Here is a 283,678-nt window from a genome sequence, read left to right as displayed (position 1 = left end):
TTGTTCTATCCATGTACTCTATGGTCATGGAAGCTCTGCCTGCATCCTGCAGTCTTATCCTGCTCCTATCAGATGACGGCAGCACAGATCTCTGGAGGAACACACAATACCAACACCATAGCTCTGAGGAGCAGGGCTAGATTAAATATGTAAGCTATGGATGTTTCTTTGAAGGGCTGCTGCTAAGCAAACAAACAAAGAAACTATCAAGTAAATCACTCTGTGCCTTGGAGACAAACAGCAATGCTGGTAATAACACATCTGTCACACAAGAAGCATTGTAGCAGAGACATAGAACTTTCCTAAGCTTTATAAAAATGTCTCCTACAAGATCAAGAGGAATCATTGCTGTTTTGAGAGTTATGGCTGTAGCACAAATTAACTCATCATGTGAGAGCTGAGAAAATGAATGTCTCTAGCAGAAGCAGGCAAGATCTGAGGATTTAATTTTGTTCTTGTTTTTAGGAAGGGGCCGGGGTTTCCACACACACTACGCATACGCCACAGCAGTATCCCTCCTTGGACAGACAAGTGGCCTGGGGCGCCTTGACCCCCATCTCACCCCTGTCCCTTTATCCAAGCAGTTCTGAGACAGCAACAGTCTCACACAAAATCGCAAGCAGATCTTCACCTCAGCTGCATGCTAATCCAACCAGGCCTTGTGTTAGATTTTACTACTTCCTAACCCCGTCAGCCTTTCACCTGAAATGCCACTGTCGTCCAACTCAGCCCACAACCATTATATGACAGTCCTCTGCCAAACTCAAGTTAGTCTTTTAGTCCAAGATTCATTCTAACCTCACCTAACCTTCCCCACTACATAACAGACACTTAAACAAACTAAACCTTCTTTTTAACATGGAAATCTCCAAAATCCAAAATTTCATCATCACTTTCCTTTCATCTGTGTGTCAGTCTCTCAAGTCACTATATGTGTGAGGGTATTTTAGACTGAACTGTCTTTCTGTTAAATCTGCATGAACACGTGATTGTACACAAGGATAATATACCCAAGTGAATATCAGTATGATCTACAACAATGTCAGATCAATCATTACAATGATTGATTCACTGCATTGTCATGCAGTGAGTTGATTTGTGTTAAAGCAGTGTGCTGCACAGAAGTGAAGACCTTTCCCTTTTACAGCATTAAGTCTAGTTACACATTCCCTCTGGCTTCTTGCTTTGTCCTTTTCTGGCACAACCATTCTTGTTTTCATTTCTTGTTTTATTATTCCTTTTTTCTTTTTCACAGAGGTTGTTTCCATCACATGGCCAGGATCAGGTGTGGTTCTGAATAGAAAAGAAGAGGGAGTAAAAGAGGGGAAAAAAGAGATAAAAAGACTTGAGAAGCTCTTCCAGCTTTGCTGAGGCTATGAAACCCAGCCCCTCCCTCCTCCTCACCCCCATTCCTTCCACACAGGCACAACTGTCCCCACCCCGTCCCATGCCCCCACCGCCCCCTCCTCTGACCCTGGTCTCATCCCCCCACAAGCCCCTGGGCTCAGCAGCCTGGCACCAGAGAGTTATTCCAGGCCCCGGGCATCATCACCACTGTAGGTCACGACAGAGAGAGAGAGAGAGAGAGAGAGAAAGAGAGAGAGAGAGAGAGAGATAGACTTGACTTTAAAAAAGGTCATCTTTATTTAATCAGTGAGGATAATGAGAAAAGCAGGGAGCGAGGACAAAGAGGCGAAGAGAAAAGTCTGCCATGTTATGTAATGTCACACGCAACACTGCATGTGTTTATGCAAGTACACGAGGAACGCCAGGACCTTGCAGTGTGTTACAAGTGTGTAGCACAGTGTATTTCGAGAGTGCAGCCATAGTTTTCACTGTAGCTAAGTGAGCTTGGAATTTGTGGCCATTGTGTGTTCAGCAGTTCAGTGTGTGGGCAGCCCAATAATGGTCACATCTTTTTGAAATGCAGTTTGTTTTTGACTGTTTAGTTCAGTAATTAAAATGTTTATTTCCCATTAAATTGGTTTAATGTAATCAAATAATTCCTAATTAATTTGAAGATCTTTAAAGACGGGCGAGCCTCAGAGACTAATTCTCCCTTCTGTGATGTTCTACAAAGACAGTTTCTTTTCAGTGCGGATCTCTTTCTTCATACCTCCACACTTTAAAAACAGGAAACAGGAAAAAATACTTGCACAGTAATTGCTTTTCATTTATTTTTTGTTTTGAAGCAGATAAAAAAAGGAGACAGAGAGGTCTAATTGAATGATACATTCTCTTCGCTCACGCTGACCTGGGCTTTTGACAGGCTTGCCAGCTCTATTTGAATGAAAGTCTGAGTTTTGACTGTGTGGTTGGGGGATGAAGGCGATGTTAAAAGCTGACCGTGTTTGTTAGGCAGTTTAGTGTCTGTGTATGCACGACACTCTTGTTTCTCTGGCATGTGTGTTGTATTCATCACCATTTGTTTTAACTGTGCTTTGAGGGATTAGTGAACAGTGTTTGGAGCATGCTAAGGATTATACCGGGCAGGTAGAAAATTGCCCCTCCCAGTCTTTCTCTTTCTCCTCTCTTTCTTTCTGTCCCTCTCTTTTTTCTCTTCATTCTCTCCACAACACTCTGGCGTCCCTTGTCTTTCCCCGTGTGGGCAGTTGCGGGCCCTACTTCTGTCTCTTTTGAACAGAATTAGACAATGCGGTGCTCTGTGATTCTCAGACCAGCTTCCACCATCTTACATTGGATCCCATCGAATGAGTCAGTGTGTGTGAGAGAGGGTGCATGTGCATAGGGGGGGGGGGGGGGTGCATGGGTGGGGAGGAAATGACAAATGAGAAAGTGTGAGAGTGAATGAGTATCTAAGTATGTACGTGACAAATGTATATACCCACAAATAAGTGTTTATTAAGTCTGTACATATACATACCACATGTGGGTGTGTTCATGTGTGTGTTTGTGTTCCTGTATGTGAGAGATGAAGAGGATACAGACAGGCACACCCTATTTGTACAATACCCTGTTTCTGTAACCATAACAACCAGAGACAACCATAACAGCCCCTACGCTGCTGGTTGGGTGGGACTTCACCATATACTCCAGGGCAGACTGTAAATAAAGGTGACCATCCCAGTTTGTCTCACATTCACATTAAGGGACCCATAAAGTACGAGAGCCAATCAGGCTTGGGAATAATGTCAGCAGGGCTGGCAGTGTGTAAAGAGTGCAGAGAGGCAGAGCAGCACGCGTGGTCTCTGAGCCATCGTTATCTCTTCATCACCTCAATCAGGAGAGGAAGGATGGTCTTCCTGTGTGATATCCATGCCAGGTAGCCATTTTCAATGGATTTAACAAAATAATAATGAAATGGCATTCCTTCATAAGCAATGCAGTCTTCCAAAGCATGCCTGTTAGCTTTGTGCAGTGTGAACTCCGCGTTTGTTTTGATTTGTAGTTGGACCTAATAGGACCAGTGCGCAAGCCATATTCTTCAGTAGTTTCCTAAACTACAGTATTCTGGTATGGAGCTTCTGACTGATAAGTATGGCTTTGTTGATCTATCTAGAAAATCAGCTGTCTCACATCTCAGACCACCCCCCTCCCCACACACACACAGTACACCTCTCTGCCACCTGCTCCTCCTGGGGCATTAATGGAATCCATCCCATCAACAGAACCTCCACCTGCATATGCTCTGTTGTAACCTTTCTTTGGTTTGTCTCCTCAGGTCGTGCTATGATTGTCTTTTAACGCAGGTGCTGTTCCCTTTGTTTTGCTTCTTGAATTGATCTTATCAGTAATTGCTTGTCAAAAGCTGTTTCTTTGGCAAGCAGACATATTTTGCTGTTGTTATACGGAAATATGCTTTCTTTCTCTATTAATACTTCCAGCACTATTGATAAAAGTTTTTCCTTCCTCTGCCGTATGTTTGCTTTTTCACTGGTCATATTTGTTGTGAGGTCAAGGACACAGACCAATATTTATCATGGGAGGTGGCTAAGTAAAGTGCAATGAGAGGTGTTTTGTGGGTAATCTGTGGTTGGTAGAATTTGCCTAATATTATATTATATTATATTATATTATATTATATTATATTATTTTGCATTATATTATGATGTTCAGTCAGGAGTATTTACAGTAGGTATGTGAGTAAACTGTCCATAGAACTGACAGGTAAGTACACAGAGAAGCTGAAATTGTGTTCCTGCAAAGCAGGTGCGCAAAGCTGGAGCTGGAGATGTCAACACACCATCCCTCTGGAGATCCACTGTATCACAGCACAGACTGCAGGAAATCTGAGTTGTGCCATTAACCAGAGAGGGAGAGAGCACGAGAGAGAGAAAGAGGAAGGGAGGGAGAAAGAGATAGAGGACTGGGAGAGAGAGCGAGAGAGATGAGGAGAGGGGACAGTACCGGGATTGTTTCAACAGACTGACGGCCCTTTTACTTTTATCTTATCTTGCCTAAGTTACTCTTACAGAAAACCAACCTCACCCTTTCTCTCCTTCATTTGTCCTTTTCTCCAGTTTCTCCTCTTCTCCCCCGCCTGTCTGCCGTCACTTCATTTCTTCTTTTTCCTCTCTGTTCATCGTTCTCCATGTTTTTTTTCTCTCTCTCCCTCGTGTTCCATTTTTTCCTCCCATGTTTTTCGTTCTCTGCTTTTCTTTCCCATCTGAACGCTGCCTTCTGCACTGTAAAAATCACCTTTCCACACTCATTTATATCTGCTATTTGTATTCTCAATGATACAGCTATTAGGCTCAAATGAACAGTGTGTTTTTCAAGTCTTTCAACATCTGTATTACTTTTAACGGTGCTGGTTGTGCTTATATACTATTTTTAATGCAGCAGGTGTGTGTGCATCCGTTTACATGAATTTGCCCACGTCTTCGAGCGTGTGCGCACACGTGTGTGAACACACGTATGTCCGGGTGTGATGTATGAGCCTGTCAGTGGGCGTTTGCTTCCCTCGCTATAAAAGGATGAAAGGCAGGGATGAGAAGAGATTAATAAGCAGATATGAAGGGGAAGGAGCTTGGATGGAGCGAGTAGCGCGGGGCTTTTTAGATGGTAAGGCATTTATTACCCAGACAGGGTCTTATCTGTCCTCGTCTGCGGGATTCACGCTTTGATGGGCCATGAGTTTGTGGTTAATATATTTTTGATTGATAAGCTGAAATGAGAGAGAGAGAGAGAGAGAGAGAGAGAGAGAGAGAGAGAGAGAGAGAGAGAACAGAAGGATGAGGTGGGGGAGATGTTATGTGAAATGAAAAACATAATAAAATACTACGTCATAAAATAAGATACACCCTCACACACATGCTGACACCCATACAAATTCTAACACATACACACACATGTTCTCATAAAAGGCAACCTCAATTCATTCACGCGGACACATTGACACACGTACGGAGTGTGAGGAGGAACCTATCAAACACGTGTACGTGGAGCACAGAGATAAGGGCACAGCAGGAGATGAGGCACAGTGTACACGCTGTGCTGTACACGGTACAACGCGGTCACCGCCATCCCCTCGCCTCTCGCATGCGCCTTGGGTGGGGGTCGCCATTATCAAGGTCAAGGCATGGGGGGCGATAACCGTGACACCCTACGGCCCACCGCCCTGTTGAAAGAGGCAGGGAAATATTGAGTTATATTGCATCCTGCACCCGACCCGCTGATAACACAAGCCACAACAGAAGTGTCAACAAGTGTGCGACTCCAAAGCACCCATGGGAAAGTGATTAAGGATGGATTACCAAATCTAGAGCAGCATCCTGTCAGTGAGTATCACAGTCATTTGTCAAGACTAGGGATGCGCAAAATCAATGATGTCAGGTTTGCTGCCAGATACTGAATCCAGCGCACAAGAAAAGATTCAGCTGAACATGGAACCAAATACCCAACCATAATATTTTTATGTGAATTATTCCCTAAAGGGAGTCTGTGATGTGTCTTGCATTGTGTATGCTGTCAAAGGCCTTGCATCAGAAGCCTGCACCCCTGAGTCTATAATCCCTTGCGAGGTTGTGCTGATCCAAGACTGAGAAGTCTGTTCTGATGTCCACACATCACGTACAAATACTAATGTGGTTCATTGCTTTCTCACCCATGTCAGGTGCCATGGTGAAACGTAAAACTGATGGGATTAATGACCTCATTTAAAGTTGTCGCAGTTTGGGAAACTGATATCAACCACCGCGAATACATCCATTACCACCACCTTGCCGATAGCAGCATGGATCTGTTCAGCTTGAGCACCCTTTGCTATCCTTTGCTATTTTTCCAGGATATCATGGAAAGAAAGACATTTCCAGCTATTCCTTTCTATGTCTGACAGTTCTGTGGAATGTCTGCAAACTCATTGCTGACTGCTACCAGTAATTGATATTTTAATGGGCTTTCCACCAGCTCTTCAAATTTTATTCTGTGCAGAATGCTTCAGATGCGGGTATTAGCACAACAGCGACATTGTGTTCCTTTTCCCTTCTTACCATGATGTGATAATCCTGCATTGCATTGAAGGGCATGTCTAAGATATTTATCAGAGAGTACACTGAGAGACTGTTTACTCTGATGTTACAGTGCAAATAGGATTGAAACAGGACTCACAAATGATAGGAAGCTCATTCCAGCACATGGAACCCAGAGCATCCTGTGGGCATAACAGGGATGTGTGACTATGCATACAGGCTCGGCCCCAGGAGAAAATACAGAGGGGTGCAAATGCAATCCACAGGGGGGCACACAAAGTCATAAATACTATGTAGACACCAGGATATAAGGAGACAGCTGAGGGTGCACTGAGGTCCGTCTGGGGGTGCAATGTACCCCTAAGCACCCCCATAGCGCCAGGCCTCTATGCATATGAGGGACAACTACGAGTCATAAAGTTGCAAGACAGGGTCTAATGATCGTTTGTAGAAATGAAAAAGCTTCCACCCAGTAGGCTAACACCAGCATTTTGAAATGTATGTGAATGGGGGGTGCATGTAGGAACATGTTAGACAGCGTGAGGGCAACATTTATAAGGGACACTGAGATTTTTGGCCTTTTGGCCTGTGGCACAGAAATCTTGTCAGTATTCTTTCAGAAATGAGTCCATCTTCTTCCCTCTTTTAGTACAGTACACACTGCTTTGACTCCATACAGAGGGCACCAGGACTTGAACCTGAGACCTCTTGATCTGCCATCAAATGCTCCACCCCTGAGCTCCACCCCTATTTTATTATTGATTATTTATCATATCATGTACCATATATGTAGTACATATATATGTACTATGTATCTGAATAATGACACTGTAAAAGAAGAACCTCTGCAGAGATATTGGATTTCATAACGTAGACAGTACAAGTAGGAGGGATGGGAAAGGTGGGTTCCTCTGTTCATCCAACTCTTTCTCTATGGATTTATAGTGCGTCCTGCTTCATTAAGGGAGACAAACAACTGTGGGCTGTGTGTTTTCTTCCCTATGTCTGTCTGCCATAATGCGCGTGATAATCCCATCTGTCTTTGCTAGGAGCGACAGGGCTCTATCTGAGTGAGATAACACAGCGACGGGGGGTGTAATCCCATCTTAAAGGCTGCCGTTAATTAAGAGAGAGGAAAACAGACATGGCGACATTCTCTGGGCTCCGGGAGTGACTTCTGCAAGGTACGTGGAGGGTGAAGAACTGAGAGTAACAAGGAGATAAGACACCTGCACTGTTTACAATAATAGATCAGACACTGGCCATGATGCAGTAAGAAACATCATATTTCCGCTATGTTACAGTAAGAGAGGTCATACCTCAGTTATGTTGCAGTGGGAGGGTTCAAACTGAAGCCATATTACAGTCAGAAAGATCAGACACTTACATGCTACAGAGACAGAGATCAAAGATCAGATACCGGTACTGTTCATTTAGATTTGTTCATTTGTCTACGTTGTTACAGTCAAAGATATGAGACATCTGGATAGTTGTAGTGAGAGAAATTACACTCTAGCTGTTACAACATTTTGGTATATTGCAATACATTTCTGATTGCATTAATATCTTTTGATTGTATTTGCAATATATTCTTGGTCAGAACAACATATTTCTCTATATATTACAATGTATTTAATTTTGTATGGTCAGTTCTGATGAGGTCAACAGCCTGTAGAACAAGAGTAAACTAATCAGCGTGTGAAGGGTGAAAGAACGAGAGGGCTGGGAAACTGTAAGAGACCGCTTAATAAATAATAAATAGCTAAGAAGAACTAAGGGAAAGAGGAGAAAATAGCAATCAGAACAGAAGTGATTAAAAAGAGCAATTAACAGCTCTGTGACTGATAAACCAGCGAATCATTAATTACAGCAGTTTAACTGGTGGGGATGTGGTTAGGCTACTAACGTCCTTGTCTCTATTTCTCTCTCTCTCTTTCTCTCTCTTCACATCTTTTCATTCTGCATGCTCTCTAGCTACACTCATATTTCTTTTAATTCCCAAGTAATCCATCGGTTTCATTAATTCCAGCGGCTATATCTCTGCAGATGCAGATGTGTTACATTTAGGTTGGACATGGCAGGGTGCTGTTGAGTTGGGGTTCATGGTGGGAAAGGGTGCTGTGTGTTTGTGTGTGTGTGTGTGTGTGTGTGTGTGTGTGTGTGTGTGTGTGTGTGTGTAAGCAGGGGGATATGTGATAGGTATATGTATCCACAGGTAACACAATAGTGCTGCATTTACAGTACAATCTGCCTGCCACTTTACAGATGTGACCAACACCAAGTATGTACCTTATTTCAAATCATTACAGATAAATTATTTGGGCTTAGTGGGTTATGTTTATAGCCCTGCCTGAATAGCACCAGGGGAAAAACTATGAAAGGGTCCTCTGCATTCCTGCTCAATCACGTGCCCCCCCCCCCCCCCCCCCCCCCATCTGTCTACAGCGTTGCACATGCAAGTCAAAATAAGTCCTTTTGACTCTCTGTATATAAATGAAAAATGGAAAATGCAGTCTTAAAATGGATTTAGTCTGGGGGGAATCTGAGAGAGTTGTATGGTTTTGATAAAAAGACGGAGAGGGCCAGGACGCTCTGTTTTTACTTCCTTAAAAAAATGCACACACTAGACAAAACACGCATTCACAAATATGCCTTGGAAAACAGAAATCTCCACATGAAGAGTCCTTTTGGTGTTGAACGAATGATGGAGGAGAGTTAAAAAGATTTAACAACAGAGACGCATAACTGGCAAATTATGGGGGTAGGAGTGAGTTTGGATCTCTTTAACCAGGAGGAGCTAGAAAGAAGGAGGCCTTTGAAATCAGTACACCACTGCTGCCTTGCACGTCCTAAGCAGATCCTCACATCATATGGGGTCCAGCCCAACACTGTGCAAATACAAAGGGGGAGGAAACTGCATACACTCCCTGTCCACACCCTTTCCACCCTCTCTATCACCCCCTCCACTGCAGGCACCTGCATATAAGCTGTGTCATTGGGAATGAATGCAACCAGACGCACAAACCCAATGGCTTCCAAAGTAACCCACGTTTGCATTAAAATCTATTTAGCCTTTTTAGAGCAGAGCTAGCTACATTAAGTGACCAAGATGAATAATAGGTGTATCCTAAAATCTGTTGTCTATTCAACTGTACAGAAATGCGATTGGTACATAGACACATTTTTCTCTCATCTGTCCAAAGTTAATGTTGATTTATTAATTATAGTAATACTGAAGACAAAAGGCTCTTGCCTTGAACCAATTTATGCTGATTTTATGTCCTTTATGATTTAAAAACTGTTTTCCCTTGATAGCTGAATTAGAAACACAGTACTTTGTTCTTTGAACGGAGCTAAATTTGTGTGTAGACAATAAAACAACTATACTCCCTCATGTCATATAATTTATGTTTCCTCAATATTAAAAGTAATAAAGTATTTCACAAAGTCATAGGTATATCATTTCAAGATTTTATTCAGACCCAAAAGAACATCACAGGCAAGGCCATAGCCATTATTCGTAGGTTAACAAAAGTTTCCAGAAGAAAAGCAACTGACCATTCAAGGCCAGCATTGTTCCCACATCACTGCAGGCTTGTTGGCATGTCTCTATCTGCCTCTCTATCTGCCTTATTCACAAAAGAAGAGGCATCTATCCAAAGTACCAGTGACACACTAGCTGCAAGAATATTTATATCCTGCCATGCCCTCTCCCCACTTTTACAATTGATATTGTATTCCTTCCCATCTCAAGTGCACAGTGGAAGTAATAGAGAGAGGATGCAGAATTAAGTATCAAACATCCTATCAATCAATCATTCCTGCTAATGGGACCAGGTCTGTTGTTGAAGAAAGGAGGTCAGAATTTAAAAAATGTGGAATTTTGGAAAATACCAAACAGTGCCCACTGACCGTCATCTGGTTCACATGCACACATACACATACGCACAGACACAAACACTCACTGCCCTCTCCTGACAGTTGATGAGATGTTTTGTGTGTGTGTGTGTGTGTGTGTGTGTGTGTGTGTGTGTGTGTGTGTGCAAAGGAAGGGGAACTCATCTGGACATTGCCATGCCGTTGTGACACCGAGGGTGGGGTGTACTCCCCCCCGTGCCTGTGATGGAGGGATTGGGGTATATCATGACAGCATTTCAATGTTTGCATGGAAGGGGGGGAAGCGTTAGCATGACAGGAGGGGGAAGGAGAAAGGGGCTTCCATCAAGGCTCACCATGCACGCCATCTCCCCCACCACCCCCATGACCATTCAAACGTATCCATATCCTCACATTCTTCCCTTGCCTTTTTACTGCTTCTGTTGTCCTGACAGTTTGACAGCAGAAAAATGGGAGCTTTTAAGGGGTTTGGGAGTAGACAGCAAGCTCTGTGCCATAGGATGAGTTTTGGAGAGAGGGTTCTGTTCCATTACAGAGATGAACAGGGAGGCAGAGAGGGTGAATTACATTGATTGTGCTGCTCTGTGTTGGGGAGTGTAAGTCGCTCTGGATGCAAGCATCTGCTATATGACGATAATGTAGTGTAATGTAATTAGGGAGAAATTTAAAATGGACCTTTTAAAGAGTGTCTGGCCTGTGTGCCGCAGCCCTGCATTGGCACCTTGGCACTCTCATCCACAAAACCTTGCTTAGCAACGTAATGTCATCTAATAAAGAACACTTGTGAATGCAAAAATCTGGCAACCATAACTCAGTTGGTCTTTTCTCACACGCTAGCAGGAGCTTTGACTTTTGAGGGGTAAGTGGCTCTGCCTAGGACACAATACCATGCAATAAAACAAAAAAAAAAATTACCATTCCAGAATAAGTACAGAGAAGTGAGGGGGGTGAGTCCTCACATTTCTGTCCGCCTTTTCTCAGGATGACTATATATCTGTCCCTGTAGTCTGTTCTGAACAATGGAGCTGCAGGGTGAAAGTTATCCCCGGAACCCATCACAGAGACAAGATCACACAACTTTCTGTGCTGTTGCATACCTTTACCTCTTTCTCCTATTCTCATATCTCCCTCCTTTCCTTTCTTTATTCAGCTCCACTTAACCCCCATCCTCAATCTGCCCCAGGAATACACTGGTGCAGTGGGATTATCAAACTGATAGCTCACTGTTGGTCATGTAAGGAGAAATGTTGCTGATTAGTCATGGGCATATTCCTCTGAGGCGGATGTGTCCCAGCTCTCCGTGTTGCAGCCTTCAGCAGAGCCTGCATTGCTCATGATTTCCTAGCCTGACAACACTGTGCCCTACACTGAGATAATGTATGCATAAAGGCAGTGAAATCAAAAGCTCCACACACTAAGCTTTTCTCGTCAGATAAGGGACAGGTGGGTAACAAATAAGCAACAGAAAAAAACATAATATATGGATTTTGATACCTGTCATAAAACTTTAATTTAGTGTAGATTATGTAGATGACTATACCTTCTACTCTCTCCCACGTTCACTAAATTTTATCATTCTCTTCCCATGTCTCTTTCTCTCGCCTCCTTTCTTTTGCTGACAAATGGAAGGCATAATAGACTTCCATCTCTGCTTTCCTCCTGCCCTGCTTCCTGTTGGAATTTGGGAAACAATGTGAGGGTGACTTGTAACTGTGGGACCCCCCTCACACCCCTAATTAACCTTCCCACCCCTAAACTCTGCGTAATTGCCCCAGACACAACACTCTCTGTTTCCAGGGCAGGTCAGAGAGGGCAGAGTTCACAGAAAGTTTTGCGGGCACCGCAGGGTTACCGTAACCTCGCACACGGAAGCTTACGAGATTCTCGCAAAATCCTCCAGCACAGATCTGTGGCACAGACACGGCTATGGTGGTAACTTCGCTTACTCCTGTGGCAATGCTGAAGGTATCAAATTTCAACCTTCATGACACCGCACCACACAGCACTCATTTTTCAAAAAGCTGTGATTGAGTGCTGACACTCAGCAGAAAACTGCTCACCCAGCCGTGCGCTGCTCATAATCTGTCTGGACTAACACAGTGGAGCAGCAGGCTAATAAGACAGAGTGAAATACCAATGATGATGTGAATATGAACACGCAGATGAATTAGCTTCTCCTTGAAACAATGACATCAGCGCTCAGGACTGCCAGCGTTGGCCGACTTTGAAGTGTCCGTTTCTGCATTTGAATCATTTCATTGATGTGTCACACAGCTTTCTGGTGTGGGAAGTGGTGCAGAGGAACTCCTCAAGAGTGAGCAATCTAACCATAATCATTAACTTAGTCACTCACTGATGAGCTATCAGCGCTTGATGGCTGAGTTCAAACGACTGTGGGTTTGTGGGGGGGGCATCGTGGCTGTGTCAATGAGACATTTGTGGCACTTTGGGGGTTGTTTTAGCAACATGATTTTGGCAGGAGACACTGCAGACAAGGGCCCAGGATCTGAGGGTTGGATTCAATGTGAACGGGGTCGTGTGAAAAACCCTTGGCATGCTGCTCGACCCTGGGACCCAGGAACGGCTGCCACCGTGTGACCTGGAAGCGATGATGTCAGCAGTCGGCGGCAAGGGAAGTCTACATTGGCAACATTCCATCCCTCTACTTTTCCTTCTCTCTCCTTATCCCTGCTTTTCTTTTTTTACAAAGAGAGGAATCCCTCTTTTCTCCCTTGCTAAATGCTTGGAATCCTATAATAGATGTAGACATAATAGACAGTCATGTGATAATGTCATAATAGACAGCAAACATAATATATAATGTAATTTAGGTCAGTTTGTGGTGAAAATGTATAATCCAAATTATAAGGATTTCTCTCTGATATTTGCCAAATGTAAATGATACAGGCTTTCAATTAGTCATTTATCAGACACTCTTTTCCAGAGTAATTTACAATGGTTACAATTTTACCATGTTGTCCATTTATACAGGTGGATGTTTACTGAGGCAATTCTGGGTTAAATACTTTGCACAAGGGTACAGCAGCACCCCTCCAGCGAATCGAACTGGCAATATTTTGGTTATGAGCCCTGCTCCTTACCACTGTGCAACACTGATGAGCAACTTTTTTGTATATGTAATTATATTCATATGCAGGAAAACTTGTATATTTAAATGTATATTTTCATATATTTTAAAAGTGTATATAAGGGATATTTTCATAACCTGCAACCAGGGCCTTCTTCTATAAATTTGTAGCTTTTGGCACTTCAACATTTTAAACTTAAAATGTGAAATTTGTCATATTATTTCAGCGTCATACAATTTCAGCACAAAGTAGACTAAAGGCAGCGGGTAGGAAATCCATGCCACCTGTCATCACAAAAATGTGTCAGACTCTGCTTGTTTGTGACGTTCGACCGCAAGAAAAACATGAATAAAGTGTCCCGCGGATGAACCTGCATCAGATATAACGCTGTCGGGGAGTTTCAGTTACGGGTTAAATAAATAGTTGACGTTTGAATGGGAATCACCGATGGGGTTCACGTGAGTTAAATAAATCAGTGTAAAATTTATGTAAGTAACCTAATTTTCAGAGAAAACAAATACAGGAATTTTAATTGGGCTTAATGGTGCTGGAGTCGTGGGGCAGCATGGGGGAAATTAAGCACGACGAATGGAAGCACAAACGGTTTGTGTAGGTGAAGGGTAGAGATAGGGAGAGTGTGTCAGACAAAAAGAAAAGAACAGGAAAAGGCATGTCTAAAATAACTGACTAAAAAAACTTTACCTCCTTTAAATTTTCTATGCCATTTGTTGTACCGCTTCCCATTGACAGTCACTGATAGACGCTGCAGAAGGTTAAAACACAAATTAAATAAATAAGCACACATAACTCAAAGAAATTAGTCATAACACTTTCACCTTATGTATGATTTATTAACACAAACAAATTTATTGATATAACCACATTGTATGAAGTGACCCCGCAACCCCCCGCTGCACCTTTGCCTGGCTGATGCGTGTCAAAGTGCCACACCAGCAACCTGACCGAGACCCATGGGATGCTGGGACAACTGCTCCACATTGTTTATAAGCTGTTTTATAAAAAGCCATGGCCGCCAGATGTATTTAAATTAACCCCTCCACACAGCCTTCACGAGGCTTTTAAAAGCATGATGAGGTTGACTCTGCTTCAGAGAGATGTGGCACCAGGATTTGAAAGGCAGGTATTTATGTATGTATGCAACTCCTAACAGAAAATTGAGTTTATGAAAACAGTGGCTGGGTTCCAATCAGATAGCACTGTTTAACTGCAACAGAGATTGGGGGGTAGGGGTTAGAGGGAAGAATGGCTGTGGTTAGTAGATTGGGGGGGGTGGGGGGGGCAGAGTAAAGAGGGGAAAAAGAAAAAAAACACACAAAAGGGAGAAGGTGGGGTATGAGAAAGAGAGGAAGGAACGTGTAAGTTCCATTTCTGCTTGAAGGTATTGCAGTCCAAATGATTCTACCAAAAGAGCATGATCATTTGGTAGCGTTATGAACAGAGTAGTATCATGGTTGTGTCAGGAATAGATGAGCTTCAGAATGTTACAGTAGCTCCCCTGCACTAAAACTGTTTGCCCCCAAGCCCAAAACAACCTTACATCCTCTCACCATGACCACCGAGGCACCTTGGCAACTCATCATTGTCCTGTTGCTCCTATTTGAAATGGTCATATCAGCTGCAGCTTAAAAAAGACTCTAGATAAGCTTTGTAAAAACACTGCATAGTCCTGCCCTTACCCCTCTGTACAGTTCACACACTCCACAATGTCTGTTGGCGTAATCTTTCAGTCCATTTCCAGATATGAATTTCAGTCAGTTTCAGTCAGTTTGTTCTGGCCCTGGCCTGGCCTGGCCGGGTACAAGATCTTAGCAAACTTCTTGGACAGCTCAGCACAAACTACCGGTGAAATAGTAGGCCTATATCAAAGGCAAATAGTAGGCCCAAATAAGTCTGCTTTCAAATGTTTCATAGTTTGCATAGTGGATGTACAGTTGCTGGGACAATAACTGCAGCTCTCGCTGTCTGTTATCCTGGCATGGCTGCTGTCACTATCACAACTAACAGCACTATAGTACTGCAGCTCAACTAACAGAAAAAAGTTATGAAAATCTTTCTCTCCTCTAAGTATGATTTGTTTCTCTTTTTCCATGTTTTCCCATTAGCACTTTTCTCTCTGTTTTAAGACTGGGGAGTGCTACAGTGTTGGATCTGAAATAGCAACACCCCAGATCAACTATATCTCTCTTTTTAACACACCCTCCTCCCCCAATCCTGCAACTCCCATCACTCTGGGAGATGTGTGTGCATCAGTGAGTTCATTCCTCCCTGCCTCCTGCCCACTGGCTGCTTCAAACTCAGTTCCTTTTCCTTTGAAGTGGTGCATGCAGAATGGAGATTCTGTGCGTGTTAAATTTGCTGTGGCCTGCAGCATATCCATTACACTAGCTTTAAGAGTGCTGGGGAGAAGCATGCCTTTTTCTTCTCAGCCAATTTCCTAGTGTTTTGAACTGGGGTAGCCATGAGCCATGTAATCTCTAAATTGCGCCTTTCGTCTGAATGCTGCTCTTCAAACTGGAGCTTTTGATATGCAATTATTTTGTTCATTACAAGTTAATTTTATTGTTATAGTTCACAAATGTGTCCCGGGGTCACAATGTTAGAAGTTTAAGAAAAAAAAAGAAGAAAGACAGAGGGAGAGGAACTAGTAGGAGTAGTAGATGGTGCATGTAACAGTTCATATGTGCATTTGAAAATTTGGCTGTCAGGGTCACTGTCCCACAGTACTGTGAGCTGAGTTTTGGTGATCTTGAATGCACAGTTCTTTTTATTATGATTATTTTGTATCATTTGTGTTGAATGTGATGTAGTTGTGCTCAGTGGATGTTTAGTTTCCTCAGCTCCATTTCAGCGTCTATTAACAGGTTAGGGACAGTTTCTGAGATGGTTTGCATTGTACCAGAGAGAATTACATAGTGTGTTCGCATACACGTGCGTGCCTGTGTGTGTGTGTGTGTGTGTGTGTGTGTGAGAGAGAGAGAGAGAGAGAGAATCTGCATCTGTAATAACTTTACTAAAACAAGTTTTGATTGTACCATGTTTACAAACAGCATTTTGACCTGACTGGATCTGAAACATCCCATTGGAGTAGAATAGTTAATCATAGACAGTCAAGCCTATTTATATCACTGTATGCTAAATGAATTTGTGAATATATAAATAATCTAAGTACTACTTTCCCCAGTACGTTCCTGTTTCAACTGTTCATGACCGTAATACTGTAATGCAATATTGTTTGAAAGTCTCTCAGATTTAACTCTGAGAAGAAAATGACAGAAGAAAAAGTAAGAGAAAAACATATTGACTATCAAGTTGCAGCAAATGTTTATTATTGTTTGGCTTTTCTGGTTGAAGCAGAGGGCCCCAACAGCTATGCATTACTCTCCATTCCCTTCGCTTTGTACTGTTGCTGTTAATTAACCTTCAATGAGGGATATGTGCATATGCCGAGGCGCACGCTCGTTAAATGTGTTTGATCCTGTTCCTTTTCATCTGTCTGGGGAGATACTGCTGTGTTTTATGCTGCTTTTATTTGTTTACTCTCATGGCCGCTGTCATCAAACCCCTGTGTTTGACGGTGTGGATTTAATACCATCAGCGCTGGCTACAGGTTGTGGCATCACAATGGCAGCCTTCTAAGCTTCTGCAAGAACAAAAAAATGACAACAGGTTCAAAGGCACAAAAGGCAACGCATCTCTAAGCCTTTTAGTCCTCACAATTAATCCCTCTGTGTTTTTAACGCATTTTTCTCTTTTTCCCCTGTGTCATGTGTTGTTTTCTTCGTTTTCACAGGGCCCTTTGTCTAGCAAAATGTTACATCATTTTGATACAGGCACTCATTAGTCGTTCAATTTAATTAAAACAAGGCTATTCATATGAAAATGCAAGACTGATAGTGATTTTTTTTCCCTGGCAATAATCACCTACCTCTTGCAGCAACTTTTAATTAGAACCTCTCTTGATTGACAGGCAAGCTTGTTGGTGGCTTGTTGAACGTGGACACACACATACATATTTGATGACACACACGCACAGGTAGATAATTAAAGCTGAATCTGAACATTGAACTGTAACATGTATTATAAGACACTAAAAACAGGCCAAATGAAATGAAAACCATAAGGAAAAGTGGCCAAAGCATCTGTAAAAGAGCTAATCAGCCTCTATCCCCTGCCTGCTGGGGGCAGTTACCAGTTTGAGCAATGAAGAATCGTGATGTGGCCTAGGCCCTCGGCCATCTGGCTTGCCTGCATTTTGCATTATGGGTTTTCTTTTACAACATATTTGATTGCAGTGATAGTTTTCAGTGTACTTGAAAGTACAAAGCGAAAATGTGAGAAAGAAAGGTGTGTGCAAGAGGATAATAAGGGAGGAGGGAGAAGGGAGTCACACAAAATACAGAGAACCATCTCATGGAGGAAGGTTAACATAGTGTCACCATTTTCATCAAGTGTACAGTATGAATTCACACAAATTAATCCCCCATCTGCTTTGTGTGGTATAAATAGGTAACTGCTGCTAGATCAAAGTGGCAGTATTTTCTCATTAATTCTGTTCCCAGTGCCCTCCCCTGTACTCTGGCTCTTCACTCAGTGCCAGCACAGGATCGGAGTTCAGTGCACGCTCCTACCTGGCCACGCCACTCCGCCTCCTGTCCGTAGCTTACTCCACTCCCATCTGCTGCCAGCCAACCACTACAGGTTGCTTTTTCGGTGCTGCAGCACTTTAATCTGCTGTGTACAACTTTATCCTCTGGGAACACACAGGAAGAGGAAGAGGGGGGTGATCAACTGTGAGCAAATAACACCCACTCCCCACCCATTGGAAGCAGCATTCCTGTCCTCATGGTCTGTAACACAAGGTTACTGTCCGTAATGGAATTCTATTGGCAGTAAAGTTACTAAGAAAAAAAGTAAATCCATCGGAATCAGGATAATTTCAACGCAGTTTCTTTTTGATATTTCCGGAAACCCACTTACCAAGGTGGGGGCTTCCCCCACATCCATTCAGGCTTGACTTTTTGACCTTTGAAGGAATCCAGACCACAATAGCATTACAAATGAACAAAAACAAAAAATGACCAGTGCCAAATCCCTAACAATAATACAGCATTCCATTGAATATCTTTGTGCTTGAACTCTGGGATATACATGCTCACTGATCAACTGCCATCACTTATGGAATGTGGATTGGCTGAAGTCAGTGCACTAAATGAGATGAGCCAATCAGGTTGATATTAAGATCTGAGCACCAGCAAAGAATTGTGTGCAGCATGACGCCCTTAAAAATGACTGGTCGCTCACTTGTTTGCCGTTTCCTCTTCCTCTCTGACTTCAGACACACCCTCTAAGACTAACAGGTCTCTTCCTCACGAAGACTGTGTGACTGAGGCTCTGGGATGGGGGTGGGATTTGGGCAGGTTCCAGTGGGCCATCAGCGCCTTCAGGAGGTCAGGGCACCGCACAAAGAGCTGATTCACTGTGATCACAACAGTCATGCTTTCTCGGTATTCGTTTTGGGTCATCTGCTGCCTCCAAAAAACATGAGTCCTCGTGATACCAACAGTTTTATTTTTCAGAAACACGTGCATGCATTTTTCTTCTCCATCTATCCCCCTCTCTCTCTCTCACTCTCTCTCTCTCACACTCTCTCTCTCTCTCTCTTTCTCCCTTTTTTCTCACACTCACACTTACATACAGACACAGGAAGTATGTATGCCTCATTAGGGACCCTCACAAGCAGTGAACAAAAGACATAAGAATAAGTGTTTTGGGAGGAGGTATGCCATAGGGTTTTTTCCCCTTTTTAACAGGATTTATTACTGACAATGCGGCAGTAGCAAGAATAGCCGTGTCACTCTCCTCCTCCAGCACCCTACCCTCATCTCTTCACCGGCCAAAACCACTGAACTGCTCAGCACATTCTGGAAAAAAACTGCAGACTTTCACCTCAAATTTGACAGCTTCTTTGTTTTCCCAGTGCAACAGATCACCCCATTTTAGCACAAAGCATCTGAGTGAATAATGGCGAGCTCTGTGGTCCTGTTGTGACTGGAGTCTGAAGTGTCTGAAGTCTGAAGTGCTCTTTATCGATGTAGAGATGTGTTGGAGTTATGGATGAGACGGTCTCTTATCGATGTGAAGAGAGGAGACGTGTTGGAGTTATGGATGAGACGGTCTCTTATCGTGCCGTGCAGGTTTACCAGCACTGGCTGGCTTTGGAGGCACAGATGAGACAGATGTCACAGATGTGCGGAACAGAGGAGAAACGTTAACCTTTCTTGACAACAGGCGGGTGCGTTTCTGAATGGTTATGACGTCAGCAACGGAGAAAGAGGAGTGAGTGTTTGTGTGTGCCTCAAAGTTTTGGAAGTTTGTCTGAGTGACCAGGCCATTCAGTTCCTTGAGTCTCTCTGTCTGTGTTTGTGTGTGTGACAGATGAGTGGAGCAGGGAGAAACATGGCCACTGAAAGCTTCTGCAGGCTGGTTGGAGGGCAGATTTCAGGCACCCTCCTCCCTGTCTCAGCCCCAGGATTCCTCACCCCCGGTTTCTATTAATATTTATGATCAAAATATTTCTCTAACGAAACATGATGTTTATTTAAGGAACCCTTGAAATACAAAAGAAGGAAGAAGGAAAAAAAAAGAATTGACATGAAAACTTCTCTGCATCATCTGGAAGTGGTTACTGAGTAGCAGGCTCATCTGGATGCAGTTTTGTGTTACAGAATACACTTTTTCACTCTTAATTCATTCATATTCTTTCCCTTGTAAGTCTGTTTTTCTCAGCTTAATGAACTGGAAATGCTCCTGCTTTAAATTGTATTTATTTATGTATTCAATGGGGGTGATGGACGGGGTCTCTCCTGCCCTTCCCCCTGCTGCCTGGAGTGCTACACACTCTTCCTCGATGTTTCTCTTCCTCCTCCTCTCTCCCATTTTCATTGTTCTTCTCCATTCCTCTTTTCTACTCAATTCCTTCTTTTCCTCTCCTCACTTCCTCTATCCTCTCCTCTCCACTCCCCCTCTCCTCTTTCTCTCTCTCTCTTCCCCTGTCCTGTATTCACCTTTTCAAGTCATTCCCAGCTATTTTTTGTATCTTTAATAAAAAGAATTAATTAACCTTTAATAAATAATAATAATAATAACAGATTAATAACAGATTAACAGAAAGTAATAATCAGATTGACAGAAAGAAAATTCCCCAGCATGCCTCTCTGGGAAGGCTTTGCGAGTGACAGTTGATCAGTCTTACATAATACCCCAATAGGGATCCTGAATCACAAAGATCCTGGAAATTCAGGGAGTTACACACAGCCACAAAGTGGCTTCTCTTTCACATTTTGTGGCTGTATTGCTGTTGTGATATTAGTCTACTGATGAGCTCAGATTAGTTTAGAGCCCTGACTATGATTTGTTTTTAAAGCAGAGCAGAGGCTATATGCATTCAGAATATGACCGTGTTCTACTGCAAAGGGTATGAGCAGGGAGGGCATTGAAATTTGTTGTTTTGAATGACTTGGTAATGTCCGGCAGTGGAGTACTCTATTGCACAATCATAAATCTTTACGAGTCCTGATACAGCTATTTCATGATGTAAGTATGTGACGTTTTATTTTGAAGGTAAATATGGATCTATCTCCCTCTCTGTCTCTATCTCTCTGTTTCTCTCTTTCTCTCTCCTGCTCCAATGTCCAGGTGTCAGCTGAGAACTTTGGAATGCTCTGGAACCCTGCCTGAGCACTCAGGATCCGTTCCTGGGTGTTCCTCTGTGTGGCGTGACTCTGTTCTCTCTGCAGGACTCTGCCTTTCCTGTTTTCCTGTGTAATACGTACGGACGTATTGTCACAGTTCAGGATGGTGTTATTTCATTAGAAAGAACATTGAGTAAAGAAACGTTTATCTTTTTTTCCTTCGCTGCAATTTTCACCTTCCTTATGTAAGCACAGTAGGGAGAGGCCCTTGGGAAACAGACAGACAGTCTGACTTACAGATAGACAGATAGACAGGCTGACACATGCATAACTCATGCACGCACACACATTCGCACACACGCTTGCAAACACATGCACACGCCCATACAACTGCGACGCTCCAAAATAAACAGAGGTTTTCCTCTGACAATGTTCCCAAAAATCAGAGTGTCCCGGCATTACTCACTTTGCCCTCTGGCCCTGTTATTGTTGTATGGTGTTCCCCTGTCATATGCCGAGTGTTCCCAAAGGTAGCAGCATGCTAGGGTTTACTGCATAGTCTAGTCCAGCCAAAGTGAGCGAGGTCATCCAAAAAAAATCTTATGCTTTTTGTTCATTTGAACTTTATCAGCACAGGTTCCTATGGGGCAGTGCTAGTTTTTTTTTTTTTTTTTTTTTTATCAGAGTGATTGTGTTCAGCCTATTAACCAATGCTGCTTTGTCTGCGTGTGACCAACAAAGTGTGTGTATGTGTGTGTGTCTCTTTGTGTGCGTGAGTGTGTGCGTGTGTGTGTGTGTGTGTGTGTGCGTGTGTGTGTGTGTGTGTGTGTGTGTGTGTGTGTGGTTGTGATGCAGCAGTATAGCACAATCACATGTCTATGGTGCAAGTATTGATAGAGAAGGCAAAGTGAAGCCATGGTTTGGTTGGGGTAATTAGACTGGTCACGGTGCCGTTGCATTTGGAAACGCCTGGCAGGTGAGCTGGCACTCAGCAAGCCGTCTCCCTCTCTCCACCCTCTGAGGGCTCATTAGTGGCCAGACATTCAGTAATTCCTCTGCCATCGCACACACCTGGGGGCTTTGGCTTTGAACAACGGCCTTGATAATGCACAGGGAAGTGATAACTACACTATTATCCATCTCCATAATTTCATTTCTGAAGGAGAAAAGAAGCACCTTACCTTTATAAATTCAAAGTGTGTGTATGTGTGTGTGTCTGTGTGTGTGTGAGTGTGTGCGTGATTGTGTGTGTGCGTGTGTGTGTGTGTGTGTGTGGGGGGGGTTGTGAGTGTGTTTCACTGTTTCACATGTTAACTAGTAGTGTTGGGGTTCTCCCATATGGCCTATATTTACACCTAATAATCCAGTCTAATAGCTTAAATATTTCCCTGTCCACCTTAAATAATGTGTGATGAGCATTCTGACACAAAATGGCTGCTGTGCATCACCTAGCTAGTCAATTCTCCAATTGTATAGTTCTTTGTGGTGGAAAGGTAATAAACACATGCAACAAGGAGGAATGGAGCGGAAGAGAGAAGGAAAAGAATAAAAAGGGACATTACATAAGAATGGATGGAAGAGAAGTCCGGTACAAGGAGACATGGGAAGGGGAGGTGGAAGAACAGGATGCGGGGAGGTGGAAGGACAGGATGGGGGTTTCTCGGGTATCGGATCTATCCATGGTAACAGTTATATTATGTTATGTTATCTTATGTTATGTTATGTTATGTTATGTTATGTTATGTTATGTTATGTTGTACTGGAAGTCACCATGCATAAGCGCGTCTGCTAAATGCATATAATGTAATGTAACAGCTGACATCAACACTGCTGTGCTAAGAATCCTCTAAGCTGTCTGAATCAGCACTACAGTATCCAGATTCCTCCTCCTGTACTCCAACGGCACTTAGCACAGATTTACCTTGCGCCGGACAGTGCTGCCACCCTCCTACTGCTGGAGCCAACCTGCCAGCTGCCTAACATTAGAGCCCCTCTTATCTCCCCTTCACATCTGCGTACAAATGGATGGTGCGTGTGTGGGGGCGGAGGTTCGACTATTTAATAACGAACCATTACCTAAATACTTTGTCCACTTGAGTCATGTTACATGATTTTTCAGCCATTGGCAGATATCCTATCTGTGTATGTGTGTGTGTGTGTGTCTTGTTTTTCCTGAGGAAATCAGGGGGTGCTAGCCTCAGATTACAGCAGGTTGGAGAGTAGGTGTAGTGGATTCATGTGTCTCTGACTGTGTCCCCGAGTGGATTTGTCTGCTTTACTTTGTTCTGGGGGGTGGTTGACCCAGTGCAAAGGGGTTGGCAAGACACCACAGTGGGTGAAGAGGTTAACTTTTCTTACTCTCTGAGAGCCGTTGTGTATTGCATTAAAGAGAGCAGGCAGGTAGATAGACACCAAAGAACAACGGGGGTGAGAAAAATGGCAGGGTCAGTGGTTGAGGAACAGTGTATACTGAGGCGCTCATGGGAAGAGAGGTGGTGGTAAGGGGGTAGGGTGGTGTGTGTGCTGCAGAAGGCCTTTGGGGCCTTGAGGGACTGTGGTGGCTTGGGGTGGGTGGAGGGTAGGAGTAATAGAGAGACAGGAGAATGGGGATGGGGTAAGTGGAGAGTGGGCAGAGGGGGTGATATGTATTCATTTTTGTTTTGGTGGACCTGTACAGCACAGCAATAGTTATCCAGTACTCCGTCCAGTTTACTGGCTGCAGAAAAGCATTCATTTCAACCAGACCATTTCACTTTGTTCAGCAACCAACTGAGAAGGAGGTTGGAGAATGTTTAATGTGCTGCTTAATAACTCTGTTCTCATGCAGGAACATTATCCGACCTGACGATCTCAATGCACACGCTACTGCAGAGTGGCGAAATGAATGAAACCTGAAGATGCCGGGAAATCAATGGACTTCAGGACCTGCACTCTCAGATTATTGCTGTTCAATGGATGATGAGCGACCTTGAATATTGGAATGCTGTCAGTTTACGTTTTTTGATAAGAACGAAATTACTCATTTGTAGCTCTTCATATTTCTGTTGGGTAAAATAAGAACGATGAACAAATCTTTTCTCATGTGTTGTTGCAGCTACACACAGACACTGGGTGAAAAAATGGCTTTCATGAAATGTATTTTCCCTGGCTTTTGTGTGCTGATTTGTTTGGCATCTAAACGCCTGTTCAAAAGTTGATTGATGGCTAAGGTGGGTTGGTTGCCAAACAAAAACCAGGAAGAGGCACTGTAAACATTCAAAGCAGAATCGGTTATTGTAATTAATCCTCTTTTTTTCAAACACATTGCTAAATATGCGACTCTGTCATTGCACAAGGCCATTTTAAATTAGATGAATAAATTTGGAACCTAATTATTTTTGGACCTTAGAGCTATTATTTTCCATTATGAAAAAGGGAAAGAGGCAGCCACGAGCACTGGCAGACGCGCTCATCGATAGACAGACGCATCTTTGTATCTGTTCTCCGCCACACATGTGGAGGCCCTTCACACAGATCAAACCGAATTAACCTCCTTTTGCTCTCCCCTAACCCTAACCCCCTGCGTGCTCCCCCGAGTTTGTAATGAAGTTTGGTAAATGGTCTGAACTTTATTTCTGCAGCTTGTGATGAAAAGGAAACAGTAGCAATGGAGACAGAGGAGCTCTATGCGAGAGAGTGAGCCGTCTGTCCACACATTGCCGATACTTTGCACTCTTTAAGAGCAGCTCTGCAGCTGCCCCTTTTTACTATTATAATGTGAAAGATAGAGAAAAAAAAACAGAAGAGAAAAGTTCATGGACACTCCAAACACAAGCATACACACACACACAGGCTTGCACACGTCTACATGTACACTCAAACACACACACACACACACCCACACGCACACATATAGTACTCACAAACTCACAGTATTATTCTTACATACACCAACCGCTGTAGTCCTTTGTAATGACAATATATATATATATATAAACGAATTACAGGAATCTGAGCCCTATAACTTTAAATTCCCCAGTGTTGTCACCCCCACCATCACCATCAGCACCACCAATTGGATGTTTACATGCAATCTGATTAAACACGGGATTCCAAGGTTAAACTTGCAACCATGCGATTTGAAATCCAGCCCCTGGACCACTTTGCCACTCTCTGTCCCCCTTTTTCATATTCTCTGGCTCTAGAGCTCAGGTATGGCTTTGCCTGGTTTTCCACCACCAGTTGTGAAACACTGGGCCCATGCGCTGTCGTGTGCTGGGCTGGATACCAGCAGGCCAGGGGCAGGGTTACTGAACTGCGAAATTATGTTCCGTCAGTCAGCGGCAAAGCCCTCAAAAAAATATTAATAGCAGTTTTGCTCGATTCTCCCTGAGGTGTAGCTGGCCATGAAACTATTGTAAGATCGCAAGGGCAGATATCCATGGAACATTTCACAACATAACATCTAACAGTATAAGTTGAGCACAGGTAGGCTTAAAATGGCCACAGTACCTTAGACCATAAGCATCTTTGCTGCCCTTGACCCTCAAGTACATAATGTGGAAGTTATTTTGATAGAACAACAGTTAGTACTAAATGGTCTCTCTCTCTTGCTCTCTCTCCTTTGTCACTCTCCTCTCTATCTTTTTCTTTACCTTTCTCTCTCATAAACAACATCGTTCCCCACTATGATTGCAGTGTCACTCCTTTTTTTTCTTTTGAACTGAACTCTCTCTCTCTGATCTCTTCTGAGTGACAGGAGAGGGAGTCCCTTGTATAAGCAGGGCAGTCATTAGGAGAATACAGGGAAATAATTACTGCCCCTCTCCCCCTCTCCATCCCTGCCCCCTTGCTCTTTCACTCCCTCTGCTGTGATTTCCACTCAGTCCTCAGGCACTAACCCTTCATTTATTTATGTATCCAAGAGAGCTGGGGTGAGCAAGAGGTAAAGTGGCCTTTAGCATTTAGTGTGCTAAAACGTGTGTGTGTGTGTGTGTGTGTGTGTGTGTGTGTGTGTGTGTGTGTGTGTGTGTGTGTGTGCGTGTGCTTGTGTGTGTGTGTGTGTGTGTGTGTGTGTGTGTGTGTGTGTGTGTGCGTGTGCTTGTGTGTGTGTGTGTGTGTGTGTGTGTGTGTGTGTGTGTGTGTGTGTGTGTGTGTGCGTGTGCTTGTGTGTGTGTGTGTGTGTGTGTGTGTGTGTGTGTGTGTGTGCGTGTGTGTGTGTGCGTGTGTGTGTGCGTGTGGGTGTGTGTCTGTGTGTGTGTGTGTGTGTGTGTGTGTGTGTGTGTGTGTGTGTGTGTGTGTGTGTGTGTGTGTGTGTGTGTGTGCGTGTGTGTGTGCATGTGGGTGTGTGTCTGTGTGTGTGTCTGTGTGTGCATGTGCATTTCTGCATTTGTGCATGGGAGTGTAACAGCCATGCCTCAAAGACCTACAGCATACCTCTTAAGAGATCCTATCAAAATCTGACAGACAGGAACCTCCTAAACAACTGCCTTTTCACAGAAAGCTGCAGCAGGAAAACCTTTCAGATACTGGACAGACTCTTGGTTTAAGTAATTATCTTTAAGACCACTGAATTTCCTGAAGTGCTCGGGAGTTCGATTGTGACTGTTCACCCTGTGATCTGCTTTGTTGGCCGTGTAGTGCATTGAAAACATGTTTCTGTACTTACAGGCTGATATTATTCACCCCACAAGGGGTCAGTATCCTGTGCATGAATGTGCCATGTTTCCTCTGCTCCTGACTGGTGCCCTTGCGCTACCGGCCAGCTGCATCTGCAAGAGCAATCCTGTCCAGCAGCACTTGGATTAGATAGGACTACTTTGATCAGGTGAGTGGGGAGCACCTTTCACTCTGATGCAGCAGGGGGGATGCAGCTTCCATCATTGGTCAGTGAGACAGAAGGACGAAATTCAATCAGTTCTCCCCCCAACCTCACGCTTACCTCCCCGCTCATGGTACTGACAGGGTAACAGTGTGTAAATCACACCATGGAGACACAAACTTCCTGCATCCCCACACGTGACTTTGCTCTTCTTTTTCTTTTTTGTCTTTTGTTGTTCTCCACACAGTCAACCCACAGAGAAGTACACAAACACGCACATATACAAACACACATGCATGCACACACAAACAGACACATACCTACTGAGAGGAAGAGGCACATGGCGGGAAAATCAGCAAATGTGACACTACCTTTCTGTCCACTAAGCTCTGGCACACTGCACAGTGTGTCCCTGACAACCCTAAGTATTCCTGAAGCAGCATCATCAGACAGAATGCAGCACAATTTCACTGGAATCTGGCAGTGTGACCACCAGCTATAGTTCTCTCCTCTCCTCTCCCCTTCTCTCCACTCCAGTTCTCCCCTCCTCTCTCTTCTCATGTTTGTTCTCTAATTTTCCTACCTTTGTTGCCTCTCTCCCCTCTCTTGGAGATGTGTGTGTGTGTGTGCAGGGGTTTAAGTTGGCTAGCCACAGCAGCATTAGAAAGTCCCTCCTGCATTTCCACGATTTGGAGTTGGGGAGAGGGTGAGGCGGGGGGAGGGGTGAGGTGGGGGTGGGTGGGGGGGGTGGTCTGTGAACACAGCTAGGTTGAGTAAATAGATCCGGCAGAAATCTCTGTTATCTGCTGAGAGAAGGAGCCGGGTTTCTCCCGCTCCACTCCTCTCTCTCCCTCTCTCTCCCTCCCTCCATCCCTCCAGGCTGCGGCCTGGTGCTGATAGGCATCTCTGCTGGAGTCTGCCAGTCTTTCTGCAGACAAAGTGCCTTCATGCGAGGCTCTCTGCTTCCCTGGGAACCTTCTCCATCCGCCTAACCCCCCCGCCGCCATTGCCCTTCCCCCCAGGCCCCTGCGCACCCACACAGCCAGGCTGAGGGGAGGGAGAGGGCAGGAGGGGTCAGGGTGCTACGTTTTACCTTCTTTAACACTACCAATGAAATGTCTCGGTACTCACATGCAATGAATATGTTTTATACACATGTGTATGTGTATTTATTTCCAGCATTCTTCCATATCTATCTTTTTTTTTTGTTTAGCCCTTATGTGGTTGTGTGGTCATCGAAACCCAATCAGGTAAACATCAGTACAGTGTCATTATTGGCTATTCTCTGATCAGTTGGCAAGCGGTCCTCAGAGGGCGAACAGACCATACAGGAGCTCGCCGGTAATCAGACACCAGCCACCACTGCTATCGTGTACAAGTTCGGTCCCCCCGTGCGATAAACACAGGCAGCAAAAACCACTCCGCTGGAAACAGAGCTGATTGAACTTGTTCATCTGCCTGCAGCGCCATGCGTGACCCTGCTGTCTGCCTATCCCTCGAGTGCGGTGCATTTCAAAAGCTTCACAGCGTCAGACGAGGCAGCTCGAGTCTGCGACCCCGTAAATCTGGGCCTGCCATCACAGCAGACAGCCAACCGGCATGTAAGCTGGCCTTCATTTTTTTTTTCTGTCATGCCAAAAAAAAAAAAAAAAATGAAGAAAAGGAAAAAAGAGAAAAGAGCAGAAGGCAAATAATAGAGGCCTATTAGAAGGGCTGGTGATTATATCCTGGGCTCCACAGCTCCTTCCTGAAGCTGACCCCTGGATGACCTCCAAAAGTTTGAAACATGCCAAAGGAGTCAAGGAGTCTATTCTGCGGCGGGGGCCCCGGCATGTGTGCTCCTCACACGCTATCGGCACCATCGCTCGACAAGAATTATATAATTGCAGCCTGTGATCTCTTTTTGGCCAAAAACGCACTCGTTTTCCTCAAAGACCATTTTGAAGGTTTTTTAGTTTTTTCTTTTTTTTCCCTGAGTGTCTTTTAAACATTTAAAATATACACATTTAATCCCCACAGCCGCCCCCACCCCTTTTTTCAGCTCACTCCCTGTTTTCCCTCTCTTTCCACTCAGTCTGTTTATCATATGTATCGAATGAAATAGAAGTGCATCAGTTAGCTATCATTCACATGTATTTTACTTCCTGACAGTCAGTAAGTGATTGTGTCTCACTGTCCGAGACAGACAGAGAAGGAGAGCAGGACAGCAAGAAAAAGAGAGTAACTGTGGTTTTCAGGTCAAGGGTTTAAAGATGGCAGGAGCACTCCATCCTGACATCACAGAGCTCGGAGACTCCCCACCTGTCCTACTGCCCAGTGTGAATCTATCAGATTTAGGCAGTCAGTCATTTCTCTGTTTTTCACCAGCAAGCAGGGCTTGTAACCAAAAAGTTGCTGGTTCAAATCCCCACTGGGGCTCTGTCTGTTGTACCCTTGGGCAAGATACTTAGCCCATAATTGCCTCAGCAAATATCGAGCTGTGTAAATGGATAAAAAATTGTAACCTATGTATGTTGGTCTGGATAAGAACATCTGCTAAATGACAAAGATGTGTTCACCAAAGTTATGTCTCTGCTTTAACAACCTATATAAGCAGCACCATATCTTTTTAGCATCTACATTTGTTAGTAAATAAAGAATGTTTCCTTGAGGTAAATTCTTGAGATGTGTGGCAATTTTGTTTGACCTGGTAAGAAATCCTTCAAAAGCAATGGGCACTTCACTAGAAAACCATTTTTTAAAGCTGCTCCAAATACTTTAGGAATTCACTTTCATCAGCATTTTTCAGCAGTGTCAGTTTTCAAATGAAGTCAACTGAAATTCAATTTCACACAATTTATTGTCTTTCTTAATCCTAAAGTGTACTTCACACTGTTTTCTGGGGATAAAGAGAGAGGCAGTTTACCTTACAATTGTTATTCAGTGTGCATATCTAATTAGACTTTGGCTGTACCAACAATATACAAGTTAATTAGCCTTACAATGTTAATTCATGAAAGTTTATTCTTTCACCACCCTACCCAGTTAGGATTTAGGACATCCTAATAAAGACGGTAGTGTCAGATTTTTTTTCCTTTTCTTTCAAGGTAATTTTTTAGTTATTTTTGCTAAAATTACAATTTTCAGTAATTTTAGAAATTGTAGGCACTTACTGCCTGTATCTTCTCTTGTATTTTTTTATTATTATTTGGTAAAATATAATTTATTATGAGCACTCTTGCATACTATTTACTACTGATCTCCACACAAATAGCACATATAACTGATAATGCAGAGTGTAACATAATGATCTGTAACAAACATGGTTTCTGTGCTGTGTGTCTTGTGTTACTCCACTAGACACATCCCCAGCTAAATGCATCTCCATTGAGTCATGGCCCTACAGCCCCAAGGCCAGGTGTGGACAGGTGTGTGTGCAGGGATTGGGGGGAATTTTTGCAGGGGCTAAGGGTTCTTCAGGAGAGGGGGACTCAGCACGTCCACTGAACCCAAACATATTAAATAGTTTCACGGAATATTAATTTCACTTTAGGAACCCTCATTACACAGGCTGTGTCTGAAACTCTGATTTACAGTAATAGTGTATTGTGTTACAAAGTGTGTATTGCTTTATGAACAGGAAGAACTGGATATCTCCTGTCAAACAGTCAGAAATGAGAAGAAAGGGAAAGACTGAACAAGTCCTTGGTATTTAATCATTAAAGCAGTATTTCACTCAATTAATAATTTAAAACGAGCCATTTATGAATATTATGTATATTCATATTTCAAAAGTTCCTGTATTATGTAAAAATGATTTACCCCTTACTTTCATAGAGTTTAGGACAGGCACCGCAACCAGTGAGTGCTAACTGACTCGTTGGGGTTAATCCTTTAAAACCATTGAGCGCTACCTACTTAGAATACGCACCGCTAAACAATGTTAACAACAGGCACTAAAACAATTAAACAATATTAACAAGCTGAGCTAAAGTGATTCATGGTGCGACTGACATTTCACTTACACATGCCTTGCCAAACAATATCTTCCATTACAGCTGCAGTATAGATGCAGCCGCTAGTGGGCAGTAGTGATTTGCAGTGAGGCAGCCTTGCATGGTTGCAGCTGTATAGCGCTGGCTGGTACACTCGCACCGCGGATTCATAAAGGAGGGAAACAGCCATCCCTATTATTTATGTCCTTTCTCCCTCCTCTCCTGCAGGAGGAGAGAAGCATCCCGGCTATGCCTGTGTCTGTTTAGTGTCTGGGGTGTGGAGGGAGGCAACTCTTCACCCGTCACTCCCCTTCCCAGACATTTAACGGAAGGAAAACACCCTCAGCATGCATCTGTCAACCTCCATCTCTCGCCTTTTAAATTCAAAGTATAATTTTCCATTCTTTTGGTGTGTTTGCCCTGATTGGCAGGCCACTCAATCTTTGTCCCTGACAATGCCCTACAAGACAGGTCATTTCAATGCTGAATTGCACAGGGTTTCCAGGTGTATTATAAGATATTTTTAGATCCAAATTAAAACTGATACGGATATTGATCCCATGTTTGGCTGGCTTTTCAGTTTGGTCCTGGTGTCCTGACACATTCTGCGTTGTCTTCATGTACTGTTGTCTTGGTGCTCTAGTCTAAGACATTGTATTGATTTTTGACTGTCACTATTGAAATAGTCCAGTTTTGTGGGTCCGCTTAATACAGATCACATTTGAAAAAATAGTCACGTGAAAAAATAATAATATTGGTGACAACAATCACTAGCAACAAAGCGAAAAAAATCAATATTGAAGAGGATACTTTTCTTTACTGAGTAAAAAAATCACATTAATACTAAGTGGTTTAATATGTAATAACAGCTAAACCCTTGATAATGTGCTAAGTCTTAGATTGCCTCTACTATACAGTATGCATTTTAAAAATGTTTTTTATAAATACACTTCAGGTATTGCATGGGTCTCTGTGTATGGACTGGTTTGAAATACTGTGCAAACTGAACCAAGTGGTTCTTTTACAAAGGAATGGAAATGTTCTCTAACGGCCTCAAGGACACTCCTGCAACCTTCAAAGAACCCTCGACATTTAGTGTGGGAATGCATCATCTGTGGAAAAAAAAGAAAAAAGGATCTTTTAAAAACACTTTTAAAAACAATACAGTAAATCAACCCCTCACCCCCTCCTCCTCTTCTCCGCCCCCTCCCTAGGAGGACAGAAGAGAGGACCCAAGAGGCTGATTTTAAAATGGGGAAAAAGGGCGGAAAAGCTTGTGATATGGATTGGACACACAGACACACACACACATACACACACATACACACACACACACACAAACACAAATTCACATTGTAGAACACAAAGTTGCCCCCACACACATGCATGTTCACAAATACATAGATGTACTCACACATATACATGTATATGCACACATAGCTCAAGCATGTGTGTGTACAAGCACACACACACACACACGTTCCCACACTGGTTTGCGTGATGTGTAATGTGTGGTGGGGCTGGGTGAGAGGAGGAGCTCTATCTCTGTGCTGTCTGTGGAGGCTCAACCAGGCCTCCTCTCTCCCCAATTATTCCTGCTTAATTAGCAGCCATTTCATTAGTGCTAATGAGATCCTGAAAGTCCATCAGGAAACTCCAACCCCCCCCCCCCCCCAACCCTGCGTTCACATGGATACCTGCACATTCCTCATGTAACCTGTGCAGCTCAACTCAATACAACACAACCCTACACTACACATCTCACTACTCACAGCTCAGTACAGCACAACATCACACACATTGCAGCTCAGCAGAACACAATCTCACAGTTATCCACAATAGTACAAGTAAGTCATGAGAATGTGGAAAGGACTACAAAATTGCCAAAAATCCCATTCTTAAATAAATGACATAGACCAACATACAGATACGCTACTCTCCACAGAGAAACACACGCATGCACACATACACACACACACACACACACACACACACACAGAGTTCTAAGTGAGAGCCTGAGGCACTGGCAGTGACAGAGAGGCACAGAAACATATGTAACACTTTAAAGAAGACCTTCACTTCAGACAGGAGTGTGTCTCCCCTTCACCACTCTCTCCTCACTCCACCTCTTTATTAAAGAAGATTATTAACAGGGGGTCGGGGGGGTAAATGAAACCTGTGTCTGGGGAAAGCTGAAAAAACTCCTCTGTTTTCCATTTCACTACAGATATGAATAGTTAATTAAAAGTGCAGCATGTGCTAAATATTATTTTAACTCAGATTGTTATCATTCTGGTGTGTAATAAGATCTGTGGAAGCTTACAGCTATATTTCAAGCTCATTTCCTTCCTCTTCTGTCTTTTTTGCCTTTCTTCCATCTGCTCTCTCTCTCTCTCTCTCTCTCTCTCTCTCTCTCTCTTTGTGTGTATATGTGTGTGTGTGTGTGTGTGTGTGTGTGTGCATACTGCAGACAGCAACAAGCGAAGGGGCTAGAATGGTTTTGTCTCCATTGTGTCCTCTTTCATGGTTGTGTCATTGCTGCTTGTGGAAAACTGTAACTGAAACATGCTGTTTTGCATTCATTCTCATCAACCCAGCTCACGGAACTGAGCACGGAGCATGATACATGCCATACATTATACATTTTTAGACTTATGAGAAATGGACTCACAGCTAACCACAATGCTCTCTCCAAATTCTCAAAACTATTCTCAGGGCTAGATCCTACCTAAATTTGTAGTCTGTACTCAGATCCTTATAGCTGAAATAAATGTTGAACTTTCAGGATGAATAGTCTGCAGTAATTGCTTACACCATGTATCTGAACTGTATGTGTGGTGCTGTCAGACTACATCTACTACATCCACTACTACCCCCCCCCCCTCCAAGGATGATTGGAGACAATGTTTCCTGTCTAGTTTAGTGAGAGGGCACTCATGGGGAGTGTGTTAACCTTCTGCCTCCCTCCAAGAAAAAAAAAGTTTGTACAGTGAGAGGACTTCTGAGGATGGGGTTGTTAAAAAAGAAAAGGGGTGTAGGCTGAGATTAGGCCACACATCCCAGGGGGTCCAACATAAACAGCTCACTAAAATGGGATTAACCCCCCTGTACCCCACCCCCAACACTACACACACACACACACACTGCCCTCTGCACGCCCATCCAGACCGGCTACATTGTGTTCATTGTGGCCCTGTCTCCATATTCCCCACACGCACACATCCACACACACACACACACACACACACAAATATACAGCTAAGCACACAGAGAGACACAAACACATATGCACATAGTTGAGCATTTAGTTTATCATGAGTTGAGCATGTCACTGTTATCATATATTTAAGCTTCTTGAACATGTGTTTCATGTGTTACAATTCTACTGACAAGTAATCTATTTCATCCTGTATGGTCTACATCTTTGGAATAAACCCTGACTGCAGGGACTGCAGTATTGTTTTTATTAAAGTACTGTGATTCGTTGATATGATGTATGCATTCATTTATGGAATAATCCTAATTGGCATATTAATACTAGCTTGATCATAAAATTAATTAAATACAACACCATTTTGATGTGTTTCAAAGATCCCAACATGAGATCCCAATAGAATTTATTGAGAAAATATGACCTAAAGCTTGTCAAGAAATACATTCTACCAGAGCCAGAATAATTGAACAATACACATATCATTTATATATCTATACATATACCTACAAATGCAAACAATGTTACCACACTTTGTGTAAACTGTGTGCAAACTGTGACCCCCCCCCCCCCCCCCCCACCCCCACGCCCTACGCCTCATCTCATCTATTCGTGCACAGCCACAGACACCCTCTTCTCCACACAAACACACTCACTTGCTGCAAAGGGCACATGCAAATCAGCTGGAAGTTAAACATGCAGGAAAAAAACACAGAGAGATCTGGCCTCCATCAATTTGTTTAATTCTATTAACACACTCACACACCCACATAAGAAGCACTGCGTGCAGACCCAGAGGCCCACACCTGCATTCACACAGTCATTGTGTGTGAAAGCCCCCCCTCCAGCGCACCCCTCGCTCTCTGGTGCACAGCTTTGCTCACTCTTCTTTTCTTCAGTCCTGGCCTTTTCTTCAGGGCCTCGCTCTCCTCTCTGTGCAAACACAGCTGATGGAGGGCTGCCGGGACCAGCTCGCGTGCCGCTCCGCAAATCCCCCACAATCCCACACCCTCCATCCACCAGCCACTGTGTGAGTGTGTCTGTGTATGGGGGGGGGGGGGGTATCTGAGTGTGTGTGTGTGTGTGTGTGTCTGGGGATGTGTTTTTGTTTATTTGTATGTTTGGGGGGCTATCTATGTGAGTGTGCATGTGAGAGAGTGAGAGAGCCTCAGTGTCTGTGTGTGTCTGTGTGTGTGTGCTGGTGTGCTCGTGTTTGTTTGTTTGGAGGGTTATCCGTGTGAGTGTGTGCAGCTACTTTTTCCTTTGGAATCAGAACCAGAGAGAACTGGGACCAAAAATCTCAAAAACTAAGAAATTGATTTGATACCTTTGATCACCTGGTTGGTTGTCCCTGATCCATGCTGTTTAGAAGTACCTTGGTTGTAGGGCTGGGGTGGTTCTCTTCCATATTCTCATTGGAACAAGAAAGCAAAACTGGACAAAACCACAATGGCCCTACTTGCTGTTGGTTGTGTGTTGCTGTATGTGCATTGATCACAGTTTCCATGTCTCTGTTATGCAGCTGTGTGCTAACTCCTTTTTGGCTCTGTTTATTGCGTTTTTCCTGCAAACTTCATGAATATAAAAACAAGGATGCATTTTGAAATCACAGTTTTTTGAAAAACAGTTTCCCTCCTCCCTAAATACAGCCAAGCTGAAAGCATAAAATAATAATCAGAGAGAAAGGGTCACTAAAAGAAAAAGGAGCAAAGTGGGACATTAACTGTGTATAAAGTTAGCAATTGTTGTCATGACATGTCCCATGAGTGCCTGGTAAATAACATTTGCACTATTTGTTGAGATGCTGTTTTATGTCTCTGAAACCTTTAAATAACAAACTGTTATGCGGTTAAATCCTTTCAGTGAGAATGTACTGATACAAACACAAAGGTATTACTGTAATCACAGCAGAGCAATACGCCTAAACAAAGAGGCAAACAATTAAGATGATGATGCTAGTGACAGTGTTTGCATTGCTGTAAGCGTCGAGTAAAATAGCTATTCATATGCAAACTGTGTCCGCTCTCAAAGACGGCTGTGTTTGTGTTTGGATATCAAAGAACACATCTAACTTCGGCTGCTCATTTGAACGTTTTATCTTTGGAGCCTGTGTGTGTGCATGTGTTCACGTATGCTTGTGTAGGAGTGTGTGTGCTTGTGTGTGCTTATGTGGGTGTATGCATCTGTGCCTGCATACGTGCTTGTATGTATGTTTGTGTGTCTGTATGCGTGTGTGTGGATAAATGGACTTTATATGGTGCTTAAAGCTTCCCTCCTATCACTCCCCATGTCACCATCCATGTTGGGATATTGGGAGTGCTATGCTTCAAAGGTAGGCTCTGGGCTTGATGGATGGGGTCTGTGCCAGTGGTTGTGTCCTTGTCCTGACAGTCACTGGTATTCTAACCATGCTGGGTTTTACAGCCCTGGTGTTACTTTACAAAGGAGCGTGCAGCTGTCCCCAGAGATCGGCACTGCAGGTTAAAACAAACACCCCCACCCCTCCCCCGCAAGCCCCCCCAAACTGGCTCCAGCAGCCTCGACCAGGGGGCAATAAAGTCGTTATCCCCCCCCATTCAGATTCTAATCTGACAGCGGCCTCGCGCGTTGCCAGGTGACCTGAGGGGCTCGTTCTCTTTTTAACCCCCCCACCCCACCCTTCTCGGCTATTAACACCACCTCACATCCCTGGCCCAGCCGTCCCACCCTGCTGCCCACTCTACCCCTCCTAGGCCCTGAGGTGACAGGGACACACCTCCCCTCCTACCAGTCTTCCATCAGTGAATCCACCTGTTGATGTGAGGGCATGACCGCACCACACACACTCTCTATGCTTCTGTGAAGGGGTCTTCCTGTGCATAGATGTTCATCCCATTTTCTGCTTGAAGAGTCAGTGCATCGTTTGACAGATGCCTCCCCGCTTTGTGGGAGGGGTTTCCCTTCAATATCGTCAAACCGAGAGTGAGTCAGTAGTTGGGGTTGGGGGGGGCTGAGGAGTGTGTGGGGGTGGGGGGTGATCTGGACAGAATTCATTATGAGTCATTATGACTCCACTGCTCAAAAGCAGATGACGCAGAAGAAGAATTTGGCCAAGAGACTGGCAGCAGGGACATTATATAAAAGACCACTGGGTTCAGTAAAGTGCCGGCCGGTAAAGTGTGAGGGGTCATACAATTTGAGTGGTTTGCAACCTTTGATATACTTTTCATCATGTTCTCAATGCTTCATTCCAATTTCACCCTTTTTAGAATCATCAATCCCTATCATTGTTTAGTGAATCACACCGCACAGGCTCCAACCCTGGTCTGAGCTGTAGGACTCTGAGCAGCTTAACTGCCTGACCCCTCCAGAGCAAGCTGGTGTTCCCATTTGCTACAGCTGTCTTATCTGTTAAGGTATGGTCAAGGTTCACACAGACGTATAAAAGAAGTATCAAAGCCAGTTGACACCAGACCACAACAACGAAGTAGGTGAAAGCAAAGCAGGCTGGAGGAGAGGTGCAAACAAACAGAGACTCGGGGTCATTGGACAGGTGAACACTGACAGGATACTGAGGGGCTGCAATTTTGAGTCTCAGATAGGATGCTGCTCTCATATGAGAAACTGTTTAACAGTTTAAAAAGTGAAGGTGAGTAAATTACTTAAAAATGCTGTAAATCTGTATTGATGGCACTGTAATATAAAAAACTCAGTCTGGAGATCTTACTTTATAGCACATGAATGCGGCTGGTATTAGAGTGTTAGGTATTTGTGCCCAGAGACATATCAGTGAGTACAATGGACAGAGTGCTGCTGCAGTCTGTTGCAGTGGGAATGCCTCAGTACTTTGGGCTGAATAGAGCATTACAGAACAGAGCAAGATATATGTATATCTTACCAGTTACCAGTTAAATTCTCCATGGGGGCACTGCTGCTGTACCCTTGGGCAAGGCAATTAACCCATAATTGCCTCAGCAAATACCCAGCTGTATAAATGGATAAGACTGTAAAATCTGTAACTGATGTAAGTTGCACTGGGTAAGAGCATCTATATATATTGACCCTTCACCCCTTACCTCTGACCCCTGATGAGAGGTTGCATAGTCTTGGCAAAGCAGAAACAGGGGTGGGGCCCAACATTATCATGATGGCCATCCATTTTGGTGGGGTCACATTATGGTGATTGACTAAATCTGTCTGCTAAACCGCTTATTTAGTCATGCCTGAACGTCTAACTGTCCATTATTAAATGCACTGAGTGTGTTACATAGTGCTCAGTGTATGTTTTATATCATCACGGTTACTGCCTTTGGCTTTGTGCTTTACCAAAACTTTACATACATTTCTATATGGAGTGAGCAGAATTTTCTGATTCAGCTTGAATTCAATTCTCCTATACATATGGTTTTCTCACACATGTTTCTTCCCAAGTGGCTCAGTTAGCAAGGTGTTTGCTTTAAGAGCAGGCTAAATCCTGCAGATGGGGCTCGAAACCACCTGTGTCATTTGCTGACAATGACCAGGATTCCACAGCTGTGACACAAGTTGGTTTTGTTCTGCTGGGGATAAGGACTGGGTTGGTCTGTCAGAGTGTGCCCATCTCAACCCTTTCAGGCACCTGCAAGTTGATTGGATATTGTCAGTGGTTTAACATCTACTTTCCAATGAGCACCCATTCCACTGTGGTGTCCTGTGTGACTTGCAATGCGAAAAATAGCCATGGGCTGCATGCAAGTGCTAATGTGTGAGGGCAGAGGTAGTCACATCAGAATGAGCCTAGTATATTATATACTCACCAGATATAAATGCCTTTACAACTAAAGTGTAATGGTTGTTATTGATGTGGGTATAGCAGAACTTATATTTGCCCTATTTTCACACCATAAATAGGGAAACAAAATAGGGGTTAATTGCATAGGGGTTAATTCACATTTTTCTGAAAATTCTCCTTCTGAATATTCATTTTCAACTTCACTTGGCAATTCCAAACTAGAATTATGTAGAAGGTCTACAGTTTCAACTGTGATCCAATAAGGGCTTGTGGAGCTTCATCCTTCTAGAGTGTCCAGACTACTTGTGTCCTGGGTTAGAGAGAAATGGTGGAGTGGGGCAGGAGGGTGAGTTTTTACGATCTCTGCGCCGGACTGGAATTCCTCCTCTCTCCTTTTTCTTTATCAGTTTGATCCCAGATTGGGATCTGGCCCCTCTTATCTTCCTGTCCGAAACCAGAGGGAAGGCTGTAACGCGGGGCCGCAGCTCCAACAAATCAGACCTTGCAGGGCAGAAGGGTGGCAGGCACAGGCAGGGGCGCGTGTTGGGGCCGGGGCGGGGTGATGGATCGGGGGTAGGGGCACGTGCCGAGCCTAGGGCTGGGAGTGGGTTGATTTAGGGAGAGATGGAGCACTCCCCTGCGGATGATGGATGGAAGGGCAGAAAGGTCTTCCTGGCCACCCAGGTATGCTTGTCTGTGGGAGGGGGCACAACATAAGGCCACTAGGCCTTATCCAGCTCAGAGCCTGGGTTGCCAGGTTAGAGATCACTGACTGTCCTTAGACTGGCGCTGTGACACTGTGCTCCTGGACTGAAGTTTCCAAAGTTCAGATTCTGTAAGTTTGGCAGGGAAAGCATTGGAGAGGCAGAGTTGAGGATGTCCATAAGCTAGCACCAGTCTGAATGTCTCAGTGAGCCTTTGAAGTACAGGGTGGACCAGAGCTTCTGCCCCATAGGGAATCTGATTAATCTTAAATCCCATAAAGACATACATGTACTCCCTAGGCAAGTGATGGCTGTAAAACTAATATAAGAAGAGAAACAGAAACAAGAAACTGGATTGTGTGTGCTGAAAGGAAGGTGCTTCATATCCATCTTCTACTGTACAATTCGATGCAGAAAATCCAGGTGGGGCATCAAGTCAGTATTTTCTTTCATTCGACCACCAGTGTTTTGAAATGTGCTCTCTTGGCATGGTTTCTCTCTCTTGCTGTGTGTGTGTGTGTGTGTGTGTGTGTGTGGGCATGTGTATTTGTGCATGCATGCTTGTGTAGTCAAACCATCAGTTCTGATAAGGAGTGTTATGACTCTCCTGCTGTGTCTCCAATGGTTTGCTTCTGTTGGATCTCCTCCCTGTCTCACGGTAACCAGGCCCCGCATAAAAAAATGGCATGCTAAAAACAAGCAAAATAAACAAAAACAACAGCATTGACTCCATCAAGGCAAACACAGCCTTTGTGATTATTTAAGAAAGTAAATGAGATGACCTTAAGAAGGAACCCTGAAGATCCGGAAGCATCAGGAAACAAAGAACAAATAAAGCCTGAAACACATTTTATGATTTCTGCCCTGATTCAGCTCTTTCATTTGCCTCATCAGGGTTGTCATGCTTCTTGGTAAAATTCAGAACATGCATGTTGAAATGGTACCTCAGTTTAACAGCTTAAATGATATAGTGTGTCAGGTCCCAGAAGCAACAACAGCTGCTATTGTGAGCACCTTGTGAGGTCTGTGTGGATATTAAGATGATATAAAGGAAATGAACCAGAACAAGGGGAGAGGGAGTCATGAAATACAAAAGGTGAAATGCTAAAGGCATGGGCATCAAACCAAAAGACCACACTGAACAGAATCAAAAGATTTATCAAGCTGTTGCAAGAATATGAGAATTTATCAATTTCATTCCTAGCTTCCATTAAAAACAACAGAACCACAATAAGTGGAAAGCAACAGCCAGAACCAGTGTGTGACCAAGAGATATGGTTATGTGCTCTGTAACCTTACAGGACAGTATCACAGACCATTGGGAGGTATTGTAGTTGCTTCTCATTGCCAGGTCCAGCAGTGGTCTAGAATAGTAATATTCCACCAGCCTTAAAACTTGTGACTTCATGGTGACTTCCAACACGCTCTCTTGCATTTTTTAAGAAACACAATATATATATATATATATATATATATATATATATATATATATATATATATATATATATATATATATATATATATATATATATACATATATATATAGTAGGTTCAAGCACTGCTGGTGTATTCTGAGAGTCAACAGTACTGGGGCATCCTGGGGGTGTTGGAAAATACAGAATGACTCATTCTGAGGAAGAGTTCAAACGTGCCACTCCTTTCAGTTTGGATAGCATTGTTTGAGAGTATTTTTTAAAGGAGTAAAGTTTAATTTAAACAGCTTTATGAGGGATCAAAGATTTACAGAGTACTTGCTTTCAAGTGGTCCGCTGAGGCTATAAAACTTGGGGGCTATGGTGAAATACAAGGTTGAAATCAAACCGAAACAGGAACAGCGAGAGGAAGATGGGACAGTTTGTGTGGGCTGCCACCCTGCAGCTGTGCCCTGTGAAAACTCCCTAGCTCTCACCCTCTCCCTCTCTGTGGACATGTTTTATGGGTGATGTCCTCCCACGGGAATGAGGGCATCTTTGGGGAGCTCCAGCCAGTGATACATGGCTTATTTACTGCCAGTAGAGGCTATATGGGAGAAGGAGACAGCTCCTGTCAGATTCCATAGAGAACTAACACACACACACACACACACACACACACACACACACACACTCACTCATACACACATGTATGTACACACATGTCTAGACTCATTCACACAAACATGCAAGGCTGAGAGAGAAAGAGAGCGGCCATAATAGTGAGAGGAAGGAGAAGAGAAAAAGCAGGGAAAAGCAGAGAAAGAGTGAGTAACACCATGCTGAAGGTGAGAGAGCGTCTGTCTGCAGCCTGTCAGACTGTCCCTTGGTGTAATCCCAGTGATAAAGCCCGCAGAGCGTGCAGAAACCGGGCGGGGGAGGCTCCCCCCATCAACAGCAGATCTTCATTTCAGATAGCAGTGACAAGCCATCCTGCAGTCAGGGTCAGTCCCTAATCTCTCTCTACACACACATGCACAAACGTTCATATATACACACAAATGCACAATCATACACCCCCAAATACATGTACATACACATGCACACACATTCATATATACACACAAATGCAAAATCATATACCCCCACATACACATGCGCACACACTCACACAGGCATACGTGCATACATCTGTACACGTGCACACACACACAGGAATAATCACATATATACACATTCTACTGAATTATTGCACATTTAAGACTGAGAAACAGACACACACAGAAGCAAGCACCTGCGTACTGAAAGAACTGTACCCACATACACACATATATACATAGACTCACATGCACACACACTGGAATTCCCTCCGGACTGGATCAGATCACTGCAAACATGATTTTCTTAATTTCCCCTTTATAAACATTAAATGCAATTTTACTTAAAACAGAAGATGTACAGCTTCAAGCATGCAGACACCAATGGAGAAGAATACTCCTGTGTTGAATATGAATCATGAATTGGGGTGTTGGCTTGACACACCATGAAAACTCTTTGATGGGATACTGAAGGACATACATATTGGTGGATAATACAACATGCTGGGAAAAAACATACATTCGATAAAATGGTTTTGACACCCTGTAGGTTTTTTATTTGTTTATTTTTGGTTGGTGGTAAAATTGGCGGTACATTTATCTGAAGCTTATCACAACACACATGGTCCCTTGTTAGTCCTTACTGTTGGTCTGGGTACAGAGAGAAAACTGCACGCAATGATTTAGCGTGACTTCACACGTCAAGCAGATCACTTGGATTTTTAAGCATGTCAAGCAATGCTTCAGGATGAGACAACCATCCTATGGGGAAAAAGTGAAAGTTTTGGGATTTATTTCTGCATTTGACAGAGATTTTTATGTGACTAATCTTGAATTGAGGAAAGGGCTGAAATGTTTCAGTGATCCTAAATACAACCTTCCTCTTCAAACACACACACACACACACATAGCCTATGACTGCAGAAGCTTTCTCTCTGTCTCTCTCTCTAAATAACTCTTTAAGTAGTGGCAGTTTTGTAGTGTTATAGTTTTATCAGTTTTATAAATAAGGTCACCATTGTTGTGCCCTGGAATACAATTTTCACGTATGAAATATTACTGTTATACAATAAATCACATGAAATGAATGTCAAAGTCTTGAATAAAGATTTGGGAAGAGAATTTGCAGGCATTCTCTACACAATTAACCAGACCTAGACAAGCCAATCCTATCTGCAGCTGTAAAAATCCAAATTAACATGGCATCCCTCCTTCATGCCATCTTCCCCCATTCTTTTCAGTGTTTAAGATGTCCACACTGGGGGGTCAACAACCTTGGTCCATGGCTTGGTGCTGTCTCTTCGTCAGACTCTAGTCCAAATAAAAGTACCACTATGACTACATCAAATGCAGCCTTCACTCATCAACTGTATGGAAATTCATATGTACTGATCAGAGAGTTTCTGAGAAATATTTCCTGACTGCACAATAGCACAATAGCTGTCTATTTCCCAGTCAAACTGAACAGCAACTACATACTTACCCACACACACTCACACACATAGCTTGATACAATGCCCCTTGTACCCCAATTTCAATGGCAAGGGTCAAAATTCACATTTTTTTTTAAATATGGTTATACATCATTGTTTGTGCTGGATAAAAAGTGGCATTGTGCTGGGCAAATTGTCTTGTAATAGAGGTAGTGAGAGCTTGGTGGTGAGAATGGCACTCTGTGGGGGAAATGTGTGACCATAGCTCTTTGCTGTCCGTGGCTCTGCTACTTGTTATATCCTCTGTCTCTATGTGCCTGTGCTGGGAAGGCAGGGACCCGAGTCACTTTTGTTGGGTAACCAGAGACACAGTGGTTATGTGAAGCTCTATGAGTGATGAGCTATTCAGGTGCCATGATTAGATTTGCTCTTCAAATGAAACCCTCTCGGCCAGCGCACTGCTCTCTCCAAGGTGATTCGTCTTGAAAGCCGATCAGGCCGAACCTGTGCCGCTGGGATCGGATCTGGCTTTTTATCATTTTGTGGTCGCTTTATCAGAGGCTGATGTACTGTACTTCCTCATTATACGTTTCCATAATAAGTGTTTCTGTCTACTGGGCATTTCTCTGGTGCCTTGACCTCCCACAGTTCCCGGAATAGAAAGCCAGGGGGAGGCAGTGTCACAGGGTCTGGACTTGTAATTGCAGGAGTTGCAGGTTTGAATCCCTGCCCAGGCACACAGGGAAGCAAATGAGCTCAGATCAAATTATAACACTGAAATAAGCTCAAATAATGTACTGATGTAGCCCTGGTCAGAAATAGAACAAATTGTCCACTTGAACTAACCAATCTGAACATAGTGAAACGTAGGATGTAGATCTACTGCCTGAGAGATCACAGGTGTGATCTGACCATTGCTTTCTTCCTCTGTGGAGAGGCTGGCCCTGTAGCTCATTAGCCTGTCCCTGTGCAGACAGATCCGCAGCCGCAGCCTAATTCACTTACTACTGTGACCAAGCAGCCTGTGTCTCTGCGTCTGTCCTCTTACACACACACACACACTCAGACACATGCATACATGCATACAAACACACACACTCACTCACCCACCCACACACACATACACTCACCCACACACATACACAAACACAGGCACAGGCACACATTCACACACATATGCATACACAAACAGGCATGCACCCACAGTCACATGCATACACACAGGCACAGGAATACACTTGCCCACATAGCCACGTGCATTCACCCACACATATATGCAGAGGAACATAGATTCATCTACACATATACACACACAGGAACACACTCTCACCCACATACATACACACAGGTACCAACACTGACCAATACACATACACTCAGACACACACACTCATAGTTCATCAGCCACACTTTCTGTCTCCCACTTTCATTACTTCATAGGTTTCTCAGGGTTTAGGAAACCTCAGAAAATGTTTTGTTTGCACAGTGACCTTTGCTCTCGACGAACGCCACTAATATGCACAAATGACAGCCGACAACTTGGAAATATCAAGTGCCTGACTGCTTAACAATAATGACATCTGCTGCTCGCCAATCCAATTAGTGCTCCAAAAACGGCAATAAGCGGTCAGGGGGGTCGATGGGCCTGGGGGGTCTGTGTGTGTGTGTGTGTGTGTGTGTGTTAGGAGAGGGGAGGGACGGGGTACCTGATTCTTTTGCTGGCCACTGTCAGTGTCTCTGACTAATCAGATTGAGAGAGCGAGAGCGGCTAATGTAGACTGCTGCCACCACTCTCCTGTTTAAACTGGAAATGATCTGATTGCTGGAGTCTATTAGCAATTGGAGAGGACATGACGACTCCCTTGTGTCACACCCCTCTGCAGTATCTCTCAGTGTCATCCAACCTGCTTCATTGGCATGGTGATGAATACATATTTCAAAAGCATGTTGTATATCAAAAGCAATGCCTTAACAAATTATCAACAACGGACCATGAAAACATTTATATGCAGAAATAAATAGCTCGTACTATGGTAGACAGACATATGATTATGTATTTCGAAAATGAAGCTGAACAACATATAAGATCTCCTTCCCCACTTTTTCTCCCTCTCTGTGTCATACTCACCCTCATTTCTATCTCTGTTATCGGTTAGGTTGGCTAATGTAACTATGTACAAGGGGAGGTATGAAATAGACTAAGGTCTTGGAGGTTAACTGTAGATGCTTTCTCAGCCAATGGCAATATAAGTAATTTCTTAAGTGGCTTATTTTTTTGATCAGATGTTACTTGACAGGTCAAGACAAAACGCTTTTAAATCAATATACAATCACATGAAATTCAGTGGTATCGGAGCTCTGCTTGTTCCTTTTTTCATGTTTTTGAATTTTGCATCAGTATACATTTTTAAGCAAACATAAAATGTCATAATATGATATGATATATGATACGATACAATATGATATGAAACAAGAGAAGAAGAGCCTTGACAATTATGTTGAGTAACAAAATAGATAACATAAAACAAAATTTAAAAAATAAAATAATTAAGGGTACTCTAAAAAATGGAGAGTGGGCAGTTGGATGTACCAAATATTTATAAACGGCCTCACGGTTATTTTGTGTATTTTTTCCTGTGCTTTTGACTTCCCCAAAAGAAGTTTAAATTGTTAAGTCCCAATAAAATATCAATATCAGATAATAATTCTAAGTAATGGCTACAATGTCAAAACATTCAGATGTTTCTCCCGTGTGTCATTTCTTCTTCATTCATTTGGTTGTAGGCATTGCTTGTGCAATCCACTCTTTGTATTCAGAGCACAGTCATTCAAAACTGCAGTCAGCAAAATGATAAAGGAAGTGACACTATATTTCTTAAAAAAAACTCAGATATGGCTAACTAGGGCTGATATTTGTGAATGGGAACATTTTTTATGTTTCATATGAGGAGCTCTGATCAAGTGGCATCCCAGAATCCCAACCTTTAAGTGGACAAATATTTTAACCAAACCTGTCTTAAACCTAACTTATCCTAACCTTATCATTGTCCATGCCAGAGATCCCCACCCGCCTCTTTCACATGAATGCAGAACAGCCAGGTATGGTTCCTTTGGTAGCAGATTGTGCTTTTTCAGGGCCAGTGGTTCTTTGTGTCGATGTCCCTCACACTGTATTAAGCCCAGCCATTCCCACCTCCAGCGGGACGAAACCTCACCTCATGGTGTATATTGAACATGAATGAATAGACACATTAATAGACACAATGGGGCATTTGGCTGGGAATGAAGGCAGCGCCTGCCCCTGTGGGAATGGTCTCTCTAGCTCTCTCTGCCTAGTTCCCACATCAATGCTAATCTTGTGTTTTTGCTCACTTAGAAAACCCATAAGCCCACATGGATTCTTGGCATCACACACTATTGCCCTTGTCAGTTGCAGGCAAGTTTGTGTGCATGTGTTTGTGTGTGTCTACATATGTGCGTGTGCTTGTATGCTTTTGGTCATAAAGTGTGTTCTATGAACAGAAATAAAGCTGTTTCTTTGCTACATAGCTGTGGAAAATGTTGGATCTGAGTGACAGCTCAAGCTGGAACATCAGAACATAAAACATAAACAATGTTCCATTACACCCTGGAGACCCTTGCATCATCACTGTATGGAAAAAGGAGAGTGAGAGATACCTGTCGTTTTTTTCTTCGTTGCCTCGCTGCCTCACTGTCCATCACCCCCCAGCGCACACACACACTCCCCTAGCACCCACCCCCCACCCCACCCCAAACCCCCCAAGGGTGCCCTCTCGATCTTATCACCTTTCTCATTCCATTTGGGAGTCACTAGCTAATCAAATATCAACATCAGCGTGGTTTCCATAGCAACCATCCAGCTAAATAAAACCAAGACCCGAGGACAATGGTGGTATATAAGGAGGGGACGGTGGACAAAGCAGTGGAGAATCATATGAGTGTGACAGGCATCTCTAGAGAAGGGGAGATGGGCAGAGAGCCAGGTGATGGACTGAGTGACAACCAGTCTCCCTGGTCCACACAGATTCATAGAGGTGATAACCTGACAGCCGCAGAACAGAAACCCCCACCCCCAATCTCTGCCCTACCTACACCACAGTGATGTGTGATGGGAGGTGGTGGTGGGGTGGCTTGTGTGGATGTGGATCTCTTGTTAGAAAGAGGCATAATGGGGATAATGGGGAAAACAGAGAATGATCCATGAAGACATTCAAATACACAAACAGGTTTGAGAGACAGAAAGAGAGCTAGAGAGCTGTTGTCGTTGTATTATGCAGTGCAATGACAATACCATGTTTTGTGTGGCCATGTACAGAAAGCAAAATTAGAATTAGAATTAGAATTAGAATTAGAATTAGAATTAGAATCAGAATCAGAATCAGAATTAGAATTAGAATTAGAATTAGAATTAGAATTAGAAGACTTGAAATTGAAATTGTCACTGGGATCGGAATTGGAAGTTTAACTGAAAATGGATTTGGAATTGAAATTTAAAAGTTTGTCAGAGAGATAGGAATGTGGTATGGCCCATGGGATATGGATACAGGCAAGATGCTGAAGGCATGGCTATGAAACAGTAAGACTCAGTGGGTGGAGTCAGTCTGCTTGTTTCTATTAATGCACTGAGATCAAATGTAAGAGCATCAATGAGGAGAGCTTCTGTACTGAGGGATTGTCCATATTAATTTGATTTGACAAACTATTGTGACAGTGACCATTGCAGGAGTGATTCCAGCAGAGTTAGCTGGTCTGAATCTTGACAGATGTCAGTGAGCATTGAACATTTCATTGGAAGAATTTTACAGATGTGTCATGTGTGACATCATTTAGTTCACTCACTTTTTGAATAAAAAAGAAAAAGATTTTTATTGATTTTATTGTGAAACTGGAAGCTACCAATTGATAGCATTATCTTGGAATAAAATTTAGTGGGTTTTGTATGCGTTAGGTGTGCCTGTGTGCTGTGTGCTGTGTGCTGTTATCTTCTCCATCACCGATATTTCCCATCATCCTCCTGTCCATGGCCAGACCGAGTCTGAGTAATTAACTTTTTCCCCTCCATCTCTCTCTCTCTCTCTCTCTCTCTCTCTCTCACTGGGTTTCTTTCAGACAGGGCATCCCATTGGTTTATTCCTTTATCATTTAAATGTGAGATAAAAAGGAGGGTTTTTTATTTCTATGATATAATGTTCTTTCATCTTTCAGTCACTCTCTTATTGCTCTCTCTCCAAGATCTTCTTTCTTCTTTCTCTTATTTCTGTCAGTCTCACCTTTTTTCCATAAATGACCTTAACTGACCAGTTTTTAGATTTTACTGAAGCCACTTTGGAATTAGATTGTGATGATTACAGTGCAAGAGACCCTTTATAACTTCATCTGATTTAAAGCTGACCTTTTGAGTGTGTGTGTGTGTGTGTGTGTGTGTCTGTGTATGTTGTATTTAATACTGCTCTGTGTCCACCCACACACCCAACCCTCAGCCCCCCACCCAGTCACACACACACACACACACACACACACACACACACGCACATACACACGTAGAGAACTGGTGAGGTGCTCTCTGGAGAGTAAAAATCTCACACTTTGGGGAGGGAACAAAGAAAAAACTAATTACAGTTTTTTTCTTCATCCTGTTCTTTTTTTACTGTAACCTTGTAACCGTGCCGACAGAAAGCGGAGAGTAGAGGGTGAGGGAAGAGTCAATGCTGTCATACACAAAGACTCAAAGGGAGATCTCAGACCCTCCTCTCTCTGGAGGACAGAAGCAGCAGCCTGTTCAAACACTGACAAGCTTTATTTCAAGTAGATCTAATGGTAGTAAATGGGGTCGCAGTTTAAGAATGGGGACGCAGTGAGGTTTTGATCTTTCCTGCTAATCTCTCTTATAATTACAGTCAAACAATAATGGAAACAAACCCTGCAAGCCCCTTTACTGAATGCCGAGTGGAAAAGGACCGGCTCTTTTCGTTTTTTTCCTCCCTGACTTTTTCTCTCTCTGTCTCTCTTTCTCTCATGTTCTCTCTTGTTCACTCTCTCACTCTCGCTCTCCTTGCCTTTCTATCTTTCTCTCTTACTTGCTCTCCCTCCCTCCCTCCCTCCCTCTCTCTTTTTGGCCATGTGTGTGTCAGTCTTAGGTCAGTGTCGGGGTTAAATACACAATAAGGTTTGGATTTTTAAGGCTTTATGCGTGTGATCTACATCAGCTCTCCAAGGAGAGCCATGAAAACACTCCTCCAGCTCCTTCGCTTTTATTGTCTATTTATCTGCTCACTTTTAACTCATCTCAAGTCAGCCTGGCCTTGATAAAACTTAATTAAAGCATGTTAATGAAATGCTCATGGGCTAACTTAAATGTGCCTTTTTGGGGCTGCACAGAGCATATGGAATCAGATTTAGGTGTTGCTTTTAGGTGTTGCTGCCACAGAAAAAAGGCAAAAAAAAAAAAAAAATGAAAGGTCTGTTTACAAAGACAACAGCGTAATTAAATGCATGTTTCAGGTCCTTCTTTTGGTTGAATTTTTGGCTTGTGTGTGCAAGGGTGACAGCAGGCATTGTGCAGTTTTGGTTTTTGTTTTCCTTAGAACGCATTGTGTGGAGGGTTCCTCAATATGCACACACAAAATAGATTCATCCTATGCTGGACCAGCATGTGAAAGGGTTTCGCCATTTTACAAAAAGAGATTGGGTCACGTCCAATTCTGTCAAACACGCATACGGAAACAAAAAAGAAACTAACACCTGAAGCACTTTGGGACTTGGTGGCCATTGTTACTGCACCAATAATGAAGGAAACAGGTTTGTATCCTGAATGTCCCCTGCCTTACCTGTAGAAGTCTATGCCTGTGATTGTGAGTGTTTACAGTGCACCAGCATCCAGTACAGCTCAAGCTGTCTGTTTAATACACCAAGGAGACAGAGAGAGACACAAGTGTACACTTGTGAGAGAGACACTGCCTTTGCCTGTGACTGCCTTTAGAAGGGGATTGTCAACAATAGTGCATGATCATGGGATGACGTGAGCTAGCAATGATACTAGGGTTCGTATGAGCTTGTGGACTAAAGAGAATATTCAGCAGAGGCTTGAGAGTAATTGATTACACAGCACAGCTCTTGTGACTGGTGATGTTTCCCATACAGAGCCACGCTGGTGGAGTTACGTTAAACAGTGTCCAACCTGAAAGAGCTTGTTCTCCTCTGCCTTTTTATGGTAAGCCATGAGATTCCAAAGGTTTTGTTCAACTCTTGGCTCACATTGCACCAATGCAGTGGACGTCCTTCTGTTGTATGACACGATTGTAACATTTTTTTGCCTATGTACAGCAGCAATGATTCTTTAATGCATTCTTTTTTTGAGTGCTTGCTCTTTTGTCGTCTGTTTTAGTTAAAGGGGTTGTTGTTGGTCTATTGGTCTACACAGAGCACTGCTAACACTGTCTCTCTACAGATCATCATGTACAGTTCTGGAGTTTGAGATATCAAATAGAGAGACAAAGGTATGGTACCAGTGATGTTGGAGATGTTGGACAGAGGAGTTGAAGAGAGAGGGTGAAGCAGAGAGAGGAATGACTCATGACACGCTAGCAATGGCAGCGTCTGAGCTTGATTTGCAATAGCATTAAATACTATTTCCTCTAGTCACCCTCTCTCTTCTGCTTCTTTCTTCCTTCTTCCTTCGTTCTCCCTTCCTTTTTTATTCCTGCACCTGGACGTCAGAGACAGCCACTCCCCTCAAATGAAGAACTTAATTCTTAGTTCTGCACTTTTTCACATCTTTGCAGAATTTCTTCAGTTCCATTTCCTTTCACACAATTTGCCTCACTGACATGACAAAGGCAGCTGTATTCATGATGCCAAAGCAAATGGCAGACATAACACTTTGAATACTATAAAAATGTACCCTTTTGTTTTTTTAATCTCTTTTTTCTTTCTCTCTCTCTCTTGCTCTTCTCATCATTTGTCATGATTTTCTAAATCTAAAACTAGTCAATCTAGTCTAGGTTTTATTGACATGATAAAGAAAATGTAATGACAATGATACAACAAACAGGTAACACAAAACAACCCCAGCCTATTCACAACAGAAGGATAGTGTTGCTAAAACTATACTTTTTGTGACCTACAAACACTGATAAAACTAAAATAAATTAAATTAAAAATTAAAGCAATTATGCCATAGTCATATGTGCTATGTTTGTCTGAGTGCGTTTGTGTGGTTTGTGTGCATAAGTTTATGTGTTATGGCTGCTTATCTAGTCTTTGTGTGGATTGGTGTACAGGACAGAATGTAGGGAGTATTATTGTGTGGAGGGCTGTAGTTTCAGGTTGTTTGTGGTCATTGTTGTTGGAACTGCATGTGAATACTGTGTGTTACTGTAATTTTTTTAATTAGGTTAGGCCTGCAGGTCTGAGCTATGCATTGTGGGTAGGGTTGTAGATTGTCCGGTGTGGATGGATCTGCTCAGCTCCTGTCATTGGTGCATTCGAATGAACACAGTCGCATAATATAGCAGTGCATATAACAGATGCTGTTAAGGGACGTTACTGGGCATACTCTCTGGAGGGAGGGAAAGAAAGGGTGGATGTGGGGAGCAATGGAGAAAATGAAGAGAGGGAAGCAGAGGGGAGGGGGTAGAAATAAGCAGAGCAATCAGAGGAGGAGGAGTGAACCTCCATTTAATGAATGAAGCAATCTGTCAGTGAGTCAATGACTGTATGAATATGTGAGTGGGTAAGTGTGGGAATGAATGACTATGAGTGACTGATGAATGATAGTCAATGTGTGAATGAGAATGAGTTTGAGTGAATCAAAAAGTAGATGCCATGTCCCTAAGATCCCACATCAATTTGATTGTTGTTTTTTATGCTAATCGCTTTTATCCAAACCTGTGTTTGGAACCATTAATTATAAACTAGATTTGTCTCACTGTGACAACTTTCATATTCTTACAGGAGCACTGAGGTAAGACATACACAGCCCTCGGATGCACTCAGTCACAGCCAACAAATAATTTTTCCACCACAACTCACACAGTGCACCACAGTGAAATGCACACCAACTGAGGAATGAGCACTACTCTACATCTGCTCAACTCGCAAAAGCATGACAAATCGCAGGGTGTATGACAGCGGTGAGATGAGGAAATCTGGACTGACATACCCGCCCCAAAGCCTGGCAGAGCAGAGTCAGTTTATTCTGCTGCCCTAGAATCCAGTCGTTGTGGCAGATGAAACAGACAGTTCTGAAGTTGAACCTTACAAGTTGGCCTGCAATCAAACAAGCACCTTAACTCAAAAGAAGCCCCTTGCCAAAAGGGCCACTCAGGAGGCCCAGTCTGACCACTCCGATGGATAAGTAGATTTGCAGACCCTCTCACTCTGCTGGGACAAGGAGGGACAGAGGAGGAGAGGGTGGTCATGGGCCACGGAGAGACTGTCGTCATGACAGCGGATCTCCTCCCCGCTCAAGTGAATAACAGAAAGAGCCAGCGACACAGATAACCTTGCATCCTAAAAGCCTCCGCTGTCAGTTAAGCACAAGCATAATTAAATAGACAAGCTCTTTCCCCTTTTCTGCGCATCTGATAAATGTAATTATTAATTAAAGAGCACAATTAAATCTGACTCTGATGGCCTGCCACTGAAGAATTAGAAGTTGGACAACTTTTAAAAAGGAATTTGTGTGTGACAACCAATATGTCTCAGGTCGTGAATGCATGTTGAACACAGGTCCAATCAGTGACCCCAGAAGAGTACAAAACAGGCCAGTCATTGTCCTTTGGAAAGCATAGCATAGGACTCAATTTATAATGCTTGGAAAATATGAGACTGGCCTTGAAGGACATAATATTAAAGTCCCTACCCGAGTTGGACACAGGTCCAGCATCTGACAAAAACAGTTCTAGGTAAGAATGTTTGTGTGGACACCAGGGTGAAGTTTTTGGATTTGGGCTTTTGGTGAGAAGTCCTGGACAATGAGCCTGGAGGGGAAGGGTACTTGAAGGTGATACCGATGGGAGGAGAAGCACCTTTGTAGTGGACACACAGCTCTGGATGAGGCAAAACCTGATAGATATAGTCAATGTGCTACAGTACGTTTGAGAGTCCAGGCTCCAGTATGTAGAGGTCTACGGTCACACCCAAATATCAGACAGTGGGGGAATTTCTGTGCTGGCTTGGTGGAGGTGCGAGACGGAGATGTAATGGCTTGGCTTGGTTTGTTGGCTGGGGGGATCCCCCAGGGGAATGCTGGGAGATCAGATAAGAGTCTCTTCCCAGGTTTCGGCAGCATTATCACTTTTTGTGTTTGAGGGAGACTGATGGGCTGGGGGTGGGGCCAGGGGCAATGTAGTACGGCCAGCATTTCTCCCCCAACCCAAGGGGCAACCCAAAACACAGCCATGATGCTCATGAATAAAGTCAATCACTTTGCCATCACAGTGGGACTGGGGATGATGCTGAGAAGGCATGTCTGAGCTGGACTGGGCTGGGCTGGCACAGGGGGGTTATGGAATGATTTGGTGGATGTGAGCGCTTGGTGGTGGTGGGTCTCCAGGGTGCTGGTGTCCAGACAGGGTTGTGGGACATAACTGTGCGGCTCACTCCCACACTGTAAATATGGGGTAGGTTCCATCATTGTCATCAGGGGGCCCACAAATATGCATTTAAGGGGCACACGCTGAGGGGGATGCTAATGTGACTTAAGAATGACATAGTCCTGTGGAAATTAGTTACACAGGTTGGGGAACACTGGCAAGTAACAAGGACCAGTCTGCACACCAGCTGATACATTCGCTGCAATGCATCCTGGGAGCGTTGCATTGTGAGAGATGCACAGAGCTGGGCAGACCATTCAGCAAATGAAAAGGTCTCTGATTTTTTTTTTTATTGTTTTGATAAGGAGGAAGGATGTCACTGCAGACAGTGAGTGCTTTATCTCTCCAAGACCACACATGACCTTTCACGTTTCAGTTTGTATAGGATGAAACAGAGACCTCTTTTTGTAATGCCCAAACTCTTCAGCCTCTTTCATTTACATGGACACACACACACATTCTCATGTTTACACTCACACACATACACGCAAAGAGACGTAGACACTGGGCAGTGGACAGGCAGCCAGCCTGGCTCCCCTCTGGCTCTCATACTAATTGAGTTGAGTGTGTGGCCCTTTGTGCCCGCAGCCTGACCCCTCTGGAGCCCCAGCTTTGATACATTTGATACGGTTTAAGTGTGGAATGAAGACCTAAGCCTGTTTACATTTGAACTGAATTAGTGTGAGGTTGACAGTGCTGTCACGTGAAAGAGAGAGAAAGACAGAGCAAGAAAAGTGAAAGTGTGAAAACTGTGTGTGTGTGTGTGTGTGTGTGTGTGTATGTGTGCGTGCATCTGGAAGAATGTGTATGCATTAGGTGACATACATTTTTATCGCCTGTCTTCCTCTTTGGTTGTCTTACTGTCTGTGGTAATGTGTGTGTCTCTGTCTATGTCTCTGTCTTCTTACGTAAGCCTATTCGTTCAGGGTTGCGTTGTTTGAGGTTCTTTGTATGTTCCTCTGTATGTATATCTCTGTAGATGACCTGTGCTCATGGTGGTAAGCATGAAGTGTCTGTTAGTGTAGATTTGTCACTAATGTGGGAATCCTGTCTTGTCTTTTTAAGTCTAACAGGAAGTTAGTTGTAAATTGCTGTTTCAAAGAAAAGGGAAGGTGCTGAAAAGAAAATATATATATATAAAAAGGAGAAGAACCTGAGAAAGCATGCAGTAGCCCATTCAATTAAATCCTTCAAATGGCTGTTTACAGAGGAAAGAGAAAGAAAATAAAAAGCTTCCAATTTCATGTGTCTGGTGTGTGTGTGTGTGTGTGTGTGTGTGTGTGTGTGTGTGTGTGTGTGTATGTGTGTGTGTGTGTATGTGTGTGTGTGCACGTGTGTGCACGTGTGCACGTGCATATATTTGTGTGTGTTTCTGCATGCGCCTGTATCCTCGTCTCACTCTCGGACAGTAATTCACTGTGTAATGTTGTTTATTACGGGTATCAATGTGCTTTTATGCATTAGTTAAATGGGCCCCAACACATTACAGTAATGGAGCGGATGAGTGAAAACACAGAGAAACCTTATCCTTCCCCGCCCACTCTGTCGTTATGTCCCACAGTAATGATTTGATGTCACTAATGGCTTCCTAGATTTTGTGGAAAGAGCAAAGCTAACAAGTACTCAGGTTACAGGAACTGGTAGGTGGCTAGAATATGAGGAGAGGATGGAGAGGGGAGGAAAGAGGAGGGGAACAGAAAGAAGGGTAGAGAGAGAGGCCAGGGGAAGAGGAGAAAGGAGAGGAGAAGGTGAGGGATGTAGGGGGAGAGGTAGACAGACAAACAGAAGGTTGGACAGAAAGCGACACTGTAAAGACAGACATTGGGCGTATGTCCATGTTTTGTGTTTATAGTACTACCAACATGTCCCTTGATTGGCCTACAAAGACACATTTTGTGGGCATGAAATGCAAAGAAGCTGGGTTAAAGATTGTCTAGAGGCAAAATATTTTTTATTGCATGTGCCCCTCATTATGGTGAGTCTTATGCGACAAACGCATCAAATGCATATTATTTTATTACTTGGAATATAATAAAATTGCTAAAAATTGTGTGTGTGTGTGTGTGTGTGTGTGTGTGTGTGTGTGTGTGTGTGTGGCTGCGTGCTTGTCTCTGGAGCGATCCCCATCCAGAGCTGACATTCCCCACTTCAACTGACACCAAGCGTTATTACCAATAATTCAGTGTTTTGTCTCTGTCTGAAAGTTCCCAGTTCGCTTTTTCTGTGGTTTAAAAAATCTGCTCATATAGCTGGCCGGTCTGCTTTTGATTCCATTAAAACTTTAGTGAGCAACACTTTATGAAGGCTGCAAAAACTGCACCAACTTAGCACTAGCAGAAGCAGAGTAACTCAGAGGATGAGGAAGAACTATGAGACCAATAACACCCAAAAGTACTGCAACAATACTCAAACAACAAGGAGCTCTCATCTAAAGGTTTGTGTACCTTATCATACCACAAAAGGTCTACAGTAAGTCTTGAAGTCTGCAGTTTTGGCAATATGTATTTTTTATATTTTTGGCAATTGTATTTTTGTGATTCTTGTTAACCCTCTATGTGCCCCTGAATGTCTCCACCAAAAGGACAAGAAACAATAAGAACGGGCTGTTTGTGAGTGCATGTGTGTGTGTCTGTGTGTGTGCTTGGCAGTGGGATCTCTGATCACATGATCCCCCCCGGCAACCCATAATAAACCGTAAAGGCGCCGGCGGGAGGGGGGGCATAGGGTCTGGGAGAGTGCATGTGCGTGTGTGTATGTTGGGGGGGGGGGGGGGGGGGGGGGTGGGGGTTATCCAGATAACTGGATAATTCTGCATGTAAATACTGATATTCATACAATGAAGTATTAATGATCGCACATGACCTATGGAAGCACAGAGGTTTCTGAGCCAGCCATTCCAACTTGCCCAGCCATCACCTCCCAGCTCACAGGAAACCCCCCCCCCCCAGTCTTCTACTGCCTGGGTAATATTGTACACTCTCCAACCCTGCGGTTGGTGACTGGAGCTCCCAATTGACAATACTGGACAGCATTGTCCATGAAGCTATTCTGAGAATTGTGGGACAGCCAGGGCAGAAACAGGTCAAGAGGGGGCTAAAAACACCACCCAAACAAGCAGACAGATCAGGCCCTCTCATTTTTTCCTCCCATTCTCCCATTCTCTAACTCTTTCAAATGGCAAAACTGGCAATGTACAAATGTAACAAGGCCTACAGAGACTGTTCTGGTGTTGAAGGCAACAAAAATGACCAAGCTGAAGGTGGAGTGTGCTTTTTACAAGATGCCAAAAAATGCATGAGTTTAAATTGAAATAGGCATTACCTTTCTAGGAAGTTAACAATGCCTCTTCTAGGTTCTGATTATGAAAATCAAAAAGTTTTCTTTTGGTTTCTATGCTTCTTTGTTTTTTGGCTGTTGTTTTTTTTTCTTGATTCTTTATTTATGAATTTATTGTTTTCTTTTTTTAACTTTTTTCTACTTTTCTCTGAAATATATGCTATTTTTAAGTTAAAAATCAAGTCAATGTCTCCCATCTTTCTCATTCTACACCACCCCTCTCCATCTCTTCTCTCTCTGCTCTCTCTGTGTGGAAGGTGCTATTTGCAGTATGAATGAGGAAGGAGTAACAGTGTTGTCAGTGAGGTCAGGAGAATTAATGTTTGACATTTCAACCACTCTCTCCATAGCTTTTGATCTAATTCTCTCTCCTTCTCCACTTCAGGATTACTCTCATTTCTTTCTCTGTCTATATCCCTCCTCCCTTCTCACTCACTTCCCATCTCTCCATCTCATTCTGAAACACATTTGTATAGGCAAAAACATAGAAACAACTAACAAGCACAACAAACAAACCAAAAATAAAAAAACAGCATTATTTTAACAAACCCTGTAAACCACTAGATGAAACAGTACAGTACAGAAATGCTGGCAGACATATGCATACTGACTGGGCTTCCACTGCTGAGATCTGCTCTTCTCCCAAGAGGATATTTTTTCTGTCTGACAAGACAAATAAATGGTGGTTTAATTTGTTTTATTTTCGGGAAGTAAAAGGCACTCAAGTGAGTGTCTCACTTTGCTGCTGGTTCGTGACAGATGTTAAGTGTGTCTTGACCTTTTGCAGGTCACGATGTGAGCCTATTGCGTGTCCTCTGTGGCATTCAGCATCTGTGTCTTTCAGCGCTAGCCTGTAGTCTTCACGATTAGGCCATACTCAGGGATCATGAACTTTGTGAGAGTTTTCCCCTTTTTTGCTGTCTGCTGTGAACCAGTAGCCTGCTAGAGTAGAGAATCTGTTTCAGGGCTCTGTGGAACTCAGGTTTGCTTTTCTTTTTCTTTTCTGTGTGTGCCAAATAGTGTCATTGTTTTGTTTGCTGGGGTCGCCTGGAGTTTGAGGGAGTTTGTGCAGTGAGCCTCGGGGCCAGCTGATTGAGGGAACTCCTCTAAGCTCAGCACATAGGCTTTGTAGGGTCTTGCGGTAATAACATCGGGGGTCACGTTTTTTTAGAGTAATCCGTTGAATTTCCCTTCATAGTTTCATTAATAATGGTTATTGGCCTAAGTCCACCCTGTGTCCATTGTGTTCCTTTGTAGTTTCGGGATTTTTTTTTTTTTCAGTGAAGCTCTGCATGTGCATTATCTTTTGGGTGTTTGTCCCATTTAAATAAATCTTATTAGCTTCATGGACCACACACCAGGCTGCAGCATAGTGCAGTTGGCTGAATATCAGATTTGAAATTTTCAGTGTTTCTGATGAGAATTACTATGTCTCCTCAGTAGCCTGCACACTCTTTTTCTTTTGGTTGAATTTTGACATTCAGTCACGTCATAGCTAATCTTTTGTGATAAGTTTAATACTATCATTTACAAGGTTATTTATTGTTGTCCATTTAATGAAGCTGTACTGCCTTCAAAAGGGAAGCTGCCTTAAAGAAAAAATTCATATTTCCTATTTTCCCTTCTTCAGTGTCTGGAAAGGAGAGTAATTTTTTCATTATTCATTCATCTATAACTGGTCTCTACTCATCTAGACAATTTATGGATAGTTTACGTGTGATGCTGACAAAACAAAAGATATTTTAGCAGCATGAAAAATATTCACCCCGGCACTGTTACTCAGGACTAGCATTATACATGCTGAACACGGCTGTGAGATAAATTGGGTAGGTGTGGAAATATGAAGCTAGCGGTTTTAGAGATAAATGGCAAAGGGAATGGGATGAGCAATGTAAGTACAGAGGAGTAGATCAATGAAATGTATCAAAACAACAGCAGTAAAAACAGCTGCAGGAGTCAGCCATGCGTTCCTCTTCTGGTCATGTGATTTGTACAGTCATTCTGCTCATCCAGTCCTGGGCACCGTGTAGTCAGACTTCCCCTACCAGTGGCGATGAACAATAAATTCTTCCCTTTTCATCCTTATTCGGCGTATGGGATTGGCTGTTCTGCATTGTTCTTCCTTATTCGGAAAGCGGGATTGACCATCTTTTTGGTTAGGTCCTGCCTTCTTCCCAGTGGCTAGTCATTAAGGGATAATCTAGGTGAGAGAGACATGTGTGGCCCTCACTCCTGAACTGTTACCTTTCCAGGGTGTGTACACTGCTCATGCCACCTGTCAATCGCAAACTCACTCACATGTCTATTATTATTTATATACAAAATAAATCAAAGGAAAGTCTAATGAAAATCTAATTCCCTAACACTTTTCAAGGATCAAAGCAGGGGAATTTAATCCTGTTTCATACACATGCATACTACACTTACCACACACCAAAGTCTTAGACACTCAGTAAATATTGTATTGTTTATAATTAAGATGCTACATGTACTGCACATAGCAAAATACAAGTACTCATTTGAGTGGTCATTGCTTTCAGAAGACAGAATGATGGTCAAATTCTGTGTCCCTAACTTTCACTCTACCTCCCCATCTCCATCTCCAACACTTAAATACTTAAACTGAAAGGACAACTCAAAGAAGTTCTGCCAAAGCAGTCAAGCATAATATGGAATATGTATAACTTATGAATACAAAGCAGAGGTATGTATCTCTCTCTCTCTCTCTCTCTCTCTCTCTCTCTCTCTCTCTCTCTCTCTCTCTCTCTCTCTCAATCTCTCCCACGGTTCTGGGTCTCCAGCATCCCAGCATCCTTGGAGTGCGAGCTGACTCCAGCCCTACTTCCTGTGATAGAAACTGGCGGAACCGTACCCCTAGGGCGAGTCCGTAGGTGAGTGTCTGTGCGTCTGGGGTTAGCTCACTCACACAATGGAGGCTCCTGCTAACGAGTCGGGCTGACCGGGCCTGGCTGGAGCAGCCACAATGGAAGGATAAATAAATACCAAAACCAGAAGGGAGCAGGCGGACATTGTGGCACGGCATGGTGTGCACACGTATACACACACACGTGCACACACTTTGTGATTCTGTTCAACTTGTGTGTGTATATGTGTGTTATGCTATACAACAGCCGGGTTCCATACAGGGGTCTCAATCAGGCCCACCAAGACATCGTCCTTTTCATCCCTCCAAAAACTTATCTATTTAAACGCTAAGGGCATGATGAAACTAATACCTTAATAGAGCACTATTATTATTTCTGCTTCTACTTACTTTCCAGTGCAAAAGTTCAAACAGTATCCCCACCCCTAACAGATTGTTACTGTTACCCTTCATGATTCCCCTCATCCACCCCCCTCTGGCCATCTCTGATTGGCTTAGGGATGCCCTAGTGTTCAGGATTCTATGTACAGAAACCTTGGAAGGATTTCTCCCAGATTCGCCAGCAAATCACAGAGTCAGAACCCAGCACTCCTGAGTGCTAACCTGTGTTCTGGGCTGAAGCCCAGGCGGGGGAAACAGAGCTGGCTCTACTGCCTGCAGCTCCGCTTCTCCTGTCATCTCCAATCCACCCTCCTGATAAATCAGAGCCCTGACTGAGGGTGCGAGGCTGTGTCATCTTATTTACACAACACCGGACTAATGGGTGGCCCCGGGGCTCAGATGGAGCGGGTGTGGGTGGGTGAGGCCTCACTGTGGAAATGGGCCTGACAGTGTTGGTACGGTCAGGGGGTAAGGGACAATACAGCCAGTGTGCGCGCCCGGGTGGACTTCACTCTCGGACTGGGGCTCAGTGTGTCATTGCCACAACGCGTAGTATACACTCATAGCATATACACAAACACACACCCATGTGTACACACATACACACACATACACACACACTGTCTTGCTCCCATGTCTTGCTCACTTACACATGCTCATGCATCAATGCAGGTTTTCACTCATTCAAATACACAGACCATGCTTTCTCTCCCTCTCATCCTCACAGGAGGCTTGGGGAGCAGGCATAATCTTCCCCATACTGGGGCCTGGGGGCCATGGGTTTGATTTTAGAAACTGGGGTGGGGTGAGTAAAGGGTAGTTTCAGATTTAGAAGTCAGGCCAGGCTAGTGACACGTGACTGACCTCTCCACCGGGACAGAGAGGAGGATATTCTACCATGTGCTCCCAAAAAAACCATGACCGTGTTGCCGCCCCACCACTTTGGTATGCTCTGCTGTCAGCCATGTGACCCATGTTTTCATCTTTGATGCAAAGGTTGCTGGGAAACTGATCAAGGGGCTGTCACTCAGGAAAACTCAGGTAAGAGTAGTGTCTAGTATGTTTTTGCTTTTTCTTCACCACATACATTAAATTATGTAAAGCAACATATCTCTGAGTTTAAGATTGTTACTGTATTTGTATCTTTAAATGATGGTATAACTGCAGTGTATGGTGATGCACATTACAGCAAGAGGTTATCACCCAGAGAGCATTACTGTGAAATTAAAGCTGGAAAATAAGTGTTTGCAAAGAGGCAGGAGGGGCTCAGCTAGACACTGTCAGGTTTTACTGGCCTCTCTCTCTCTTTCGCTCTTTCTGTCCTCTGCCCTTGAAGCTTTGCTTTTCCTCAGCCTGGTCTTGCAGTGTAGTCTGTTACCCAGGTGCCAATGTCTCTCAGTGGGGGAGCTCCCTTGTGTGGCTTCTGGGCCCCCAAGGAAGTACCTTAATGACTCTGACTCGAAGCACAGTGTTTTTCTGTGTGTGTGTTGATTGGTGTACTATGACTATGACAGTCTAAGGGTTAGGGTCATATACACATACTTCATAGCCTCTGTTAGAGATTGTAAATATATAGCATTTTACATACTAATTACATATTTTAATTAATAGCATATAATTTATGTAAAACCCAGTGAAATTACCCATTGATAAGCTCTAATAACCTGCAGTCTTACCCACCCAATACCATACACCCTATAGACATGATCCCCCTTTATACACCGTGCAGCTGTGAAATTCAGCTTCCAAATTAACATGAACCATCTCTGAATGAACCACCAACCAGCTCAGTCTCCATGGTCCATATTGCCTGCCATGTGTTCCTCCAAGACCTGACCCTTCTGCTGAATCCAAAAGTCAGAAAGATTTCAGAAAGGTATAAAATGAGAATATTTGAACAGATATCAGTTGTCACAGCTCTGGTGAAGGCTATGGTAGGGCAGCCTGAATATACTGTATCTTCCTGTGTATAATATATGAATAAGGAAAGTTTGTTTGGAAGTAAAACAATTACATGGCATACTCTTCATTTCATCTGTGTACAGTTTCACAGCGACCAGGCCCACAGATTCTTATTTCCCTCACATCTGAAAATGTTTCTTTTCTAAAACACACAGTGCAGTGCATACTTATGTTGTGAACAGTGAGTGATCTTTGGCATGGACAGGCAGCATTGGATACTTACTAATATGTCCCAGTGGCAACTCTCTCTGGCCTCCAGAAAACAAACACTCTGCGGATTACAGCAACTTCATTTGCTCAGTGCAGAGGCTGCCTGATCCGAGGGCCCTGTTCCTCTCTAACCTGACTGAAAGGCAGACGTACGTGAACGGCTCCCGCTCAGCCATATGCTATCCTCTCCTGTGCAGTTAGATCTGCGCAGATATGCGCAGATGCATGGAGGTCTTATCAGGTCACGCAGTGGCGTACGTGTGAAGAAGGACAGCGCAGGCCCTGACACCACCCTCATCTGCACGATCCTAATCTCCTTTCACATCCCCACCTCCAGCAGCAGGAGCTGTACTATTACATGTGTGGGCCATTGCTCAATGTTAGGAAGGGATGTGTGAGGTGCCTTTGAGCGTCTCATGGAGTGTTAAAGATTATTAGTAAGCACTGAGAATGGAAGTGTTAAGCGGCATGATCGGTCTTACTAAGAGCCAGGCTGGGTGTTTGTAAAAGTAGTGCTGGGTGTGAGTGTGTGCTATGCAAGGAGGAAATACCCTTCTGAGGGGACATAGCTGTGTGTGTGTGTGTGTGTGTGTGTGTGTGTTTGTGTGTGTGTGTGCGTGTGTGCGTGCATGCGTGTGTGCGTGTGTGCGTACATGCATGTGTTTGTGTGTGTGTGTGTGTGTGTGTGCTTGCATGTGTGGGTGCATGCATGCGTGTGTGCATGCATGCGTGTGTGTGTGTGTGTGCGTGTGTGTGTGTGTGTGTGTGTGTGTGTGTGTGTGTGTGTTTGTGTGTGTGTGTAAGATAGCCAGTCAAAGAGAAAAAACACAACTGAATTGTGTATTTGGAAGCGTGGAGCACTGAAAGGATTAAATTATTAGCTAGTGAAAAAAAGACGCAATAAAGTCATCGTCTGCATGGAGGAAATGAAAGCCCTGCCTGATGCGAGGGCGATAACAGTGTCACCTGCTGAAATGGCAGTCAGTTCGGAATTAAAGCCATTTGAAAAATACCGGCACAACAGGCAAGACAGTCTCGCCTGCCCTGTGCACTTTTAAACCAGTGTGGATTGACAGACACTGGGTGAGAAGTAAGTTCATTAATAAAGGCCACATGAACATCCTGTCTGACATGGAGATACAGAGTATCTGGGCGGAGAAAGACAGAGAGAGGGAGAGAGACAATACAAACGCACTAGAGAATAAGACGTGAAAAACAGCAATCTAGGGTCATCATTTTGCCTACAGTTGAGAGTGTCTACTACTGCGCAACACCTGGTCTTGAACAATGTCAGGCCTCCTGGTTACACTAAAATTCCTGTTAACCTATCCTATGTATGAAATATAAAAATGCCTCCTCATATTAGTGCAAAATTGATCCTTTAATCAATTTCCACCCGTGCCATCTTGTTCTGCTGACAGAACCCAACTTTAAAGAGGCAAAGAGATAGTGTACTGGCAGCAGTTGGTGTTTATGTAGAAATATGCTGTGGTATTTCTCTTGGTGAGTCATCTCGTGCTTTTAGTAGCTGTCATTTCATGCTTTTGGTGAATGTCATTTCCACAGTTTTCAGATGCTTATCGACGTCGTGATCTGTTCCGAGAGATAAGCGTCGCAAGATGTTGGAGTTGCAACATCTCACCAAACAGTTCCTCGCGTCAGCTTGCTTCCCGCCAATGAGGGCCGTGGCGATGTCCTGCGTGTCTCAAACACAACGAAGCCTGCCCGATTGTCTGATAATCTCTCCCTCTCAAACATTCAGACTGACAGGAATCAACATCGTGGCACTGACGCAAGTCTGCTCGCTGGACCCCGTAATGCAGAAGGGAAGCTCAGTTCACAGACCAAAGGAGAAGCTGGTTGGGCAGAGAGTTCTGTAAACTCGGTGAGACATCTGTATGAATGCTCCCACTTGACCTCTGCTGCTCTACTTTCTCCTCCATTCGACTACTATCAGAACCTGCAAAAAACCAACTAGTCACTTTCAATCAGTTAAAGCAACATCCCATACTGAAATGAAACATATTGTAATGTACTGAGAAGTATGCTGTGCGGCCCAAGAATGTATTACAAATACATTAAAATATATTAGTATAAAGCAGAAGTATATTGCTATATATCAAAATGGCAGTAATCTACATATTTTATATATATTGATTGAGATAAAAAAATATATTCCCTAAAATGTATTCTCTCTCTATATATATATATTTTTTAGGGGATGACGGACAAAATGGCTCCCTTCCAGACATGTTCAGAACATTGTTGAGGGTCTCAAGGAGTAAATGCTGAGGAGGTCTGCATGCTCTTCCTGTTACCTCCCATTTCCCAGTTTGTCCATTAAATGTCATCCAAACCCCCCAAAAGGGGCTTTACAGACCATTTTTTTCTACATGGTCCTATGGTACAGATTCTGATGACTGCTATGTGAATATACATATACACATTTTTTTTTACTTAACAGACATTCTTATCCAGAGGAACTTACATAGCCTATCCACTTAAGACTTGACTTTTTGTGTACAACAGTGAACCACCTGGAGGTCAGACTAGCAACCTTTGGGTTATGAGCCCTGTTCCTTCCTATTACTGTTATCACACTGCTCCCTGCATTACTGCTGTGAACTACTTATACTAATACTACTGATGCTTATTCTAATTGTGCTGTATTATCTCCAAACCAGTCACTTCTTTCAGCAGGAAGACGCCTACTAGAAATACTGCATAGTGTTGGACAGAGTTTGAGACCTCTCACATTTACATTTTATATATGAGGGGTTACACCCCACAGGGAAGCTGAGAAAAGGATGAGAACGCCCTGTTTTCAGCATCAAACCATCATATCCAGCAGTGGCGCACCCTTTCCCACAATCTCCTTAACTTCTCTCTGACATTAACTATGCGCCTGGTCTACATGTCCTATAGTGTCACTGAACCTTGAGACTAAGCTGGTTTGGTGGGCATTTTGGCTCCCCTGTTTGTTTAGAGTTCAGAAACGCGTAACGTTCCCTCCCTAACAGTCCCGAAGAGGAGCAGACAGCGGGAAGACGGCAGAGGCTATGAGGGCAGCCAGGCTCAGACACAACAAATACCAGCACCGCCTCTAAACAATCAGCCCATGTTGTGTGTGGGCGCCACCACTTTCGACGCGCCGTTCGGGTCCAGCGTCAAGCCAAAGGGGATGGTAATGAGGCCTAGCAGTCTGCCTCCTGACCCAGGCTGACTAATCCATCACAGAGAGGTCACATGCTGCAGTTTGCTCTGTAAAAGCGGCAAGTCTGTGTGTCCAGAGCATTTATTCTGACACTTCAAACTGAAACAGAGAAAAAAAAAAACACATTAATGGGGGTTGATTTGGAGGTGAGCAGTAGTGGTGTCAGTGATGCAGTTCTTGTGAGCGTAAGGGAGGAATGGCAGCCACAACATTTTGCACACGGAGAGCATGGCACTGTGCCACAGACACACAATGCGATACTATCCCTTTTCCACTGTCAGGCTAGAAGCAGGCTAGCTCACTGACTCCAGGTTCCAGTCTATTTTCTTTGATCCTTTTTGTTGGGGTGACCCCTGTTACCTCAGCCTGGAAATGTTACCAGTTATGGGCCACTAACAAGCCAGCAGTCAGTTGAGCAGACCAGCCCCATGACTATGACATTTCTGATGGTATTGATGAAAACTGAGGTGGTAAACACAGAAGGGATAAAGGAGCGTGCTGCTATCACAGCTCACAGCAAACAGCCAGGGACTGATAGTAGAGGAATGGAAATAATAAGGAGTCCTGTGGTTGGAGACAGTGGAGGCTACAGATAGATTATTTGAAGTTGTTTCAGCCTGGACAGAGGCTGGTGTTCAGTGGGCTGTGACATGATACATGTCTGGTCAGGTGGTGCAAAGGAAAAGCAGTCATGCTGTACATAGTCAGGCAGCTCTGCAGTGAGTCAGGAGTGTAATGGGCTACCCTAGTTCCAACTCTACAGCAGAACAGGGGTGGTGTGATGACCCAGCCTGGTTCCAACTCTACAGAGGACAAGGGGCATAATGAACCATAATGGTTCCAGCTCTAAAGTGGAAAGGGATGTAATGAGACAGCGTGGTTCCAGCTCTAAAGGGGAAAGGGAAACAACAATACCAACCACATTGCTCTGTGAAGCAGAGATATTTCTGCCTGGACATTCATCCCAGCTCTGGGATTTATGGGCTCAACCAGTGTCACACACCTCTACCTGTAGGTATCCACCCCCTGGCACCTTCCCTGGCCTAGATTCATCCTCTCGGGTTACCTGTCAGGGGAGAGCTGCGGGCCATTGTCAGTGACGGAACAGGATAGTGGACACCCAGACGCCCTATCCCATGAGCCCTCACACAGAGAAAGGGCGAGACCAGAGCGTTAGCACCCCTGCCCCCCCCCCCCCCCCTTAATGTCTTCTTTCTGCCGCTACAAATAGATAAAAGGACCTGATTGTATAGAGACAGAGAGATGAATTTGTCTGGTTCAGATGAGAAAAAGAGAGAGAGGCCTGAATGCTGACAGCCGGGAGGGCTGTCCCACTTTTGGAAGGGACACCACCACCCCCCTCAACTAAACACCCCACCCCACCCCCCCACCACCACCCTCACCCCCACTCCTAGCCCCAGCCCTCCAGGCCACACCCTTCATGACTATCAGTCAGTCATCTTTGCTATGTTAGCCTATGATTAACCCTTCACTGGATGAGTGAGTGCAGATGTGTCAGAAAGGAGCTGGTTTCTGCAAAATGGGTGGTATCAAAACAAGGATGTGAGAGTGGACCCTCACCTGTTTTCTCTGAGTCACCAAGTTTTGTCACAAAATTGATTTTGTTTTGTCTATGTTAAATTTCATTTGTTTGTCAGTTTGGCCACGATCTTTGTTAAACCAGTGGGTGTTAAACTACAATGCGTCTCTGTAGCACATGTATGTGGTTGTATAATAAAAAGGCCCTATCGTCAGCAGTCTGGTGCGTATTCACTCGTGATTACATTATGTGGTGTTCCAATCAAGGGCAGATGCAGGGCGGAGGGAGCAAAGCACAGGATACAATGATACTTATCTAATGTGTGTTCTGATATACTGAGAGCAGCACCAAGTCAGGTGATTTCTTTTTTATTTATATTCCCCAGACGCACACAGACTAGACACAGAGTCTGAACAGAGCAGATCAAAAGAGCAGAAGCCAGTGGTGGTCAAGCAGGAAATAGGGAAGGCAGACAACTTACCTTGCAACTTATTACTGATAAACTATTTTTGGGTTCAGTTTATGGTTGTCATGATTAATATCGTTGCCAGTTTAAGCAAGGAGCAGTTTATTCCCCATCAGAGGCTGATTCCTTTCTACTTTATCATATATAATCCTTTTCACTGAATTGTGAACAATATTGTAACATGATCATCAAATAAAGTAATTAGATAAAAGACACTCAGCTAAATTAAATTATTTTCATCGTAACAAGATCTGAGGTCAGTCTGAACTCATAGCCATTTGTTGTTGCTATTGTTTTAATTAAAATTATTAGTGCAAAGAAGCACACAAAGTTAACACTACCCTGATGCAATCAAGTGAAAATGAATCAGCTGCTAATAAGTGATCCTTATTGTTGGCAAGATCGTTAATCTTGCAACACAATGAAAACAGGTTCAGGATAATTATCAAATAAAGCTAAGCTCCCTGTCTCCCCTGTTTACCACTCAATATCTATCAGTGACAGAAGGACCAAGAGTAAACAAGACTCAAGCACAAATCACTCGGACGAATACTGCTCTCAAAACACACATGAACAAAGCGCCATGGTTCACTGTTCTTCAGATGCTGGACACTTTCACAATTGCTCACTCCCCAGTATGAAACCACAAGAAGGAGCAATGAATCTGACCCTTAACCACGACAAATAATATGAAACCTTCTCTCTCTATCTGTCTCTTTCTCTCTGTCTCTTTCACTTCTCTGTGCTCTGGATATACTTCACCACATTGCATTCTTCATTCATCCATCACTCACTAGTCTGTCTCATTGCACCCCCTATTTTTTCAGTTTGTTGTTGTCTTTCTCTGTCTGTCAGTTTTTTTTTTATTTTGGTTTTTGGTCTTAATAAAGCTCCATAAGTATTTCCTGTTTAAGTTTCTCACTTCCTGTTATTTTTTTGGTGCTTGGAAAAATCAGGGTTCAGCGAAGCTAAAATGCAGCTGTGAAGAGGTGGGGCCAAATGGTGTTTGGTGGAGTTGGGGGGGGCGGGTGTCGAGGGCAGAAGAGGTAATGGGTTAGAGGGAGGTGTCAAACCTTCTGGGAAATTGTTCCATCCAATGTAGGTGTGGGTAATCTGTTTTCATGTGTCTGGTCCTCAGGAGGTGTGGTCATTACCAATATTCTACCCACAGCATGATTTAGAATAGGCCTCTAAAACTTAGATTATAGTGGAAAACTGCAGACTTCACTTACAGTTACCTACTCTTAATTACATAATAAAGCTAAAACCCTGTTTACAGAATTCAGGTAGGGGCACTTATTTGAGCTGTGTAAATAAGACTAAGTGATGGATAAGAAGGTAGCACACACCCATATTCTGGTTATGTTGACAACCATCCCTTGTAGAAAATTTACATGGCACCATATAGACAAATATTTCCAAACATACGCTGGCTGTTCCAACATTTCATATTCAGGCATTTATTAGCTGGTCTCAGTTTCCTGTTAATCTGTTTCCTGGCAGATGCAAGGGCTTGCTCGTTTCTGGATCCTGAACCACATTGTCAGTTTTTACCAGAGGTGCTATTTTTATTTTAGAATTTTTTTTTTTTTTACATGAATGGGTTAGGAAATGTGTCAGGCTCTTTGCCCTGGCTTTTCGTTCCTCGAAATGCTCTCCTGGAAAGCAGGCAGGACCTGATCAAAAGAGAAAATGAACATAAAGGAGTTTTCATATGACTGGCCTAGGACTGAAATGACAGACAATGGAAAACATGATTTCTGTGTTTCATTATTCCTCATTTGCATTGCACAGAGGATAGGGCCTGTGTCATGCCCTCACGCAGCTGCCCTGACCACCATGCTGACATTCCTTGTACTTGGTCATCACTCCAATGGCTCAGTGTCAATGGCATAGCATCCTTCTAAGTCACGTGGATGGAGCTGCAGGAGGGATCTGCTATCGGGCGTGACAAATGCGTGGGCAGAGGCCAGATCAGGTGCTGTTAGCATGTGTGTGTCTGTGATGAGATGTTCCCGCAACACCCCCTCCCCTCCCTTCAGTGTTGCCGAAACCCCCCCTCCCTGACACACTGTATTGTCAAGGGAGTGCACTTCTATGAATCTTTTGCAAGAGCTGAAAAAGAGAAGTTACCCTCAGCTAGCGTGACTGTGTTGGGGTTGCTGACACTGTGGCTGTGGTGAATCTGAAGAGGCGGAGCGCTTCTCCCAACGTAAGACTAAAGGCACCATGTCATACATTTAGGCAGGTACAGTTTCAAGCTGTCCCAACACTGGAACTGACTCTCAAGTCAAGGCCTGCTAGTTTTTTGGCTTGATTTGGTTTTGTTTGGTACAATTTCACATGGTTTGTTGTTTGTTTTCACTGTACATCTGTTAACTGCTCCATAACAAAGATGCTTCCAAGATTTGAGTTTGAGATGATGTTTTGGGGTGTAATGGGAGAAAGCAACAGCCACTGAAATGGCATCTGCCTTACTAGCAGACCCTTAGAGGAAAATTCAGCAATGTTGTTCAAAGAGAACACAACTCTGGCATGTCTGGATCCAGCCACCTATCTCTGCAACAGTTCAGTTTGGGTGTCCCCCGCTGCATGGTCCTCTCATCAAGACGTTCTCTTGAACCCAACCCACACAGAGAGGCAGCCCCATGCTGGGGGAAGTAATTTTGACATTACATCCCCAATTCTGTCAGTAAAGTTTCACTCACTGACAGTTGCCCAGGTGTTGTGTTCTCGATATTGCTCATTGCTGCGTACAAGAGCGTGTCAACAACTTTCAAAACGCCCAAGCTGTTGGTGCCCATGTAGACTATGAGCAGGCAGGCAGCTATGAGGGGTACAAAAGTTCTCCTTTTCATTCAGGCAGATGTTAATTACCAGCAATAAATTGTGAGCAGTAAGGCAGTTTAAAAATAAAGACCCGGTAAATCTAGAGGTCCCTATCTCCTTATATGACCATGTCTATTAGAAGGGTCCATGTTTCACCTCTATATCCCTCAACACAGTGCGTATATGTATGTGTGTGTGTGTGAGTTGGTGGGGAGTGTTCTGCCAAACAGTTAAAGCCATGAAAGTGTTCTTCTCTGAGTGTCTCAGATCCCCCCAACCCACACACACACACACACACACACAAACCATAACAGAGACCTGAGGCTGAACCGCATTCCTTCTTCTTTCATCTTGTATTGTCATCTCCCTCGCTCCGCTCTGCCTGGTAAATGCTTGCAGTCCGTTTGATTCCATTAATTGAATTTGCTGGAAAAACAAATAGAGGGGGGAAAGGAGGAGTGGAGGAGAGGGGGAAGAGGAGGTCGGCCGGGCCCAGGTCTGAGCCTGTAAACCACTCAGGAAGCTGATTAATGGGGGCCCCCACGGGCTCTTTCTCCCAAAGATCTCGCCCCGTGAGTTAGCGCTTCCTCCCCATCTATTTCCATGTTTCTTTTACAGCCCTTGCGGGTTTTTCTGTCCCATTTCATCAGTGCTGGGGATGCGATGGGTGCAGGGTGCCGAGTCGTAGAGGGCAGGGACGGGCGTGTCCTTCCTGGTTTGTCGGGTGAGGTGCTCCATGTTGGAACTCTGTGATTCAGTTCACGTGTTTTTTGTCACATGCTGCTGGATTGATGGTTCAACAGGCATGATCACTCATGTGGCTTTGGTAGAATCACATATCTGAGTGTAAGGAGCTTTCATGAACCTGGGGCAGGATTGGCACTGCTGTGCTAAGACATATAGGATATATCCCTCCTTCATCTCTATCTTTATCTGTCTCACTTCTTCTGTCTTAAAATATATCCCATAAATTTACATTTTAAATTATTTTGAACATGCTTTGAACATTTTCAAAATGTTCACATAAATGTCAGTGAACATGTTCTTTTTCTAAAAGATAGATATGTACCAAATCTATACATTGCCTGTAAGCTTAACTTCACCACATGCATGGCTTACAGGCACATGCTGATGGAGGCAATCCAGGCTACGCCGGCTCCTCAAGTGCGACCGCAGTTCAACTGCAGCCTTCTGGTTAAGATCCTGTAATCACAGCTCCCCACGTGGCAATGCAGCCTGAACCCGCACATGAGATGCAGGGAGAGACACGCGCCTCCGCCCCCAGGAAGCACCCCGTCGCCTCGGAGCGGCCTGCTCTCCCCAGCAGAAGAAAGCAGCCTTTTCAGCCTCTCCCCGCCTCTGACGCTGGCAGACCGATTATTATTTTTGGGAAGACAGCTTGTTCCTCGCGGAGCCTTCATTGAAGTTCGCCGGCCATTTCACGCCTGTCGGAACGGAGCCAAAAGGACAAATAAGCCACTGGCTCTGTCAGCGATGCACGCTCAACTCGGACGCGCGGTGGGCGCAGCGACCCAGGCCTCTCTCAGGCCCCCTTCATCATTCCAGCTCTATAGTGATGCTCCTCCTGTCCTTCTCTAGGGGTTTTTGTGCTCGTACCCCAATCTCTGGTACCCCAGTGATTGTAGAAGGCCCTGGTCTGGTGTGGGACAGTCTGGAAACAGGGCTGTGGGTGGGTGGGGGGAGCTTGTCAGTTGATGGGAGCCTAACGTGGCCATAGAGCAGCCCTGACGTGCTGTTCTCATTAGCTGTTGGCCGTGACAATGATTTCCTCAGTTCCTCAATTTGTTAAACCGTTAAAAAATAAAGAATTAAATGCCGTTTCCTGGAGCCCTCAGCTGTGAGCGCATCTGTGTGAAGCTTCCAACCCCCCTGTGTTTTCTCATCGGTTGCCTGATTGCCTTTCCTTCCTGTTTCTTTCCCACTATAGACCTGCTGTCCTTCCTCTCACTCGCTAGAGAGAGAGAGAGACAGACAGACAGGGGCATGCTGGGAGACAGAGAGGAGAAATGAGACAACCGTTAAGAGTGTGTGTGTGCACACGCTCTCAACACAATGTAAGTGTGTGTGTGTGTGTGTGTGTGTGTGTGTGTGTGTGTGTGTGTGTGTATGTGTGTGTGTGTGTGCGCATATGTGCATGTGTGTAGGTAACTGTGTGTGCAAGCATGCCTATGTGCATGTGTGTATATGCATGTATGCTTGTGTGTCTGTGGGTGTTCATGTGAATGCATGTGTGTATGCTACATGCATATGAGCGTGTGAATGAAGGTGAGCATGTGACTCAAATTCACATGCATGCATGTGCATATGCATGTGTGATCGCGTGCGCGCATGTATGCTGAAGCACCCGGCTTGCCCTGTGTTTGGAGCCTGCTGTCTAGGCAGCACCCCCTGGGGCATCAGGCCTACAAAGACACCCTTTCTTGCCAGCTTTGCATCACCCACACCATGCTGTGGCCAGTGTGGCGGCCTATGAGCCACTTACATGGCAGCTAATAAACGTTAAAAGCCTAGGTCAAATACTGTATCAAAACTGGCAGGGCCTTGAAGTATTGTACTGAAAATGAAGGTGTAGGTGAAAGTTATGCTTCTCAGGTGAACCCTGTCACAGTGGCTTTGATAGCCACATTGGTATTACAACAGTATATTCAGCTGCATATCTGTGTATAGGGGCTGCTATTGGTGAAATAGGTGTAGGAGAGAGAATCAGCCTGCATGTGTGGCCCAGTCTTCCTTACACTTTACATCTAGATGCCCTGTTAAAATGCACAAGTGCTAGAAGGACTAAGCACCTTGACCTTGACCAAGACGTATGGCCACAACCAAAGGAGGACAAGAAATATCCCACACAACGTGATGTCCAGCTGCTGAAAGCATTAGATCTGCAGGAGGAGGGATGGAGTGATGCTGTTCTAGTGTGGCACTCACACTACTTCTAGGGCAACTCACATGGGTCACTTTTCATACATTATCCATTTAATCACTGGCATATTTACTGGAGTAATTCAGGTCAAGCATTTGAACCTGGTGCCTTATAGTTGTTAGCCCACTTCCTTTACCTAACCACACTGCTGCCACAAAACAGAAGTGTGGCCTATAACAGGATTTTGGAGTGCTGTCAGGGGAAAAATGCTGCAGAAGAGAGGAGAAAAAGTATGTGCTCTGTAGTGCCAAGTGACCAAGTGTTGAGTCACATTGTTGTGAAAGCCCCTTACACAATGACCTGACTTCTAAACCACAACATAATACAGCAAAGGTAGGTTAGTGTCCTCTTGTTTTTTCTGTGCTCCTTGTGGGCATCATGGCTCTATCCTAAAAGGTCTCTCTCTCTCTCTCTCTCTCTCTCTCTCTCTCTCTCTCTCTCTCTCTCTCTCTTCCTCACTCTCTCTCTCTCTCACTCTCTCTCTCTCTCTCTCTCTCTCAGTATGGCTGTAACCATCTACTCCCAAGTGGCTTTTGATTTCAAAAGAACAAAAGATCTTCAAACAAAACTCAGTTTGAAATGACACACCAGATATGTTAGTATTAAAAATCAATTTCTTTATTTTTTTAAGAGAAAAAAATGGCCAAAAGTCTTCATTACACACCTCAGGAACAATGTATTGGCTAAAACGAGTCAATGTTTGAATTAATGAATAATAACAATACAATTATAATAATATTGGTATATATTTATATAAGGCCATTTTGGGGGAAACTCCTCTCTGCTCCCATATCCTTCCAGTTTTTTAGTTACCTTCATTGCCTCAGTAATTGCAGTAATTTGTCATTTAAGATTCAAACAGATGCTTGGAAACAACTTTTCACCACTATGCACCACGGCTACGGAATTTGCAATAACAACATCTGAACTTAGACTCTCTTATTCCGCTGAGCAATGTCGACCTCATCATTCACAGCTCGGTAACTGAAAAGAACACACACTTTTTAAGTCTTGGCTCTCATCAGCTATCCTTCATTCCGCCATGATCTGCTTTTCACGTGTTGTGTGTTTTCATGTGTTGCTGAGTGATCACTGTGATTAATGTATTTGTGTATTTGATTGTTTTTTATGTCTGGCTGCCTGCTTGGCCAGGGCACCCACGGGGAAGAGATTTTTACCTCATTGGGACTTGGGACACCCTGGTTAAATAAAGGTTAAATAAAATGAAAATCAAAATGACAATACCTGTGTTTTGAAGAAAGAAAAAACTTAAAAACAGTGAAAATAAATTATCTCAATAACAATAATAATAACAATAACAATAATAAACTTTTAAAATTAGGATTCATAAACTTTTTGCTTGCTTCTTTTTTTCATAATGTCCTTTAAAAAATATGTGAAGTCCATGATCAGTAATCCAGCATATATATATATAATATAGTTAACAATAGTTATGGACTCTCCTGGCATTCAGAATATTCACAGTTTTTACAGATGTGACTACACCAGTTCCTGGTCCAGGAAATGGGGAAGAATGGCAGTAATTCATTGGGCGTGGTCACACAGAGGGTGATAGGGTAGGCAGCCATATCCTCGTAGCCTCGCATCTGAGGTGGTACCAAGTTACAAAAATCTGGAAAATAAAGTTCAGTTCTACAACCCACAGTATCAATACCTATCCTTTGGGGGGGGGTGAAAAAATACCAAAGTTCCTTTTGTTTACCGACCCTCCCTTTTGTCCAGGAAAACAGAACGCTGAACATGTGTCTTTAACTTTGCCCTCTTCTTGGTCCATTCGAAAGGGGGCAGATTACAATCTGGTTTCATTAAAAAAAGAAGAAAGAAATGTTCTTCCCCCTCTTCAGAGAAAAAGGAAAAGAGAGCCCTGCCCACTCCTCTCTTCCAGCTGTGAAGAGGAGGCCGTGGGGGTGAGTAGCCTGGGGTGGGGTGGGGCATCAGTGAGGCTCCGCCCAGGGCGGTGACCTGCTAGAATGGTGCGGGTGGGCGAAGGAGGGGTGAATGGGGGTGGGTGTGGGTAGCATGTGTCCAGAATGGCTGAAGGGTGGCAGGTGACCCATGTGGGGCATGTGACCAGCCAGGGCGGCGGCGCTGTAGGGTGAGGTCTTGTCGTGCAAGCACTTGGACGGCTCCTCGAATAATTCCCCAATCCTCTTACTTTTCTTGGACTTGTTGGACATCTTGCGGTTTCGGGTCTGGATGCCCTCTTTCTTCATGGTCAAAGGGCGATTCACCTGGACAACATGAGCAGAGGTTAGAGAACTATATGCAACATGGGTCACTTCATCTGCGTGAGACTGTGGCTGACATTATCTCTATGGGCTGGTCCTGTGCCGGAACATTTAGAGTTGACCTAAAACCCTTTTGGGGTGGGGGTTCAATTCAAGTGCTCATTGAATACTCATTTGCATTGCTATAGCTTGCATTAATATTTACATTTTCAGGCACAACTTAAACTAAAAATGCTGTTAGTCCTGACTAAAATTCATGCTATCTGAAATTATTTATGTTCGATTATGTGACACCCTACACTTTGCTCACCTCTTGCTGACCTACTGAGATGTTTATTTTTTAGCTAATTGTTTTCTGCCACTAACTGCCAAGTGGGACTGTGCACCGGTAGAAATGCCTTTCTGTTAGGCCTACAGCTAGTTTTTTTTTTTTTTTTTTTTTTACTTTTGTGCGCTCAAGCAGAACCAATTGTTTTAGCCCACATGTGGGTTACTCTGGGTGGAGAGCTGTGCAAAAATGACTAAACATGGAGCTTTTGTCAAATTAAAATTTACACAGCCAAGTAACGGGAGCATGCTTTATAACAGTAAGCTCCTACTGCTGCCACAAGTAGCTTGACGCATTTGCTATTGATTCTTTTCTCAGACAAACCAATTTACTCTCACTCGGGGTAGCCAACCGTGGGATGGAAAGCACACTGAATGTCAGGAGTCTACTTTCAAACAGCTCTACGTTAGTAAAACAGAAACCGTTGCTGGAATGACAGTTCCACCCTCCAATCTCTCCAGGGGATAACGCCCCAATTGACACAAAAAGAATGAAGGGGGGGGGGGGGCAGCCACCGGACTGTGCTTGATTTAACTAAGCAAGCTCTGCGTCCTTGTCTCGTTGTCCTCACAGTAATCAATGCAAGCTGTCCGCCCACTTGACCAAGTCACACACACACACACACACACACACTTTGCCGTCAGTTGCAGGCTACTTACGTTGTGTAGTTTGTAGTAGAGCCCGCAGGCGTTGCACACCGGGTCGCCATTCCCATTGCGCCTCCAGAGAGTGGTAGTGGTTGTCTGACAATTGGCGCAGCAGGTGCCGGCTCGTCTCGCAGCAGACTGGGGGAGAAAATAAATAGATTATTTGAATACATTACTGAATAAGTAAGCTACCAAGTTCAGCTACAGGCAAGGCCTTGTGTCTTAATTGTGCTCTGAAGCACACATTTTTAAAAAGTACCATGCAGGATGAAATTAATTCACCAACATAGCCTAGACTTTTGTATTAATTCTTTCTTAAATTAATTGGATTTGTACTTTTATGTCCACATGAGCGGTTTGTTTAATTCACCATTTAAATTTCCTTTGAAATTGAACCAAGATGTAACGATAATTTGCTGTCTCTCGGTATGGAGTCCATGTACTAGAAACTAGATCAACTACCCCACCCCTTCTTCCTCCGTTCAGATATTAAACGGTACATGCATTTCCTTGGTAAACATGGGATAAGAAAGTGCTGTTGGCTTATTTGGGGTGTAGAGTGTTGAGTCTCTCTGTCTCTCTGTATATTTTGCAACAGTCAGCGTATCCAAATGATCCCCAAACGACATCAAAGCAAGAGCCTTCCTGTTAAGCACATGAAATAGCTTACAGGCCAAAGCCTGTGTATTGTTTTAATTAAATACCTTACATTTATACAAGTTTAATTCAGTTTTCCATTCTGTTTCATGTTTACAAAAAGCAAATGAAATTAGAAAACAAGCTACAAAACTAGTGCTTTTTATGTTTTGGGTTTTTTTTTTTTTTTTGGTTCCCTTATTTGTGTTCATGTAATGAAATGGCGTATTACATATATCATCAATTCACGCATTTTTCTATATATATATATTATATATATGTATTGAGTATTAAGTATGATCAGCTGCATGTGGGGGGTGGTGAGGAGGGTTAAAACACTAAAGGTGCATACTAGATCAATTTTTCACACTTAATAAGAAACATTTACAGATGCACAATACACAGCCTCCAGCCAAGCATGTGGCGTGTTTCCCCCCTTTTCAGAGCAGACTTTATACCGTCATCTTCGTCATTGCTAGGCGCTGGTGTAGAATTAAATCACACAATTAAAAACAAGCGCTGGAGAACGCTGGCCCAATTTAAATAAAGGCGAAAGCAGACAACAACAAAAACACGCGCATTCCAGCACATGAGTGCAGTACGCATCGACCTTGAAAAACAAGAGAGCCAGAACATAAATCCATTTATTTCCCCATTCCCCCAACACCCCTCACGTTCTTTCTCAACACACAACTGGGTCCCAGTGTTGTGATAATCACTTTACAGTGTATGTCAAAGTCTGGCCAGCCAGGGCTACAGACAATTCAGCGCAGTCTGCTGATGACGGAAACACGCGCGAGCCCCACTTCCTTATCGGTCCGGAGCAGATGTCCGGATAGGAAACAACTGGATGGCCTTTGAAAGAGCTCTGAAAACACTTGGGCAGAAAATGTATAAAGCTACGATGACTGACTACATGGAAAATATGGACTAGAGAACGAAGTAGGGAAAAATGGGGTCATACTGTGGGAGTTTACTTCCAGTGATTTTCCTTTATTATTGATAATACTTTGATTATTATAAAAATTAAATTAACGTGGTTAAAATGATAATCGATTATATTTGTCCCAGGGAATAGGGAAACAAAATACACCAAATCAACCACTGAACTCGTTATAGAAATGTATATAGGCTACCTGGTGCATGCGCAACAGTCTCGGTTGTTCAGATTTGCGGTTGTCAAAGTCGTTACTTGCGTGTCCAGATATTACAAATCAAGGACTCTTCATTTTGCAATGGAAAGGTTGAAAATCTCTGAAGAGATGGTTTGATTTTAAAAGAATGCTTCACCTTGTCGCAGATTTAGAGAGTTTTCTTACCACCGGACAAGTGAATGGCTAAAAAAAGGTTGTCTGCAGATGAAATATAGGTGTTTTTTTTGTAACCGTTGTGAACTCAGCGTTTTGACTCAGATAAATCAAAAGTATTTCACAGAAAACTAGGTGTTGCTTTTCCCGTTTAGCCAAGATATTTCGGAGACATTAAAATAAAGACAGATATGGCGTGTTAAGGTATCACCTTCATAGCCTAACCCAATAGCGCCGACTATGAACAAGTATCGATTCTAATGTTTAACCGTTCTTTAAAGCTAAGATGATTCTATACATTTTCTGAGAATAGGAAGATAATAATCTGCAAATGTTGTAATTAATGCCTTGACGTGATTGAGTTAGTTCCTAGCAGCGCCTTTATCCTCTTAGAAACCCAATCTCGCACACATATAGCTGGTTAGTGATATCATCATCATCATCATCATCACTGTAGGTACGCATAACAATGCGAAACACTGATAACAACAAACACCACCCGTTGTTCAATTTATCGTTGAAACAATTTATTAAGCTATATGCAACACGAAAAGCTCAATGGCATGAGCTTCCTTACAAAACTAGCCAACCAACTACACGAAAAACTGTTTAATAGCTTGCTAACATTTTCGTCGAATTTAAAATGGTCTGTCTACTTGTTTCAAATTTCTGTTCACGAATTGCTGTTTACTGGCTTGGTACTTTAATATTTAGATTTAATATTTACATGCCGCTGATATTTTATTTTTATATTTTTATTTCAAATTATTTGCACGTTCGGTTTCTCCGAATCTGCTTTATTTTCCTAAAAACACACTGAATTAATGAAGCCATACTTTTTGTTTGTTTGTGTAAATTTACGCTTATATCAAATTGTTGATTATTCAAATACTCTTTCCCTCTTTCAGGGGACCATCAGTTGACACGTGCAGGTATCTGTTAATAGATTTCGTAAGCTTTAGCAAATATGCCATACAAATAATGTGGATGGCACGACGTACTTCATAGTAACGTCGACGAAATTTTTCATTGTCCGGGGGGGGCGGGGGGATAACTGATTTGTAAACTGAGACATCTGATGATCTTTACCAGATAGCACACCTTTACTTACAGTGTTTCATTGCGCCACAAATTATGGGAAACAATCCGCACATGGAGGAAAAAGGGCTGTGTTCTATTATCAGTCGTGAAACATTACGTCTGGTGGCCAGTTACATTTCAATAGTATTTATCCAGATTTAAATTAACCCCATATACAAGTAAATGGAAAAGACTGGGTTAACTTTTCAACAAAAACAGTGACAGTGATATATCTTACACTACAACTGAAGCACAACTTAGAGCAGGAGTAAAGTATGAGTAAAGACAGAACGTTGAAACAGCATAGACTATGGTATAAATCACTGTTCTAGTGCTTTTTTTGCTTCCTAGAAATAGCAGTGAACATCACTGACTGACCAATGGACCGAGAAGTTCCCTCAGAGTCCCTTCACATTACCTATAAATGGCGAAAAATAGTCATGGCCCCTGAACAGTGCCCTTTCATCTGTTGTATTTCACAGTCGAGCAGTGATCATGAAAGCGGGACCAGTGTTGGTATCAGTGTCAGTATTAGAAGTAGCACCGATAATGATAGCTGTAACAATGCCGATGGTAGCAGGTTGTGTACGGGATCACTATGGGTGAGCCAGGAGCACAATTCCTGGAAGCTGATCGGGAAAATATAACTTTTCCTGGAATTGTGTTTACAGTCTCCACTTGTGTTCGTATTTACCCCTCTTTTCAGAGACAGCACTTTTGGTCGAGCCACTCACCAGTCTCCGTTTGGGCTTGATAAGAGGTCGGTTCTGGCCGTTCATCTTGTGGTACAGCCCACAGGCGTTGCAGAGGTAGTGTCCGGTCCCGTCCCGACGCCACAGAGGTGTGGAGGTGGCACCGCAGTTCACGCACTCACGCCCCTCTAAGAAGCATACAGGTGGGAGAAGAGCAAAGGGACATTTATAAAATTAAGAAGTAAAGCATCTGGGCAGCTAAACACAGGTACAGTAGTGGATGGCACTCAGACCTTCAAATATCACAGATAACAGCACTGTTCAGGTGTTGCGACACATGGTCAGGCCATTAGGCTGCATTCTCTTCCTCAAATTTGTTGTTTCCATTTTGTCATATCAGCCAGTTTGATTATACCTGTAACTAAATATATTCACAGACACCCTGCTGAAAACATGTTTGTATGTCCAGGTAGAGATTAAACATGCATGTGAAAAGGACAAACTTCATCAGAGTTACACTATCATTTGGAGAATCACAGGTATTGAAATGAGTGTGACAGAAGAGAGGATGTAGAAGTAATAAGACAGAACAATTTCTGCATTAAACTCTCGTGTTCATTTGGATTTTAAAATTCTTTTTTATTGCACAGAGTGCCAATCATAAATAATGTGCTTTTAGGTAAGTTTGTTTAGAAACTAATGTGTAGACGAATGTGTGTTTAACTGTCTGTGGGTTCCTAGAAAAACAGTGTCAACCAGCACCCCTGGGTTTTCTTCATTTGGTTTGGGTTATGTTGCTCGACAACAGTTTGGTTTTTACTGGGTCCAGTGGTTGGTGTGTGTGTGTGTGTGGGGGCGTGCGTGCGTGAGAGAGAGAGAGAAAGAGAGAGAGAATGATTATGGGTACCATTTATTCTAGCTACTTTGTTGCTTTCTCCTTAGTTGTCACTAATGATTATATTTTTCCCATTTTCATTAATCTCAGTGACCACCAAGAGCAAGCTGATGATCAAGAAAGGAATAAACGTAACACTTCCTTAAAGTAGTTACTCAAAGTTAAGGAAAAGGTAGTTGGACTGAACTTCTGGTTCCAGGTTGTCACACAGTAAGACAGCATCCACTGTTGATGTATTTGAGGTCTACAAAAGCACAGGTCTGTAAAACACTGATGTCCAAATTTGTACGATGCAGTGGCTGGTGGACATGCACTGACCAACAGCAAAATACAAATGGCAGCAGTAAATGGGATCATGGTCTGGGTGATCACCCAACTTTGTTTTACTCCTAACAAGACAGTTGGTTATCTGTATATCAGCAGAGTGGACAACACACAGACTGAGCCCAAAATCACTTGAGCTTTGTTATTCTGATTTGGACACATATATGACAATCTTGGCTGCCATGGCTGAATTGTTGCAGGTGAACTAGGGCTCAGGACATGTCTTACGTTGCAGTGCAGATACAGAAATCCATGTATATGTATATTTGACATATCCAATGCACAACTTGCCAAAACAGCCTGAAATCAGTGTCCCAAGGTTTAGTGTGCAGCTACAAAGCTTCTGAATGACATTGCATGAGTACATCCAGGGCTTCTTGCATTGTCCACCCCACTTAAGCTGATTATGAAATGCAGTAGTCTGAAGGAACTGTCTCTGTTGGGTTCCTCCCATAAATACACATTTCTCTGAGCTTGTTTTGAAAAGCTAGAAGAGGATACTTTTTGTTTTTGTTTGTTTTGAAACCTATTGCCTAATTTTCAGCCTGTTGCATTTTCCTTTGTGCAGCCCTTTGCATGTGTATGTGTGTGTGTGAGTGTGAATGTGAGTGCATGGCCGTGTGTGTGCATGTGTGTACACTGTGCTACTTCTCATCTTTCACTCCAATCTCTTCTCACCATGCTTGAGGTCCAAATGAAAGGACCTGAGGTGTCTTAAGTAAATGCAGGCCTCTCACTTCAGATTCTCAGTAGCATCTGTTTAATGCAGATATTCTAGTTCTGTTCTCTGTCTCTGTGTCAACAAGCAACCCCCCAAGACACGCACACACACACACACACACACAAAGAAACAACAATATCTGCTCTGAACAATGGAAAGGATCTTTTGAAGTGTATGCTGTTTGAAACCTGACTCGCCTCTTTCCTTTGTGCTACAATTTCAGCTGCGGTAAGGTTAAGGTATCAATATAACACTGCTTTCATGTTCATGGGTATTGCATTGATATAAATGCAGTTGGCACTTTGGCAAGTCACAGGCAAATATGCTGAAAGGGGGCAGCCTGAGGTGAGGCTTGGGGGTTCATCTGACAGGAAGTGGTACCAAGGTATGTGTAGCAATTCCAGAAATGCCATGCCAGCATTTTATGCAACATACCAGCACATGACCTCAGATCTACCAGCTTTCTCCTTTTAGGAAAGGGAAATGAGTTTGGTCTGAAATGCTTGTAAAATGCAATAAAATCCATGAGTCAGGGAATTAAAAGCTCTACTCTTTGCTGTTGTACAGTATCTAGCTGTTATCCAGTATTCACAATTTCTTTTTAGACATCTTTACAAATCTAAAGAGACAGGGATTTCAGTCTACATGCGTTATTTTAATACATTTTCATACATTTATTTCTTCATTAATATATTTATATGTGCTTCACATTTCCCTTGCTAAAGCATTTTATAGTTTCTATTCAGATTCAATGCCTCTGTCGCACTTCCTGGGCACGAGTGCTGCTCGGCATTCTTTACGATCCCTTGCAGCAACAGTCTAATTGACTATCATCTGAACAAAGCAGACGATAAAGTTGTTAAGTAGTGGAGCGCTCGTGGTCGCTGGAATGACAGCGCATTCGCGTGGCGCCTGTCTTCCCCCTTTCGGAGCTCGAGTTCTCACTTCTCTCTCTTAACCACGGGTTCTGGAAAACGCTCGGCCAATACTACAGTTGCCAAAAGGATATTCCTATGGTGAGCGTTGGTGTTCATGAAAATCTACAAGTTTGTGTTTATTTTTCCAATTTTATAAATCAGATCGATCTAGATTATATTTGGTCTATATTTAACATTTGGTCTGTGTTAAATAATATCCGTTTTAAAAAAGTTAAAAAATAGGTGAGAAAGCAAACGCTTAACAAAGTTAAGTTGTCCATACTTATTAGAAGTGCATACGTATTCGTATTTTTAGTGGGTCATTAGAGTTAATGTGCAAGTCTATCCTCGGTGCACTTTCTCCCTCTTAGTGCGATAGTCAAGGGCCGCATTTGAAAACAAACAGTAGGACTCTGTCGCCTATGATGGCGTGCCCCGCCGTTGGTTTGTTGGTGTTAGGGCCGGGGGGGAGGGGGAGCGTACGCAGTGCCCCGTTCAGTGGGAGGTATACAGGATATGGCAGGAGACGAAGTGTCGTGACTGCTGCATTATTTGGGCTTACGTGAGACACAGTCTACAGCTGAGCAAAAACACACGTATTTGAATCTAAAAGTCATATGGGGGACACATTTAAAAATGTGACACATATGTCGGGGCCTGCATTTAAAAAAATGATATAGGGGTTTAAAGAATAGACTATTTAATCAGGTCCTCTGATGGAAAACAGTTATTACACTTGAGCAAAAATAAGTAATTCTCAAAATGAATGCAGTCAATTTATAGTTTCGAGATAATACTGTATGTAATTAAACTATAATAAAAACAGCGTTCGGTTTTAATCGATGCTGTGATACTTCCCTGATACGCTGAATTTTAAATCTGTCGAATCAAATTAAAAATATTCGAATACTTTCTTGCCGATTATGTTGAATTTAGTTTGTTTGACTATATAGTTTCCGCCCTTGGCTGCGCAATATTTTACACTTTCATTTGTATTTGCTTCCATTTGTCTCCATTGTAAATTCAGAATTTCACAGTTTAGGCCTACACGAAATTTGTCGGAAAGTGCTCATTTCAGTACTCAAAATTTATACAACCTCCTGTCATATTCGGCGTGACAGCTCGCTTACTGAGCTCTGTACAGATAAAATTGCGCCAAATAAGCCATTTATAATCTGCATGTATAACATAATTGACAAAATGTAGGATTTCACTCTTGGAATCATGAGAGATAAATCATGCGGCTGCTGGTTTGAGTCGGTGACCCTTGATTATGTTTGTTTGCGTAAAACTTCCTTTAAGTGTCTGCTTTTAAAACGTAGTGTTTACATGCGATGACGAATTCGATCGGCAGGTGATAAGGGGTGTTGAGACAAGTAAAAACACTCATGATAAGATGACCCAAGGCGGAAATTTCAACCTCAAAGACATTCAGTTACATGTTCTGGCGTCTATGTGGATATACTTTTATAACATTTCTGAAAACGCCCTTCAAAGTTAGACTCCATCATATAATCCTCCAGGAAAATGAGTCTAACAGTAGGACAAGCAGGCACATCAATACTAAAGACAGCATTAATCATGTATTGACATAACATGTCCTTAACAGTGAGCTAAGAGCACGTCGTTTCGGCTCATAGTTGTTAAAGAATTGAACTAGTATTAGTAGCAATTATTTTACAGCAAGTGAGCACGAAAACAGGGCCATTGAATGCCTACAAGATTTTTTTCAACAAAGATCGCTATTCAAGGAACATACATTTCACACCTATATTGCCTATGCATAATTTCCCCAAGTGTTGGAATAGTTTATTATGGACTTATATGACAGACATTAATTTAAAAACTATGAGCATCGACGTTCTTAAAACGGTTTAAAAAGAAATTTATAAATTTAAATGTATATGCATGTTCTCTCACATTTTACTTTCGCTTCTCACATTATTTTCGCTTTAATGTCGTTGACTGTCCACTTACATATCAGCGGTTATAAACCACTGGTGAAACCAGCACATTAAACGCCGCATTCAAATTTTCTCAGTGGAATGTTTGTTAACGAAACGAATCATGATGTTGACATTAAAAACACAACATTCGCATTTAAAACCTTTGAAATGTCATATTTTTCGACAAAACACACTAAAACGTGTCTCATTCAGACACATTTTTCTTCCGTTTTTTTGTGTTTGTTTTGAAAATATCTGAATTAGAGAAGCAATGAAGCACGGAACTCACCTGAGCATGACCTTGTTTTGTTTTTACACTTCGGGGTGAAGCTGGAGGTCGATCCACCGAGAAGCCCGGTAGGGTGAAACAAGCTGCCGCCGTAATCGTGCGGCGTCGGCAGAGAGTACGATGGGTAGGTCGGGATGGGGTGGTGTGTGGAGGGCGTCTGGGCGCTCATGGAAGCCAGGCTGCTGCGCAGCGGACTGCACCCTTCCAGTTTCATCCCGTCGGCGAGTGAAACTTGGTACTTTATGGACTCCTTTTCGTCCATTCTAGCGGAGGACGAGGACGGGGAGGCAGCTCCGGGGTCTGGGGACACGTCCTTGGGAGGGGTAGGGGGAAAGCTGTAGAGATGGTGCGGACTGGAGTGCGACGCAGAGGTGAGGGAAGACACGGGGGCCGTGCTGGAGCTACTGCTACAGGGATAGCCCGAGCTGGCGGGGTGCAGCCCGGGTTTACTGAAGTGGCTGACCGCCCATGCGTTGTGGTGGTGAGCTGCTGAGAGCGCTGCCTTGCCGCTGTCCAGCCACGGGATGCCCGGACTGTGGATGAGGTGTGGCCGACAAACCTGGCTGCCTGTAAGGCGAGCTGGAAAACGTTAAAAAGAATTACGGTTATTCTCATGGCCGAGAGAATTTTAATAAAGAAATGTAAATCATAAAAAGTTTGTTGTCAACAGGCATTCATATCAGTGCACTGACACAGTTTCATAAAAAGAAATAAGTTTAGCCCAACCATGAACAAAGAATAACATATGCACTTCTCACCTGTTGATCCAGACTTAGAAAAATATAACCCCGACATTGAATAGAAATGTAGATTTCTCCGGACCGTAAGAATTATAAATCAAATACTGCATAACTATCTCGTGCATAGTATTTTACAGTTTTACGCGGAATTCCGCTCCGTCCATTTTTAAAGAGGTGTATTTTTTCGGGAGCGTAAAAACAATTAATCGTAAAATCGCAGTAAAGACGCTGCCGCAAACACAGAGGCAGCCAGTGTCAGAAACATGCTATCCACGGCCATTAGACCAGTTAGTTGCGCAGCTCCCGAACAAATACTAAGAACATTATTAGCGATTTCGTTTTGATTTCATATCCGGGAAGTGTTTCTCTCTCTCTTTCTTTTTTTTCTTCTCGGAGCCCCTGCCCCAAACGAGAGGGGTTAACTGACTTGTACTTCCTTTTCCCTCTGTCATTTGCTTGAAGATTTTTTTTTTCTTATTCAGCTTTTCAGTAGCATTTCTCAGTAGAATAGGAATCGTTATGATTCATAACAATACAGCTTCAAAATGAAGAAAATATGGTCTATATGATGACTAAGTTGTAGCTAGGGCAAATTAAGGTAAACCCTCAGTGTAGTTACATTTTTGGTTGCGCTGGTCACAGTTCCTCGACAGCTTAACTATATGTAATCATTTACAGGGCTTTGCCTTGTTCCTCTGCTTGGGGCAAGGCGTACAGTCTTGCTATTTACTGCTGCTCTACCGATACTTGAACCCGAGGTTGAACAAAATTTAACCAAACCCACGTACAGAACGTGGACATACAGTTAAACAACAACAAACGCATGTCATAGTGTCATCGAGGTTTAACTTTGTTCAACGATGCGTATCAAATCTGAAGCAGCAAAAAATAATTCAGCACCTTTCAAACAGTTTACCTTTCGAAAGTATGGCTGTGGCTGATCAGAGAGAAAGGTAAAGAATACGAAGTAGCGCTGGGCACTATTTCTGACGCAAAACACAACGAAAAGCGCTCTTGATACACCGCGTGCCATCTTTGGTCGTGTCAGGTGATCTGGCATGGTGTGTCTTACCGTGTGCTTGGCTGTAGGACACTCTGGCTCGGGAGTTAGGGTAATAAGGATTCCCCTGAGAATCCAGGTGATTTAAGAAAACGTCAACTTCATCTGGCGGCAGTAGCTGCGCCATGGGCTCCATGTAGTTATGCGTTAGGCCGGGATGGTGCGAATCCGGGTGCTGGCCGTTCAGCACGGCGTGATGATGCGCCATCCACCGAGACTGGTCTGCTGCGACTTCCATCTCCAAATCGTCACCCTTCTCCCTCTTAAAGAATTATGCTTTTATAAAAATACCCGTCCAGGAATTTGTTTTCTTTCTTCTTATAATTATAACCCTACGTAAATCTTCAAATCTCCCCTTCGTTGAAGATATTCACTAATAGTCCAGATTAATAATTTAATATTATAGGTTTCCGTGTAATCATCACAAAAGTGAAGTTCATAGCACGCTCTTTATCGAGTCATGATTGACACCTGTGAAGAAACCAAAAAAGAAACATCAGCATTTCAAACATGACTTACACGCTCAGCCTGTATACAGGCGGTTGTTCCTGAAAGGACGCAATCCTTGTGTTTGTTCTTTTTACAAATAATGCTGTTTTTTTTTTTTTTGTTTTGTTTTTGTTTTTTTTTTTTTCACTCAGAAGATGCGATTTATTCACCCACCACCCCACACCAAACCGGCAAACCGGACGGGATAGGTCCATTTAGCAACACTCCGTACAACTCAGTACACTGAAAACCTAGCTGCTCTTTACACAACAGAATTAACTTACCTTAAAAGCGGAACGTGTCAAACCGTTATTTAGTAGCAGTAAATATAAGTTAGATCCTTTGTCTTTTTTCCCTTTTTGTCCAGACATGAAAATAAAGTCCCAACGGGAAATGCCTTGTCCAGTGTTACGGTTTACCATTCGAGGTTTTTGGACTGCACATCAACAATTAAAAAAAAAAACACTCGCCTTAAACTGTACTGGTTGAGTCGTCGAACAGTTAGTCTGAGGTCTATTTAGCGACACGCAGCATGTACTGTTAAGGACTGGCGCCAGTAAATTCCATATCATGCATACAGGGGCGGGTCCAAGGTTCGGCAATGACCTCGCTAGCCAATCTACACGCGCCCTTGCAGCAATTGGCCACGCCAGCCTCGGATTATCCACGGTCTTCAATTTACACCCAAAACACAGGCTCGCGGACAGGACGGTGCCCTTTGCTGCACAAACCCCGAGACATGTTAATCAATTATGTAATTTATTAAGATATTTTTTCCAGCGGCCAGTATCGCCAGGACAATTGCTTGCTCACTGATAATGACTTCTTTTCACACGCACTCCGACAAAAGCACAGAGAGCATGGGGGAGGGGGCGCTTGTGTCACTTAGTACAGTCCTGCCACGCAGTATTTCTCAATAAAACGGAAATAAAATGTGCAAGAAATGCAAGTTAAGTTGGTATCGTGTGATTTATGTATCATATCATACACATTTAAAAATTTTAGCTCATATATGATACTTCGTACAATTTGTATTACACTTCCAAAACGGTTTTTTGTAGGCTATTCTGCCTTCCAGAATTTCTACTATTAAAGAGACAGAAAGGATAATTTAAAGCCAGCAGAAGTGAGCAGTTATTCATTCATTCATTTTCATTTGTTTATTATGTGTTTCTAATCGTACATATGATGTACAAGATTAAATGTGCTTGTGTTGTTCGGCACGAAGTAAGGTTTTATGTATACGGTGTCCAGGCTAACCTGAAACTGACGTTCTACCTTTTCACACAGGAGTAAAACAAACAAAGCAAACTCTAGATTTAATGAGGGTGGAGGTTTTCACTGTCTTTAAAGTTGGATCCCATTGTCACGCTCGTCTAATTGCTTTTAATTGATGCTCATGACATTCCTTGCTCTTTACAAAACATTTCTGTTTGTCACTCAGAGCGATCAAACGCCACTTTACATCTTAATAGCCCATTTTTCTCTCTCGTCGGCGCAGACAGGGCGAGATAGCTAGGCTGAAAAAGCCAGTTGGTGGCTATTGACAAGGCTTCGTTAATTCTTGCTCACAATTATCTTATGGCAAAACAAGCAAGATGGGCCACAGCAGGCTGAAAGACACAGTGTCGCCAATGAACCTGATTTCCAATTAGATAATGCGAGCGACGTGTAGCCCATAGATCCTTCATCTGATTTACCACTCAATTTCAGTTGTTTGATGTAATTTCGTAAAGGAATATGACACAGGCAACATTTAGGGCGCGTGCCCGGGTAACATAAGGTTTAGTCCGGGAGACATTAGTGCATTCTTGCTTTACACAGAAGTCGCGGTCCCTACTCTGCTGAACTTTCCCAAAGTTCCTCTGGCCATATAGAGTGGTCTATTTAGTACAATGCAGTCTAAGATGCTGTCGTTTCAAAACAAATATATTCTATGCGCACTCCTGGCCTTGCCAGTACAAAGCACGGCCCGTCATGTTGCCCGATACCATTCCCTTTTAGCGCCTATCACCGATTTCGGGGCTCGACAGTGTAAATTATTCATTGAACCTGCTTATTCATTGAACCTGCTTGTCCAGCATGTGACAATCGGTAGGATTGAATGTCGTCGCAAATCGCAGGATAAACGTGCCGGCCGGTCCGTGGGACTCCTTGTTGTAGCCCCCTGATCACTTTCTCCGAGGCGTTAATGTGCACATTGTGCTTAATCGTGATGACCTTAATTTATGTTAACCGATTGAACTTGATATAGGTCAATGGTTTCAACAATGTGCAAATGATGATTTAGCAAATTGTGGAGAGAATCAACAAAATCGTGGGGATTGTCAGATGGAAGTCAAGGGTGTTGACAATGAAACCATATTGATATTGAAGATGACACACCAAAAGTCTTATTTTTGTCTTGCAGTCGTTCTTATCCAAGGTTACGTCGGATGATTGAATTTACATAATATCCATGTTTACAGCTAGATATTTAATGAGGCAATTGAGGTTAAGAACATTGCTCAAGGGTACAATGGTTGTGTCCCACCTAAGATTCAAACTTTGCCACGTTATGGTACCTCACTAATTGCCCATTCAGTACACAACACTGCCGCCTCCGGACCCTGTTCTTGTATTTGCAGGCCTAAATGAAAAATATTTTCCAATGATATAAGAAATTGATTTAATTTGAACTAACTACTGAGAATGTTGACTAAAAACAAAAGTAATATTTTTTACATATTATTCGTATTTTCTATAAAACATGAAAGCAGTGAAAACATTATCTTTATCCTGAATTTGCCGTAATTCAGCTGCATGCAGATGTAAAGTGTGTGTGTGTGTGTGTGCGTGTGTGTGTGTGTGTGTGTGTGTGTGTGTAAGCGTGTGTGGGGCGGAAACTGAAAATGATTGACATACAGTAATTGAGGAGAGCTCAGGGCCCCGACTAGCAGCCACTCTGACGCCAATCCTTGACGTCATCAAAGAAAAAATCAAGAGAGGATCCTTGGAGCATAATAAGAGAAAGATATACGGGGAGTGAGAGGACCATTCGAATATACATATTCAACAGATGTATCCGAAGATTTAATGTGGGATTTTGGTGTCCGCTTATTAAATTTAAAGAAAGCGTACGCCCCTCCTACTTGAGTGTTTAACGAGGTGTGTGTAAGGTGATTGGGTTCCACTGGCCTAACTTGCCCTTAGCTTCACAGAAATACGATATACTGTACGTTGTTTTCTTGTAAGTATGTTGATGGATTTTATTCTGTTTTTGGAAATTCTGTCAAGATTTTCAGCGAGGCTAGTTTTGCCTTAAATTGTCAAGCAATGTATTTATACGTTAGGTGTATATTTATCCCCTGGACAATATAATTCCAGAGAAATATTTCATTATCTCTGAAAGTATGATATCAAATTAATATTTTGAGCTCCAAGTCTAAAAGTCAAATAAGTCATCCATGGTACAAGTGCGTTACGGGACCCTGTACACCCAGGGCACTTGGCATGCTGAAATCCAACATATCCCAGGCCAAACGTACAGATCACTTGGGCTGAAACAGTGACCTATCCCCCAAGGAGACCAGTTACAACCACGCTATCCCATGGGTTCTCCACTGTATGATAACAGGACATTGTTGTGTATTGTATTTGGGACATAAACAGCAGTATTGTTATTAATACCAATTTCATTACTAAACAGCCTTAAACTGGGTGACCCTTTATACATAACTAATTTAAAATTTTATACATATATAAGTTTTATACATTTTTATAGTCTGCCTAAACAAATAAAACACACACACACACACACACACACACTTAAATAATGGGCATAGGATAATACAGTATATGACCCTTGAGTCCATTGTCCACTACATGCAGTCAGACACATAAGATCAGACGGGTCCTTAAAGAAGGCACCTTACTGAAAAGACGGTGCTTTCACCTTTAGCAAGTTGGATGGAATGTGTAAAAAAAAGGCATTCACAGAGGTGGTCAGTCCCCTCCGATCTGCTATTTCGTTTTGATGTACCCTGTTTACACTTCCCCGTGTGCACCTGTATCCTTTCAGGATTTTGTAGCAACACAACCACTTTCGTTACACAACCTACTAGCTCCTTCCCAGCTAGCATGCAGGTGCACGAATAAGCAAAGCGCTATGCTGAACTACGCTAATCGTTCCGATAACTAACAAGAATTACATGGATTATATATAATTTTTGGACTTGTTTGTTGGCACCAGCGCATCATCGCCTTTCTCGGTTCACGAGGGAAAGGGCGAGGGCCGGATTAGGGCAGGCGCAGATAAGAGGGAGAGTGACACAAACCAGCTGCGGCATTATTGTCCTTCCCTCACGGATAATTAGATTGTGATAGAGCGCAGGGCCCTGAAAGCAGCAGCATCGCGGGTCCTGTCACAACGCTGAGTCCTGTTGCGCGGGAAGATGGATCGTGAGACGGGATAGCTCGCGGCATTTTCCTTTTATTTTTGTTCTAAACTGCATTAACAGCCGTACTAATATAGCCTAGGTATAATGCAGAAAAAAGTAACATGCTTTACACATATAATGTTGCGTACACGTTCAAATCAGTGTTACACGCAAATGAACAGAGGTGGGTAAATTACATTCTGTTGCGTTCCTCCAAAATCCTCTGTTCTTTATATAAACAATATATTTCTCATACACTCTACATTATACAACCGTACAATATGGCCGCGGTGCAGCATGATAGTATAGGAGAACTGATAATAGAGGGTGCAGGCACTGAACTTGAGCTTCCACTCAAGTTTTCTTCCGTGAACACCTACTTGAGTTATAGCTTCATTTGAAATCAAACCCAGCCCCTAAAGCTAAGTAAACTAGCGCTCTAGGAGCAGTTGACGGAACGTGTTGGTTTTATTATCCGCTGAGTGAATTCTTGACTCACGCGAGAGAAATAAATCAGGGGACTAACAGGCGTGTTCTTCAGTTTAGCTGGTGTGCTGATTACAGACAATCTGTCGTACAGAACGGTGAAAACGGGACTACCGGTGATTTTAAAAGTGGAGGTATGACAGAAAAGACAAGTGGTAAATCATTTTGAGGAGGCTACATGTTTAGAGGTTTTCAGATAAAGCAGCAATCTCCCCAGCTGCTTTAAAGTGATCTTTTTTCTTAATTGGTGTTTTATTCCATCATTGTAAGTACGCTGTTAAAGATACACGAATTAACGGAAAGTGTACAATGATATTTACATCATAGATTATCAAGGAACACACAAGAAAATAAAGGACCAATCTGAAAAGTCAATCTGTAATTTGCATGTTGTGATTACAGCCTACGTCACGATTTGCGTTGATAAATGTCGGTCATGTGAAAGATTTCTTCATTCATCTTGCATATTATGCCAAAACTGGGCATTCTAGTGCATGACTGGCCCGTTCCAGGGTAAATCAGCCTCCTCACAGGCCTTGAAAATACTGAAAGGAGAGAAAAAAGGCTATAACAATTACAGTTCTGCAACTTTGATTCCTTCTTTTTCGAGGCAACATATGCTGGTTTTATTTGATGACATATAAAGAATATTGCCTACTAACTTCAAACACAGGCACTTTTTATGTGATGATTGTAGGGGAATGTAACACATTTGTATAAAATGAGACTTGAACATTACAAAAGCATTTCGTTATCCGATACATAGGCTTCGCCTGGCATTCAATTATATATTATATAAACATCAATAAAATAGAACGCAATAGAAGTTATTTTATATAAAGCAAGTGTTGCAGTTTATGGCCATGGGTTGAAGAAGACTGGTCTCAGTGTCGAGCGGCACGGTGGTCAGTTATGTATGGAAAAACGACGAAGGCGTTTTCTACTAGCCATCAAACGCTTCGTTTGCTGTTGAATAAAGCCTGCTGTAGCGTGAACTACCTACCCAAACAGAATAACAGGCTTTTCTGAGTGCAAAGCTAGTAATATTAACAACACAAAGATGATTATCGCTTACCCTTTATGTTAATGTCATGACGAGTACAAATCAGAAGATACAGCAACACAATCATAATAAGCCTTTTTATTAAATTTATTTGGTCTGTAAACTAAAATGTGGTATTACAAATATATTAATTACACGCGTTAATACATCATTTATTGTAAATCGACCAGAACGTGGTTACACAAAACAATTAAACATCGAAAAATAATTATGATGAAAGTCATATCAAGACGACAACGCATTAAATCTTCATAATTTTTAGTTTCCCGTGGTTCGTCGGCATCGTGTATTTTCCTACCTGGCCACTGTCGCACGCGGCTTTGAGGCGCAGTGCCAGTGTTCTTGGCTTGTGTTGGTCTACCGCTTTGTATGGTTTGGCGACAGGACCCTGTCTCATGCCACCCAAGTAAAAATTTGCTCTACTTTTGATAGTGAAAACAAATTTGTATTTTACAGCACGTTTCTTTTCCTGGTAATTATTTCTTGCTTTCCAAGATCGTTCCATTCATTGTGAAAATGCAGTAATTGTGTTATATTCATGCTTTTTGCAGAATGAAAGAAATTGAATTCGCATTTGGAAACTAAAAAACATAACATAAATTCAATCTTTAAATGTAGTTAGCTAAGTCATTTCTCATATATGTTATTTGTTTTATGTCGGCCATTCAACATACATTTGACGTTAGGAAAGATGATTTGACCCATTGAGAATATTTTGTTCGGAGTTCATGCAGGTAATCCCTCCTACAATTAATTACTTTTCGTTTTAACGTTCAACTCAATGGCTCATACAGAACACCACAAAAGAAAAAAAATCGCCTACCGTTCAGATTTTAAGACAGAGAGATCCCGTTAAAATGAAGAAATGTTGTAAGCTACATTTTCCGATAATAAATACAGACCTGTACCTTATACAATAATGCATCACAATCTGTATTAAACAGATTAAATAATGATTCGAATCTTACCGGAAAACGTAACGCGTATTTCATATTTGTCTTCATAGCTACTTCTTCTTCCTTCGGAGTTTTGCGCCTCAGATCAGCAATAGCGGTAGACCTAGTCCAGTCCACTCAAGAATTAGCACAGCGGGGGTGTATACAAGAAGAACGGTGTCTCACTTTGATGAAAGGACAACCTTTTTTCCACCGGGCTCTTTCACTGGTCCTTCATCAGTTAGCCTTGTCCCCAGATGAATGGTTAGACAGCGCAATAACGTCAACACCATCCGCGCTTTGCGGGATAAACCAGTTTGAGTGTTGGAACCGCGAACCAAAAAGTCGCCGCTGTTGTCCCGTCTCCACCAAACGCTAGGGGAGAGTTCCGTTTCCCTTTTTCCTCTCTATTCCTCTCTCTCTCTCTCTCTCTCTCTCTCTCTCTCTCCCTCCCTCCCTCCCTCCCTCTCTGTCTGTCTGTCTCCCCCTCCCTTTCTGGTTTTCTCTAAATTTGAGAGGGGAAAATTCAGGTATAAAAATAGAGCGTGCGTTAGATTACAACTCCACCTCACCTATCGTCCTCTGGGGCTAGTATCCTTTACCAGACTAAAGGCGGGCGGAACTTTGGAGCGGTATCTTGTAGTCTGATTGTACTCTATGTCGCCTCTTTCTCTCCTTTCTAATGAGATTCGAACCGAGCGGCTGCAACCTTGCCAGGCCAGGACTAACACCGTGGCTCCACTTGGAGCCGACTTATCATGCCGGGGCCCAGAGCTCTCAAGATGCACCTGAAATAAACAGGGTAGATATCATATCAAGATTATGTATCAATAGGCCTACTATCCAGGGAGCTACGTAAGTGCAACCGCGCACCAAAGAGAAGAGGTTACGGAGATTTTCGCTCTTCTGTAATTTTATCGTTCCCTTTCCTAGGAATGGCAACAGGAACAATTCGGTTGGTGAAATAATATAATTTATCTACAGCATTGCGGTCTGTTTGTGCGGTGTATGCGTCTTCAGCGTTTAAAAATCACAGACTCGCTCATTAAAGACAACGACAACAGTGTTGAATTGACTACTTTTTGATCTCGCAGATGTCCAATTTAGCACTTCGGCAGAAAGCCCATGAGAATCTGCGAGACTATGCCAAAAAGCAAAGTTTTCTATCAACCTAAAACGCGGCCACTGGAACTGGAAACAAACAACGGGACAGAACACACTACTCTCTGGCCGATTTAATGGTTACAAAGAAATTATTGAAGTTTTCATTTAGCAATCGTTAATTATGCTTAGCCTTGAACTGTTATCTGTGTCTTATGTTCCCAGACCTCCAATTGTCAAACTGGCGAGCCAATGACAGCATAGTGTCCCAAGTAAAGTGTGAGGGTGGGGTAAATTTGATTGCTTGCAGTGGTACTTCACAACTAACACCAAATTACAATGTAATGTCTCAGCGACACATTATTCACAAGAGATTGAATCCCCATGTTATAAATGCATTCCTTTTCTGTTTTCAACTTGGACCTTGACTTTTCCAAATGGGTCGTTTTGATTGATGCTTATACTAAGACATAAGGTACAACGGGGAAAAACACACTATCAACATATAACACATTCATCTTAACACATTTCATCCCAGCCCATTCAGTTGGCTATAGAGGCCAAGAAATTCCTCACCCCCACCATCAAAACCGCATACCCTTCCTCCACTCCATTCTCTGTCACACACGCACACACACTCACAACTTTTAAACATGCAAAGCCCCACCAAATCTCCTGCACGAGACCATAGCTCGTGCGCTCCTGCTGCAGCCGGGCAGGTGCAGGAGCGCTTGGGGTGCTGCATCTCACCACCATGTCCACTTGTGTAGTCCAGCCTACCACCCCCCAAAAAAGAAAGGAAAAAACACAAAAGAAAAGCACTGTGTAAAAGAAAGGAGGAAATCTATGAGAATCTTTCGTATTGACAAAGTCAGAAACTGCATGCGTAATATTCATTATTCGCAATATTCGACTTATTCGCAATATTCGAACCCAGAGACTTCATTGTAACACCCTAGGCATAAACAGTCCAATTTAGTGCAGCGCTGACCATTGCATCGGCTAAAGTCATGAAATATTAAAAATATGTTAACGGTGCCTACACAAGCAACAATAAGCATTTAACAATAATTTTCAGTAAACAGAAAATATAGCCTAATTTTTCTTAATTGTTTGATCATTTGTCTACTTTTTTAAAGTAAGGTGTTAACAGTTAAATAATTCACAATAAAATATGCACATACATAATATTAGTTACATAGAATAATCAGTTAAGAGGGTCTGTTATTATTGTTCAGATCTATTTGCCAAGCCACAATTGCAGGAGAACAATAATCAATTTTGTTACAGAGAAACAAAAATCATTCAAAATTAGACATTGTATGAGTTCAGAAAGTACACATCTAAATGCTTACGAAGTTTAATGAAAAGTGAAGATTTATTTGTTGTTGCTGTTTTTCCCTTTTGTTTTTTAGTACAGAAAAGTGGGGTAACACTTACCTAAATTGCAGTTGAGTTAATGGCAGTTTTTTAAGAATTCTGAGGTTTGTTATTTAGTGGTCGTGTGGAGTTGCATATAGGTTTAGGGTTAGTTTGAACGGCATATAGAATCCTTGCTGCAACACCGCTATTTTGATATTGGTAGGCTTACGTCCATTGCTGCAATACATATTCATATGTACAAAAACTGACTATACAATGGTGAGCTTATGGGTAGCCCTGGGCAATGGTGTGTGCAACGTAAATAAATAATGTAACACAATAATGTGTCAAATAGTTTAAGGCATTTGGACATATGGAGCGAATCAGTTGAAGACTTGTGACGGGTAATCAGATTGAAAAACGCACCGAAGTGTTGTGTATAAGGACAAAAATGCAATAGCCTATGTCGCGACACTTACGTCATGTTGGCTATTGCTTGGAATACGTGAGTAAAGAATATGCTTTCTTACATTTTTAGCCACTGGCATACCTCAAAAATGTATTGTACGGGGATTTATAATGGAAACTGTGACGGTTTATATTATACATTGTTGTTGTTGCTTTTTATGTTTGGATATCCACTGGTTCATAGTCTCTTAAAATGTTATTTTAAAATCAAACGTCTAATATATATCTATGGACACCCGAATATGCAAAATGTCTGCAGAGGCACTGGGACCTCCTCCCTATCAAGATAGCTTCCCTGCGCGTGGACGTAACGCATGTTGAAATGGTTATCAGCACCACATTTCAATCGGCGCTTGTCAGCACTTCAGAATGGCCAGTGACCTTGCCATGGCCCATGTGTTTTTCTAATATTCTTTTTTCTTTCGTGTCATTTTCTTCTTAAACGCCTCTCCCTCGGTGTAAGAGGAGTACGACTATTCGTCAAACTTCGGTGGGATGCTCGAGATTGACACCATTTTTGGTGCAAAGTAACAATTTCTTGGTATTTCTTTGGTGCATGCACATTTAGTGCACTGTGTGTTTACATGAATATAATGACCACTTTCGTCCTTTCGTCTTCATTTGCATCAGTACAATATCTTTACAAGCGCGTGTCATTGTGATCCTCTTGCATCTTTTGTGCTGGCCTCCTGTCAGCTGTCTACGCGACTCGACTCTCCAATTTCAAATGAACTCGTAAATCTGTCTCCAGAACCCTTACATAATTCTCACACAACCACGGTGTTTCACAGGATCCATCCACGATGATACTATTTCAATTTGTCTTAAAATACTAATGTAAAAGGAAAGCTCTAACTAAACATGGTGTAATGATGCAGCTGCTGCGATGATAATGATGGCGACAGCGATAATGATATTTAATACTCTTATTTAACGGTGGTTGTGTTATTCACATTGTCCAGTTTGTCATTATTGTGAGTTTTAATTAATGTTCATTCAATGCATTATTTTCGTATTTTACGAGGCCGACTCATTGTGGACAAATATTGCTAAGAGAACTAGCAGGTTTTTTTCTTTTTTATTTAAGTATGCATTTGAAGCCAATGCGCATGGTAATAAGCTGGAATCGGTTTTGGTATGAGCAGCGTTCAGCTTGAGCTCTGAGATCTGGCACGGGGAAGAGAACAGCGCGCTCTTGATGTGCGCGCGATAAAACCTTATCTGTACCAAACATCCACTTCTATCTAGAGACCGCATTAGGAAATACTTTAAATTTATCACGCTAGCAAGGCCTACTGGTCATCATTCTCCCCTTTTTGCTTTTTTTGAATTTATTTTTGCACACATGTACACAGACGCACATCGCCAGATTTTTTGTACATTTTATTGAGTAGGCCACTGTAATTGCATTGACAAATAAATTGTTCGTTAAACTTCGCAATGTAAACATAGGAAGTTTAATGCCAATGTTTGTGCTCATGCATTTGTGTGCGCAAAGGTAAATTTTTGGGATTTTTTTTCTGGGAAGAGATTTTAAGAAGCCGCCAGGAAGTTGGTACCTCAGTACATTTAGTGACAAAATCATATGTTAATCGTCTCCCGCTTCTTCTTCTTCTTCGTCTTCTTCTTCTCTTCTTCTATTGTTTATTAGGTGAACACAGTCAGTTTGAGAGACAGTGACGGAGCAAGTTCCATTTCAGTACTTATTTTATAGACATGTGTATATGATGCGGCGGAGGTTGGTTGGGGGGGGGGGGGGTGTTAAAAAATATGCTCATTGGATCCCTGGATCCTCCTTCTTTTGATTATTACCATCGAGGGGTAATTTTTCATCGGCAGTAGCTAATCTTTGTTCTTTGTGAAGATAATAAATAGCCTAATCGTTATCAGTGAGCTGCTGGAGGTGTCGGGAGACTGGGGCGGATCGGAGCTAGAAATAGGCTCCAAAGTGTTGCCGAATAAATGGCGTTTCTTATCTCTCACTCCCAGATTATCACCGCCTTTTCAAACTCACACAACAAATACACTGAATGCATCTAATGCATCATTTACTTGAGAAGATCTCGCAGGTTGATAGAGACAGATAGGGGCCGGGCCAGAGAAATATTTATTCGTTTAACGTGCTCTTGTGTGCAGGCCAATGTGGTCTGAATTTGTTTTTATGGGTTTATATTGACTATTGGAAGACTTAATATTTTAGATAATGCACTTGATTCGTTTACAGTTGTGAACTTGGGGTTAACTAGAATGTCTATGTGTTATTTGATTCGTGATAAAGGTATTTTAAAATGTATGCATTGGCAATGTGCAAGAATTCTATTCACTGTTTTTGATTCAAGTGGAACGACCGATTGACAAACAACCCGTATGATTGTCAGTCCATTTCACCGAGTTTTCGATGTGTGGAAGCGACGGTAATTCTTACGCATCCAGTCTTTATAGGCTCATTGATGTCTCGAAGTTATGTATTTTTTATTGCTGTAACTGTGATTTACTAGTGGTGGTTCACTTATGTTTTGTCTCAATTTTTTCTCTTTAATTATGTGGCCCTAGTTGGGCCGTTGAGAAAAATGAACCACATTGTTAATATGTTCTTTGCGAAACGTAATGTGTAATTGCATTGCTGCGGTTGCACCCTGCTCAGTGTACAGGGGACAGATTTTTACCTGACAGTTTTTTTCACGCCTTTCCTTGCATGTAAGTGCATTTTGGTTCACGAGTAAATTATGAATATCATGGTTACGACATAATAGCTTACTTTTGATTACGCCTATACAACTCACTGATGAAAGAAGAATAACCGCGATTCACAATGAATGATTTTACGTTGTCCCACTTTGTTACTCATCTCGTTCCCCTCGATCGTTTCAACAAGCAAATTGAGGGTACTGAAAGATTTTGTTATGTAAATCCTTATCTAAACATGATAGTGTGAGAGGTGTGACGCATTGATCTTCAACTGTAGGCGTACGCATGTGCACCATTATTCCGTCACAAATTTGTATGGACTGTAATTAGCCGTTGTAATGATCTAACAAGGTCTCTCTCTCTCTCTCTCTGTGTGTGTGTGTGTGTGTGTGCGTGCGTGGTGCATGCTGCGGCTGGACACCTTGAATACCTTGAACTTTAAACACTTTTAAAATGTTTTGCATATTCTTAAGTTTAGTTACAGCATCCAAGTGAATCTGGCATTTGAAAGTTACAGTGTTGTTATCGTGTGAATTTATCATTTATAGCTATCCATGTATCCACCGCTGTGTCCAGGAGCCCACACTTGTTCGTTCTTATATTAGTAACCTAGTAGTACGAGAAGCAGCGGCAGCAGTTACTTTAGTAGTGGTATTATTACACAAAATTCCTACTGTCGACTTTTAGGTTTAATTTTAAATTTAATGCTGAGTTTTAGACAGTTTCGGCGCTGTATTTGGGGATATCGGCTTTCCATAATTTCGGGTTTTCGTGAGATATATGCAATACTATAATAATAATAATAATAATGCGAACAGCAAAAAACATTCACAAACACTAGCTACTGAACCAAAACTCAAAAAGGCTAAACTCAAAAAGAAATAACAGAAAACATAATGTCAAGTCATATCCTGAAGTGAAAAGTTACTGACTGAAAAGCAAATAATTTTGAGCGCAATATAAGACTTTTTTATACTGCCCGCCAACATACAATCCAACAAATCAAAGTCAAAATTGCGGTGCTTTTGCGGCTGTCCTCAGTTCAAACATTTTTTGATTCTATTGCTGTTGGACATTTCTGATCAAAATAATACATCGAATGATGATGATGATGACGATTATTATTATTATTATTATTATTAGTAGTAGTAGTAGTAGTAGTAGTAGTAGTAGTAATAGTAGTAGTAGTAGTAGTAAAAATCCTTATCACTTGAAAAAAAACTGTTCTCTGTTCATTTGCTCATTCCAATTTATTAAGCCTATGAAGTCAGTACAAGCCAACATATTGCATGGTGAACATTATCAGATTTTTAATTCATTAGCGAAAAGCACACCGCCTGAGTGTGCACAGAATTTAAGATATAAAAGTCATTTGAGCTTATAGGTACATTTACGTAGGCTATAGCCTATCTTCATTACAAACAAGGAGCAAGGAGTGCTACTAGCAGCTAACTCAGTGTGGCAACAAAACGAATGCCAATTTGCCGCTTAGAGCAACATCTTTGGAAAAAAATGCCTTCACTCTTTGGCAGCAAAGAATAATGACAAAAGGTACCGTGTATGAGGGGGAGAGACTTCCATTTATTATCGAGCGAAGAACATTATGTATTAACGGCTCTGAGTGTCACTTATGACAAAAAGCTGTATTTTCCAATATACACAAACTCCCCGTTTAATAACGAAGTATCTGCTCTGGCCCGGCACTCTGATGGTCGCCCAGGCAACCTAGATAACGGAGCAGCAGTTTTCCATATCTCCACCGGAGTCTATTATATTCCGGGATTAGCTCGTTTTTTTCCAGAAAGGTCAAACGCAAAGTCACGAAAGCTTGTATTTTGAACCTTGTCATGAGTGCACACGTACACCTCATCGTGTAATTTCGGTTTGGTGGTTTAATTTATTTAATTATGTTTTGTTTCTTTTTCTTCTTCTTTTTTTTTTGGAAAATAGCACCAACAGACCATGAAAAATAGCACCAAAAATCATTCCGCGAGTACACCTAATAAACATTTTCAAAAACACAACCACAAAGCACAAGCCCGAGGACTGCAATTATTATTTATTTCGACGCAGAGAAATCCATCATGTTCTTCTAGGCTGTAGGTCATGATTATGGGCTAGAAGTTGTGACGTGCGGGAGTAACGGCGTATGGGATTTGTGACATATGCTAGCGGATAGTGACATCTAGTGTACACGACACTCAAATCAGTGACAACTATTGAATGTATGCAATTACGTTTTATGAGCTCAAGAAACGGTAAATGCTAAGTCCTAATAATTAAAAAAAAAAAAAATCTCAGAGTGCGTCTCACCATCCAGCAGCGTCGAATGTGTGAATTTAGTGCACTAAATGTGTGCTATATGTAACCAATGAAGGGCACAGTATTTGTGCAGTTCTGACTGACTTAAATTGTTCAATTTTTTGGTGGTGAGTACTAGTAGTGTGTTGTGTGTGGTTTGTACATGTATGTGTACATGTACACTATGAGTCCTTCTGCAGGAATGTTACAGCCAAGACCCCCCTGCAGCTGGACGGGAAGTGTGTGGAGTTCTGACAGGAAGTGTGCACGGGCAAGTGCAGAGAGCAGAGAAAAAGAGTGGCTTCCTGTCAGTAAGCCCTTCTGACTTTCCCTCGCTCTGTTTCTCTCTCTCTCCATCCTTGTTACTCTCCATGCCTCCTTCTCTCTTTCCCTTTTCATCTACATGCCTTCCTCCTCAGTGTACTCCTCCTTGCTTCTTTCCATCTTTTTATTTCTCTTTCCAACCTATCTTCCCACCAATGTTCCATGTCACTTTCCTTCTATCTCCTGTCTCTTATTCATGTTATCCATATGCCTCCTGCCTCTTATTATCTACTTCAGTCTGTCTGTAATCATCTCATCCTCTGCGTCCACTTATTTGTCTTTTAGTATCATAAGCAGACATTCAAACTGCAAAGTGAATGACAAATTTTGTGTATGAGTTGCTACTGAATATAACTGTCAGGCTATATTTGAAAATAGGTTCAAAGAGTCCAAATGCTTGCCAGATATACTGTGCAGTGCAATGTTTTTTTCTAAAGAGAGATTTTCTTTACTTTCTTTGCTCATTTTTGTAGCTTTAGTCACAAATTATTATAAGATTAGGATACAGGATGGAGAGTCACGTTTTTAAGAGATTCTCAAGGAGACAGGCGGTGGAGTTTAGAGGGATGCTGAGGCCAAGATTGTTGGATCATTTTCTTATATTTCTCTCCCTAGAACATATACAGTACATCACTAGGTAGAAAGCTATTCTAGGCTAGTAGCTTTGAGGTGTATAGCTGGTGCACTAGTTGCAAATGCTGAAATCCTGGAATTCATTTTTGGTGTTGCAACGTTTGCGTAAACCTTGTATTATGTTACCTGCTTTTTTAATTATTTAATTTAATGTCTTTTCATTAGCAATATGAAGGTAATATTCCAATCTGGAGCAAGGAGTGTGTTTTTCATGCCTTTTAAGGTATTTTACATTTCCGCTTATATTGAAAGGAACAGTAGTCTGTGTAATTTTTCAATCACATTTTCAAATATTGGCCTCATTTTCTTTTTCTGTGATATAAATTTGTGGTCTTTTTAGAATGGAATCCACAGAAATGTAAAACACCAGTGGCACATAACACTCCCTCTCTGTTTTACACACATACACACACACACATACACACAGTGTCTGTGTCTATTTTCCTATTAGTTCTATGTCTGTCTATGTCCCTTCAACTTCCAGGAATCTTACAGTAGTAACAACATATGTTGGGTAGATGGATGTTTCAGGGGGTGGATGCCAGGCAGCCAGGGGAGCGAATAAAGTGTGGCACAGGAAGCAGGTGTGAGAATGGAACATTTCCTGGCTGTGAGAAGGTTACTGGCTGTTCTGAAGCAGAGCTGGTTATTTTTCTCAGAGAACCACAAACACAGCTGCGCTCTGCCTGCAGCTGGGAGGAGATACACAGAGTGTAGTGTAGGGGAATGGCAGGTGTGTGTGTGCATGTGTGTGTGTGTGTGTGTGTGTGTGTGTGTGTGTGTGTGTGTGTGTGTATGTGTGTGTGTGAATGAAAATTATTTATTGGAGAAAAGTTCTTGACACAAAGATTGTATGAGAAAAAGGGCATGAGGTTTGTGTTTACACTGCATTAGTAGTATGCTAGATACAGAGAATAACACACAAATACTGACTGACACAGATCTGCAACTTATTAATATCCTCCAAAGATCAGCCAGCACAGTGCTCCTGTGAAACTCTTTCTGACAACCGCAGCCAGCAGGGCTTTGATGGAGACTCATGCCACAGACATCAGCAGCTTTTAGAGGGAGCTACGGACAGCTCCACACAAGGGGAGGAAAGCAAGAGGATTTGTGTCTCCTCATCACATATCACAGATCGGCAGTGAAAAGAGATCTGCCCATGCACAAATACTCATATATTTACATCCACATGCTTGAATATACACGCACACACGCACGCACATACATACACGCACACACACACAAAAACAGGTACATGCACATATACAGACATGTACAAACGCACACAAACACATATAAACACATGCATATACACAAACTAGTACACATACAGGCACACATGCACGCACACACATACACATTTTCCACATACACACAAAGATGAGCTCTTTCTCTGAGGTTTTATCTCTCTTCCTCGCTTTCTCCATATTTCCTCCTCCCTACCGCCTCTTACACTCCATAAAGGATTTTTCTCTCAGCACTGAAATCTGCGATGCTGTGAGAACAGAACTTCCCATGTGTCTGACTGTGTGCCAGTCTGCTATTAAAATCCTGCCCCCTCCACCACGTCTGTCTGTCTCCCATTAGAGCTTAGCTTCTGTAAGGGGGATACAGTTTTGGTCTTTGCACTTGGATCCCTCGTTCCTCTTTTCCTTTCCAAAATGTACACCTGCACAGGACATCCCCACAACCTGTCTGTCGTGGTGGAGCAACTGGGTGGTGGAGCAGGGCAGTAATGAGTGATCATTATTACTTCCCCCTGTTCCCCATTTATGTGCTCTATTCCAGGCGCACAATTTTTTTCTGCTGTGATCGATTTTCAGTTAGTTTTTATTTTGCTTTGTTTTGTGGGTTTGTTCTTCTGTCGTGGAATTCTGTTCTGTGTGGAGTGTCCAGTGAAAGTGGTTTATTTCAGAGGGTCATGAGCGCATCAGTGAGAGCATGTACTGGTCAGCCTAGAGGGAGGTCATTGGTCTAAGGGAATGGTCTAAGGAAGCCATGTACAGAGCCTGGCCTCATGGGTGGCTTTGTTTCACAGTGTTCTTTCAATATCCTCTGTCATCTTTTGGGAGCATCCAATGCAAGGCTTTGTTGTACCCTTGGGCAAGGGGCATAGCTTTAGGGCTCCTGCTCCAGGTGAAATTCCATCTTCAAAGATAAGTTTGTGGAGAATTGAAGTAATGTCACCAATGTCTAATAGTGTCATCATTACAGAGTGTGGAGGAAGACAGGACAGAGAGACTCATATCCACAGCTTGGATTCTTTACATTTGGAGCTGGAAGATCCTGTTGTGGTTGTGTGTGTGTGTGTGGCTGGGTGGATTGGTGGGTGTATGTTTGTGTGTGCATGTGTAACCCATGTGTGTATATGTGTGCCCGTGTCTTTATGTGTGTGTGTGTGTGTGTGTGTGTGTGTGTCAGATTAGGGCAGTACTGTGGTGCTATCAAACACAGGCTCCCCTTTGATATGAGGATTAGATACAGTACTGTCTTATCCGCTCACTCATGCCTTCATTCACTGTTTTTTTCTCCCTTTTACCCCTCTCTTTTGCCTCTGTTCTTCCCAGTTTCTTGCAAAGGTGAAGGATGACAGCAGAGCATAGGATTAGTGAGGAGTAGTCAGCAGCCTGGAGTCTGCACATTTAACCCCTTCACTCCCACACTTACTCTCTGAGGCTGAGCTCTAGCAGCACCAATTGGAGTCACAGTAATTGTATCACGCACCCAAGTGGTGTGTGTGTGTGTGTGTGTGTGTGTGTGTGTGTGTTTGAATCCGTGTCTAATATTCTGTTTGCTTTTTTGTGTTATGATTATCTGTGAATGACATCTTATGGCTTACGAATAACTGCAGTAATATAGTTGTCTGGATTGAAATGTTTGCCAATTATTTTTGAACATGGCGCACATTCCCTTTTTGTACCATGTCAACTGGCCCTTTTTTCCTTCTTTTCCGTTTGAATTATTGGGAGCTGTGACAGAGCTGGCCAATGCTCCACACAAAATTAACAGAGGAAATAAAACTTACCAAAACAGTAATTGATTTAAAAACCAAACAAAGAAACCAAGCATACCAGCTAATGTACAAACAGCAGCAGGGACAAAGTGAGCCTCTCCCTGCTCCCCAGCCACACCTGTATTTAGTCAGGCCTCAATCAGTCAGGTGTGGCTCATTATCCAATCAGCTGGTCCCCTTACAAATTGTCAACAGGTGCACATAATTAACCAATTATTGACACACAATTGACAATGAGTGGCTCAATTAACAATTTACAATTAGCATTTAGTCCTTAGGGAGAGGTGGTGAAGGGTCTCCTTCACATGAGCCTATGCATCTGCCTTTTGCTATTGAAAAGACACCTCTTGAGGCTTCAGTTATGTATACTACTGCACATGTGTTACATCATGGTGAGGATGAAGAGGGTGGTGCTTCTGTCAACATGGTGATTTATGAGCATGCTCTATGAGATGTCCATAGAGCAGGATATTGTTATCTGACAGTGACTGGTTTCTCAGGAGACTGTGATGAGTGGGGGTTTTGGCGGGAGAAGAGGGGCTGCAGGTTTTGCCAACCATAATCAATCACCACTAGGTTGATCCCATCTTGACTGAGGCCTTGTCTGCTCTGCAAGTGTCACTTATTCAGATAGTAACAGAAACACTGGCGTTTTTAACTTTAAACGTATGCTGTGCAACTTGTTGGCCCTCTTTGTGATTTTGCCACAGCTCCAAGGCAGAAAACAAATGACCCCCCCTTTCACCGTCACATGCCAGTGCCTCCCCCGCCAACCCCCAACCCCCCACCCCCACCTCTGAGCTCAGCTTAGCGCAGCTCACTCCTCACCACGTAAGAATGCTCTTGTGCTATTCCAGTTCCAATAGACATGTGCCCAGTTAAAGGCAAATGCAGCCTAAATTAGACAGTACATCTCATATGCACACTGCAGGGTAATAGCCAGACAGGGACACCAATAACAGATTCTATCTTCCTTTCAAAATTCGGCCCCCTTCCCCTACCACCACCAAATGCATTACATTATTGTCATTTAAAAGAAGCTCTTATTCAGAGCGACTTACAAAGTGCACCTACTTAAGTGGCGTGAAAAGTTGCATAAACAGGACGTAACTAACCACATATGAATGAGCATCAGTGCATTCCTGGACATGCAAACCAAAACCTCAGACTTAATACAAACACATTAAACACACAACTATTGCCTAAAAGATTTTCCTTTTTCTAAAAAATCACTCTGTGCTTTATTCCCATGAATGCTGCAGAAATGATCAATGTAGGCACAATAAAATGACTAGCTTGACTCATGTCCAGGAAAGTCAAATACCTCTTATTTTCCCCATCTCATGTCCTGTCAACCTCTTTGGAGGATCCAATACCTAAAGCCGAAAGCTTTCCATGAAATCAGGAATACTTCCACTCTGAAAAAAGCTGCTTTTATTCTTCTTATACTTTGGGCAGAGTGGCAACTGATGTTTTAGGTTCAGAGCAACCCCAAACTCAGACTTAAATAGGACGAGAGTGCCCTCTATTGGTAAAAGAAGTGAACTCCCTTGTCCCAATGCATTCCCTCACACATGCATCTGGATTATTTCCAACTATTTCCATGTACATGATGCATTATAGGTCATCACAATGACAAAGAAAGTGTAAAAAGTTTTTACATGTCTTTTTTATTTCAAATTTGGTCATTTCCATTTCCTTCTCTTGTGCCAGTGGAACAAAATCCATGTCTTCCCATCAACCCACCCCACCCATGCCATAATCTCATGCAGGTACAACTCTCACATTACAGAAAGCTTCTCATTAACAAAGAGAAATCATAAAATGAACGAAGATTGCATTATCAAAACAGTAGAAACTTAACCGCAGTCACTGACAAAAAAAGCGCACCACACCTGCAAAGGCACTGACTTGCATTTAGGTGTTTTTGAGTTCAAATGTGTGAGAGAGATAGTCAGCACCGTGTAAGCAAGCAGGTGCTCATGGAGATGATTTTTTTAGAGGTTTTATTCACCAGTATCACACAACACTGCAAGATGACTGGCCCAATCAGTAAGCTAAGGAGCCCCAGGTTTAGCATCATTTAGCACCTCTTTGCAGGCCAATCAAAGGGATGGGGATGAATGTAAGAGGCGATACTTGTATGGGAATTTTGAATAGCTAACTCTCACAAATACATAGGAACATATTTGAAGTCTTCCACAGTAAAATCTGTTTTCTTCCTAACATCTACATCAACCAATCGGCACGGTGAACATGTAAAAAACAAACCCAAAATAAAACACAAATGCTGCATTTCCACTGGACACATACAACATTTCTCACCCGCAAAACCACACCCCCTGCACACAGCTGGCCAATTGCAGCATGCCTGACATTTTTACTGAGGCGATAATGAAGGCAGGCAAGCCTCCAGCTGTACGCGCACACGTGCACGTGCGTGCGCGTGTGTGTGTATGCGTGTGTGTGTGTGTGTGTATGCGTTTGTGTGTGTGTGAGATGTGAGGACTCAATATTTGCATGCTGTGTCTGTGTTTGGGGGCAGGTGCAGGGCAGCTTTTGTATGCATCAGTAAGTGCCAGTATCTCAAAAGTAATCGCACACATACTGTGTGTGTAACGGCAGGTCGTGTGTGTGTGTGTGTGTATGTGTGCAACGGCAAATCGTATGTATAAGGTTAGGGCGGATATGTGCCTGCGTGTGTGTGTGTGTGTGTGTGTGTGTGTGTGTGTAAGGGCTGGGTGCGGGTGTATATGTGTGTGTGCTCCTCAGCATGTTTACAGTGCATCCAGCAGGCTGTCAATGCGAGAGATGAGCTCCTGCCTCCGGTTGGCCAGAGTCTTCTCACTCTCGATGTATGCCTCCTTCTTCACCTTCCCTGCCACCAGACGCTCCGCCTCCTGGCAAGAGCGACACACCAGCTCCTTCACCTGGCCATCCAGCTTCTGCACCTCCCCCACCTGAAAGCAACAATCTCATGAGTGTTCCCTTACACACTGTATACACAAAACACACACATACACACACTTTAAGTCTCTCTTTACACAGTATATACCCCCATTTCTGTGTGTGTGATTGTGTGTGTACACCCCAATTTCTCTGTGTCCCCACCTTGTCTGCGAGATCAGAGCCCTCGGCTTTGAGGCGGGCCTGCAGCGAGGCGATGTCATTGGTAAGAGTGCGGTGCTCCGCTTCCAGGGTCTTGCGGCCGCTGTTGAGGGCACCGGTGTCACGTGACTGCTTGTAGCGGTTGACCACCTCGTCCAGCTGGCGGTACAGCCCCAGGCGCTTGTTGACCAGGGTCAGCACCTGCTCTGTGATGGAGGCCACCTTCATGCGCACCTCTGCAGCGGGGTCCTTGGACAGAGAGGGGAGGAAGGAGGGTTAGGGAGGGAAAGAAATGAGGATGGGGAAAGAAAGAGAGAATGAGACAGAGATAGTAAGGAAATGAGAAACACGGCGAGAAAGAGAGATGGGAGGATGGGAAGAAGTGAAGCGAGAGAGACAAGAGAGGCCAAGGGAGCGAAAGGAAAGATGATGAAGGCAAGAGAGGATCCCAGAGGCCAAGGACAAAGGAGTGATACAGAGAGATGGGATTGAGATGGGGAGTGGAAGGGTGGGGGTACCTTGGTTATGGAGAAGTCAAGTCGCACATAGATGATGACGGTGAAGAAGAGGATGTAGAAGGCCCCAACCACCAGCAGTGGCTCCTGCAGCATCAGGATCTTGTTGAAGGTGTAGTGAACCTAAGAGACAAAGACACAAACACACACTGATGCAGCCACAGTAACTCTAAAATATGTGCATTTCTATCCAATTTATGATCCACAGTAATGCTGCTAGTCACATGATGGTATGCTGAACGTACTTTGCTACAAGCAGGGATACCACAGCCAATCCAGACACTTATGTCATGCCACGCCCAGCCCCCCCCCCCCAATCTCTGCCCACCCCCCTGCTCTCACCACCACATCTTGGATGTGCTGCTCCACAAGGTTGCTTTTGGTAGCCACCAGCACAGGGCGCCCAAAGGTGTCCAGGTAGGTGTAGTGCAGCTGGTCAGGTACACGGTCAATAGGGTAGGGCATGTCCATGTGGATGTTCCTGTGACAGGGGGAGGGGATAGCAACATTTACATAATGCATAAAGAAAGCGGGAGAAACGGCCTCTGACAATCACCGGTTTCCAGTCTGACCTGGGACCTATCAACGCACCTGGCCCCTTCGGGAAGGATAAGCTTCACTGTGAGAAAGTCAATCACTTGGTCGTCGTACACATGGTCCACCAGACGCATCTTCAGAGCATACTGATCACCTGGTGGGGTGGAGGGCAAGGAGTTTCCATGTGGTCTGTAGGCTACACTCTTTAGCAGTTAGTAGTTTACCAAAATGTAGAAGCAGAGACCCAGAGGGCAATGTAGGTTTTTCACTCACCCAGAGTGTACAGGTACTCATAGCTGGGCAGGTTGTAGCCGATGATGTAATGAGTCTTCCAGCCACCGAAGAGGGGGAAGCGGGGCCGCACCTCCACCTCCACAGAATCTTCCAGAACCAGCAGGTGAGAAGTGGAGATGTTGCCGATCTCATCACGGTAGTACACATCCTGCGCAGAGGCAGGAAGGATGGTCTGGAGGCAGAGAGGGAAATAAAAGTGAGACAGGATGTGAGAGAGTGTGAGAGAGAGAGAGGGCGCAGAGAGCAAGAACTAGAGTCAGACAGAATGTGTGCGAGAGAAAGAGGCAGCAAGAGAGCAAGAAGGGGGAGGGGTTGAGTGGAAAAGATAACTGGGAGAGCGGCTGCAAAAGGGGGAGACAGTTTAGCAGTATAGGGTGACGGCAAAAGAAGAGAGACATTGTACAATGTAAGAAGCATCCAGTAATGGAGGATGGGGAGGATTTGACATGAAGCATTCTGCTCGTGGGACTGTGACCCTGTGACATGTGTCGTGTCCTTCACCATATCCTTCCCCCACAGAGTTAGTGGACAGGCTCTGTTGAACACACATGCAGTGCCTATAGCAGAAGTCTAAACCCAGGGCCAGGCAATATAGTTATTTTTTAAACACACAAACCTTGAAGGATTTGACGGAGGAGATGCCACTGTCAGACTGACGCTGATAGTCATAACGTGAGAAGGGCCCTTTCAGGAAGGCCCCTGTGTGACGCAAGTCGATGGTCTCTTCCACAGCGATGTTCCCCCAATGGGAGACCTCAATGGTGCGGGTGATACTACTAATGGTAAGGAAGGGGGTGTTGTTCTCGTAGTGGATCTTCATAGCGTCCTGAAAAGTAGGCAGAAATAATTCTCAGTTCATTCACCCAAGCATTCTCTACAGCACTGTTTTACTGTGTGCAAAGGAATTGTCATCCGTTTTTCTTTACATGCATTTAGGATTGCTCTTTTGGCTCACCTCTGCACTCTGTTGATGTGACACTGCACTGTGATTCTACAGAATTTAGTTGTGCATTAATGCAATTAATAACTTTAAACACAGAAATATGTGAACACGGACTCCACTAAAATTCTTCAACACCTTCTGTCTGCTTATTTGTGTCCCAAGTGAGAGGTCCTACATATTAGCCACTAAGTTTCTGAACATGTAAAGTATTACATTTACCCCACTATCTACATTTCCCAGTTTATGAATGGAGAAATTACTGTAAACAAGTAAAATGATAAAATGTAAAATACAGCCCTGGGCCCCTTCTCCCCATGGTAACTGAGTGAGCAAGGATAAAATCATTTTCTCCTACACAGCAATTCAATCACCTCAACCTCATAGTATTTGTCACCGTGCTCCACCATGTTTCCTGGGGAAATGCAACAAAGACCAGTCCTTAGTCCATTGTTCTTCCCCCTCTAAAGAACTTGGTCCGCATTTGTTTTCACTACAGTTCCACAGATCAAGTTGATATTTCTCCCTCATTCTGGCGAAGCTCTATAAACATCTAAGCATGGCTTGCTGACACCTCGAACATGAACCGGTTTGACCCTAACCTTGTATGGCGTCTCCAGTTTACTGCGGGAAAAAGAGTGAGCAGCTTACCTGTGTGTAGGGGGCAATGTCACGGAAGGGCCCGTACTCAATGATTTCATCGCTCTTGCTGGGGTTACCCAGTTTGGTGTAGCTCTCCACAGTCTTGGAAGCAAGGCGAAGGCGTGTGGTCTGACTGCGGGTGGGGTAAGGCGAGTACCAGTAGTGGTTGCCCTGGAACACTACCAACTGCCGCTCCGCCTGGGTGATGTGCGTGGGGAAGGGCCTGAGCACGTGGCTAAACACGGTCTCCACTTGCAGCCGCAGTTTACTGCCCCCTGCCAGTGCAGAGGGAAGCTGCACCTGGAAAAACTTCCCACTGCAAGTGGAGGAAGGAAAACCAGGTTAAGAGTTGTCCTAAGAACACAAAGTAAATTTGCTGCAATGCATGTTTAAAATTCAGCTGGTTAAGAGTTCTCCCAGTGCAGCATTACAGTGAACTACGGAACAGATTTTCTCTAGTGTGGGACATGTGCTGTGTAAATATTAATGAGATAAGAAAGCAAACCACCCCCAAAACTGGACTAGCTGGAATCAACAGAAAATTAGATCATGATGTCAGAAAGGTACTACACTCTGAGGTACTGTATGGCCAGTGCCACAGAATATTGGCATGGTCAAATGTGTGGTTTCATTCATCATACTGCAGTGGGGGACTCTGGCATCACTTCACTAATCCATTGAGGGTAAGGAGTAGCAAGAGAAAAACTGAAATTCTTTACACGTATTTGACGTGACACACATTGGTTTTTAAACAATAAATGTACATTTTTACAATACACTAGATTGTGCAAGAATTTCATTTTTACTCTTAATTATCATCCTGTCATAAACTATCCTAAAGGCATTTGTGAGGATCAACCAAAATCTGTATGGGCCTATAAATAGCTCTAGATCAAAGACTGGCAATCCACAAGCATTATGGCAAAGAAAATGCACAATTTGCAGACACTGAAATGAACTGAAGTACGGCTAAGTTTATCCTTTAGCTGGTCCAACTGAAGCAAACAAGTGATAAATATATGGGCTTTTAAGAGTGTTAACTCCACTCTCTCCAATCTCTGAGCACCATACCAGTTTGGAAGGGCAAAAAAAGGCCCACCTGTGGTCTTTCACTGTGGTCTCTTTGAGCTCCAAATTGCTGTCTTCCTCTTCCTCACCTTTCACCTGGCAGAGACAGACACCTGCATCAACATACTAGCTCCATAGAGGCATACACAAAAATCCTATTCTCCTCTACAGATTACAAAAACAACCCATTGAACATAAACATAAAACAGTCAGAAATGAAACAAAAGCCAATATTTCTGCCACATGGTGGTGGTGGTTTGGGGGGGGGGGGGGTCGTTTTAAATCCATTTTTTCTACCGCTGGGACGTTTGACTGCCGCTTTCTCAACATTCGTTATAACACTTACGACCTGTGCAGGTGCAATAAGGGGAAGACAAACTGGCTGAGCAGTGCTTTGGCACTAGAGGGCGTCGATGCGTTTGAGCAGTACTCTCATTGTTAACAATGAATGAATTAAACTTATCGACCAACAGCATATTCTTAAATATTAACAACATTAAAGCAAAGAAATATGCAGAAAAATAAACGGCTTTTCAAAAGTCCCGAAATGATACTTAAACGAAATTACTTCACTGCGTGTTCAGTCTGGCCAGCTAGCTACTCGGAACGCTTACGTGTCATACTGTAGCTCGCGGACGCTGACAGGAGGGGGGCACGCGGAAGTGAATTTTACCGGTGGACTCTTGTTCGTTCATTTGCAGAAGCTTAAACCCAATTTTATATTGTGTGTATTAAGTATGAAAAAATGACACATTAAGTAACTTGTAAACGCTTAGCTGAATTGCATGTCTCAGTGAAACCGCGAATCTGAAGCACGCTAACATTTCGAGACAATCACTGCTCTATTAGCTGCCCAGACCCACTGCTGCAGGACCGGGAGTGTGACATGGTTGTAGCAAATAATGACTTGCGATATCATCACTTTAAAGTCACCGCAAGCTGCATACTTTGTATACGTTTTAGAATATAACTTGATAGAGCGACAGATATACAGACCAGATAGTTGACTGGCTAACTGGTACGGCTAGCTAGCTATTATATGATGTATGAAATACGCAGCAACTTTTTGTTTGAATATCAGCTAGTTAGCTAAATGAAGACTACATGACTTGCTTGCTAGTCAAGCTAGCTGCTAACTGGTTAGATTGTAGGTACACAGTAGCTAGTAAGGTAACGACATCAGTTACCTTTTCGTGACGTTATAGCTAGCTAGTTAATTAGCTTGCTACCTACATGTAGCAAGCTCGATAGCAACGATCAGCAACTAAAGTTACTCACTGATACTCCAATGTAGGCGAGATGCGGGGCCAGGTCGGGTTCCAGCGCTACGACGAAGCTGTGTGCTGCTGATTCTCCCTGATTAGAGAGCAGGACCTCTGCCGTTATTTTGGCCAGGTGCGTGCTCAAGTCCACCGTGCGTTTCACCTCCTCGTTAACCAGGGAGACATCAGCCGTCCCGATGCAGAGTAAGTCGGCGAAAAGCACCAGGCAGAGGGAGTAGAACGCGGTACGGTGCATGGTTGAAAGGCAAAGGTTGAAATCGTATATCGGATTCAGTCAAATGTTCTGTATTGTGTATCTCAGAAAGTTAAAGTAAAGCCAAACGGCTTCAAGAAAAGAAAGGCCTCGCCGGGCTCAAGAATCCCCGCTGCAAGCGAAGCGATGACGCCTCAGTCTGTCCCCACGTATACTCACGTAACGTGAGCGCAACGTCAGAACGTCTCTGGAAAATGTATTAATGCTGCGCAGATTGACCGATGAGTACACAAAACAATATGACCAAAATCTTTACTGTGTTACCATTTAGCTAATTTCAATAACAGAGTAATCCGCAAATATGTGGATAATCTATTAATAAATTAAGAATGAATAAAATTCTAGAGACTGTTCTGACGTAGCTCGCGCGTCGTAGCACTGATCCCAGAAAACAAGCCAGCATTGTAACGGACCGTAGGCAGATTCTGCGAAAATGACAGTATACGAGTATTCCAGATACTGCACAAAGGAACCACTGGTGCATGTGCTCGATTTTACTTTAATAAACTAAAGTATTTAAATTACTATGTGTAAAGGAGTACAATAATATGTAAGGCAGAACAAACAAAATGGAGTGGTGGATGGCATACGCCAGTGGCGGCTGGTGATCTGGAAACAGGGGAAGCCCAAACATTACCTTTAAATCTGTTACTTTCAGCCTGTTCCCCTTTATCCTCCTTGATTAACAATAAAACAAATAATTCACTGAATAATCAATTAGAATAAATGATTATGCTCGCGAAACACCAAAGATTGTCTGAAATTTGTGTGCTATTGCAAAATTAAGCTACAGCATGAGATTACATGAAGGAAATTTGTATTGTTTTTGAATAATACATTCTATTCCATAAAACACAAGGGCCACATTTATTCACTGCCCTGTAGTAAGCATTTTGCATTTTTTTTTTCTAGATTACATTTTACAGATGATTCTGTAAGTTTATAGCATTTATGGGTGGATTTTTTTTTATCAATTCCTCTTGGCAAAATGATGGGTTCTTCATATCTTTTGGTTTTTATTTGTGAGTTGCTTTCTTGAGTTCAAACTGGTGACATTCAATTAGATTGAGGTTTGGTGCTTGAAATGATCAGTTGGGAACATTTATTTTGTGCTTAGTTAACTGCTTCAGAGTAGATTTGGATGAATACCTCAGATCATTGTCCTGCTTGTCTACTTTCAGACAAGTTTCAACTTTTTGGCAGAGGTAGCTAGATTTATTCAGATGTAGTTAGGCAAAGTCAAGGTGCTTCTTTTGTAACTTGCCTTTGAATAGTAGAATAATGCAGTTGAATCAGGCCCATAAATCCTGTTGTCAAAGGTTCCACTTGACCACTTGGTATTAAATTCACTCCAGGCATTTGTCATGGCGGGATGAAATGTTATAAGCATATGAAATGCTATTCGATCACCCCTTCAAAAACACTTAGACACACAGACACATACACACACATCCTATTTTCTAGCTTTCTCTTCTCTACTTGAACTATTACCATTATAAAAAAGGAAAAAAACACTGGTGCACACAAATACTTATTTACTTCTTGGGATTACCCTGCACAGTATTATTGTACTTACATTACAATGAAGAAATAAAAATTAAACAACAAAACAATAACTGTAGTAATGACATTTTTCATAGTCCCATATTCTGATCAATTGTTCCTCCTCATCCATCACATTGTACTGTGCTAATTCTGCATGTGCAAATTATAGATCATAATTTGTCCTGCACTTCAATTCTACACATTCTACTTCTCAGGTACGAAGGGTAACTTTGGCTAAAAGTCAAGAAATACATTACGAAGCTAAATCAATAATGTTTCAGATTCATCAGATTCGCCGAAGGGTTTAATGTTTTAATCTCAGGGGTTAGCTAACACTTAACCTCTTGTGGATCCGGATGGTAGTAACACCGTTCAAAAGCTGTTGCCCAACTGCAATAGCGCGCTGGACGACCTACATGTTGCCTATCTGACAATGAATAATCAACGACACTCTTTCTGCTAGGCGGCCTGACGCTTCATTAGCCAATCGCGGGCGAGCGGCGCTGTTAACACGCCGAATGTGGGCAGGATTAAAGGTGTGTCCTCCCGAACGTGCGCGATGACATCACTGTCCGCTGACACAAGCCTTGTTTTGGAGGAAGTGAGAGGAGAAAAGAGAAAGAGAAACATACCGCACAGAAGAAGACCCTGCGGATAGCGCAGAGAAACGGTTCATATTCACTTTTTTTACTGCGGAAACACGGCAGCACAATCCATTTGCGGTCGAGAAAAGAAGAAGGCAGAAAAGAAACGCAGTGTACACTGCTAGCTGTCTAGCTATCGGTCCGCCGTGCAAGGCAGGAAAAAATTGAATTTATCATTTCTGTACTTTCTACGATAAATAATCAAACGGTGCTGAGACAGTGACTGAAGATTACAGATATAATTGCCGTTTACACTGAAACATTCTTCCAGAACTGCTGGAATTGTAAGGTAAGTTTTGATAACAGTATTGACATGGATAGGCTACATACCGAAGTAGAGGGTAGACTTGGTAGCAAGATGAACAGATGCCTCTTGCTAGCCAGTTTAAATAATGAGGGTGCGAATCTGTCGATCGGCCTGTTTGTAGACTGGATGTGCACACTAGCTATCCTAACTACAACGGGCTCCGGTCATTTAATCGCAGACTGGGGCTAATGCGGCTGGTAGCTAGCCCACTGTGGTTAGCTTGCTGCATGTATCGTTATGGGTTAGCTAACTAGCTGACTACAACCTGACTTTCAGAAATGGCTAGGCCGAAGTCAGCGAGATTGGCTCAGTTACCTCCATAACTAGGCCCACAGTACGCAATCATTGTTCTTAATTATGTAGTAAAAAATGAATGGTGTTAAGATTCGGTTTTTTTGGTCAGCAATATTTTTGCAACTCGTCCTTTTTACAGAGCTAGCTAACTAGCTAGCAAAGAGGTCACAGGAACGTAGCAACCGTTAGCTAGCTTAGCTACGTGAGCTAGCTATCTAGTTGACTAGGCTAGCTACTGCCTCTCAACCTAATATGGCTCTAATATTTGCGTGCCAAAACGGTAGTAAACTAGCTAGCTAACAAACTTAGAATGTACTAAACTAGCTGTGTATTACACGGCCTTACCTAGCTCAACTGAATAAAATTAATGCTACCTAGCATTACAACTACCTAGCTACAAAACAAGGTTGAGCTAAAGTTTTTAACATGATGTATACCTTGCGAGGTTCCTTGACGTCAGTTTACTAGTTGATCGACGTAATCTCATTAACATCTAACCAGATATCTTGTTCAATATTAATGAATACCACTGGTAGATGTCTAGCGTTGTCGGCTGTATTTTTAGTCTAGATAAGTAATGTTAGGTGCTGTATGTATTTCTTGTAAAGCGCAAGTCACTTTTTTAAGCATGCTAAGTGTAACATCTTCAAGTACAGTGTAAATGCAGTCATCGCAGGACTGTGAGCGTATCAAGTGTTGTCTACCAGCAGTCATAACAAAAGGTGGCAAAAGTTAATCAGGCAGTTAGATTGATTCAGTGTAAGAAACTCTTTTGCCCATGTGATCCGACTTTCCCGAATGTCATGGGTTGCAGATTAGGGAAATATGGATACGGCCAGCAGAGGAAATTGCACTAATACTGTGAGACACTCATTGCTGAGAGAGCAAATCACTGCGATTGGGACAAGTATTTCGCGCAATGTTTTTTTTTTTAAATGTAATAATTTTAAAAAATTTTGTTTGTAATGGGGTTGTGAATGTTAGCAGTGATGCGCAGTTATATTACTGAGTTAGCCAGACACGTAGATCACAACCAGTGAGCCTTCGAGGTTTCACTCAACTCAAGATTTTAGTGGCCTAATTGGAGGGGCGAAAGTTCTGAGCTCAATGACAACCCAGCAGTAAATTTAACTTCAACACAGGAGTTCTGAAGTTCAGAAATCCTGCAGAGTCATCCTGCTGGTTTAGCAGTGTCGTGGGGCATGATGTTTTTACGCTTGGTTGGTAATGTATATCTGTCCCCTGTTGCAGGGATACCAGTTGGACATTGAGGAATGTGCTTCAGACATGCTCCTCCTACTCGGTAGCAAGGCAGATTGAGTGTTGTACAAGACAGACCAGGAGAGTGTTTCATTAGGTGTAATATATTTGTGTTATGTGTACATGTGTTAAAGTGATTTTAAATCAGTGATCACCAACTGGGGGGGGTCAAAGACTCAAAATGAATATGAATCTGAATGTCCTTCTGGAATATGGTGATCTGCCCCCGAAACAGCTTGATGCTGTTTCCTGTCCTACAGTTAAGAAAATGCATACTCTGCGACACATGCTCACACAAGATTCTTAAATATTCTGTAGTAGAAAAAAAAGAGAAAGAAAAATGACACAGAACACGTGGGGAGAGCGTGACCTTTGCTGCAGCTGCACATATCAAACTATTGGGGGGGACTAAGAAGAAAGAACTAACAAGATGCACATTGTTGAGCCCCCTCCCCCCTCAGTCCAGCCTCTGAGTAGCTGTGACCTCAGAGAGCAGGGTGCCATGAGTTACAACTGTAGAGTTTAGGTGTGACCTCACCTTTGAAAAAGTTTTTTTGGGATGGTGGGGGGGGGGTCAGAACACCACACAAGGCCTATCCCTGTGTATGCTGCAGTGGTGAAGTGTGCTCCTGTGTGCAGTCAAGGAGCTTTTAGCCTCATTCCTAAGTGGAGGGGGTGTTTCTCTCTGCGAAGTCCAGAGGTGTTTTTTTCTGTAGTCACGTCTTGCTTGTTTCCTTTTTAAAAATAACTTTTCTGATGGTGCTGTTGCAGTGAATTGTGGCACTAGCCGTAGTTTCATCACAGACCCTTTACCTGTCTCCTGAGATTGAGTTGTGTGTCGGGTCCTATGAGTGAATGTAGCGAAGGGCAAGAGCAGTCACCCCACCTGACCTCGAACCCGGGTCTACGGGGTGCCAGACCTGGTAGGGTGACTGCTTTCGCCCTTCGCTAAAGTGAAGATAATTGCTCCTTTGAGCTTCCGATAAGCTGCAAGTGGATATCAAGCAGTCTTGACGTTTTTGCTGATTCCTGGTCTGTGAGCCATGAGGGACTGCCAACAGTCAATGGAAAATAAGCATTCAGTGTGAAAGAAAAAGCAGCAGTTTTCACTAAGCTGTGAGTGTTTCCTGTACGAAGTTCAGCCACAGTACTCTTGCTTGTGATATTTAAAAATAATAGTGCGTTCTGGGCTTTTAGTTAGGTGTGATTTCCCACCCCCCTCCCCCAGCTTGGTTAGGAGTGATCACTTGAGAAGTGAGGGGAAATTACTGAGGCGTAATCATTGCCCTCAGCTTTGGTGAGAGGTTTTCGTAGAGTGATTTTTCTCTGTGAATTGATGGGTGAATGTGTGTGTTCCTGTTTCTTAGTGAGGGGTAATTGCTGCCCTGTGATTTGCGCAGAGGTGATCACTGGGTCAGTAAAGGGCAATCATTGACCTGTGATTTAGTGAGGGTTGTACCCCTCAGCAGCTTGCACCCATCCATCCATCCATCAAACGTGCCTCTTGTATGCATCATTCTGCCTCTCCTATCCTACACTGGCATCAACACATATTCAGCCGTGGGGTAGATTAGGGGGGTGGACCTGTGGAATGCGTAATTCAGGGAATTTAACTGAACAGATTAGGTCCCAGTGCCATTAATAATGGCGCTGTTTTTCTTTAAGAATGTAGTTGTGTGTTACACACCCTGGCTTTTGAGTACAAATGTCAACAGACCTTAAAGCTGAGCTAGCAGTCTGATGGGTCATGCAGACACCTGTATTTTGGACACACATTAAGTTGTTAGATTTATTAACAAGAAACTGGCATCATCTGTTTAAATGCAGTCTCGCTATGATGCTCTTTGCGTGCATGTGAGTGTGTGTGTGTGTTTGTTAAGGGCCCCCCTTAAGGGGGGTGGTTGGTTCAGCAATATTCATACATCAGAGGGATTTCAGTTTTTTCACAATTAACTTATTGACATTGATATCATTGGCCCCACACTCCACTGTTACTGCAGGAGATGGTGAGAGAGAGGAAGTGAAGTGTGTGACCAGTGAGTTTGGAGGTGGATCAGGTTGGCTTGCCCTCATTGAGAAGGTGGCTGTTCTCGCTGTTACAGCTTTGTGAGTGGCTATCATGCCCTATGTCTAAGATCATGAAGGAGTCATGGTTGTTAGCCGTCACTCAGACCTGGCTGACAAGCAGCAGAAACTTCTTTGTTGCGTTCAGTCACTGTACAGTAAGCTTATACTGAAGACAAGTTTCCTCACGTGCTTCAGCAAAGCTCTCACAAGCTGCTCATCGAACCATTTCCCTCTGCTGCTTGCTTGCAGTGAGTCAGGAGGATCAACAGACTGCAGCAAAAATGTTGACATATTTGGAAATTCTGTGGCTTGGACAGCTTTCACTTTGTTGAAGGCACTATTAGCTTCTGAGGACTGCAGTGACGGGAGACAGACCTGTTACGCCTTTAGTTTAGTGCTTTTGATTTTCAGGGGCTTTGAACGTGAGCGGTAGAAGGTAGAAGCATCTTTGTTTTGTAGGCTCTTGCAAAGCTTCACTAGTAGATCACCGACAATGGGTTTGTGGGCTTATATGTAAATCCTGTGATTTTATGCAGTGTGTATTTATTCATGGATTTTGCAGGATGGCATGGATTGCATGGTTGCTGTAACCTCTGGGCTTCAGTCTCTGAAAAGGCTCTTGTGGGGAGAGAATAAGTGTCACAGAGAGAGTGAGGGGAAACTTAGAGATGGAAGGAGCAGAATTAATTTTCTCATGGTGTATTATTACCAAGGAGGAGGGATCTTTCGACACTGGGTGACACAAAGCCTTATTATGCAGACTGGTGGGCTGACTTCTGTTGTCTTCATTGAATGACTTAAGATTTATAGAGCATGCACTTCCTAGTATTTTTCACCCAAAGACAAGAGTACCATAATGCAGTTCCTTTTTCCGCTGTTTGTGTGGCTTGAGTTGTTTGGTTGTGTGGCTTGGGTTGTTTTGTGGAACTGACCCTTTTTCTTCCTGTCTGTCTGTCTGTCTGTCTTTCACAGACTTCATGTGCTGTCAGTCTTTCACTATCACTGTGTCATCCTGCTTTTTCTCTCTCTCTCTCTGTCTCTCTCACACGTTCTCTCACCTCTACATCTCTGTATCTCTCTCTTTAATTCTCTGCCTTATTGCTCTGGTGCCTCAGGACTGGTACCTTAATATAAACCAGTGCAGTGATCTGTTACGTGTCAGCAGTTGCTGATTTGCATCATTTAAACATTTTATTAGCTTTGTATGTCACCTGTCCCTAAATAGCATTATTACTTGTCTTCCGTGTTAATGAGTGATTTTTGCTGGGTTTGAAAATAAATAGTGGTATTCCATTATTGCCAAATGTGTCTTCCACATTGCCCCTATCATCGGCGTGCTGCCTCCACCCAGCTGTCCTGTCTAGCTAGGTTGTGTTTCTGTCTTGTTGCTTGGCAGTTTCTACCCTGGGCAGGTAGAAGCCAAGTCAGTACACACCTGTCCTGGCGTAGCTTGAGCTAATTAGATTTGGCACAGACACACAGTGGGACTATGGCAGCTATCGTAAATGACTTGTCGTGGGTCAACTTTGGTTTGGGCAACATGGTAGTGTTTCTGTTCCTGCTGCAGTCAGCCCCACCGTCACAGTTCAGTGATGTGTTTTGCACAGTACTCTGCAGTGTTGAAAGGGGCTGGAGTAGGTGGTGATGCTTGTTGTTGTTTGTGCACAGCTTTTGGAATGGGACACACTGTACAAACTCTCGCAGCTCCACTGCTTGTCCTGGGTATTTAAATAACTTGTTGCTGCAGGTCGGTGGCAGTGGACCAATTGTTTCTCCGGAATAGGGCGGCCTTACTGTGACTCCTCCCCAGCTGGACAAGGGGCTATTGGCTGATTGACAGACTGGCAGAGAGTAAAGGTGGGAGTGTTAAGGTCTGAGAGAGACATGAAGAACAGCTGTGCTGTGAGGTGCACACCACACTGTGCTGTGTCTTTGTGAAAGATGAAATTTTGTGTTTTTGCTGTGAACATAAAATGTCTGTGTGTGAGCCAGCATGTTTGTAGTTGTTAATTCGAGTGTATACGTGCGTGCGTGTGTCACATTTACGTGTGCACGTGAGTCTACGTGTGTGTTAATGTATGTGTTTTATGTCTGAGTGAGTGTGAGTGTGACGTTTGCGTGTTCACGGATGTCTGTGTCAGCGTGAGTGTACGCGTGTCTCTGAGTGAATCTGTGTGTGCGCGCGCACCAGTGTGCGCTGTGGTCCTCGTGACTCCATCAGCAGCTGAGAGAACACATGATCCATGTGAGGGTGTGCAACAGTGTACAGAGAGTAGCTCAGTGTAGTCCGTTGCACACATTCCTCTTCAAGCCTCAGGAGGGGTGAAAAAATTTCTCTCTCTCCTCCCCTCCTCTGTGAATTTGGTCTTCTCCCTGGGTCCTTAATTCACTCCCTCTAGGAGTGTATTAGGGCTGCCCCAGGCGGACGTGGTGCTGAGGGAGCCTGACAGCTCGTGGCTCGCAGTGCAGTGACTTCCTGTGTTGAGCTGATGCTTGTTTATCAGTAGTGCCTACTCCTGGTCCTGGAAACCCGTGTTCCTGCAGGTTTCTGAGCTTCCTTTCAACCAGCAGCTCATGGGCCCCAGGGTCCACAGGTGATACAAGGTCCCATACAATCGGTTGGCTCCAGTGACGATACTAGGACCTGTGCGGGAACAAAGAGCAGGCATGCAGGTCATTGGCGGGCATTGCCTTTTGCTGGTAGTTTGTGGAATAAACCGTCTGTATGCACTGTGGGAATTCCCTGAGTTTCCCAGGCAGAGACATTACCATCACAGGCACACCTGTGAACCACTCCAAAGTGGCACAGAGGGACAAGGCGGTCCCTTTTTAGGGTTTCGCTTGAGACATGTGATGAGAGGTACGAAGGTGAAAGGAAACAGGATCAGAGCTCTGTGCATCTGTTTGCCATCCAGTCCCACAATTTTCTCAACCCTCTTTGGAACCCAGAGCAAAACCCTGCTCCTGATCCTTGTGCCAATGATGTCTGAAGATGCATCTGTGCTGGTGGGCTTATTGCAGCTATGCATGGTTTCCACTACAAAACATTAGCCCCTTTACTTTATATTGTTGGAAAGGTCTTGTATTTTTGCACTGGGAAAACTATGCAGTCGCATTTCTTTTACTTTCTGTATTCTAAAAATCTACGTTTTTGGAAATGATCCCCCTAGGAACAGTGTTGACAGCATGCTCAATGCCCACCCCACCACACCTTTTTGTAAGACTGATGGACAAAAAGCTGGTCACTGTACATCCAGCCAATCACATGGGTTTTGTGCTCCCACAGAGCCACCCTCAGGTGCCTCTTAAGGCGGTCTGATGCGGATCCATTAACACAGCAGTTCCTGCAGCCTTGCCCATTTCAGACAGAGAGTGTCAGGTGGGGTGTGATTAATGAGCCTGTTAATCTCGCAGCGTGTTGCAGAAGCACGGGCTAACAGCTGTGAGAGTGGCGGGTGCTGACACGCTGTCCCTCTTCCCTCCTCAGCCGTGAAGAGATGACGTCCAGGAAGAAAGTGCTGCTCAAAGTCATCATCCTAGGAGACTCGGGGTGAGTTCCTTACTTTTTCATCCTATCTTTTTTTTTTTCTTCTTTTTTTTTCCCCCTGTGATCTTAAATGCCAGACATCTCTGTTCTTACAGTGTCACTTGGCATTGCTGGAAAGTTTTCATGAAAGCACATCATTAAGTCATTGTGTAGGTTTGCAATGTAAGGTTTGGCAACATCCATTTTCTTAAAAATGTCAAATGTACAAAATAAATATATCCTGTAGGAAGACATACAGATATTCAGTCTGCATCAAGGGTGAATTTCATTTTCTCCTTTCCCATGCATTAAAAATACTACTCATTAAGTGGTTGTGTGTCTGAGCCGAACACTAGAGTTAGGGTGAAACGGCAGAAGGGGAAAGCCAACACATAGTGATTCTGCCTGCACCTGTCCTGGCTGCAGGGGGAGAGACTGTATTCACTCTGGAGGGAATAGTGAAAGCTGGATAAAGGGGAAAAGGCCACCTAATTGCAGGTACAAACAATGGAAACACTCACTGCATGTATGGTGAACGGCTTTCAGCACTGAATGTTTCCAAATATGATTGTGACATCCCAGCTGAAAGAATTTAATCTTTTTGTTTTTTTTATTTGTTTTCATTTCTTTTGGACAATGGATTTTCTGTGTGAGTTGAGTTAGCCACAGCCCTTATTGACTATTGTTAAGTGGAGAATTAAATGAATTGTTTCTGGCATTGAAAAAAATCAGTATGTTTAAACGATTTGTGATTGTTACAAATGAGATTTCTGTCTGATGAATTCTGGGGACACAACACACAGGCAGTACAAAGGACAACTGCTGGGGTCCTGCTTTTCCCAGCCTCTTGGCTGCATCCCAATCCACATTTTTGCTCACTTGCACTTCCCTCTAATGGCGCCAAGTCAAAGGTATCCCAGTTCCCCAAAGGAACTTCCACTTGCTGAAAGAGATACCTGAGGGCGAGTGTATAAGCCTGTACCCTTCACATTTGGTGTGGCATCTGAGGACCAACTTCACTCAGTAATCCCAGGGGTCACGGTTGCACAGACTGCTCTTTCAGATTTTATGAGAGTCCAATTAAACTGCAGTCAGATACTGAATTTTTCTGTATGAATGAACATTTCTCACACACAGTCACAAAACAGTGGTAACATTGGACCAAATAATTCCAGTGTATTTTAATTAGAAGACAGATGTAAATGCAAAGTTGTTTGTCAGTTTCATTTATTCATTTGCCAGAGCGATGTATAAAAACCTTTCAGGTGGATTTCAAGACAAACTAGTCTGAATCAGTTATCAGTAGTTGGCAAATCGACATGTCATACTAATCAGTAACTTTTTTTGCAACAAAGCCCTTGTAGATAGCCCTCTGTGTAGATATCTACAGTGTAGATAGCCCTCTGAGGTCAATTAGAAACAAAGTAACATTTCAGTTGTTACATTGCCACCCTAAAACTGTAAGATTATGCTCTGTACCTTTTGTATTGGTATGTTGCATCTAGTGTCACTTCCTGCAGATAAGTTTACTTTTACCTCTATACTGTCCCTATGTTTCAAACAGTGCTTATTAATGATGAGAAAGATCAGTGTGGGAGAGGACATGATTTAGGAAATCAAAAATTATGTTATGAGCCACAGCGCTTAAATGCTATCAGGGTGTTTCTCATTTCCCAAATAACACCCTTCCCTTTCCTTTTCAAGTATGTACATATGGGAGGTCACATGAAGTATGGACACGCTCTCCCACTTGCAGATTGGGACACAGCCTTAGTCTCACTCTCCCTCTCTCCCTGCAGCAATGGCTGCATCCCAGTTCGCATTTTTGTTCACTTGGCCTAAGCACTTCCCCTCAGAATCGTGCCAAGTCACATGGTCAAGGGTATCTCAATCCACAAAAAGAATTTTCACTTGCCCTAGATTGCAAGTTTCAAGAAAGTGTGTGTGTTGGTACCCATCACCTTTGTGTATATTGGATATCCCAGGATCCATTTCATCCAGTATCCTAGGATGTGCATTTGCGCAGGCCTCTTTTTGTAAAATTCACGAAAACTCCATTAGATTGCAGCAACACAGATGGTGTCGCATTTTACTGTATGAATGAACATTCTGAACTGTCACGAAACATCTTGCTTTCTGTGGCACTCTGCCCCCACACTTCTCCTTCTCTCCCTCTCACCCCCTCTCTTTTTCCCTCTCCTCCAGTAATTTGAATGGGTGTGCTGTCAGCGTGCTTACAGTAAGATGATGATGCGTGGGGCCACTATCAGTTGTTGGTGATGCAGAAAGCGTTTATGAAGCTTTTTTATTCTTGCTTATCCACTCGAGAGTGATTTACATAAAGTGATAATATGACTACTATAGATTACGAGACTGTGTCACATTGGTGCAGGTCCCTTGCTCATCTCTTCCTATCCTGCCCTGTTTTCTCTTCTCAGTTTCTCCTTTCTCGTCTGTCTAACCATATTTATTTTCATCAGTAAAGTTAGTAAATTACACAGTTTAGAGGATACTCTTTTGCTCTGAATTGAAGCACAATGAAGTGATGCTCAGAAAACTGGAATGTCATAACCATCATCTTCTCCCCTTGGGTTCTTCCTCTCCTCCCTCTCCCCTCATCTGTCTGTCTCTCTCTCTCTCTCTCTGCAGAGTTGGGAAGACTTCTCTGATGAACCAGTATGTGAATAAAAAGTTTAGTAACCAGTACAAAGCCACAATAGGAGCCGATTTCCTGACGAAAGAGGTGATGGTGGACGACAGACTCGTAACGATGCAGGTACTTTGCAAATGGAGGTGAAAGGCTCCGTCCACACATTCGGCAGGCAGAATGCTCTACCCACGGTGGTGGAACACTCCTGCCTGTACTGGTTATATCACTGTCACAGTGGTTGCTATGCAGTCAGGACCCAGAATGGGACTATTTGGTCCCCAGGGAGGACCAGTTAGCAAATGTATTGTCATTCAGCATCATATTACCTGTATTTTGTGTAGCAAATGTTGATTTGGGTTTTCACACATGCGCTGAAGATCCCTTGATCAGCAGCATAAGGGAGTGTAAGGCAGATGTCTCAGTAGCATCGAGGTCTGGGGTTTCCTGGCAGTGGCTCTGTCTTCATATTCAGATAGTACAGCTGGTCCTTGTGTTGCTCACTCTGTTTTCTGCTTTTACCATTTCCCCACTCATCCCTTTTCTCTGTAACTCTCCTCTTCTTTTGAAACCCCTTCTTCAACATGAACACTTTCTTTTCGGTATCAGTTATTGCATCCAACAATCAAATGGTGTGAACAGTATACGTGAAGAATGAAGGTAATTAAACATGCCCCCCCCCCCCCCCTTCTCTGATCTGCCACACCCCCAACCCACCTCTGCACACATACATGTACCTATGACCTACTCAGATCTGGGACACAGCTGGACAGGAGCGTTTCCAGTCCTTGGGTGTGGCGTTCTACCGAGGGGCAGACTGCTGCGTGCTTGTATTCGACGTGACTGCACCTAACACTTTCAAGACCCTGGACAGTTGGAGGGATGAGTTCCTGATCCAAGCCAGCCCCCGTGACCCAGAGAACTTCCCCTTTGTGGTGCTCGGCAACAAGATTGACCTGGAGAACAGACAGGTGAGTGCACCCTAACTGCAGCAAGAGGAACCATCTTCGGGGTGGGGCTATTGATACCCAGGAGTTTCTCTGTCATTTTTCCCAAAACTGAAACAGTTCCCTTGCAGTAGGTGCAAGTGTAGTACTATTGCTCCAGACCATATTCATGCAACACATGTATTTTCAGGGCAGGTCTGTAGATTAGTCTAATTGAGACAACTAATGGATTCATCCAACTTGGCAGCAAAAGACAATTCAACCAAATGTGTTGGTTGTTGCCTGATAGATCTGTCTGGGCAGGAAACTAAGCAAAAAGTCTTGCCTTTTAGGTGACGACCAAGCGAGCGCAGGCTTGGTGTCAGAGCAAGAACAACATCCCGTACTTCGAGACCAGCGCCAAGGAGGCCATCAATGTGGAGCAGGCCTTCCAGACCATCGCCCGCAATGCTCTGAAGCAGGTAAAGGTGCACATAGCACCAGACTGGGTGTAGAGGAGGAGGAGGGCACAGAATGGGCAGAGTGGGGGGGGGGGGGGGAGGTTGAGGGGGAGTAGGAGTAGGGTAGGGTTTTGGGTGGGGTCAGGGTGAGAAATGGAGATGAGGTGGAAGAGATGCCAAGTTTGTGAAGTTTGAAGATTTGAGATGTTACTTTATTCCAACAGTGGAATATTCTTCCATTGATAGCCACCCCTTGAACATGTCACTACAAGTTGTAAGTTTGATAAAGGGGCATTGTCTCTTATCTTTCAGTAAGGCCACTGAAGCTATTCTTTAATCTTGTGCTTAGGAGACGGAGGTGGAGCTGTACAACGAATTCCCGGAGCCCATCAAACTGGACAGAAACGAGCGAGCTAAGCCGTCAGCAGAGACCTGCAGTTGCTGAAGGGCCAGGACCCCCAGGGACCCCCTCTGTCCTTTCTGATCCTATCTGGCCTTCTGAAAACTCCCCGTCCCCTGCCCAAAGCATCACTGGCCTTCACAAGTACTTTATTGTGGTAGTAGTGAGAGCAAGCTTCTTCTCACAAGACACACCCCACCACACACACACACATTTGCAAGAATGCATATGCGCATACACACACATGCAAGCATGCATGTACACAGACCTGTTATAGTACATGAATTCAAAGCCCAAAAAGCACTAGGAAAGGAATCACAGAATGTACTCCTGACAGTTTTTAAAATAATATTTCTCCCTTTAACATCACAGAGCTTCACCCCTCCCCGCATTCACCTTCAAGTACCTTGTAGGATTTAAACTCCATCCTCCCTTCACATAAACCCATGCACACACACATGCACACACACACGCACCCCTCCCCCTTGTAACAATTAGTGAGGCTTCTAGGTTTCATCGTTCACTTCCAGTGTAAAAGTGTTTGTTAAGGCTGATGAGTTACTGATATCATTGTGCAAAAGGAGCTTGTGTGGGCTTCAGTTTACGTTACTCCAATTTACAAGATCATTTGTAAATTTACTTGATGGTTCCGAAAAATGAATAATTGCACTTGTCTGTTTTAACTAGCTTGAGTAAAATTACAAGCCAATCATGAGAGTATTGATAAATTTTCTTTGCACTTTGTTATCTCGTACATTTATTTAAAATCCTTTAAAAGAAAAACCCTTGTTTTGGGAACTGCAACTGAACTTCCACATGAATTCAATGCTTCACCAGCTCTGCACAGCTCCACACTGCCCTCTACCAGCCAGTGTGAGAGCTACAGCCAGGATCACCACTCCTCCTCCTCGTCCTTCCCTCCCCTCAACCTTCCTCCAGCAGCAGATGATGGAGACCCGTCTCCAGCACACCAAAGTGTCCTCACCTCCTCTAGCTGTCATTCTGCTGATAAACCTGGAACCGAAGGGAAATTAATGAAACGCAGATGAAAACAATAATAGGATAAGTGGGGCGGGGAAACTGAAGAGCAATGTTCTGATTGTTCATAGAATTATTAATACTACTTACCACTACTGCTGTTGCTAGTACTACTCTGTCTTGTTTGTTCTCTCTACCATGTGGCAAGACTGTATAATTACAGATCTCTCACAATTTGTTACTCCATCTGTCTGCATTGAAGGCCAACTGTGTGTCTGTCTGTCTGTCTATTCCTGCTCTCTCGGTCTCTGCCAGTAGCTCAGGTTGGCAAAGATTTTGTTAATAAGTGCTTGATATTACTTTTAACCGATCTGAATCTTTTACAGTTTGTTCATGTACTGTTATTATGTTTAGAAGTTGAATAACGGGAAAAACAAACACAAGTAAGGTAACAGCAAAACAAAAGATTGGGGGGAAGAGTACAGACTTATTAGGATGCATCATGATATTAATTAAATGCACAGCCAATTACATTGTGTAAAGAAATGTATTTGGGTTTCAAAGTAATAATAAAAATGGTCTTGAATAAAATTGCTTCGGAAAAGTGTGTTTCCTTAAGAGAAGGGGTGTGGTGAAAGTATATTATAATTTCACTACCCACAGACTTATTACAGTGCTCTATTAAATAACAGGTAGTTGAAGTGGTTAAATGATCACACGACAAAGAATGAGCACGGAGAACTTAGGTAAAAAGAGAAATGTTCTGTAGAATAGCCGTTGATGAGTACAAGTGTGGGTGATGGCAACTGAATATACCGATATGAATTGACATTGACCTAATGTTGTTAAGAGCATATGTACATAGTCATGAACGTCTGCAGACCGTACTGAACGACAATATGTGTTTTATACACTTTTTCGGCCGATAAGAAAGACTTTAAGTTTTAAGAATAATATTGTGGCCGCTAGCAAGTCAGTTGCTCCCGAATGAAAAGTGTCGTCAATGTATCTCGCTCTTAAAAGATCTCTCAAATGTTCACCGACCTAAGAAATTATCGGTGAGAGCCCAAAAATATATTACAATTGGATGTGTTTTTAGATCTTCCCTTCCTTCATTCACATCTTCTAAATTTAATGTTTTACCTTAGATCTGTTTAAGTAGCATACCAGTTCTGCCCTCGCTGCGTGGATGTGTCTATCCAAATATCTCACTTCCGTGTATATCGTCTTTGATATCAAAAACATTTGCGCTGTAATTAAATGCTATTACATTTTTTAAATTTTTCAAATATGTAGTATTTTAAATTTCTATACATAGCATTATACGATCGCGTCGAAACCCTCTCCTATACTAACAGGCTGTAAGCCAAGTAAAAGTGACTTAATTTAGGTGGTAGTTAATGCCGGATGGGTTCTATATTGGTAATTGGTGAAATGAGATGGGGTGGGGTGCTTTGAGCTCCATGGATTGAAGGTAGCCAATTTCAAATACTGCCTCTGCAAACAAAAGTACAGCACGTTGGAAATCAGCCTATTGTAAATGCGTCAGATTAATTTCTGGACAGTGCCGAGGACAACTCTAAATTAAGAATACACTCTACTCGGATTATTTTAACGGGTTTAAATACAAACTACAATTAGTTTTGTTTTGGAACTTAGTATATGGGGCCCTTCAAATCAGACAATCATAGCTGGTTGCACTCAGTTAGCTCAGCTTTACAAATTCAATCTATCGCACCTTGTTACATATTTCTACCCTACCAATCATGCTTCCGAAATGAGTTTTCAGATTCGGGGAAGGAGGCGGGGGAAATATTTTGAACCAAGGTGTGACGGGGAGCAGAAAACAATCTGGCTGTCAACATGCTGCATGCTGCCACGCGAGGGCGTCTGTTGTGTTATTTAAAGTAAATTAAACTTTGAATATCTAAGTATCCAGACTTTCCACAGACACCAGCTTTGTATGATTTCGTTAAGGGGACACTCCTTTACCGCTACATGCATAGTGATGGATCAGGTTTTCTGAAGTGTCCCAAATATTCGCTTACGAAGTGAGTGCCCCTATCCTAACTTATGCAGTGAACCCGGGGTGGGCAGTTTACTTTATCCACTTTCTCAGGCATTTTAGCCCTGATCGTTTTTTCCTCCCATTCTTACACAGGGGATAAACATTACTACATGTCTGTTGATTTTCAGTGGCTATAAGACGTTCTGTAGTAAAGAAAACACCGTCAAAACGAACCTCAAAAAGCACAACCTGGCACGCACCGTGGCAGTCACTGTTATTGTTCCCAAACAGGTCCGCGTGTGTTTTATATAGTCACGTCGTTGCAGCAAGTGTGCGGAGTTCTCGTACACTGTATGCTGCAGAGCGGAGAGTGAGAATCAATCCGTGCTTGTTGCCGGCTGTTGTCGAAGATCAAAATACTTTTAAGTAATAACCATGGCCACCGAAGTCCAAGAAACTGCACCAGTCTCAGCCTCGGAGGAGGCTCCTGCTGCTGCGCCCAAGAAGAAAGCAGCGGCCAGTAAGAAAGCCAAGCCGGCTGCTGCTGAGGCTGGTACCCCAGCTAAAAAGAAGAAAAACAAGAAGAAGAAGAACCAGCCAGGAAAATACAGCATGCTGGTGATTGACACCATCCGTAAGCTGGGTGAAAGAAATGGTTCGTCTCTGGCAAAGATTTATAATGAAAGCAAGAAGGTCAGCTGGTTCGATCAACAGAATGGACGTACGTACCTTCGCTACTCCATCAAGGCACTCTTGCTGAATGATTCGCTCATCCAGGTGAAGGGCACCGGGGCGAACGGCTCCTTCAAGCTAAACAAAAAGAAGTTTGAGAAATCGTCGGACAAGAAGGGCTCGTCCAAGGCGGCAAAGGGCTCAGCCGCTGCGACCAAGAAGGACAAAAAGCCAGCGGATAAGAAAGCGAAGGCGAAAGTGACACCCAAAAAGAAGAAGCCGTCGAAACCGACCACTGGAGCAGCCAAAAAGGCGGCCAAACCCAAAAAGGCAGCCAAAAAGCCAGCCACCGCGACCAAGAAGGTTAAGAAGCCGAAAAAGGCCAGCAAGCCATCCGTGCCAAAATTGCCAAAAGCCAAGAGTGCGAAAGCGTCCAGAGGGGCAAAATGAGAAACTCCTCAAGTGGACTGGCGAGCTACAGACTTTGCTAAACACGAGATGCTATATCTTTTTGGAGCTATCGATAGATTTCTCGTCTTCTTAATGGACCATATTTTAGTTGTTAATCGGAGATAGCTGTAAATGCCTTTTGGTTTTGCATTTGATGTTTTATGCCTTAAAGGTAAATATGCTTGTTTTGAACATTTGCTTTTATATCGTATGTTTCGGAAAAATGGAAGGTGGTTTGGGGAGGGGGTGAAGATTAAGTTAACATGATGCATAGCTACTCATGTGGAATATGTTTAATTTGTACGACTGTCTAATTTTCGATCTGTGTTTTAACTGCACTGCGTAATGATTTTGGAAGAGTTGTTTTGATTTGATATGTGGGCAACGCCCCCTGGATGCTCGCCCTGTGTAACCGTTGAGTGATCCAGGTGGGAGGGACCAGAGAAAGTTAAACCATGCAGCCGCCATAAAGAAACAAAAGGAAATGTTTTTGTATGCTACAATGCAATTTCTCCCACCGCCGAAAACATTTTTTTTGTTTTTTTTGTTGTTGGTTACATTTCTCAAATAAATGTCGTATGAATATGTCAACAGTGATTTCCTGTTTCAATACCAATACAAGTCTACATTGCAGTACATAATACTTTCATTATGAATTAACAGAAGCCTTTATCCTGGACGACGTATAAAATATGACATGACACTATGTTAAAACACATTGACAGCTGTGCGTCTTACAATCGATACATATTTGAAATGAATTAATGAATTTGTCTTCATACGTTTTGGTATATCCACCAGCAAATCTAAATTGGCTTGTTAAACTTCACTTGCATTTTATTACAATTAAACTGTTGCAGATTTACTAATTCACAAAAGCATGCAAACGCGAAAGTGGTAGCGGGAGGGGGCGTGATCTTACTTGATGGGACCGTATTCTATAAAGTAGCCTATGCTGTCGATGGAAGCAGCGTTTGTTATATGACATGACACTAATTTAAATCACAAAAGCGACATCACGTAGGGTTGGAGGAGGGAAGGGGCAAAACCATCGAAAGCAAAAACTTGAATAGTCCAGGTCATAATGGGGAGCTAATAGGAATAAATGTGAGTGGTAATATTTTGCTCAACAACTCATTTAGTGTTAAATTAAACGCAAGTTTATCTGCGGAGATTATTTAAATTACAATCAATGGAAATATATTTACGACCACAATGGAAAATGCATCACCCTCGAGTTTTGAGCACATATCACATCACCTTGGCAGATTAAGACCGTTTAGCCAACAGCGTAACGATCATGTTGAGAAACTGATACCATAATTTTGTCAAGGATTTTGTCACCGGCGAACTCTTACATTTCGTTGATGGATCCCTACTGACAGAAATGATTACATGTCTATCAAAAAAGAACCTTTCCAAACGTTATCAGCAGGAGCTCAACCTGAGACATCTCAATGGCGAATTTTCTACTGAGCTATACCCTATATATATAGGCCTATGCTACTTGTGTTTTACACATATATGTCAACCCCTTCGGATGCCCACCTGTACCACCCTCTGAAAACATCCATAAAATCCACAGAAAATCCTTAGGATCTATAAATCGCAACAAAATGAATTAGATATTAACATTTTATTAATGAATCAACAATGTTTCCACGTAAACTTATAAGCGGCACTACAGCACTAAATAACCGACTTCAATCAGTGTTTGAAGTTGTCTACTACACTAGGATCATGTCACACGATGGGTCATCTCCGCAGTCTGTAGTTTGCAGACACTGCAGCAGTAGCTGAATGTCCTTAATTTGACAAGATAGATCATGGGTGCTCCTGATTGTACCCATAGGCAGCCCTTTTTGCCATCTGGAGCTGCCTGTCAGCACATTGCGCACGCTCGGAAGTCGAACGAAGTCTCATTACAATGTGATATACCAATCCTATGTTTACAAACATTGTGGCGCGTGAGCACCAGCTGGTGGCAGAAAGCCACCAGGTAGTAACCAGTACCAGCAGAAAATTGACCATTCTCGACAGTGTCTTTTATTGTGTTATCATCATGTAATCTTACATTTTGTCATTTCTACATGTTCTTTAAGGTTTGTACATTAAATAATATCTGCCTAGAGTAACGATTCTGTGCGCCTACAATTTAAAAAAAATGTAAAGGTAACGTGTCCGATTCGGGGAAAACCATATGATTCTATGGGGAAACAGTAGGCTAGTAATGTTACTTAGCGTTAGCAGCAAGGGAGCAGTTTAGCCACATATCAACAGATCCCCAGAAATAGTAATAGCGAAGAGCTGTGCTGTCAGGTGTAACATTAATAAGAAACGAAATCCCAATATGCAAGTTTTATGTCAGGCTAGAGACAGTCAATAAGTTAATTTACCTCGAAACTAGCCAAGATGGTCGGTGACTGTTAAGTGCTGGCTGACACATATGCATTCGGTCAGCTATCTTTATGGGGGAAAACCTGTGTTAAAATAAATCTCTATAAAGTTACTCATGTGATCATGTTGGTGGGAATATATTAGTAGTATGTGACTGCTACAATGCATATTTGCACGTAAGTCTACAGGAGCCAAAGCCACTTTCTGCCACCAGCCGAAAGTCGACACGGAAGAATTGGTGTATTGTGCGACACTTAAGGAAGCAAGCATCCGGTTGTTGTTCTTTATTTACCGTAGTGTGTGATCGTGTGCTCATGCGTTATTTTATCGTCATCGAAACGAATGGCATGCAATAAATTTTGAACCAAGTTTTTAAAAAATACTTCGTATAATTTTATGTATACGTCAGTAAGCAATGTAAATCGGGGAAAATCCGTATAATTTACGGATATTCCGCATAGGTTGTATATTTGCATATTGTTGTACTAAGCTATTCCCCCCCCCCCCCCCCCCCCCCCCCACCTATTTGAAAATACCCCGTTCTCCATCATGTCATTGATAAACTTCAAGCTGAAAAGCTACTGTAAAGGAAAGGAAAAGGAACCAGGAGGTGAACATGGGGCTCGTTGGAGAACATTCAGCTGCTCAGCTTTTAAAGTACATGCAGATTGTAAACTAGTGTTTATGGAAAGAGCAACACTGAGCTACACTCTATTTTAGAGTCTGTTTAGTTGCGAGCTGTACCTCCCTTTACAATCTATTTATTTGTGATGGCAATCTCCTGGAATTATTTCCTTTACAATCATTGTCAAATGCTCTACCACTGAGCTATACCCCCATTCCCACATACAGGTGTAGACAATGGTTTCCTGAAATTGTATGAGGTTCCATGTGCTTTTTTGATCGTGTCAGTTGCATAAAGCTAGTGCATGTGGAAAGGGCACCAGACGATCAAACTGGAAACTAAGCACTACCACTGAGCTATATTCTCCTTTACAGTCTGTTTATTTGTGATGGCAATCTCCTGGAATTATTTCAGGTGCTTCATTATTTATGGAAGGCATTCACAAGTGATAGAGGAACATTTCAAAAGGGGGCACCAGGAGTTGAACCTGGGACCTCTTGATCTGCAGTCAAATGCTCTACCACTGAGCTATACCCCCATTCCCACATACAGGTGTAGACAATGGTTTCCTGAAATTGTATGAGGTTCCATGTGCTTTATTGATCTTGTCAGTTGCATAAAACTAGTGCTTCTGGAAAGGGCACCAGACAATCAAACTGGAAACTAAGCACTAACACTGAGCTGTACCTCCCTTTACAATCTATTTATTTGTGATGGCAATCTCCTGGAATTATTTCAGGTGCTTCATTATTTATGGAAGGCATTCACAAGTGATAGAGGAACATTTCAAAAGGGGGCACCAGGAGTTGAACCTGGGACCTCTTGATCTGCAGTCAAATGCTCTACCACTGAGCTATACCCCCATTCCCACATACAGGTGTAGACAATGGTTTCCTGAAATTGTATGAGGTTCCATGTGCTTTATTGATCATGTCAGTTGCATAAAACTAGTGCTTCTGGAAAGGGCACCAGACAATCAAACTGGAACCGATGCACTACCACTGAGCTGTACCTCCCTTTACAATCTATTTATTTGTGATGGCAATCCCCTGGAATTATTTCAGGTACCTGATTATTTATTGAAGGCATTCACAAGTGATAGAGGAACATTTCAAAAGGGGGCACCAGGAGTTGAACCTGGGACCTCTTGATCTGCAGTCAAATGCTCTACCACTGAGCTATACCCCCATTCCCGCATACAGGTGTAGACAATGGTTTCCTGAAATTGTATGAGGTTCCATGTGCTTTATTGATCTTGTTGGCTACATAAGGTTAGTGCTTCTGGAAAAAGCACCAGACAATCAAACTGGAACCGATGCACTACCACTGAGCTGTACCTCCCTTTACAGTCTGTTTATTTGTGATGGCAATCTCCTGGAATTATTTCAGATACTTCTGACTTATTGAAGGCATTCACAAGTGATAGAGGAACATTTCAAAAGGGGGCACCAGGAGTTGAACTTGGGACCTCTTGATCTGCAGTCAAATGCTCTACCACTGAGCTATACCCCCATTCCTGCATACAGGTGTAGACAATGGTTTCCTGAAATTGTATGAGGTTCCATGTGCTTTATTGATCTTGTTGGCTACATAAGGTTAGTGCTTCTGGAAAAAGCACCAGACAGTCAAACTGGAACCGATGCACTACCACTGAGCTGTACCTCCCTTTACAGTCTGTTTATTTGTGATGGCAATCTCCTGGAATTATTTCAGGTACCTGATTATTTATGGAAGGCATTCACAAGTGATAGAGGAACATTTCAAAAGGGGGCACCAGGAGTTGAACCTGGGACCTCTTGATCTGCAGTCAAATGCTCTACCACTGAGCTATACCCCCATTCCCACATACAGGTGTAGACAATGGTTTCCTGAAATTGTATGAGGTTCCATGTGCTTTATTGATCATGTCAGTTGCATAAAACTAGTGCTTCTGGAAAGGGCACCAGACAATCCAACTGGAAACTAAGCACTACCACTGAGCTGTACCTCCCTTTACAATCTATTTATTTGTGATGGCAATCCCCTGGAATTATTTCAGGTACCTGATTATTTATTGAAGGCATTCACAAGTGATAGAGGAACATTTCAAAAGGGGGCACCAGGAGTTGAACCTGGGACCTCTTGATCTGCAGTCAAATGCTCTACCACTGAGCTATACCCCCATTCCCGCATACAGGTGTAGACAATGGTTTCCTGAAATTGTATGAGGTTCCATGTGCTTTATTGATCTTGTTGGCTACATAAGGTTAGTGCTTCTGGAAAAATCACCAGACAATCAAACTGGAACCGATGCACTACCACTGAGCTGTACCTCCCTTTACAGTCTGTTTATTTGTGATGGCAATCTCCTGGAATTATTTCAGGTACCTGATTATTTATTGAAGGCATTCACAAGTGATAGAGGAACATTTCAAAAGGGGGCACCAGGAGTTGAACCTGGGACCTCTTGATCTGCAGTCAAATGCTCTACCACTGAGCTATACCCCCATTCCCACATACAAGCGTAGACAATGGTTTCCTGAAATTGTATGAGGTTCCATGTGCTTTATTGATCTTGTTGGCTACATAAGGTTAGTGCTTCTGGAAAAAGCACCAGACGATCAAACTGGAAACTAAGCACTACCACTGAGCTATATTCTCCTTTACAATCTATTTATTTGTGATGGCAATCCCCTGGAATTATTTCAGGTACCTGATTATTTATTGAAGGCATTCACAAGTGATAGAGGAACATTTCAAAAGGGGGCACCAGGAGTTGAACCTGGGACCTCTTGATCTGCAGTCAAATGCTCTACCACTGAGCTATACCCCCATTCCCGCATACAAGTGTAGACAAGGTTTCCTGAAATTGTATGAGGTTCCGTGTGCTTTATTGATCTTGTTGGCTACATAAGGTTAGTGCTTCTGGAAAAATCACCAGACAATCAAACTGGAACCGATGCACTACCACTGAGCTGTACCTCCCTTTACAGTCTGTTTATTTGTGATGGCAATCTCCTGGAATTATTTCAGGTACCTGATTATTTATTGAAGGCATTCACAAGTGATAGAGGAACATTTCAAAAGGGGGCACCAGGAGTTGAACCTGGGACCTCTTGATCTGCAGTCAAATGCTCTACCACTGAGCTATACCCCCATTCCCACATACAAGCGTAGACAATGGTTTCCTGAAATTGTATGAGGTTCCATGTGCTTTATTGATCGTGACAGTTGCATAAAACTAGTGCTTCTGGAAAGGGCACCAGACAATCCAACTGGAAACTAAGCACTACCACTGAGCTGTACCTCCCTTTACAATCTATTTATTTGTGATGGCAATCCCCTGGAATTATTTCAGGTACCTGATTATTTATTGAAGGCATTCACAAGTGATAGAGGAACATTTCAAAAGGGGGCACCAGGAGTTGAACCTGGGACCTCTTGATCTGCAGTCAAATGCTCTACCACTGAGCTATACCCCCATTCCCGCATACAGGTGTAGACAATGGTTTCCTGAAATTGTATGAGGTTCCATGTGCTTTATTGATCTTGTTGGCTACATAAGGTTAGTGCTTCTGGAAAAATCACCAGACAATCAAACTGGAACCGATGCACTACCACTGAGCTGTACCTCCCTTTACAGTCTGTTTATTTGTGATGGCAATCTCCTGGAATTATTTCAGGTACCTGATTATTTATTGAAGGCATTCACAAGTGATAGAGGAACATTTCAAAAGGGGGCACCAGGAGTTGAACCTGGGACCTCTTGATCTGCAGTCAAATGCTCTACCACTGAGCTATACCCCCATTCCCACATACAAGCGTAGACAATGGTTTCCTGAAATTGTATGAGGTTCCATGTGCTTTATTGATCGTGACAGTTGCATAAATCTAGTGCATGTGGAAAGGGCACCAGACGATCAAACTGGAAACTAAGCACTACCACTGAGCTATATTCTCCTTTACAGTCTGTTTATTTGTGATGGCAATCTCCTGGAATTATTACAGGTGCTCCATTATTTATGGAAGGCATTCACAAGTGATAGAGGAACATTACAAAAGGGGGCACCAGGAGTTGAACCTGGGACCTCTTGATCTGCAGTCAAATGCTCTACCACTGAGCTATACCCCCATTCCCGCATACAAGTGTAGACAAGGTTTCCTGAAATTGTATGAGGTTCCGTGTGCTTTATTGATCTTGTTGGCTACATAAGGTTAGTACTTCTGGAAAAAGCACCAGACAATCCAACTGGAACCGATGCACTACCACTGAGCTGTACCTCCCTTTACAATCTGTTTATTTGTGATGGCAATCTCCTGGAATTATTTCAGGTACCTGATTATTTATTGAAGGCATTCACAAGTGATAGAGGAACATTTCAAAAGGGGGCACCAGGAGTTGAACCTGGGACCTCTTGATCTGCAGTCAAATGCTCTACCACTGAGCTATACCCCCATTCCCACATACAGGTGTAGACAATGGTTTCCTGAAATTGTATGAGGTTCCATGTGCTTTATTGATCATGTCAGTTGCATAAAACTAGTGCTTCTGGAAAGGGCACCAGACAATCAAACTGGAAACTAAGCACTACCACTGAGCTGTACCTCCCTTTACAATCTATTTATTTGTGATGGCAATCCCCTGGAATTATTTCAGGTACCTGATTATTTATTGAAGGCATTCACAAGTGATAGAGGAACATTTCAAAAGGGGGCACCAGGAGTTGAACCTGGGACCTCTTGATCTGCAGTCAAATGCTCTACCACTGAGCTATACCCCCATTCCCACATACAGGTGTAGACAATGGTTTCCTGAAATTGTATGAGGTTCCATGTGCTTTATTGATCTTGTTGGCTACATAAGGTTAGTGCTTCTGGAAAAAGCACCAGACAATCAAACTGGAACCGATGCACTACCACTGAGCTGTACCTCCCTTTACAGTCTGTTTATTTGTGATGGCAATCTCCTGGAATTATTTCAGGTACCTGATTATTTATGGAAGGCATTCACAAGTGATAGAGGAACATTTCAAAAGGGGGCACCAGGAGTTGAACCTGGGACCTCTTGATCTGCAGTCAAATGCTCTACCACTGAGCTATACCCCCATTCCCACATACAGGTGTAGACAATGGTTTCCTGAAATTGTATGAGGTTCCATGTGCTTTATTGATCTTGTCAGTTGCATAAAACTAGTGCTTCTGGAAAGGGCACCAGACAATCAAACTGGAAACTAAGCACTACCACTGAGCTGTACCTCCCTTTACAATCTATTTATTTGTGATGGCAATCTCCTGGAATTATTTCAGGTGCTTCATTATTTATGGAAGGCATTCACAAGTGATAGAGGAACATTTCAAAAGGGGGCACCAGGAGTTGAACCTGGGACCTCTTGATCTGCAGTCAAATGCTCTACCACTGAGCTATACCCCCATTCCCACATACAGGTGTAGACAATGGTTTCCTGAAATTGTATGAGGTTCCATGTGCTTTATTGATCATGTCAGTTGCATAAAACTAGTGCTTCTGGAAAGGGCACCAGACAATCCAACTGGAAACTAAGCACTACCACTGAGCTGTACCTCCCTTTACAATCTATTTATTTGTGATGGCAATCCCCTGGAATTATTTCAGGTACCTGATTATTTATTGAAGGCATTCACAAGTGATAGAGGAACATTACAAAAGGGGGCACCAGGAGTTGAACCTGGGACCTCTTGATCTGCAGTCAAATGCTCTACCACTGAGCTATACCCCCATTCCCACATACAGGTGTAGACAAGGTTTCCTGAAATTGTATGAGGTTCCGTGTGCTTTATTGATCTTGTTGGCTACATAAGGTTAGTACTTCTGGAAAAAGCACCAGACAATCCAACTGGAACCGATGCACTACCACTGAGCTGTACCTCCCTTTACAGTCTGTTTATTTGTGATGGCAATCTCCTGGAATTATTTCAGGTACCTGATTATTTATTGAAGGCATTCACAAGTGATAGAGGAACATTTCAAAAGGGGGCACCAGGAGTTTAACCTGGGACCTCTTGATCTGCAGTCAAATGCTCTACCACTGAGCTATACCCCCATTCCCACATACAGGTGTAGACAATGGTTTCCTGAAATTGTATGAGGTTCCATGTGCTTTATTGATCATGTCAGTTGCATAAAACTAGTGCTTCTGGAAAGGGCACCAGACAATCCAACTGGAAACTAAGCACTACCACTGAGCTGTACCTCCCTTTACAATCTATTTATTTGTGATGGCAATCCCCTGGAATTATTTCAGGTACCTGATTATTTATTGAAGGCATTCACAAGTGATAGAGGAACATTTCAAAAGGGGGCACCAGGAGTTGAACCTGGGACCTCTTGATCTGCAGTCAAATGCTCTACCACTGAGCTATACCCCCATTCCCACATACAGGTGTAGACAATGGTTTCCTGAAATTGTATGAGGTTCCATGTGCTTTATTGATCATGTCAGTTGCATAAAACTAGTGCTTCTGGAAAAGGGCACCAGACAATCAACTGGAAACTAAGCACTACCACTGAGCTGTACCTCCCTTTACAATCTATTTATTTGTGATGGCAATCTCCTGGAATTATTTCAGGATACTTCATGACTTTATTGAAGGCATTCACAAGTGATAGAGGAACATTTCAAAAGGGGGCACCAGGAGTTGAACCTGGGACCTCTTGATCTGCAGTCAAATGCTCTACCACTGAGCTATACCCCCATTCCCGCATACAGGTGTAGACAATGGTTTCCTGAAATTGTATGAGGTTCCATGTGCTTTATTGATCTTGTTGGCTACATAAGGTTAGTGCTTCTGGAAAAAGCACCAGACAATCAAACTGGAACCGATGCACTACCACTGAGCTGTACCTCCCTTTACAGTCTGTTTATTTGTGATGGCAATCTCCTGGAATTATTTCAGGTACCTGATTATTTATTGAAGGCATTCACAAGTGATAGAGGAACATTTCAAAAGGGGGCACCAGGAGTTGAACCTGGGACCTCTTGATCTGCAGTCAAATGCTCTACCACTGAGCTATACCCCCATTCCCACATACAGGTGTAGACAATGGTTTCCTGAAATTGTATGAGGTTCCATGTGCTTTATTGATCATGTCAGTTGCATAAAACTAGTGCTTCTGGAAAGGGCACCAGACAATCCAACTGGAAACTAAGCACTACCACTGAGCTGTACCTCCCTTTACAATCTATTTATTTGTGATGGCAATCTCCTGGAATTATTTCAGGTACCTGATTATTTATTGAAGGCATTCACAAGTGATAGAGGAACATTTCAAAAGGGGGCACCAGGAGTTGGACCTGGGACCTCTTGATCTGCAGTCAAACGCTCTACCACTGAGCTATACCCCCATTCCCGCATACAGGTGTAGACAATGGTTTCCTGAAATTGTATGAGGTTCCATGTGCTTTATTGATCTTGTTGGCTACATAAGGTTAGTGCTTCTGGAAAAAGCACCAGACAATCAAACTGGAACCGATGCACTACCACTGAGCTGTACCTCCCTTTACAGTCTGTTTATTTGTGATGGCAATCTCCTGGAATTATTTCAGGTACTCTGATTATTTATTGAAGGCATTCACAAGTGATAGAGGAACATTTCAAAAGGGGGCACCAGGAGTTGAACCTGGGACCTCTTGATCTGCAGTCAAATGCTCTACCACTGAGCTATACCCCCATTCCCGCATACAGGTGTAGACAATGGTTTCCTGAAATTGTATGAGGTTCCATGTGCTTTATTGATCTGTCAGTTGCATAAAAGCTAGTGCTTCTGGAAAAGGCACCAGACAATCAAACTGGAAACTAATGCACTACCACTGAGCTGTACCTCCCTTTACAAGTCTGTTTATTTGTGATGGCAATCTCCTGGAATTATTTCAGGTACCTGATTATTTATGGAAGGCATTCACAAGTGATAGAGGAACATTTCAAAAGGGGACACCAGGAGTTGAACCTGGGACCTCTTGATCTGCAGTTAAATGCTCTACCACTGAGCTATACCCCCATTCCCGCATACAGGTGTAGACAATGGTTTCCTGAAATTGTATGAGGTTCCATGTGCTTTATTGATCTTGTCAGTTGCATAAAACTAGTGCTTCTGGAAAGGGCACCAGACAATCAAACTGGAAACTAAGCACTAACACTGAGCTGTACCTCCCTTTACAATCTATTTATTTGTGATGGCAATCTCCTGGAATTATTTCAGGTGCTTCATTATTTATGGAAGGCATTCACAAGTGATAGAGGAACATTTCAAAAGGGGGCACCAGGAGTTGAACCTGGGACCTCTTGATCTGCAGTCAAATGCTCTACCACTGAGCTATACCCCCATTCCCACATACAGGTGTAGACAATGGTTTCCTGAAATTGTATGAGGTTCCATGTGCTTTATTGATCATGTCAGTTGCATAAAACTAGTGCTTCTGGAAAGGGCACCAGACAATCCAACTGGAAACTAAGCACTACCACTGAGCTGTACCTCCCTTTACAATCTATTTATTTGTGATGGCAATCTCCTGGAATTATTTCAGGTACTTCATTATTTATGGAAGGCATTCACAAGTGATAGAGGAACATTTCAAAAGGGGGCACCAGGAGTTGAACCTGGGACCTCTTGATCTGCAGTCAAATGCTCTACCACTGAGCTATACCCCCATTCCCGCATACAGGTGTAGACAATGGTTTCCTGAAATTGTATGAGGTTCCATGTGCTTTATTGATCTTGTTGGCTACATAAGGTTAGTGCTTCTGGAAAAGGCACCAGACAATCAAACTGGAACCGATGCACTACCACTGAGCTGTACCTCCCTTTACAGTCTGTTTATTTGTGATGGCAATCTCCTGGAATTATTTCAGGTACCTGATTATTTATGGAAGGCATTCACAAGTGATAGAGGAACATTTCAAAAGGGGGCACCAGGAGTTGAACCTGGGACCTCTTGATCTGCAGTCAAATGCTCTACCACTGAGCTATACCCCCATTCCCACATACAGGTGTAGACAATGGTTTCCTGAAATTGTATGAGGTTCCATGTGCTTTATTGATCTTGTCAGTTGCATAAAACTAGTGCTTCTGGAAAGGGCACCAGACAATCAAACTGGAAACTAAGCACTACCACTGAGCTGTACCTCCCTTTACAATCTATTTATTTGTGATGGCAATCTCCTGGAATTATTTCAGGTACCTTCATTATTTATGGAAGGCATTCACAAGTGATAGAGGAACATTTCAAAAGGGGGCACCAGGAGTTGAACCTGGGACCTCTTGATCTGCAGTCAAATGCTCTACCACTGAGCTATACCCCCATTCCCACATACAGGTGTAGACAATGGTTTCCTGAAATTGTATGAGGTTCCATGTGCTTTATTGATCATGTCAGTTGCATAAAACTAGTGCTTCTGGAAAGGGCACCAGACAATCCAACTGGAAACTAAGCACTACCACTGAGCTGTACCTCCCTTTACAATCTATTTATTTGTGATGGCAATCCCCTGGAATTATTTCAGGTACCTGATTATTTATTGAAGGCATTCACAAGTGATAGAGGAACATTTCAAAAGGGGGCACCAGGAGTTGAACCTGGGACCTCTTGATCTGCAGTCAAATGCTCTACCACTGAGCTATACCCCCATTCCCACATACAGGTGTAGACAATGGTTTCCTGAAATTGTATGAGGTTCCATGTGCTTTATTGATCTTGTTGGCTACATAAGGTTAGTGCTTCTGGAAAAAGCACCAGACAATCAAACTGGAACCGATGCACTACCACTGAGCTGTACCTCCCTTTACAGTCTGTTTATTTGTGATGGCAATCTCCTGGAATTATTTCAGGTACCTGATTATTTATTGAAGGCATTCACAAGTGATAGAGGAACATTTCAAAAGGGGGCACCAGGAGTTGAACCTGGGACCTCTTGATCTGCAGTCAAATGCTCTACCACTGAGCTATACCCCCATTCCCGCATACAGGTGTAGACAATGGTTTCCTGAAATTGTATGAGGTTCCATGTGCTTTATTGATCTTGTTGGCTACATAAGGTTAGTGCTTCTGGAAAAAGCACCAGACAATCAAACTGGAACCGATGCACTACCACTGAGCTGTACCTCCCTTTACTAGTCTGTTTATTTGTGATGGCAATCTCCTGGAATTATTTCAGGTACCTGATTATTTATGGAAGGCATTCACAAGTGATAGAGGAACATTTCAAAAGGGGGCACCAGGAGTTGAACCTGGGACCTCTTGATCTGCAGTCAAATGCTCTACCACTGAGCTATACCCCCATTCCCACATACAGGTGTAGACAATGGTTTCCTGAAATTGTATGAGGTTCCATGTGCTTTATTGATCATGTCAGTTGCATAAAACTAGTGCTTCTGGAAAGGGCACCAGACAATCCAACTGGAAACTAAGCACTACCACTGAGCTGTACCTCCCTTTACAATCTATTTATTTGTGATGGCAATCTCCTGGAATTATTTCAGGTACCTGATTATTTATTGAAGGCATTCACAAGTGATAGAGGAACATTTCAAAAGGGGGCACCAGGAGTTGAACCTGGGACCTCTTGATCTGCAGTCAAATGCTCTACCACTGAGCTATACCCCCATTCCCTGCATACAGGTGTAGACAATGGTTTCCTGAAATTGTATGAGGTTCCATGTGCTTTATTGATCTTGTTGGCTACATAAGGTTAGTGCTTCTGGAAAAAGCACCAGACAATCAAACTGGAACCGATGCACTACCACTGAGCTGTACCTCCCTTTACAGTCTGTTTATTTGTGATGGCAATCTCCTGGAATTATTTCAGGTACCTGATTATTTATGGAAGGCATTCACAAGTGATAGAGGAACATTTCAAAAGGGGGCACCAGGAGTTGAACCTGGGACCTCTTGATCTGCAGTCAAATGCTCTACCACTGAGCTACACCCCCATTCCCACATACAGGTGTAGACAATGGTTTCCTGAAATTGTATGAGGTTCCATGTGCTTTATTGATCTTGTCAGTTGCATAAAACTAGTGCTTCTGGAAAGGGCACCAGACAATCAAACTGGAAACTAAGCACTAACACTGAGCTGTACCTCCCTTTACAATCTATTTATTTGTGATGGCAATCTCCTGGAATTATTTCAGGTGCTTCATTATTTATGGAAGGCATTCACAAGTGATAGAGGAACATTTCAAAAGGGGGCACCAGGAGTTGAACCTGGGACCTCTTGATCTGCAGTCAAATGCTCTACCACTGAGCTATACCCCCATTCCCACATACAGGTGTAGACAATGGTTTCCTGAAATTGTATGAGGTTCCATGTGCTTTATTGATCATGTCAGTTGCATAAAACTAGTGCTTCTGGAAAGGGCACCAGACAATCCAACTGGAAACTAAGCACTACCACTGAGCTGTACCTCCCTTTACAATCTATTTATTTGTGATGGCAATCCCCTGGAATTATTTCAGATACTTCATGACTTATTGAAGGCATTCACAAGTGATAGAGGAACATTTCAAAAGGGGGCACCAGGAGTTGAACCTGGGACCTCTTGATCTGCAGTCAAATGCTCTACCACTGAGCTATACCCCCATTCCCGCATACAGGTGTAGACAATGGTTTCCTGAAATTGTATGAGGTTCCATGTGCTTTATTGATCTTGTTGGCTACATAAGGTTAGTGCTTCTGGAAAAAGCACCAGACAATCAAACTGGAACCGATGCACTACCACTGAGCTGTACCTCCCTTTACAGTCTATTTATTTGTGATGGCAATCTCCTGGAATTATTTCAGGTACCTGATTATTTATTGAAGGCATTCACAAGTGATAGAGGAACATTTCAAAAGGGGGCACCAGGAGTTGAACCTGGGAACTCTTGATCTGCAGTCAAATGCTCTACCACTGAACTATACCCCCATTCCCACGTACAGGTGTAGACAATGGTTTCCTGAAATTGTATGAGGTTCCGTGTGGTTCATTGATCAGGTCTGTCACATAAGATTAGTGTTTCTGGCAAGAGCACTAATGGTCAAACTGGAAACGATGCACTACCACTGAGGTATACCCCCATCCCCACAGGTCCACCTAAGAAAGAGTTTCCTGACATCTCCTGAGGTTCCTCATGGTTTATTGACTGTCTTTTCAGACAGGAATGTTTCTGAAAGAGGCCCCAGAAGAACAACCCGAGATCTCTTGGTTTGCACTCAGATGATCTACGGCTGAGCTATGGCCCTACCTGTGGAGTTTTGATTAAATCAGATAGTTTCCACATATCATTTCATTTTTATTTATTTCCTCCACACCTGTAATCTCACATTCATACAGTCACACCAACAGATGGATGTAGTGCATCTTCATAGGAATAGGACTCTATGTCCATTTAAAATATGTTGAACAAGTGAGAACGTTCCTTGAAATTATTGTATTTTAATTAAGATCATAATAAACTCAAAACTGAGAAGCTAATGTTTCTGGAGGAAATAATGTTCCTTAATCAGACAGTATTTTCTGGACAGAACGCCTTCAGTACACTTTATTGGATTCAGAAAACAGTCACTGCCATCTAAAAAATACACATGTACACAGTATAAAAACACATGAACATTTATAATTGTTATTAAATTCCTCCTGTTCATGCAATCCTGGCTTTCTTGTTTGTCTTAGTTTTGAGGAGCCAGCTCTGTAGAAGTCCTGCTTTCTTGCCAGGCTGGCCTCGCTTGTCTTTCCCTGCCCCATCTTGCCCTTCATCTTGGGTGTCCTGCTCTGGCTCCTTCCTCTTGACAGGTGAACCACTCTGCAGCCAGTTCCTCATCATCTTACTGCTAGGTGATGGACAGGGCTCCTGGGGGATGAAGCACGGTTTGAGGCAGAAGACGTTAAAACCACACATTTATATAGACCTTTCCACTCTTACACAAAGTACATGTGCCACTGATTTATTTGTCTGTTTTCTGTGCTACAGCCTTTGTATGGCATGTCTTTATGGGGCCACCTGTATTGTTCACTGTGTACAGGGTGTAAGAGGTAGGTGGCCATTGTGGTGTATGTGTGTGTACGTGTGTGAGTGTGTGCATATGTGTATGTCCTTGCATATGTGCATGTTTTTCTTCTTCCCTCAGAAGTTGTCAGAATGCAGTGTTGTGAAGACTGTGTGGATGGGTATTGTGAAGCTTGTGTTGTGGTGTGGAGACTGTTCCATGTTGGTTCTTCACCTTCTTGCTGCAAGGCTCCAGGGGCTGAAGGCACTCAGGGGAGTTGTTGCGTGAGTTATTGACCAATGAGGAGACTGGGTGAAAGGTCAGCATTTCCTTTGACTGCAGTAATTTCAGAGCATCCAGCGACCGGACCTCCCCAAAGTCCAACCAGCGCCTCACCTCCTCCTCCCCATCAAGCACTGCGGGCATCCTGTAACATCCAAGATACAGGTTAATAATGCAAAAAAACAATGCTACACTAGACACAAATCTGCTGACACATACAGTACATATACCCACACACACCATAATTTCAAACACAACACATCCTGTTATGGCACAGACTCAGTCACTGGATGTGCATTGCAAGTCAATGTGTGCTAGTCTGTCTGCTGTATTTACCAGGTTTGCCAGACTGATTTTAACACCACAAACCAATGTGTCATCCTCTATGAGCCAAGAAAGCCAAAAGGCGTGATGCTACATGGTCAGAATAAAAGGCAAATGCTCAACAACATTTAAATGGAAAAAGCCAAAAGGAACAAAATGCCAACTGTCTTCTAATTTTAAAAACTCAGTCAGAAAATATAGCAATTCCTGAATTAGTCTATCTTACTATTCTGTCTGAAAATACATGTGTTTATTAAGTTAACATGATTTGGGGAGAAAAGGGAAGCTGACCTGTCAATCCCACAAGACAATGCAAATTCAGTTTGTCTGCTACTTTTCCCTTACCGGTCATGGATTCCCTGCAGGTTGGAAGATGCATTCACAGTGATAACAGTGTAGGTGTAGAGTGACTCTCCACCACAAGGGGGTGTCCAGTGGTCAAATAGACCTGCTATGGTCAATAGTCTCCACCCTGTCCATTCACTGTCCTTTTCCTCCTGCTCCACGTGACACAATAAGGAGCATGGCTTTGAGAATGTGAAGACAGAAAGTAGGAGGGCTACAAGTATGTTTTTTTTCTCTCAAATGTATCTTTTATTTAGCTTTATTCAATTCACCTGTTTTTCTGAATGACCCTCTGTGGCCTCCAGGGGGCCCTTCCCCTGCCCCTGGGGGAAATAGATGAAAAAGGGCTGCTTGCCTTTCTCCTGCCTCTTCCACTCATAGAAGCCATCAGCCAGGATGACACAGCGCTGGCCTTTCAGAAGGGGGTCCTGAGGAAAGCACATGCAAACAAAATTATCCATTTGTTTAGCAAGCATGCAGACATACATACACACATGCATACATACACAAAATTACATAGCTCAAATTTGACAATTTATACATTTATATACAACCGGATATGTCCTAAAGCAGCTGAGTCAGCACCTTGCTCAATGGTACAATGGCAATTCTCTGCCTGGGTATTACACCTTCATTCTGCACATTATACTTTTGTATATGTGCACATGTACATAGCGGCCTCAGTGCATGAACACGTGTACACATCCCTACTGACTTGTGAGTGCGATGGGAAGGACCATTCACACAAGGACATGCACACGCACACACACACCACACACACACACACACACACACACGCATGCACACACACGCATGCGCACACACGCATGCGCACACACGCACACACAGACGCACACACATGCACACATAAACATACAGGTTTGTCACACATTGCATTTGATATAAGCCATCCATAGTGCCACCTTGAAGGACTTTTTCTCAAGCATGCTCTCGCTGCGGCAGTTGCTGGTTTTGTACTGCATCTTGTTGGGGTCATTCTCTCGGAACCAAGAAGGAACCAGGCCCCACCGCATCACCGCAAGAACACATTCGTCAACTGGAGCATTCTGCCAAGAGAGGGAACCCAGTTGTCTCCATATGGTATGTCACTGTAACACCTCTGAAACTGTCTGCACCATATGAAACCAAACCGTTAGCTTACACGTAACGCTTGAATAACTCGCGGTTACTAAATGAGTCACAAGTGAAGGGATTAACTGTCTCAGTCTCAGAGCGCTTCTTGCTGCTGCTGCCCCCCTCACATTCCATCCCATAACTGAATAAGTTTCAAAATTTCACAGGAAATATCTCACGCTGAATCACCTTGTCGAAGTGTTTGCGGGACAGCAGTACAGGGCTTAGAGACTGGGGACTCTTGTTGTAGGAAGGTCTGTACTTGTCCGCATCTCCGTCCCTCCACTGTGGCCTGCGGCTCCGTCCGGTACGGTCCCGGTACCTGGAGGCACGGCTGATCTCAGCCGGAGCAAGGGTGCACGCAGTCCTCCCGCACATGTCTGGTCCGTACACACCTGGTCTGTTCCCCAGCCACCTGCTTAAGACAACCTGCTATATAAACATAAGGTAAAGCCATTTAACTTTCAATTATCAAAACGATACAGCTATAGCTAGCTAGCAGGAAGTAAACTATTGATATCCTGCAGTCTCAAGCTCTACGTTACAAATCAGAATTCTCTGAGGCAAACCCGCCACAATATTGTAGCTAGAAAACGAACTACCTAACAAGCTGTCCAGCTAGACTCAGCCGGACTAGCTCAGCAAACTAGCTCGACAGCCAGCTAGTTGAGTTTTTTGTTCAATAAATCAGCGAGAACAATTGTGCATTAATGCCCCAGGAAACCATCTAACGGTCATGTAGCTAACTCGTCTGACAACGTAAATAGCGAGCCAGCTACTTTCAGTGTTCGGTAATCAACTTGACGTTAATGTTTGTAATTATTCAGAGAAAGCTGTATATAATAGATAAAGCAAACTATCTAACTACTTAACAAACCCGTTATTAAATTACGTTGTTAGTCATGATAGCTTCCGTTACAATTACAGCAGCATGTTAGCTTGTCAGCTAACTATTTTAGTACGCTACGAACTACAGCTATGGTGGAGTCGCTGTTGAAGTGTACATTTTGATAGCATAACATTTTTATTCATGCTAAGCAGCTGTTGTACCTGTTGGAAAATGACGGGCGAGATTATGCTGAGGATGTCGCAGGCTGTATTCCAGGCTTTTGCTCAGTCGGTCAACATGGACAGGTTCAGACAGATCTCGATTCGGCTGTGTCACATTGCCGCCTTGCTCATGTAAATAATGCGTTTTGCCCCGTCATGTGACGTGACGTAGTCCAGTGCTCATAACGTTACAGTATTTTAAAAAGTGTAATGTTTTTGTGAGGCTAATTACACAAGGAATGAATAAATCGACTCATCCAAAACACTGAACACTGAACACCTCCTATTAGAAAGTAAATTAATTGGTATACAATGACTCAGCGTATCAGGTGATGAAAACAGGACATCTGACGGCTTGTGAGGTTAAACTGTAGACTACTCAAGTAAGGACGTTATGCGGTGTAACGTTAGCGCTGTCACTAGTCACTCTGAAGTTATTAGAGTCCAAGATGACACCTTGTCGACGTTCCGTTTCAGTCTTATTTCACCCCCGCGTTTTCTGGAGTTATTGAGTTGTTACATAAAGGCAACCTCCCTTGTCCTTATCACTAAATAGTGGCTAAAACTGGAATCTTAACAATACCAGCAATGAGCCAAGGGTGTGTTACTGAATTCCACCCTAATGATGCTGTGTGGAAAACAAATACACAATGAAAACAAGATTTTACACATAAAATGTTTTGCTTAATAATCTTCTTGTTTGTTAAACTTTATGTTTGTGTACAAAAAATCACGTTTTTATTCACAAGATCTAAGGGTGAAGAAAAAAACCTCCCTTCACCACCCCATGAAACGAGGGTGTCCCTCATGACCTTATAAGGAAGAAGAAATCGAGATTGTCGAATTTGTTTCCAGCGGACACAGACCACAGTCGATTCTGATTGGTCATCTGAAACATTTTAACCAATCACACAAAATACGTTGAGTTATTGCAAAAAATGTGTTTCATACATTTAGCAGTGGTATTGTTTCGAAAAATAAGATAATGGTGTTTAATATCATACATTCATAATCTGGAATTGTAAGCAATGTATATCCAAGTGCAGTTGGTTTAATAATGTTAGCCACATTTTTGTTCAGAATCTTTTGATTTTGTGCTCAGAGTATAGGGCATTTGAATCCTCCCAACCTTCCGGGCGAGGAGATGGGGGCAGGTATTTTACGCTTTGATTTCACAAACATTTCTTTAATCGTTTCATTTTGGCCCAGCTATTCGAAATAATATATTTATGATGAATGTGCTGAGTGTTCGTTGAATAAAAAATGCCACCTTTGGTGGGAGGTTCGCGGAAGAGTCGTCGTACGCAGGCGTGGTGAGTGCATTTCCGTCTTCTTCCCCCTGCGGATACAGAGAAATGGTAAGGTGTCTGAGCTGTTTAGCTCATAATAAATGGCGAATTTACCACCTAGTTGGCTGTATGCAGACGGGCACACAACCCTGTCTATTCGTTTGAATATTGGGAACATTTCACACGTTGATCGTGGGCATGGTGGGGAGAATAACTTGCAAAAAGGCACGACTGTAGCGATGAGGTCGCTTCGCTAGCTGGAAATCTCCACCCAAATTTCAGATACAGTCCAGAGGCAGCACATCAGGGTGCATTGAAAACTAAGGGCTGATCCGGGGCATTCCTATTCACACAGCTAATTAGATAGAGCATGGCATGATGCTATGCACGGCAATTAGTTTATTGCGTTTGATAACTGGTATCTGAATAGCCAGCTAGCCTGTTGCCACTGTACGTCATTAGCTAGGTAGGTAGCTGGCTAATTTATGTATGTCATCTTGATTTTACGGGATTGTGGAATCTGTGGAGTGGAATAGCAACAGTATAGTCATAGGCAAGTGATTCCAGTTAATCTAACTTAACTACATCAATCTTCTCAGCAAGTGCATTTCTACCGCCAACGAATTTCGATCGTCGTGTATAATTTAGCTAAATACCTGGTGTATGATTGCTTAGAGTTAGCACAGGATTGAACTTATAAAGGTAGTCATAAAAAGGCACGTTGCTGACGACATTGTAGCTATCTAGAGACGCAAGATATAAATAGGAATCGAACGTGTACTTTTGTCTACCTTGGTCTTCTGTCTGTGATCATGATATGGTTATTTCCTCTTTTACAGTGATGTAGCCAGCCAGCCTGCCTGCAAGTAGTTTTGCTACATAGCTGTTGCCAGATCCAGCAAGTGTTTGATAAGTTGGCTAGCTAACTACGTTGAATATATCATGGTGCCCCTAACCAACAGTTTATTTAGTTAAATTTTTGGTTCACATGGCGAGCTAATATAGTCTAGTAGTAGCTTGTTACAGTCTTATTGAATATGACACACCTATGCAAAACGTGAATGCTGTGCAGTAGAGTTAAATGCGGCAGTTATATGAGTGATAGGGAAGTGGTTGTGGAAGAATAAATGCGGAGTGATGTTTAGCGAATGTGAGAATTACTAATGCTGACTTAGTCACTGCTGGCTTAAACTCTGCTGTTGTCATGGAAGAGTAGAACAGCCCAAAAAATTCCATTAGCAGGTTGAGGCCTGTGAGACCGCAGCACAGATTTTCTGTATGTTGACCAGATAGTCATTAGGGTGTGCTTCTCATTGAAATTTGTCTCTGCCATTTTTGCAGCTAAGAGTGTTCTTATTTTTTCTTTTTTTTTTAACGAAAGGGTTTCATTTACAATAATCATTCTCGGAGAGCCTAGAAACAGACAGTACTAATCGAATCTCTTGTGGCCAAGCTGTATCGCACAGAAGGAATGCAGGAGCTGGATATCTAGCCATCACCCATTATCTGTGGCGGCAGGTTCACTGTCAAGTAGAATGATGGAGTGTGATGATGTCCCTGCCCTCTTGACATCATGAGGTCACATAGGTGTATTCTCCTCTGTCTGGACATGATTGGTTCAGTGGGTATTCTTTCATGGCTGTGTATGGGGAATATCCTGTCTCCTGCAGACCGCGACTCTGCGCCCATACCTGAACGCCGTGCGTGCCACGCTGCAGGCGGCCCTTTGTCTGGAGAACTTCTCTTCCCAGGTGGTGGAGCGCCACAACAAGCCAGAGGTGGAGGTCCGGTAAGTCTGTGTGTGCATTTGAGTGTGTGTGAGTACATCTGTATGTGCATGTTCTGTTTCATTGCTTTTCCTCTGTAAGGTTTACTACTGTTGTACTGCATGGCACTGCTCCACAATTTTTAGCCACAGCAGATTCTGACCCCTCCCCCTTCCCCTCCCTCTCTCTCCCTCTCTCTCCCTCTCTCTCCCTCTCTCTCCCCCTCTCCCCCTCTCTCCCTCTCTCTCTCTCTCTCTCTCTCTCTCTCTCTCTCTCTCTCTCTCTCTCTCTCTCTCTCTCTCTCCCCCTCTCTCCCTCTCCAGGAGCAGTAAGGAGCTGTTGCTGCAGCCTGTGATCATCAGCCGCAATGACAAGGAAAAGGTCCTGATTGAGGGCTCCATCAACTCGGTCCGGGTCAGCATTGCTGTCAAGCAGGTCAGTCAGGGGCACCCTGGTCCCCATGTACTCTGACATCATCATTCTCGCACTCACCGAGGCAATGTCACATCATTTTTCACAAAACCATTGAATGTCCCAATTCTAAGGAATTAAACAAGAGGCTGTGTCATAAATACAGGATGAAAAACTAAATAATACTGGAAACGTTTCATGTAGCAGTGCAAAAATTCAATTGTTCTGTATGAGCTGTTGGTCATGATTCTTTGAAGGGTTTCGTTAGTTGTGACTAACCGTATTAAAATGATTATGCTGTTATGCTAACTACAAGTCTCTAATTCTATACATATATACACACAGTGATATAGTTTTTTTTCCTGTATTTGGTGGATGTGGTGCCTAAAAAGACTAATTGTCCTCTGATTGGTTCACACAGGCAGATGAGATCGAGAAGATCCTGTGCCACAAATTCATGCGTTTCATGATGATGAGAGCGGAGAACTTCTTCATCCTGAGAAGAAAACCTGTGGAGGTGAGACTGCAGGGAGGGATAGAGAAGGGTGGAATAGGAATAACAGAGAGAGGGAAGAAAAAGAGAGTGGAAAGGAAGAGAGAGGAATGGGGAATAACAGAAAGGGAGGTGCAGACTGCCTCTTCCCAAAGAGCTTTATTTCAGTGGCCACCCAATACGTAAACAGTCATGTTGCAAGCTCAATAATTACACACTTCCACATGTTGCTACACTTTTTGTAAGCCGCACATTTTGTTGTTTTTTCACCTCCCTGTGGTTGATGTTGTATTTATCAGTGCTTTGCTGTCTGTCCTTGAGCCATGGGACAAATAATCTTGTGAAAGGACAAGTAAATTTTGATCTGAAGCTCATATATGTAGATCTGGCAGTTAGAGTTGACTGTGGGATAGAGGAGACAGAGAAGGATTTCATTGTTGTATTGGCAGCTGGGAAGAAGTGGTTGCTGTCCAGTGAGAGTATAAAGCGAAGTGTTTGAGAGAGGAAGTGTGAATAGGGAGGCTGAAAACACAGTCATTTATGTTTTAGAGTTGTGGCGGAAGGGGAGACAGGCTTTTGCTCATTCGATGTCTGCTGTCTCCTCCTCTGTGTCTCTGTGGTAGGGCTATGACATCAGCTTCCTCATCACCAACTTCCACACGGAGCAAATGTACAAGCACAAGCTGGTAGACTTTGTCATCCACTTCATGGAGGAGATTGACAAGGAGATCAGCGAGATGAAGCTGTCAGTCAACGCACGTGCCCGTATCGTCGCTGAAGAGTTCCTCAAGAATGTGCGTACCTCTCCCCACTCCATCTCTGTGTGTCTGTAATCCTTACTTTCTGTCTGCTTGTCCTTGTGCAAGTACATCAGTACTACTTTAAGTAGGTAACCTTAAATCTAATCGTTCAACTTCTTGAACAAGTAATTGTCATGTTTGTATATATCTTTATGGGGGGGCAGCCCCCTAGCCTTTTTGTGTAGTAAGATTGACTTGACTTGAACCTTAAGTTAACTATGTTTATTTGCATTTTTCTTTTGCAGTTTTGAAAAAAATACCCCACCATTCCTCATGCTGATCACTTGACAGGGCCATCACCATGGTTTCCAGGATGGCAGGGACAGTCTTAATGGCCAAACAAAGAGGATGGAGGAGGAGCTTATGAGTGAACAGCCAATCAGTAAGGAGAACCACAGAAAAGAGCTCAATCTGACAAAGGAGTGTGGCCCTCATTACGTTTCCCTGTCCTTTTGAATATTGATGTTTGTACATAATGAATAATCTCAGCCTCCTTTCTGCCTTTCAGAACAAAACAATATCAGGGCGGGTCCTTATAGCTAAACCCCAATTAATATTCATCAGAACAGGGAAATGTTGAATATTTTGTTCTAGCAATCGAAAAACCTTGTTTTGTTTGTTTTTTTATATACATATATATCTTTTTTGTTTTTTGTTACAACAGACTTAAACCTCAAACTGTTTCTTCAGAACATCATGAAGAACAGTGGGTACGCTTGTATTTTGACACACAAACAGACCTTATGAGTGGTAATGGAATCAATAATAATGGTGATGAGGACAATAAATCCCATTAGTGCTTGTTTGTATCCATGTTTATTTATTTCTATGTTGTGGGAGATTTATGTACAATAGGTACATACTTGATGCTTGTGGGTATTGGTGAGCTGGTGTGATCAGGTTGCTTATATCGCATTTTCTGTAAGTTTCCTGGTCATCCAGATTTGTGCTGTTTATGCTTTTACATGGCCTACAACAGCAGTGTGCCACATGGGTTTCAGACCCATGATTCTACTGCACGTTTCAGTGCCTGGTTTCTTCCCATTGCTGCTCTTACTGCACCCCTCTCATTGAAGATGGAGGGTGACATACTGGCATCAACACAGCCACTTCTCTGCCTTAAACGGGAAGTGATAATTTGATTTTTTCAAAGTGACTGTCTAAGGAAGTGTGTGTGTGTGTGTGTGTGTGTGTGTGTGTGTGTGTGTGTGTGTGTGTGTGTGCGTGTGTGGTCACTCCCACAAATCTACAATAAGAGCATCTCTCTGCACAACAAATGCAACAGGACCAGGTTGATGTGAGCCAGTGTGCAGCTGGGAAACAAGAATCAAATTTCAGTTCTCCACTCCCTTTACGCCTACTGTTCCAGGGCTGAGAGCAGCCTCTAAGAAAGGATTATTTTGCTTCAGCCAGAATTTGCTTAACTTGGCAGTTTTTCCACCTCCATCGCTGCAGTGTGGTCAGCCTGTGTTGTTTTTGGAATCTGTATTTAAACATGTGAGACTGAGCAGAGGTGCACCGATGTATAAAGTGTAGTTGTGGTCACTCACTGTACTGATAAAAAGAGAATGCTTACTCATTACCTTCCTTGTAGAGTCCTGACAACACAGTGCATTAACAGGGCCAATTCAAACCGCTGAGCTGATATACAAGATTTGACCTTTCAAAAGTGAATGCAAGCTTAATAGGGGGACAGCATTGGCAATATCAGCTTTTAAGGCAGATAACTGCCAGTTATCATTAGAAGTGCAGTCTGAGCACCCAAACAAACTGAACTCAGCCCTACAGCAGGAAAGTGCACCAATTATGTACCTTACTAAGAGCCTTTCAGATTGCAAAAGGGAATTCTAGTTTTATCTGGATTGGGTCAGTATGCAAGCCCAGGGGTGAAGGTGATTACTTGTGATTACTTGGATCCTGCGGTCAGCATGCCTATTGGACAGAGTATCCCCTCCGGTGGTTTTTGACGTTGAGAATTATGTTATCTTCCTTATGAAGAGATATTTTTTCCTGAAGTCTATAAACATTACATGAACTACACAAAGAGACACGTGAAGACTTTCCTATCAAGTGTGTCATTTGGTACTTGCAGAGACATTAATCCGAGTAAAATGAGTTCTGTCTCTTGATTTTTATTAAAACAAATTCAGACCACACAACTGCAAAAAAAAACAAAAAACAAAAAGGACAAAACCCAACTGGTAGTAAAGTTTACAAGTAGCTGGACAGTAAAGATGCAACAGATCAAGACATTGCTAATCTACTCTCAACACACCAATCTTATGGAAAGTTTGCACTTCACTTGAATATTTTTTTAAAACACTTTGAATAAAAAAGATCTACTTATGAAATTGGGCTGAATTGTTCGTTTTCAATATTACACTGCACAAATCCCATTAGTTCTCTGACTAATGTATAATGTAGATTAAAGTATATTACTCTGTTGCAGAGTAATATACTTAAGTGTCCCCTTTGCCTGTTCTTACTCATTTCTTCATTGTTGCCCTTTTTCATCCAATTTTAGTTGTCACCAGTTGTGCTTTTGAGCATGTCGCCAACCCGACAACCACTGAATTCTGAATTTTTCATACTACAAGTCCCACAGAGCACCAGGAGGCCTACACAATTGGAGGTTAGGTACATCCTCCTGATACTGCCTAAGAAACTCATAACAGCCCTTATGAGTCCCAGGATGTCAACAATGGAGTGACAAGGGGACCCTGGCTGACCTACCCACTCCTATCCCCCGTGGACTCAAGTCAATTTCTTCCACCAGCGTGGGCTCTCGGTTATTACCGGCCAATGGCACGGCTGGTTTCGATCCAAGGCCGAAGGGCTCAGCCTGCACTTGAAACAAGCGCTTGCGGGACCCCCATTATACTTATTCAATGAGGACTACAACTTTGAACACTATCTGTTCAGACTGATTCATTTAACCAATCAATGAACGGTTTGTTTAATATAGACCGGTCATCTTGACTTCACTTGTTTGAGTTTTCAAGCAGAACACTGTTCTATACTGACAACAAAAGTTTTTTTTCCAAATAAATATTCATCTTTATTTGCATTCACTTAAAGCTCTTTAAATATTTCTTTAATTAATGCACACAAATACAGCTACTGTTGTAAAATTTCCACAAAAGTTGTAGGGAACATACACCAGTAAGTCACAATAAAATATTTTCTTCAGGACCACGTTGTTTTCACAAAATGGCAAATTTTTCAGTTGTTCATAAACCTGCTGTGTCTCTTCTTCCCCGAAAAACAAGGGCTTTAGCAAACCACAGATAATCACAGGAAGTGATAGCCTTTTGGACTTCGCCTTTGTACATATAGTAACATCAGTTAGTGCCCTACAAATGACAAAGTACATTGACAGAAATATCTCAAGGCTTTCACTTTGTCAGTGCAAACAGAACACAAGAGATTTGCTCATAATCACACAAGCCTGTACATTTATGACAGTATCACCCTCTCAGGTCCAAACTGGAAGGAGTGCAATAGGTCCTGTCTGTGTGTGAAACACTCTCATGACACTCCATAGACCCATAGACAGACACTGTCACACATTAATGTAACTCCAAAGAGGTTCACTTGACCCACTCACTGGTCCTAGACAATCCTTGCGTGTGTCACATCTCTTTCACCATGGGCACCACTGGTACCAGAAAGAAGCACAATGCACTACAACAACCCATTTATAAAGCTAGCCTAATCCAAAATTAGTGCTGTGTGATATCAATACAACGGACTCCCCCGCCCTGTGACAGTAATGCATAATGCATTGTGATACAGTGATTCCCAGAGCCTGTCCATGCACAGATGTACTGTTGTCCAGTCTGGTCAGGATAGCAGCTCTTAATCATTTAAATATTTTTTGTACCATGTGGTGTTGTGTGGTGTCAAGACAAGGAAGGTTGAAGTTTCAACAGGAGGAGAAAGATGTAGATCACCCTGCCCTGGATCATCCAGGACAGCCAAAGGGTGTCGGGGGAGGGGAGGGGAGGGGGGTCATCCAACCATAGGAGTTGCGAAGGTCCCTGAGAGAGAGAGATAGAAGTCCAAGTTTTTCCAGGTAGGCCTGGAGGTCAGAGGTCAGGGGTCAAAGGTGAGATGGAACCGTCTGCAAGGCATCCTCTGCAGTGCGATGCACATTAACATTCTGGAAGACAGAGACAGAGATAAACCTTGTCAGCAACTGTGAGAGGCCTTTCCTTTTGGCCCAGATAGAGCCACTTCTGAGAATTCAACAGGTTCCAATGCAGCTGCTAAAAGACTGAAGTGGACCCCAGATGATTCACCTTGGCCTTACGGCATATCAAGAGCAAACTGCAGAAAACATTCAAACACTTGATCCACATTATCATGTCTTTTTCTTTTCAAAATTCCAAGTGTTCCAACAGGCAATTCTGCACACCAGGAAACATCAAAGAACACCAACTGGCACTGAAATGTTGTCAGGGAGACAAATATTCAAAATACACTGCAGAGAAAGCAAGAACAAAAGATGCATCAGAAAGAGCTCATTTACCCCATAAAAAAAATAAAGCTAAATGGGTGACAGAAAGTGGAAGACCAAAACCCCAACTAATATCGTCTCTTTTCCTGCCGTGTCAGTGAGATGTGGACTGGAACGAGACAGACAATTTTGGGTCCCAGTAATAAATCAATGACAGGTCTATTCCACGACTGCATTTCTATGTACAGAACTCCACAGAAATGACTCCGGACTCAGACACTGCTGCAGCCATGCCATGTTAACCAGGTGACAGGTAAAAATCTGAACAAAATGCACAAGGAGGTCCTTGAATTATGAAATTATCCATCTTAAATTATGAAATTAATTTCATGTCAAGCATTTCCTAGAACATCATCCTTTGCCCTTATGATCAATCCGGGGTCATTGTACCACAGTCCTAATCCTAAATATATCCATCTGTGGCCAGAACGTGTCTCATCTGCAAAGCAGGTTGTAGGCCATAAGAACATTGCACACCAATTTAAATGGAGCTTGGTGTAGACACGTCTGTGATGAATCTACAGAAATGCCAGGGGAGCACACAGTGCTGGACCGACGCTTTCTTTGCTTCACACTGTGTGATCACATTAAGAGGAGACCATTTCGTTCAATGAGCCAGATGAGTGCAGATTCAACCCTCAGCAAATTCTTACTTAGGACTGTGCAACATTGCCTGGTTAGCCTGGTCATACAATGATGAGGTCACTCTTTGGGACATCGATCTGTGCAATTTTGCAAATCTATAATGGTGTGTGGATTCACTGAAATAGTGAGAACAGTCAGTCATCCAATGGATTGTAAGAGAGAGGTCCGGTTTTTCATCTTGAGAATGCATCAGACCACAAATCATGCTGAACAGGTACTGTTTCTAAGTGTTCAAAAAGCTTCTTGACGGGGTTTTATACTTTTAGCTCTGCATGGTATCAAGTTCAAGGAGTGGGGTTCAAAGTTTCAAGTACACCGGTTTAGAATGCCTGATCTGGCGTCCTAATGCTTGACAGCTGCACATCATAATTCTAATCATAATTTAATTTTGACCAGAGAAGATCTTTTTTCAACTATCAAGTCTGTCATTCTGCTGAGTCCAGGGGAGTTCTTGTATGCTCTGCTGCCTTACTCCTCAGAAATACAGAGCAAGCTACACAGACTATCTCGAGATGCAGCACGACAGATACCCCATTTATTACAGCTAAATGTTAAGGTCTTTCTGCTTTGCAAACGCGCCGCCTCCGTTGTAAGTGTTCCGATTTGCTGACATTATGAACATTCTTAAAGGGGTGTGGTCTAAAACAGAGCATGCATAAGTAGCCCAGCACACACAACACCGGAACCACCGGAGCAAACCAGATGGAGGACAGAAGGAATATGGGAGCTGAGTATTTGGCCAATGTGGTTGTACGAAGGCTCATTTGACATCTTGTAACTTCTAGGATCCTCACCAAATAATAGTGAACAGAACAGGATGGGGGACACACAGGACAGCTTATTGTTGATTTATTATTTTTACCTGATCGTACATTATACATACACAACACCATCATGAGAGCAACACATCCTTACACCCACCCACACAAAGAACAAAAACATGACATTGAGCAGCTAAAACAAGGACTATAATATAGGGAAAGGAAATTATGCATTGGAAGCCTTCCACTCTTGAGGCATTCTGAAGTCGTTTTGTTACAAGATAAGGGAAAAAAATGGTGGGGAGGGGGGAAAAAAAAAAATCAAGGTACCCATCTGTAATTAAGACAGGATTCAGAACGCACAGCACTGGTCCCTTTTGTAATAGGATTCTGTGCGTGAAATGAATGAATTATATTGGAAGAAACAGCTCTTGTTTTGCAATATGTCCTGGGGGCCACATAAAAATGTAATTTAAAAAACAGAATTCTTTATAGTCCTCCAATTCCTGACACAGAGAATCACAAGATCACAACAAACGCATTTCAAACACACAGTCACGTGCAAATCAGAGGCACAAACACACAGACAAACCTTTAAGGACAAATGAACTGGGAAAATAAGAATATTAAAGTAAACATTTAATCAAAAACAAGACCTAAAATCTGTGTATGCAACATATGCATAGACATACAAACACAGACAAACTTGGATTTTGTGTAAGGGCTCTTAAATGCATACTGTAGTGTGCTGGGAATTCTCACTGTAAAAATAAACAATATGTTCAAAGTCTTTTGAATTCAGTGTAACAAACCTGATAAGCCCATAATCTACACATAATATAAACATAAAATCTCAAATATTCAAAAGTTTAGCTGCTGCCTTTGTATTTATTATATACATATGTGAAAACCAACATAAATAGGAGAAAACACTTCACACCGCAGTAGCAGTGTAAACCATCTATGAACTGGATTCCAGCTGATCATTTCTGCACACCTGAGACGTGCAGATACTCAAACGATACTCAAATTTCCTGACACCAGGACTGAGTTCATCATGCAAACACTGAACAACAGGTTTCACAGCAGTGCAGATGGAAGGTGAAGTCCAACACTGGAGGTAACAAGTGAGCTCTAGACTCTCACCAGGAACTGTGATATTTGTGACTACTGAACTCAAGCCCTGACCTCAGGAAACATCACAGAAAAATAAAAGGAAAGTGACTGAGGATTGGATGGTCTGATAAAAAAAAAAAAAAAAGAGAGAGAGGCTCCCTCATTGATGGGTGGGGACCGTGATCAGAGCCTCTTGCGCCATGCGGGTGATGTTTACATTCTGCACAACGACAAGAACACAGGGTGTCACATCCATCCAACATCTGCACGCCATGGCTCACACACACACACACCAGCCTGGGACGACAACAGAAACGGCAGGAAGCTGAAATACTGAAGCTTTACTGAAATAAAGCTAGCCATCTAAATAAAAAAGTGGAATAAGCCAAACCTCATAAAAAGGGCCTCACATAACAGGCAGTAAAATGGGCAGCAAAAGCGAAAGGTAAAGGACCCCTCTGGATGCCCTATTAGTCTTGGTCTTATTGGTTATGCCTCTCATTATAACAAGCATTGAACAGAACCATATCTTTGGCAACGGACAAACAAAAACATAACCACTAACCTCTCATTGAACATGGTCCTGTCATGACCAAGCTAACAAAATAATTCATCCAATCTGTTTTCCTTCAATGGTATTCACATTTTCAGACCACAGACACTCTCTACGACTCTCTTGTAAACATACAACAGTAAAAATCAGGTTCCCAAGAGAGTTAATTAGGCTGAAAAGAACACTGTGCCTTCCCTACATGCTACAGTGTAAACACTGTCAACCTAATCTCCTCCACCCTGTGTGCATGGTTTCCCAGCCTGCACTGCACTGTAAACAATGCGCGCCTGGCAACACCTGGCACTATACATGATATACTAAAAAGCCAGGGGAATCAAATCCACTGTGCAGATGAGTATGTCCACACGTACCTCTGGTTTCTCTCTGTGAGTGTTCACTGCTTCCACATTCAAGCAGATGGACTCAACCTTGCAGCCTGCGGGCACAAGTTGGTGAAGGTGGGAGTCAGACAGAGGTCAAACAGGAGTTCACTGTGGAATGGGCTGGCTGGTGGTGAAGCCATAAATGCGACCGGGTAAACTGATGTAAATGTGCTCTATTCACGAACCACTGGAGCCAGGTATATTATTTTTTATATATATATATATATATATATATATATATATATATATATATATATATATATATATATATGTATGTATGTGCTGGAAAGCATCAACCCCCTCTTATGAGAATGGCAACCAAAACCAGAGGGTGTAAAACTGATTTGTACAGCCAGCTAGACACACACAGCCAGCTATTCTTTTGCCATAGCTAAGGGAAAGCATGTCCATCAAGGAATATTCAGAAGAGCAGCATGGATATGGTTTGTGTAAGCCACAGCAAAACAACTTTCTGGTATTTCGTCGGTTTTGAATTTTTAATTAATCGACATTATAAATTAATACATGTAATACTGCTGAGAGTTGAGACTATTCCTGTACGAAGAGACACTTACCGTAAGCAACCGGAGTCAGTTTTAGTACCGCGTGCAAAGGGCACTTCAAGTAAGGCAACTCCTCTGTTGAACAAAAAGAGAATAAACAAGAATGAACCAAGGAGCAACCCAGTACTTATGGTGTGCATGGCACCCACAAGTTCTGTGATGGCACCATGCATATTTACTGAAGCAAATTACTTTGTTCAAAGGGTATAATAGCAGTATCTTACCTAAGAATTCAACCCTCAGCCTTTGAGTTAGGAGCCCTGCTCCTTACCACTACACCAAACTGTGGCCTACATTACATTTATTAGAGCTAAGCTGGAAAAACAAGGCTGTATTACGAAGGTAGGAAACTATGCCTTTCAGGGCCAGGATGGATCCTGCTACACAGACACTAGTGAGCAGCTCAGGTGTTTAAACGCTTAAAATGTTGCTGGTCCAAACCCGCCTAAGAATTAAAAACAAAACAAGATCTTGTTCCCTCTGTCTGCAATAACCAGGTGGGGAGAGGGCTGTGAAATGGGGAGTGAAGTAGCTGTCCTGGGGGGGGGGGTGCTAGGGGTATTGGGCCAGTGTGACACAGGAACCGACCTGCAGACTTGTCCAGGAAGTAAGCCAGCAGGCAGCGCATGACAGCCTGGTGACAGATGACCAGCACATTCTCCTGACGCTCAAGCTCCATGATGACAGGTTCCAGCCGCTGCACCAGGTCCTCATAGGACTGTGGGGAAACAACATGGATAAGATACAAACACAGATGCAAACACATACATGCAGACCAGGTCCTCATAGGACTGCAGACATCAGATACAGACACACACCACATCCTCATGAGACAAAACAGACATCAGACACACAGTATGGGTCAAATGCAAACCCTAAAATGTGTACACACACACACACACACACACACACACACACACACAAACAAAAGTTCCTCACAGGACTCAGCAGGGGACAGAGAGATACACAGACATAAGGTCACTTCCCCAGCAGTTCAAAACCTTGCCGAAACCTGATCGTTCATGACCCGATAGTGTCCTTTCACATTGAGAGGTGAGCTCCGGTGGCGTGACAGCCCGCCTTTCTCTCAGCAGCTACTGAAATGGAAAAACAATCCGCACCCAGGAGGCCCTGTCACGCCGCATGACCAGCGCGTGCCAAGGACGGGACGTCTGGGCGCACACACAGAGAACAGCCCGGCCGGTACCTCTGATGACCCCTCCCGTTTCTAAGTTGGAGGTAATGGGGCAAAAGGTGCCATTACTCCAGGGCAACTCTGGTTGCTGTGCATTAATGATCAATCTGAAGACAACCCAGTGCTGAGCAACCAAAGGAGCACAAACTCATTTGTAACGCCTGAATTGCCTGATATGACTACTCTTGAGCAGGTGGTCTCTGCACACACCCATCATAGTGACCGTTATCCAGGTTAATGCAGAGTAAACCCTGCAGTGTACAGTCAGCGAGCGTTGGCCACGCTGCCAGTGGACGCTAGAACTGCAGCTGCCAAAGATCGGCCATGCAAACTCAGTTCAGGATTAAGCATGAAAGGGCTCAGAGTTCAACGTGAACTTTTTACCCAGCTCCACAATACACCGAGTAATCCATTTCCATGGACGCAACTCCCTCAAAAAAAAAAAATTAAATAAATAAAACTAAAAAAAACAAAAGCTGATTTGCTGACGATATCATTCCAATCACTCACCTCTCCCTTGGGGTAGCGGTAGCGATACTTGTCCTGGTCACGCAGGGCGAACTCCAGAGGGTAGTGCTCCTGAATTTCCTCATACATCATCTCCTCACACACACCCTAGGGACAGCGAAGACGCATGTTAACACACACACACACACACGCACACACACGCACACACACGCACACACACGCACGCACACGCACGCACACGCACGCACACGCACGCACACGCACGCACACACACGCACACACACGCACACACACGCACACACACGCACACACACGGATGGATGAGGGGAGACTCAAGGGCTCACCGCATCAATCTCATTGAGTGCCTTCCACTGCTCATAAGGCACACAAAGTGCCTCAGCTGTCTGGATGGTCCTCTTCATCTGACTGGTCCAAACCTTCAGGTCTGGGATGTTCTGTTCCTGGATGAAGGACCCCAGACACTTGGCAAACTGAAGATGGAAAGAGGGAGAGAGAATCAGTGACCACTTTTCCAATGCACAATGGAATAGCTCTATAAATGTGCTTCTCATCAATGCATTCAGAGGACATACCCTTTAAAACATGTCCACTCCTTCACAGTAACACCAAATGAACATTCCAGAGTAATTTTAAGGAAAACCAAACGCACGTACGACTACAAACAAAGACAAAGACAATCAAATAATGACTGCCAAGTGAATGGCAGTTGCAACACCATGAGGCCTCATGCCCTCTGCAAATCAGCAAGAGGCGAATGGGGAGGCAAGACGGTCTGTCAGGCCCACCTCTCTGCCACGCATGGACAGCCCGGAGTCGCCCCCGATACGGCCCCTGACGTTGAGGTCACTCTCGCCGTGACGACACAGGTAGATGGAGCGGGGCGTGATGTGGATATTCATGAGGTAGTACACGATGCGGCTCTGGATGTGGTCCAGAACCCGGTTCACCAGGTACCGCCGGCCCACGTCCATGATCTTAATGTAGGACAGGTCTCTGCAGGCGGCAAGGGGGAAAGAAAATCACCCAAATGCTTAAAACTACCATTGGGTATTTCAAGATGTCCATGATTCAAGCGCAGAAACACTGCATCAACTATAATGGTCTTCCCAACTGAGAATGTTAACGTAAATTCATCAGGACAGAAATGGTTTGAATGCCAATGTTTCCCCTTAACCCATTACCATTTGTGACAGATATCCCTTTAACATGAAGAAACAAGAACTTTGAGTATTAAAGGGATATCTGTCACAAATGGTGATACTGAATAAATTATTGTAAGAGGTCTGTGGCAACTCTGTTACTCAATAAATAAATCAACCAATCTCCTCTGAGACAACAAAAAAATGATCCTCATTAAGTTTGCCATTTTTTAACTGGGTAATATTTCAAGAAAAAACAGTCAAATCAGTTACTACATCAAATAAATGAAGGGCACTGCCATACTACCTTTAGTAGTAGCAAGCTTTTATATGATTGAATTTTTCCTTTATTCTGTGCCAGACTACAGATAGTCAACTTCATGTGTGCTCCAACCACGTCAAGGACCTCATCTCACCTGTCAAGGACCTCGTCCAAGGTCTGGTAGGAGTTCTCATAGCACTTTATTCTCTTCATGAAGTCCTCTATTGCCTCCTCTGTGTTGCAGTCTGTGTAGTCTGGGCTTCCCAGCTTCACTTGCTGAAAAAACAGGATGAGGGACAGAGAGGAGATCAGTCCATAAGACACAAAATCCTCCACCTGATTGCTCTTGCATGCACTGGCATTTTGACACTGGCACTTTGTTGTTAGTGAATTATTGAACAGACACAAACATGTCACGTATATTAATCAACCAAGTACTTTGAACTTTGGTACTACACAATATCTGTAATCACAATTTACAACCCACCTCAGAATGGAACCACCAACCTGCTGCCACTACAATTATTGTTCCGACGAGTGGGAAATCATTCTTTTGTTTATAGCACACTACATTTTTACAACTTGACAAGTTATGAGAATTAAATTCGCAAAATCTTAAATGACTGTTGGTGAAGCATTAGGTTAAATTCACGCACCACAATGTTTTCTGCAATGACATCAGGGTCTTCACAGACAGACTCCACAAAAAACACCTGAGGAAAAAAGCAAGGTTCAGCTTACACCTGCACAGGGCAGTAATGATAGCTCTACCTTCACTTGCACAAAAAGAGCACAGTAGCTTTCATCTGTGCAAAGACAGAGCTACCATACCTTGTAGCCATTCTGCTCTGCAAACTTTATGATGGTGTCTCTCCTTTCTCTTGTAGTGTTTGTGGCATCAAACACCTGATTCAGACAGAGAACAATGACATCACTACACACATACTCCAAACAAGATACAACCGTACCTGTATCAATACATATATCATATATCAATACATATATATACACACAATATCATCACCCAAACATGACAATACAACCACATTGACGCCATAACACTAGAGTAAAATAGTGCTAAAAGGTCAAATAAACATGTGAATGTTCTCAAAATGTGTGCATGACAGCTTATCCATGACTCAAATTAACTGACATGTCAAAAACGAAATTAGTGTCCTGTTTGACGATTACTTCAGAAACCACCAGCTGATGGGGACAGCACCTGTAGCATGTAAGTATTGAAGGCAATATCACATTTTTTTTGTTGTGATCTTTGTTTAATAAAAAAGGAACACAAGACATAAAGCTGACACTTCACTAAAGAAGGCTTACTGTCGCAGTAATTATGCTGCAGCTGTTTACTCACCGCCACCTGCCCTCCCTCCTCTCCCAGGTACTGTCGGACATCGTTCAGTGCAGCCAGTGCACACTGCCTGCCATCAACACACAAAAAACAGGGTCAGGAGTTCTGGAGCTAACCCAATCCATCATCTTATATGGTAAATCAACATGAGGGAGGAGAGACAGACAGAGAGAACCAGAACATCTATTTATATCTACATAAATGTTGGCTGGTTTGTCCCTTAAATGTTAGTCTATGTACGTGTTACTTTTATTGCCTCAATTTTCAGTGTCCACAAAACTCATGGTGTTGTTTATGAACTGAGGAAAACGAGCCCACGCTCAAATGTGTTGGCCAAAACAAAGAGCAAACTGCAAAGTGGGAGGAGAATTAAATACGAAGCAAGGAAAAAAAGCCAGCACTCACAATTCATAAAAAACACATTTAATCACTAATGACTAAAGAGATGAAAAGGGAACCAAACGCTCACCATCTCACACCAGTCCTGTGTTACAGATATGGCTGTCACCTGTGTCACAGGTAATGTTATTACAGAGGAGCACTAAAAGCACTGTAGTGTACATTGAGCAGGGACGACTGGCCAGGAGGCAAACGTGTCTCTCTTACTTCCTTATCTTCAGGCCTTCCTCATTGTCTGGACGGAAGAACTCAAAGGACTTGTAGATTTTCACACACTCTCGCCGATACTGGCCCACATTGAACTCTGTGGAGGAAAACGGCAACCTGTTCGGAATGGTCTTCTACATTCTGACTCAACTGTCTTGACTCAAAACCAAATCAGGGTGGCTCAAATCTTGCATGAAAGTAGTTAAGTAAATATACAGGTTTTATAACATATCATGAAGGACATTTCCTCGGCATTTTAATGAGTAAGACATCAAGTCACACATACACAATAAAACAAATGCAATCAAGAAATCCCTGTATCTACAAGGAACAAGCAATAAGAAGTCTATACACCATCAGTATGTCACAATAATTGAAGGTTACTAAAAATGCATCTCAAAGATATCACACAAAAACATGTCACTGTCAAAACATTAGACTGAAAATTATAAACCTATACATTGAGGAAGCAAACAGAACTCCATAGTTATAGTTCTATTATAGTACATAATTGCAGATTTATACTGTAGTCTCCCAAATGACCATCTTTCTCTTCTCCCAAATGGGCTACCAAGCAAACATGTACCTTTGGTGGGCACACCTATCCAGTTCAGGTAGCGAGTCAGCTTCTTGGAGATGTAGGTCTTCCCTCTGGCAGGTAAGCCAACCGTGACAATGAGGGTGGGACAGTTTGTCATGCATACTGGTGAGACACAAGGAGAGAGAGAAGGGGGCTTTTACTGCTACAGACATCACAAGGACTACCATACACACACACACACGTACAGTATTTAACACTGGAGCCAGAATGAGGCAAGGAAATGTTTAAGACAGATCTAATACCTGTGCTACATCAATAATCTGCACATGGTGGTGGGGGCTCTTTCAATTGCTTTAACCTTGGGGAGAAATCCTAGCAAGACCTTGCCTATTCATTTATTTAAAAGCACTAGAACTATGAGCTGCTCTATGCAGTTCATCAGCATTCTTACACCACCATTTTACCTTGTTCTGTATTGACCCCTATCTGTTACCAAACAGTACTTCGTATTGTCCCCATCACTAAAACATTATGGCATAAGTGCTGAAATCTAACTTTAATTTCAAGTAATTTAATCCACCCCCTCGACAAAACCTACTTTCTATTCAGCTTTAACATCCATTAATTCTTTACAGGATTAGGTATCCCCTACAGTCAACTAGATGGAACAAATCCTCAAATAAACACTGAATTTTAAAAGAAAGGAAATACACTAACAGAAAAAAACAGGACAAAGGTCAACACTTCACAGACAGTACTGAATACAACTGTGGAATGCACCAAAAGCCAGAAAGCCTGGCTTCCTTCAGACTGTCTTTCTTCAATGATAATCCCACTTAACAAGGTCGATAACTGTGCAAAAGGCCACCCGCCTTTTGGCTGTACAGAATGGGTCAAAGGTAACAAGTAACAAAAGGGACTCTAATGCTCTGGGACAGAAACCAAAGCTACGCAGCTCTAACAAGGGTGTGCTCCAACCAGCCAGTTTCCACCCAGTGGTCTCAAGCAGACTGTCAGGCCACACACTGCATAACCCCCAAACCCTAGCAAACCCACCCCTCTCCCTCACCCAGTTCCTTCCAATGCACCAACGAGGCACACTGGTTGATAGACTGGAGGGACACTACAGATTGCTGCCTGAGGTGGGTTAGTAGAGGATTTCAGACTGCTCTGCAGTACTGTGTCAGGATCTTCGCACAAAATTACACAGAGCCAGACTGCTGATTCGGCAGAAAGGTTTCTGTTCCCCAGCCCTGCGGCAGGGACACCAGAAATCTCACGCTTTCAGTTTGCCTCGAGCCGGCCTTTAAGCTCTGCATTGCTACAGCGCTAATGCTGCGCAGCCGACAGCACAATTATTCTAACCCTACAACGTGATATCCGAGCAAAAGACACTGTCTGCAACGATATCTTCGCAAGCCACATTTTTCTGGTTCTCACAGATCTAACTGAAAAACCTGCACGTTCTCATTCACTTGCAACATTCCTCATTTTCACCCACATAACAAGCGGTTTTTATATACCACGTGATGGGTGATGACAAAGTGTGGAGTGAGCCTGCAGAAATGGCTGGCAATTTTCATGCAGCTTTTTAAAACACCTCGCAATACGCTACGTGAATCTTAGAGGACAGCAAAATTCGACCCAACGCGTTTCAGTTACTAATACTCTAGGTGCATTCACATGGCCCTTTTAAAGCTCTACAACTGAAGACTGGAATCGTACTTGAAGACACTGTCAGTAATAACTTGCTCTCAAGCCAGTTAGCGAAGCAAGACTAGTCCACAGAACAAGCAATGAATCTTTATGAGGTCAATTCCAAACGAAGGGTGTTCAGTGAGTTGGTAACTCGTGTTTTAGGCAACAGTCGGTGTGAGGTGCTTAATCACTTAAGTTCATTCAGATGCACCTGTTTTTCTGCTGATCACAGTAAATTATCACAGCTGCAGAAAATGCAAGGAAAATGGGTAAATAACAGCAGACCGGGGACTGTAAACTAGCTGAAAGTCAGTGCATACACACGTATCTCCTTGCAGACCACCCCGTTGCAGACGCAGGATGTAGATGGATACTCTGCTGAGATCAATACCTGCTGATGGTCTTGATGTACCAGTCTTTGTCAACCGTCAGTGGTTAGCAGGGAATCGACCCAGCAACAGCGGACAGCATTTCTACGTCACTCGCGGAAAACATTTCTACGTAGCAGCGTCAACTATCCTGCAATAACCGCCCAAATTATATACATAACAAGGAACAATTTAACGTTAATCCTGCCGGTATCCAGTGGCAGTGCTCTCTCTGACGATCAGCTGAAGTAATATCAAGTATTTCAACTGCCACCAGTTTTATATTACTATTCCAAGTAGTTTGCTTCCCAAAATGGTCAACTGCTCTAGCTAACGTTACACCTCAAAAAACTGCGATTAACGAAGTAGCACATACCACGACATGGAGCTTAGTGCGAGCTAGCCTCTAGTCAACAAGCCTCATAAAATAGGTAACCTGCAAACGATGCTTTTCTACACCTGTTTCAAAAGCACTTCCGTGAAGTTGCAAAAGCTTTGTAAACTAGCGAGCGAATAGGCGGTATATTACCAAGCGTTGGTCGAAACAGACATTTTAAAGGTAGCCTACTGTACCATGTCTACCAGCTAGCTGCAATATGACGCACACAGAGGTGCTAGTTAATTACTACATTTACGGAACATGAACAACCACATAGCTCACTAGCCACTTTTCCAAAACACAAGTCATATCCGTGTACCTCCACTAAAACTCAGGGAACAAAGGATTTTATCAGCTCTTCGAACACCGTGCAAAGCGAAATGCTGTTACTAGAAAAGGCATATCCATTCCAACACTGAACTGGCTCCATGCACATCGTTGGCCGCTTGCTTGCTCGCTGGAGACTTAATCAGACTGGTGCTATGGCCAGCTGGCCGCTTACCCTTTCTTTGAGAAATGTTTTTTTCTGGAAGGCCATTTTTGTAGGGCATCCAGATTTTCTTCAGCGGGTTCTGAGTGAGCTCTCGCGGTGACGCTACTGTTGGCCGTTCTGTGCAATCTTCCATGAGGCTCATCGTATTTAACGCACCATTTGTCCAAATCCCACTTTATAAATGGTTAGGGTGAGAACTGTTCATTACCATACCCACTACACGGATCTGGGGAATGGATCTCACATCGGTTGAGGAACGCCACAAGAAATACCTACCGTAATCTCGCGAAACTATGCGCGACTGGCAATGATGCTGCGCAAAGAGCTGACGAGATGTCACTAACACAAGGCATTAGCCATTGTATGCATTCGCTTAGCACCGCCTGTATTGTGCATATTACCGTTTCACAAAAGACGGTTTAAAACGACAGTAAACATGAATCCGATGAAGATAAATATGCCCGCTGTTTTAATTATTTCTGTCCGTGCGGTATTCTAATGTCGGTATTCTATTCACCAAACAGCATCCGACTGTCACTCTGTAGCCAGAACAACCAGACTCTGGTTCGTTAAAACAACATAGCAAATCCTTTGATAATAAATCACATATTCAAGGGTCATCCGATACGGATGCTCTTTAAATCAAAGTGTGTGAGCTAGAGATCCTATTGTTTCTGGTCTTCATTTAAACTCAACAATTGATTCCACACCTGGACTGACATAAAGGACAGGAACTTGAAACAATTATTCCAGGTATCAATCAGTCAACTGGTTGAAAGGAACCTCTAAAATCGAAATCCTTCGTAATCTCTGGGACTTAGTGCGGTCACCATAGCCGTAAACCATTTTCCTAACTTCTAAAATGCCATTCGACCTTTCAACACTGTGGGGCGCTCCGTGTCAAATCATCATTTTTGATGACAAAGTTTATGAAGTGTGTAAAGTCTGTGTCTCACAAACCAGTAAAAAGCATCCTTTGAAACAGTACAGACCTGTCCTAAAAAATAAAAATTAACTACATGTCTCAAGACGCATGATCAACTTCATAAATGTGTGGTGGCCATACAAGGTTAAAACCTAGCAGTTGCAAATTGGTGGTGATAGCTTAAGGTTATGTGCACTTAGACTGTTATTACTCCCCTTTTGGGATTGTTTCCCACAATGGCACTACAGCTCAAGGATGGCACTAATGATTCAGTATCTGTGCAGCTACTTGACCAACCTGACTGAATGCCCTTTTTGTAAGTCAGTCTGGAGAAAAGAGCATCCGCTAAATTAATAAATGTAAATGATAGTGTAATTCCATTTAACGCCTATAGAGGGCAAAACTGAAAGTGTGATGGTAACTACATATGATAAAAAAAGCTAATATTCACTCACAGTATTCATTTTTGTAATTAAACTTTACAATCCATCCTGGCTATAGTGAAAAAAACATACAGAAACACAGTGCACTCCCCCCCTCATTCTACATCAAAGCATAGCCCTCATATAACCATCCAGATTACACATATAAATGCCTTTCATACTCTTTTTAAAAAAATACAGCCTTCACATCTAATTGTAGCTCATTTACTGCTGTGATCAGAAGCGGAAATGTGATTTAAAAACATGCAGTCTATGTTTTAAGAAGCTGAGTGCCCATTTGACTGAAATGAACTGCCACTTTATTTGTTTTGACTCCACACTACTTAATACAATCCCACTTTGGCAGAGAAACCATGCCTGCGAAAGCTCCACGTGCCTAAACTCTGTAGCAGAATGCCACAGGACAACAGAGGCATCATTGTTTCAAGGAGGTTTCTTTGCCTGAAGACATTCCATGGCAATTTCTGTAAATTCAGCAGAAGAAAATTATATTGTGATATATTTAAACAACACACGTAGGTGCTGTAGGCTGTAATGTAAAAACTATGACGTATAGAGTATTGGCAATTTATACCTAATACAGTTAAGTGTACAAAAACCCGTTGTAGCAACATGCTTGGGAAATTTTGCTAACACAGACCAATTTGAAAGCACTCTTTATTATGACCAGATATTCAGCTCCTGTGTTACTCTGTCCTGTGTTGGTTCTGCTAGGTCAGACAAGGCTCTGGTGCTGTCTGTGCTCCTTTGCAAGTTATTGATTTCTTGTTTTAGACCAGAATGTTCAAAACACACCAGAAGACTGCTGCTTCAACAACAGCAGCGACAGAACCATGAATGTGAAGCATGCAGACCTGAATATCTGGTCAAATAAACAGAGTATCTGTGGTAAAATATTAATTTTCTCCATGATTTAAGTAGGTCTATATCTATATGGTTTTGTCATGTAGGTCATGGGTGCCATGAAATTTGCAAATAAAGCCACAGAAAAAACAACAACTGCTTTTATTATTTCAAACATACCACAAAATAATATATATATTTTCTGTCTGAGTTCTTTTGGTTCACACTTTAATGCTAAATGAGACTATGAGCAAAAAATGGGTGTCCCAAAAACTGAAAGAAAAGGAACTCCCAAAAGGTGCATTTAATCAAAATGGTGGATTATGTGGATTTGCACTGCTGCCAATTTCCCTTCAGTTTAGTTCAGAATAAATTGCAACAAACAACTTGAAAGTGCTTTGCCAAAATGAGCTTTCCAGTTTGTCAGGACAAAGCCTTCCTCTAAGACCAATTGTTACCTGTTTGCTAACTAGCCACTCGTGAGTGATTAAATCGAAACCCAAATGTTTGGTTCTAATGGATTTTTTTGTAGACGTGCTGTCACTGTTTTTGAAACCTCCACAATGATACTTTGTGTCTTTGATACTTCTTAGTTAATCTCTTTGACAACATATCCACAAGGTGGCAGTATTGGGTGAGAGCCCTTGACTCCAACCTGGTAAACAGCGTGTTTAGAGACCTTGTACATCAACCATAGCCTTGAGCTGTACAGTTAACCATAATAAACATCTGACTGACACAGGGTGAGATGGACAAGCACTTATTCTGTCTTCTCTTTGATTGCCTCTATTAAAACCTCCTTAAAAATCCCAAGCAGAAAAGACCGGAGAGGAGAGCGCTGTGAGGAAGACAGAATGAGGCTGAAGTGGGATTAGCGCTTCCTCGCATTAGGGTAAACAAAAGTACGTCAGCTCACTCTCTGTGTAGTAATAAACTTACTTTAGCTAAGCAGACAAGACACAGATGGACATATCCACTTCCCAACACTCTCTGAGCTGCAGTCAGTCAGCCATCTAGCAGTCAGTCAGCCTCAGTCCTCTCCCTGTTTATGTGCATGTGTAAGACATTTCTAGGGTGGGGGTGGCGCTGGAAAACAGCATGATTAAAACAGATGAAAGCAACAGTAAAAACAAATCCCACAGAATTGTTCATGGAAGGTCTCATAATTTCATTAAATATATGCAGAGAGAAGGGTCTAGGTTGCCCTTATGTGGCTAGAGGGACAGCCTTCAATGGCCCAATGGCATGCTGCAGATGGGGTGTTCTGACCCACTTTTCAGTTAATGCCACTCATCATAATGGCCTATCCCAAACCATGCTACTCTTCCCATTGAGGAGGACTGGCTCCATAAGACTTTGCAGAGTCTCTGGGTGCAAGACGAGCACTTCTCTGACTGAGAGAACATCCTACTGACAACTGACACACAAGGACCTTAGCCGATTTCTCTTGCAATTTCTCCATAGACACTGGCCATGCACGTGTCCTGCATAAGGAAACAGGCATGCGCTTCCTGTAGTTCATGCTAAAAACTCTGCACTGGAAACTCAGAGTAATTGATCCAGGGGAAAAGAAGGTGATTATAGCTGCGACAGTGGAAAAAAAAAAAAAACTGCCAGGTACTAGTGGTGTCCTGGAAAGCCAGAGTGTAAGCTGGGTATTGTTCCAACCAGTTGTGCCTACTAAACTGGTACAATGAATAATTAGTAAACTGCTGAGGTGCAATCCTAAGCCAAATGTATCACTCCATCAAAAAATGAAAAATGGGCAAAATAATTCAGCTAATTAAGTATTAAGTGCAGTGGCTTTATCTTAAAAATCAACATATACTACACATTTGATGCTCTAACTGACGCTCCTCTCCTTGCACTGCATGGCCACTGGCTGAAGCACTGCTGTCATCTGTCTAAGGCTTCATGCAGAGGCATAAATCCTCCTACTGTCCCCAGCCAACAGCTCTACAAACCTCAGGGACAAATGTATTGAAACACAGCAGCGCTGCACATCCCAGTGACATTCCCTGTCTGTTCTCGCCCCCAAGTGCTGGAGTGAGCTTCCTACAGCAGTCAGAACATTAGAGTTATTGACCATTTTCCACCTCTGATTGAAGACACACCTCTAAATACACATTTACTGGTATTTTTTTTCCTTTCTCTTTTTAACAAACAATTCTAATAATAATCCATTATTAGTTTATATTCCATTAAAATGTAGAATCAAAGTACCTGTAAATTATATACCTACACAAACGTACAGTACTCTGATGAAGTATACAAAACCCTAGATTCCTTCTAAAATGATGCAAGTTTCTTTTTCATAATGAATCAAAAATTATACGAATAAATTTGAACAAAACAAATATGCCACAGCTTTGGAAAGATTCACTGACTATGGAGTTGTCATGATATATTACATTATATTACATTACATGCATTTAGCAGATGCTCTTGTCCAGAGTGACTTCCAGCACAGTAGAGCACACTCACTAAATCATGCAGTTAGAGACACAATTCTCCTTTAGGACTAACACACAGTATTGATAGTTACACACTTCCTTGATTCAGTGCTATAAAAATGACCTCAGTTGAGTTAGTGGAGGAATGAATTAAAGGACCTTGCAGTGTCCTACTCAACATGCCTCACTCATGAGTACCAGTGATGACACTGGGAGGGACAGAGGCAAATGACACCATAAAAGCTATTTGCATATTACGTGTGAACTTCTGAAACAGAAAGATTCAAGATTCAAGAACTTTATTGTCATTGTGCAAGCGCAACGAAATTGCAAGAACATGAACTCCGCGCGCGCCGCCAGCTTGAGCATAAAGCAAATGAGGCAAAGAGAGGGGAACCTTAGTTTCTCCACCACTGGCACGTAGAATCCATTTAGCTGACACACAGCTGCCATATGCTTGAAGATCCTCACCACACATCAGGCAATGGTTGACAGACAGAATGGCCAGAATGAGAAATTCAAGTTGACAATTCTGCTTTAACAAACCCTGTTTGATATATTAGAAAGATGATCTAGCATGCTGAATCGGGATGGGCAACCACACATTAAACAGGTCAAAGTTCAGAAGCCTGAGGCAGGAAGAGAAGCCCTGCTTTCCAGGCACAGGGGAGAGCGAGTTTCAGGGGTCACAACAATCGTTTGTTTTCTGACAAACAGTGACACTATGGCTCAAACACGCCTCTGTGGAAAGTCACTGGCCAGAATCCAGGATTGTAAATAGAATGCACTTTGTGGCAGAAGGAAGAGTCGGTGGCTGAACTTGAATCGACCTGACAAGCCAAGTCAGAATCTTGCAAGATCAGACTGCTAGCTGACAGTAAATTGTGGTTGTGAAATCTACAATCAACCTCATTGACTAATTATGAGTCAGCCACATAGCCACACCCATTGAGTGAGCATGCAAAACAGTAAGAGTACAGCCTTGTAATGGTGGATGATGACAATAGCAATGGTGTTGTATACTACTGTTTATTACACTGTAATGGTACTGGGTACAGGCGCCTGGGCTGAGGGCAAGGAGGAAAAGGAAACTACTGTTCCTATTAGTCGTGACTTAACACACAGAACAGCAGTGCAGAATACATGACAAGAAATACAGGTTACCATTTCTTCCCTTAAAGGGACATGAAACAACAAATGAATCACTGACAGAGACTGGAAAGATTGGAAATGCAGAAGTGAGGACCAGCCCCTGGTTTTGAACAGCAGCGTCATGTGACCTAGCAGGAGGCCAAAGCATAGCGTATGAAGAACACCATGTGCCACATGAAAACAAGCCTCTCCCTCCCACTCCCACCATGAGAGCAGAGCAGAACTGAGCATGAAGCTGAACAGTTTAGCAAATATTTACATGGTTTGCTTGCCTACAGGGTTGAGGAGAAGGAGGCAGACTTTCAAGGAAACTTGTTTAGTTTTCTTAATGCAAGTAAAAAAAAATCAAAACAAATGTTTCAAAATATATATATTTCCAAAGATTTTTGTTTGTTTGTTTAGCAGAGGGAGGAACAGGACACTGAATCCAGTGTGCTCATCGACGTGTATAGCCGCTAAGGCTTATCTGGCTCAACAATGTCAAATTGAGTTCACAGCTTCAGACTTAATTCACATCGCATCTGTGTGAATACATTGTCAGTGTATTTTATCAACAGCATAACACTGAAAATCACAGGATTCCGCATAAGAATCAAGGAACAAACAGAAAACTTGCCGGCAGTTTTTTTTTTGTTGCCCTGGTTTACATTTTTATTTTCTGGGGTCTGTGTCAGTGTGGCGTACACTACGACTCACTACAGTCTAACAGCAATTGCAGTATGAGCTCTGTAGTAAGGTTAACATCTTTACAGCTCCTTTCCTTTGTCTAAATTCTTGTCCGCCCCCCTGCCCAGCATATTGCCAGTAGAGGCACCTTACTCTAAAGCTCTGATTGGGTATGAAGACTAGCACAGGTACATGATTCCACACAATGCTGCACACAGAACATTGCATGTCAGCCAGCAACAGTAGTGTTCTGTGTGTTTTAACAAGAGTCCCCTTTACCAATCATCATTTGAAACCTATTACCTCATTCCAAACCCCTTTCATTCTGTATCTGAAAACAGAGTCCTAATGGTGTAAGTTACTCTGGGGACTGATTCAGATTTCATCTGGTGAAAACCAGAATAGCAATACTTGGACCTTTTTAAAAAATATGTGTATTATTTGTTAGACTGTTAAGAGTTATAGGGTAGAAAGCCACTAATAGTTTGTTAATATATTTGTTAACATCCCTAATAGAAACTCTCAGAAATTACACACTGATGCTACCCAGTAGATTGTTCTTCATACAGTCTCTCCAGGAAATGTGCATACAGGCTTAAGATGGGGATAGAATGTCAACACCTGTATGATTGTATAAATGTGTCTATCCTTCCAGTCAGTGGTACATTCAAAGATCAAGGACTTACTGCAGTTCCCTTCATTAATGATTTTTTTTTACCATTGAGTTTTCCTTTTCTAAACTGTACATTAATACTTTACTATTACAGTCTTTAAAATAGCAGAAACTTTCCAACTGCAGAACAAAGGTGTGGTCTCAATCAAGGCCATGAAAGATAACACAGATTAAATAGGTGATGTGTGTAGGCAGTGTTATCCTTAGTAATTGTAGCGAAGGGCAAGAGCAGTCACCATAACTGGCCTCGAACCCGGGTCTACGGAGTACCAACCATGCCACTTTGACCATAGTGATGACACTCCATCACACTGCCCTCCCCTTCGGGAAGCGCGCCCATGTGCTTCACGCACCATGGCGTCCCTCACGAATTCTCTTGCCGTACTTTTCCCATCCCAGGGTGCCCCACTCACCAGTGCTTCACCCATCTCTGGGGTCCCTCACACACCGGGGTTAACTGAACCTGGGGGTCCCTCATACGGCTCACACACCAGGCATGCCTCTGATGGCCTCGCGGCAAGCCATCCCACTTCTGACACCATTTATAGCGAAGGGCAAGAGCAGTCACCGTAACTGGCCTCGAACCCAGGTCTACGGGGTACCAACCATGATACTTTGACCGTAGTGACGGCACTCCGTCACAGTAATGTTCTGCCACAATAAAAGTATGTTTTCACTTTCTTTGTAGACAGACACCCATGACTGGTAAATTACCATTTATAATTTTACATATTTCACATTCTGTAAACCCTCGTGGAGATAACAGGGATGTCCAAAGTGGGATTCAAACATAGGACCCTGTATCTGGCATTTTAATCATGACTCCATCGCCTGTGGTCACACGCCTGTCCCTTAGTTTCAGATGGGATTTGTGCCTCAAGTGTTTTACAAAGTATTTTGTCCAAAGACGACGTTGAATGTTAACATATGCGCACAGGAACCGAACTACAGAATTGATTAAATTAAAATGTTGTATAGAATAGCCCCGGAATACATTTCAATGTATGTATGCTGTTGTAGTTAGCGTCCAATGACACCAATCAAGCAAATGGCTTTCCAAACCATTTGTCACATATCAGGGAACTGTTGTTTAAAAAAGGAAGAGGTTGTCCGTTCCATCTTGATTTCCAGAGTGGACATCATTGTCAAGTCCAGTCTGCGGCTACATATGAAAGGAGTGCTTTGAAGATTCCTAATAAAGAAACGCATTCGTACCGACCCCACACCGCCATCGGAACAGGAAACAGAACAGCAGTGGCTAGCTAACACAATCGAAACCAAAGCAGCTTCTTTTGGTGTCGTACCTTACTGTTTGAAATTGAATCTAGCGTGCACGTATGGGTGACTTAATTCCAGCATGTCCCAGAGAGCGTACAAGGGGCTGTACATCAACGGAGAATATGAGCAGCTATATTTAGTTACCCTGTTTAACCTTGTGAACGCATAATTGTCCGTATTAGCTACCTATTTAGCTAGCCCACACTACTGTGAGTACATAAGGACATGCAATCGATAGTAAATGTCATTTATTCATCACTCAACTAAAATTAATGCAAACACGGTAGAACTGATTGCATCGTGTTTAGTATAAACATTTCGTTTGTGCTTGCGTTTCTGTCATCTCTGTAGACTATATTTCGTGGTTAGCACGTGGATTTTGTAAATAGTATTATCACATATGGTTACTAAGGTATTTAGCCACCTCGATAATAACGCGACCTCTGAACACTCACGGAGATAAACTGTTCCCGTTCAATAATACACCTTACATCATTAGATAGTCCTCAACAGGCTGCAACTCGGATCAAAGGAATGGAGCTAACTGGACACCCACCATTTCTGTACGTATGACTGCAAATTATAGTTGTGTGACGAAAAATTTACACACTCGTGTTTCTCTTTTGGGAATGAGAAACGCAATGTATCTAAGACACACTACCTATAACACAAGTGAACACCAATGCCACGATGTGTAGAAGACAGAAAACGTACCGAAACACTAGCTTGCTAGATTGTTGCAATGTAAACATGACTAGCTAAACATCAGTTCCTGCTATCCAGCTTGTCCTATCTGTTGTAATAAAACCTAGCCAATGGTATTTTGCTGTAATTTGTAAATGGTTTTTATAAAGGAAAAATATTTCTATAAGCTGTAAGCGTTCCTCTCAGTGTACCAGAGACTAGAGACGCATTTTATACACTGGATACGGCCCCAGAAAAAAATTACGACGAAATGCCAATAAAAATAAGCTTGACCTTGGCGTTGTTGGCAGTAAGGCATTGTTGCACACAAGCATCTCTCACTTGAGTCACGTTTTCCCCACATTTCGAGGGTCTTATTGTTTGTTCATACTGCGAGAAAGGTATCGCACTGTTTCAGAACATACACTGCCTACGTGCAGAGTTGTGTTTACTTCTTCCGTCTCGCACTAACCCCAGCACCGCTGTGCTGCAAATTGGTTTGCGCAAAACTGCGTCGTATTCCTAGCACAAGAAATGACAGATAACCGAAATAAAACTCAAAGCTGGGGTTCCTTACCCGTCCTGTCCAGGTTCTGTGTGTTTTTGGAACGACTGGAGCCCCTCATTATCCGGGCTTTGCAAGAGAGCTGTTCGTTCCCTGTCGTAGTGGTTGACTGTGTTGTGTGTCTGAGCGGCGCTCTTACACAGTGAATGAAGCTGGGAGTCGCTCCAGATCTCCAAAGCGTACCACAATCTTAGAAGTAGTACAACTCATTTTCGCAGGCTATTCGTAACACAAACACGCACAGAGACTGGGGTGCAGGCATACTGTTGGCTGACGAATGAGGGAAACCTCCATAAGTCACAATTATTTTCCTTTTTATTGTTTACCCAATGTATACGTTTGACATATGAACACATGTCCGACAGTCAGGCACATTTTTCAACGCACAGCTGAAAATGACACAGCTGGCCCAACCCACTGTCTTCATTGGATACAGTTGCCATGTAAAGTACAGAGTAGCTGTTATCTTAAAGATGTGAACGAAGCAAAGAATACATAAGGAGTCATATCTGTTCTTCACAAGTCGGAATCAGAATTTTTTTTCTGTTTGTTCCAAAAAGAGTGTCAGTGTGCCGATCCAACCAGTTTAGAGGAATTTAGAGGAGTTCTCTCTTATGGGCTGGCCAAAATGTCAAATCATCACGGAAAAGTAATAGGGTAAGCTCTCTTAGGAATGAACAATTAAGAATCTTCACAGGAAGATCACAAGAGAGCATTTTACAGCAAAAAGGAGGGCCAGGAATGGTGATGGTGGTTTTAATGGTTTAATTAGGAGGGATAGGTGAACAAAACAAGCAACTACAGTATGTAAGAATCACATTCAGATTTTGACCAAACCAGCTACAATCATTTATCGTCAGTAATAAAGGATACTGTCAAATTGATCTCTGGGCAATGAATTCATCAAAGGTGTGCTTGTAACATATTTACACTGCTTGTAAGGTAAGAACTCTGACAGGCCACTCAGACAAGCCAGTTTTTTTAAAGCTTTACAGAAATGCAAGTGTCACACAGAGGGAGCCGAGAGGTCAGAGGTTAATACAACAGGGCACATTCTGTGAGGGACCTGGCACCAACCAACTAGATGGACAGGAGACCCTCAGAGAAGAGGGGGCTGTGGGCCCCTTCCTGACAATGCGACTCTGAGCAACATGTGATCTATACGGGTTGTAGCTATTTCTGAACGTGTAATGATACCCTTATCAGTGCTACTTGCGATAATGGTGGTGATAGGTCAGCAGAGCCTGTCATTCCTGGTCAGGCATCAGTTGGCTGGGCTGTAGGGGGGTTGGAGGGTGTAGGCAAATGGCAGCATGAGGTTCAGCACAGTAAACAGATTCAAGAGAGAGCACCCAGGAAATAAACAGCTGGGACACTATGAGAGGAACGTCTATCATGCCCTTCCTGGTCCCTGCTGCATTCTTACTAAAGGTCAAACTGAACAGTGTCCCTCCTTCTCTCCCACACATCACAGCTGCTGGCATGCACGCACGCACACACACACACACACACACACACACACACACACACCCTTCCCCCTCAAACTACCAAGTCTGTTCCTTTCTTCCCCCTCCCCTTCCTGTGTGCTGTTCCTTCTTGGGGGATGGGGGCTGTGTCACTGAGGAAGTGAAGAAAGTGGACATTTCCAAACAAGTGAAGAACTCAAGGTGTGCTGATCTGTTAACCACCTGACTATTGCATAGCATAGTTGTACAGGGGCTGTCAAATCCCTACTCACACCCCTCTGACCATCACCCAGCCCCTGCCCACCCCTCCATCCCCCCATCCCCCCACCCTATAACCTATGCTTGCTCAGTGTGTAAACTCCAGTGAAGGAAATTCTCTGCCTTCTCAAGCACTGTGGTCACTGCCAGGGTGATCTGGTCTCAGCTGGGTGTTCTCTATTTCCAGTCTGTGACATAATGCAGCCACACATTTCTAGAAGAAGTACACATAATTAGAAGAATTTTAATCAACTGTAAAGCATGAGAACTGTAAAGTAACGCATTACCAACAGAGTCCATCATGACGAAATCGTCAAAGCTTGTACCAGGAGCAGAGCTAACTTCCTTTTGCTACGCTCCATATTGCGACTGTTGTGAAATAGTCATGGTGAATTTTAATGTCAACAGAATACTAGGATTTATGCAGTAAATCCACTGAGGAGTGCCACATTACTGACAAGCTAAGACTCAAAATATGATTCATTGAAGCACAACAACTGAATGTTGTTGCCCTGAATAAATCAGTCTGGCATACACAGGCTCCATAGGTTTATTATGTAGCTTAATTCCAATTTGGCAGCATAATGGACTCAAACAATAACTTCTTTGCTGGAGTTTTTTTTTAACTTGTACATGCTTGCCCACTGTGAGAGCCTAAATACACTGCACAGCATAACGATAACTATATACCACTACAATAATGAGCTATTACTTGCTGGCAGTCACGCAAAACACTTTTATTCAACACAACCATCAATTATTTGTCAGAATCTCTACATAATTTTTTTACAACAGCACCAATGGATTTGATATATTTTATTGTTGGGAGACTGTTCTACATTGCTCTGGGTCCCATCAGATCACTACAGTACATTATCTGAAAAATGTATGTTCATAGTTTTTACTATCATTCTTCATCTGAGAGGGCTGTAAGAGTGTACTAGGTCCCATTTCAACCACCCTCTCCCCAGCCTCTTTTTGCTTTATTGTCCTTTCAAGAGAAAATGTGTTTCCAACCTCAGTAAGAGGTGTTACCTAATTATTGTGCATATTTAAAATACTTAATATTGTGTGATTGTGTGCAAACATTAAGACAAATTAATCAAACTTCAGAGTCAAAAAAGATGCAAAATCTCCAGAGTGTTTTTAATTCCTGAAAAAGGATGAGGATACATATGATGTTACATGATACACAACAATACAAATGATGATAATATTCTTGATAATTCAGACTAGATCTATCTAGATTATGCTGGTGTCCCATTGCTCTCCCTTAATCTTTAATAATGCAATTACTGTATTCCTTCATAATCCCAGAACCACTATACATACCTGAAAAGCACAGATCACTGTCCAAAGACAAATGCCCTCTCAGAGAGGATCACAAGAAAGAGTAGGCAATTAATATTTTGTACTATGTGCTGAGTGATGTATATGGAGTCTTAGAGGAATGGGTATTCCAACATTCAAACTCCTTGAAAGTGTTGTGTGCAAAGACAACACACAAATGCACATAAATAATATACAGTCATACACACGCATGCATGCATACACACACATACACACACACACACACATACACACACACACACAAATTTATACAAAACTGAACGCATGAGAGGCAAATTATTTCAGTTCTGAAAAAAGCAAATTTAATCTTCAGTCCTTCCTCTCTAACAGCTGAATCAAGAGCTGAGCACTACACTTAAAAGTTTCTCTGCTGCCCCCTTCGGTGGTACACTCCGCTCCCCGAGTAATTTCCTTCTGCACTAACACTTAATGCCATTCCCCTTTCCCTCGCCTTGTTGCCAGTCTCTCACTGGTTGTTACACACGTTGCCTCCGCCTTTTCCTCCGGCAGCTGCCTTTTTGCGTCTCTTGTTGAGCAGGGGGTTGCTGGAGGTGTCCAGGTCTTTGATTTTAACCTGGTCGTAGTCCACACGCATGGTGGCCAGTGCACTAGTCATTTCCTCCTGTGGGAAACAGCACACATAGAGGGGTCGGAGAGAAACCGTCAGAGAGAGGACAGCGCAACAAACCAGAATATATGAACCGCAGGTAAAGGAATTTGCTCGGGACACTAGAGCTTAATGCTCCTGTCACCTAAAGCCATTCATGGCCAAGCCCCATCCACCTTGTCTGAACACATTCTACTGCATAACTAAACTTGTAACCTTTGTGCAAAGGGCACTGGCCTGTTAAGCAACCCCAGAACTCGCCTGGGGCCTGTTGGTTATCAGTTTTGTCAGTTAATAGGTTCCATTTTTGTCGAACATCTTGACAAAGTCAATCAAAGTCTCAGATTCCACAGACATTTTCCAATTTTAGCACTTATTACATATTTTTGGGCTGGTATTTAACCTCTACTTGTGAAATTCCCAAAGTGCTAAATAAATCTATTATATTCTACATATGATGGAGGAAGTTTGCCATTTGTTTGCTCTTGAGAATAAGTTTGGCTCTGGCCATAATATTAGGACTTTCTACATCTTGTTGGCCCCTTAGTCTGTTAAAGTTCACATAGTTGGGGTACAGGTAGATGAAAACCACAACAATGAAAGTTTTATCTGAAACTAATGGCTTTTTCTATAGATTAATTAAGGTGCACAGAAATGCAGAAAGCCCTGATGTCGCTAAATTTCATCTGAATTTTTAGTCCATAGTTCAGGTGTTCTGGTACAAGGGTGTGACACTTTGTTCAGTTATGGGAATTCATTATGTTTCATTCATTATCGGAATGCATATAAGCACCTTGTGGCATAGTGCTGCAATTTGGCAAACAGATCTGTCTGTAAAAATAACTTTCCATAAATAATACAAAAATCCTAGTACCACTGAGACTGCTGAGTCTGTTCTAACAGTTGAAATATTTTAACATGGGCTTTAAAAATGCATTTCCCCTAGTGGCCACAGGATGTCAGTATTGCTCCAGCACTCTCACCTTCACATCATCCCACAGCTCCCTGTCCTCTGTTAGAACGCGTGTGGTGTGGAGCGGAGTTGGAGGCACCACCATTGCCTGCTGCAATGACACACACACACACAGGTCAGGATGCACTGTGTGCAGAGACACACACAGGATGGCCACAGGTTCAGGGCTTTGTCACAAGGACTTACATTGATCCAGGGATGGTTCATGAATTTGGTGATGGTCATTCTCTCATTGGGGTCAGTCTTCAGCAGCTGATGGATAAGCTGTTTAGCTGAAAGGTGAGATCAACTGTCAATGTCACCCCCCACGTACAGCTCAGCCTTGACAGTGCCCAGAGACATGACATTTAGAGACATACAATCAGCTGGCATGTGATGTATATGAGCTGTGATTTATACTCATCCCATCCACATCCAATTAACAGATAAATAAATACTGAGGTGCTGCGAAAATGACTGTAAAGGAACAGGAGAGGCCCACATATGTCTTGCTCCTTTAAACATATTTATTTATCAAAAGGATAAGGACATTTTGATCCATGCTGGATCTTTATCAGGGGTCTACTATAGGACAAATGTCCAGCATGGTTCTTTTTCATTAATAAATATGTTTATTGGAGAATGTGTGGCGCATAGAGCATATAGACTGTGTGGACCTCTCTTCCTCACTTTGGACACTTTTCCACCACTTCACCTGCAATTGCTCGTATTGGGTATACTCCAGGGACGTTTCTAGCTATTGAATAGATCCGAGGCTAAGTCAAGTTTGCCTGGGGCTTGTCTTGTTTTTTTTTTGAAGGGAGATCAGCATCGGTAGGTTGAGGAGGTTATATCTGACTTTATAATAAATAAATATTATCACACCTTCGGATGCTGCAAGTCAAGTTCCGCTCTGGTACACAGGCTGTCTGTTGTTTTGCTATATTCAGGGCAAAAATATTCGGGGCTATAGCCTAGAATGATCGGACCTAACGACGCCACTGGTATACCCTCAAACTTTTCTTTTTTTTCAATTTAGGAAAGTGCCCTCTGATTCAAAAAATCCCAAATCAAAGGACTGGCAGGTAGGTAGCATGGCACATTTCATCTAAAGAGGGGTTATTTACAAGAGAACAAGAAGGTGATCTCACTACATAAAAGGGGCTCCAGCTATATCTGACACTGAGGGTTCAGTGTGTGAGGTAGGTTCTCTTCCACTGTGAATGAATGGGTTCTGCCAGGAAATCTATGGGTATTAACCAGCTGTTGTTTATGCTCATCTCTTGCTCAGCAGGTCTCATGTAATATGTAGGCCTTGCAGATTTCAACATTTATTTTTGAATTACTTATTTTGAATCAAGTACACCGACCAAATATGAATTGATCTCTTTATATGAAGCCAGTAAGCCAGAGAGAGAGATCTTCTAACTCAGACGCTTTAGTGACAGAATTCTCAACTTCTTATCCACATTAAAGAAAGACACCCCAGTTTGAAGTTCACACAGCAGGTCCTTTTCGGGATGCAACCCAACAGTGATTCATGTGTCTTTTTATGAAAACAAAGGAAGAGTCTGTAATGACATTTTCACAGTTCAATAAAGTAAACATCAGGAAACACCTGTGCTAACAAGAAGGATTAAGAACAGGTCAGGCTGGAAGATGTAGCCATCAAAACACTCAAAACCCAAACCAACCACACTGGCTTTATTTAGCTGTGCTTAAATAAAACAACTGTCTTTGCCTCCAAACACATGCATGCACACGTTCACAGATACACACACAACCACGAGTGCTGCAGCTTGAGTGACAGGGCCAGCTGGGACCATCAGAGCCTCCGCTGTCTGTAATACCCCATAATTCCCCCGTTCTGTCACCCCATTCTCACCTTCCTCAGATACGTCAGCCCACTCAGGGTTGGGAAACTCGTACTGGCCGTTCCTAATGCGCCGTTTCATCCCGGGGGAGATCGCCTGGCCTGTGTTGGAGTAGAATGGTGGGAAGCCACACAGCCTGCAGAGGGAGCCAAGGAGCAGCACATTCTATGAATCTGACCAACTGTGTGATGTGGCGGTCTCCAACTCTGTTTTCGGACAGCTACCACCTTTGTTTTCTCGATCAACCTAAATCAAGTGTTTCTGAAGGAGCAGTGGACCTACAAACCATCGATAGTGAATAACTTACTTAAGGGTAGTAGGAAGATTGATGTCTTGCTTGTTTTTGGATATTGTGATCAAAATGTGAATAAGGCTGTGCTGCTTGTAAATTTGCACATACTAATACTTGACCACACTATTTCAGCTTGGGATAGAATGAATTTGATTACAAAAAATGACATTGTCCTTAAAAGTTCATTTTAATAACAACAACTGAACACGGTCAAATGCCAGTTACCCTTGTTCTTTTAAACGAGTGGTTTAATTTGAGCGGTTAAAATGTCTCTGCCCCTTCAAACAGAATGATTTAAGGCGGAATGGAAAACATAGTGGGCGTGATATCAGCAGGACCAGGGTTAGAGACCACAGCTCTAATGTTATGAGAAGTGGGAGAGAGGAAAGTCATTGAGGGTGAAAGTGTTGAAAATGGGTCAGAGGTGTTTTCACCAAACCACTTCACCCCATACATGCTTACTTAAACACACACGCATTCACACACACACACACACACACACACACACACACTGTACTCACAGGATGTACATGATCACGCCCAGAGACCACATGTCACATGACTTGTCATACTTCTCAGGGCCCAGCACCTCAGGGGCTACCACAAATAAACAGATCAAGAGATAGATGGAAAATGAATAACCGCATATCATAACCTTACATATGCACCATGGTCTGGATGTATAAGTTAAAAAGTTCTTATCGTTGCTGTGGTTGCTGTGTTTGCTTTAACTCTATCAGCCCCTCATCTACAAAGGTGTCAAACAACTAAAACTCCAGCTGGCCAGCTCATCCTCTTCTCTATAGCCTCTCTACCTATGTATCACCCCACATCTGCCTCTATCCCTCACCGTGCAATACTCACCTACGTAATATGGGGTATAGCAGGGTGTCTGCAGGGGGTTGTGTAGTGTGGTCTCCTTGGCAAAGCCAAAGTCCGTCAGCTTGAGGACACAGTTAGCCTCCTTGGTGGTATACAGCAGGTTCTCTGGCTGGGGGGAGAGACCTGCCATGGTTACCAAACACATTACACCCTCTGTCTCTGTCACCAGCATCAAACATCACTGTCTGTGTTTACTGCCTTTGTATGAAATCCCTGCCTTTGAAAGAGATGGAGCTCTCTCTTTTCATATGTGACATAGTGGTAAGTTTCCAGGCTAGACTGAATCCCAGGTGGAACATTGCTGTTGTACACTTGAGAAAGATACTGTGCTTAACCTGAATTGCTTCTGTAAATATCTAGTGGTTTGCAAGTTATGTATGTCTCTAGTAAAAAAGGCCATCACTAATCAAACAAGGTAATGTGTCCTGTCTGCTCGGGGCGAAACTCACCTTGATGTCTCTGTGAGCGATGTTCATGTTGTGGAGGTACTCTATGGCTGTCCCAATGTCACGCATGATTTCCGCCCCCTCTGAGAGGAGACAGTCAGACAACAAAGTGTCACGCACGTGTGTTTTGGGCAGCATCATGGGACAGAACACACAGAGAAAACACGGTTACAAATCGCACACCACAGAACACAGAACACATAGCACCACTGAACACAAACACCCTGAAAATCAGAGCACGAGACATCATGAAACACACAGCTATACTGAGCACCAAACACAGAGGACACTGGAATAAACCACACTGAGCACACTGCAAACAGAATGGAACACAGAACATCATGGAACAGGTCACACAGAACTCCAAAGTTTATAGAACATAACCATGTCCCCTCACATCTCTTGCCTTCCCAGAATCCTCTGCACCTTGCCTCCATTTCTCACCTCTCTCTGTGAAGGCCTGGTCTCCACGTACTTGAATACGGCTGAAGAGCTCTCCCCCCTCCATACTGGAGCAAGACCAACAAAACACCGTGTTAGAAATCCCAGTCGACTTCATACATACATAAAATACACACCACACACACATGCTGTCACACACAGAAAGATACACATACCCCAGTGACCTCCATCGACCTTGTCTAGTCCAATCATGTGCATGCATACACAGATAAGATTCTGTTTGGTCATCAGTGATCACACAGTAGATTGTAAAAATGCTGTTCACAAGGTTTTCAAGGTACCAAAACACCAAGAACTGCACACGTCATGAAAGAAATAACATAGAGAGTAAGTACACCTCAAGTGGCCTTGGGCCTAGAGGTAAACGCTAAGTGAGGACAAATATTTCTACACTCCTACACACTGCAGTAAGCCAGCAGCCACATTCACATAGACATAGAACCACACAGAGAAGGTAGTGGGCAGTGTGATCAACATTCTCCCTCTCCTCAGCGCAGCACACGCTTCCTGTTTGTTCGGAAACGAACTCTCTGTCAAACTGTGTGTGTGTGTGTGTGTGTGAGGGGGTGTGTATGAGGGGGTGTGTATGCCGTGTGTGAGAGACGAATGTGTGTGTGTGTGTGTGTCCGTGCGTGTGTGTGTGTTTGTGTGCGCACGCATGTGTGTGGGTGTGTGCATGTGTACGTGCGTGTGTGTGTATGGGGGGGGGGGGGTATGTATACGTGCATATGGGAGACAAAGACGTGTGTATGTCTATGCGTGTGTGTGTGTGTGTGTGTGTGTGTATGTGTGTGTGTGTGTGTGTGTGAGAGAGAGAGAGAGAGAGAGAGAGAGACAGAGACAGAGAGAAAGAACACAACTTCATCACGGCATGCACTTTTTCCACAGACACGAAATCCTTGCATTAAGCTCTCACGGCCCCTGAGGGGCTGAAATAGGAGAGCAGGAAGCAGGTGAATGTGATGAAAGCACTTTTCCACAGACACATGTTTCACAACCGAAACAAGTGACTCAACTCTGCTGCTGCACCACAGCTGTGACACGCTTCGCATGTCCTTTTTATGATGACTAGTACAGCCTGAATAGGTAGTTTTCCCTCACTGTGAAAATGATTACTGTTTGTGTGGCTCCTGTAGTTTTCCCTTATTGTGGAAATGATTACAGTTTGTGTGGCTGGACTTTCTTTATCGAGAAAATGATTACAATTTGTGCAGCTACTTCATCCTGATTGTGATGATGATTACATTTTGTGTAGCTAGTTTTCTACAACAGTAATGATAATTGCAGCGTGTATGGTTTGCTTGGCTGAAATATAGCCGTGACTATATCTGGACAGTTTTCCCTTGTAGGAATTTTCAGTTGCAATTACATGTAGTTTGTATGCTTCATCACGTCTAAGAGCTGCCACGCTGTGTAATGATTACAGGACTAAATGAATGAGCAGACACACAGGTGAGGGAGTGTGGGACTGTATTCACTTGCAAGTAAAGTAGGTGGCAAATGTAAATTTGAGATCAATTCCTGGGATATGTATTTTTATGGTGACGCAATAACGCATGCTGGGATATGTAGTCAGATATGCAGGAGGTCCTCACCACTCCATGATGATGAGTAGGCACTTCTTCCCATGGTACATGTTCTCATAGAGGTTGAGGATTCGCACAATGTAGGGCCCCCCTGATACTCGCCAGTGAAGCTCCACCTCCCGACGTGCCTTAGGGCTGTCATACAGAATCTGCCAAATAGAGGGGGGTACAGAGAGAGAGAGAGAGAGAGAGAAATGAGAGGGGGAAAGTGAGACAGAGCCTTTTAATCATAGTCCTAACCATCAGCCCCTGCAGTCACGTCCCTCCGTCAGACCTTGTCCAAAAAATATTCAAACCAGTAGCTGATGTGGTCTAGTTAAAGCACAGACACAGAGGTCAAAGAGTGAGGTACATGTTCTACAGTGATTTGAATTTAAAGAGGAGTCAGCTGTGCCAGAAATGAACCAGAACTTCCTCTCCTCCAATTTATGTGTCTCCTTTCCTTCCAGAAAATTAAAAACTTGATGTAACCATGCAAACAAACCCCCTAACAGGCATTATGAGCCCCTAACAGAATCATTTTCACATCTGTGTGACCGGCCAGATTCTTCCTCCTTGTCCAATCAATGCTTTTCTCTCTCTCTGCTGCCTGCTCCTCTTTCGGTAACTGATGAGTCCAGCAGACACACAGTGCGCATTCCCCATCCTGGAATAGTCGCAGGGCCTTGACATAGCGCACGTCTTCCGTCAGCCAGTATTTATAGGAATTGACAGCGGCCCAGGCAGGAGGGCTGTTTACGGGGCCGGAGAAGCCCTGGAACTGATTGCCAAGTGGGAACTGTGTCTACCCTACACAGCCCTAAGAGAGAGCGATGAGGATCCTCTCCCACAGCCACCAGTCATTTGCTTATTTACTTCACCTTGACATTATGAAAACATTCCGGTAATATGACTGTCTGGCCCCTACCATGACACATGGAGTCAGCTTACTGCAGAGAACAGCAGTGACCAAAAAGTGGGGCTTCTTGATGAGAAGGTGGTACTATCAAAATATGAGCGATTCATCGATTTGAACCAAATAAAGTTTGATGCCATAGCGAAGTTCATATCTGTCAATACCATGCAGTATGTGGTAACTGCACTCTTCACTGGGTTCATGAGACGTTTCCCATCACTAAAGAAAAGAACTCCACTCTACAGTGTATGCAGTGATCTATGGCAGCAGCTATCGTGAGCAGTTTATCTCTAACAGTGTGTAAGAGACTTTTGAAACACTGTCTGCTCTTGTTCTGCAACAGCATTCTTGCTGACTGATAGACATGTAAAAACATCAGATAATGTTGTGTATATTAACTTAACAGAGCTGTAAGATAGATTGTGATGTAAAAAAAAAGATGTTAAACTGGACACTTTCATTCCATAAAATTTCTGCACAGTCAAAGGAGTTCACATCCATCATTTGATATGTATCTTTCTTTCTAATTACTCAAATTACAGATCAATGTGCTTTACTGTTGTATTTGTGTTCAGCTGAAAACTACACAGAATTAACTTGTATAAATATCTGATGATATTGAAATATAAACATTTAAAATGCCATGATTTGGCTTTAGTTTGGAATTCATTGATCAAATGTCCCCAGTAGTACAGACGTTCAGTATAAATATGTGCTATCAACCATTTATGAGTTGATGAATCAGTATTCATTGAGGGACACAGTGAGACAATTAATTCTCTCCTCCACTACTGTGAGTTGATTGAGGTCTCCACGGTTATAGCTGAACGCAATATCCTGGGACAAGAGACAGGTGCGTGACCTACACCAGTGTGTGCTTGTGTGTGGCAGGATGTGTGTGAAAAAAACATAAAACAAAAACGCACAGGAAGAGAGAGACTATATAGACAAAAAAGAGAGAGACAGTAACTAAACACTGAAAGAGAGGGAAGGAGGCGGTATGCAGTGGTAGAAAGGGAGTGAGAGATTGTAAATAGACAGATTTAGAGACAGAGCCGGAAGAGAGTTAGAGACACAGGGATGCAGACAGACAGAAAGAGAAAGGTACAGAGACAGATAAAGATGGAGACAGAGTGGGAGGGAGAGGTCCAGAGACAGAGAGAAATGGAAAAAGAGAAATAGACAGAGAGGTAGAGAGATAGACTGGGATTGAAACAGAGAATGAGGGAGGGAGAAGCAGAGAGATATACAGGGACTGATGCAGACGGAAAGACAGACAGGGGTGGCTTTCCTATGTTTATAAGTATTCACTGAGTTAATGCCCAGATTAAATTAGAGCTAAATTCTTATGCGAGATGTAACCGCATGCTGCGCATGGCCCTGATTTGTCCCGTCCTCATTGCGTTGCCTCTGGGGAAACAGAAAAATGCAAGTGTGCGAGATTGATGGGTGACGGAGAGAGGGGGCGTTTAATTGGGCTAAAAGCCTCTGCGTCACCCCACAGCACCTTCACCCAGAGTCCCTTGAGAAATAAACTAAATAGCAGAACAGACCTCTTATTCCCCATCCACGTCACTGGCAGTCATCCCAAACAGCACTGATGAAAGCTCAAAGCATCGACAGAACGTGATAGAGAGGCTCATCTCCGCAGACTCGTCTAAAACGAGCGCACGCTGCTCTTCCCCAGGTCATTCCGCACGCTGTGCACACACCACACTCATACATCAAACCCTGGAAACGCAGCCACGCTCTGCCTTCACTTCCACATCCCGTTTTAAATCGGGCTTGTCATGACGCTGCTGTGATTCTACAACAGACAAGTGCGCTCAGGTGAGAGGCAGTGCTGAATACCAACAAGGAACTGTTACACTCACTGCGGTTGCCTTCAGCATTTACAGGTGAGAAGGATAAAAATAAACCCCCTTGATGTGCAAGAAGCTTGCTGTGGGGGAGGTTCATACAGGCGGTGGTCAAGGAGAGGTCATTAATGCCACTGTAAGCTTCCATGGGGGCTAATAGGGGTTCAGGATATTTATATCACCCCCTCTGGGACTGCCAATGACAGGGGTGGAAGGGGAGTGGGTATCCCATTCTCAAAGAACATACACCATAGAGGAAACACTATGTACACTTTGGAAAGCCTTCTGGGAAGGAGGTGGGATACTGGCAAATGACACATCAGCCTACTTACAGGCAGAGAAGTGAATGTCCAGAAGAACACAGATTTGAATATCAGGTGGAGTGTCACAGCTGTTCCCCTAAGTAATTAACTTAAATGAATTTTTTGTAATGACCCAGTTGTGTAAAGTGCATGAACTGTCATATCAAGCCATATCAAAACAGGGCTACTGCTTTCCAAATAAATGATAAATCGTACACAGTAAAATGACAAAACGCATTTCATTATTCCCACTTACAGAAATAAATTATTTTCTGTTGGCTCTACTGCATTACATTGAAGAATACATGTTTCAGTTACCATACACCTGCTATATCATTGATATTTATCATTGACCTTTCTCTACAAATCCTTGCTGATTGAATAACTTGTCTTATGGGCTTTCCAGACAGTGAGGTCAGAGTTCATATTTGTGTTCTAAACTCCTTCTCCAAGCTGTCCATCTAGTTAAAGTGCATCACAATATGTCTGTCTGGATAATGTGTGTTGAGCTTGTTCTAATCCTGTTAACTCCTTCATATGGGAAAACCTCTCACAAACATCTCATAACTAGGGAAAAGCCTACAGAGACAGAGCAGGGCAAGTCAAGACAGCACTCACAGAGGACTACACGCATAGAGCACATACAGTCCAAGTGCAATAGAACCGACATAGACAGAATGCAGAGTCTGTCCAGACAGTGTAAAACCCTCACAGAGAGAACAAGGAGACTGTTCAGGTGGAATAGAACCTACACAGACTTAACACAGAGACTGTCTAGACAGGATTGATCCTGCATGGATGGGACACAGAATGAAGTTCAGAGAAAAAAGAGCCAGCACAGATTACATAACATTATGTTTGCTTAGCAGACAGCTGCTATTCTGAGCAACTTACATAGATTTAAACAATTTATTGACAGAGGCTATTCTGGTTAAATACCTTGACAAAGGGTACCACAGCAATGGGCCACCTGAGATTCAAACTGGCAACCTACCAGCCCTGCTCCTTTCCTTCTTAGCTTACCTCTTTATAAACAGAAGATAGACCCAAACTAGACAGATCAAAGAAAGTGTCCACATAAAACACAAAACAGAGACACCACACAGCATAGACTGTCGTGTCATGACTGAATTGCACAGATAGAATATAGAACCAGCCCAGACAGAATACAGAGACAGTCCACACAGAACACACAGTCTACACAGACAGAACACACACCACCCAAGGTTGTCCTTAAGGGGTAAAGAAACTGCCCTGATGGAACAGACAGGACATGGGTGTAAAGATAGCACCTGCATCTGCACATAAGGAGACAGAGTTTTGTCAGAGGTCATGCTCACACACAGAAAGATGAGAACTGCTATATTAGATTGAGTGTGTAGAAATGTGTGTAGAAATCTTGTACTCTTCCAATACAGTCAGCGGTCTGCAGTGCACTTAATTAAAAACAGACTGCTCTGGAGTGTGGTTTCCACTTCTCCAAATTCCTTCTGCTTGTTTGCACAGAGACTAATTGCTATACAGAACACAAAGCAATAAATTACGATGACTATTATAAAACCGTATGTGTACCAGGGCAGCTAACTGAATTAGAATAACCTACGACAAGGTCTCTAAAATCTCTACAACCACCAACTCCCTACAAAATGTTCAATTCTGGACAATGCTGTAAATCCAGGGCATATTTTCACAGCATACCGACTGACATCCAGTTCCCCAACCCCTTCAAATAGTTTCAGATACCACTTGGTTTTAGAATGAAGTAAAGCAGTCCTATACGTTCCTATACATTCATTGTTTCAGGGGGAAATAAAGGCAGCAACAAGAAGGAGGTGTGGTAAGTTAAAAAATGAAAAACAAGCACACAAAATGAAACAGAGCCTGACACAGAATAATAGTAAACAAGGATTAAGGAAACCAGCCTGTAATAGGCTGCTAGATCCCCAGTTGTCTGCCCCACCCCCCCCACCCCCCTCCCCCGCCAGCAACATAAACTAAACGTCGTTATGAAAACCATAACGACAAATAGAGCACCATGACATCACCAAAGTAATCACACAGAAGGAGAGAAAGTACCACGCCACCCACTCTATTACTGAAGAGACAGAAAGGCTGAGGGAGAGAACCATGCCCAGACACACCTGGTATAATTGCAGTCTCACCAAGAGCGTGAGCACTGAAATGAACAATGTAATGCCAATGTGCTGCAGGTCACTGCAATTCCTTGAGGGAAAAGCACCACTGACAGTTTCAGACTCTAGAAAAACAGCCCCTATATGTGTCTGGACATCTGTGTCACTACATTTGTATGTAGTGAATTACCACTACCACATACAAATATAATCCACAGTGATTAAGTCTACCAGCAGAATCAATTTCAATCAATGTCAATATATGCTGCAGCCATTAAACTGTGTTGCAGCCGTTATAATGGATGTGTCTGTCTGCTTCAGGTCCCTGGGCCGTGCTGCATGAGATTGTGGCGTAAATTTCTCTTCCTCTGCCTCTGTGATGACAGCTTTCCAATGCATACCCGGAAAAACAGACGTCACTACAGGCTGATCCAATATAACTGCACCTTCCAGAAACCCAAATCCTGGTGCCAACTCAGCTCCATAACAGACACTTGCAGGCAACACTATCACGCTCAGACTAAAACACACAGATACACACACACACACACACACACACCCTGACATACACGCAGGCATGAACACACACATGCACGGAAATGAGCACCTTGCACCTAATCACATGGAACAGATTTTCTGCTAAACACACTCCCCTTCCTGCCATTCCCCACACCCAATGGCTGGAGGCTAAGACTCAAATGCGTCACACCCATAAACCCACTTTTAGCACCATGGGTCAGAAATCAAGAGGCGCCACAACATGGCTTACCGGGGTGCCACTTCTAGAAAGCACAGCACAACAAATGTTAGTTCTTCCAGGACTATGGCTATATATTTAGGCTTAACAACAAGTTTCATCAAACTACAGTATTGGTTAACATGGGTGGCAGGAGGAACTTGCTCCAAAGTAACTGCAGGGACTGCATACGTGACCTGCCTTAATCTTCTGAAGTAATGGTACTGACTTAATGCAAGGTATTTTGGGGAAAAAGGTTTAGCCACACTTCATACAAAATAGGTAATTTACATATGTAATTTTACACTTAACACTTAAGTGTTCACTTACACTGTAAAAAGTAAGTGCTGTGTACCTGTTAAGGAACCACACAATATTACACAACTTATATAACAACATAGAGGTTTAGAGTTTATTTTGGGTGAGGTTTAGGGTTGAGGTGAATGACTGTAGGTCTCCTGCTGTGTCCGATTCCACAGGTGGTTTTGGGTATTGAGGACATTCTGAGAGACGCAGCGTTATCTAGCACATCTCAGAGGGAGCAGTGAGAGTGACGGAGACTCCATTGATCACTGATCATAATGTACGGTGGCCTCACTTTCACTTGTCATCATAAAACTCTGTTTTCATCTGAACTGAATAGAGCCTCCTCTGCTGAAAGGGGAAGAGGGGTTGTGATGGAACTGATGCACTGATATTGAAGATATTGAAGGGCGACTCTCACCAAAAGCATGATCAGTAGACAGCATAACTGTATGCATGAGATGGGGACGGGATTCAAAGTTCCTTGGTACAAAGTGTATGTCTCTCCGTCCTTTTTGTCATCTCTGTAAACAGCCCAGAAAAAGACACTGCAGCATCAACTACCCATTGTTTAGTCTGAAAGGAGGACTGCTGGAATATGGTACAAGGATCCTTTCTTTCTGTTTACAAAAGGTATGTCTGTGCATGTTACACTCAAAGTGATGACAAATTCACACAGGTGTGAATGCATGGCTATCAGATATACCCAAGATACAAAGCTGGAACCTTTGCTGGCTCAATACACCCATGATCATGAAGGACTCAAGTCTCCACTGCTGGGGACTATGATGCTGTCATTTCAAGCTCGGTCCTTCACCATATCAGACATTCTAACACACGCACACGCACACGCACACACACACACACACACATATCCCCTGTTACACAAAAACAAACAAAAACAAATTCAAGTGTGTCAGCAGGAAGAGACTCCTACATAGCAGTTCCCAAGGAGACACGTGATATACACACAGATGCCTTAAAGACAGGTGACTGTGACACCATGCAGCCCATGATATACGGTGTGAGAGAGGGCGGCCATGCAAGTCTGCTACTGATCACTAAGCGATGAGATACAGTATGTGAAACACTTACTGCTGTTAAATGCAACATCCACAGAAAAGCCTGATATTACACCTTAGTTTTCCGTCTCTGGGTTCTCATCTCTCTCTCACTTCACTGCAAAGTAATTTACAATTCTGATAAGAATTTAACAGTGTTCTAGAGGTCAAAGTTCTCTAGTTTATCTTCTCTGTCTTTGACACAATTGCTGCTCCTGGAGGACAACAATATGTTTTAGGCAGTACCCACAAATTACAACCCCTGTTAAATCTGTTGTAAATCTCCATAGTAAACAAGCATATGACCAAACACATATTTGAGAGCTTGTTCGTGTTGAAGATGGTTGATTGAAGCGGGCGGTACTACCTTCAGGGCGCATTTCTCCCCAGTCTTCTTATTGTAACATTCCAGCACTTTGCCGTTGATGCCCAGACCCAGTACTTGACTTGAGATCTTGTAGTCGTCCGTCACAGCATTGCGCTTGAACTCTGGCTTAGCACACCCCGGCATCGGAAAGTGCGTGGGGCTGCTGTCACGGTCCGAGTTGTCAGCGGCGCTGTCACTCGCCGCCTGCTGAGAATCGGCTGGTTCCTTCGGCGCCTCGGACTCTTTCTCCTTTTCGTTACCATTTTGGTGCATGTTCGCCCTGGTCCACTATATTACCGACCCCACAGCAACCTGTATACTCCCACTCGAATAAAAAGCGGAGACTCGAGGAGCCCTTGTTGTAAAATAATTGTTACCCGTCCAAAAAATAAAGCCACTGAAAAGTGGAAATAAAAAAGTCCAGTGCACGTTGTCGACAGGCGCACACAATCCCCTTCTCTTACTCTTTACCGCTTTTCACCGGCAGCTAGAACTGAAGTTCTGTTACCACCTCTTTGTCTTACATGTGAATCAACTTTCCTCTTACGGTAGTTCAGAATGTTCTTAAACTATTATTTCACATCCTATCACCCTATGGTAAACACAACTGATCTGAATCGAAGGAAATCTTAAGTAAAATGTTATAACCGTGAACTTACTTTATTGACGTAGCTGTAAATAGGCTACAATTTTACAGATAATAAAAACTGCCCATCACTTTCAAGTATAAAAGTTTTAATTTAAACACTTATGTATGCTAACATATTGTTTGCATAAACTGCTCTTATAGCAAAAAGATTAGCAGCGACTTAATCATTACTAAGAATAATGACGCTAGTAATTCTAGCTGCCAAATCAATTTAAACTCAGCATAAAGAATTGCAATTATTAATTCAATTCTTCATGTCCAGACAGAAAAAGTAAATAAATTCCCATTCAAAAGTCTGTAGTCATATTGCGAGCATAGACCGGACAGTGCTGCACCGTGGTCTCTTCTTCTCGCCACCTTCGACTCGTTCCACGTCCCTTCTCTCACACCAACTCAGTCCTTACGTAAGCGCTGTTTAGCTCATGTCAAATTTCCACAGCAGTTATCTCTTAAAGGTACAGAAGTAGTCTGGAGACGCACTCCAATGAGGCTGTAAAGACGGTCTTTAGAACACAGCTAGTTACCATCTTCTCGCCAGTAGAGAGAAAGTGACCAATGGACTGTCACTGGTAAAATAATTTAATCCGGAAAAAAAAAATCTTAATTTTTTGAATTGCAGTCTCAGACTTCGTTTTACTCAATAAATACTATAGACGTAATGAAGCTCTTTTACAATATACCAGATATAGATTGGATTGGATTATGGAATAAATTTATTGTACTGGACAGCTGAACTCAGAGGGACGAAACAAAATATGAAAGATTTAAAGACCAACTGGGAAAGAGAGAGAAATAGCTCTCAAGTCTCATGCAACTGGCGTGAGATTCAAGCATTTCGTAAAGCGCTGAATGACAATAATGCAGTAAAATGTCACACATTGAAAGCGTGAGATTTCACAACATAGATGTGTGCGAGCCAGACATGGTCTAAATGTGTGAGTCTTGTGCCTGATGCATGAGACTTCAGAGTTAGACCGCGGAGACAGCGATGCTTGCGCTGGATTCAATGCAACCGTGGCACATACAGCTATCACCTGCTCAGTCATTAAGGGAACACACAAGCTCACATACATACACAGTGCTGGCCATCATCCTCCTCACAGCTCTGTTCCTCTGCTCCTCTAGAGTTTATCAAGGCAGGTCTTTAACCCCCAGTTCAGAACAGACTGGGCAGGCTTCCATTTGGGCTCAGCTGCGAGTAGCAGCCTCCACTTTCTTAGTGTGAAGACAGATGAAAATCCAATACAGCTGAAAAAAATCTTTACAGGAGCTGGAAATGTTCATTGTGTGGCCCTTGCCTTCTTACAGAGTGAAAACCTGGTGTCATTATCCAGAACCATTTTGAAAAACTACAGAGAACAGAATTTAATAGAGCAGGACTTACTGAAAGTACAGAGGAAAGATTTAACTGTTGTAAGCATAAGCACGTGTCTATGTGAGAGAAAGCTGTAAACCATTTCCCTCATTGCAGTCATCATTTCCCCTTCTTGGCCTGTGCTGTTCCACTCATAGCATATTTCTGGCACCAGAGTGATGGCAGTTAGGATGTGGACACAGGCTCAGTGATTGGAAGGATTGTCTCAGCCAGGAAGACGAGACCCAAGTAAAGAGACATGCAGAAGGAGAGGGAAGATGCTGAGACAAAGAAAATGAGCGACAGAGAGACAGAGGGAGGGAAAGGAGGAAAGACAAAAAGCCTGTACTATAAACCTTGTAACAGTTACAGTGTGGTGTTGTGTGTGATGCAATTTAACCTGATGATTGCAGATTCTACTGCTGTTTTACCCTTGGGGAAAAAAAAAAACTATACCAGCTGCCAACAGCACACACTCAAAATCCCAGCAACAAAGAGATGTCAAGTGACCCCATGTGACATCCTGCTCATTAGCACATCTTTAACGCTCACTTCACAGGAATTTTCATGCAGGTGTAGCCAAAAAAGGAAACAAATAACTGTTTAATACAACATACAGACAGAAGTTTGCACAAACATCATGGACTGAATTTTCTTGGCTTTGGCCACACTGCTGCTCCCTCAGGTATCTCTGGAGTCGTTCCTGTGAAAGCCATTTGAGTGAAAACTGCTTACAGGGTACCTCACAGCTGTGAGTGATATGTCACTAAAAGCTGCCTGAATCCCAGAATAACCAGTGAAGGGAAATGTGTGCAAGAGATAGTAAAGTGTCATTGTCTCACCATCACTTCCCCTTACCATTAAAGGGCCACAACTACAAAAGATTTGCTGTTGGAAATGTGAAAAACCTAACCTTGACTTTTTTTAAAGGTTTTCAAAAAAATTCCTAATAAACATGCTCTAGTGCACTTTGTGCCTGCTTAGTGCTCTGAGACACTGTATGTCTATGTATGTGTGTGTGTGGTAAGATGGCGATGGTAGTGGAGGTGAAAAGCATCACTTCACTCCAAAGCAAGCCATTCAGTTCCCACTGCAAAGGTACACTTGTCCTAACTGCTGACATTAATACAGTGGATGGCCAAGGAGTGCCCAGGTTCCTGTAAGAGGGACTGAAATGGGGATGGGGTGATGGGGGGGTAAGGTCTCTAGTAGTCCAGCGCACAGATCAGTGCCACACCCCGTTTGATCCAGTGCCTCTGGGTGCAGTCCGTGGGCAGCTCCACAGCGATGACGTAGTTGGTGGAGTGACCCGTGGTGGATAGAGTTCCTATGGAGTAAACACAGAGACACTTAAGACACACCGACCCCCTGCTCTCTTGCCTATCTCCTGTGTGAGGGACTGCCTGCCCTGCCATGTCACTGAACTGGGTCATGGAGATTTGGCCAGGGCAGGAAATCTGACTGCCTATACATAGCAGATTCTATCAAGTTTCACAAGGCAGTCAGACAGCTGTGTCCTATTACTGTTACCCCATGTGTCCCAAGGTTATCTTCAGCATGTGGCACAGATGTGATCAACAGAGCAGGAAAAGAGAGTCCTGAATCATTCTCCCCATGTTCTATAAAACATGTTTTGTATTTGGGAGTCTTCTTCATCATCCATCTCTGAATGTATTCAATGGTGTTTATATGGGCTGTATAATGTGGTGTTTACATGGGGGTGTTTGGTGTGGTGTTTCTATGAGGTATAGAGTGTGCGGTGTATGGTGTGGTGTTTATATGGGGTGTATAGTGTGCTGTTTATATGGGGGTTTATAGTGTGGGATGTATGGTGTGGTGTTTATTTGGGTTTGCAGTGTATCTTGGGGTGAGAGGGTAAGTCTGCTGACCTGCTCGTGTGAGGGTTTTGTAGATGGGACAGACATACACCCCAGATGGAGGCGGCTTGCGGTTGGGCACAGGCACCATCCACATGACTGCCATCTCAGTGTACAGCTCCTTGGGCCGCGACTCGATCAACTGCCCTGCCTGGCCATCCCAGCGTGCCCCCTCAAGGAACAAACCGTGGATATAGCAGCCCATGTCTGGACGCTCCTTCAGCTCCTCCACCGACTCCTTCATCACCTGTGGGGGCGGGGTTAGAGGGGGGTCACACGGCATAACATCATGCCTTAAGTGCAATGACCTAGAGGCTATATTTGGCAGTCAGGAATCTGCATCTCACCTGGAAGTCGAAGCCAACCGTGTCAATAGAGAGGACGGAGCGGCGGGCAAAGTTCTGCATGGTGCCGGTCAGAAAGGCCTGGGGGAAGAAGAAGCCGCTGATCCAGAAGACAGCTGGGATTCCGTTGGAGATCCAGTCCTGCAGGAAGTTAATCCTCTGGAGCAGGTCCATAACCCAGGAGGACAGGGGCTTCAGCGAGGGGTATGCCTGCATGGAAAGGAGGTATAGATCCAGCTTAGCACAGCACTGACAGACACTGCCTGGGAGAAGAACATTAACCTATCGATTCATAAGGCAGACACTAAAATCTACAATGTGCCGTGTGTGGCAATTCTTTTGGTCTTCAAGGTCTTTTTGGTCAGGGAAGTGGGAGGGGCAGTGGGGCTCTGGGAAGGAGGGAAAGGGATAACAATCGATTTACCAACTTAAAAAAAACATACTGACAGACACACAACAGGAAGGGCAACTAAGTTGTTCTATTTTACCCAACACATTTCCCCACATGCTGGTTTGTGATCTCAATCAAGGTTCATAATGCTTGTTTAAACATGTAAGTACTAATGTAAAGAAACTACTGTTTTGTACAGGTCTGTAATTCTCTTCTGTAACTGTGCGAGAATGGTGTCGTCAGAGAAAATGAGCAAGCTTTTAGTGGGGGAACATGAAGTGTCAGGTATGAGGGACTCTTGCCTTGCCCTGCCACATGTCTGGAACGGAGTTATTGAAGAGGCTGTTGGCCATCAGCTCCAGCTCTGATGACATCACCACCAAACCTTTCAGGGCTTTCACCAGATCACTGAGGCTCTGGGATATTACAACCAGCAGCTTGTTATACCTGGGAGAGAGAGAGACAGAGAGAGGGAATGGGAGGAGGAGGAGGAGAGAGAGGTTCACTACATAGGAAAAAACAACTGTTAGGCATGCTATATGAAGAGGGTTAAACTGTAAAATGAACAACTTCTGTCCAGTGATGGGTCTAGCACAAGCCATTCCCCAAGGGAGGGAATGGGGAGAGGAAGGAAGAGAAAAATGTGGAAGGAGAAGAGAGGGGAGAATAATGGGAGGAGAGAGATGAGTGGGAGAGTGTAAGGAAATGTGGAATTGGGGAAAGTTGTTGGAGGCTGGCATACCTGATAACCTCCTGAATCAGCACAGTGTTCATAGACTCCTCATACAGAATGGGGTACTTCGTCATCACCTCCTCCACATTGATGGGCTCAGGAACCTTATCCTTGATGCCCGTAACAAGCTCCTCTACAATCTGCAGGGAAACACAAGCTGCACGCTCAGCACAGACACTCATTTTCAAACCAGGAATGTTTAGTATCATAAAAAAGAGTGCATCAGAAATCCCTTCAGTTATGTCCTGTTTTCAAGTTGTGACTGTGATGGTTTATGTTATCCTGTGGGATGTCTATGTAAGGCTGGGTTGTGATTTGTGCTGGCCTGGGTTCTTCTTGTGTTGTGTTATGTTGTGTTACGCTGTGTTACGAGACGTGTTATGTTGTGCTGTGCTGTTATGTTAGGCTGTCCTAGTGGCATTGTGTTCCGTTGTGCTGTTGTGATTCTAGGCATGTGTACCTCCTCCCTGCCCTTGCCGCCACTGGCTGCTGCTTTGGGCTGCAGCTTGACTACAGCCCCCAGCAGAGCAAACGTCTCATTCTGGGCGAAGCTGATGTTGGCATTGTCATGGAGACCGAAGATCTCAGGTGTGTCATTTATGGGCAGGCCGCGGATATAGTCCAGGTAGCCCTGTGTATGGAGGCATCATGACAAAAACTACATCCAACAAATCACACAACAGCTGGTGAATATGAGTTGACATCTGGGTTGAGACATTATCATCCCGAATCGGAGCCCCTGTTTGCCTCACCTTGACGTCCTCTTGCGTGCTAATCTGACGGTACACTCCGGAGGGAGAGTAGATGTGCTCCTCACTTAGAACAGCAGGACAGTAGAAATCTTCCAGAACATTCAGGATGCAGCGCCGGTCCCAATCGTCCGTCACACGGCCACCATAGTTAATCTCGCCTGCTGTGTACTTAAGGACCTGGGGGCACAAGGACCCATCATACTGTATGTCACTGAGATACTTAGCAGCTTGACTTTTACACAACACACACAAACACGCGTGCACGCGCACACACACACACAAACACACACACACACAAACACACACACACACACACACACACCATTGTCAGAGGCAACACTTGCCAAATAAAGTCATCTTTACACAGGGTTATTTATTGGGAATGACAGTTCAAATGTGTTCTAATGTGAAAGAATGTCAAGGACAGATGTACTTAAAGTTCCTTCCAGAAGCCCAGTTAAGCCCGGCTAGCAGACAGAGCAGGGCTTTAATACCTTGTAGGGGATATCCTGATACTCGTCCAGGAACATCTTCAGCTGACTGATGCAGATGCGCAGGTCACCGTCCGTGAACTCATAGGGGATGTTGAAGCCAAGCGGGCCAAACTTCCTGCGCTCAATGGCATTCCCGTGGAAGAGGCACAGAGAGAGGAGCAGGGACTTGAACTGGCCGGTCTGGGAGGGAGAGAGACGTGACAACAACAACAGGTCGTCAGCAGGGGGAGCTATAAGCCGAGGGAGAAAGAGGAGGAAGGTATGAGAGGAGATGAACCCTGTGGCATCTCACCCTGGAGCAGGATGCGAAGAAGTCATCAGAGAGGCTCAGGTAAGTCTTCAGCAGATTAGCCTTGATGCCGCGAGGAGGCTCTATGGTCATCTTGGAGCCGTTTTGCAGGATAGCTACGGGGAACTTGTTGCTGGGCAGGCTGGTCAGCCAGAGGCGGAAGTCGCGCTGCACCTGGAGGAGAAGCAGAAGAGAAGAGAGCTGTAAACACAGTGCTGGGAGTTAGTGGTGTCTGTTTCTTACCTAACGTCTGGTCTATACCCCAGAGAGGAAGCCAAATCACCCATTGTTCTGCGGCTGCACAGTGACTAACCTTGTCGGGATCGATATTCTCGATGAGTCTCTCCAGAGAGGGCATCCAGCTGGGTGCCAGGTGACAGTTCTGGAAGAAGACCCAGTGGCCCTTCTCCATGGCTTTGTGCATCATGGCCTCTGCCCATGGGCCCTGAAACAGTCACTCGTCTACGTCACAGCCTGATTTTGGCCTGAAGGCAGCCAGGACCACCAGTGGTCACACAACACAACAGCCAGAAAAGCAATGAGTCCCAAATAATACGTGGCGACAGATCTATTAATTAGAAAGTTCCATAGCTGAGTCGATATTCAAAAGATGACTCCTCATGTGGAATTGGTCCCATGACTCAACCAATTACTACTTTCATGTCAGCTCATGGAGAGTTGAGAACTTCATGCTTTTTTGGCGGGATACACTGAACACTAAGTGATTTATGTAATCACTAATTAGTTAAAAAATTAGTGGCGGGCGGAATGATGTGCTTAATTAGCGTGCAAATGTCCCCATTAGCAAACACAGACTGAATGAGCCTGCCAGTGTGTAGAGGCACATTCTCCCACAGCGTCAGGGTGACACGGCTGGGCTGCATGGCTGACCTGGCCCTGGCCCAGAGAGATGGCGCTCATCTTCTTGGAGAACTTCATGACCTCAGCAAACTTGTACAGATCAGCAGCAGGGTCAGTCCCGGGGGACAGCACAAAGATGAGAGGGGTGGAGGGGGACGACTCCTTAAACACCACAGAGAGGTCAGATGTCTGGGCAACGGAGGGGGAGAAAGGGAGAGAGGAAAGGGTTAGAATGCAGTCCTTAAACACCATGAGAAGTCAGACATCCAGGTGGGGTGGCACTCAGTTGGGTTAAGCACCTGAGGCTCGATGAAACGCTGGCCCAGCTGAGCCGCCACAAAGTCCTGCATGCCGTGGGTGAGGCGGTCAGCTCTGAGGCAGCGCAGAACCAACAGTTTCTGGAAGGAGTCCAGCTTTGCATTCCATTCTCCTGGTAGAGGCTCCCTGCACACAAATATGCACACACATATACGCAACAAAAAATCAGCTGTGACTTCATGACTCATACACATTCAACACACACATGCCATGTATGACAATATGTGTGAACCTGCATGTGTGTGTATGTATAGGAATATATGTGAGTGTGTGTGTGTATGCGTGTGTATGTGTGTGTGTGTGTGTGTGTATGCATTTGTGTATGTGAGTGTGTGCATGAGTGTGTGTGTGTTAGTGCTGCGACCTGTGTGGCTGGCTGCTGTCGAAGATGGCCCGGAATCCGGTGACATGCTGTGGGAAACTCTCTGCCAAATGGCCGAAGGTGGGCAGGGCACTCAAACCAAGGATGTCCTGCCACGCCCTGTCAGACAGCCAATCGACTGCAGGGTTGGGGAGCTGGTCCTGGGCCATGCCCCCCGACAGCATGTAGCGCCATTCCGCCTGGGACAGGGGACACATGTTGCGCCTGAGGAACACTCAACACTGGAGGACCCCCTGAGCACCACAGAAACTGAACACGGAGGAATGAGGAGGCTAGGATTTCCGCCTCACCATGTCGATCTTGTTCTCGTTCATCATGATGCGAGCGCACAGCAGGAAGGCGAACATCAGCTTGTGTTTCTCGAACAGGCTCCGGCACACGTTGCAGTACAGGCTGAAGGTGAAGAACTCGTTGATGTTGGTGATCCGCTGCGCCACCGTATCTGCGTGACACACAGACACACCATCACAGCCAGTGAGTCCACAGGACTACACAAAACCAAAGCTAGAATCATGGAATCAGGTGCACTGGAATACATTTAACACCACCTATTGTGAGTGGGACACAGCAAAGTGTTGACCTTAATGTGCTGTGTGTAAGGCAAACTGTGTTAATGTTTGTGGGATATTGTGCTGTTTGTAGAGATACAGTGTGGTGTGTGTGAGGGTACAATATAGTGCAGTGTTTATTTAGGTACAGCACAGTGTGTAAGGGTACAGAGCAATCTACGCAGACATACAGCAGAGTGTCTGTTTAGAGATAAAGAGGTATTTGTGTGGTACAGTGAGACATATATAGGGTATTTTGCCCTGTGTGTAAGTGCAGAGAGCATGTGTGTATAAGTGTAGAGTAGTCTGTGTGTATGGGGTACAGTGTGAAGTATGTAAGCAGACAGGGTAGTGTGTATTGGAGTGAACAGGAGTACAGTGTGTGGGAGATGTGTACAGTGGTACATTACAGTCATGTAAGGTATGCCTGTGTATGGCAGAAGAAGGCGTAGAAGGTGTTGGGGCACTGTGCAGTTTTATGGAGTTGCGGAATGGCAGTACAATGCAGGACTCCAATCTATGAAACATACAGCATAAGGTGTAGGGTGTCTTGGTAATACATAGTGAGGGTACGGTACCCGCTTTTTCAGAGTTGGCGATGCCCGCCATGAAGATGCCCAGGAACCACTCGAGGGAGTACTGGTACATGGGGTCGACATTAGAGAGGTCCGAGACGCAGAAGAAGAGAATCTGCGTGCGCACGGCCACCGGCACGTACTCCAGCCGCGTGGCGTCAATGTCCCGCTCCGTCTCCTCAGCCACCATCACTTTCGCCTGCGATACAGCAGAGTTCAGAGAGACTGGACTCGCGCTCACGTGTAACTGACACTAATCTGTCACTGATAAACATTTATTACAGCACACTGCATTTACATGCATCCTTTCATCCAAGGATCTCAATATTCCACACAGGGAAGGGGCTCATTCATGTCATTCAGCACTGATGTAAAGATTTCATGATGGGCAATAGCAGTTTTATATCTGAGCTGCAATCAGCAGGAAAGGACTTTGGCATGTATCAACACCATTTGACAGTCATAGAAACATTTTTGATGTGAACTTTTGAACAGTATTTAGTGCTGATTTATATATTTTTTTAAATTTGGAATGCCCAATGCTCCCCACAAAAACATTTTCTTAAAAATCTGGAATGCCCAATTGTACAGTATGTGCTCTGCAGCTATGACCCCCACTGTCAATAGAAGGGGGGGGGGTGAAACTAACACACTGTCCTCCTAGACTTTGCTGTTTTATGCGACTACCTTAACTGGCCAACAGGGGTCACTGTTACCTATGAAACGAGCCGCACGCTGACCTACCCTCCCCACTGCCACCAGTGGAATCAGCGCTATAAGACCCTGGTCGTCGTCAGTCAATGACACGGCTGCGATCAAACCCAGGCTGTACTGCTCAACCTTTTAGTGGTTGAGCCGTACTGGCGCCCCAGTCCTACTGTATTTAATGTAAAATTCTATAGGTGTATAAGTTCTAAGGCTATTGTTGAGACAACTGAAACAATATGTTCCCTGGTTGTATGGACATGGGTGAAATTAAAATCCTTTTGAAAAATACACAGCACTGAAACACTGATAAAACACCATGGGGGTCACTTTCTGAAGCTGATCAGTGTTTGGGTGCGACAGCTGTGTAATTGGCTACAGGGACTAACCTCTATCTCAGCTGCTTTGATCTTTGAGGCCCCCAGCACCCTGATCAGCTCCTCATCGTCCACTGGGTTCCCCTCTACGGAGCTCAGCCGGAACAGGATCTGATCCTCGATCTCCTTCAGCTCCTGCTTCATGCGTGCGCTGCTCACAATCAGCTGGTTCTTGGCCTCCTCCAAGTCTGGCCGCTCCTCTGCCACCACACAGCCCAGCAGCTGATCCTCCAGGCCACTGTGGTCAGAGGCCAATGTCAGACCTCAGCCCAAAGCCTGCCAGTGTCAGACCTCACCCTAAAGCCTGCCAGTGTAACACCTTATCCCTGACCTGCCAGTGTAAAACCCCACAGCTGACCTGCCTGTAACGGACCTTTTCTCAAAACCCGCCTGGGACACACCTCACCCCAAACCTGCCAGTATCAGAGCCACCCAAAACTTTCCTGTATCAGCGCTCACCCCAAACCTGAGTACCTACCCCATTTGGTCAATGGCTGATATATTTAGGGACTGGGTATATTCGAGTAGAGAGTTGAAATCATAACATAATAATCTAAGGTTGATGCTAAGAGGAAATAGTAATGTTTTGGTGCGGGGATCGGTCAGTACCTGGGCGACAGGGTGAAGTTGATGAGGGTCACTTTGGTGGAGATCTCGGGGGAATAGTGTGGATTGGGCAGTTTGGTGGTGATGTACATCTTGAAGTCATCATGGTAGGGGATGATGGTGTCTCCCAGTTTCATCACTGTGCTGCCCTGCTGCTTGAAGGTCTGTGGAACGGAAACATGTATGTAACACTGCACATCTCAATCCACACATGCAAACCGGCACATTTCACACACACAGTAACACTGCACACCTCAGCACACAAACATATGTGCAGCACTGCACGTTTCAACACACAAACAGGCATGTGATACTGCACATCTTAGCACACACACATAACATTGCACATCTCACTACATATATGCATGTAACACTGTAAAAGTCAACACACACACACGGCATACAAGCACATCTCACCTAGCAATCACACAGAGCTGAGCTGAATTGTGAAAGCACAATCACTTTATGACAAACAAAGCAACTCCAGATGTGCTCTTTCTCTGCATTGCTGATGGCATGTTTTAGTCTACAGTAAACAGTGAGTTCACTGAGCTCACTGCTGATTGTGTTGAGTGAGATCACAAAGTGTTTCTTCTGCAAGTTCAGTATTGAGTAAGGTCAGTGTTGAGGGTATAAAGTGTTCAGTGTGTTCAGTGAGTTCAGTGTTGTGTATCTTCAGTGTTGAGGCTAAGCGAGTCCAGCATTGAACAAGTCCAGTGTTAACTGTGTTTAGTGTTAAATGTGTTTTTGAATGTCAAGTGTTGAGCGTGTTCAGTGCTGAGTGTGGTGAGTGAGTCACATGTTGTGTGTGTTCAGCCCTGAGTGTGGTGAGTGAGCCCAGTGTTGAGCGTGTCCTGTGTTGAGTACAGACTTCACGCAGCAGAACAGGCTCCAGAGCAGGGTCCAGCTCCTCGCCCACGTTCTCCAGCAGGCAGGGTTTTCCGAAACGAATGGCATTCTCCAGACTGCGCAGGAAGTCCCGATCGCTCAGCTTCATCACATCCAATCCAGCTTCACGCTCCTGAAGTCACAGGACGTGGGTTCACTACATTAACAGGAAGGACTTATATGCCTGCAATTACCATCATTTCATAAACGCAACTGTGATTAAGAGGATATGAAATTCATTCCTTTAGACAATACAGTGCTTTGTATATGGCATATGAGTAAAACCTAGTACACATTATGATTTTGGATTCATTGCATATTTTTTCATGCTACTGTGCAAAGCAAGTGACCAGTGGCACTTGAGGCTCAGTCCTGAGATGGTAGCAAAGAGTACGATTCCCAGATTTCAGATTGGTGTGGTGTGTCAGCCCCAGCTCCATTATTTCTGCAGCAGCCCAGTCACATTTGCCAGCTTCACTTGCAGTGCACTTGCTTGGGATTTTCCAGGATTGTAGTATTTGTGCTAAGAGAACAAACTACTAATATTTGTACTAAGGCTTATGAGTTTTGTTCTAAAACTGACTGTAGTCTTGAAGGGCTGTAGAATTGGACTCTGGTCTGGAATATATTCTCCAGAGTCTCAGCAGTGTAATATGGAGCAGTGTACCATGGACAGTCTAGGCTCTCACCATGTTTTTGATCCATTTGTTGGCTTGTCCCTGTGGGTCTATGAACAATGGCCAGCGCTGAGAATACTGTGTGATCACCCCATTCTCCACTGACAGAACGTCCTTTGGCAGCCCTGTGATCTACACACACACACGCATACCAATGTACACACACACACACACACACACACACACACACACGTGATACATGTACCAATGCATACGCACACAGAAACCCATGCATAAAAGGATAAAAAAGACAGAATTTACCTAAGTAGGAACATAAGCATAGATACAGCATACATTAACATAAGAAGGTAATAATGACCAGGCTGGGTCATTTAGATCACATTTGCACAATCATTTCTGGAAGCTGCTGCCACAGACAGCAGACGGGTTTCCATATTCTCAAGCTTCATATTCTGTGATTCAGAAAAATTTGAATGTGCAGTGCATTCATTATGTTAGCAGCAGCTCTAAGCGGTGAGCGGCTCTGTTCTGGTCTGAGCGGTTCTGACCTGCCAGGATCGGATCTTGACCTTGTCGCCAAGTGTGCTGATCAGATCGGGCTCCTCTGTGTGTGGAACACCAAGCTCCTTGAACCTCTGTAACCACTCTTTAGCCATGGCTGCCCTGTACTCGCCCTGCAGATATCACACATCTTTATTTATATAACATGCAACATTACAGAAACAACAATCACCTTTATTGACACAACAGGCAACATAACTGAAACAACACACTCTTACTGAAACAGCACTCACCTTTACTGAAACAACATGCAAAATAACTGAAACAACACACTATTACTGAAACTGCACTCACCCATATCCTTGCATCATGTATCCTCACTCAAATAGGCATAGCTTTAGTAAAACAACACACACCATCACTGAAAAAACATGCACCTGTACTCCTACAACATTCATACCATACTCACACATTGTGCACTGTTACTCATATAATCACACCCCTACTGAAAAAACACACTATTATTGAAAAAACGCACACCATTATTCATACGTAATGTACCCATACTGAACCAACACACTTCCTTACTCAGATAACACACATTATTACTAGAACAACACAAATCCTTACCTGTGCATCATGCATACTTAGAGAAATAACTTACATCATTATATGTCAACTCAAATACTCCAGTGCAGTAACAAATGCAACTGAAACAACATACACCAATTCTCAAACAACATACATCCTTACTCATACAACTTGGATAATTACTGACACAACACACACCATCAGTTAAGTAACGCGTAACAGAACTCAAATTACACACAGCCTAACTGAAATATCCATTATAAAAACAAACAGCTTACTCAAACACTTATAAAATAGTCCCTGGTTCCAGCCACCTGCTCCCAGTACCTCACCCTCACTAGCTACCCTGTCAGTCAGCATCAGTGGGAGAGACAGCACTCACGGTGAAGGGGCCCAGGTACGCCACGTATCCCGCCGCCAGCAGCACGTCGCCCGACACGTTGTTCACCATGTACTCCAGGTTCTGCACCGTCTCACTCCAGCGCACCTTCTCATCCGCCAACCCACCGATCAGCTGCGCTCACACGACGGCACAAACACGGTTACACGTTACGCCATGCACATGCGTGTGTGTGGGTGTCACCAGTCAGCATACAGACTCACGGCTGGACATGTAGTCATAGAAGACTAGACTGCATACAGTTAGAGAAGCTGTAGATGAAGCCCCTAAAAAGTGTATTTACTAATAAATTCACACACAAACAGACTTGTGTATGGGAGCACGTATCTTTGGGCTGTGTCTGCCAGCACCATGCGGTGCAGAGTAGGTGTGCCTGGGAAAAGCTGATTTGAGGGACAGCTACTCTACATGCATGGCATTTCTCACCTACTGAAGGTGGGCTTTCTGATCCCTCTGCTGGAACCTGCACAGTCAAGCCACTCAGGGTGGCAGGGGTGTAGTGTATACCTGCCATGACCAGCAGGAAAGCTGCTTTTGTGTGGTATGACAGATGAAGATATTGTTTGGTGGTACAGTCGAGGTGTTTCCTGCAGTGGGCGTTGTGGTGCGGTTTATTGGTTGGTGGTGTTGTGTGTTGGCACAGTGGTTTGTGCAGCGCATTGAGTCGCACGGTGCGCTGTCAGGCTGACCTTGTCGGCCCGGACCAGCCTCGCCTCGCACAGCGAGCACTTGTGGTCCAGCTCGTCCCTCTTGGCCAGGCAGTCGCGGTACGTGGCCTCTAGGGAAGCGATGCCCTCCTCCACAACAGCCAGCTTCCCTTTGGCCTCGTCCAGGATCTTCTGGGTCGCATCCAGGTCCTCCTGAGCCTCCCGGAGCGCTTGCTGTTCAGACAGACAGAAGGTCGGTGGGGTGGGGGGTGGGGGGGGGTGGAGGTGTTGGGGAAGTCAAGGACAGGACAGAACAGATGGGGGTGATGGAAGAGAGGGGGTTAGAGACAGGGCACTGGAGTTACCATATGTCCCTCCCGTCTGCTGTTAGATACCCCACTGACAGTGGTAGACAGCAGCTGTGTTCTAAAGGTGTCTAATGAGGAAGGCATACTGACACAGCTTCAACAACACAGACAGGCACAGGGCAAATTTATCCTCAGACATGCAAAAAAGAGCTCTAAAAATTTCTTTTTAGTAAGTTAATGGAAGGGAAGATTAGAAAAATATCTGACAAAACAACATAAAATCACATCCATCTAGCACTGTCATACTGCACAGGTAGGGGCAGCCACAACATGCTAGAGGGATGACTATTCTGGAATCCTGACCTTAAAAACAGCCCTGCGTTAGAGCAGAAACATTATTGACAGCATAAGGAGAAGGACACTTAGTGTAACACTGTTCTCAGATGAACTGCACACTAAGGATGAGAGAGTAACAAACTAATGACCTCTCTCTCCTCTCGCCTAACTGTAGACAGCCTCTCTGAGAGCTGTCCTCGCAGTGCCTTCTGCCCACAGCTGTGAAAGAAAAATCAACTTAGAGACTCCAGATACGCCTACACCAGGCCTTACCCTTTTGGGCTCCACCCCCCTGGCCACGAAGTGGTACATGTGCATGGCGCGCACCCACTCGCAGATGGACTTGCAGGCCTTGGACACTTTAGCGATAGAGGCGGGCTGGAACTCCTCATTGTCTATGTACGGTTGGACCATCTTGATCACATTGTCTGGGATGTTGTCCTGTTGAGGAAAATGAGCATTGCTGATGAGAGAGCTTCATGGAAAATCCTCTTTCTGGGCTGCTGTTCCGCAAAAACCTTGTTGTCTGTGCTGATAATTTTGATGAGCGCATTTCTGAGGGAAAATCTCAACCTTCCAGATCATCAAATTAAACAGAATATTAAAAATCTATCAAAAAGATCTTTAATGTTGAAAAGATACAGTCCTCAAATATGTATGTGTTTGTACATATACATATATGCATTAAATTGATATGAATTTTTGATGTGGTTACAGCAGTACCTACAGTACCAGTCAAAAGTTTGGACATACCTGATTAAGATAATGGGAAACATTCAAAGACTTGTGCTTAAATGCTTGAAATCTGTTTCTTAGACAAATATAAACAGTGAAAGTGATGCCTTTGTATGAATTTCTTTAAAAAAAAAATTAATTTATAAAAATATATTTTTGGCTACTTTGAAGAATCTAAAATATAAGATAGTTTTCATTTGTTTAAATGCATAATTCCATTTGTGTTATTTTATAGTTTTGATGTCTTTACTATAATCCTAAAAGGTAGAAAATAATAAAAATAAAGAAAGGTGTGTCCAAACTTTTGACTGGTACTGTACATATTACTCTCCACTTCTCAATAGCAAAAAAGCATTAAATTCCATTAACAACCTTATTACACACTTGTTGTTTGGTGCTTAATTCAGGAATTGACAGATAACCAATGCTAAATTCACACAATGTCTGATTTTGTTGGAACTTCAATTATTACACAGCTCATCTGGGGCTAGAAGAGAAAGTGGGTGGAGCGTGTTTTCAGTCTCCCTCATTGGTCTTTGCGCCTTAGCCCTGCCTTACCTTGTCGAATTTGAACAGGCTCTCCAGGAACTTGCCCGGGTCCTGCAGCAGGCCTTTGCCTGGCTCCCAGTAGTCATCTACCTTAGTGCCAGGCTTTTCCCCAGCCACCTTCTTTGGCTTAATGCCCCTCAAAATGCAGAGGGCTTCGATGACCAGTTTCACACCCTGAGGGGGCCTCTGCAATGCCCGCACCTGCAGGGCACACCCACAAAAGTTTCTGTAAGACATATGGCTTCGTCTGCACCCCCATGATAGGAGCAAGGCCACTTGATGTTATAATACATATTATACACTATATCTCTGCTCAAGTCATTTTATGTTTTATATCAAGGCTAACAACAAGCATGAAAATACCTGATGGACATTTTTAAAATAATGATTTTTAAACTTTTTTTAAAAAAAAATTTAAATTTCAGTCTTACACTGGAAATTTATGACTCATTTATGTCCTGCTCGCTATCTGTTTCCAGACTACTTTTATAAATAGCTTTTTTATGAATAATGAAAATTGCTCAATGGTGGCACCATGGTACTGGGTACAGTGAGATGTCAGTGTGAGTGTGAGCCCGGCCTGGGTAACAGTAAAATCTGGAGCGTGGTACCTCAGTAACGTCGTTCTTGTTGAGGGACTTAAGGCTGGCGAGGGCAGCGTCCAGCGCAGGCAGTGCCTCATCCAGGTCCTTCTGGGCATCGTCAGCGATGGCCTGGGCTTTAGCAGCCTTTGCTGAGGCTTTGGCCTCCTCTGCCTGGACCTCTGAGCGAGTCACTTCAGCAACTGCCGTGTCTTTCTGTACACGCACACACACACACAGGCAAATACACACACGTACACATACACACAAACACACACAGGCAAATACACACACACACACATTTGAATTTGAATGCTGTTGAATGCTGACACGCAAGCTGTAGCCATACCTATTGCCCCTACCTTGATCTGCTCCATGGTAACCAGGGTTTCCCGTGCTGCCTCCTCAAGCATGGGCCTCATTGTCTCCAGCTCCTCCTGCATCTTACTGACATCCTCCGCTGTGTTCAGCAGCTGCGGCAGCACAGGGACATGAGAGGTCACAGAGAAGGACACACAGAAACACATTGACAGTGAGACAGACAAATACAGAGACAATCAAATACAAAAACACACAGAGAAACTCAGAGACACATAGAGAGACATACAGACAGACAGAGGCACACAAAGACAGACAGAGACAGAGACGCACAGAGACATTACTGTATGTCCAGTAGTCAGTACAGTTGCACAGACGCAAACAGTCAGACGGCCAGAGGCAACAATGAAGAATATAAGAAGATTTTCTGTAGGAACCTTGTCCAGGCCTGTCTTCATGCGTTGCCTGGCACTGTGCAGTTCCTGCTTCTTGCGGCCAATGAGGGCAGAGAAGATGCCTAGCAAATCCAGGTAGCTCTTGGGCGTGATGTAGTTGTGCCGTGAAAGCTCTGCCAGGTACTGCTCGCACTTCCTGGCCACACCCTGGTGGATCTCCATGCACATTGTGGTCTGAAGGGACAGGAGACAGGGGGGAGACATCCGTCACCCTCTGCCTAATCCCACACATCTTCCCATTTCTCCACCCTGCAGTCCCTCCCTTGCACCTCCACCCCCTTCCCCACGGCCCCACCCCCTTACCAGCCCCGTCAGCACAGCTGCCCCCGCCTCCAGCTCCGGCAGCTCGGTGAGGAAGGAGGCGGCGACGGACTGGAGCGCCTCCTCTGGCCAGGCGCTAAACCAGTCGATGGTGCAGCAGGTAACCAGGGAGGGGAACTGCCTGAGACGGGCCCGGAACACCTCCCCAATCGGACTGCAGAGGCACGAGGGGGAAGAGAGGTCACATACAGGGGTCCCAGTACTCAAAACACAGAGGCATGTTGGTTCATAGTGATAGCGACAACCTCACCTCATGCACAGCACGGTGTGGATATTAGTGCGGACCCTCTTGATGTAGGCTGCCATCAGGTTGGTCTTGGTGGGCTGCAGGCCCAGGTCCTGCACCACGGGCTTCATGCCGTTGAGGATGCGGTCCTGCTCGTCCAGCGCGTACAGGTTGGGAACATCGCCCGAGTTCAGGATGTTGTTTATGTCCTCCAGGAACGACTCACACTTGATCTGAAACCAGCACAGAGGGATGAAGGACAACTGTGTCAGCAAGTGTGTGCGTGTGCACGCGTGTGTATGTTTGTCAGAGAGGAGATACTTTGATGCTGCATATTCACATGTGCTTGTGCTTACCTGTGAAAATGTGTACTGTACACTGTGTAACGAGCTTACCTGTGTGTCCACGAACAGGAAAGTGATTGGCTCATTTTGCAGGCCAGCCTTCAGCATGATCTTTTTGATATCGTCCCTCCACTCAGACTGGCCATAGTTTTTGGACAGTTCGATCTGGAAGCACTCATAATCAGCCCTGTGGATGAAACCAATTACAGGTAGGAATGGAAACACAATTAAGAGAGACAACGTGAAACTGTGTAGGTGTCCACGTATTGCATGAGGGTGCCAATCTTGCAGATCAACACTGAAGCTGTTTGAAGGGAATCCACTCTAGCGTGGATAAGGGAATCTGTGTGTTGGGTTGCCATTTTGGTGAGGTACAGTGCAGCTGTGTATAGCTATGCATGTCTCACATGTGGGTGGCCATCTTGGTGAGGGACTGGCGTCCGCTGCCCCCGACCCCCAGCAGCAGAGCATTGCCGAGAGGCTGACGTAGGATGCGGCTGATCCGACACACGTGCTGGATGGCGTCCATGAAGAGAACCAGCTTCATCTTGGTGGTGCTGATCTGGTTATAGTCTTCCATGTACTCTTCCAGCACAGAAGACAGCTACAGAACACAGAGCAGAGATGAACATCTCCCAACCAGGACCAGGCCCAATGGCATGGTCCAGTATAACACACAAGAAAACACCCTTTAATGAGCACAATGAATCCTCACAGCTCATAACAGTCCTAACAGAAAGACTATAGAAAAGGCAATAAAATGGTAACACAAAATATGCCATCTAAGAATGGAGAGCAGCTGTAAGTAGGCAGTGATGCATTTGATTTCAGTAACCAATGACACAACAGCACTCACAAGTATATACACAATGCAATTACCAAGCAGCGTCTGCACAGCTTTTTTTAGATAACATACTGCATTACATTACAGTTGCTTAGCAGATTCTCTTATTCTAGATTTGAAGCTTCACTTATACAGCTGGACATTTACTGAGACAATAATGTAATGAATGTGAATATGACAGGGCCTCACCCTCTCTTTGTCCTCAACGAGCTGGTACACTTTATTGGTGGCATTCGGGACCATGAAGTCCCCGAATAGGACAGGCTGGGTGGGCACCACCTCCTCAAAGGAGCACTCAAACTCCTCAATCCGAGCCTGCAGCAGCTGGTCAAACCAGCACCGGTCCTCTTCGCTCACCAGGCGGTCCTGGAAGACCCGGCAGCTCTCATGGTACCAGAGCTGCAGCAGCTTCAGCTTATCCTGCGTATAAACCATGAAGAGTGTCAGACAAATCAATCCACTACATACCATCTTAACAGGCAAGACCAGGTGATGTATAAATTTCACCTCAATGGTGAGTATTAATATTAACTGAAAATAATTCCGGAATGAGGCTGAAAACAGTGAATTGGGCCAGGGGCACTCCTCATCCTTTACCCCAAACATTTTGGCCTCTCCCATCAGGATGCCCTGGAAGACTTTGGACAGGTCACGCAGGTTGAAGGTGTAGTGGGACTTGGCAGGCGTTGGCAGTAGCTGGGAGGTAATGGTGGAGTAGACCTTGATTGTGGCATTCACCAGGGGCACGTTCAGTGGCTGTATCTCCTCAACTGGCCCTGGAGGTCACAGGCCAGACATTGCCAGTCAGAGGTCATGCCCCAAATCCAGTGGCTCATGCACATAGGTCCTCCTTAAAACAGTCCCTTGCAGCTCATCCTCAGGTCCCCTTCATTATAATCCCCCAAACCCCAAATCTTTTTCCAATATGCCCGAAGCCACATCACCCTGTAGATTTGTGAGTCTGATGGTTGATGCTAAGCAGAACTGCACTTAGCCAGTGGATGGGAGACCTTGGAAAATCAGGCTGCTACTGGAATTGGTGTTGGGGTGGCAGTGTAGGGCAGTGTTCTCTCTAGACCATGCAGAACACCACTTACCGACTATGGTGCTGGGGACACTGTGCTTTGCTCAGATCATAAGGCTCAACACTGCAAAGAGCAGTGGTACACCCCAGATCCCTAGCCAAGGTCTCAGTCAGGCCATCTAATCACCCATCTGCGTATTTGACTCAATAAATCCTAACCCTTCTACATAAACTGATGTGTAGCAAGATTTTTAGAGTAAAACAGATGTGCATAACCCAAATAGGCGCTACATATCTGGTGGATTTACATTCATTAAATCTTCCTCCATCACGCTCCACCTTTGAGAGGTGCTACATAAATGCAATGCAAATTGTTCATTTACTGATACACAAGACACGGTGATAATGTATATTAATCAAAGAACAGGTAAAGCAGTATTGATTCTCCTCTCTCTGCAGTAACACCACTCTGAATTACACTGAAACCAAAGAGAAAATTTTCTTTCTTCAGTGGTGGTCACTCTCACTGTCTGTGTCTCTTTATCAGCTCTGCTCTGCTCTGACTTACTGCCTCGATCCTTTTTACTCATGTTTCCATCTGTAAAACAACATAAATCCAGTTAGAAGAGGCTGGCACTATACCTCTCATTATCAATGTGTTAGAACAGCAATACAGACACTGCAATCTGAACTTTTCGTGTTTACTACCATAACACGTAACCCCACAACTCTGTCTTATCTAAGTCAAGATGTCCCTCACACCCCCTCCTGAAAAGCAGAGCCCCTAGAGCCCCATTAACTCACCCATCCAGTTGCCCAGGATGGTGCAGAAGATCTTCCTCTTGCTGCTGTCATCCATCTCTGTGAAGGACAGGAAGTTGAAGTGACGGGTGAACCGCTGGGTGATGGGATTCCTGCCCCCTCCAGGGGGGCCCATGGCGCAGGCAAAGTTGATGTCCACCAGGCGTTTGAAGGTTCCTGTCAAACAGAGGGGGCTCACTCCAGTTTTCTAGTTTAAAACAGTCATGGCAGCATTGAAATGGCATGAAATCCATAGGCTGAAATAAATATCTTCTGTAGTCACACAATTCAACATTTAAAGTAGATATTTTGACATTTTTGTATGAATTGGGCAAGCGGTCAGGAGCTGTGCAGGAGCTGTGGTGATGTGGGTGTGGTCCTCACCGATCTGCTTCCTGTCATACCAGCCACCATGGTCCATCCACTGCCGGAGAAGCTCAATGGGGGGCTGGGCGCCATAGGTCTCCAGCATCGGCATGTTAAGGTCATCAATGAAGAAGATGTAGTACTTTCCCAATGGGGGTCCAAAGACACCTTTCCGCCTGGCAGGAAGGAGAACCAATCACAATCACTCACAGGCAAATCTCAATCAGTCACAGTCAATCACGGCTAAAGACAAGTAAACAAGTAAGACTGGTATAAGAAATTGCATTCAGGTAAATCCATAGATGGAGACACTCATGTGCAGAAACAGAGAGGAATGGCCACTAAGTGGCAGCACCTCTTGTCTAGCTTGCTGTCAATGAAGTCCTGTGTCTGGTTGGCAGAGGTGCGAGCGGAGAACATGAGGAAGTGGGTGATGTACTCAGCTGGCATGTTCTTCAGCAGTTTGTCTGCCATGGTGAGGGTTTTCCCTGTGCCGGTGGGCCCAATACACAGCACCTGTTGAACACAGCAAACACACAACTCACACACAGCGTAGACACTACTCACACACTGCAGAAACACAACTAACACACAACATCATCTCTGCTCACGCACAGCACACACACTGCTCATACACAACACCATCACTGCTCACACAGCACATACAGCACAGACACTATGTCTCTGCTTCTTATATATTATACACATAAAACACTACTCTCAAATCACTCAGAAACAGCATAAATACTGTCTACATACTGTTCAAACACTAGCAGGTAACACAAACACTACTCACTACATCCAACACATTAGTACAAAAAAATACTACTCTCAAGAACAGTGATTCAGAACCTCAGGTCAGTTCCACCTCAGGGAGAAAGGCTTTGTTGAAGTGATTGGTTTGAATGCGATGAATGGCTATGGACTTACAGGCTTCTTGTTGGACAGCAGCATGTCCAGGAGGAAGGACATGCGCACCGTGTCCTGTGTGGGGACGATGATGTCAGAGTAGCTAGTGTCTGGAGTGATGACCAAGCTCTGAGAAGACTCCATCCAGCTGGCCCATCGCACCTGTATAAGCAGTAATGATCACTACCTTACCAAGGCAAACTCACCAGGAATCTAGTTTTATTCAAACATGAGGACAGAATTTCTGACACCCTGTGTTAATTATGTGGATGCAGAATGACATACAAAAACACGTATTTCAGGTGAACTGACTCTCTCACCTTCCTCGCCTTGCCCTCATCCTCATCTTCCTCTGGGCTACTGATCCCTGCATCATCTAGGCGGTAGTCATAGACCAGTCCCTCCTCTGGGAAACATAATGCCACCTACAGGACATGCGGACAGAAGGACAGACATAGACACACAGACTTTCAGAGCATGATGATGGGACATGATTGCCTGACGTGTCGTACGTGTCCCAGGCGACTGTAACAACACATTTCAAGAGCTACACTATAGTTAGTCAATTCATTGAATGATTTATAGGTTTACTGACAGGTCAACTGGAAGACTGATTGAAGGTTTGATTGATCGATTAGTTCATTGACACTCACCTTCTCCTTGGCCATTTTGCCGCGGAGCCAGGAACTGAATCGCTGGCAGCTGTCGGCATCGCCTGTGGCCCCAACACTCCACACCAGCGAGAAGATGAACCAGGGTTCGATGAGTTCTCTCAGGCGAGACACCTTTTCCTGGGGGTGCGGTTTCTCTCCCTGCACCACACATTCACAGGGGACAGGTGAGAACCCTCGCTCTTCACATACAGTCACGCAGCCAACTCCTGCACACCTATAACTTGCTTTACATTGTGAAGTATACTTGACAGGATCCTATCAGAGTTGATAGGATCAGGTACGTGAAACAGATGTCAGCTCCAATAACTGTGTCTAAAGTTAACAGAGATCATAGGATCCCCTTGGAAATGGTCTCAATGGTGTGGCTTCCCCTGCTATGTGATCATCACATATTCAAGGGTGGTGTGCAGCGTCATGACCTCTGACCTCTCTGGGGATGAAGGGCCTGAAGAAGCAGTCCAGCAGCTTCAGCAGACTGCAGGTCAGGTTGCTGTCCATGGAATCGATGACCTCCTTCACCGAAGTGCGAACAAACGCAATGGACTCCTGCGCAGAAGGACAGATTCAGCTCCTCTTTTCAATCTCTTTTCTATCTGCCTTGTTCAAGGGTACAACAGCAACTACTGAACGGGAAATGTTTTGGTTACGAGTCATGCACCTGGCCACAACTCCACACTGATGCTCCAAACACTTGTGTAAGGCTTGTGCATAACTAACTGTAAAATGATTGTAACTGCTTGGAATTACAACACAGTGTGAACTGTAGTTTTTGTCAGTGGTTTGAAGTTCCTGTGGGACTGTGGCCAGCTCCGAGAAACAGCTGGACTCCTAACCTCCAAGAACCTGTTGAAGAGGGAGGTGAGCTGCTCTGCATAAGGCTGAATGGGGCCCGGGATGGTGCGCAGCCAGCATTCGGTGAAGGGGGTAAGGCCCAAGATGCTGGGCTCCAGGTACACCATCCCACAGCGGGACACCGTCGCTGGGGAAGCCACGGCCAGGTCCTGCACCTCAAACATCATGGTCATCACCTGAAGAAGAAGACATGCGGAGCACGTACACACAAACATACACAGAGACACATACAGACACACACATATTCACAGGGGGGCACAGTCAAAATGACAAACGATTACATTCCATGCTACAGCCATTCACTGCCTGAAAATAAGCAAATAAGTAGCATTATTATGGCATGAGCGAAGGAGACGGAAGAGAAAATGGTATGGGAGAGTGAATGTTGAGGGTGTTGAACAGTGAAGGGGAGTTAATGGTGAGGTAAAGTAAATGGCGAGAGAGAGTGAATGGTGAAGGAGATTTATCATACATCAGAGAGTTTGATGATCTCTCCAGAGCTCAGACACAGCTTCTTGTTGTCGTCTAGGACTGTGTTCATGTTTTCGATCCACACCGCATCCACGGGGCCGTCAAACATGTACCACTTCTTCTGCTGGTCCATGGAGGCCGCGCCCGTGCGGATCAGGGAGGACAGGATGCCATCCGTCCTGCAGGGGGGCGACAGAGGGGGCAAGGGAAGAGATACAGGAATCATTTGATTTGTTGGTGTGTGCCATTGTTTTTTTTTGACTGTTATAGTGTATGAACTTATTTTAATGTGTACGTGGACATGACCACATGTGTGTAAGCTGGTGTGTGTAAATGTATGCGTGTGTGTGTGTGTCTGTGTGTGTCTATATGCATGTGTGTTTTGAGCTGCAGGTGGACCTTACCATTCATGAGTCATCAGGTCGAACTCCCCGTACAGCTGTCCCATAGTGATGGATTTGGGGTTGAGGACATAGGTCTTCACAGCCTCATACACGCCCCCACTGACAGAGGGCTGGCCCTGCAGCGCAGTGATCGCTGCCCCGAGGATCTCATAACACTGCAGCATTCAGATACACATGCACAGCAACCTCAGCTTTGTAAAACCAGGTCTTTGCTCTTTAGTGCACATATCTTAGATCCACTAAACATTACATGCAATGAACCCTACAACTTGCTTGAACCCTTGAGGAATGTTGTAATAATACTGTCATTTTTTGGAGGGGGGGGGGTTGAATGTATGAACAATCCAACAGACCTTGGTCTTGCCAGAGCCCGAGGGTCCCACCAGCATAAGGCCGTGCCTCACCACGGTGGTCTCGTACAGCTGGATACACTTAGTGATGTAACCTGCAGTTTAGGAAACGGATCACTACATTGCAGAGTGCATGGAAACAGCACTGTCCAAACATATGCCACCCTCTTTTTCTGTGCTCCCCTGGTCTCTCTTTCCCTATCTGTCACTCCATCTCACTCCCCCTGGCTCATTAACCAATGGGCTGGTTCGCAGAGACAAATACAATTAAAGACAGGCAAACAATTACCAATTAACAGATTTGGATGCAGCTGATGAAGTAAGATCTGTAGGTAGATAGGTTTGAATTGAACAGATGACAAAGGACATTTATCATTTAAAGGACATTGAACATTTTAAACAATCGACACAAATAATTAACACTGTTTCTAGGGGAGGTGAAGACTCTCCTTCACACACTCTCTCTCTAACTTATCGTCCACTCTGTCACCCCCCTCCTCACCATCCACATCTTTCAGGCAATTCTTGGCACAGATATTGCGGATTGACTCATCCAGGGTGCCGTAGTCGATGGGCTCCTCGCGGATCTTGGGGAAGAGGTCCGACACGATGCCGCTGAAGAGCTTGAGGTCATCCTGCAGGAACTTGGGCACATTTACATCCCGAATTGCCCGGAGACAAATTAGCTCCTAGGGGTCAGAGGGGACAGGGCGTTAGGTCAGCAGATAGCGAAAAACTCCATCCAGTGTGTCCGTCTGTTTGTTGTGTCATAATCAGTGTGATTTCTGTGAACCAGGGAGCAGATGAAAGTAAGAGAGAGGGAACAACAGTACAACTAACATGTAAGTTAGTTATACGAATACTGTGCCTCACCTCATTCATGTCTGGGTTCTCCCTTTTAAGATTCCCAGCAGCAGAGATCACTGTCTTCACTGCTCTCATTCCGAAGTCATAGTGATCCTGAGGGCAAATGCATATAGCTCACCCATTGAAATGAACACACCCACATACATGCAACCACACACTTCACAGCAATCCCACACACACAGCATTCGGACAAAATGGCACAAACACACAGCACTCTGGGACACCTGAGCTGCACCTGGGAGCTCAGCTGCTCTGATGAAAGCTTAAAAGTGGTGGTGATCTTCTTGGACAGGACTTTGGCGTCACTGAAGCCGAAGGAGTACAGGGAGATCTCAGCGATCATGGCATAGTCTGGGACCATCATCGCAACAGGGCGGAACAATGCCTGGACAAGACAGAGCAAGACATTTAACCTCTTTCATTTTCTGAATAAAATCTCCTTTATTAAAGTCATTTTAATCACAAGATTAAGAACTAACCATTAAGAACTAACCGTTGTAAATGTCTAAATCATATTCAGCTTATTTTATTGTAAAAATATGTTCTACATAAAGTCAGTGCCTGTGTGTATTAAATTTTTTGTTCCTCTGCTTTCTTTTACACAATTATTATAATCAATAGCTATATTCAACTAATGGCACCTTAAGGTTGTCTGGCAACTCAGTGCGGCCAGCATAGCCTGGGTTCATGGTGATGAAGACAGCGCAGGAAGGAACCAAAGGAATGTCCACTCCTTCAAATGTAAACCGCTCTACCTAAACACACAAGTACAGACACACATACACACACCATACGCACAACCATACACACACGCGAAGACATAAAAACACACACATACACATATACAAGAGAGAATAAAAATGACATGAGCAAAAACAAAACATATCTATCATATCAGCAGCTCCAGGGTAAGTAAAATCTGATGTCTAACAAAGCCGAGGCAGCAGGTAATCACTCTGCTGGTGTCCATGTTTGTGGGTGTATGTATACATGTGAGTGTGTGTCTGTGTGTGTGTTTGTGCCTGACTTTGCATGTGCACATGTCTGTTTCCCTCGGCTCACTCACTCTCTGTTGCTGGGCCTTCTGGATGGTGGTGATCTGCTGAGCCACGACTGACAGCACTTCCACATCAATTCGGTTGAACTCATCGAAACACGCCCACGCCCCAGAGCTGCAGAGGAGGGTGGGGGAGTTTCAGGGGAGAACAGACTGGGGTCAGCACTGTGCCTGTGTCAAAACCTCCAGCACATATAACTAGAACACCAGTGGATATGCACTGGCAATGACCCCATCTTTGCACCACAAGGGAAGATGAACAATGTTGCATTACTTGTTATGGATTCTAATATCGGATAAAAGAACATACATAATTATTTTGCAGATCCTGCCAGGTGGTACAGTAGACTGAAGGTGACACTAATGTTTTATGAATGCTTTACTGAAGCAGTGGTGACCTTACCTGGCCAAACCCTTAAGGAACTTGCCCATGGCAATGAAGTCCAGCTGGTCGGAACAGTTAAAGACCACAGTCTGGATAGCCAGGGCTTTGCCCAGGTCCTTGGTGGTCTCAGTTTTCCCTGTCCCTGCAGGGCCAGCTGGGGCACCCCCAAACTTCAGATGCAGTGCACCTGTAAGGGTCAGGTAGCACCTGTGTGGAGATGAGAGGCGAAGTGAGGTGGTTCAGCAAGATGCAACAGGCATAATGTCAAGCATACGTGAGGGAAAGGATGTACCTGTCTGTCAGAGGGGTGATGACTAGACGTCCCGTGTTGCCCAGGTACTCGTAGCCATAGAGGAACTCAGCATTCACTGCCCGAACATAGAGGTCATCTCTGGCCCAGTAATACCTAGTAACCACGACAAAAACAGTTGTGTCTTTGTCTACAAGGGCATCATGGGAAAAGGGAGTGTGTGGATGTTGAGAGTGGAGAGTGCCTAACCTGAGCTGGCTGATCCATTCGAAGTCATTGACGCTGGAGACTCCCTCCTCCACCAACTTGGCCGCTACATCCTTGGCGTGGACCTCAATGACGATGAGGGCCGAAAGCACAGAGCGTTGCATCCTGGACAGCTGACCCCGGACCAACTGCACCAGGTCTCCCAGCTGCCCCATAAACACAGGGTGAGCAGTTATAACCACTTCATAAACCTAGCTGTACACTTATCTACAGGGCCTTGCCCATACTGTGCTCAGACCTACACATTTTAAAATATACAATATAGACATATTTATATGTTTATATTGTATATTGTAAATATATAAATATATAAAATAATCATTTTAAATATGAGTAGCCCAAGTGAGAGATTTAAGATTTAAATGGGAGTGACCCTTCCTCAATCAATCAACCAAACTTCATTTAGTTTAGTGCTCTTGGCAAAGAAATTGGCACAGAGCACTTAACAGTTGAGTCTGCCGCAAAATACTGCAGATATAACATTAAGTGGATGGAGTGAAAAGAACAATGATACACTGAGATCAGAGCCAGGGTCAGTTTCATTTCAATTCAGTTCAGTCAGTTCAGTTCGTGAACTGACATTCAATTATTAATTGAAAAGTTTTCAAAGAAAATGATGCCCACCTTTTAATCCATAAACTGAATTCTAATTAATTTCCTGAAACGACTGAATTGAAATGGCACTTACCTAAACTCTTACTGAGATGAATAATTCTACACTTATATGTTCATGAGTTCAATTACATACTTATATTCATCCAGTATTAAATCCTATAAAACCTGGTTCTGAAAAAAGGGTGATGACCGTCAGTGACCATCAGTGAATGCAGGAGTAAAGCCATCACTGAGATGCATGACAGACTGTGCTTGGCAAAACCAAAACAGACTGCACATGCAGCATCTTGATGTCTCCTTCCAGGTTTGACTATATTTGATGACTCACTGCCAGGCCTCAATATGGATCTGTGTCTATAGTGACACAGACATCACTACGGTAGAAAGATCGTGGCCAGGAGACAAAACTCCACATACACAGCTCCATACCTGTGTCTGCAGCTGGGGGTACAGTCGGCTGCCCAGGTCTCCCTGTTCCAGCGACTCGGACACCTCTAAGGTCCAGAAGGTCTGGCAGCCAGCAATGACCACCTGTCCTGGCCAGGATAACACCCACTCTGTGCGTGCTTTCTAAGGAGGACGGGGAAGGATGGACATCATAGACAGACACAGTGTGAACTGTCCTGACAGAAAGGACTTTCATTTTGATGATAATCAACCTGTTGCCTTCTTCTGAAAAAGGCATGAGATACATACTGTATATCTGGGCAAACAGTTGCAGCAAACTGCACTCCTTTCAAACATGGCAGGTGGAGTGATAATACTTAAATCCTACACATTTGCTTATACCACAGCCTTCTCTAGTCCTGCTGCTGTTGGTGTTGGCAGCCCACTACTTTTCTAAGCTGTTTAGCAGTTCTGGAACACATCTGCTGAGAAGAGCCATCTAACCGCAGTCCCAGACGTTGTGCCTTTTTTAAACAACAACATCTCTCTTAATCTAATGGAACAGCTTTTCCAGGTTTAGCTTTGACAATCTAGCCTGGAGACTGACCTCGGGGTATTCCTTCAGGGAGCGGTCGATGTTGTCTCTCAGGCTGGCCTTCATGGACTTCTCCACCTCCCTCAGCCAGTCCTCCACATTCCCAGAGGGCATCACGGGGATGAAGAGCTTGACCTCCTCCCCTTCCGCAGAGTACATGTGTGTGATGACCAGATCAGACTGGAACTGCAGCTGTGGGCGGCGGCACGGTACAGTGAGTATGAATGGGGCGAAGGCAGGAGGGGATCTCAGACCATTAAAACGAGTTCTGCTGAATGGGCCAATTTACAACAGGATCCTGCAGTAAGCTAGCTAAATGAGACATGACCTCCGCTCGTCCTGTGGGACACATTTTTACGGGAGAGAAAAGAAAGAGTAGAGAGACTGGGGAGAGCAGGGGGAAGACAAGAAGGAATAAACAGAGGGAAAGAGAGAGAGAGAAAAACGTACCTGGGCAATGTTCTCAAAGCACTTCCGCAGGTGTGGCTGCACCGCTGTGGGGTCTTTGGTCTGAGACAGAATCTCCAGGAGCTCATCATCAGACAGGAAGTAGAATCTGAAAGGAACCACAGCATGAATCCTCTCGCAAATGCTTTCCAGGGGAAACTGTGATGGGGTGAGCGGCTGTGCTGGTGCAGGTCGTGGGTGTACCTGGGGAAGACCCCTCTCTTGGTCTCTAGGTACTCGCTCAGGCCCTTCTGCACCTGCTCCAGCAGCCGGTTGCAGTTCCTCAGGCTGTCCAGCAGGCGGGGGTCTGGGCAGAGATCAATCACCTGGCAAAGGTGGCACACAGTCAGCACCAGGATGCCAGAAACAATTCAAAGAAAAAGAAAATTCATACATGGCACTTCACATGAAGAGTTACAGAACCACACACAGACTGTACCGAGAACAAACCAAGAAAGAATGAGTGGACTGCAAAGAAACTAGCAACAGATGTGCTCATGGTCTATGATGCAAGTTTCATATTTAGGGGTTATGCCCATGGTATGGACAAACTTCTACTTATGTATCTAATTCACTGTTTATTTAAACTGATGAACGACAGAAGCATCTGGACATGTCCCCAGCTGTTTCTTTGCCAGGGTACAAGTTTACAAAACCACTGAAGGCCTGTTGGCTTTCACTCTTCCTCCTCTTTGAATCTCCTCTTGATGGGGTGTCCTGTGCTGCTGTCAGTAGAGTTATGCTGGTTTTTAATCGCTTGCTGGGCTGCCAAGGTCCTCCCAGCTGCAGCTCACCTGCTTGTTGTCAAAGGCGTTTTTCATGACCTTCCGCCAGGTGCGGTCCATGGTCTGGTAACGCGTCGCCTCTGTTGGCAGCTGGCGGTTGATATCGTCAGAGCTGAAGATGGGCTCCAGGTAGAGCCAGGAGCGCTGGCAGGTCAGCCACTCCTCCAGAACATCCTGCCAGCAGAGGTCAACAGAAATGCTTGACACTATTGTACTGTACAGCACAGATATCGACACAGCCTTGAAGTTATCCTATTTAAGGGTGCATATGACACAGCCAGTGCTAAAAAAAACACTGTGTTAGACCTGAATAGTACTAACTGGAGTTTCTTGAAAAGTACGTGAGCATAGCATGAAAATGATCTCCAGTACAAGATCTCTTTCCTGGAACACCCCTCAACTCTGTAATTTTCAGTATTGGAGATCCTAAATCTGCTTGCCCATCTCCTCTCAAGACTGTACCTGGGTCAGCTTGAGCTTGGTCTCCCAAGTACTGATGCGCTCTTCAAACTGCTTCTTGTAGGGAGAGAAGGACATGCTCTGGGTCATGACGATGTGGTCGTCCAGCAGCTGGGATGCCTCATCTGGGCTCTTCAGGATGTAAGTCCCTGTGTCCTTATAGGGCAGCACCTCAAACTGCACTGGAGACCACTCCTGCTCCATTTTATCCAGAGCCTGGAAGAGAACACACACACACACACACACACACACACACGCACATACACACACAGAACAATATTTAGAACTTCTTGATTGGTCACAGCTTTCTAACTCATGTATGTTTACCTCATGTATGCAAAATAAAGTACTGAATGGACATTCAGTGAAAATACACAGCAATCATAGATATAAAATTGCAATTAAATTCTGTTGATCAAACAACCAATTATTACTTCATTGGAAACACTTTCCTTTCGTATGTTCTAAACCATCCCGCTTCCATCCGACAACTACTTTGTAAGGTTGTAACCAACCTTGTAGGTCTGATCACAAGAGGCACTGAGAAGCAGTGGGTACAGGGCTCAAAGCTAAGCACTCACCTGCTCAATAGCGAACTCTTTTCCGGCAATCTCGGCCACCTGGGCGATGTCCTCCACGTGGTTCTGCAGGCCTATCTCCAGGCAGCGGGTGAGCGTGAGGTTGGCCTTGGGTTTCACCTTCATGTCAATGCGCTGTGACAGCACCTCCCAGTGGCGGCTGCGCATCCCTGGGTTCCGCAGCCCCTGGATCAGGGGGATGTATGGTCGGAACTCCTCGATTTTCCCACGGACGTGAATCGCCACCTCCTGACAGGCTGAAAGGAGGACAGCATGGTGGGGTTAGAGAAAGCTAACCTGACTGACCAGGTGTGGATCCAGCCTGCCAGCAAGACACAGAAGTGGGCACAGTGAAAGTTAACTAATACTGATAACCAGTGCTAATATCCCTGACTAAGACTTCATTCTAATTATTTTACATTATTGACATTTAGCAAACACTTTACAATTGTTACATTCAATCCATTTATACAGCCGGATATTTACTGAGGCAATTCTGGGTTAAGTACCTTGCCCAAGGGTACAACAGCAGTGCCCCAACAAGGAATTAAACTGGCAACCTTTCGGTTACAAGTCCTGCCCCTTATCACTCTACTACACTGCCACCCCCGCTTCTGGTTTACATTGACATTTCCATTTATTCATTCGGCAGACTCTTACACAGAACGACTTACAAGACGTCCATTCATTAGTGTTCTTTAGCCTCCACACTCACCTGGGATGTCCTTGAACTGCTTGACACACTTGTGCATGGTCCTGTGTGTGTCGCTCACGCTGCGCTCCAGCAGCTCGGGGTCGATGCTGGACAGCGGGTCCTGCATCCAGCTCTCGTGCCAGCGCATCCAGTCGGAAGTGGTGGTCCACAGGTCGCGGTATGGCTGGAAGTCCCGGACCAGCCTCTGCAGGCGGTCGTACTGGGCAGGACGAGCACAACATAAGCTCAGGCAAGCCGCCTCTTCATTCAGTCTCACAGGGCGACCACTTTCAGTTCAACATTATAATTCACTATCTATTTGCTTCTGTTTGCAGATGGCTTCAGGATCCCAAGATCCTTCACATTTTGTAACTCATTTATATAGGTGACTATTTGGTTGCTGCACTTTGTACCCAAGATTGTGATCCCCAGCTCAGGTATAAACCACTGTCTCACAAAGCATTTCCCAAGAACTGAATTCAATTAAGGTCTCAACTTAAATGGTGGTTCGGTAAGAGGTATAATAAACAGAGGATTCTAGGGGCTGGGTCCGCAGAAGGGCCCGTCAAAGAACGACTCTATGGAGAGAGGAGATGTGTTCAGAAGGGCTCAGTGAAGTGAGAGAGGGGTAGTCTGAGTGATCCAGAAGAATGAGGAGTAGTTACAAGGTCACTGACAATGTGGCTCTTGCTTACGTTTGTGACGGGGATGCCAAAGAGGCGCTCCCGGCTGTTGTAGAGTTGTGCCAGGTTCTGCACCTCCTTCAGCTGCTTTGAGACACGGCGCACCTCATTGGCCACCTCATGGGTACGTCCAAGGTCATTGTAGGCAGAGAATCCTGCAACCAGCATCTGTGCAGACAGGTGGATTAGCTATTTTGTTACCTATTACCCCAAACAGCACATTACCTGGCTTTTGAGAGCATGTGTTTTAAAAAGGGCTGTTATGAACACATATTACGGCATTGAAATATGAAACATGAAAGAGGTGTCTGGAATGCAGTGACAAATTAAATTGCTAAGGTCCACAAGAACAGATAAAATTAATTTAAAAAGGTGATGACAAGATGACAAAAAAGGTGGCTCAAAAGTTACACAAATGGAAAGTGAATTTAAATTGAAATTGAAATTGAAATTGAAAGATTCAATCAAGCGCTTCTTATCTAGGAGTCAGGCTGTGTGAGAACACCTGACACAGCAGACGGCACACCACACGCATCCACAGGGAGCTCACCTGCAATGAGTCCAGCCGCTCCTGGAGGTTGTTCTGGTCCAGCAGCTGGATCTTGTGGAAGCGGTCTTCGTCTTCCTCGTGATGAGCCTTCACCGTCTCCACCTGGCACAGGATCTTGTGAGGCCAGCCCACTGCAGTCCATCTGCAACAGAGGTGATTCATTCAGCCCAGCCCCGCCCCCTCAGAGAGACTCCAACCCCTAGCCCCCTCCATATTCAAAAGCTCACCCACACACTTGCTCACTGCCTGCCCCCACACTCACCCTGACATTTAATAGGTGGGTACAGGCACACGTGGGTTAAGCTACGCTCCTCAACTTACTTTGCAGTGAAGTCTGCGTCGGACAGGTTGTAAAAGAACTCGTCAATTAGCTCATAATCTGTCGTGACTTTGGAGATGAACTCCTACAGCACAGACAAGAGGGAAGATGGTGAGGAATAGAAACTAATAGTCAAGCCAAAAATAACAGTGGACAGGTAAACAGAATTTAACAGTCATATTGCTAATGCTTAGAATCTGTCACAGTGGCAGACATTTTATAAGTAACTAGACAGATTAAAAAAAACGTTTTCCAGAGAACTATAATACCAATCATCAAAGTTATTCTATTTCTGCCTGGCCACTACTAGATTCTAAAATGATGCACAGTGACACCACCGCTCTGTAGCACAACCTCACTTAAGAGCTTTATATTCAGCGTCAGTCTGTTGTAAAACTAGCTAAAAACTAGTTTGAGTCATTAAAAGAAGACTTCAGCTTCCAGATCAGCCATCTAAATTCATGCCGATTGAATGTGCTGTACCTCATGAGTCTTGACCTGTTCTGGGATCTGCTTCATCCATTCACGCTTCTCGGTCAGCTCCTCAATGCTGTCGGGTTTCTCAAAAAGTTTTAAACTGATTTCCTTACACTCCTCAGATGCCTACAGTGTTAAGAATACATGATGAAAGAATAGTTTGTACAGTACACTCTTTTCACAACTGCAGACAGACACACATGCACACTCGTTCACATTCAGAGACAAGATCACACAGGGCTACACGCAGTTATGCACTGCCATTTCACTCACACACCCAAACACACACACACACACACACACACACATACACACACACACAAACACTGCACACACACACATATACTCACACACATGATACAAGGAATTCAACGGTACGCGCTGTACTCCGCCGTGCACATACACTCACGACCTACATTGTCTATTTGCTGGCGCAGCTTTGCGGCGAGGCGGTCCAGCACAGCATGAGCCAGGCCACGGCGTTTGTTGGACAGGCTCTGGCGCGCAGTCTCCACGTTGACCATGTATGGTCCAATGACAATGGAGGCAGGGAGGGTGTGGTCCAGACGGCTCTTTTCCTGCAAGTGCCGATCCACCTCTTGCCTCACCTCCTGGGGTGTCTGCTCCGGCTTGCTGTAAGTCCTGCACAGGAAAACCACCCTGACCAGCACTGCCTGGGGAGCTGGGCTGTACCTGAATCTGCAGAGCTGGGCTGTACCTGAGTCTACAGAGCTGGGCTGTACCTGAGGCTGCAGAGCTGGGCTGTACCTGAATCTGCAGAGCTGGGCTGTACCTGAGTCTGCAGAGTTGGGCTGTACCTGAATCTGCAGAGCTGGGCTGTACCTGAGTCTACAGAGCTGGTGTTTACCTGAGCCAGGTGAGCTGGGCTGTACCTGAGTCTGCAGAGCTGGGCTGTACCTGAGTCTACAGAGCTGGGCTTTAACTGAGTCAGATACTGGTCAGGTTGTCAGCTTACGTGAGATAGGTTTCGATGTCCAAGTTCTGCAGCTCTAGGTGGCGCTCATACTCGCGGGCGTAAGCCTTGAGCGGCACAGTGGCCTGACGCAGGGCAGCTCGAATTCTCTCGCGCACTTCCACCACTGCTGGCTCCCATAATGCCACAGACTCCAGCAGGGGTGTCCCACTGATGAACATGTCCTTCAGCACAAACTGAGACAGACACACTCTACTTCACCATGAACTGAGACAGAGACAAGCCCCTTCATTACAAAGCGCGACAGAGTCACCCTTTACGAAACAGAGTTACTTATCATTTAAAACTACAGTGGTATGAAGTTACATTCATTACTCCCCGTGCAAGAGGATAGCATGTGGTCCAACAGTGAAATCAGTATTGTGATAAAGCAAATAATTCGAATTAGACTGCGAACTTGAGCATGACTTTGAATCGAACATGAGTATAGTCTTTTAGATCTTGTTAAACAGTAAGATTACATTCAGGTTTTTTTCTGAATACATTTGGAAGAGCACCATGAACATAGCTATGGTCACTTGAGGGTATAGACCAGTAGTCTCTTTGCTCCTTAAACCGGATCACCACAAAGTAAGCTATCCCTTCCATCAGTTATGAACAATCCACTATGAAGTGGTTACCACAGGGTAACTGTATATACGCTTATCACAGTTAGAGCACCTCACCTTGTCCAACTGCGGGATGTTGTGTGTGGACATGATCCCTTTGTCAAACAGGTTGATGACGCTCTTTTCGAAATTCTCCAGAGGGGTGCTGTAGCCGACTCCATTCTGGTCAAGGACGAGATCCACCAGGAACAGCGGGTGCTTCTTTGGTCTTCAGAAACAGGCAGAGAGAGAAAGCACCAAAGCACTTAAAGCACCAAATCCTTCAATCATAGACTTATATAGACAAACATATGCCATTTTTTGAAGCTCCTCCGTTCTGTACATGAACAAAACAAAAATAAGAGTGCAGAAATGTACAATGAGTATAGTTATAGGGAACACTCATAAGAGCGGGGACACAGTAAGAAGGGCTTCTGGGGGCTGCTAATGGGACACAGGAAGTAGGAAATGGGACATATGCATGAGACTAAAAGTGGTCATACTGACAGGACATGTTTCCCAGACAGAAGTGGAGGAGGGAGAGGACAGAGAGAGACAGATAGAAAGAGAGAGGGTGAGAGGAAGTGAGAGACACTGGAAGGTGAGTGCACTTCTTAGGGATGTTAATGAGATAAAATGGATAGAAGGTAAGAGAAAGAGACAGAGAAAGAGAAGTGCAAAGAGAGAATAACAGAAAAACATAAAGACAGTGAGAGAAAGAGAGGTAGAGAGATTGGAAAGTTAGTGCACTTCTTCAGTCTGTTCAGAAGAGAAGGAGCGGGGAATTTAGGCCAGGGGAAGTGCACTCACTTGTAAGGGCTGTTGATGAGATCAGACCCCCAGGTCAGGTCCTCCGGGAGGGAGAGAACAGTGTGGCAGGCGTCCAGCACCAGCCTGCCCAGGCTGACCAGTGAGTCCTGCACCAGGAAGCGCAGCGAGTCCTGCAGGCTGTAGCGGACCTGTGTCATCAGGCAGAAGAGCTTGGACAAGCGGTACACCTCCCAGCTGGACTCGGTCAGGCGGAACCAGCCCATGTTGTCGTCTCGCAGGTTAAAGCGGATGGCAGAGCAGAGGTTGGACACCCAGGATTCACGCAGAAACAGCTGCATCTGAGGAGGGGTGATGAAGGGAAGTAGAGAGTGAAGGAGAGAGATGGAGACAGATTGAAAAGCGGGGGGATGGAAATAGATGGAATGAGATGGAAGGGGATGTAGATAGATGGAGAGAGATAGACAGCGTTAGGTCATACCTATCATGGAGAGTGCTCTTATGCGTGAATCTGGGGGGTAAAAGAGGGCCGAAAAGTGGTGCAAGAGAGGTGCCTGTCACTTCTGTTCAAAAAGCACCATTCAACTGCTTAGGCACCAAGAAACTGAATAATCAAGCTGTTTCAAAAGTGCAAGTGCAAGACCTGTCTTCCATGAGCAGGGTTCAATGAACAGGGCCGTGTGTTCTGTGCGTGGGGTGCTGTGGGGGGGTGTGTCCCCCTGAGGTACCTGTGTATGCGTCTGAGACTGCGCCAGCTCAAACTCCTCCAGACGCAGCGCCTTGGTGAAGGTGATGTGGAACAGGCACATGGCTGCCACCTTGTTGCACTCTGCACGCACGCTGGAGAGCGCGGCGATCACCTGTGGCTTGGTCAGCAGGGACTTGTGGGAAAACGTTTTCCGGTTCTGCTGGAAAGGGTAGTCAGGAACTTCCACAAAACCTGGAGGATGGAAAGCGTACGGAATGTCTACAAAATGGTCACACTCACAAATCCACCATGGGAAAATGGAAAGTGACTCTTCAAAGAGACTGGAAGAAAAAGTAAATGCTGAAAAAGCACTGGCACACTCTGTCTGGCACACTCTGTGACCCCTCCCCACATACTGCCCAGGCCGACTCCCCCTAACTAATGCCCTGTTCAGTGTGACCCCACCTCTCCCTGGCCCTGCACAGTGTGACCCGGCCTTGTGATCACCCACCTTTCTCCGGCACAGACTCAGGCTCCTTTTGGGGCAGGGTGATGTGGGAGAACTCATCTGGACTGCTTGTCACAACCTTGTCGAAGCAGATCCGGTTCATGGTGCGGTCGTACTCCAGACTGATCTCCCTCTCCAGATGGCTCACACACTCCTGAAGTCTGTGTCCACCAAACACAACATTCAGCTACAGTTACACACAAGATACAAACGTACACACATGAAACACACTATATCACACACATACTGCTGCATCCTGCATGCACCAAATGCACCCTTTGCTTACTGTTGTACACACAGTACAAACGTGTGCATACACACCAAAACACACACATTCCTGCCACCTGTGTCCAACACTTTCTGCTACACACTTCAAACAGACACACACTCTCTGCAGATATTTAGAGTGGACCGTGAATCAGGAGCAAAGGGGAAGGCCTCTCTTACAGTTGTAACCGGAGGCCAGGTGTGGAGAGGGCGTGCTTCTTGATGCGAGCGAGCCATCCTGGATGGAGGGAGGGCGAGCTGCTCCACACTGGCATGCAGTCAACGGACAGATGGTAAAGGAGCAGGGCCTCTGTGTTTTCTCTCCACCGCTGGGCTGACAGCACTCTCTGCGCAAAGACACGCGGGTCCTCTGCGCTGAAGTTCAGACGGATCCTGGGAACCCAGTACAGACCAGGCTGCAGCTCTTCCACATCTACAGTGAAGGAAAACAGGGGAAAGATAGAGAAAAGAGGGAGAGAGTGGGAGAGGGACAAAGAGGAGGACAGGGAGGGAGAATGAGGGGGACAGAGAGAGGGGGAGAGAGTGAAGGACAGGGGGAGACAGAGCAGGAGAGGGGGAGTTGGGAGAAAGAGAAGGGACAGCGGGATAAGTGGAGAAAGACCAGGAGATGATAAGAGAGGGAAAGGGAGAGTAATGGGAGAAGAGAGGGGGATAAGGAGAAAGAAGGACAGGGAGAGATTTTAGAGGTAGAGCCAAAAGGGGAATGGAGAGAGGAAAGTAGTCCCTGCTGCACTACACCACTTATGTCACACAACACATTAATTTTCATGGTCAAACAATACTACTCTCACGTTTTCAGATTTGGCCATTAAAAATTCAACCATAACTCCATTGGTTAAAGAAGATAGGGAGAGAGATCCTGAGAAGGAGAGAATAGGAATACTCCAAGTCTGCTATGACTCACCTTTATTGTTCTGGCTTCCGTTAATGATAATGGGATTTCCCTTGTCATCCCTCACTCTACCAACAGGATCAGCCTTGTGGACCAGGTAGAGCTTCTTCTGTGTGTTAAAGTCCAGAACCCCGACGGACTGCCAGCAGTACTCTAGAGCAGGGCTCTGTGGGTCTTCTACAGAGAAAGGGAGGAGGAAAAGAAGATCTCCAAGAATCTACCAAATCTACCAGAACGTGGATGCAAAAAAACAAAGTTCCACTCTGGAGCTGTTTTGAGTGCGCAGTCATCCCAGCAGAATTTATCTGTGTTCTCTTCATTGCTTACATTAAAATAGAAAAGATCCCCATGCAATAGTCAATCATCCTCAGCAGCCCCACCTGTAAAGCACTACTTCCACGTTCCCACAGTACCGTACCATGCGCCATCTTGTCATCAATAGGTAACAGCGCTTTGCCAGGGACAGGCTTGTGGTCATCTGAACCCTCCTCATAGCCCAGGGACAGCCAGTCCTCTGGGGTGCGGCAGTCAAACTCCTCGTTGTCAAATACCTGAGGGAAGAGGTGAACCATGGCAGGGGGAAGGGTCACAGCTGCTTGCTACACTCCACACACATACTCACTGAATACAATCAACTCTAAAACTTCATACATTAGAACATTCAAAGTCATAGTGACGCTTGATATTATCGTTTCAGATTTATTTCCCCCTCATGGAAAAAACATCCTATAGTGATTTAAACAAGTATTTGTTTAACTATTATTCTTGCTACCCACAGTTCTAGCTCCCAAATATTTACCTGACAACGACTTAATTGGTAAAAGTGTTGTGTTAACTGACTTTTGTTCCACCATGCAATAAGAGCATTTTTTGGAGCTACAACAGTGTTTTACTCTTCTATAGTACCTAAAAAATTTGTGGATGTGCATATGTCTTCTGTTGGACTTTAATGGCGTTACACAAAAATATCTGGAAATTGATTGGTTTTGTCTGGTCACATGATCGCACCTCAAGAGGCAGGTAGTTGGATACTGGTGGGCAGGGGTTCTCTGGGCAGGTCTCTCCTATGCTTTTGTGTCTGTGCATCAGTTGGTTGGAATCAATCCCCTGCTCTTTCAGGAGCTGTCCAATGTCACACTCCAAGTACATCCGTCTCCGTCTATAAAAACAAGCTGGGACTTTGTGAATCAGCGTGGCAGCAGTGTAGCGTAACCCCAGTGTTGCCGGTTGGATTCCAAGGAGGGGCAGTGCTGTTGCACCCTTGGGAAATGTGCTACATTCAAATTGCCCCCGTAAATATCCAGCTATATGACTGCATGCAATGTTAAGCCACTCTGATTAAGAGTGTTTGCTAAACAAATGCAAGTATAATAAGAGCTGCACCATAACTGTGTGTGTTATCACAGAAAAATAAGACTTTATTCATGTTTTTTATCATATTTTTCTGTGGATGTTGTTATGAATACAAACACCTGTAATAATTCCAATGGTGAGAGCAAACACATGGATATGAGACTCACACGGAGGCATCTGCAGTTCTGGTCTTTAAAGGCGCTGTAAGGGACTGTGGCGTGCTCACCTCTCGATCTCAAGCTTACGGGGGAGCTGGCCCGGCTGGCTGTCGAGGGGCATCTGGACCTTGGCGGTGTAGCCCCTGGAGGGGAAGTCTGTCTGCAGCAGCAGCTGAGTGGATGGTCCATGTTTGTCCCTCTCCAGCAGCTTGTGCAGGTCCTCAGGGGTCTGGAAGGTCGTCACTGAGGAACAGAACAAAAATCATTTCCAAATTCTTAATCAGACCACAGGTGGGGAGAGTGGGGGCAGCACTGGATCACTTCATAAAGAAACACTGGAATGTTTAATATCAACACAAACTTGTTTGTATCACGGTTCAGCTGTCAAAATATTAAAACCACTCCATGTTTTGCTTATTGAGTTGGGTTTCTCCTGACTGAAACCCTGGGGTCTCACCTTTGGGGGTGTTGGACTCATAGCCCGCTTGGCACAGCAGACTTTGCTGGGTCTCCGCTCCCTGTGTACAGGGCTACAGAACAAAATAAACACCAAATGCATTAATTTTGAATGCATGACAAACACATTTTGACTTGCAAGTATGATGGCACAGCATCACCTCTCTCTCCCTCTTTGTTAACAAATTACATTTACTATAGTGTCTGGTTAATTTTCACCAGATTATAAGGCTTAAAGTTTCAATACTACAGAACTAGGAGATGCCAACGAGGGAAACTGGACATCTTGTTGCTGTGTGGCTCTGCCAATGGGGGGGGGGGGGGGGGGGGGGGGTCCAAAGAGAGAAAGGGGAAGCCTGTGGGGAAAGGAGAGCTGTCAGGTGGTGAACAGCTGGAAAGAAGGGTGGGGGTGACCAGGGAGAACAGATCTTCTTCAGGTACTGTACTTGAAGTGCATGGAATATTTTTTAGTGACAATGGAAAATGTTTTTGTGTAAGAGAGAATGTAGTTATGCTTTTAACAGTGTGTGTGTGTCTGCCAGTGCACACGAGTCTGTGTGAGTTTATGCATATATGTGTGAGTGTGTGTGCATGTGAGAGTATGCATACACATGTGTGTATGTCTGCATGTGAGTTTCTGTTTTCATGCACAAACATGAGTATTATTGAGATCATGCACTCTTGTGCGTGCACCTGTGTGTGAGTGTGTGCGTGCGACTTTACCGGCAGTCGAGGGCTGGCGTCTGTGGAAATGAGCTCAGAGTAAAAACCTTTCTCCTCCATAGCGGGATACTTCCTGATCGGGGGCAGCTTGGTCTTTTGTCCGCGTGAAGAGCTTGGCCTGTGATCTGCCGGTGTGATAGGGGGGCGTGGCAAAAATCCGCCCCGTCCACGGGAGCGGCTTTGGAGCGCCTGTCTCTCTTCCATGGTCAGGAGAACATGTGCGTCTACCACGACATAATCCGATAGTGGAAGAAGGCTAAAAAGACTATTCTTTCCAGAAGTTAGAAAGAAGACACATTGCTAATGCTACGTAAAAAACTGTGATAGGTGCTAGGATACCTAGCTAATGGTAACAGTCTAGCTAAAATTCTGAAAATTTAGGAATACAATTTAAAGATGTGAATTATATTGTTGTATTAATATAGCAAATATTACTGCATAACTGTTCGCAACAATAGTGTAAAATTATCATGTATTGAACATTGCCTCAGTGTGTACTTTGAACAGATTAATGACAGTTAACTATGAAATACATTACTAGCAAGCAAGCTATGCTAGCTAAAGAGCTAAAAGGTAAACTTAACTTTATCTCCTCACCATTAGCCAACATTAGCTAACTAGCGTGAAAACGTTAACGTTAGTCATCTCTATGACATTAGGAGCAGTAGTATTTTTATCTACGCATCCAACTAAAGTCAGCCGCCGAGCACCACAGCTAAACTGTAGCCTACACAAACAGACTTGGATGTGTTTTTACAATGTAATGTATTTGCTCAATGACACAAGAAACATACCTTTCTACAATAAGGACACTTCAAGCAGGAATATAAACTTAGTCTGTTCCTGCAATCTCTGTTTCCAAGTGTCTTTGGGAGGACGCGGTAACAGTTGCTAGGGTACTACTATTTCTATACATAGGGGTGTTCTTGACTATGTAGTCGGCAGAGAATGGTTTATTTTCTCTCAAACCAGCTTTAGAGTTATAGATAAATAAAACAATACTTATTATCAATAAGTATTATCAATTTATATGTTACTTTAACTACAATCGAAAGCAAACATTTTCTGTTGTTCTTATTGTTTCTCATTGTTTCCCTCTGGAGGTGGGAATAGTACATCCTGACAGGAAACGAAGATTGGCTCGAGATACGTTAGAAAAAGGGATAAGAATTCATGAAATTAATGTTGTTTTTCAAACGTGAGAAGAATTGCATTCATAGTTCAAAAGTTGTAAATTGCCACCAGCCCTGTAAGGGCCTTGGAGCTTCACAGTTAACTGTCGAAACATTTTGGATCACATTCAAGCTCGGAAGCAATTAAAATTAATTAAACTTAAATTTGCCAGATGAAACAAGGCAATAGCCTATATCATAATTTTTAAAAAGATAATAAAGCAGACATGTATGCTTACCGTTTTATTTTCATTTTTATGGCTACTGTATGATCAGAACAGTATTTTTTCATATTAGAATAATTAATAAATTGTTGATAGGAACTCTGTGTTGCAAAACCCCAACTAAAAATTCATATTTTCAAAGGGAAATGAACATGCTGTAAGACGTTCGGGCTCAAAAGCCTGATAATATACAGCTCTCTCTAAGGCAAAATTTGGAGGAAAAAAATAAACCACCTAGTCACCTGATTTAATTTTACCACTAGAGGGCAGTGAATGACATGTACAGTCATGCAAAGCCAACTTTGACACAGAAACGTAATTCAAACCTAAAGTGAGTCTTCAATAGGCTAGCGCCCCACGATCATACTGATGATGATGATTAGTATCAGCAAAATGTGGAATGTAAGAGTTATTCTGCATAACCTCCCTGTCCTGTACCAAACTGCATGAATTATTCGTGAGGTGGGGGCAGGAATGCCATGACCCGCACAGGTTCCTTCCTGGCTTCCCACACTGGCAGGTCACGAGGGCGATGTCTCCCGCCTCATTTCCTGTTGCAGATCACAGACTTCCCACACCCCGCTCCGACACTCTGCCTGAACTCTGAATCCTATAAGCCTGTTTAATGAGGCACATGAATCGTTACATGTGTCCAGCTAGAACAATTGCTAAACATACATCTGAAGAGACAGTAAGTGTACCTTTTTGGTTAGGGAACTTGAATTAGTGCTAACCTATTCAATTGAGACAAATACGCATGGACCACCTATAATTGCAAGAGAAAGTGCTGCTTATGACCCATTCACCCCCAATTTCCCTAACAAATCACTATAAAATCAAAACATGAGAATGAGAGTCACCTTCTGCAAACTGACTGAATAAGTGAATTACTGGCTGCTTTTGGTTGTTCAATCTTTTTGCTCACATTATCTCAGTGCAGAGCCATATAACTGTCAATGCATATGTGAAGCAAAGGGAAGTGACAGTGAGATTGATATGAACAACACGTGCTCGTCCTGCATAGGGTAGAGCATGGTGGCCCCTCAGCTGGGTGTTCTCCTCCATCATCTGCTAGATGGTGTCGTAGGTGTTGCTATTCCCAGACCTGCACCGCCTTGCCACCTGTTGGATGAGGTACACACAGGGGGTCAAATTTAAGTAAGAGACTCTCTCTCTGTCTCTTCCTCTCATTGTCTATGAGACATCCCAGCTTAATATCATCCTGGCATACTGACCTGCTTCCTCTGACCCGTCCAAAACCATCCAGAAGCCCCTGTTGATGACCTCTCCCCTGGAGAGAAGCAACACTCATTATAGAACGTAATAGAGGGGAAGAAAGGAGACCGAATTCTCTCTGTCAGATTAGATGAGGCTGTGAGCACTCTCAACACTGATGGCTGGTGTAAAATAGAGACACTGCAGATATTCCATTTTCTGCACAGATACTCAACTCAAATGTTCAGATTTTCAGTCTCTCTCAAAATACAAAGTCTCTGCCATTGTTGAGGCCAAAAGTGATCTGTTTTCATTGTCTATAGCTAGCACAGAAATGTGGACAGCAATGGAAGCTTCCACTGGCAGCCTAAACCTCATAAACATGGAAGTACAGTGGATGAAAGGAAAAAAGACATGAATACTTGTATATTTGTTCAGTAACATTCTGTGGAAAGCCACTCATGTTTTCAAGTTGCTCATCACAAAGAGAGACATCTTTTCTGTATGCAAAAAGCTGTTGTTGGAAATGTGACTTGGTGATACACACATGACCCATCACAATCCCATTGAAAGGCATAGTGACATATATTTAAAAACAAACTGCTTTGGTTCTAGACTCTGTTATGCAATCAGAGAATGACTGTCCTCACTGAGTTTCTCTAATGACTGCATCATTATCCAACCTCCTTTAAAAGGCATATGCACTGTTGTGGTTCAGTGAGAATATAAAGCCGAGGGAAAGTTTTTGGTTGGATGTACCAAGTATTAATAAATGAGCAATGGCAACTGAGTGTATGCACCTGATACTTACCCTGGGCTTCATAATTCAGACTTCAAACAGAAGACTTAAGTAAGCAGGTTATTCATTACTGAAACAAAAACTACATAGAGAACAGCCAGTCTGTTATTAACCATTAACAGATGAGTGTAATTGTGGAGAAACTCAATTTCTGGCTAACATAGCAGTATTTGTTCATAGGCCTTGTGGTGAGAGTTGAAGGCAAGTGAAAGAGTGAGGCAAGTGCCTGAAAACCAGGCTGTGCACCAATCAACAGATGTGCGGTCAGCTGTTCCCACTGCGTGGGACTGATTAAAATCTAGGAGGGGTGTCGGCTCTTTCATCCAGCCCCAACATTTCTCCTTTCAGTCCTAACCAAGCCACTGGCACGCTGTCCAGCAAGAAACCTTTAAAAGCTTTAGCCTGATATGCCCACCCATCTTTCTCATCTCTCCACTCACTTCTCTCACCAATTTCATCATTCATTTCCATCCCCTGCCCCTCTACCTTCCCTCTCCTCTTTCTATCTTTTGCTTTTACAGCTCTTGACTGATGTCACGCCCATTTGAGTGTGCCTCTTATTTTACAAGTAATGAGAGCAGCATGTGCTTCTAACTTTAGCTGTTCCTGATGCCCAGATGTTGCTGGGGCAAAGACTGTGTCACATTGTAAAAGCAGCCCTGAGGATGTCTCCTCTCTGATGTGCGTTGTCCACAGGAAAGAATGTAGCCAGTGCATACATGTGCATATGTGTGTGTATGACATGTTTGTGTGTGTTTGTGTGTGTGTTACTGTGTGTGCATGTCAGTTGCAGTGCCACCCATGTGGCCCCATGAAAAGTATCACCCACAAAGTTTTGCAAAGCCATGTCTAAGATATAGACAATGAGAGAGGAAGAAAGAGAGGGACAGGGATTCACACACACAGTCTTCAGAGCTCACAGGGACATCATAGCATGAGACAAAATGCTCACCATGAAACTCACTCAACAACACTAACAGTGCGCACTATTACCATGGTGAATTAACGGCACAACAAAGAAAAAAATCATCTACCCACTTGTTATAGTGTCTGCTCCAGACCCTGTATGTGCTGTGTGCATGTGTGCATGTGTGTGTGTGTGTGTGTGTGTGTGTGTGTGTGTGCTTGTTGAGACCTTGCCAGCACAGAAGGTGGAGGCATCACAGAGGTTGGAGATTTCCCTGAAGGGGCTATCAGTGCCACTGACATCATTATGGCTCCTGCTGATGAATTTATTTCTTTCCTTTGTGAGTGGATATGTGCAAACTAGGCACACTTCACACATCGGTCAGTAGAACAGATGCAAAAATAAGTCACTTTGAGCTACTAGGACATTCGTTTTCATCTGTCTCTATCTGAAAGAACAACAATGCAAAAACAGTCCAGCTTCACCCATGATGGAGATAGAGCAGGTCGTATTATGTTGTGTTTCCTGGCCTCAGATATCCGGCGGATGTTATCTCTGTACTGCTGCCTGACACTGTCAGACACCGAAACACATGAAGACACCTTCACATTTTTACACTGAACACAATGAGATGTCCTTACATTATGTACTGAAAAGACAGACTAAATGCAGTGAGAGACACACTTTTACACTAAACAAAGAGACCCCTTCACGTTCCAACACTGAAACACTGGAGGATGAAAATGCCTCAATCTCTACAAGTTATTGAAAAGCAAACCTGGACCATTTTAAGTGGACTGTCTTAACACATATATAGGTGTGTACAGAGACAAACAGCACACACACTCTCTCATCTTCACCTTTACAACTTTCAAAGACAAGTCAGTAATGGTCCTGTAGGTGACTGATGTGTGATTTCAGATAAGGATACAATAAACACACACAGTGCTGGGTATTTTAGTATTGTTGATATTCTGCACTGGCTGCATTGACACAGACATGGTGTAGTAAAATAAGTGGATGTGCATTGTGATTTTCATAGGTGAAATATACACCCCGTAAAGGAAACAAATAGCTAATCATACCTGTGCACTGTGGCTGCAGATTTTACAAGTGGAGGAAAGACGACTGTGATGTGAGAAGCCGTCACTGTGGGGTGTAAGTTTCTAATGAGAACAGGAAGGCAAGTCCGGTTTGATTGAGATTCTTGTCTCCTAGGACATTGAAATGGTTGTGTTTCGGGTCAAGACGAGTCACAGGTGGACCCTCGGCATGCTCATAAAAAAGGGGTCTAAGGGAGCATAGGGCGTGGGGGGTGACCATGAGAGGAGGATGTGGTGGGACAAAGTGGACGACCCCCCTTCTCCTCGTTTCTCTCACTTCTGGCTGTGAATTTTAACAGGGAAATGAACGTCACATAAAGCCATGAGATCTGAAACCGCAAGGTTATAAAGAAGAAATACACCCCACCGACAGAGAGCAAGTGCTGGCCCTGTAAGTGAATGACTTTGCAGCAGGACGGGTTATAACACCCCTCCCCCCCTCCCCCCAGCCTCAACTTCAGTCTCAACTCTCGCCCTATATAGGAACATGTAGGAGCATCAACACTATGGGAAACACCAATACAATGGGGACATTGGGAAGGGAACATCCATGCAATGGAAACATTAACACAGGGAGCACAAGGGGCAGGAACAGTAATGCAGGCAACACAATTTCAAAGCCTGAATAAATAATCAAGAACAGAGTACAGAAGGAGTTACATCACTGGGTCTGAGGATCAGGGGGACTACTTAAATGGCTTGTGAACTGCATTAAACAGTGTTTATCTTGCACAGTTAGCACAAGAAATTGCTTTGAGGCAACTGCTAAATATAAATTTGCATAACATAAAGAAAGGAAACTTAATGACTTGTAAAATCTTCACACTAACAGTGCCACACTATTCTTAAGAAAAACACTATTCTTCTCATTGATGTGATCAACAGCCAAGATGTAAGTTCTGAAATGCTGTATGTTTGATTGATTGTCAGTTTGATTGACATTGCTTGGTTCTCTGGAGATTGTGTGCATGTGTCGGTGAAAGGGAGGAATTTCATGGCTTCTCTTGGATATTAACTAGGGTTTCAGTTACACAGACACACTCACCAACTGCCAATCAGCCTACAACCTCTTCAGTCAAAATCTGTTTTCTTTCATTTTAAAATTCCAGCCATTCCATTTTTGCTGCAAACCTGAGAATGCTCAAATTAAAAAGGATTTGAAACCTGAAGCCATATGTAAAAGTTTAAAACTACCCTCCCTCCTTGCCTCCCACCATAACACACATACACACACCAACACCACATATGCAGGCATGCAGCACATTATTACTTTGGCAGTCAGCCCAAGGGGTCTTTCTTTCGTCATATTGATTCATCTGGTCTCTATCAACCACTTGGCTGACAGTTTAATCTGTGTCATTCATCCTCTCAGATCAAAAGACCTCACTGCAATTAAACCCATTAAACACACACATGCCCACACATACATGTTCACTGATTTACACATGCACATACACGCATCACATGTATATTCCACATATTCTCAGACATACTTGCACACTCACACGCACACGTACATGTTGTACACATACACACAGGCACGTACACACATCCACCATTTAGCATATTTGACAACCGTAATACGCAGTGCGTAATAGTATACATGTATAAGACTGGAGAGGAGGGGACACTGACACACATTGTTGATTACTGCCTGTTGGGTTTGCATTTCTCTTGTCCTCCCCCCTCACCTGATGTGTTGATATCCTCCACCACAGCAGCAGCAATGTCATCAGTCTGCCCCAGGTCATGTGGATCAACGAAGTGCAGACCAATCAGAAGGGGCCAAAGCCCAGTGAGAAAATGACCCTGCAGCAAAAAAGCACAAGAAAAGAAAGAACATCAATAGACAGTTGTCCATCACTGTCCATCATGTCCACTTCCCAAGGCACTGAATGGGGCATAATGTGCTGGACATAAGAAGGATATCTAAACTCTGTCTTCCCAGCTCCAGTCTCCTCTATCTCCACACCTGCCAGAGAGATAGAGACAGAGACAGAGAGACAGAGTGGAGGAGAAGCTTGTTGATGGTTAGTATCTGCCAGGAAAGACTGAGGACAATGTGGATGAGGCTCCACTCATCTGTCCTCATCACAACACACTGCAGAGCTGGACTACTTTCACACAGGTACTGATAGGAGGTAAAGTCTACCATCCATTAAAACACACCCCATGATCCCCAGCTCTGGACTTGTCTCCCATCAGCCACTCTGCTGACTATAATGTACAAAGGAACCAACTAATGAGTCCCCATACTAATAAGCCTCCTCTTGATCAACAAAACAGTCAGTGTCCTTTCATTCTACATCAAATCTACCTCTGATCCCTTTGACATGTTTGAATTTTGTTTTACAACAGCTGCTAGGAAGCATCTGGCAATGCATACTGGGAGAATGAACTGCAATACAGATTGAACTTTGATGGACAAACCTAAATCAATCCGGAAACTTGAACAGAAAATTTTAAACATTAGCCGATTAAAGGCAGAAGTTATATAGACAATGGGCCTAGAGACAAAACACAGACTTTGAGGGTGTTCTCACCTCTCATGCACAGTGGTTCGGAAGCAGTTAGGATCAGTAGCCATGAGCTGGTTGGCGGAGCTGGGTAGAACCCCCCTCTAAAAGGGTTGTAGGGAGAGGTCTAGTCTGAGCCCAGATCCACCAGCAGCTCCCCTGTTGCCTCATAGTCCTTCACCAGCCTCTCCCTGATAGGGTGGACACATTTTTATGACATCAGCACTCTACTCAACACACACCCTGACAATCTGGAATGTAATTCAGCAAGGCATGTCAAATCAGAATTCATTTCACTTTTGTGATTACAGCTTCCCAAGAGAAGATGTGAGGTTATGTACAAAGGTTCCTGTAGCCAGTCAGCTGTTAGGGATTAGAAGTCTTGTGACCTTGAAGGCCACACTGAGTCATGACCTGTTTAATGTCTCTTCACGTCAGAGTCCTCATCCCCAGACTGCAGCATTGGGTTGATGTGGTGAGGAGCAAAGTGCCCCACATTCAAGTAAGAGTTGTAATAATGGTGGTAGTGAGTGCCCAGATGGTGGCATACAAAAGAGACATCCCTGCTCCAAAAGATGACATAACACAGGTCCACAGTGTTATCATGTTAACCCAGGCTGAAGAGTGACTTGGAACTTTTGGCCTCCCTTTGAGAAACACAGAGAGACATAAGCACGTCTGCATGCATGTGGGCACACGTGCACACACACACACACACACACACACACACGCATACACACACACACACACATACACACATAATGGTACACATACTAGCACTCACTATCGCCAGTAAATGCCAGCAAACACAATCACCCTTCTCATGGGTAATAAATGTGGATATGTGGGCACATTTCAATGAACCTAGATTCCTATCTTATTTTGGCACCCTCCACTGGGTATTAGTGATTATGAATTCCAGTGTAGTCCCCCACAGCCTGGGGTCAGTGAGTAACAACACTGACCTGATACGGAGTATGCAGTGGTCCAAATCGCTGGTGATCTGCACCAGCCAGCCTTGTTCATGTCTTTTTGTCAGAGGGGTTTCATCCATCTACAAAAAGAGAGAACAACATCACTGCACTAACAGCACAGCACCGTAATGACAACACAATGCAAGGCTCACAACACTGACAAAGCAGAGTTCAAGAACACAGAACACACACAAAATAGCGGTACACAGTGCTAATGACACAACACATACACATATACAAACAAAATAACACAAGAACATGCTCTGATGAATAAATAGTTAAAAAGCAGAGAATCAAAGCACAGAATACTATGACATTTATACACAAACATACACACAGCTTTAATATCACACTTTTGGAATAAGGCCAGGAGACACAGCGCGCACACACACACACACACACACACACACACACACACACACACACACTGTGGTGCATGAAGCCCTTTCCATTCGCTAGATTCTAACCTCAGTGATGACCCCCACACAGCCTGCAATAACCGCCACCTTCGTCTGTGCCCCGCTCATACCCCTCAGGCCTGGAGTGACAAACACACGGCTCCTCAGGTCCCCAGAGCTCAGGTACCACCAGCCTGCATTGAACACAGTCAGCTGTGGTACAGGGAACAGATGGCACAGAGAGAGACAGGCAGAAATGAACAGATGGCGATAGAAATGTCATTGACTTCTTTGAACATGTTGATATGTTTAACCCCTTCTGATGAGAATTATGGGGTGAGAATATTCTCATGAAATATTATATGTAAAACTGCAGGGATTATATGTAAGACTGCAAGGACTTTGATAGCATGCTCCACGGCCAGCTAGAGAGACACACCATGGTGCCATGGAGGATGCCCTGAGGCCCAATATACCAATAGCTTCCTGCTGTTATCTGTCCATACCTAGGCAAAAGGACAGGTATCACACAGGAGCATCAGACCATCAGCATTGTCATTCTCATTTCCACCTCGTTGACAACACAATAGCATTCCTATTAGAGTGAAGGTGAATTCATAGTGCGGGTATCTACCCCCCATGACATTCTCTTCCTGCCTGGTATTTGACCTCCTAAAGCTGGGAGCACAATGGTAGACATACCATTGATGCCTGTGAGATTGTTGAGCAAAAGGACAGAGTCTTGTTTTTTGTTTTCCTGGTGTTTGATGAGCTTTTAACCATGCATGCCTCCGTTCAGCTCAGTCAGGCGCTCCCCTGTTGTGTGCTCTCTCAACATCTCTGTCAGTTGTGAAACCACTTTGCTAGCTGCGGGCTGGCACAACTCTTAAGTTACTCTCCCACCGTAATAGATTTTCACAATCACCATCAGCTCAATTACATTTTCCACATGGTTCTCATTTCAGCTGAAGTGTGCAGCCAGATACAGCCTGTTTGTTGAGCGCAGAGATTTTAATTGCTTGATTTTTCTCTTTCCCGCTGTAAAATTCATAGAGATTCTTAATAAAGAGGGTAGAAATTCAAACCATTGTTGATGTCACAGCCACTGTAAAGATCTGCTCAACTGCTCAATTAATATTTCATAAAATGCACTGTTATGTAATAAAGATGTACTGTACATAATTTCTGTATGAATGACTTATTATTTCTTTGTTTTTTTTTCTTTTTGTTTTCATTTCCATTGGACAAATCATTCATGTTTTTTTATGTTACAAAGGGATCTAAGGGCAGAAAGGACACAGACTACAGTGACACTTTGTATGCTTTTTTTCTTTCTTATTTGCTGAACACTATTATATTTACTGATGTTCTGCAAGCATAAAGAAGACAGAACAAGAGAAAGACCTCACATTGTAACTCCCATTGCAAACATCAGCTCATAGTCCTCTCTGGAGGAGTAGTTGGGGATGACCTAGCAGATGAGACAAAAATGAGGAGAGGCAAAGAGAGAGAGAGAAAGAATGAGAGAATGAGACTTCTAAGATGACACAGAAGACTGAAAAATAAAACCAAAAACACAAACACAAATAATAGAAAAAGTAAAAAATAGAAAAATCATCACAACTGCGCATAAGAAGTACATCACACCAAGGAAACCTTTTATTTTATCACACATTGCCACCTTGTTTAACAGGTTACAAAGGTGTTATTCATGCATGCACAAGCTCCTAACAGAAAAGGATATCACACAAACAAGGAAACTGGGAGTAAGTGGTTCCTCATACTGACAAACTTAAGTCGCCAGAATAGCAGAGATGCAATTACTTAATTAGACAACAAAGGGCAACAAAGGACAGACAGCACTGAGGGAGAGAGTTCTCACCATGCCATTGGTGATGACAAGGCGCAGGGAAGATGGCATGCTAGGACACAGGCCCAGGGGGTGTTCACTGTCCACCGAAGTCTGCTCCTCTGACACCTCACTGAGATAGTGGAGCCAGACATGCAGACAAACAGCACCCCCACGTCCCATTTTAAAATACCCCATACACAACTGAAGATCCCAAAATATCAATCAATCTCAATGTGAACACTGCACAGCAAGGATTCATGAGCCCAAGAATGGAAACTGCTGCCCTGTGTTATCAGTGCCTCTGTGCATTGAACCAATCATAGGATTTTGCTATGAAGAGTGAGACTGAGAAGAGTCTGTTTATTGGTTCAAATTGACAGCACTTGTTTGCTCCATCCATTATGAGGTTCATGTAGCTTCACTCTCCCATCACTATTGACCAGTCTATATATATATCTCTTATTAAAGCATCCCACATACATCACTGTCTAAATCATGTAATGAATATTTCACTGTGAACATGCTATATTGTATGTCTCAATGGAAACACCTCATGCACATAACTGTAATGCCCCAGCATTACTGTGAATACTCCATAATTATGATTGTGAACCTCTCCACTTCACCAGTTCCCAGTTGCTGATTGCCTGTTTCCTCCACAGGTCACCAGCTCCTGTGGAAACTGGCAGACAGAGTAGAGGAAAATTGACACAGGAGCAGGGTGGGGTGCGGCAGGGCAGGACCGTGGAGGGTGGCGTAGGTTTGGTAGGACAAGGCAGGGTAGGGTGTGCTTACTTGAGTCATTGCAGGGTCCAGGTTGTTCATGATTATGTGCATTATGGCGGCAGCCTGGAATATATGGCAGGGGTACTAATCAATGGGGTACACCCTAAAAGAGCAGAAACACATAAAGACTGCATTACATCATATATACAAAACATAACTCATACACACACGCATACTAACATGTACACAGACACATATGCACACACATGTTAACACACATACAGGCATGCACACAAAAGCACAATCCACAGACACACATAGAAATGTACTCGCAAACATACACACACACACACACACACACACAGGCACAAATCCAGATGAATAAACCCACACAGACACATGCACTCATTAAGAATTAAACACATACACTTGTATACCTCAGAATTGATCTGAAAGCCTTGAGAGACTTCTTAAGAGTAACAAGATGCCCTCTTGTCTAAATAAGCTTTTTATAGGGTGAGATTCTAAACCAGTCTTTAAAACAGCAGAATCATCAAACTCACATCTGCAACTGATATTGGCAACAAAAAGCCAATCCGAATAACTGGATTAACATGACGGCTTATAAAAGATATTTGTAACACATACTGCAGCTGTGCAAGGGGGCCACAGAAGAAACAACAATGTTTGAAGATTAAGGGAAATTGTTATAACAATTTACTGCAGGGAGGGGATGCCAGACTGCGGAGGGGGAGAGGGGGGAGAGGTGGAGAGGGGAGTGAAAAGATGGGGAGAGGAGAGGGGGATGGGAGTAGGGAGAGAGACAGAGGGGAGAGGAGAGATGGATGAGAGGAAAATGAAAGAGATGAGAGGGTCCAGGGAACATGGCCTATGGGTAAGAAGGATGGATGCAAGGATTGAAGAAGAGGAGAGAGAAGGGCTGAGGAATGGGGAATGGAGAGAATTAAAGAAAGAAAGAGAGAGAGCATAAGAAAAGGGATAAGGAATGGGAGAAGAGGCTGAGACAATCAGAAGCAGGGAGGCACAGACAGGAGAAGATCCATTCTCAAATGCAGGCTGTGCTTGTGTTGCTGGAAAGACTCTGTGTTCCCTCTCAGGGTACTATTGTGCATTACTAGGTGTCAAAGTTTATTAAAGTCTACATGCAGGGTGTCAGGGTTGGTTGGGGTGCATGTCAGGCCTCACCTCGTGAACAAAGAGGGCAGAAGAGGTACATATAGATATAACCATACTGCCTCAGCTCCTGGGAAAACTCTGGGGCCAGAGTGGTGTGGAGAGATGGGGGAAAGTATCACCAGGGGTTCCTCAGGGCCAGCTGGGTGGGACAGGCTGTGTCATTTCACATTGTTAGCTGCCATGTTTTCCATTTTGTAACCAATTCTTCCAATTTATCACCCAAAACAATAAATAAAAAAATACAAGCTCTCTTTCACTTCAAATTCTCATTGAAACTTCACAAGCACGTGAGAAACATTGACGTGAGTAACAGGAGCTCACCCTCCACACAAATCATTTCCAGACCGAACAAATAATTTAATATCACATCCACTCATATTAAAACTCAGTCTGTCCTTGTGAAGATTTAGATTAATATAGAACCGTGAAACCAGAGACTGCTGTATTCATATTAACTCTCCTGTACCTAAACCCTTGGGGGTATCAAAAATGCTCAACAACTTCAGCGGTTCACTGTTCATTTCCTGAAACTTCCACTGAAATGATCAACATATGTATCTTTCTCATTCTCTAGGTCTTATATATAATGTGGTAATTACCCTCTCTTCGGTTGATGAAAGATTTGCGGTGCAGACAGATGGGTGCGGGACACTTGGGTCTCTGCTTCTGTTGATGGGCAGGGGGTTTATGGGTAATCCCCCACACAGCTCCTTCAGAATGAACCTCCTGCCTCCGGTCACTCAGCAAGGGAGACAGAGGCAGACCTGTGAGACCTCTGAGTTGATAAGGTTTCCTAGAGAGAGACAAAGAGAGTCATGTTAGTGAGACAGTTCCAGATTCTGAGTCACAGAGAAGTTAAATCCAGCAGGAATCATGAGAGACTGAGACAAGGTGTGCCTGGGAACAGGGCAGCTATATTGCCCAGTAGTGGAAGCAGCCCTGAATGTAACTGCCTAGTTGAAAAGCTCTTGACCCCCCCTTCCCCCACTCTACAATCCCCATTGGCCCATCAGCCCTTCACCCCCCAGGGCTCAGCCAATCCTGGTCACAAAGTCAGCCTGAGTGTCCACCAATCATTGACCTCACAGAATGTCAAGAGTCACCTCTGGCCTGCTGGCAGACATCGCTGACATACAACTTTCACACATTTAAAGTCAAAATTATGAGCAGTGGGCAGGGATGAAGGCTGGGATTTGGGGGACAGGGGGGAGGGACAAGTGTCAGATGTACACACTGCTTGCATTAGACCAGAACTAAAGTTATGGGGATAACAGGGGAAATGACAGTGGTGGTAAGGTAGAGCAAAGGAGAGAAAGCTTGGCTGGTAAGATTGCAGTGAAAATTAACCCCAGAAAGCAAAATATATAATGTAATGTAACATCGACATTGCCTGAAGAGAGCAACTCTACGATTTGCATAAGGTTATCCATTAAGCAAAGCCACCCACTATTTGGGCTCCAGTCACTATGACAGTACATTACATCATCTGGCAAAAGATCAACAAAACACAGGGATAACGCACTTTTGCACTTTCTTGTTCCTTGTCTAGCCAACTATTGAAACCTGTCCATGCAGTGCTTCTAATACTGTTGACTCCTTACATGGCTTTTTGTTCGTGTTGTACTCTACCTCACTTGCTTGTTGCTTTGGATAAAAGTGTCTGCCAAATGAATAAATGTAAATGTAAATGTAATCATCTATCTGCTTAGAGACCATCCTCGCTGAGGGAAGCCTATGTCAGATGGATGTTTACTAAATCAACTCAAATGAAGTATCCTGATAAAAGGTACAGCAGCAGAGCCCCAGTTGGAGCTCAAACCAGCAGCTTTCTGGATGAAAGCTCACCACACAGCCACTTCACTAAATGTCATGCTTTGCCCCATGCCACAGAACACCGTGCCTGATCACCTCCGTCAGAGTAGGTAAGAAATGGAAAGTTAGGTAACAGAATCTGACCCTGCCTCCAGCACCTCACCAGCATAACTTTACCCCCATGTTGGAGCACCAGATGTTGAACTGGATAGTGCACTAGACTCACAACCTGGGTCTCTAGTCATTGGCTTGAATCTCAGGAGAGACGCTGCAACATATTGCATGTGTGCACATGTCATCAATACCTATCCAATCAGGGTCTCAATTACTGCTGCTGCCATATGCCACAGACACCCTTGGTATAAGCATGGCTCTTTCCTTCCATTTCTGAAGCTGGTGCATCATTTGCATGACAGAATGTGAAAAATATGTACCTCGCCCTGAATGAGGGCTGTCAGCTAAATGAAAACAGCATTCAGGAAACAGGACAGCAGCTGGTAGACATGAGGTAACAGAGAAGACTGTTATGAGACACAGAGGCAATACTAATGAAATCTCTCCCTCTCTATTAAAATGCATACAGGCCAATGGTCCAATGGAGATTGTTATTATTCATTTGCTTAGCAGATGCCTTTCAGGGTGACAGCCCTAGCTTATTTGTACATACTATTTGTTAATACAGGGGTATGAAACAGGTCAGGTTAAGTATCTTGTGTAATGGTAAAATAACAGTGTCCCAGGAAGGCACACCTGCAACATTCTGATTTCCTTGAGCACTTAACCAGCAAGATGCACAAAAACTGCATCAAAATCTAACCATCTATAATTAACAGCTTGAACAAGTGTCAAGCTGTCCCTTCTATTCAGTGGCATTTCCTGTTCATTTTGAGACAAGTATGTATAATTTTGAGTCCCTTTCATGGCAGTTCTAGGCTCTTTCAAAAATCCAGATTCACTACACTACACAATGTTGAATTGTGGTAAAAACTGGAGGAAAAATAGCATTAGATGTGTTTCCTTCCCCGGTCATTAAGAGGCTCAAGAGATTGTGTTTGGGAGAAAGCTGTAAAGACTGGTATGCAACCCGGGGCTGTTTCGTATTAGGTATGTTGATGAGCCCCAGCAAATATCCCGGCCAACAGCTCAGATCCCAGTTCCGCGCACACGGTCCTGAGCGATAAACCAGCACGCGATTCCCCTTCTGGAAGACTCAAAATGGTCCCGTTGCAGTTTACAGTATCTCCCTCTCTTCTTAGCGCGTCATGAAAATTTCACGGCAAGGCAATACAATGACCACAGTCGGAGTTGCAGTACTCCTATTTTCCTCTAAGGGGCTCTTCCGACGTAAAGCGCTGAGAAACTCATTTTAGCGCTCACGACTAGACAATACATTTCAAGGCGAGGATAGAGAACCACACCACATAGGCTATCGCATCGATGCAGAGCGCACTTGGCTGTAGGTGAGCGATTTTCGTCTGTCTTTTCCTATTTAGCTATGAATGTTATAAGAAAATAAAATGTGAAGTTGGGGGACCAAAGACGAAGTCTTCTAGACGCTTACAACAGAAACTTCCACATCAACGGTTATCTTGAATTGAACCTGGGATTAATTCGTCAGAGTACCAAATTCATGTCTGAATGGATGTCGCCCGACTGTTCGTGCTTCAAGATGGAATAACAGACGGCATATTATTGAAATACAGCGAAGGAAATTGACCGCCACTCCAATGTTACAGACATGCACTTCATGTGGGATTTCTTTGTACTTTAAAGTTGTTTTGGCAAATGTAAGGATTGTGCCGCGTAAATTCGCACATAAAATAGTTGAATAATTGCACCGTGTAAGCAGCGGCTGATGGATCCATTATCACTGCTTAGACGAGGCTCTGACAATCACCAAATATGACGTTGGGAGTGACAAGTAACGGGACTTACTGACGGGTGGATACAGGCACCTTCCTCTGCATTCAGCATCGGGACGCCCTCGAGTCAGATATGGATTTTCTGGCGTCGTTTGACGTCGCTTTGGAACTACAGACAATGTTTCGAGGTAGTCCGGTGTTTCCTTCTTAGACAACCCTCTGACGTTCGCAGTGTAGAAGTGAATTTGTGTTAAGCGGCCGAAAGCAATGCATTCGAGGGGGTCGTCCGCGAAAGCACAAAATAATCATTTGAAAGCGCCCATGCAAGTTGCCATGGTCTCGGTCAGCTACATCATACTCTTTCTCGCGCTCCCCGAGAGCGGGACAGGTAAGTGCGCTCGCTACCATGGTAGGTTGATGGCGTGAATTTTGGTTATGTGGCAAAGGTGAGAGAAAATGGTTGCACATTCATTGTGAATAAAAGCCATGCAAGTATCTCTATGGGTTTTTAACATTCGCATAAAAAATGTTGGCTGTGGTCATAGGTTTCCTCGCCAAAGCATTGTTGATGTTATGCACAGTTACGCGCGGCTCGCAGCCGGCTCCTCATATTGCCACCACTCGCATGCATCATTTTATTTAATATACGAATTTTGTGGCATTTTTTGCAATTTTTAGCATTCGATATCCTACTTGCCTTTACCTGGTTATGTGTTAAAATAGCAAAAGCTGGCATAGTTTCAGTGTTATTACATAAGCGCAGAGAATGCAAATTCAGCTAAATTAATGAACCACGTTAAATTAACTGTTATTTCATAACTGGTTTGGCATTGTTTCAGAGCTTCCCCTAACTCCTCTAACTTATTCTCACAGTTTCCTTTGCCACAGCGACATTGGCAAACACTTTTACTGGATACGCATCATACTAATAAACTCAAATCATTGGTTCTTTCTTTCGCACTCTGTCTCCTCCATTAGCCTCTCAGTGTAGGGACCGTGCCTGCAGTCCCCCGATGGGGAACCTGGCGACAGGCAGAAAGCTACACACTCTGACCAACAGAAGTGGACCCTCCCCTCTCTGCCCTGCCCTCCACCACCTCTGCCATGTGCCACACCCCCCTGCTCACATGACTGATGACCCCTTCCTGCACCCTGGCACCTGGTGGGCGTCAGAGGTGGGTGTGGAAGAGGAGGAGATCCGCCTGGATCTGGAGACCCAGTTTTACCTGACTCACGTCGTGTTGCTGTTCCGCTCACCCCGCCCTGCAGCTATGATGCTGGAGCGGTCACTCGACTTTGCTAAAACCTGGGAGCCCCTCAAGTTCTTTGCCAAAAATTGCAGCCGGACCTTCAGTCTCCTCGATGACGTGAGCCAGCCAGGTGCGCCATGCACCTCCCGCTACTCCAGCGCCACACCCTGCAGTGAGGGAGAGGTAAGAGAAGGTGGAGCCACAAGTAGAAATAAGCAATTGTTTCACTAGTACAGCAGCAGAGCGGGGAATGAAACCAGCAACCTTTTGGTTAGGAACCCATTTTCACCCTTCACATTTTGTTACAGGCAGCATTTTTTTTGAATGGCTGTCAGTCATTATTACACAGTGTACTGTGTTTTTCCCACACAGGGACATCACTGTTTGTGGCATGTATTCAACGTGTAACATGGATGCAACAGCAAAAAAGAAATGACAAAAACAATGATGGCAGTAGTAATGATAGAGTCAAACGTAACAGCATCCTACAATTAGGCACCTCAGATCTGACCATCAAAAACATTGCTGAATCCCACATGATGCTTAATGGGTACTTTAGGTTTCCTTGTTTTGTTCTAACTGGCATTGGCATACACAGTTAATTAATAAACAGTAAGTTGTAACATAGGGTACTATTACAGCCAGGCAGCAGTGTTGTTGTGCGAAGATAACTGTGTTGTTGACCATGTCTCCTCAGGTATTATTACTGAAGAGAGGTGAATTAACAGCATGAGGCCCACGTTGTCCCCCCATCTCTTTCCAGGTGATCTTTCGTAAAATGGGTCCCAGCAGTGGAATGGACAACCCTTACAGCCCAGAGGCCCTTGCCCTGCTTACTGTCACCAATCTACGAATCCGCCTGCTGGGCACGCAGTCCTGCCCCTCCCCTGTTGTCCCAAGCCACCCTAATCTCGCTTTCCTCACTCGGGTTCTTCCTACACCCACCCCCATAACTCCAAACATCCCGAGGCCTTCTAGCATTGCTCCAAATCTCCCTAGACCCTCGACTGCTGAAATGGCATCTTTTTCCATCTACACCCTGCTGGCACAGGGAACCTGCCTTTGCCATGGCCACGCAGAGCAGTGTCTTCCCCATCCAGCACACAGTGACACACTACACCAGGGCAAGATGGTGAGAGAGACAAGAGAGAGGGGTAGGGCTGGGAGGCTTCATGACCCCCATAATGGATGGAAATACCATGTGCTGTCAATTGCTTGCTCTGACAAAGCAATTACAAGGTTTTAAGAGGGTACTGTGTAGCAGTACATTAGGATTGGTTAAAGTCAGGGAGTCACAGATTACACACAGCAGCTTACTAACATGAAGCATCACTAGTAAGGGTAGGAGTATAGGAAAAGATGTGAGGGACAGTACTGAACATAGAGGGTAGAATGTTGTGTTGGAGGTGTGGATTAAGTGTTCAGGTGCATTTGTTTTGAACAGGTGTGGATGGGTATGTGTGTTGATGTGTGTTTTGTTTGGGATTGGCAGCAAAACTGTACTCACTGGGGGCTCTTTCTGACATGGAGCAGGTGTGCAGATGTGTTCAGTGTATATGGTATGGAATTGTGGGTTCCCTTATTTAACTTTTCGGGAGTGTTCGATGTGTCTTGTGTCATGCTACAGTTGCAGAACAGGAGAAAGTGTGTTCAGTGTGTGTGTATCATGCGATACAGGCTCAGGGCAGGTGTGTGTTGTCTGTGCATTATGTCTGGTTGCCGGTGCAGGTGTGTATGCATTCCAAATGTTGTATCATATCTCAGGTGCAGGGCAGGTGCATGTGTTTGCACCACACAGCAGGGGAGCACTGTGAGAAGTGTGCCCCGCTCTTCAACGACCGGCCTTGGCGTCCTGCCAACGGCAGCAGCGGAGAGCCCCACCCCTGCCAGAGTGAGTGGCCAGCGAGAGGTCACTCAAGGTCACTGACTCATTCTGAAAGTGCAGCTTTCGGGATTTTTGAACCCTCAAAATGAAATGTCCGCAGTCAGTTCCACCCTCATTTCATCTCCCATTCTCTCTCTCTCTCTCTCTTCTGCCTGCTCCCTCTTTAAGAGTGTGAGTGTCACGGCCACGCAGACAGCTGTCACTTCTCCCTGCGGGTATGGAAGTCCTCAGGGGGGACCAGCGGGGGTGTGTGCGACAACTGCCGCCACAACACAGAGGGACGCAGGTGTCAACGCTGTTGCCCAGGCTATCACCGAAACCCAGCCGCATCCCAGAACTCTCCCCACGTCTGCACACGTGAGTCAGAGAGGAGGGAAGGAGGGAGGGACAGGAGTAGAGAAAGTTGAAGACAGAGAATTTATTACCGTGTAAGTTAAGCAGAACATTCCCTGACAGTAAAGATATTTACATGTATATTTACATTGTTTTTATATGTATATGTATATTTGTGTTGAATACGTATGTGCATGTTTGAATATGTATACTGAATGACGATGAAGTTATGGTTCATAGTCCTCACCTAATTCCTGCCTCCTCCCTCTGGTTAATGTAGCATGTGTAACCACAGTGCAAAGAGGCAGTATTAAAGACCTCCAATGTACACACACCCGGTTGATTCAGCCACTCAGTGACTCCCATTGACCCTGCAGTTTGGGTGCTTTAACACTGTCCCCCCACTCTCTCTCTCAGGATGCTGGTGTGACCCTCAGGGCTCCATGCCAGCGCGGGGCAAGGGTGAGGGTCTGTGGTGCCATCCTCGTAGCGGGCACTGCCAGTGCAGGCCGGGGGTTGGTGGCACGAGCTGCAGTCACTGCCTACCTGGACACTGGGGCTTTGGGGAGGAGGGTTGCAGGCCCTGTATGTGTCCCCAGAACTGTGACCCCATAACAGGACGCTGTCAGGAGAAGTGAGTCTTTCAGTCGCTTACACCTGTCACACCCAGTGGTTTAGGCTTCAACCAAATCTATGCCCAGAGTTAAGTCATTAATACCTAACTGGGAACACTGGAAATCTCTAGATTTCTAGGGGACACCAATGCTCTGGTGGACCTGGAAGAAATGTGGGCGAAAGTCAGTAAATGCTGAACACTCAGCATCTGCTCTATTGCTGATTGGCAGAGATCCCCATGCAGTGGTCTACATTCCGATTGGAGGCAAGATCCCTGACATCACACACATCCTGTCCAATGACAATGAGAGGGTGTGGTCAGAGGAACTTCCCGTCTCTGCCCTTCACGGAGGTAAGTGGAACGAGACAAGGTTGAGGTAGGGTGAGGTGCAGCTACAGTTGTTTGTTTAGGCCACAAAGACAGAGCATAGTGCAAACACAGGTGTGGGTGACCTCATAGCCTAGCTAGAATGTGGATGCGCCAGTGAGCTCATGTGTCCTGACTGCATCTGCTCTCCCTGACAGGCAAATGCAGCTGCAAGGAGAAAAAGCTCAGAACCATCTCTGATCTCTGCAAGATGAAGTATGCCTACGGTAAGCCCACACGCTGGCAGGAGGACATCTTTGACCGAGTCATTTCATATCTAAATTTGTCTACATTCTTCATTTTCTAGTTGTACAGCACATCTCCTCTCTGGGTGTGTCAGTGAGTTTTATGGATTCTATGTGATGGCAGATTGTATAATTACACAATATGTGAGTGTACTGTAGTATTGTGTATGTGTTTATTGTAATGGTGTTTACGGATTATATATTGCTGGTTTACTTATGTGTGTTACAATGTTGTTCCGTTTTGATGCAATTTAATAGTATTAATATATTGATGACCTACATCATGTATTATGGTAGACACTGATATCAGCCTCAATACATACCTAAAGCTCATGTGTGTTGATTATGTGTTTGTGTGTTGTGCGGCAGTGATCAAGGCCAGCGTTCTTTCAGCCCATGATAAGGGGAGTCATGCTGAGGTGTGGGTGAAGGTACGCAAGGTCCTGCGATCAGGACAGGTAGCATTATCCCAGGGCACTCACACCCTGTACCCCCTGTCCTGGACGAGCCGAGGCTGCACTTGTCCTGTCCTCAACCCAGGTACCCCGATACACACAGTTGACAAGATGCCCCTAACCTCCCATTCCTTAACCCAGAACATTCCCCCTTTGATCATTTAACACCGAACGACACCCTACACACAACACTATAAATAAGTTATACATCCTTAGCCTTCCCTACAACACCCGCAATAACACCCTATCACCCACATTGAATTCTGTTATACCCTCAATAACATTTCATCACACACACCCACTGCATATCTTGCTGCAAACTAATCATCTGATTAAACTGTATACTGGTAGATCATTACACACAGCCTGACTATTCCCCCTTCCCCCTGGGGACGACCAGGTATGGAGTACCTACTGGCTGGACCGGAGGAGGCGGAGTCAGGACGCTTGCTGGTGACCGTGCAGAGTGTTGTGGTGCCCTGGACACCCTGGCTGGGTGGTCAAGTGACTGAGGGACTACGCCAGGGCTGCCCCTGACCCCACCGATCCCCCATCCCCACACACAGAAACAAAGGAGTCTGTGCCTCTGACTCACCTGAGCTGCCGGAATGCAGATGGACACTCTGCATAACAGCAACTGCAGGCCAGGCAAAGGATACCTGGACCAAGGGACCCACTCCCATATTCCCCATGGCAACAGGTCACAGGTGAAAGGTCACTTCGGACCACCACTTGATGGATGGAACATATCATATAAATGTAAGTGTAACAAGGTTCGTTGAAGTGAAGTGACTAAACTTGGGCAAACAAGCTCTGGAAGGCCATATCTCATGGCAGAACACCCATTTCCCCTGGCTGGCGCTTTGGCTAGGACAGGTAAATCCCTGTGCATGACCCCACGTGTTTCATCTAATCAGCGGGCTTCCCACACGTCAAGTGCCACAGTCCCATCAACAGTCAACTGAGAGTGGGACATCTCAGCCCTCAACTACTGCCAACAGCGATGTTACATTACATGAAACAAAACCTATTCATGTTTTACTCACTGATATTTGCAAAAGAAAAGTGCGATCCTGAGAGTGTGTGAGCTATCAGTTTAATTAATCGAGGACAGACAGATTCAGACAATGACAGACCATTAAGGCTTCAGATGAAATGATAAAACAAAAACAGTGATTCAGACATCACTGATTGTTCAGAGGCTCCTTTCTCCTTTTCGGTAGCTTTAGTAACTAATGAGTACAGAGCACCCTCACTACCCCTGGACCACAAAAGGTGACACTGTCAACCACCACAGCTGACATCTTGAGTGAAGGGTAGGTTTGCATAGAGTTGCTTCTGTTTCTTCTGTGCTGGAAGTGAAGGGTACCTGGTGCATGCATGTGCACCAATTTTGAGGTTTTCCCACAGTCTTAACAGAGACTCCACTGCGGATTTTGCTTGTTCCATTGATCCCAGTGAAGCTGCACCTGTCCTCTGTATTTCAGGGGTCAGAAAATGAGACTACATTTCAAGCTCAGCATGACAAGCACAAATGGCATTAGACAGCTGGACACCTTTAACTTACAGGTCACAGTGACAGGTGAATTCTATACCTAAAGTTCTAGTTTCACAAGGGAACTTCCTATGACACAGTGACAGTCACAGTTGTGTCATCAACACAATGGGAAGGAAAGGGTACCGTGACTGATTAATAAAATGGATAACAGGTTACACAACTCCAGTGAACACTGTGCTAAAAGTGGCAGAGAACTTTGCTGACCAGAAGCGTCAAGGAAACCGACATAAATGGGACCAAAATCAACTGGACTGGAGCATTTTAGTTTATTTCCCTAAATCAGCTTCACACTTCCCTTTCTCCCTTCTAGCCACCCCATCCTACTGGGAACCTCAGGTGCAGAGCGACTTCAGAAAGCCTTGTCTGTTGGATTCTGCATTTTGTTTCCTTTTTCCCCATGGCCATGTTTAAGGCTCCCTTCTAGAGAAAGAGAATCAAAAGACTCTTCCAGGGTTTTAGGGTTTTCTGGAATATGACTGCACCCAGAATATAAGCCCACAGTCAGTGTCCTCAAACACATAGATAAGAATCTACCTGTACTCAGAAAATTGAGTCTGATTGCAAGGAGGAAGGCAAAGGAGAGGATAGCCAATACCAACTGGTTGTGTTCGGTATTAGCTGGCGGTCGGACGTTGTGTCTGGGATGCATCTCCTGAAACAGGGGTAGAATCAGGTGTAGGGGCAGGGTCAGAGTCTCCAGTGCCAGGGGTGGCAGCTTCGGCTGCTCCGCTCTCACCCTGCGGGGTGTTGTCATTGTCGTCCTCCTGGGGGTAAAGCTCAGGATACCGCTGCATGCACTCCTGCATGCTTCGGAACTTGTCCACACAGTCTGACCCCTTCACCTCCTCCGTGCTGTAGTGGAAGCAAGAAAAGGCTGCCTTGAATGGTTCCCCACATGGCCCACTGGCCATACCGCCCAGGCACGGGCAGTTCCAGTTTATCTCTCCACTGGGCAGGATCAGACCTTAGAGGGGGGGGAAGAGCAGATTAAAAATGAGATCTCACTCCAACACATAAAATACAAACGGTATGACATCAACATCAAATGTACTAATTCTGTCTCTGGGAGTAAATCAGTGGTTCATTCATCTTGAGCATTGGAGAAGTGCTACATAAATACACTACAATTAATACCTTTGAAAAGTGTAATACATAAAATAATGAATATTTTATCACCAGAAAAGTGTCTCTGCTTTATTTATATTACTTCCTTTTTGCTTTTCCTCTTCCCTTACCTTGTTCCTCATAAGGGTCGTTTGGGTCGTCTGCGATTAGCTCAGCGTTACTTGGCGCTTCGTGGTCCTCTTTAGTAACAAAAATGATGCGGTCTTTACCTGCCAGGGAACCACAGAAAAAAATAAATAAAGACTATGAAAACCAACATGAAACTTACCTCATGTTGCAGGAACTTTGCTAGTCAAATGTCCATATAATTAGTCATTTCTCATCATTATAACACTGGGAACATCTATCTACCAAGATCTTTCAAGACTGTAGGTGACTACCTAGATAGCCAGTTAACTACAAATAACAATACACGATAAACAATTGGCAGTTTCCTGGCAAAATGCATTTATTTTTAAGACCTTTCAGACAAATCTGATCACACAGGTTGTAAGTTGGTCCGATTCAGATTTTATATAATTAACTAGCTAGCTAAAATATTGTATATAACGAAAAATTCACACAAGCTAACTACAGGTAAGCATGCTGGTTAGCCCAATTGTAAACTTAGATATTGACGACCTGAGCTGTGGATGTACCAGCGACTACTGCCAGGTAAGTAGCTAACGTTAGCGATGTAGGTAAAGTGTTTCTCTAATGTCTTTCTTTCTGAGTGCATTCAGAACCTGACAACTAAAATAGACCAGCTAATAAGGTAAAGACTCCCTGATACGAAAGCTTCAGTTTACTCATGCAAAGCAAGCCAATCCGTAATAAAATCAGCTGCTTCCCAACATCTACGATTGGCTAACCAATAATTTAGCTAGCTAGCTTGTTAGACTCAATGTCATTGACGCGCTTCTTCTGTGACTAACATCACAGTCATACAAAACCAGGTGTACCCACCTTCCTGTTTGCAATATGACATCTCTGCCGGTGTGTATGTCGTTCTGCCGCCGTGTTCCACTAAGTGCCCTGCCACTCTCCGTTTCTGCTGTTCTGTAGTTCACCGGTCAGCAGCTAACAGGCCAACCACTCTTTTGCAACTCACCGGCTACAGCCGCTTCGCACGCTGTGACCCCTCACCTCTCATCCTTCGACCTCTACGCACTCACACGCTCTCCATTACGTCACTACGCAGTTCATGCCTTCTCTGCGCCAGATAGTTGCCCACTGAAACGCCTGTCTACTAAGAACATGTGGTTGGCCAGTTTACGACAGTGCAGACTATGTGAATACGGCTCATAGACCTTCATAGACCTATTCTTGAAGTGCTTTTCCAAAATGTGATTTTGTCCAGCATCCATGGCTCTTCAATGATATTCCTCTCCCTTCCTTTCAAAATGAATGGAATGAAATGTTTCCACCAGATGGCGCACGTTGACGGTTGTGGACACCTATATACCGTATCCACACTATAGTAATTTTTTTCTGCTTTCGCATATGATTTAATTCTGGGTATTACTGCGCGCAAAGGGAAAATGACCAGATGTGACGTTAAGGCAACCTCGCAGTGGGTTCAGCTCATAAAATGTCACATTTGTAGGGACTGCTTACACAAAAGCAGATTAAGATTCGCTTTTTACAATGTATAGGGCAAAACGTGATGACCATACCAACACTCTGTTTACACCATAAATCTACCCCGTGTTGATGCTAAACATATTCTTCCTGAACACACTGGAACTGAAGACACATTAGTACTGTACGACCTGTCAGAGGGCAATGATCAAACCCAAAGGCCAGCTGGTGTAACCTGCTGGTAGGGTGAGGTCCACATCAAACATTCATAAATATTGTCTGCAGGAAACCTTAGCAAAGCCTCAACGCTGCATCCTTCACTGCTCCAACCCCACTTCCACAACACTAACTTCCAATCAGTGCTCAGAGTAATAGAAACAGCTCTTTAACTGAAATTAAATACAATAATTTTAAATATCTGTTCTTCACTGGATACTAAATGTGTCTGCATGATCACTGCAGGTTAGAAGTCAGTCTTGCTGAGGGGTCAGCTGTTTGGAACGAAAATGAGGTGTGGAGTGGACTGTGAGAACATCTGACTTGCGTGAAAGCTGCCATTTCAACATTTCACAGTGTGGGTTCTCTAAACTGGGTATAAATATGAAAAATCAAATTCAGTATTTCCTCCATTCATTTGGCTTGGTTGTGTTCATGAATGTTATCAAAACCAGATGTTCGGTCTTCACATGCTTCACCACCCACCCACAGAAAACACGGAGGACCAGGTGGAACAGGCTTACGTGAAGAGAAAGAATCAGTTAGCTTGTCAAATAGCTAACATTTGTTGCATGATAAAGTATACTCTGGTTTCTGGTCTGCAGCAAGCACCAGGACTGAAATGGGAGGAAAAGGCAGCAGTTTATTTTATAGCTTTTTTTCCCAAAGTAGCTTTTTATTGACAATGGCCATTTCTTCAATGGATTGCATTTTTTCAAAGCAGTGTTTTTTTAACTTCTCTTTACACATTTGAAAAGGATTATTTTACACTGTAGAGTAATAGTGTATACAATGAATATATACAGACAACCAAAAAATCCATGTCAGAAAATCGCTTGTTTTTTAATACAGGTATATCCAATACAGGAAGTAAAAACAAAAACAAAGCAAAAAAAAAAAAAAATCTCAGAAACCCCCCCCAACCTGACCTACGCACCCTCCAGCCTCTACCAGGCTGATTACGATGCTGCAAATGGTCAATTCCGTTGGGAACAATGGGCCTTGAGATAGACAAACTCTTCCCTTTACCTGGACCATACAGAAGGACACCTGTGTACTCTTGATAAGACCTGCATGAATATATATATTTATATATATTCACAAATAGAAAACTGACAAAGCTGGACAGATTCTTAGAGCCATAGGAAGTATTTGTGTACTTTGTTTCCTCTATGATAACTGTTCTAAAAACATGGATACAATTCAGACAGACAGTTTCACTTCAACACACAAACGGCTCTAGCACCCCACTCCTCTCTCACCTATTAAAATGACCTGAAATGGTAGACCGGGTTTGCCCACTAACATTGTCCAGGTACAGACCTCACCTGAATATACAGGTGTATAGTTACAGTCCATCCACCAGCACATGTGAGCGAACCCCCAGCCTGTGTCTAACCCCAGAAAAAAAAGGGGGGGGGTGTTATGGGGCCTAAAAGGCATTCAAACCATGAACAGTGCTTGGTTGGCATAACAAATTTTGCTAAGATGTGATGAGGACTGTCAGCACTTCAGCCCTTGTGCTTTTAGCCATATCTTTCCTCTTGAACAAAGGTAACTTATGATAAGCAAGCCAAAAGGAGGAGGTACCAAGTAGACTGCCAAAATGGAGAGGAGGAGTGTGGGTAATGTGTTTTGAAAAAAAAAGGGGGGGGGGGACACAATGGCACCCCTCATTTTTAGAGAAAGTCTGCTTGAATGTTGTAACTCCACCCCCAGAGCTTCTAGGGGAAAAAAAACCTTCCCAAAAGACTTTCTCCAGGAGATAGAACACTGACTGTGCGTGAATGTTAAAAAAAAAAAGTAAATTAAAAAAATACAATACAAAAGACAGGTGGTGGTGTCTGTCTGGGGTGGGGGGGAATTTTAGAAAAGCAGTGCTCCCATGCTGCCCACTTCACTCTGCTCCTTGACAAAGATCTCAAAGTACTGGTAGATGATTGTGACTGCTAATAGGATTCCTGTGCCGGAGCCGATGGCACCCAGGAAGTCAGCCATGACAGAAAGCCCGCCGATACACAGACCACCAAAGGCTGCTGCGGTGGGGATGTACCTGCACACAAGGAGGGAAGGCAATCAGATAGTGTGGAGCATTTATCAAACCGTATCTCTGCCCAACCAACCTATATTAAGTGAACAGCGGAAGAGTTAGACAAATAAGCAATGTGATCCCCAGAAAGCCTGGGGGGGGGTCCTACATCACAGGGGGAGGGATAAAAACAGTAACGCAGGTGTCGGTCCTTACCTGTTGAGCTCATGCACCATGGAGGTCTCCCTGTGTCCTCTCATCACCATCTGCTGCTCCTTCAGCTGCTTAGCCACCTGAAGGCCACAAACACAGTGACCCACCTCTCTGGTTAAAACAAACACTCACAGACAATACATGTAATACAAACAGACGCAAAAATGCGGCACACAGACAGCAGATGCTGGGAACTTACATCTTTAGCAGACGATCCAGAAACTTCAATCCAGGTCTTGGAGAAGAAAGCACAGGAGCCCAGCATGAAGACGATGTAGATGACAGCATGGACTGGGTCGTCCAGAACCGAGCTGAAGGACTCGGGCGGGGAGAGATAGTAGCACAGCCCTCCGACGGGGTAGGCACGTGCTGGACCTCCGGAAGACGTGTCCTGTACACACAAACCACACGTCACCTCACTGATTTCTACTGTTTTCAGATACTGAGTGGTACTGTCTCTAACACAAATTTCCCTCTAGGTCAGCTTTTTGCGATATCAATACAGAAAAAAAATCCATAAATTAAGAACGATGTTCATGCATTTCCGTCTTCTACAAAAACAATACCTGCTACAGACTACATTTAGATGTTGTATTCCTCCTTCTCTGGAAATACCAGAGTTACACTGGCTTTACAGCACCTTGGGGAGGCGCAACGCATTTTTAGCGCTTTCCTAAACAATTTCTTATTGCAAATCAAAGAAGAAACCATTACAGATGTCCAGGACTAAGGCTGGCCACCACTGGTGGAACATCTGAATATCACGCGAAAGACTGGGACCAATCAAAACGATTCCAGAAACTGACTGTGATGCCATAAAGAAAACCCAATTAATAGTCAACAGCAGGTAAGCTGTTGAGCCACAGGCAAGGTGAGCAAATTTCTGTCAGGTGTGCTATCTGTTGAGCAATTGCTTCAAGATGAGGTGTTAAAGAGGTAAAGATGGCTACTTACAGACCAAGTTCCCAGCAGATTGACCAGGAAGTTGCCACTGAATCGCGTGGAGAGCATCTGGGAGATGACGTAGAGGTTGGAGACCAGGGCGGATTGGAGGATGATGGGAATGTTGGAGGTGTAGAAGAGCTTGATGGGGTAGGTGTTGTACTGTCCACGGTACCGGGCAGATTTGATGGGCAGGTCCACTCTGAAGCCCTGCATAAGAATGACGGTGTAAGCACACAGATACCCAAGGACGATGTGTGTAAGAAACATCATCTCACTATAACCGGCAGTTATATCAGATCAGGTGGGCTACTTAAACTGGATGTCCTGTAAAACACATCATTTACTAACCAACCTTTTAATGGCAAACTTACACCTATCTAAATTCCCTAAATTTATTTGGTATTAATGAACCATAACCAGTGAAGAATGCAAAGGGAATACATCTGCTAAATGACAATGAATGGCGAGCCAGCCAGAAGAGATGTAACTCCAAGAGGGCCACCACTGACCTGGAAGTATATGACCACTGCAAAAACGAAGACTGTGGCGATCAGGTTCATGAGGTTTGGCAGGTTCTGGCGGTAGAACGCCTCTCTCAGAGCACGCACTTTGTCCGTGCGGGTGGCCAGAAGGTGGAAAAGAGCGATGATGGCTCCCTCAAACTCCGTCCCTGAACAGAAGACACTTGTTACATTCCATACACTTCACTGTCCAGTCTGCTGAAGCAGGCCCAACCCACATTTTCAAGAGCCACAATCATTCTGTGCTCTTTAAATACCCATAATTACACATTTAAGCACGATTATTTAACATTCAAGTATGAATGAAGCTTGAATTACACCAAAATCACAGGACCCTGCATCAACTAAATTAATTCCATCACCACAAGTTCAAATCATTTTAACTTTGAACTGCAATTACATTAGGTCAGCTTTTAACATACATCTGTCACAAATAAAAAAGAAAGAAAATCCCAATTTTACTACTAATACTACTATTGACACAACTCCAACTTGATTTACCAAATAAACACACTAAAATGACAGACAGGAGCTGGACCACAACAGGAAGTGATGGTACCACCACGAAATGTACTAGCTACTGCAAAATGTTTATTTTTAGTTTGTTGTTTTCTCTCACTGCAACCGTGAGAGTGAACTGAAGCTCATCTGCTTGTTTTTGTCTTTAATGTGTGTGGAATGGTGAATTCAAGATGTAAATAAAGGGTCCAAAACAAAGATTTGCATGCCGTCAATTTAAATGTGATTTCTAAACCACTGTGCAGACCATGTCAAAATATTTCAAATATTTAAGTAATTTTCTATATGAGCATGTACATTTAGCTACTGAATGTATGATATGCAGTATAATTTGTATATCATACACATATTTGAAATCATCAATCATCAATTGGATATGCATTCCCTTTTGGTGAAATACTTGTTTTCAAACCCATATTCAGAAACATAGCTAACAAACAAACATACTAACAACCTAGCTTATAACACTGCATGTATGGGGCCAGTGGGATTCCGTTTTTCAATGACCCAGTTCACAAAAAGGTTTTAGGAACACATTGCATTGTCTAAACGAGCATTTCCTGTAATCAATTAATGAAGCATGTGTCAAATACATATAATCTAATAAAGCAAATAAAGGTCACTTTCATCAAACAATAAGACCTTCTTTTGGACTTGGAAAAAGGTTGAATGCTCTTCATATCTCTCTGAGCATCATCACTTCAGAAGGGCATAATGCCACTGATCCCCACCTCCAGTCCCAATGCCAAATGTACTGGATTTGATGTCAGTTTGAGGAAGCAGTGCCTACCTCTGCCTGTGTTCACAGTGGTGGGGCTGAAGGCCTTCCAGACAATGGTCTCACAGATGTTGGTGGCGATGAAGAGGGAGATTCCAGAGCCCAGGCCATAGCCCTTCTGCAGCAGCTCGTCCAGCAGCAACACGATCAGACCGGCCACAAACAGCTGGCGATACAGAGCACAGGTGAGAACCGTGGCATTTGCAACCAGTGCAACAACGGGTCAGCAGAGTACAGCACACTGACAACAGAAGCATGCATTAACTATCTGTAATACAACACACAAGCATTAGGTTTCACCAAGGCCTGCAAGGACCTATTCGGGTTAGTGACGAGGGAAGTGACCAGGGAGTGGTATTTACTGACCAGGAGTGAAGGGGGGCAGGGAGTTAACTGACCAATGTATGATGTAGGCAGGGGGTTAACAGTGACAAGTAAGCTGTCGAGTAGAATTCTGGAATGCTAACAGCAAATGGCAGAGGGATGGAACCCACTCTTGACCAGTAAGTATGAGAGAGGAAATAACTGAGCAGTGATCAAATTCATTCACCTGGATGATGATCAGCAAGCAGATCCCAGCTCCCATCTCTGAGGGGTCTCCATACATCCCAGTCATCACGTACACGATAGCCTGGCCGATGGTGATGATCATACCAAACACTGCCAAAGATACAGCAGTGTTAAAACACATGCACAAGCTCTTCATATCCACAACAGCTGTCAGGACTAGGTGGCTGCGCTCAACCATGCCAGAAGAAACCCAGATATGCAGGCTAAATCAGAGCATGAGGCCTTCCATTTAACAAAGGCAGTCGACATACAGTCACCCTATGACACCACTGCCAATAAAGCTGTGGGCATTACCAAACAGGAGAACACTGAAACAGCATTAATCTTCAAGGAGGCTTTTTTGAATGGTTAGAATGGTGTACACCAACGTAATACAAACACACAGCTGAGCTCAGAATGAATGCAAAGTCATCAATGAATACAACTACTGACACTGTAAACCTGTAAAGACTTGTCTGAGTTGAAATGTGTTGCAACATTAAGATTGCTCATACCAAAGACTTTCACAATAGCACCCACTGACTCTCTGCTTGGCACTCCACATTACAGAAACTGAGAAAGGGTAAGGGCCCTGTGAGGAGGCTGTTATCTTGCCCATGGGGTGCATGTGAGTCTGCTCGAAGCAACAGATATCGGAATAACCTCCAACCCTATGAGCCACCCAGGCTCACATAGTCTTCCCATTTCTCTCATTTATGACCTCAGTGTCTAATCTGATCAAACTACCCTTTTGGAAGAAAAAAAAAAAAAAAAAATTTTGGAGGATGGGGCTCAAGCTTACATTTCTGTGCCCCATTAAAGAGCGCTCTGTCCTTGGGTGTGTCTCCAACCTCGATTATCTTGGCTCCAGCCAGCAGCTGCATGATGAGACCGGAGGTGACAATGGGGGAGATACCCAATTCCATCAGAGTACCTGCAGGCGAGGGGTATGACTTCGCATGAGAGACTGCACATATAAACTAATAACCAATCAGGATCCAGCACTGACCCCAGAGAAGAGCCAGAATGGGCTCTGACACAAAATGAAACAGCCCCTGGGTTTTGTGGGGGCTCTTGTACAAAATCCAAGATAGATTTCAAATGTGACGGAAGAAGTCAGCCTCTTATCAGGCCATAAATGTAAGCAGTACACACACATATTTCTTTACAGCAATAGATATGGCTATAGATAGACAAAGCACAGATAAACACAACCTTATAATCAACACCTGCTAGTACAGAGATTGTCAATGTCTTGCTAAACAATTTCTATTACATCTGCCTCCCTAACCACAGCTAAGAATAAAGGTTCAAACTCAAGTTTGACGTTGCAATGATCACTGCTTTAGTAGTATAACATGACATGTGCCAAAACAGGGCAGCAAGGCAATTCACTTAAGTAATGGGCTTTCTGCAGTTAAATATGGGACCTCAGAATTCCAAGAGCTCAACACACCTCTGTTGGATGCCAGGATGACTCTCATCCAGTAGAAGGGGTCGGCGGAGTCCGATGACATAATCCCAAACAGAGGGATCTGGAGAAAGGTGACAGAGGGTTGGTGCACTCTAAGACTTAACATCATAAACCTACACAAAAATCCTGCAGCCATCATTCTATATGTTCCCACATATCCAATGCCAGCAATGGGTAAAAAGCTGTAAAAGAGCTAACAGAAAGTGGATACAAATGGAGGAATGGAACTTCTGAAAATCTGAATTCTGGGACAGCTCCACAGAGCTTTGATTGGCTAGCCATGATCCTACAGAGCAGCAACTGGCTACTCACCTGACAGCACACCAGGAAGATGAAGAGAGTAATGGCCGTCCATAATACCTTTTCTCTGAACTGAATCTGTGGGGAAGGAAAATTACATTTTAACATTTACCTACACGTAGCAAAGTGTGAAAGGGGAAGGAAAAAATGGCTATACGCATACCTTTCTTTCTGGCTTCTGGATCTCCGGTAAAACCGCGCAGAACGGCTTTATTACTTCCAAAAATTTTACTGCAAAGCAAAAAGGGGAACATGACTTTTCACGAAGAGCACGTTTGCTAATTAGCTAACAACTATGTCACCTATAGATAGCCAAAGTTATCTAGCGATAACGTCAATACACAACACTGGGTCGCCTAGTTAGAATTAAGTAGACGTGGCATAGCTAGTTAGCTAAATGGTGTGCACTATTAAAATCACAATAAATTGACCAGCGAAAACATGCCGCAAACTGAAAAAAGCATTGCAATACAGGGAGATGAAATATATTATAGCAAAAGGTAGACAGTAAATTCTGAAACACCATGCCAAGGTTCTACGACTGTTTGCTATGGACTCAGCGTTAGCTAGCTAGCTAACTCGGCGTGAGGCCGCACTATCTAAGCACAGATTGACGCTATGCTACGTCATCATTCATACAACACTGAAGCTAAACGAAAAGTGTTTACCCCCGCATAAAAGAATACATTATTGTAGCTAGCACCCAAAATACACATAAATGATTAACTATTCAATCACATGACGGAACCAAATAACGAACTTACACCATAAGAAAGACGATTAACGTTAAAATCACTCATTTTAGAGCAACCTGCTAGTAGTGTAGATCGGTCTTCATTCATACGACATCCTGTCTCCTTCCTGCTATTGACAGCGACTTTTGTGGCATTAGTTTGTCAGCTAGCTAATTATACCAGTTAGCAATATATCCTGCTAAAGTTAACATTAGGTTAGTAGTTAGCGATTAACACAGAGCTAGCAAGCGAACTAGCAGTTATGTGGTTAGGTAGCAAGATAACGTTAGCTAGCACTGACTGCTTGTAGCTAATCATTGCAGCATGTTGTCGAACCATAGCCGACTAAACCCACGAAAATCAACCTCAGCATTTAGTTGACTGTACGACGTTTACCCTGTACATACCAGTCAATTAAATTGCACTCTAGTGAGCCTTATTGGTGAAAAAAAGATAAGGTCGCTAGCCGACACCGTTGTTCCGAGTTGAAAGTAAAAAATGGCCTCCGCCTATCTCATGCTGTAACATTAGATTTCCTGACCCTTGCATGAAATATTGCAGTAAATATAGCTAGGTAGCTAGATGTCTATATCAAAATATTCGCGTATGCAATTGCGGGTCCAAAGAGGAGTTATACTCACTGCCCATAGTGCCGTCTATGTGGATCCCAGTGTGTTAATGGTCCCGGTTTAGTGGATCAGCCAGGCGTGAGTGGCACCGGCTAGCCGTTGCGCTCGGAAAAGAAATCACTTTAGAGACACGTCACCACTACAGCCGCTAACACACGTCAGATGAAATAGTGCTTTGCCCCAGTTTTGAGAGCCAACAGTTTATACAAAACTGAAGCGGGCGGGTAAATTTCTGTTTTCAGGTCTAGCTCGTTGGTATTATTATATTACTGTATAATTATTATTATAGCCTAGCTAACCTTAGATATGATGTTAGCTACCTATGTGCCCACAGTCCATCTGTAATATATAGTCTCTATTATAACCACGATTTTCAGAACATACTCTGTATGTTTTTGTACTGTTTTTATTGTTTTCCTTATTACTTAGTAACTGTATTTGTATTTGTGCATTTTGTATACTTGTGTAGTTGCATTTGTGACATATTTTCTGGATTGTGTACTGCCTGACAATTTATATTTTTAGTCTTAACACTGTAAGGACTTACTGCATTTACTGTTAATACTGTTATTAACTTACTACACTCACTATCGCTACTACTGTTGCTGCTAATACTGAGAATAATAAGATGAAGCAGACAGATAGATAGATAGATAGATAGATAGATAGATAGATAGAATTTGCATTAAAACGTATAGTGGAACGACAGGGGACATACGATAACCGAAAACTTTATTCTTACTGACGTCAAGAGGAAACAGGGGCCATCCAAGAGCAAGTGATTCCGGGTAACAAAAAGGTCACTTCTGCTCATTAGCTAGCTAGCCAGTTGATATTTGAACTTTGACTAACAAATATATAATATATTTCGTTACATGAATATAACACGAAATATTAACATCACAGCATCAGACAACATAGTGATTGTCTGCCTTTGACTTGTAACCTATGAATATTTCTCTTTCTTTGAATATTTTATTCACATGCGAATTTTTTTGCTAGATCAGCTAACCAATTGAAGCAATGCATTTTACGTAAACTGGCTAGGTAGGAAGCTATATTGTATCGAATGCTGTTGTTTTGATGGATAATCCTCTTTCGGTTACACATATAACAGTAAATAGTTCTCATTGTGATCTTGCTTGATAAATTTGAATTGGGTGGGTAATTCACGTGGAATAATGGCGAAACCGGCAATGTCACCGTAGTTATTTTATTGGGATGGAAATAAAATTAACAGTATCAGTTCATTGAACTGTTTTGGCTTTAAATTTCTGAAACTTATTATCAGCTGAGATATTCCCACATGCAAGTATTTATGCACTTTTCTATAGCTAATTGTCAAGGTAAACGAGGACTGGCTGTGAAAATAACGATGCTATAATTATGTAAAGGTTTGATGCTTATTGATGGATCAAAACGTTGCGTTATCTGTGATGCACAGCACGGGGAGACCATAGCTCCCGCTACCTGTTACTGTAGAGTCACAACAAGCAGTTGAAAGATCAAGGTATTGCGCAGGGAAACCATGGCTACAACATGAACACATAACACAACAGTAAATATGTGTTATATTTACTACAACAAATACAACAGTAACAAATGTTTTTTTTCTCAAAATGCTACATGCTGCTGTGTGGTTGGTATACATAATCTAAGTTACAGTGTTGTCATTCAACCCATAGTTAATTTATGAAGGTAGCAGATTAATTACCGTCCCAAATATAGTTGATATATTACTGGAGCCACTGTTGGTTTGCACGTCGGAGATTATGTGCCCATGTGAGTTCTTCTGACTGCGAACACGTGAACTAATAAAGTTATGGATCTGTGCGAAACACTGTGAAATTAGCGGTTCTCTGACGACGATTAAACCTAATATATGGAGAGGGGTTTGCATAACTTAAGGTTGGTGGAGGAACGCGCCTAGTGCCACTCATATATTATGGGAACCTCCGCGCAATTTATTATACGACCAGCAGGGGTCAGTGTTGTATGAAGGGTGACTACATCTAGAAAACAACAGCTGTGACTGAAGTTTACCGCAGAGTAATTTTCAAAGAGAAATTAATACTCATCACGGCCAAGGATGCTTCAAATATGGATTAGTGATTAATTTTAATTTCTAAAAATATAATGTTGAAAGTAATATTAAACAAATATTAAAAGTTGAAATCTATCAATGTTTAATTCTTCAAACGTACGATAATTGAAAACGAACGTTGAAAACAAATGGGGTAAATATTTTTGCATGAATTTTGTGTCCTAGTCTAACAGTTATTGTCCTCATTTGTACTCTAAGTGCATTCAAGTGCTAAAATCACCAAAGTGGAGCGTACATGAAAACCATATTGTGACACAGATAACCACTAACACTGGCAAGCAACCATGCACACAAACAAAGGAGTTGATTCACCCAATGACAGACGCACACACATACGCACACACATGGTGAGAGATGTCCTGCGACAGGCTCTTCCTTAAATAAAGAGATATTTGTTCTGCTTGGTTACATAACGACCAGAGAACAGGGAACTAACACAGAGGTGAAGACAAGCAAATACTCCCCATCATTCTCCACCACTACCACCCCGCTGCTCTCTACTGCTCTCTCTCTCTTTCTCTCTTACACACACACACACACACACACAACTCACAGCCCTTGTCCCTCTGTCCCCATGGGGCAGTCTGTTTCTTTGCTGATGTGGATGATTTGTTCATTCCTGTTTTTACTGGATCAGTACTCCATGTTATGAAATCAGGCCACAGTGCCTTTTGTTTGTATTTTCTCCTTTCCTTCACATACTACATGCAGTATGAGCATTAATAATTCTCACCACTGTGTTTATGCAGCTGCCATGTATTTTTGTACACTGTCCTTCTGCATTATGCGCTCTATATTTCTGCAATTCAATATTAATAGGTGTTATAGTGTGATCTGTGTCCAAAACAATGCAAAAATACATAATTTTATGTCCACTGCTTACTATCTTACTATCTTTTACTATCTGTCCAATGCTTACTATCTTTTGCGAATCAAACTCTATTTATCAATGCAGGAAACCCTTATCATTTTCCAAAGATTCCCACACATAGGAAAATCTATGAATTGTGTACTCTTCTGCACTATAGTACTGCAATAAATAAGTATGTAAATGTAAATATGTGATACATAAAAATGAAAATAATAAAAGCATAAAAAATGTATATTTAAGTAATAATTATCCGCGAATAGGAACAGCTTCCAGAAATTAACACTCACATCTGCAAGTGGTAAGGGTCTTTTGTATTTGTATCTTTTGTCCATTTTGTCTTTTATGTTTGTCTTAAACATAGCTTTGTCTCACTGCGTTCGTAGATCAACTCACTGAACAGCAGAAGCCAACAGTAGGAGACAGAGAATAAGAAGGAGATATAAAAGCAGAGTCTGAGGGAGAGGGGAATGGAGGCAGAGTGAGACATGAGGAGGGATGCAACAGAGATTGAGAGAAGATTGGGTCACAGATTACAGACAGAAAGAGAAAGAGGCAGGGGCAGACAAAGAAAGATGGAGAGCACAGACAAGGGGAAAGGAAGAACAAGACGCAAAGGGAGTGAGATGAAATAGCAAGGCAGAGGCGCAAATAGTGAGACGGAGGGAGCTGCGTGGAGAGATGCAGGGGGCTGAGAAGAAAGAGAGAGGAGGGAAGAGAATG

The 283,678-nt window shown here is 43.7% G+C and overlaps 12 protein-coding genes, 36 non-coding genes and 1 pseudogene across 54 annotated transcripts; 4 read left to right on the top strand and 45 right to left on the bottom strand.

Annotated features, from left to right (window-relative positions):
- Positions 1 to 75,163: 75,163 nt before the first annotated feature.
- gata2a (GATA binding protein 2a) lies at positions 75,164 to 95,495 on the bottom strand. 4 transcript variants are annotated; one of them, XM_036530551.1, is made up of 6 exons: positions 95,145 to 95,495; positions 87,733 to 88,191; positions 85,921 to 86,499; positions 80,871 to 81,028; positions 77,126 to 77,251; positions 75,164 to 76,141 (listed from the first exon to the last, which is right to left on the bottom strand). In XM_036530551.1, the coding sequence occupies exons 2-6, from the start codon at positions 87,956 to 87,958 to the stop codon at positions 75,845 to 75,847; spliced, it is 1,386 nt and encodes a 461-aa protein (XP_036386444.1). In that variant the 5' UTR covers positions 87,959 to 88,191; positions 95,145 to 95,495; the 3' UTR covers positions 75,164 to 75,844. The 4 variants fall into 4 exon arrangements, with proteins under 4 accessions (XP_036386444.1, XP_036386443.1, XP_036386445.1 ...); XM_036530550.1 differs by lacking the exon at positions 95,145 to 95,495 and adding an exon at positions 88,494 to 88,735; XM_036530552.1 differs by lacking the exon at positions 95,145 to 95,495 and adding an exon at positions 88,494 to 88,735 and having other exon boundaries at positions 80,871 to 81,016.
- A 13,180-nt stretch (positions 95,496 to 108,675) lies between these two features.
- On the bottom strand, positions 108,676 to 115,786 carry rpn1 (ribophorin I). Its single transcript, XM_036532251.1, has 10 exons — positions 115,387 to 115,786; positions 114,140 to 114,204; positions 113,050 to 113,356; positions 112,075 to 112,284; positions 111,438 to 111,630; positions 111,219 to 111,318; positions 110,970 to 111,108; positions 110,631 to 110,750; positions 110,116 to 110,361; positions 108,676 to 109,964 (listed from the first exon to the last, which is right to left on the bottom strand). Exons 1-10 carry the CDS (start codon positions 115,624 to 115,626, stop codon positions 109,782 to 109,784), a joined length of 1,803 nt encoding a protein of 600 aa, XP_036388144.1. The 5' UTR covers positions 115,627 to 115,786; the 3' UTR covers positions 108,676 to 109,781.
- Positions 115,787 to 117,777: 1,991 nt separating this feature from the next.
- Positions 117,778 to 130,889, top strand: rab7a (RAB7a, member RAS oncogene family). The gene is made up of 6 exons (XM_036531726.1): positions 117,778 to 118,122; positions 125,249 to 125,311; positions 127,937 to 128,063; positions 128,687 to 128,905; positions 129,214 to 129,342; positions 129,671 to 130,889. Exons 2-6 carry the CDS (start codon positions 125,259 to 125,261, stop codon positions 129,764 to 129,766), a joined length of 624 nt encoding a protein of 207 aa, XP_036387619.1. The 5' UTR covers positions 117,778 to 118,122; positions 125,249 to 125,258; the 3' UTR covers positions 129,767 to 130,889.
- A 2,165-nt stretch (positions 130,890 to 133,054) lies between these two features.
- On the top strand, positions 133,055 to 134,420 carry LOC118779537 (histone H1.10-like). Its single transcript, XM_036531691.1, has one exon. The coding sequence runs from the start codon at positions 133,143 to 133,145 to the stop codon at positions 133,827 to 133,829; it is 687 nt and encodes a 228-aa protein (XP_036387584.1). The 5' UTR covers positions 133,055 to 133,142; the 3' UTR covers positions 133,830 to 134,420.
- A 2,897-nt stretch (positions 134,421 to 137,317) lies between these two features.
- On the bottom strand, positions 137,318 to 137,389 carry trnac-gca. Its single transcript has one exon. It is a non-coding gene; the product is annotated as a tRNA-Cys (tRNA).
- A 253-nt stretch (positions 137,390 to 137,642) lies between these two features.
- Positions 137,643 to 137,714, bottom strand: trnac-gca. The gene has a single exon. It is a non-coding gene; the product is annotated as a tRNA-Cys (tRNA).
- Positions 137,715 to 137,967: 253 nt separating this feature from the next.
- trnac-gca lies at positions 137,968 to 138,039 on the bottom strand. Its single transcript has one exon. It is a non-coding gene; the product is annotated as a tRNA-Cys (tRNA).
- A 252-nt stretch (positions 138,040 to 138,291) lies between these two features.
- On the bottom strand, positions 138,292 to 138,363 carry trnac-gca. Its single transcript has one exon. It is a non-coding gene; the product is annotated as a tRNA-Cys (tRNA).
- A 253-nt stretch (positions 138,364 to 138,616) lies between these two features.
- trnac-gca lies at positions 138,617 to 138,688 on the bottom strand. Its single transcript has one exon. It is a non-coding gene; the product is annotated as a tRNA-Cys (tRNA).
- A 253-nt stretch (positions 138,689 to 138,941) lies between these two features.
- On the bottom strand, positions 138,942 to 139,013 carry trnac-gca. The gene has a single exon. It is a non-coding gene; the product is annotated as a tRNA-Cys (tRNA).
- A 253-nt stretch (positions 139,014 to 139,266) lies between these two features.
- Positions 139,267 to 139,338, bottom strand: trnac-gca. The gene has a single exon. It is a non-coding gene; the product is annotated as a tRNA-Cys (tRNA).
- Positions 139,339 to 139,591: 253 nt separating this feature from the next.
- Positions 139,592 to 139,663, bottom strand: trnac-gca. The gene has a single exon. It is a non-coding gene; the product is annotated as a tRNA-Cys (tRNA).
- A 252-nt stretch (positions 139,664 to 139,915) lies between these two features.
- trnac-gca lies at positions 139,916 to 139,987 on the bottom strand. The gene has a single exon. It is a non-coding gene; the product is annotated as a tRNA-Cys (tRNA).
- A 253-nt stretch (positions 139,988 to 140,240) lies between these two features.
- On the bottom strand, positions 140,241 to 140,312 carry trnac-gca. Its single transcript has one exon. It is a non-coding gene; the product is annotated as a tRNA-Cys (tRNA).
- Positions 140,313 to 140,565: 253 nt separating this feature from the next.
- On the bottom strand, positions 140,566 to 140,637 carry trnac-gca. Its single transcript has one exon. It is a non-coding gene; the product is annotated as a tRNA-Cys (tRNA).
- A 253-nt stretch (positions 140,638 to 140,890) lies between these two features.
- On the bottom strand, positions 140,891 to 140,962 carry trnac-gca. The gene has a single exon. It is a non-coding gene; the product is annotated as a tRNA-Cys (tRNA).
- Positions 140,963 to 141,214: 252 nt separating this feature from the next.
- Positions 141,215 to 141,286, bottom strand: trnac-gca. Its single transcript has one exon. It is a non-coding gene; the product is annotated as a tRNA-Cys (tRNA).
- A 253-nt stretch (positions 141,287 to 141,539) lies between these two features.
- On the bottom strand, positions 141,540 to 141,611 carry trnac-gca. Its single transcript has one exon. It is a non-coding gene; the product is annotated as a tRNA-Cys (tRNA).
- A 253-nt stretch (positions 141,612 to 141,864) lies between these two features.
- On the bottom strand, positions 141,865 to 141,936 carry trnac-gca. Its single transcript has one exon. It is a non-coding gene; the product is annotated as a tRNA-Cys (tRNA).
- A 253-nt stretch (positions 141,937 to 142,189) lies between these two features.
- trnac-gca lies at positions 142,190 to 142,261 on the bottom strand. Its single transcript has one exon. It is a non-coding gene; the product is annotated as a tRNA-Cys (tRNA).
- A 253-nt stretch (positions 142,262 to 142,514) lies between these two features.
- trnac-gca lies at positions 142,515 to 142,586 on the bottom strand. The gene has a single exon. It is a non-coding gene; the product is annotated as a tRNA-Cys (tRNA).
- A 252-nt stretch (positions 142,587 to 142,838) lies between these two features.
- Positions 142,839 to 142,910, bottom strand: trnac-gca. The gene has a single exon. It is a non-coding gene; the product is annotated as a tRNA-Cys (tRNA).
- A 253-nt stretch (positions 142,911 to 143,163) lies between these two features.
- Positions 143,164 to 143,235, bottom strand: trnac-gca. Its single transcript has one exon. It is a non-coding gene; the product is annotated as a tRNA-Cys (tRNA).
- Positions 143,236 to 143,490: 255 nt separating this feature from the next.
- Positions 143,491 to 143,562, bottom strand: trnac-gca. Its single transcript has one exon. It is a non-coding gene; the product is annotated as a tRNA-Cys (tRNA).
- Positions 143,563 to 143,815: 253 nt separating this feature from the next.
- On the bottom strand, positions 143,816 to 143,887 carry trnac-gca. Its single transcript has one exon. It is a non-coding gene; the product is annotated as a tRNA-Cys (tRNA).
- A 253-nt stretch (positions 143,888 to 144,140) lies between these two features.
- trnac-gca lies at positions 144,141 to 144,212 on the bottom strand. The gene has a single exon. It is a non-coding gene; the product is annotated as a tRNA-Cys (tRNA).
- A 254-nt stretch (positions 144,213 to 144,466) lies between these two features.
- Positions 144,467 to 144,538, bottom strand: trnac-gca. The gene has a single exon. It is a non-coding gene; the product is annotated as a tRNA-Cys (tRNA).
- Positions 144,539 to 144,793: 255 nt separating this feature from the next.
- On the bottom strand, positions 144,794 to 144,865 carry trnac-gca. The gene has a single exon. It is a non-coding gene; the product is annotated as a tRNA-Cys (tRNA).
- Positions 144,866 to 145,118: 253 nt separating this feature from the next.
- Positions 145,119 to 145,190, bottom strand: trnac-gca. The gene has a single exon. It is a non-coding gene; the product is annotated as a tRNA-Cys (tRNA).
- A 253-nt stretch (positions 145,191 to 145,443) lies between these two features.
- On the bottom strand, positions 145,444 to 145,515 carry trnac-gca. The gene has a single exon. It is a non-coding gene; the product is annotated as a tRNA-Cys (tRNA).
- A 253-nt stretch (positions 145,516 to 145,768) lies between these two features.
- Positions 145,769 to 145,840, bottom strand: trnac-gca. The gene has a single exon. It is a non-coding gene; the product is annotated as a tRNA-Cys (tRNA).
- A 254-nt stretch (positions 145,841 to 146,094) lies between these two features.
- Positions 146,095 to 146,166, bottom strand: trnac-gca. Its single transcript has one exon. It is a non-coding gene; the product is annotated as a tRNA-Cys (tRNA).
- A 253-nt stretch (positions 146,167 to 146,419) lies between these two features.
- Positions 146,420 to 146,491, bottom strand: trnac-gca. The gene has a single exon. It is a non-coding gene; the product is annotated as a tRNA-Cys (tRNA).
- Positions 146,492 to 146,744: 253 nt separating this feature from the next.
- trnac-gca lies at positions 146,745 to 146,816 on the bottom strand. Its single transcript has one exon. It is a non-coding gene; the product is annotated as a tRNA-Cys (tRNA).
- Positions 146,817 to 147,070: 254 nt separating this feature from the next.
- On the bottom strand, positions 147,071 to 147,142 carry trnac-gca. The gene has a single exon. It is a non-coding gene; the product is annotated as a tRNA-Cys (tRNA).
- Positions 147,143 to 147,395: 253 nt separating this feature from the next.
- trnac-gca lies at positions 147,396 to 147,467 on the bottom strand. The gene has a single exon. It is a non-coding gene; the product is annotated as a tRNA-Cys (tRNA).
- Positions 147,468 to 147,721: 254 nt separating this feature from the next.
- trnac-gca lies at positions 147,722 to 147,793 on the bottom strand. Its single transcript has one exon. It is a non-coding gene; the product is annotated as a tRNA-Cys (tRNA).
- Positions 147,794 to 148,046: 253 nt separating this feature from the next.
- Positions 148,047 to 148,118, bottom strand: trnac-gca. Its single transcript has one exon. It is a non-coding gene; the product is annotated as a tRNA-Cys (tRNA).
- A 253-nt stretch (positions 148,119 to 148,371) lies between these two features.
- Positions 148,372 to 148,443, bottom strand: trnac-gca. Its single transcript has one exon. It is a non-coding gene; the product is annotated as a tRNA-Cys (tRNA).
- A 253-nt stretch (positions 148,444 to 148,696) lies between these two features.
- trnac-gca lies at positions 148,697 to 148,768 on the bottom strand. Its single transcript has one exon. It is a non-coding gene; the product is annotated as a tRNA-Cys (tRNA).
- Positions 148,769 to 149,401: 633 nt separating this feature from the next.
- On the bottom strand, positions 149,402 to 153,218 carry hmces (5-hydroxymethylcytosine binding, ES cell specific). 2 transcript variants are annotated; one of them, XM_036531998.1, is made up of 7 exons: positions 152,965 to 153,218; positions 152,104 to 152,343; positions 151,704 to 151,847; positions 151,053 to 151,208; positions 150,781 to 150,932; positions 150,064 to 150,256; positions 149,402 to 149,693 (listed from the first exon to the last, which is right to left on the bottom strand). In XM_036531998.1, the coding sequence occupies exons 2-7, from the start codon at positions 152,290 to 152,292 to the stop codon at positions 149,484 to 149,486; spliced, it is 1,044 nt and encodes a 347-aa protein (XP_036387891.1). In that variant the 5' UTR covers positions 152,293 to 152,343; positions 152,965 to 153,218; the 3' UTR covers positions 149,402 to 149,483. The 2 variants fall into 2 exon arrangements, with proteins under 2 accessions (XP_036387891.1, XP_036387890.1); XM_036531997.1 differs by having other exon boundaries at positions 152,104 to 152,346; positions 152,965 to 153,217.
- A 1,069-nt stretch (positions 153,219 to 154,287) lies between these two features.
- On the top strand, positions 154,288 to 158,518 carry LOC118779318 (actin-related protein 2/3 complex subunit 4-like). The gene is made up of 6 exons (XM_036531361.1): positions 154,288 to 154,322; positions 155,924 to 156,042; positions 156,343 to 156,454; positions 156,852 to 156,947; positions 157,547 to 157,717; positions 157,969 to 158,518. The coding sequence occupies exons 1-6, from the start codon at positions 154,320 to 154,322 to the stop codon at positions 157,972 to 157,974; spliced, it is 507 nt and encodes a 168-aa protein (XP_036387254.1). The 5' UTR covers positions 154,288 to 154,319; the 3' UTR covers positions 157,975 to 158,518.
- A 2,431-nt stretch (positions 158,519 to 160,949) lies between these two features.
- On the bottom strand, positions 160,950 to 184,620 carry pfkfb4a (6-phosphofructo-2-kinase/fructose-2,6-biphosphatase 4a). Of its 3 annotated transcripts, none has more exons than XM_036531033.1 (14): positions 184,491 to 184,620; positions 171,904 to 172,020; positions 171,318 to 171,414; positions 170,715 to 170,781; positions 170,180 to 170,254; positions 170,005 to 170,061; positions 169,503 to 169,624; positions 168,733 to 168,940; positions 168,271 to 168,417; positions 167,969 to 168,073; positions 166,852 to 166,981; positions 166,276 to 166,338; positions 165,689 to 165,753; positions 160,950 to 161,885 (listed from the first exon to the last, which is right to left on the bottom strand). In XM_036531033.1, exons 1-14 carry the CDS (start codon positions 184,537 to 184,539, stop codon positions 161,826 to 161,828), a joined length of 1,362 nt encoding a protein of 453 aa, XP_036386926.1. In that variant the 5' UTR covers positions 184,540 to 184,620; the 3' UTR covers positions 160,950 to 161,825. The 3 variants fall into 3 exon arrangements, with proteins under 3 accessions (XP_036386926.1, XP_036386923.1, XP_036386924.1); XM_036531030.1 differs by lacking the exon at positions 184,491 to 184,620 and adding an exon at positions 174,806 to 175,062 and having other exon boundaries at positions 160,951 to 161,885; XM_036531031.1 differs by lacking the exons at positions 160,950 to 161,885; positions 184,491 to 184,620 and adding exons at positions 164,878 to 164,984; positions 174,806 to 175,062.
- A 3,305-nt stretch (positions 184,621 to 187,925) lies between these two features.
- Positions 187,926 to 203,318, bottom strand: mapkapk3 (MAPK activated protein kinase 3). The gene is made up of 10 exons (XM_036531322.1): positions 202,309 to 203,318; positions 194,663 to 194,802; positions 193,050 to 193,114; positions 192,609 to 192,688; positions 192,142 to 192,268; positions 191,799 to 191,874; positions 190,997 to 191,121; positions 189,319 to 189,404; positions 189,143 to 189,223; positions 187,926 to 188,174 (listed from the first exon to the last, which is right to left on the bottom strand). The coding sequence occupies exons 1-10, from the start codon at positions 202,579 to 202,581 to the stop codon at positions 188,019 to 188,021; spliced, it is 1,209 nt and encodes a 402-aa protein (XP_036387215.1). The 5' UTR covers positions 202,582 to 203,318; the 3' UTR covers positions 187,926 to 188,018.
- Positions 203,319 to 205,289: 1,971 nt separating this feature from the next.
- dnah1 (dynein, axonemal, heavy chain 1) lies at positions 205,290 to 245,186 on the bottom strand. Its single transcript, XM_036530946.1, is given in 77 exon segments — positions 205,290 to 205,638; positions 206,201 to 206,435; positions 206,536 to 206,742; positions 207,226 to 207,370; positions 207,666 to 207,796; positions 208,117 to 208,287; positions 208,409 to 208,585; positions 208,903 to 209,082; positions 209,195 to 209,365; positions 209,505 to 209,636; positions 210,083 to 210,241; positions 210,352 to 210,496; positions 210,735 to 210,931; positions 211,043 to 211,194; positions 211,879 to 212,074; positions 212,970 to 213,195; positions 213,567 to 213,727; positions 214,435 to 214,584; positions 215,141 to 215,260; positions 215,638 to 215,763; positions 216,564 to 216,695; positions 217,271 to 217,462; positions 218,146 to 218,313; positions 219,166 to 219,357; positions 219,768 to 219,953; positions 220,100 to 220,210; positions 220,493 to 220,684; positions 220,814 to 220,985; positions 221,082 to 221,290; positions 221,453 to 221,588; positions 221,809 to 222,005; positions 222,435 to 222,665; positions 222,843 to 223,021; positions 224,074 to 224,247; positions 224,455 to 224,612; positions 224,792 to 224,952; positions 225,367 to 225,528; positions 225,666 to 225,770; positions 225,999 to 226,157; positions 226,446 to 226,565; positions 226,853 to 227,047; positions 227,344 to 227,521; positions 227,747 to 227,901; positions 228,100 to 228,191; positions 228,599 to 228,785; positions 228,970 to 229,056; positions 229,199 to 229,348; positions 229,605 to 229,718; positions 230,030 to 230,135; positions 230,424 to 230,612; positions 230,698 to 230,811; positions 230,905 to 231,068; positions 231,967 to 232,103; positions 232,528 to 232,711; positions 232,970 to 233,075; positions 233,171 to 233,292; positions 233,761 to 233,925; positions 234,214 to 234,426; positions 234,792 to 235,045; positions 235,504 to 235,702; positions 236,178 to 236,333; positions 236,716 to 236,857; positions 237,037 to 237,119; positions 237,518 to 237,637; positions 237,928 to 238,153; positions 238,488 to 238,681; positions 239,171 to 239,321; positions 239,903 to 240,201; positions 240,589 to 240,800; positions 241,060 to 241,217; positions 241,504 to 241,747; positions 242,249 to 242,413; positions 242,655 to 242,787; positions 243,245 to 243,395; positions 243,816 to 243,990; positions 244,205 to 244,277; positions 244,927 to 245,186. Coding segments are annotated over 77 exon segments (12,636 nt in total). The 5' UTR covers positions 245,131 to 245,186; the 3' UTR covers positions 205,290 to 205,516.
- Positions 245,187 to 247,415: 2,229 nt separating this feature from the next.
- Positions 247,416 to 259,133, bottom strand: LOC118779026 (annotated as a pseudogene).
- Positions 259,134 to 261,251: 2,118 nt separating this feature from the next.
- si:dkey-202e22.2 (netrin-4) lies at positions 261,252 to 267,847 on the top strand. The gene is made up of 10 exons (XM_036532053.1): positions 261,252 to 262,071; positions 262,662 to 263,116; positions 263,697 to 264,065; positions 264,698 to 264,824; positions 264,987 to 265,175; positions 265,569 to 265,785; positions 265,997 to 266,118; positions 266,292 to 266,360; positions 266,748 to 266,918; positions 267,234 to 267,847. The coding sequence occupies exons 1-10, from the start codon at positions 261,951 to 261,953 to the stop codon at positions 267,368 to 267,370; spliced, it is 1,977 nt and encodes a 658-aa protein (XP_036387946.1). The 5' UTR covers positions 261,252 to 261,950; the 3' UTR covers positions 267,371 to 267,847.
- Positions 267,848 to 267,910: 63 nt separating this feature from the next.
- On the bottom strand, positions 267,911 to 270,656 carry LOC118779793 (mitochondrial intermembrane space import and assembly protein 40-B-like). Its single transcript, XM_036532055.1, has 3 exons — positions 270,462 to 270,656; positions 269,627 to 269,725; positions 267,911 to 269,355 (listed from the first exon to the last, which is right to left on the bottom strand). Exons 1-3 carry the CDS (start codon positions 270,481 to 270,483, stop codon positions 269,006 to 269,008), a joined length of 471 nt encoding a protein of 156 aa, XP_036387948.1. The 5' UTR covers positions 270,484 to 270,656; the 3' UTR covers positions 267,911 to 269,005.
- A 2,183-nt stretch (positions 270,657 to 272,839) lies between these two features.
- Positions 272,840 to 280,088, bottom strand: LOC118778863 (protein transport protein Sec61 subunit alpha-like 1). Its single transcript, XM_036530640.1, has 12 exons — positions 279,996 to 280,088; positions 278,784 to 278,851; positions 278,633 to 278,698; positions 278,303 to 278,381; positions 277,649 to 277,780; positions 276,848 to 276,957; positions 276,310 to 276,463; positions 274,989 to 275,149; positions 274,489 to 274,686; positions 273,734 to 273,925; positions 273,538 to 273,614; positions 272,840 to 273,345 (listed from the first exon to the last, which is right to left on the bottom strand). Exons 1-12 carry the CDS (start codon positions 280,000 to 280,002, stop codon positions 273,159 to 273,161), a joined length of 1,431 nt encoding a protein of 476 aa, XP_036386533.1. The 5' UTR covers positions 280,003 to 280,088; the 3' UTR covers positions 272,840 to 273,158.
- Positions 280,089 to 283,678: the final 3,590 nt, after the last annotated feature.

This window comes from Megalops cyprinoides, chromosome 6 (genome assembly GCF_013368585.1).
Source record: "Megalops cyprinoides isolate fMegCyp1 chromosome 6, fMegCyp1.pri, whole genome shotgun sequence".
NCBI lineage: Eukaryota > Metazoa > Chordata > Actinopteri > Elopiformes > Megalopidae > Megalops > Megalops cyprinoides.
The sequence above is the reverse complement of the archived record's forward strand: the minus strand, read 5'-3'. Positions and strand labels throughout refer to the sequence as shown.

Excerpts from the sequence above, each read along its gene's own strand:
- LOC118779793 (XM_036532055.1), bottom strand. The coding sequence starts at position 270,483 with ATGTCATATTGCAAACAGGAAG. Across the intron at positions 269,726-270,461 it reads GTCATATTGCAAACAGGAAG|GTAAAGACCGCATCATTTTT; the intron begins GTGGGTACACCT and ends GTTCCCTGGCAG. Across the intron at positions 269,356-269,626 it reads CGACCCTTATGAGGAACAAG|GTCTGATCCTGCCCAGTGGA; the intron begins GTAAGGGAAGAG and ends CCCCCCTCTAAG.
- rab7a (XM_036531726.1), top strand. The coding sequence starts at position 125,259 with ATGACGTCCAGGAAGAAAGTGCTGCTCAAAGTCATCATCCTAGGAGAC. Across the intron at positions 128,906-129,213 it reads TTGACCTGGAGAACAGACAG|GTGACGACCAAGCGAGCGCA; the intron begins GTGAGTGCACCC and ends CTTGCCTTTTAG. Across the intron at positions 129,343-129,670 it reads CCCGCAATGCTCTGAAGCAG|GAGACGGAGGTGGAGCTGTA; the intron begins GTAAAGGTGCAC and ends TCTTGTGCTTAG.
- si:dkey-202e22.2 (XM_036532053.1), top strand. The coding sequence starts at position 261,951 with ATGCATTCGAGGGGGTCGTCCGCGAAAGCACAAAATAATCATTTGAAA. Across the intron at positions 264,825-264,986 it reads AGAGCCCCACCCCTGCCAGA|AGTGTGAGTGTCACGGCCAC; the intron begins GTGAGTGGCCAG and ends TCCCTCTTTAAG. Across the intron at positions 265,786-265,996 it reads ACAGGACGCTGTCAGGAGAA|AGATCCCCATGCAGTGGTCT; the intron begins GTGAGTCTTTCA and ends GCTGATTGGCAG.
- LOC118778863 (XM_036530640.1), bottom strand. Across the intron at positions 276,958-277,648 it reads CTTTAATGGGGCACAGAAAT|TGTTTGGTATGATCATCACC; the intron begins GTAAGCTTGAGC and ends TATCTTTGGCAG. Across the intron at positions 274,687-274,988 it reads CAGTGGTCATATACTTCCAG|GGCTTCAGAGTGGACCTGCC; the intron begins GTCAGTGGTGGC and ends ATTCTTATGCAG.
- mapkapk3 (XM_036531322.1), bottom strand. The coding sequence starts at position 202,581 with ATGCACCAAAATGGTAACGAAAAGGAGAAAGAGTCCGAGGCGCCGAAG. Across the intron at positions 192,269-192,608 it reads TCGCTCACAGAGACATCAAG|CCAGAGAACCTGCTGTATAC; the intron begins GTGAGTTTCGCC and ends CTCTCCCCCCAG. Across the intron at positions 189,405-190,996 it reads GGCTGACGTATCTGAGGAAG|CTAAACAGCTTATCCATCAG; the intron begins GTGAGAATGGGG and ends CTCACCTTTCAG.
- rpn1 (XM_036532251.1), bottom strand. The coding sequence starts at position 115,626 with ATGCACCGTACCGCGTTCTACTCCCTCTGCCTGGTGCTTTTCGCCGAC. Across the intron at positions 114,205-115,386 it reads TCGCCTACATTGGAGTATCA|GTGAAAGGTGAGGAAGAGGA; the intron begins GTGAGTAACTTT and ends TGTCTCTGCCAG. Across the intron at positions 111,319-111,437 it reads TGAGTACCTGTACACTCTGG|GTGATCAGTATGCTCTGAAG; the intron begins GTGAGTGAAAAA and ends CCACCCCACCAG.
- LOC118779537 (XM_036531691.1), top strand. The coding sequence starts at position 133,143 with ATGGCCACCGAAGTCCAAGAAACTGCACCAGTCTCAGCCTCGGAGGAG.
- LOC118779318 (XM_036531361.1), top strand. Across the intron at positions 156,043-156,342 it reads AAGCCAGAGGTGGAGGTCCG|GAGCAGTAAGGAGCTGTTGC; the intron begins GTAAGTCTGTGT and ends CTCCCTCTCCAG. Across the intron at positions 156,948-157,546 it reads TGAGAAGAAAACCTGTGGAG|GGCTATGACATCAGCTTCCT; the intron begins GTGAGACTGCAG and ends TCTCTGTGGTAG.
- pfkfb4a (XM_036531030.1), bottom strand. The coding sequence starts at position 174,938 with ATGAGCCTCATGGAAGATTGCACAGAACGGCCAACAGTAGCGTCACCG. Across the intron at positions 168,074-168,270 it reads CACTCAATGAGATTGATGCG|GGTGTGTGTGAGGAGATGAT; the intron begins GTGAGCCCTTGA and ends CGCTGTCCCTAG. Across the intron at positions 161,886-165,688 it reads CTCACAGAGAGAAACCAGAG|AATGTTAATGTGCATCGCAC; the intron begins GTACGTGTGGAC and ends TCTGTCTTCCAG.
- gata2a (XM_036530551.1), bottom strand. The coding sequence starts at position 87,958 with ATGGAAGTCGCAGCAGACCAGTCTCGGTGGATGGCGCATCATCACGCC. Across the intron at positions 81,029-85,920 it reads CAAAACAAGGTCATGCTCAG|TATGCTTCTTAGAGGGGCGT; the intron begins GTGAGTTCCGTG and ends TTCTCCCACCTG. Across the intron at positions 77,252-80,870 it reads TCAAGCCCAAACGGAGACTG|TCTGCTGCGAGACGAGCCGG; the intron begins GTGAGTGGCTCG and ends TTTCTCCCCCAG.
- hmces (XM_036531998.1), bottom strand. The coding sequence starts at position 152,292 with ATGTGCGGGAGGACTGCGTGCACCCTTGCTCCGGCTGAGATCAGCCGT. Across the intron at positions 150,933-151,052 it reads AGGGTCATTCAGAAAAACAG|GAGGAAAAGGACAGTGAATG; the intron begins GTGAATTGAATA and ends CACGTGGAGCAG. Across the intron at positions 149,694-150,063 it reads TGGAGCCTTGCAGCAAGAAG|GAGCCCTGTCCATCACCTAG; the intron begins GTGAAGAACCAA and ends TTCATCCCCCAG.